Genomic DNA, 247,522 nt, shown 5'->3' on the forward strand with positions numbered 1-247,522 from the left:
TTAATTATTTAATATTATATATTTAATATATATTAAAAATATATTTGATAAAAATATTATGTATATTTAGTTTTATATATTTAATTAAGTAATATATCCAATATTACAGTTTTATCTTATGCATAGTAGGTAATATAATTAGTAAATTCAATATATAATAACTGAACTTACAATTATTACATCAAATAAATCAGAGTTTTATAAACGTGACAGAGACTCAAACTTAAATTTTTATCTTAAAAATTTTAATACGCTAATAATTTTATTGATAATTTAAATACCCATGATTTAAATATTTAGTGTCATGAAAAATGAATTCATATTATAATTAAAGATGAGTAGACTTGATAAGATCACCATTTTATCAAGCTTATAAGTTGAGTATAGAGTAAGTTTGGATTGAAAATTAAAGGCCAAATAGTATTGATGTAAAATGAAATATTAAAAGTATTGAAAAATTATTATTTATTGCCAGCGTATCAACTTCTTTTATATCCCAAGGAATCATGATCAGCCACGTTCACATGAAAGGTGACGTGGGCCAATCACAAAGTAGACATTTATTTAATATTAAGTGATGGAGGTCACATGGGGAGAGTGCGGCACAAAACGTCATCCCTTAGATCACAAAATTGAAATAAAAGGGCTTATTTTTGTTTAATCAATATTTTAAATATTATATGGAAAAAAAATAGTTGTCTCTTTTTATTAGATGTTCAATTTATATTATTGGATTGATTATTTTAATATTATAGATGAGATTAGATTTAAGTCAAATTAAACTTATTTTAAATTCATCTAAATCAAAATTTGATTTGAAGCTAACGTTAATAATAGGTAAATTTTTCTCAATTACACATTATTTAGCAATTATCATGTGGGATTCCCCGGCCAGCATATAATATTAAATAAAGGATCCCCAAAAAAAAAAAGAAAGAAAGAAGATATCAAAATTCGCATTAGCATAATTTAAAAGTATGGCCAAAGGACTATTTCCCACCCAAGGTAGGATACATTTTCAAGTTTTTCTCCTTTCAACTTTGAAAATTCTAAATATTCACCTATAAATAGTTAAAATCAACGGTAATAAAGGTAAAATCATCATTTTGTCTATAATATTAAAAATAAACTAAAATATAATCTCATTTTACCTCTCTAAATTTTAAAAACTAAAATTTTTTTTAGTCTAAATTTTAAAAAATGATAATTTTCTCTTAGAGTTTCGTTTCGAGATCTCTGACGTCATCTCCAGTGTCATTGTCGGCGACCTCTCCCTTTCAAAGCTTACCCTCTCTTCAACTGTCTCTTTTCTCCTATTTGGAAGTCCGATAAAAGTTAGAAGATTCATGGAAGATGAAAAGTTTCGTCTTTTACAGCTTCTTCGACGTCGATCAGACATCTAAATAGGTGGAGAGAGACTGTCAAATGGAGATAAAGCTTTAAAAGAAACAAACCGTCGATAATAGAGCCGAAGATGACATCGGAGATCTCGAAACGAAATCCTAAAAAAAATTGTTATTTTTTAAAATTTAGATTAAAATAAACTTTTAATTTTTAAAGTTTAGGGGGCAAAAAAAGATAAAATTTTAAAGGGTTAAGATTCTATTAATTCTAACGGTTTATGAGTGAATATTTAAAATTATTAAAAAAAAAAAAAATTGAGAATAAAACATAACTTTCCTTTGGCCGACAAGTATTGATATTGTAAAAAGAATGCCAATAAATAATCTAATCTAGAGGCTAGAGCCATCAAAATATAAATTGCTTTTAAAATAATAAATAAATAATCTTTCTTTAGAGTTACTCCAAACCTAAAAAGCCATAATTAGTCATCACATCACAAAGTTTGGTGGGTGAAGATCAAATCAAACATATTTTAAATATAAATAAACAAAATATAATAGGTGTAGAGCTGTCGGCAGGCATACGAGGTTTTAAAGTTAAACAGGTGACGTGGATACTTTCTATCCTTTCGAATCAAAGCCTTCGCTTCTGTTCCTTCCTTTTCGCCCCCTTTTTTTCCCTTATTTACGTTAATGTCCCGCATCTTTTTCGTTCACGTGTTTTAAATTTGTCTGGGACACGTGTACGTCTCACGATGCTACTTGCACTGAAGCCGATGAGATCAAAATTTATCTAAAATTTAATTTTTTATATTGTGAATTAATTAAGATGTTGTTTAAGTATAATTGTTAAAAGATAGGGTAATAAAAAATTTAAATTGTTATATTATTATTTAAAAAATATTATGAATATTTTTTAAAATTTTTATATATTATTTTATTATATAATTATTTTTTTTAAAAAATATATTAATAATATATATTATATCATAAAATATATATCGTATTATATAATATGTTTCTTATATTATATTAATTTAACATATTTTATAATATGTATTATTTTTTATTTATTATATATTATGTTATATTATATCATAAAATATGTATCATTATCTGAATATGAAAAATCATTCATATATATATATAAAAGAAAATATGAAAATTGTTTCATGATTTATTAAAAAAATAAAATAAAATTAATTGATGTTTTTCGCTTTTTCTTTCCTTTCATACTAAACCGTTGCTTGATGCCCTTTTTTGGCCTTATGAAGAAATAAAGGATATTATTCAAAATTGGCATGAAGGAAAAAAGGTGACATGACAGTGCCCACACAATTGGGCCAAAAATAAAAATAAAAGCGGACCCACATGTATGAGTTATGGCACACAGATTTGCACTAGGAAATGTGCTCCAATGAAGGTGGGTTATTTGTAGAACCAAATTCCCAAAAGAAAAGTTTCTTCTGTCTGTTGCTTTTTCTTTTTCAACATAAAAATAGTAGCTTTGAGTTAAGCAGTGACACCTGCAAGCATAGGGCTCTGTTTTGTCATCCCCCAAATGGCGAGTAGAGGCAAATTATTCAATTAAAATGGGGAATTTATCAGCACTCAGTAGCTGGATACTGTTATCAAAAGATCTTGTCTGTGTTAAAATTGTAAATCAGTAACTGTTTCAATTCAGATAATTGAACATCTGCTCTCAAAGTTAGCAAATAAAAGGAGAAACCCAGAACACAAAGATTTAGAAAAGCAAATCAAACAGAAACCAAACGGTTTCAGAGTTAACAACGAGGTTCTACCAAACAGTTGGGACAGGATTGGTATTATGTGCAGGCTTCTCCATTTTTGAGGCCAAATCAAATTTCTCAAAACAATGACATTGCCATTATATCACATATGTTTCCAAAAAAAAAAAACAAGAATATATATTAACCTAGCCTCTGGTGTGCCATGCCCAAAGACAAGAATCAAATAAAGCGTATCAAAAACAACAGATGAGTCCACATGTTCATGGTTGTATAACTCCCCTAAATATCTCATATGAGCAATGCGCCGCTGCTGCATTCCATAGTCATTCGATTCTAACCCAAGCCTAATCTCCTCCAAAACATAAAGATAAACAATCCAAATGTTATTAATTTAACAGAAACTTCAAAGACAAAACCATGCACATAGTCATGCTTAATTATTTAAGGCTTCAATGCAGAAGCTTAAAGCTGATTTTGGAGACCACTAAGCAATGATCTAGAATATACAAACTGTATTTGCAAAAAGTTTTGACAGAAAAATCATGTGCTCTAGCTGACTTAAATTCCCTAGACCAGCATCTTCAATATACACCTTCCACATACTCAACTTACAAATTCTAAAGCAAACAATATTACAAACCAACATAAACACACTACAGGAGCAACTTAACACTGAAATGTAAGTTTAGAAACAATATTTTCTTCTGTCAAAACCAATATCATTCTTTATCAGGGAATACGGAAAAAAAATAATTCGCATAATAACAAAAGCAAACCTCATCAACAACAGCTACAGTAATTCATCAGGATAGCAACTCAAACCAGCCATGAGAGAAGCAATAAGATGAATCTAACCATACTTTCCTTTATGAACCTTGTAAAAGCACTTCAAAAGGTACAACTCAGAATCACTCCATGGTAATTTGCGTAGTTGCCTCAGAACATCACATAAACAGCATCTACATTGTGAATGTAGAAACTTTAAGATTCTGACAAGGATATTCTAGAAAATCAACCTACAACAATGTTCAATCAGATTCATCATCTAAGTCTCTCATGAATTGAGATTGCCATAACAGTTGCTTATTATAGCCTACTCATATTACAAATTATTAAAAGTCACTCTTTAAGAAGTAAAAGTTTTATAACTACAAATATAAAACAAGCCAATTGCCAAAATTTAAAAAAAAAAAAAAGCAAAATGATGCCCATAAACAACACCACCAAGCGGCAAATATCAAAATATGTGTTAGAACTCATATATATATTTCCCGCAGGAAAAGAGAAAATAAAAAAGGCTGTGGCCCAAATGCAAAATCAGGAGGCTGCTACCTTAAGGCAAATCCAGCCACTAAGAATATGAAACGTGGCAGAACAGGAGAGGAAGAAGTGGCTGTGGAAAGAGCTGAAAAAGGAGAGCAGGTGCTGGAAAGAGGGGCAGGTGGAAAAAACTAAGGAAAAGTGGGGAGAGAGTGGTCCTCTCGAATATTGAGTATGTACTGTAGGGATTGAACTGGAGATTTGTGTAACTTTTTGGAAGAGTTAGTAACTGGAAGTGTAACTAATTAAGCAGTGCAGTAGATGGAAATAGTCATTGTATTGGAAAACTAATTTGTATTCATTCCTGAAAAAGTATTCAATACAATACATATTTTCATTGCCTTATGTGTTGGTGTTTGTGTTGTTATTCCTGTTCCATTGCATGTTGTGTTCTGGTTGAGATTGATATACAGGGGAGGCCGTAAGAGCAGAAGAAGCAACCAGGGAAGGCTCTGCTGCTGGCGGATTTCTCAGGTATCCATCAATATGCAAAACTCAGATCGTAACATTTTGTGATCAATATGCAGATTGTATCTTCCTATAATAAATCAATAATGAAATATCATATATGACTGTCAAACCAAATAAATTTTACAAACCTTGCCTTTCAGGATTCAAGTTGCTTTGGTGAAGAGTCATTTTTGCCTCAGTTGATTTCTTAGTTTCCTCAAAACGAGCAGCAGCTTCCTGTAACAAAAAGAAAGTAATTTTCCGAACTAAGTAATAAACATCTTTGAACAAAGATATGTACAAGAATAAAAGAATAAATTTCCTCAAATCTGATAAAGTAATTTTCTACACTGAGTCATTCACAACTTTGAACAAATATACAAACAAGAATAAAAAATAAAATTCTCCAAATCTGGTAAACTTGTTTAGGATTTTCAATCCATTGAATGACCATAATTAAATATATCAGATAAATCAAAGACCACATGATTAGCATATTCTAGCATATGGGATATATCAGTTATGCCAATCTCACCTCATCGCTTTGCTTGTCAAGCTGTTCACCTGCAACACGATATTCATCTTCGTGGTGATCCATAGTCCTATTGATATTCCCAAACAGAGACCATCATAAAAATCAGTAAAGGGATTAATTGGCAAACATGAGCACTTGAAAAAGGTTTTCTAAGACAAATAGAAAAGCAGTATAAGACTTTTCTATTTCCCCCTGATTATGATCTATTTCACATAGTATAAGAATAATACCAATTATAGGGCAGTACGTGAACACACACATCAACAATGTATTGAGCAACAGCTTCAAAAATAGAGTAGCCGGAAAACAACAAAAACCATCAGGTAAAATGCATGAGCACAATTCCACACAATAAGGCCACAAAATAACTTAAGTTGTACATAATTTAACACCATGAAGAACATCGTATTGATTAGAGAACATGGGAATGCGAGTAGTAACTTTGAGTAACATTATATCACAAGTTGCATTATTGCGAATAGAATGACAATAATTTAAAACTTTCTAAAAGCATATGACCCCCAAAGCTAGAAACTTTAGAACTAAGCAAAAATAAATATCCGCCTATTTAAAGATCCTCAGACTGAGCAACCTGTCCTCATCAGTTTTCCATTCTTTGATAATTGAAATTCCAAGCAACTACAAAACTTTTGTTTCACTACCCAATTTTTAATGTCATAATTTGTGCTTTAATCAACAAAAAAATTCATCATATAAAAGATTATGAACCAATACTCAAAAGCATTGACAGTGATACCTTTAGAATGACAGTAATGGCACCTTTTTTTTTTTTTGGCTATCATTTGTGATACAACATGTCACTAAAACGATTTCTCAAGAGAGAAAAAGAACCCCTACAATGCTCAATTTGGAGAGTACGAAAGGTGAAATTTCTAGGACTTCAGATAAATTCAGACAAGAATGATGAATTTGAACACCCAAAATTTCTCTTCCACGTGTATATAAAAATGAGGGGACTAATTCCCAGGCATCAGGTCCATTGTAAAAATGAGAGGGACTTTTATGGTATTGTGCACCTGCTTATAGACACCCAAAGTTTCAGCGCCCTCTACAACGAATTCATTTTTTAATAAAGGCCAACGGACTAATTCCCACTCAAAGACTGAAGTTTAATTCTCACCAAAAGAATGATGTTTTTTCAAATTTTTATCTGTTAATTTTGAAGGTTTTATTTACCTATTTATAAATAATTATATTTCTTAATCACAATGAATTTTATTATATTATTGCATATGTACAAGCACAGGATTAAATAGAGAAGTTACATGAAATGAATCCCTATAATTAAGCTATGATCCCACAATCACCATCCTATTTGCTCAATTACAGCCCCTTAATTTCCTCTAATTAATTGTAATCTTCTAAACTAGGAAAGTATGATTTGTACAGCTCATTACAGTATATTTCAACACTCCCCCTCAAGTTGGTGCATAAATGTCGCGCATGCCCAACTTGTCTACAAAATTTGAGAATACTCGGTTTGAGACTGCTTTGGTAAGTATATCAGCCAATTGATCTTCTGATCGAATCTCAGGCAATTCCACAATCTTTTCATCCAGCTTTTCTTTAATGAAAAATCTATCCACTTCGACATGCTTTGTACGATCATGTTGTACTGGATTATGAGCAATATCACACGCTGCTTTATTATCACAAAATAGTTGGATAGGTTGGTTAGTTGAATAACCCAAATCCTGCAAGAGGAGTCTTAACCATAACGTCTCACAAATTCCAAGTGCCATACTTCTGAATTCAGCTTCAGCACTTGAGCGAGCTACAACATTTTGTTTTTTGCTTCTCCATGTCACAAGATTACCTTCTAGAAAGGTAAAGTAACCAGATGTAGATTGCCTGTTATTGACATCACCTGCCCAATCAGCATCAGTATATGCTTTTATACTTTGATAGTCTTCATTTTTAGTAAACAATACTCCTTTCCCTGGAGCAGATTTCAAGTACCTCAGAATGCGCATAACAGCATTCATATGTTGTTCTCTAGGATTGTGCATAAACTGGCTAACAATACCCAAAGCATAAGCTAAATCTGGCCTGGTATGTGATAAGTACATCAATCTCCCTACAAGTCTTTGATATCTTCCTTTATCAACTGGTACTTGACTGGTCTCTTCACGAAGCTTTAAGCCTTCTTCTACTGGTGTATTAACTGGTTGACATACAAGCATACCAGTTTCCTGCAATAAATCTAAAGCGTATTTTCTTTGAGATAGAAATATTCCTTTATTAGATCGGGATACTTCAATCCCAAGAAAATACTTTAGAGAGCCTAGATCTTTCATTTCAAATTCTTTGGACAAGTAGTTTTGAAGAGCTTTCCTTTCTTCAGGATCATTTCCTGTAACCACCATATCATCCACATATACAATGAGTGCAGTGATTTTTCCTTGCTGCTTTTTGAGGAAAAGAGTATGATCTGAATTACTCTGATTGTAGCCAAAGGCTTTCATGGATTTTGTGAACCGTCCAAACCATGCTCTAGGAGATTGTTTTAGCCCATACAATGATTTCCTTAGCCTGCAGACCTTCTGGTTATGTTTTTCTGGTATCTTATGCCCTGGTGGGAGATCCATGTAGACTTCTTCGAATAGTTCACCATGTAGAAAAGCATTCTTCACATCAAATTGTTGTAATGGCCAATCTAAGTTTGCAGCTAAGGATAACAATACACGAATTGTGTTGATTTTAGCTACAGGGGCAAACGTTTCTGTGTAATCAATCCCATAGGTCTGAGTGTATCCCTTTGCTACCAACCTCGCTTTAAAGCGTTCAATTGTGCCATCTGCCTTGTACTTCACAGTGTAAAATCCATCGACATCCAACTGGCTTCTTTCCGAGTGGAAGATCAACTAGTTCCCATGTTTCATTCTTTTCTAGAGATTTCATTTCCTCGTTCATAGCTGTCTTCCATCTTGGGTCTGCTAAGGCTTCCTGCACACTGTTAGGAATAGATACAGTAGATAATTGATTCACAAATGACATGTTTGATTCCGACAACCGATGGTTAGACACATAATGATTCATGGGATATTTTATTTTACTAGACAATTCAGGTTCATATGTGGGTTTAGGAATACCTCTATTTTGACGTTGTGGTAACTGTCTTTTGTGTGGCTCAGGATTATCTTCAGAAAGTGATTGGTGTGGTATGTCAGATGAAGGTGTAGCCATATTTTCAAGGATCTCAATATGAGGTTGACTTGGAGGTAGCCTCACTTCTTCGGCTATACCTTGATCTAATGTCAATTCACCAATTTCTTGATTTTGTCTAGTCTGAATGTCATCATCATTGGAGTCCAATGTTGGACCACTTAGATCTAAGTTAATCACATCCATGTTCCCATTTTCATCATAATTGAGAGTCTGAATTTCCTTTCGATACTCCCCCTGACATTCAGGCTCAGAGAAATACATTGTATCTTCATGAAAGATGACATCCATTGTGACAAATAGTCGACGGGTTGGAGGATGGTAACACCGGTATCCCTTTTGATGTGTGGCATATCCAACAAAAACACATTTCACTGCTTGAGGAGTTAACTTAGTGCGTTGATGCTTGTGGAGATGTACAAACACTACACACCCAAAGACATGAGGAGGTAAATTTGGGACAGATGGGGCATCAACTATTTCATTAAGGATTTGGAATGGTGTTTTAAAATTGATAGTGCTGGAGGGTACCCGATTTATTAAATAGGCTGCAGTAGTAAGTGCTTCTCCCCAATAAGATAATGGCATATGAGCTTCAATTAATAATGCTCGGACAACTTCTAACAAGTGTTGATTTTTCCGCTCCGTAACTCCATTTTGTTGGGGTGTGTTAGGACACGTAGTGTGATGAATCATTCCTTGTGCTTCTAGATATTGTTGAAGTTTAATATTCTGGTATTCTCCACCATTGTCACTATGAAGAATCTGAATCTTTGCATTGTATTGAGTTTCAACCATTTTATGAAACTTTTGGAATATTGAGTTCACTTCAGTTTTGGATTTCATCAAGCACAGCCATGTCATCCTGGTACAATCATCAATAAATGTGACAAACCACCGTGACCCACCCAAAGTAGTGACCTTAGATGGACCCCAAACATCAGAGTGAATGAGCATAAAAGGAAGTGGACTTTTATTTAATCGTAATGGAAAAGAAACACGATGACTCTTTGCAAGTTCACACACGTCACACTTGAAAGTAGCAACATCAATTTTTGTAAATAAATTAGGAAATAATTTTTTCAAATATCCAAAAGAAGCATGTCCTAAACGGCGATGCCATAACCAGATTTCTGACTTCCTTTTATCCTCCTCATGACTACCCATTTTCAAAGCTTGTCGTAAGCTTTCGGTACTTTGTGATTCTAAGTCCAAGTAATATAGCCTTCCTTGCCTAATACCACAACCAATCGTCTTCCTGGTTTTGATGTCCTTAAACACACAAAAATCAGGCCAAAAAATTACAACACAAGATAAGGTAGTTGTTATTTGAGAAACTGACAAAAGATTATATTCTAAAGATGGAACAACTAACACAGAGTCTAAATTTAATGTATCAGTTAGACTCAAGGGCCCTTTCCCAATGACTGGGGTAGATGTTCCATTTGCAGTAGAGACAAATTTTTGATTGGAAGGATCAAGTGGTGAGACCTGTCTAGAATCAAATGTCATATGATCTGTAGCACCAGAGTCAATTATCCATGCACTATTAAAAACAGGTGTATAAATATTTAAAGCCTTACCACCATTGTCTGCAGATAATGTCAATGCTGAGGTTTGTTCAATAACATCATCTTCGATCTTTGTTTCAACAATTGCTGCAGTTGAAGACCTTTTCTGATTTTTCTTTGAGCGACTGTGATCCCACCATTCTGGATATCCCACGAGCTCAAAACAACTACTTTTGGTATGACCAGATTGATTGCAATGAGTGCATTTAAAAGAGGACTTGCCAATCCCATTATTTGTTCTACTATTTTTTGATCGAACACGATCTTGTTGACTTTGAGTAGATCGGTTCCTAGCCACCATGGCACTGGATTCAGAAGTTTCGAAATCATTTTTCAAGGTGGTACGACATACAGCTTCTCGTCGAACCAAAGAGTAACACTCATCCAGATTTGGCACTGGATCTTTGCGCAAAATTTCTCGTTGGATTTGATCAAAATCCTCATCCAATCCAGCAAGAAATATGTGAACTCTTAACCGTTCAATGGATTTACGGTAAGCTTTGACATCATCTGGATCCTTCATAATCACCTTATCACGATGGTCTAATTCTTGAAAAATTTCAGTCAACTCCCCATAATACACAGAGAGAACTCGTCCGTTTTGTCTTGCTGAGAAGGCCCTTTGATTCAAATTGAAAACTTGCAGTTCATCATTTCCATCATAGAATGCTTTTGACAAGGCATCCCAAATTTCGTAGGCAGTGTGTAAGCGTAAATAACGCCACATAATTTCTGGAGCCATAGACATTAATAACCATCTTTTTACCTTTTGATTTTCAGCATACCATTTTTCATAGCCTTCATCTCCTTCTGCAGGTGGCTTAGTCTTGCCACGAATATAAGAGATCTTGTCCCTTTCAGCAATTTGCATTTCCACTAGCTGAGACCATACATCATAATTTGTTTCTGTAAGGATTATTCCCGCATTGAATATTCCTTCAGATTGAACAACAACAGGAAATGTTTTGGATCCTGATGTTTCACTCATATTGTTTTTTTTTTTTTTAAAAATCACTCACAAAAAAAAAAATGATTAGGAAACGTGTATTGGTCTAAAACCTTGCTCTGATACCATCTTAATCACAATGAATTTTATTATATTATTGCATATGTACAAGCACAAGATTAAATAGAGAAGTTACATGAAATGAATCTCTATAATTAAGTTATGATCCCACAATCACCATCCTATTTGCTCAATTACAGCCCCTTAATTTCCTCTAATTAATTGTAATCTTCTAAACTAGGAAAGTATGATTTGTACAGCTCATTACGGTATATTTCAACAATATTTATTAATTTTAAGAGTAAAATTATTATTTTATATATAATATTAAAAATAAACTAAAATTTTATTTTTTTTCTTTTTTAAAAGCAAACAAGTAACAATTTTCTCTGTAATCAAAGTTTAAAAAAATCATTTTTCCCTCATAAGGTTTAACTTTAATATCTAACCACTTCCTCCAGTGTCATCTCTGGTGATTTCTTCTTCTCGATAGTTTTTCTTCCTAAAGTGGTCTATCTCAACATCTCTTCTCTCTTTGATAACCGTGCATTACTCATATGAAAAGATGATCATCTTTCGAAAAGAAGACAAATAATCTTTTTCTAGAAAAACAACTATTTTCCCAAACAAAAAAGAGATCTCTCATCTTCATTGGAAAAGACAAAAAACTTCGTCTTCTCAACTTGAATAACTAATTGGAGGGGGAGAGATGACAAAAGAGACACTTTCGAAGGAAGAGGAAGAATCGGGAGGGAGAAGTTGCAGGCGATGACACAAAAAATTGAAAATTAAACCCTAAAAAAAAAATTGTTATTTTTTAAAACTTGAGGGGGGGGGGGGGGGGAGGATTTAAGGAGTTAGTTTTGTTAATTTTAACTATTCATATATGGATAAATGATATTTTCATAATTAAATGATGAAAATTTGAAAAATCAATAAACTTTGGGTGGAAATTAGTGTTTTGGCCTTTAATAAACTAAAAAACTATATATATAAATAACGATATATCATTATATAATTAAATATTATTTTATTTTTAATTAAAAATTATATAATCATATAATAATATATTATTATTTATATATAAAACTATACATATTATTTACCTTAATAACTCTTCTCTTCAATAAAAAGTCAGCTTCTTTGGAATATCCACGGGACTCTTATGCGAGTTTTATAGATTTTAAGAGCATAAAGCATTTTTTAGTGGGTATATAAAATTTTATTAAAAATAAAATTAAAAAATAGATATTGGGTCAGTCCAATTTGCCCAATCTGAATGGGGTTGCTCTGGTCACATCTCGACTGGTTTTATAAGATAAGACTTGATTGGCTAAACCTTCCAATTTTCACATAAAAGTATTCTGAGTTTTGGATGTGTCCTGACTTCTCTGTCACCTCATGCTGACCTACACCAAGCATGCACACCACTTCCTTTGGATGTGAGTCTACATATATTTTCACATGCCAAGAAAATACAAATCGTAGTGCCGAAGTACAAGGAATTCACTCTGATGGATGCAGATTTTTAGTGTAAGAAGACCATTGATTGATGGCAATGGCAAAGTTCGATCCTCACAGGATGAACGTTAGTGTCATGCTTAACACATGTAAGTCGGACGAGTAGTAATGTTTCCGATGATTTAATAGTTGAGCAACATATAAAACTAGATTTTGGAAGACTCTTGGTTTAGTAAAATTTATAAAATATTAGAACTTTAAGAAAAAAAATTTGAATTTGAGTTTCTGTCACACTTATAAAATACTGATTTACCTGATCTATTGGTTACGGGTTTAACTGTCCAACTAATATAGATAAGATCTCTGATTACTAAAAAAACAAACTAGACTTTGCCATATTTTTTTTACGATTTCTTAATCGTAAAAAATAGCTGTCTGAGCCCTAATTAGTAAATACAGAAATGAAAAAAAATAGTACGCAAATTATACGGATATAATACAAGAAATAATGAAAAATATGTTTGTAATAAATACCCCTAAAATTTGCATATGGAAAAAGTACATAATATATATATATACGAGTTTTATATCACATATCATCAATAATATACTTTTAAAAATACGATAATATCATAATAATTTTAGTACATTTTATAAATATCTTATTGAAAATTAATATAACAATTGAAATATAAAATATTTAATTAACTATTAAATCTAATATAAAATAATACATAATCAAAATTTTTTGTACAATAAATAATTTATCAATCAATTAGGAAAAATAAACAAATTAATTAATTTATATTTCAAACTTTATATCAGAGTGAATCTTTATATAACCATAAGAGAGAAAAGTGTAAAATTATGGTTAAAAATTAAGAAAGAAATATTGTTGGATTTTTTAGAATGACAGTGGCAATTTTATAAATAATTGAAAATAAAAGAGGCACTTTTGTACTTTAAATTTATCCAAAATTTTAAAAATATAGCAAACATAAAATATGATTTATAATTCCCATTTAATACGAGAAGGATGTAAAGTAAACATTTAATATATTTTAGGTTTAAAAATTCTTTTAAACTTATTTAATATATAAATAATATAAAAATATGAATAATACGCCTATTTATTTGCTGGGATATAGGAATGGATTATTTAATGTCATTTAGGAGGTGTTTAGTTTGGTAATATTTTATTATCAAAATAGAAAATTACCTTGAAGATAAATTACTTAGAAGATTATTAGGTATAAATTATTAATATATTTGATAAAATTTGATAAATATAAATAATTATTGTGTGCAATTAAAGATAATAAAATAATATTAATAAATTATTTTACTTAAATGCCTTTGAATTAATTATTTTTAAGTATTTTTTATATTATTTTTTATATTAATTAAAAATAAATTTATTTTTCTCAAAAAATTAATAAATAATAATATAATTATAATAAAATCACGATTATCTTTATAATCTTTCAATAACTAAGATGAAAGTGGTAATTAGATTATCACTTATATTACTTATCACATTAACATTGATAATAATATTTTATTATTAACAAATTAAATAATATAATATAAATTAATAAAATAACCTTTAAATATTTGAGCCAAACATCCCCTTCAGTCAACGGGAGAAATTTTATATCATCTTCTTAGACTTTAACGTGTTCACACTCTCTAGAGGTTTATGACTAATAAGGAATTTTTTTTTTATAAATAGACCCGCCAGTCTCTGGCAGTCGCTTGTTCCAGTTCAGGCTTCTTCTTGTTCTTCTTGTTTTCAGCGACTGAGAAACTGAAAGTTTCCATTTTCTTCTAGCTCATCTTTTCTTTTCTTTTTTTTCTTGATTCATAACAATGGAAAATAGAGGCAACAATACAACCAAAGAAACTGGAATTCCTCAAAAGAGAGGTAAAGTTAGAGAAAGGATATTCTCAGAGATCGCAGAGAAAGTGAAAGCTGCATTTACTTTGGCTGGACTGCTAAAAAAGAATGGTGAAGCTGGAAGCTCCTCTACAACACCACCACCACCACCACCACCACCTCAAAGAAATTACCCTTCAGATGAGCATTCAGATTCTTAAACCAGATTTCTGTATTATTTATGTATTATTTTATGAAGCCTTGCAGTGATTTTCGTTTTCCTTTCATTAGTTATTTTGATAAAGAAGGGAAGAACTGAGTGTGTATGTGAAAATCAGCTCTGGAAGTCATGCTTTTATATCTCAGTTTCAGCATTTGTAGATGTTTCTAAATTGTTATTTCACTTTGGGTTCTGTAAACCATGAATTTGGCTGGTGGGCTCCTAATGTTTTTCTCTATGAAATATTATTCTTTCCTTGTCATTTCCTGCAATATGGGGTCCTGAAAGACATGCTGCAACAGCACATCTCTTCCATTCCAGAACTATTGGGTCTGGTACATCTACGATGGGATGACCTGACACACGTCCAATGTTTATACATATTTACAACACTACCCATGGTAGTTACAGAAATTACTTAACTACCCTTAACAGTTACTTTGAGTTGAAAGTGGTTATTTTTTTTTATATTAATCCCAAAAACTACCGTAAACTAACTGCTCCCATAATATTCTTCATACGCAAATACAGAACTCTTTGCCTCTCCTCTTTCTCTGTGCTCTCTGTTGCTATAGAAGGAAAATCAGAAACATTATTCACAACAGGAAAGACAAACATGTGTTGTGGAATCATTTGAAGGCATGGATTTCATCAATTGGCACCATCATCGAATTATCAACTGGGTAAATCCAATTTTTATCCTATATTTAAAATGCTAACAATGACAATGGGGATCATTGCAGAGAAGAAACATGATAGATATATAAATATAAAATAATGTTATATGTATATATTTTTTAATACATAATTATAAACAGATAATGTGTCATTATATGATTGAATGTTACTTTTTCTTTAATTCAACATCACTCAATCATAAGATAACAAATTATTTGTATACTTAAAAGTATGTAGACGTAATTTTATTAATAAAGATATATCAGCAGTACTATATAGCTGTTCATGCATTCCATAAAAAATGGGGATCAAATAAGTGACAAACAAGCCCACCATCATTTTCGCTATGAAATTTAATCAGTCAGAAGGCGTGGGCACAGGCAAACCAGCATTATCTTGCCAACTACAGTAATATCAGCAAATTATTTTTGAAATTTTATTGATGTATACGCATACAAAATGCTATTGATCTATGGCACCTTCTATATAAGGTGTATCAGAGAGAAAATCAAAGATATGCCAATTGGGACAGGATTGGTGTATGTGTAGGCTTCTCCATTTTTGTGGCCAATCAATTTTATCAAAACGATGACATTGCCAATATATCACATATGTTTCAAAAACAAAAGCAAGATTATATATCATCCTTACCTCTGGTGTGCCATGACCAAGCAGATGAGTCCACATGTTCATAGTTGTGTAACTGCCCTAAAAATCTCATATGAGCAATGCGCCTCTGCTGCATTGCATAGTCAGTCAATTCTAACCCATTTAACAGAAACTTCAAAGACAAAATCAAGCACATAGTCATAATTATTTATGGCTTCAATGAACAAGCTTAAAGCTGATTTTAGAGACTACTGAGCAGTGATCTAGAATATACAAACTGTATTTACAAAAAGTTATGACAAAAATCATGTGCTCTTGCTGACAGAAATTCCTTAGACCTGCTTCTTCAATATACATCTTTCACATGCTCAACTTACAGATTCTAAAGCAAACAATATTACAAACTAATTTAAACAAACTGCAGGATCAAGTTAATGCTGAAACAAAGATCAGGAATATAAGTTAAAAAACAATATTTTCTTCTATCAAAACCTTGACTCAGAGGTCAACAAAATTGATGAAGCGTTAAAACTTCTAAAAAGAAGGTCTCAGTTCAAGCCTTTGAGATATTTATGAAATCCTGACTTACTCGATACAATAATTATATATTCAGTCACTGTGTTTAAGGTTTACCTGAAGCAGTGAGATAGAGAGCATCAAGAATGGTTGGACACTAAGCATGGGCAATAATAAACTTGAAGATAAAGTAAAGAGGCTGTAGGAATTTTGCCAAATATTACAAGTTGCATAATAAGACAGCACAAATGCGCAAGTATGGCTTAGAGGTCTATTTACTTCAGGCAACTAAAAAACAAGGCCAACTGGTGCAATTTTGAACTTGCACAATTCTCCAATGAACCTAATATTTCTGATATTTGTTTCAATGTTCATTTGATCCTGCAATGGTAACTTATATTTAAGACCAGAATGTCATATGATTGCAAAAGAATATCAATAAACAGTCCATCACAAAGAGCACATAGGCAAAAGAATATGATATGGGTTTTGTAGTCCAAAAAGTGTCTTGACAGCTTAAGGAGCTTATAAGTTATTTAATTAGTTGCATCTTAGCATCCCAAGTGATGTAGGATACATGCACATGCCTAACATATCTCATGTATTTTGTTGATGTATGATTCATTTAAGGATCTCACATAAAACTTAATTCTACCATCAAATTAAAATTGTTCAGTTTGATGATGGAACAAAATTCATCTCCATGCACTTTATTTTATGTCTTTAATTCGACTCGGACTTTTTAAGTATGGATCAAATTGTAGAAAGAAGTTAATCAATCTCCTATTGAAATAGTAGTATAATATTAAGATGTTGTTTCAATGCAAAATTTTGCAAAAAAAAATTATCTAAAATTTTTTGTGGATCTTCATTGCTTCAAGTTCAATCTACCAAAGAAAGAAGCCTCTATGAGATTCAAGTTGAAAACTTCTCAAATGAAAAATCCTCTAAGGCTGAAAGTTCTCAAGATAATTTAAGAATTACATGATGCTTCTTTCATTGTTCAATTCATGCAAAATTCAATAAGTTGAAGAAAGAAAGTAAAGCTTTAAAAGACAGAATTAAAATTGATGCAACATGTAAAGAAATAAGTGTCAAAGCATGAATTTGAAGATCAAAAACAAATTGAAGATGGAGTACCAAAGATTTTGAAGATAAAAATTGAAGAATTAATTGAGGTTTACAAATTAAGAAAGAGTATTGGAAAAATTAAGACAGGGCCATTCCACTTGCCTTCTTTGACTCGTAGAGTTGTTTGAATTGAATGTGAAATGAACTTGAAAGCTATATCTTTGACTCTCCTAACTTTTCTCCCAAAGACAATTCAAATTTGACTTGGTGGAGGAACAAAATTGAATGCAATTGCATACTATTAATAGCATGTGGGTTTCTGAAGTAAATCCTAGGCCTATTCACTCAGCAATGTGAGTGACCACTGCAAGAAGGTGAAACCTCATTGTAAGTTACCCAAGCCCAGTGTCTGAGTAAGTTTACTCTTAAAATGTCGTTGAAAGATGTTTAAATTTTTACTTACATGATTGAAATCTCACTATTTTGCCACTCAAGCTATTCTCAAAGCCTTGTTCATTCATTGTTCAACATTGAAAATTGGTTTATCTTCATCCCTTAAATGATGTTGACTGTTCAATCCAATAGCAGATGGTGGCCTAAAAGATGATTGGAGAAAATTGCCTTTTGGAAGGGACCATGGGAAGAGGAGAGTTTTGACTCTTTTCGAAAGACTTTCTTCACCAAACATCACCATATCCATGTACATGTCTTTCCAACTGTTAATTTTCTACCCTAGCAGCTGACTAGAACTTTGATGGCTCATAAAACACTAAACCCAACTAAAATTTGTGTAGCTAATTGTGGAAAATTATGCCCTACGTCCTTGTATTTGTCCAGGTGCTTCATATGCTAATTAACTTGATAATCATTTTTATATATATATATATATACACACACAGACACTTAAGCTTTCTTGCTACTGTACATCATTGATGTATTGTATTTGTACAAGTCTATGGAATGCTATAGAGTTCATTCTCATAAAATTTAATATATATATATATATATATATATATATATATATATATATATTAAAAAAACAACTGTCTGAGGATGCACTAATTGATGTCACCTTAAGTCAACATTTGATATTTTTTATCATCTTATTAGAAATTAGGATGAGTTCAGTGTTCATACTCTGTCAAAGCTTTTGACTAATAAGGAATTTTTTTTTATAAATAAACCCCACCTGTCTCTGGCAGTCACACATTCCAGTTCAGTTTTCTTCTAGTTTTCACTGACTGAGAAACTGAAAATTTCCATTCTTTCTCTTCATTTATCAGAAACAGAGCAACTCTGTTTCTAAACAAAGCCTTTTGGGTCTAGCTCATCCTCTCTTTTTTTTATTCAAAACAATGGAAAATAAAGGCAACAATACACCCAGAGGAACTAGAATTCCTCCAAAGAGAGGTAAAATTAAAGAAAGGATATTCTCAGAGATCGCAGAGAAAGTAAAAGTTGCAGTTACTGTGGCTGGACTGCTAAAAAAGAATGGTGAAGGTGGAAGCTCTTCTTCAACAACACCACCACCTCAAAGTAATTACACTTCAGACGGGCATTCAGATTCTTAAACCAGATTTCTTTTTCTGGAATTATGTAGTTAATTTACAAAGCCTAGTAGTGTTTTTTTCTTTCCACTATCATTTGTTATTTGAATAAAGGGAAGCACTTTATGTGTGATAATTAGCCTTGGAAGTCATGTTTTTGCACCTCAGTTTTGGCATTCGCAGGCGTTCCTAAGAAGTTGTAGTTCTTGTTTCACTTTGGGTTCTGTAATTAATGAATTTGGCCGGTGGGGGGCTCCCTATTGTTTTCCTCTCTGAAATATTAATCTTTCATTGTCAATTCTTGCAAGATGGGGTCCTGAAATCTTACATCTCTTCCATTCCATAACAATGGGGATCATCGCAGAAAGTAGACATGATGGATACATAAATATAAAGGGGGATCATCGCAGTACTATATAGCTGTTCCTGTGGTCCATAAAAATGGGGATCAAATAAGTAACAAACAAGCCGACCATCATTTTCGCTATGAAATTTCTTCGGTCAGAAGGTGTAGGCACACGCACTGTGGCATTATCTTGCCAACTACACTAATATCTGCAACTTATTTTCGAAATTTTACTGATGTATACGCATAACTCAAAATGCCCACACTGAATAACAATGGATGATCATCAAGCATCAAAACCAAAATAAAGAAAAAAAAACTAGCTGCCATCTCAACAATCCAATGTCGATTGAAAAAAAAAAAATAGTGCACATGATGAACATTGTCTGGATCAAAACATGGATTATTCTCACTAATGATGGTTGATTTAACAGCCGAATACATAAACTCTTGTCCCCTCATTAGATCATGGTGGATTGCCACAAATGAGCCTCTCTCACTTTGTCCATTTAAGATAAAGCTTTGATACCTGGCTCACGAATTTGAATAGATGTTCTTGACAAACTTGCTTCGAGTTCATTTAACTCATCCAGGTCTAGCTCGTCATCGTCATCGTCATCGTCATCAGGAAGGATCTCTTCAGAATTGGCCACTTCATTAGAGGAAGTGCTTGGTCCTGCTGATCCATCCTTAACCTATAATCACACAAAAGGAGAATATAAATATAAATCAGCAGTACCATATAGCAGTTCCTGTGTTCCATAATGGGGATCAAAAAAGGGGTCTGGAAAGTTCACTATCAAAAAATTATGAACTGATACAAGTTCCGAACCATCACAAAAACATACAATTTTAAAATGACCAAACCAAATTACCTTATTTTCAGTACTCTCAGGCTCTTGTTCTCTCTGGTATTTTTCATAGGCCTCAGCATCATCCACAAACAAGCTTGAATCCGAGAGAAACAACTCGCGACCACTGAAATGAAGGGAAAATCAATTTACAAAATTCTATATGGAAAAATTTTGATGCAAGTGAGCAATCCAGTGAAAAATACCTCATCCTATCATTCTTAGCTCTGTCTGCTCGTTCTGCAGCCAAGCCTGCTTCTCTTTCTTCCATCTTTTTCTTCTTCCATTGCATAAATAGCTCAGGAGTCATTGGGGTTGATACTGTTAATTTTGCACGCTGAAGAAAATAGAATATGAAGCTTAGTCAGAAATGAAGAGCAAATATAGAAGAAACAAAAAAAAAAAAAAAATGCAAAATAAAAGTTAATCTGTTTTAACTGAAATTTCAAAGAATAGAAACAAAGAAGACAACCTGATTTTCAATCTCGTCTTCAACAGCAATCTTCTCAGTCTCTTCATCTAGAAGTGCCTTCATCTGAGATTTTAAGACATATCCAGGAGGAAGAGCATGTCTATAATGACAGTCCTTGCCACCATTTGGGCATACCCAGAACCAACCATACTGCTTCTTTTCCACTGCTTCCAAGAAGTATTTGCAAACCTACATTAACAACAAAACAACCAATTATCCAAAATCATGCTTTTTTCCAAAAGAAAAATATATTTCCACTCCAACACTCCATTTCCAACAAATAATCAATCTACAACCCATGGACATTTGCTCATGCCTTTACAGATGATGATATTCCTCTCATAGAACGAAGCAAATTGTTGTCAATTGAAAAGAAAACAAAGACAAGTTCTCTTCTTTCCCCACCAAATCATGCAGAGCACATGTTTGCAAAAAGTGATCAGAAAAGGAGCAGAACCACAGCAAATACAGCTTAATAGATGCTTCCATGGAGCCTATAGAGTGTTCAGGTAGGAAACAGAAGAAAGGATTGATCAAGGGGAAGAAAGAGGGAGGACAGTGACCTCATAGTTTTATTTTACAGCTTCACAATTTATACTATTATTTTGCAACTCATTCCCGCGTCTTTCCTTTCCTCTACTCGTGTGAAGAGATAGAGAGACCACTTCACCACCCACACGTATGAAGATAAACAAATCTTGCCCTAAATCAGTACCTGCAATAGCTACATCTGCAGCTGATTTGGCATACTACCACCTCAATCCTTAAGCTAAAAGATTATTGTGTGCATCAGAATTGCAACAAAATTTAGAAGCATAAAATACAATAGAAAAGCTTGACTATTTATGGAGAGAGAATTCCAAACCTAAAACATATAGCAACTTAAATCACAATAAACATCAAACAAGAAGAAAAGATAAAGAATTACGGAACTACATACAATCTCAGTTGGTTTATTCTGGTTATACTCTTTCTTCTTTGACTCAACAACCTTCTCCAGTGTCTCTTGATCCCAATCCTCCATTGTTTCTTCTTAACAAAATAAATCCCCAGAAAAAAAGTCAATTCTTTTCCTCAAAAAGAAATGGTAATAATACATAAGAGCCAAAATAATACAGATCATAAGTTAATATATGTCCATTACCTTCATCACGCTTATCGCTGTATATATCAATCTTCTCACCCTTCCTTTGAACATTCAGATCATGTGAGAACTTGCATTTGAAACCCTTTTGACATTGTCCCACCTTGAAAAACTCACATAATATTGACTTGGGATCCACACCTATAAAAATTTCACTAAACAAAGTGATACACGTTCTAACTGATACATGCAACAAGACTTGAAAAGTGAAAGAAAATAACTGTAATATTGTAAACAATACATACCAACTGGTACTTTTGGCTGACTAACAGCAATCTTGAACAAATCATTCAGCTCTTTTTCTCGTAATTTCTCTTCCTCTTTCTTTTTCTGTTTATCAAATAAACCGGCATTGGTTATGCAATTAAAAAAAAGTTGATCAAATTTTCCTTTTACAGTCTCAAAAGGGTCCTCATCAGTTATCAGTCTAATTTAGCTTTTACTAACTCATTTGCGTGTATATTCTTGTGAGCAATAAAACAATACTGAAACAGTTGCACGAGCCAAACACTGCTAAAACTATATTAAGCTACCTAATGAGCTAAAATTTAATAAAGTTAGCTAAAAAATAGAATTCTGATGACTACATAATATCCATTAAACTAACAGAAGCAAATATAAAGAAGGCTAAGTAAGCCGACCTTGGCGGCGATTTTGCTGGTGTCGGGTTTGGGCTGAACTGATTGTTGGAGATTCTGAACGTATTTCTGCACATTTTTGCTCTTGTTCTTGTTCTTCAAACCGAAAGTTTTGTCTTCGACGATCTTTTGCTTCTTCGCTAAATCGACTTTCGATTGCTTCGGTGGCATGTTTAACCCGATTCAAAAACGAATCAGCAAATTCAAAAATTAATGAATAATAAGAAAACCTAAATTGACAGCTTAACCAAGGAAGTACGAAAGTGATATGAGCAAGGGCTTCAGATTCGGCCGGCGAGATTGGTTCGCGGAAGAAGGGTTATGGGTTTTGCTTTGTTTCATCTAAAAGGCGAACTCATATGTTCCCCTATATATGACTTGTCGTTGATAATGAAAAGTATAAACGGCGTGTCGTTCGTAAGTTAGAGGAGAATGTGACCTGTTGCTTCCTGTAAGAACACACATTGTATCAAATAGAGGGATGACAACAGGGAGGGCAGAGAGGGGATCTCAATCCCCGTAGGGATATCAATCCCCATCCCCGGTTAGTCCTTGCTATTAGAATGAAAATAATTTTCCGTCCCTTTTTTACAAAGAAAAATCCTCTCTCTATTCCCGTGAGAAAAAAATCTTTTTTTATATTTTTTAAACATAATATAAATATATTAAATAATAAAATTAAGTAAAATTAAAATTAATTTACTATTCTAAATATCACAAATATAATCTATTAACTATTTTAATATGAGCAACAAAAACCTAAATAAATTTGAAAAATATAAATAATTTAAAATTATAAAAATATATTAGTATTTTAAATAAATATATTAATATAAAGGGACGGAGAGGGCACATATGTATCGCTATCCCTGACCCATCCCCGATTGAGAGATTTTTTTTATCCCCTTCTTTGTTTCTATTAGGGAATCCCTCTCTATTGGAGTCGAAGAATATCAGGACCCCTAAAATTGGGTCAAAATTTTCATCTCTAATCAAATATCAATATCATTCAGGTGGGTCGGTAATGGGCCCTAATAAATTAGGTAGGTTTGTTAAAGCTCCGGTCCAAATATTTTTCATTTGGATTCGAATTTTTAATCATGATAGTCGAATCATATATTAAAAACTTAATTTTTATATCGTATATGAGTATTACATTATATCGTATAATACAATTTTTAAAAAATAAAATAATAAAAAATTATAACTAATATATCATCAATTTAAAAAATATCATAAATATCTTTAAAATTTCAAAATTTATTATATATACTTTAATTTAATATATTTTATAATATATATTATTCTTTTATATTTTATCACAGGATGCCAACAGATCGATCAGGGCTTCAATCAGCTTCCCAGTAAATTAAGAATTGAAAGGAGAACCAGATCCAGACAACACCCTTTAAAATTTTGTTAATTTATAATTATAATATGGTTTTAAAAAATAAAATAATTAGAATAAAAGAATATTTTTACTTTTTAAAATCATTATTTCATTAACAAAAATTAATTTTAAGTAAAAATAGAGTTATCTATACTTAATTTAAGCTAGAAAAATGTTATTTATTAGATGGGAAAATCTAATTTTCTCTTCTTGTAAAAATGCAAGATTTTGGGGTTGATTTAGGAGCAATATCGGAAATCCAAAGGGAACTTGTGAATAATAATTTTTTCTGGGGTATTTGGATATAAACCAAAATGAATTGTAAGATATTCTCATTCATGTTTCAGAGCCACGGCCTCCATCCTCTACACGACCAGAGAGAGAAATCAGAGATATGAGATTTCGCAAAACAGTTTACAGTATTTCTCAGATAAAAAACGCAACTCCATTCTTGTTTCAATCAACTCAACCTTCTCGTTCCTTGTCTCTGCTTCAGTCAAAATCGAAGCCGCAAAAACAGTGCGTTTCATCTTTCATGTTTCTCATCATTCAAATTTCAAACCTTTTAATCTTTAAATTTCATAGTTAAAATGATGAAACTGCAGGAGCTCTTTTGGAATCGCATTTGACATCGATGGAGTTGTGCTTCGTGGCTCTGTTCCAATTGGAGGCTCGCCTCAAGCTTTGAAAAGATTGTACGGTCATTCTGGTACTTTATTGAAACACAAAAGTACAAATACAATTGCACTTGTTTTAGTGGAAAAATCTGTATTTATTTATTTATTTTGTAGGTTCTTTGAAGGTTCCATTTTTGTTCTTGACAAATGGTGAGAAATTTCAATGATTGAATTTTTTGTTCAGTGGAACAAGGAATTGTTGAATTTATTATAATATAATATCGTCAGGAGGTGGCATACCAGAATCCAGACGAGCTGTAGAGTTAAGTCAACTTCTGGGTGTCAACATTTTAACTTGGCAGGTGCTGTTTTGATATGACATGGATGCGGGAATATATTTCTCTATTTTTCTTTGATTGATTAACTTCTGGAAGTCTTTGATGTCTTGCTGCAGGTTGTACAGGGTCACTCACCTTTTAAAAACTTGTTGAAAAGGTATAATAAAATTTTGTTTTTGAATTGTGTGTATGTATATTTCAATTTGATGTGTGGATATCCATATTGCTTGTACATACATGTATGATTGTATTAGCTACAGAATTGTATGATTTATGGATAATTTTGCTTCAGATTTGAGAATGAACTTATTGTCGCCACTGGTAAAGGAGAACCTGCTATTGTGATGTCTGAGTATGGTTTCAAGTAAGCTTCGTGTTCATGTCTATTCTGGGTATTGCCTGATATTTATGGCTTTGATTTTACCATTTTATGCAACTAAAAGTTCAGTTTGGTTGACAGAAAAGTGCTCTCTGTTGATGAGTATGCATCATTCTTTGAGAACATTGATCCAGTATCTCAATACAAGATGTGGACAACCAAACGGGCAGCTAATAGGAATAGCCACTCAACAAGAGGATATAATGTTTCCTCTGAAAGAGTTAAGGCAACTTTTGTTGTTAGTGATCCTGTAGACTGGGGCAGAGACATTCAGGTATTACCTCATTCTGTAATGGATCTGTGGACTGTTAGCTCTTTGTGCATCACTGTATTCCATTTAGAAGCTTCATCTGAAAATTATTTCTTGTTTAATTTGTTCTTTGTATCAGGTAGTTTATTCTCATCATTATTTAGATGTCCTTCATTTTGATTATTGGCATTAGGTTCTCTGTGACATCTTAAGATCTGGTGGCCTTCCTGGACAGGCAAATGGACATCAGCCACCTTTGTTCTTTGCCGCTGACGATCTTGAGTACCAGGTTAGGTGAAGTTTCTTAATTTGATTTAATAAGATTTTTAGTTTGATATCAGTGATATTCTTGGGAGCTTTTATCAATCTTCTATGAATTCTACCAAAATAGGATTTGAACTTGGTAGTGTATGATCTAATGAAAATATCTAATACAGGCGGCATTCCCCTCTCAACGACTTGGAATGGGTGCTTTCAGAATTGCACTGGAAAACGTCTTTAACAGGTAGCTTAGTATTATTATTATTATCCTATTAATACATAATGAAATCGTAATGCATTTTCACAAATCAAATTTTCACGTTTGACAATAATTTGCAGAATTCACCATAGTCCACTAGAGTATGTGACTTTTGGGAAGCCAAATCCTTTTGTATTTGAGAATGCTGAAGCCATTTTAGGCCAGTTTCTGCCATCAAATGTTGCTTATGATGGATCTTATCCTTTCAAAACCCTTTACATGATCGGTGACAACCCCTCTGTAGACATCAAAGGTGCAAGACAGGTTGGTACAACTACTAGTTTTCCTATAGTTGTGTGCATTGAATTTGCTCATCCTTATCATCATGCAAAATCACTTGCTCTGATAATAAATTAAAAGTTATTCCTGCATAAAAATCAGGCCTGATTGCATTCCAATTTTCAGGCTGGACGTCCATGGTTTTCTATCTTGACAAGAACAGGAGTTTTCAAGGAAAGCTGTAACAATGCAGAGTTTCCGGCAGATTTGGCAAGTGCAATGACTAATTGCATACATATTCTCCATGAGAAGTTCAGGTACTTTCCTTTTATCTTACATTGAGCGTTTTCGCTGTGCAGGTTGTTGACACAGTTGAAGAGGCAGTAGATTATATCCTGAAACGGGAGTTTTTTTCTCAGTAGTTCAACAGCTTTGCTGAACACCCCATTTTCTTATTTTTTTAAACCCAATTGAGCTCTATTGATTATTTTGTATAAATTCAGTGCCAAAGGAAACCAACATATAGTGTTGTGGCACTACAGAAGTGTTGCTTTGTAGGAAATTTTGCAGCGTCTCTTCGAAAGGCTTACCACCTAATGGGTTCAATCAACCCATTTTGACAACATTTATACAAAAACTATGCATGATCCACACTTTTTCTCCCCCATTTTCTCGGTAACCAAACAAAGAGTAATGCAAACAAAATTTGAACTTTGAATGCCGACCAAAGCTTCCGCAAATACAAAACCCACAAAATAATAAATAAATAAAATGCCTGGTTGAAAACTCTTTGATCTAAATCCAAAACACCCGAAAAAGAAATTTAAGAGAAAAAGCAAATTGAAATTTGAAAAAATGCGCAAATGATAGAGAGCTCATAACAAAGCAATTGTGTTTTTCTATTGGTAAGTAATTTTTGTAAGATTTCATAAATGTAATAAAAGTTTGAATTTAAATTTTTTACCTAAAATTTTTAACGCTCCCAGATATTTTTTACAAAGCAATTGTTTTACTTATTATAAAAAGCAAATTACAAGAAAAAAATAATAAAAATTTGCAAGAATCGTTAGTAGAGTCGAGCTTAACAAGATTTGTGCATCTTCGAGCGTGCACGAGCTCCAGCAAAAGAAAAAATGTAAAAGCAAATTTAAGTTTTTTTTTAGCTTTTTCTATCTTTCACGTTGAAATACTAAAGGGTATAAATTGGACGATGGGTGAATAAAATGAATTTTCAAACTTAAAGGGTAATCTTGTGATTGTAACAAACCTTAGGTGGAATAGTAATTCGGCCCCAAAAAAAATCATAATCGCTCGCATGTCGAGCCGGATGTGTAATAATAATACTGCTCTATTTTTTGTTTATTCTCACGGCCAAACCCCAAACACAAACAGAACGGAATCAGCGAAGAAGTAAAGTTTCCAAAACGTCGTACAGAGACTGAGTGTTTGCATTTTCAATAATGGACGATTATACGAGAGAAATGATGGACCTGAAAACCCTAGTCACTCGAACGCTTGAGAAGAAAGGCGTCCTCGCGAAGATCCGGGTACCAATTCAAAAACTACCCTCCTTTTTTCCGTTTATAATTTTTGTTCAGTTGTTTTTTTGCCGAGATGGTTTGATCAAGTTGAAAAGGGTGGAAAATGAGACTAATTAGGATTTTTTTTAGTTACGTTCGTTCGCGTATAATGTATTTAAATTGAGTAATTTTTACAAGTTACAGATCTCGTTTCTTCGTAGATTTTGAATATTTTAAAAAAATGTGCGCCGAATTAGCGTTTGTGAAGTTCAATTTAAGTTAGTTATGGCTGGATTAAAGTTGCGTGGAAGATAACTTCTTTGGGATGATGATAGGGTTAAAATTTCCAAACCGAGAGTTCGTTTGAAGTTAGGGTTTAACTGCTGTATGAGTAACGCTTTAACATGGTTGTTCGGACAATGATTTTGGAAATGTTTTAGTTTTGGAATTCATTTTCTGTAAATTCTGAAAACGGTTCTTTTATCAACTTTAATTAGTCTTTTAGACTATTTCTGAGGTCTTATTATTTTTTATTGTCTTATCATCATATGAATTCTCAGAGGGTAATTTCTCTTCTAGTTAATATCAATATTCAAATAGGACATAGAAATATAGCACCAAATGATGTGTCAAGAGTTTATTTGTGCTATATGGCTGTCAAGAGTTGTTATGTGGTAGGAACACATTCTGAACAATTTGTAGAATGTTAGACAAAGTTGTGGAATTCTTACTATTGGTTCAGATTACCCATTTGAAGGAGTGAGAGAAGTTGTGTTATGATACTTTCAGTGCTGATTGCCTGTGTAAGTTGCCTTTTTTTATGTCACTATGGTGGTATTACTTGTATGAATTAAAGTAGTATCCTTATTTAACTAAGTTATGTTTGCGAGGTTCACTATTTATTCGTTTAGTTAGTATGGCTTTCGGTTTTTGAAGAAACATATGCTATCACCCAACTCTTGTTCCACCTTTTTACTCAATTCTTTTGTTTTCTCGCTAGGCCGAACTCAGAGCTAGTGTTTTTGAGGCTATTGAAGAGGAGGACCAGGTAATTAAAAAGGAGGAAGGTTTGCCTCCTGCCTTATTGGGTAGTTGCAATGATCGTGCAAAACAACTTCATGCTTCTCCCTCAGGTCACTTTGCTTATATGAACTTTGTTATCTCTGCTTTAACTTTGAAAGAGTTATCGTTATTTGTTGTTGGGAATTTTACTTAACATAAGAGCTAATTTGTTGGTTTTTATTGATTATATTCCTCTTATAAGAAATTGTTTGAGCCATGTTTTGCACTTATTATATCCATTAGGATGACAATGGGTGAGTTACATGATGGTAATAGAAATCGCATAAGCCTAGTGGCTTGGTGCTCCTTGAATGATAAGAATATTACAAATTAAAGTGTACGTTTGTATAAAAACCAGAATTTATGCACCAATATTATTCTTGTAGGAACGCAGTTTTTAAGTGACTTGATGGAAAAGGGGTTGTCTTTAACGGTCATTTTACCACGATATATGATTCTTATATTACTTCAATTATTGCGGTTATCTTCCTCTTGCATTCAAATTTCAAGATGAGAGTTTTAGTAATATAAATGAATTACTAGTTTATATACTAAGGGGGCGTTTGGTTTGGGTAATATTTTATTACCAAAATAGAAAGATTACCTTAAAGATAGATTACTTAAAAAATTACTGGGTATAAATGATTACTATGTTTGATAAAATTTGATAGGTATAAATAATTATTGTGTTTGGTTAAAGGTAATAAAAAATTACTAGTAAATTATTTTACTTAAATACCTTTGAATATAATCATTTTTAAATATTTTTCATATTAATTAAAAATAAATTTATTTTTGTCCCAAAAAATTAATAAATACTAATATAATTATAATAAAATCAAGATTACTTTGGTAATCTTTAAATACCTAAGGTGAAGGTGGTAATCAGATTACCACCTATATTACCTGCCACGTCAGCATATGTAATAGAAAATTACTGTAATATTTTATTACTGATAAACCAAACAAAGGAATAAAAGATAGATCACCAAGGTAATCTTTAAAACCTATAACCAAACGCCTCCTAAGGAGATAATTTTTTGTGTTTATTTGTATTTTCCCCTCGATCTGCGTAATTCTCTTTCAAGCCCGGTACTTTCAATATCTGATTTTATACCCAACATGAAATTTTTGTTTGATGTAGTATATAAATATGGCACCGATTGTTTAAAAATTCGATGTAAGTGCTATTATAAAATTGAGAGAAATTCTAATTCTTTTTAACTTATGCTTTTGCTGATACTCATAGTTTTATCACTTTTATGACTATCTAACTGCAGGAAGGTTACTAACTGCACTAATATGTGAATACTTGGACTGGGCTCAACTGAACCACACAATGAAAGTTTATCTGCCAGAATGTAATTTGGTAATCAAGTAATTTTACAATGCATAGTTACAATGTGATTCATTATTACTTTTTTATTTTATATATATGTTATTTTTGTATATATGTGAATGAATATGTGTACATTTCAGCAAAAAGATGCTTGGAAAGCTGAGTTGAAGGAATTTAGTAGCAAAAACGGTTATGATCTTAACAAAAATGGCGATAGTGCTCCTTTGCTTTTGGATGTTCTTGAAGGGTTTTTGAAGTTTGAGGTATGATCTTGCATCTCTTTTTGAGCCAATTTTTTTTTTTTTGTTTTGTACTTTTTCTTTTTGATAGGAAGTCAAGTTTTCTAAGATTCAAACGTGTGATGTAGAACTTCATTGATTCTTGAAGTGTGAAATTTTGGTGGTTTTTTTTTTTTGAATGTGGTTCATATTCATTTTTTATTGTTATCATCTACAAAAAAATATAATGCAATTCATTGCTTTGTAATTTCTGATTATCTTTGAAAAAAGGCTAAAGCTGTAATGGGTGTGAACTAGTACTGGGATTGAGTTTTGCTTTGGCAAATGTGATCTGTGCAACTTATTGATAATATATTTTCATGTCCTTTAAACACTTAAAATTTTTCCATTGTTTTTGCAAGAAATGATAATATTTGTTCCACAGAATTCATCCCAAGCAAGGGCTACTGGAAGGAGACCACTAGAATCTGAGGTCTTGACCAATTTAGAGTCCAGGAATGTACGAAGACCTTCATCGTTATCTCTTGCTGGGGGCTTACCTCCACTGGGGAGGTGCTTGACAACATTTCCTTTTTTCATCCTCTTTTATTTCTTTCTTTCTCGGTTTTGCTTTTTGTATCTGTGTCATTTATGGCTAATATGTTTTTTTTTTTTCCCCAATCACAATAGGCCCCTTCCTGCTTCGCAAACTTCTGGTAAGTGATTATTTTATCCTGTATTAGTTTTATTTTCCTTTTGCTGTTTCCTTCTCTATCTGATTCTTTCTGCCATGTAGATAGGAGAGCTGGGTCATCCATGTCTGGTTTCAGGAAAGATGAATACAATTGGAGATATGACAGTGATGAGCTTTCAGATGATGTGATTCGGGCATCGGCTGCCCTGGAGAACCTTCAGTTGGACAGAAAAGCTAGGAATTTAACGACATCACGGCGGTTAGTTTCTCAACACCCTCTGAACCAATTTTTTTTTTTTTCTGGTTTTGTAGATATTAAAAAAGGTGAATTTGGGAAACTTCCATGGACAACTTTTTTGAGTGCTAGTGTGGCCTCATGGTTTGAGGAGATCTTTGGATCTTTAAGATACAGGGTAATATTTTCTTAACAAGGATTTTCAACAATTTTGGTGGTTCTACATATCTATTTGTTTTACATCATGCTTTTGAAACTGACATGATATGTATGGTGTTTGGATGACATTTCATTGTGTCATCTAATGCCATATTCTAAAGCCCAGAAGGTTTTATTATTAACTATGCAGAAAAGAACTTAATCAATAGACAGAATCTGTTCCATGCATAATCCTCCTGATCCTTTATCTTGTCATTAATATTGTCATCCTTTGGATTTGACAATTAGGTGTATTTGACTCTAGTTTTTGGTGCAATCACATGTAGCAAATCCACCTTATAACAATGCAATATGACTGTGTAGCAACTATAACTTCTTTGAGATCAAGTGTGATAATTCAGGTGTATAGGCCCTCTATCTGTTCATTTATTCTCTTATTTTTATAATGATTAGCCAAATCCCTTCTTCATTGTTATGTAGTAAACTTAGAGCTATTGACCATATGTGTGTAGCGGTGAAATGTTTCATAATTATCTGGTGGATTTGGTTGCAGACATGCTCGTGATGGAATCATAGATGACAATGGCAGGCATGATCATATGCAATGAAGGGCATCTTGTGTTATTACCACACATGTAGTTTAGTATGTATCTTTAACTTTCCATTGTAATGTTTTTATTACCATGAATAGTTTATGTATTCTGCCATCTGTTTTAATTTTTTGTCTGGGCTTTCAGTTTCTTACTTTTATGCCCCTCTGCATTCATTTAGAAAGTGTCAGTGCTTGTTATTCTACAAACTTTATCTTTGTATTAGTATATGCCGAAAGGGTAAATCAATGAATAGAAAGAAGGCCTTCTAGTTCAAGCTAGAACAACCAATTCAGCTTCATTTTAAATTATCCTCTGCTTTAGTGGCAGCCTTTTCTGTCTTATCTTGAGATTTGATGACATTAATTTTAAGTAGCGCCTGGAATTGACCATTTTTATTCCCGTAATAGCTTGAAAAACCCAAACTTTTTTCCTCGGTTAAGGCAATGCTAGCGTTTACTACAAATTTTAAATAAACACCTTGTAAAGAAATCACCAAAATCGTCTCTAGGCTTAGTTACTTTATAAGATTGTTAGATTATATACCATATTTTCCTGTCCTAAATAACATGCAAATGCCCCGGTCTGGTCTGGTATTATCTCGATAATCTCACAAACAATCCAGCATTTCAAATCGTCTCAAAATTTCTTTGATTTAAAAATAGATTCAACAAACAATCCATTGAGGGGTTGTAAAGATGTTCTGTTCTGAAGGAATTTTCTTTCTCTTCAATGTTCATCAATATAAGATACAAGCTTTTCCACATGAAATAACATAAAGCTTTCTTCTAGCAAACTGTAAAACAACATCTATATGTCAGTGCACAAATTCAATTACCCATAAAAATAATGTTGCCTGTTTCTCAAGCCTGGCTCCCGGGATAGAAACAGTCAACACCATTTTCCTTGACCTTGAAGTGGAAATTGTGTATCTTGTTCCTTGAGTTCCCTGGGGCATCAGATATTACCTTGTTCAAAACTGTCAACTGCAACAGAGAATTATTGTTAGAAACTATGGGTAAATCACTTGCATCATCAAAGTCCATAACGGCATGTATCTTCCATTAAATTTTTAATTTACCCAAGTAATTAACAGAACCTCTAATGTTTTAACAGATGGCAAAATTCAGTTTATGAGATTTAAAGCACGAAAATGTAACAGTTCCAGTGGCTAAATCATTTTGGATTGCCGATATTCCAATTATTTAGTTGGACAGGTCAAAAAAAGACATGCTCATTATAACCCTTTGCTGTAAAACAATAGGTTACAGTTTTCCAGAACTAAAGTTCTAGTATTCCATTCAGGTAAAGATTCGATTTTTATATGAATTTGCATAACAACACAACTAAAAGATGAGCAGCATATTTATGTTAGCCTTATGGAAACAACATATAAACCAATGCACATTAACATTTTAGAGACATATAAATTAGTATATTGAAGTTTCCTGGGGTATGCACAGTCAGTAAACAGCCATAACAATTACTTTACAACCGGCAAGTACCAAACATAATTGATATTTGGACCAATTCTATCTCCAATTTGTACCATACGAGTGCCAGAGGGAATTGCCATTACAGCTCAAATTATTGCTGATTTTTAAAATCAGCGTCCTCAATTGGCAAACGCAGAACCAGGGAACCAGGAAAACCGAAATAACAGTGAAAGTTAGAATTCCCTAGATACAAAATAAAATTTATTGAGTCAACCATTTCACAGACCTTTCCTAAGCAGTGAACTCAAACTAATGACAGAATAAGCCCACTGATAATAAACTCATATATGCATACAAACATACCTGACCATGCACATCAGCTGCCAAACCAGTAGCCAAAGGCTCTGTTTTTATCAGAATGTCTGCAAGGTACTCCATCTGTAATATAAACTTAGGCCTCTCCATGCTTGAATATATATCCTCATGATTAAGTGAGACTAAAGAACAATCCTGTGATGAAAATTAAGTAAGAAGCAAGAATTGGCATCACTCGACCAAAAGAGTGGAAAAAGAGTAAGAGGCTGAAGCTTTATCTTACAAATTCTGATGTTAAAGTGTGGCAGTAATGCAGGAAATCTAAGACATAATCTGAAGCACCATTAGCAGCCACCTCAATGAGAGACATATCATCTATCATTACTGTAACGTGATTCTTCTTGTCTTTCGGTAAGCCACAAATAATTTTTCTTATTTTCTCATACAATAATACAAGTCCACCTTGACCAGAATTTGCTTCATCTCCATCTAGTCATGTATCAGAGTCAAACAAGGCTTCTTGTCAATTAAATCATAACAAAATATTCAACAGTCCTCAAAGTTTTATCATTGACAAAGCGGAAGTAATGTACGGTCTTAAAAACAAACCAAGAAAAAAGAAGAAAGGAAATTCCCACCGGGAGAACAATATTTTAAAATAACTTAGCTAATATAGACGTTTGAAATCCCAAACAATTTGTTAACTCATGTAAAATACTTTCGGCAAAAACACTTTTACCTGAATTTTCTCACCTGAACACTGCAGCATAAGCATATCAAAGAAAAAGAAACGCTTACTGTCCCTCTGTATCACTAGATTGCACCCCTATAACCATAACATAACGAACATCCTAAAGTTAAAACACATTTATTATCAAAACTCAAACAAACAGAGGTATACACGCCCTAATACTTACGAGTTTACGGAGAATGCGGTCATAGTGAGAGAAGGAATTGGAGAGGGCAATAAAGATGATGACATTCGATGAATTTGAAGAGAGAGCGCGTTTAACGAGTTGGTGAAGCACGAACGAGCCGCTTGTCTCGACGCAGTCCTCGATCAACAAGACTCGCCCACTCAGGGGCCATGATTCGCTCTGTTGCTCTAACCCTAAAGCTTTGTCAAGCAGATTCAACGCTTGATTGTTCATTTTAGACTTATTTGAATTTCGATGGTGGTGCTGTGGGTTTAGGGTTCAGAGTTTTGCATTGTCTTTTTTTTTTTTTTTTTCCGGCTTCATCAGTGCAAACGATATGGGAAACAATTATAAATAATCATTTTGAAGGGGGTTTTAAAAAAAGTAGTAGGCTTTGAAAAGTTTAGCAGGTATAATAAAAATTTATAATTTCATACAGTATCATATATGTGAAACATTATACATATTATAATATATATTAAAATAATATGATATAATATATGTATTTTATGATATAATATCTATTAATGATACGAAATGATACATTTTAAAAAAAAAAAATTGATAATGCAATAGAGATGTATATAAGAAATTATAAAATTTTAAATATATTTATGATATTTTTTAGAATGATGATATGTTAATTAAAATTTTTTATTATTTTATTTTTAAAAATAATATTATATAATACGATACTCAATATAAAAAAATGAGAAGAAATGTTAAGAATCATGGCTTGGAAGAATTTTGATGAGTTCCATTCATTTTCCACAAATAAATTATAAAAAAGGTGATAGAATGTCATCCAAACTTTGGTGAAATGATTTTTTTGTTTTTATGTTTAAAAAGTTTGTTTCTTAATTATCATAATAAATTTTGTTAATTTTAATTACAAAATCCGTGAATAGATGATGAATTTACGAAAAGTCTAAAATGACTTTCAATAGATAGTGAAAAATCGAAAATATTTTTCTTTTCTTTTAATGTACTACTCTTTATGTAAAATGCATTTTCATTTAAAACCCTCCCCTCTTCCTCCTCACTCTTTGTCCACTGTACCACCATTGTTGCCACCACCACCATGTGTCCCATTCTACTCTCTCTGACTTCATATCTTCACTCCCAATCAAAACCAATGGTTCAAACTCAATCTCAATTTCCTCAAATTCATTAAGTTGCCCTAAAGAATCAGGCGAGATGCCTAGAGCTTACCACCATGAGAGATAGAAGGAGAAGAAATTTGTTGTTGGTTTGCTCCTACTGACTCCATCATTCCCTTCCATGAGAGTTTTTGGGTGTGTAAGTCTCCTTACTCCTTATCAAGAAGTTTCAATGCGTGCATCTTTATTTATGACATGGTAAAATGTGAGTGTACATGGTCACTAATTTCTTGGATGCAATATTTCTAATTAGGCACTCCGGCCACAGGACGTGCACAGTATAACCGTGGGGATGCATTGAAAAGAGGTTAAACCATCCCTGCACAAACTAGTTGGGAGCAATATAAAAGTTAGCCAAAGACTCTGGTGGTTAGCCACAAATGTAATCTCTCTGAACATTATCAGTGTAGCCACAAGTTAAACGAATTTTGAATTTTTCAGAAGGGTAGTTCAATATGCTAATCTTCTGAAAATGCTTTTCTGATGTTGCAGACACGGCCTTTGTTTGAAGATAGAAGGAAATTCTCACAGATGGCTGACCCAATGCTCCAAGGCCACTATCCACTGAGAGATTTACACCAAGCTCTTGCTGTTGCCGCAATGTGTGTTTATTTAGAGCCTAATATGCGGCCCCAGCTGATGTAGCCACTGCCCTTTCTAGTCTTGCTTCTCAAATGTATGATCCCAAAACCCAGTTACCAGTCCAGAGCTCCCCCACAAGCTCTTCCACCCTCAGAACCAGAAGGGAACAGTGACAGTCAGATAACTGAGAGAATTTAACAGATTTCAATCCTGAGAAATCGATAGGAACTGCCAGCACCAGGTGTCTGAATAAACCATCCATCCAATCAAGAAGAATCCTATCTCCTAGAATTTATTTTGCCGCAAAACTCTAATTATTTCCTTGGTTCACATTCAAGCTCAAATGGGTCCAAACTTACACACAAAGTATCAAACTGCTAACGTTTCTTTCAAAGCTCACCTATGTAAAACAAATTATAAATTATAAATTATTTAAGACGCCTCTAAAATGATTGTAATGGCATAATAAAAGTAATAATTATAGGAAGGATACAAGAATAAAAAGATTGTACAATTGTTTTTACTATGATCTCATCGATTCATCACACATTCACTTATTCTCTAGACAATATTATTATTACTTCTCTACTTAATGAACGGATGAACAATTAATGGATATATGAATTTTTGTATTGGTTCTCACCAGTAAAAAATTACAGACAAGTAAATTTTCTACACTCTGCCACAAAATATATCTTCCAAACCAATGGAATCAAAAGATGGATATATATATATATATATATAGGTATCAAATTATCATTATAATTAACCTGCATTTCTTCACTCTTGTACTTCATCACTGTTTCCATTTGTTTCTTTCTGCGGGCTGCTTTGGCTTTGCCCCTTGTCTGACAACTTTATATCAGCAGACTTGGCATCTGTTGGCGTATCTGTGCTAATAGGTTTTTCCTGTTGCTGCATACAACATAGTTGAATAATAACATGCATGGTATAAATCAATCCTGCTCAGCTTAATATGATGTTATAAACAACTTTATACTCTTCATTGTGTTAAATCCATATAAAGAAAGAAAAATCTTACCTTGTTCCGGTCTCGCCAGCCAAGTCCAAAAGGTCGAGCTAATAAACTAATCTTCCTTCCAGGCAGTTCTGGCATGGGTTCTTGATGAGCTTTTGAATCTGGCTGGGGAGATCTACAATGCCATACCATGCATCAGAAGACAGATTTTCTCCATAAAGGCACAATAAGCATAGTATCTAAAACACAACAGTAATCAAGTCCCTTCACTTGCATGGAACAGTAAATACGGAATAAAATGATGTTGTATAGAAGATAAAGACGGATAAAATTTTGTTTAACAATGAGAACAATAATGCAGGAGGCCATAAGAGAATCTAATAGAAGCAAAGATTGATTACACACCTTGGAGATGGCTGTGCCTTCAGTTTGCCGGATTGGTACTGCAAGGTAGCCTCCAACATAGATTCTGCCATAACCACTCTTTTTTCCATTTCTGCAAGCGAAGCCATGGCCTCTTCATACTTTTCCTGCATAAACACAGGTTTGATAACTTTCAAATATCCGAAACAAAAGACCTTAGACAGTTAATACTTTAAATGGCTGATTACCACCCCACATAACAGTAGACAGTTGAATAGGATTAATGTTAGAACCCCAGATAGTTTAAAGAAGATCAAACAAAGATGTAAGTTTATCATAAATCAAAGACTCTCTAGCTAGTTTACCAATATCTTGTAATAACTGTGTGTTAGATATCATTATCAGAAATTTCAAATTAAATTAAGCACCTGAAGCACTTGAGTAGCATGTCTCTGAGCTGCAGCCTCTTGCTCAGCAAATCTGCGAGCGTCTTCTGTTACCCTTTGTTCTTGCTCAACCCGCATTAACACCTTTGAAATTTTTGAGTGATCACAAAGTTTACACAGCGAGCCAATGTAAGGAGAAGAGTGATATTTCCTTAAGCAGATAGCAATTGAAAGTGAAGTTAAAAAAAGTACCTGGAGCATGGCACTTTCTTGCTCCTGCTTTTCAGCGAAGGCCCTCCTAAGCTCAGAAACCTCTTGCTCTAATTGCTCAACCTAAAGAACAATAGAAGAAATTAAGAGTGCAATATAATTGACTGAAGGAAAGTTTAGCTACTAAAAAAATCAACTATGTTCTCTGAATATTTTTGTGCACCTCATTATTTCAATTCACAATTACAATGAGTCCAATTTATATGCTATGAAGTTAAAACAGAATGTTTACATATTTGACAAGTTGAGAATTCCCACCCTAATACCCTAAAATATCTGGAAAAAAAAAATCACATTTATTATATATTCAATCCCTCCAATGAACACACACATAATGCTGTGCATAGCAAGTGACAAAATACTGTCTTTCTAAAGTCATACTAGCAAGAGGTTCCCAATAAAAGTAGGAGACTAAACAAAAGGCAGAAAATATAGTAAGAATGACAATAATATATCAAAACAAAACAAAACTTCCAACAGTTAAAACTTATTGAATGAACCTTAGCACTCAATTGCCGCCGATTGTCCTGCTTGACCATCTCCATCAAAGCTGTCTCCAGCTCTTCAGCTCTGACCAAAAAGGAAAGAAACATTCATGTAATGATCTAAAATTAGAATGAAAAGCCAAATGGATTAATAAACATAGATATTCCACTGATGAAACTTATTGCAACTTCTCAATCATACATGGTAGGCCAAAGGACTTCCAACGTTCCTGAGTACACCCCTATACCAATTAACCTCCAGAATTCATATTTCAGATTTTTAATTTGCAAATCTAGGTCCTTATTTCTAAACCCTCAGGTAAAGGACCTCTGACTTGCATGGAGAAGGTTAGAATTACTCGATAATGAGATCAATACAACTTTGTCATGAAGAAGCTAAGAATTATGATAAACAATTAACTAAGGATAGGCATATTAAACCACAAAAACAAAAGAACTTTTTGTACAGATGTTGTCAGTATCATAATAAGTTTTCGGACAGCATGTCAAAACACTAACCTGAGCAAAGCAGATCTTTTTTCCTCCAGTAATTTGCATAATTCAACTTTTAACCACACCACCTGCAATCAGCTAAAAAATTAAAATGAGTATATTATAAAAGAAGTGATTTAGTTTACCATCTTACTACAATGATAGAATTTTAAATTACCTAAAGAGGCATAAAATCTTTGCTTTCATGTTTTCAATCATAGGTATGGTAGGAAAGGACAAATTAGAAAATAAATTCAGAGTGCCCATTCTTACTCCCAAATTTGTGATAGATAGCTAGTGTAACCAATCAATCTAAGACAAAATTCCTAATGATATATTAAATCACAGCAAATTACTCAATTCAAGACTTCTCGTTTCACCCTCACATATACTGCTTCCATGGCCCCAAGCATTCATAACCAAAAATTACCAAAGTCTTCTTCATTCAGAGTTTATTTATCAAGAGAAAAAAGAAGTAACATCAATCACCGATAAATATTTTATAATCAAAACAACGTTATTCCTTTTTCATCCACATCAAATTAAAAAATGCAGATTTATGTAATCCCTTTCAAGGCGTAGTCCTATAAATTGACATACAAACTAGCCCATATGAGTCTCCAGCCATTATGTAAGTTAAACGTCCTTACCATGCATTAATATATAGAAAATGGGATTTTTCAACTTCTTTACTCTCAAAGATGGAGAAGTACATTAAGCACATAAGTAGGAGAAGATATATAACCTACCTGATCTCGAAGATCTGGAGCAGAATCTATCTCCACATCTGCTGTAAGGCTAATAAGAACTTCATCTGCATTTGTGGATCCAGACTCTGAACGAGATAGATTACCATTTGTCTGTGTATCATCTGTTCGTGCTCCTTTATTTGTTTCTATTAACATTGTCTTGGGATCCTGCTGAAAATTAAATAGCTTAGATGATAGACCCTGAGAATCCCTCCAAGCTTGAAGCCCCTTTGATCTTTCCTCAATGGCAGCTATTACATCTGGCCGATGCTTGTTTCTCAACTCCACTAATCTGCTTTCATTTACATTTTGGAAACCCATGCAAGCTGTCAATACAAGTTGACTGCTATCAAAGGTTGAGCCAGCCAGCGACTGAAGCAAAGTAACTGCATCTCCAGCATCCTTAGTTGTAACTAATGCAGGGCCTACAAGTAACTGAGCAAAATTAAGTTTCACAAAGCAAAACAGCCAACAGGTTTTATTTCAAATTCCGTTATACATCACTTGAACCCAGAAACTTGGATGTTCTTTTATCCAGTACCATATAATTCCATCAAAGCAAGTGCTGTTCTAAGAAGCATGACACGGTTTCCTTCAAAAAGCAGCACATCCCAGACCCGAAGAACTGCAATCAGGGAAAGTCTTCAGTTTATAAGGAAACTTGCAACTAAGAAATTACACCACTGTCTATTATGCAAACAAAAAAGCAAAAAATTGGTGAAATAATCAAGTGTAAGATCACTTTTTAGGGAACAAAATTAATCTTATGATGCTTTGTCAAAAACCAAGTTTTATATAATGAGGCTAAATAAATAAAAACAACAGCATAAAACCTGACCACTTTCCCATGGAAGCATGTTCATGAAAATGGAAAGGAACCACGGTCCACTAACCCATGCTACCTGCACTCCCAGGTAATCCAGATGATTGACTGCACCAGATATCAATGTAACATCACCAAACAAGATTCATGCAAAGAGCCATTTGAGAATATGCAAAATCAACAACAAACTAGATATATAAATTTAAAAACAAACCCAATTTAGGAAATCTCTCGCGCACCAACTCCTCAAAAACAAGTTGGTCAACCTGAAGACATAAAACGAGCCCATCTAATACCCATCAGTATTTGTACTTCTTCAATATGTCTTGTTGGAGGAGAAAACACACATACAAAAAACAGCTAATTTTTGGAAGGAGCAAGATGGGAACCATTACCTGAGACTCTATCATTTCCTCAGAGTAATATCCATCAAAATAGTCGTCAATAATGCCCATTAATGCCCTGAAAATTTACAAGAAGATGTAGTCAAAAAGGCTATTTTTCTTAGTTCAGAGCCTCTAGCTAACTGGAAAAAAAAAACAAGAACAATGCTTCACAAAAGAGGGGATGCAAAAGTTATGATTATAGTGTACATTTCAATGATCCTTTTGATTCCAGACTAAAATTCAAACTGGATTAGAACACTATTTATTCCTTTAGAAATATATAAATAGGCAACAAAGCAGTTATTGTCAAAACAATGATAAGAATGCAAAAAAATTAAAGAGAGAAAGCGTAACATTATGCATTCATTCAAGAGAGTGAGAAGCTAGTGACATAATGACGATAATTCAGATAAGTTCCTCAACCTACCAGAAGGCATTTTCTTCAGGCATCATCAGAAGTAACAGTGCAGCAAAGAAATTCATGGCCTGCATGGTAAAGAAATAGAAAGAAGAGATACCAGATCAGAAAAATCGCTTATTTGACTATGTAAAAAATGTATAGACCTGAAAATATTACATCTCAAGGCAACATAAAATTTTACAATAATTGTGAAAGAGGAAATATTATGCAGAACAGGTGTCTCATATAAATTTTGCATTAAGTGGTATAATCTTGCATGTACTCATAAACATTTTCACATGTGCTGCATTTAGGCAAAAACATAAGGTAGTGTTTCACCCTTTTTGCATACAGCATTCCAGGAATACCATGAACATGATTAGAAAACAAATAACCTACTTCAAAACATATACCTGACAGTACCCAACAGAAGGGTTGTGTCGAGCATATGCTGTAAGTAACCGCCTCAAAGCATTTCTACCATCATCATCCAGAGCAGGATGCCCTGGGAATGTTCGAGGCAAATCCTGCATTCATACCCTATATCAAACTTGGGAAACCTCAATGTGAAATACCAAAGAAACGAAAGTAGAACCCACAAACTTAAGACATTGAGCATCAAAACTGAAAATATTGCATCTGTGGTGACCTTCTCAATCTGCCCTTTCCATTTCTCGGGCATACAGACAGAATCTGTAGTTAAACTCTTGCTATCACTGTCAGACAGAGAACTATTTTCTTCTGTGTTATTGCCAGACTTAGTTTCGGAAGCAAGCAAATCCTGGTAATACTTCTCCACTCGGCGTGCCCTCACACCCACAAATGCTTGCCAAAGCTAAATTGAAAGCATCAAGGAATTAAGATGTATGTCATCCAAGAAACGAAACCTTAAGAAAAGTAGGAGAGAGCTCAAAAGTGCATGGCATACCTCTCCTCGTAGAGCCATTGGCACTCCCCCACGAACAAGGACCTCCAACTCTTCTTTCCAAGGAAATACAGATTCTAGAGGGGCTGCATCAGCAGCATTAGAACCAGCGGCAGGGGCAGTCACACTATCACTTGATGGGCCATCCTGAGCCGGATCTGACTTTTCCACATCATAAAACTCATCATCAGAGTCCTCCTCTGAAGCTACTTTCAAGGATTTAACCTCATCAATAGGAGTTGAAGGCTTCCCTCTTCCAGTCTCTTTGTTTTTAGATAAATTTCCTTTCTTTTTTACACGCATACACATCATTTCTTCAATGCCACGAAGTGATGGTCTAATCTCAGTCCATGTTAGGATCCTATGAGGCTTTTCCCTTGATGTGGACTGTATCTCTTCCTTTGCTTCACCATTTTCAGGGGAGCACTCAGAATCAGGCTTCTTGACACTTGCATCATCTACTTCAACAACCTTCTCTTGATTATCACAAGCCACTTCCCCCTCAGCTTCAGTATGCAATTTTTTGTTGTCTTCCTCAAAAGATAACCCATTAACAGGCAACTGAGCCAACTCTGCTTGCCGCTCCAAGAAGCTCTTCCACCTGTCTGATCTTTCCTCCTCTTCCTCCTAGTACCATGTATATAAACAGAATATGTCAGTTTCTTAACCACTTCTTCAGTTATGACCTCATAAACCAAATTGTCTCATGGTCAAATCTCCAGTACTTAGTATGGTACTTTTTTGCAACTATTACTCATCAAAAAGCCGTTCACTGTTACTTAGAAAACTATAAATAAATAAATTTCTCAGAAATTTCTTTTGCCATCTCTGTAGCACTAAAATCCCAAACAATCAATTAAAACCCCAGAAAATATACAAAAATAACGATAAATTTGACAAAAGAAATAAGCGTAGGCAGAAAAAGACCTTGTAAATATTTGCATACTCTCTATATCTTTGTACATGCTGCGGTCTCACTGCAAACCCATAAGTATCCCTGCCAAACCAAAACTTATTTCTTTTAATTCCATGAAACAGTGGAGTCTAATTTTCAGCATGAAAGCCCACAATAGAATCTCAATCGAGTATTCATCAATATAAAACTCCGAACTAAGACCATCAATTATAAACCAAACGAAGACCATCAATTATAAACCAAACGCTACAAAAATTTACGCAGAAACCCAATTCCAATTACCTACAATCGACCTCTAAAAAGCTCCGATTCGCATAAGTCAACATATTACCCTCATTACCACAACTCTACTTCCCAAATCACTTGCCATTTCGGTCTAAATTTACTGGAAACCATGCCACATTCCACACAATCCTAAGAGAAGCCAATACGCCAACCTCCACTAACACTAATTAAATCCAATCAAATAAAAAACAATGTAATCGAGATCACTAATCCACTTTCAAGATCTACGCAAATCAAAGTACAATGGCGGCTGATTCGAGTAAACATACACGACAAAATGTAGCACAAAGCACAAAAAATCCTCAGAAGTTTCCAAGAATCAGTCCAAACTAAAAAAAAAAAAAAATCAAAGCGACGGAAGGAAAAAAAATCAGTTAAAATGGGCAGACAATAACAGAAAATCTAAGGAAACTATCAACAAGCACGCATAAATCGGAGTCAAAGAGTCAAAATTATTAATGATAAAGTAACGATCGATATGATCAAAGCCGCAAACACATTGTGTGTGGGTGTGTTTTTTTCATATGAAAGAATGATAAGAGAAAAAAATGAAATTGAAAACGAAAACCCTAGGAAAAGATGACGCGTGGCGAGAGGAGAGAAACGGCGGTGGTGAACATTAATACACACAAATATCCCTACACACATGCATAGATACCTCTTGGTGACGAGCGGATTAATAGGCTTGGTGGCGGTGACGGTCTTCATTTAGGATAACGCGTATGGATTTGATTGGTCCGTCAGTTACGAACCAACAGGTTTTTGACGAAAGATGCAGCGAACTCCTTGATTTTCTACAACTGAAATGAGGGAGAGAGAGAGAGAGAGAGGAGTCCCTGACCGAGTGAGTGCGGTTTGGTGTAACGCAGAGAGAAACGAAGGACACGTCACATCCAAAGGGCGAGATTAACGTTGCATTATCATCATGTGTGTGTGAATTTTTTTCATTTCTTCGCACGGAGTTCCATAAGAAGAAAAATATATAGAAAAGAGCCAGGGAGATTGACAGTGATGAACCTTAATTAAGTTAATTAAGCCTGTCATTATCCTTAAAATATATGCAAGTTGTAACAATAATTCAAAAGAATTTATTTTATTAAATAATATTTTTATTATTATTCAAGAGATTTTTGTTATTTTAGAAAATTCAAAAATGTTTTTATTATTTTTCGTTGGAATTAATCTGAGCAAATTATGAAAAATTGGATGGGAGGTGAAAGTTACTTGTAATGATGTCGATGTCGGCAATGGTGTTGAAAATGACAAAATTAAAAACAAAATTGAAAGCTTAACGCATGAGGCTGCATATTGATCATGATCCTATCTACGAAAAAAATTGTAATAAAAATACTATAGCCCACCCAAGTTTTAATATCATCGCGAAAACATGCTTATAATTGTTTAAAAACATAAATATCCACCAACATATTAATTTTTATTAGAATTTTTTATTAAAATTAAGAGTAAAATTATTATTTTATCATTAAACTTAAAAAACCTAAAAATTTATAATTTTTTTTAATTTAGAAAATTAATAATTTTCTTTTTGATTAAACTTTGAAAAACCGTATTTTTTTTTTAGGGTTTCAATTTTTCAGGTAATCCACCAGAATCCGATCATCGTGGAGAAGGTACTTCTTCTTCGTCGAATCCTTCATCGACGCTTCTTCTCCCCATTGGTTGGATTCTATTGAGCTATCAGATTCTAGTAGGTCAACTGAAAAATTAAAACCTCAAAGGAATTGTAACTTTTCAAAGTTTAATCATAAGAGAAAATTATTAGTTTTTAAAACTAACTTAAAAAAATGATATAATTTTTTAGAGTTTTAAGGTTTATGATAAAATAACAATTTTATCTCTGTCTCTGATAAAAAATTTTAACAGAAATTAGTTCCTGAATAAATATTTAGCTTTATGGCCTATCATAGGTATCCTTATAATTTCGACTAAATCTTGGGTGGTAAATACTCCATTGGCCTAATAAAAAACTAAATCAACGCAACATGCTTCAGTTTGTCACCTCAATGGGTGCAGATTCACCCCATTTTAGGGTCAAACGTGCCATAATTTTCAGTACTATTTTTAGAGCTACAAAAGGTGCACCTTTTTGTCATGACCATTGGGAAAAATAAACCATATCAAATTATATAATAACATTATAAAATTTGCAATGCTATTTAATTTCAGGTATTTGAAGTGCTTTATGCATTTATTTTCTTTAAACATCTTTAATAATTCACATAAAACTAGTGTAATTGATTCACATTTATTTTTGTTATCATAATCTTTTTTATAAGGCCAAACATCTTATTCCCACCCAAGGTTTGATCTATTTTCAAATTCTTACTTACAAAATTTCAAAAACCTAAATACTCATTCGTCATTTAAATTTTTCTAAAATTTGTTGTTAATTATAAGGGTAAAAATGTTATTTAATTAATAATATTAAAACATAAAATTTTATCCTCTTTAATTTAAAAAATTAATAATTTATTTCATTTAAAAGTTTAAAAAGTTACATTTTTTTTCCCTAGAGTTTCATTCGTTCACCTTTTTTCTTTGACTACCGTTTTTCGACCAACCTCCTATTTGTTGGTGCTCCCTTCTACCTCCAAGATGAAAATGCAACCACTAAGGCAACTATTTGAAACGGTGTCATTGAAGATCCTTGGGTGGGAATAAGTCTTTTGGATTGTACTTTTCTATCTTAATAATTGGTCTAAAAACAATATGTCACCTCTAGGGCTGGATTCGAGCCGAGTCGAGTTCGGCTCGCAGCCAGCTCGGGCTCAGCTCGGCTCGTTTTCAGCTCAGTTCATTTACGGCTCGGCTCGACTCATTTTTTATATCAAAACGACATCGTTTTGTATACATATATGGATCAAAACGATGTCATTTTGTATAAAAAAATTTTAAAAAAAATCTATCGAGTCAACTCGAGTTTGATCGAGCCGAGCAGAGCCTGGCTCATTTCAGGCTCGGTTCGAGTCCAGCCCCGATCACCTCATATACATTATATGTTTTCACTCAACACCTAACTTAAATAAAAATAATCATGACATAACATTAAAAAGTTAAATTAATATATTAATCTTAACTATTTTACCTTTAAAAATTAATATATCATCTCAAATTTAAAAAAAAAAATTTAAATCCTTATAGACAACAGATTTATTTAAAGTTTTCTTTTTCTCTTTCACTTTTATCATTTTCTCCTTAAGCACCAAGCTACCACTCGTTCATTCCTTTTACTCTAACAAGCACTTGAAACTCCTAACCTCGCAAGCCACTTTCTCCTATATCGGTTAGATCAACATTATTGTAAAAAGTACAACTATAGTCTTTTGTCTTCTTTATACTCCCTTATCATTTAAATTCAAAACCCATCAAAAGTCTTTCACTCCAATATAAAGGTGACACTTCATGGACTCCCTCTACAACGTGACAATTAGAATTTTAAATTTAATTTTTTTCAAAATTTTTAAATAATAAAATTTTTATTTTATTTTACTAGTGTTATTTTTAAAATATAAATTAATTTTGAATACGAAAGTGTGATTTATATAATAAAGTGATAAAAAATGTAATTATCTCTATATTATCCAGTGAAACAAAAAGCATAAAAAAAAAAAAAAAAAGGTTTTGCGCGAAATGGGAAAGCAGGTAAAAAGGAGAAAAAGTGTAGTTCCGCAGTAGTGGTGTTATGGGCATTGTAATCCGTAAGGTTGATGATTATGCTTTTTTCTTGTGACAGCACAGTGTTACTTAGAAGAAACCAGGTTCAAGGCATAAAATGAGCACATTCTCTAGTGCCCAATTAACTTGCTGTTTAAGGTTCTATAATTATTGAATTCAATGTTGGGGTGGATTCGAGCGGACCTCAATTGCCAATTTGGCTCAATTGAACTTGATTTAGATAAGTTTGAGTTTAAGCTCAAGCATAACGAGTTTTGTATTATCAAGTTTAAATTTGAATTTAAATATTTGGTTTGTCGAACTCACGAATTTAGAAGAATTCAAATTAAAGTTGACAAAAATGATATTGTTTTAACTAATTTGTATCAATATAACGCCATTTTAGGTGATTTTAACTTGATTATAGTATCGTATCAAACTCAACTCAATATTATAGCAAAACTCAAGCTTGACTCTCTTTAAGTTGAGCCAAACTTAAACTTGTCTAAGTTTAAGCTTAGGTTGATTTGAATTAACCTCTAATTCGATACGTAAATGTCATTCACTCAATCACTCTCAATTGAATACAACAACATATTGACCATACATTCTCCACATATTCCTCCTCCATTTAAACTTCAAGGCCTCTCTCTTTTGAGTACATCTTTAACCTATAAATTTGATAAGATTGTGGATAAAATTTATTAGGAGTGTGTATAGTCTGATTTTGTGTGGTTTACAGACTTTTTCACATCAAAATTAAAAAAAAGTATGAAAAATTTTCAAACAAAATCAAACAATTTTAAATTTTAAGTCAAATCATAAAAAACGAGAAAATAGAGTTTTGATCTGGTTTTGATTACAATTTAAACTTATTAAATATAATCTACTTCCAAATATTTTGTACTTAATAAATAATATGTAAATTATAATCATTTAGTATATGGAATGAATAATAGATTGTTGTGTAAAATGAACAATAAATTGAAATAGTCTCAATAGTTTATAATATAACATTTGCATCCTAATTTTTTATGTTATCTTCAGTTTCTTAGAGGTGTGATTGCCATTTTTTAATCTACCAAATTGAATTTTAAATATGCAAAAGACCCTCAAGCTTTTTTGGATTTTTAAAACTCTCCAAAAAATTCATCAACAACCCTAACATTTTAAATATTATAATTCGCCTTGAAACATACAATTATACATCATTGACACCATTATTTATACATATATTACTATTTTTAAAAAAATTTTAATTAGAATTATTATAAAAAAAGAGATACAAAAAGTTATTTAATAAAACTGGGAAACAAAGTATTATTAAATTTTTATTTATTTAATTTTTGCATTTTCAACCATTTTATAAAAAAATATTTATAGATTTTTTTTAACAAATTTAACAACATTATATAAAGGAACCTCAACTCAAATTCGAGAATTTTAATGTGCACTTGGCATGGCAAGACTTGAATAAAAGAAAAGAGAAAGTAAGTTGGAGTGGGTCGGTGTGGTTCAACAAGGGCATCCCTAAGCATTCATTGGTTACTTTGACAGCCATTAAAAGTATACTAACCATTACGGACAAACTTTTGGGGTATGGTCTAGTTCTCATGATCCTTGTTGTTTTTGTGATGGTTTTGTGTTGAATCCCTTTGACCACATTTTTTAATTGTGACTACAGAGCTGTTTGATTCTTAAACAATAAAAATTATCTTGTAATCTTTTTTATTATTTATATTATTTTATTTGATTTATCAATAATAAAATATTATAATAATCTTATTTATCAATAATAATATAATAAATAATATAAGTAATAATCTGATTATCACATTCATCTTATGTATTAAAAAATTATCAAGATAATCTTAATTTTATTATAGTTATATTCTTATTAATTAAATTTTTAGGGTAAAAAACTTTATTTTCAATTAATATAACAAGTAATATAAAAAATATTTTAGAATAATTATACTCAAGGATATTTAAATAAAATAATTTGTTAATATTATTTTATTACCTCTAATCAAACACAATAATTATTTATATCTATCAAATTTTATCAAAAACAGTAATAATTTATATGCAGTAATCTTCTAAGTAATTTATCTTTAAGGTAATCTTTTAATTATTATAATAAAACATTACCAAAATGGAACGCCTCTAGGTCAAGCTTGGAAGGAGTATATTAAGCTTATATCAAAGAAGGTCAAAAGACTTATTCTCACCTAAGACTTAATGTATTTCTAAACTCTCACATGCGAAGTTTTTAAAACTCAAATATCTATTATTCAGTTAAAATTTTTAATTACAGTTAAAGATAAAAATATTATTAGAATAAAAATATAAAAAAAATCTCTAGAGACCAAAATTTTTTCATCTTTGGTGATAAAAGAATTTTTAAGAAAAAATTATCATTTTTTAAATTTTGAATAAGAGAAATTATTATATTTTTAATTTAAGGGAGAAAATATAATAAAATTTTAATTTTTTAAATATTTTTTATTAAATAATATTTTTATCATTAAAAGTTTGAGAATACACTGACCCTTGGATGGGAATAAGTCTTTTGGCCTATCAAAGAATTGAAAAGGTAACAAGTTGTAGGGAATATGAACTTTATTTCTTATATTTGAAATTATTCCCCTTTCCTGGGGGAGGTGAAACAAGTCCTCCAAGTCTAGTTAGTCTCTTTATTTAGCTGTTCCGGTTGCAGGTTTTCTCGTTTGGTAGGATATCCTTCCACTGGGCTGTGTATATTCGTTTTAAAAAAAGGACTTCCTCATTCCGCGAGCGGTGGACCCAAAACGGCACTAAACAAAACGTGAACACATGACGGCTCAATTCAATTGCTGCGAAAAGAAAATAAAATTACCAATTCTGCTGCAACCATGCCGGTCTCGGGTCTCAATCTTAAATTGACCATGGCTTCTCCCTTCAGCATCAACTCTTGCAAACTGGTGCGCCACATCCCCACCGCCACCACTCCCCCACCACCACTAACCCCAACACGCACTAATTGCACGAGGAAAACACTCTGCGCATACTTCCCCCCCGCGGCGCACGTTATCTCTCTCCCTGGTTATAATAGAAACCCTCCTTTCCTTTTTACAATGTTTCGTGGCCGCAAAACTCGCTTCTCCTCTTCTACTCCCACTCCTTCGCCCCCCCTTAATAAAGCCGGCTTTCCCGGGTCAAATCTAAACCCCAATCATCCTTCCGGGTCCGGTGCAGTCGCAGACATGGATCCGGATAACGATAAGACCGTTCATGGTGGAGATTGGTACGGTAAACCAACGCCGTCACCGTCATTGCATCAACGACAGCAACAACAACCACCGTCTTCTAAGTTGCTGACGTTGCCTACTATCTTAACCCTTGGTCGCGTTGCCGCCGTGCCGCTCCTTATTGGCAGTACATTTTTCTTCTTCTTCTTAATTTTAAATAAATTAACGGCAATGAATATTTATTTGTAAATTTTGACGGAATTATTGCGTTTACTATACAGCTAGATCTAATCGACGCTTCCTAGTTTGTTTATGAATCAAGTAATATTACTTAGATAAGATGTTTGTTAATCTTGATCACTTGCATGGTTTGATATTACATGATGTTTTTGAAATTTTATTTGTTTAGGTGAATTTTCTGAATCATGTTTATGGATTGCTTATAGCGCCTCAGAAATTTGTGAAATTGAATTTAATGCCAAGACTGTGTATTGGATGATACTAATATGATAATTTTTCTCTCTAGCCTTTCATGTTGATAGTTGGTGGGGAAGGACAGCGACGACAAGTATTTTTATTGTTGCTGCAATCACAGATTGGCTTGATGGTTACCTTGCTCGCAAGGTATATATTTTTTATTCATATATAAATTATAGAGGAGAAGTAAAAACGTTTTTAGGTTTTTTTTTATGTTATTGATTATGGTGCAATGGTTGAATATGTTTCAGATGAGATTGGGCTCGACTTTTGGTGCATTTTTGGATCCAGTAGCCGATAAGGTATGGTTTATTTTTGTAACCAAATATTAAGTTTCTGGTTTTAACCAGTCAAGTTAATATCGGTTGTTGGTTAAGTTGTGAGAACTATTATATTTGGTCTTTATGCATCTTAATGTAGCTCATGGTTGCTGCAACATTGGTCTTATTGTGTACGAGACCTTTGGAAATATCAGCATTTGGGGAAGTTCCATGGCTATTGCCTGTGCCTGCAATTGTAATAATTGGTAGAGAGGTACTATGCATTATGAATTATTTATCATCTCTCCATAACCACCAATGGATAAATTTTGTTTGTCTATTTGAGATGAATGTACTACAAAAAGTTTTTTGAAACGATAGGTCGTGCATGTGTTTCCTTGCTGCCTGTTTCATATTATAGTTTTGGTAATTTAGCCTCAAAATTTCCTTTTAGCTTCTTTTTGGTGTTTGATCTATGAAGCTTTTGATTTTTAGGTGCAAATAGTGATCTTTAAGAATAAGGTTTCCATGCTATTTAAGTCACTGTTGCTGAAGTTTTTGTGATCTCCATTATTTGTAAACACATTGCAAATATCAATTCTCAGCAATTTTATCAATGATGAATCCATTGCATTCTCACCCTGCCCCTTTCCCCTCTCCCTCTTTTGAAATAATAAAATATAAATGTGACATGACCATCCTGTTTATGCTTTCGTAAATTTTTGTAATGAGCCTTGTCGGTTTGTGTCTGTCTTTGTGCTGATGCATTTCGGTTCCAACATCTTGTGTATATTCACACTGAAAGCCATTTAAATCAGTTTCTCAACTTCTTGTAGATAACCATGTCTGCTGTTAGAGAATGGGCTGCTTCTCAGAATGTTAAGCTTTTAGAGGTTTGTTTTTCCTCCCTCTGAAGTTGGTTCATTATCTCTTAAATTTCCATAACATAACAGCTTTTGAATCTTTTTTACCCTTAGGCAAAGGGTTGATTATTAACCACAGATTACAATATTGTTTCTAAGTTGTCACTTGTTCCTTTTAGGCTGTTGCGGTAAATAAACTGGGCAAGTGGAAAACTGCAACACAGATGATTGCACTAACCATCCTTCTAGCCACTCGAGATAGCAGGTACATCATCTTTTTCTACAATTGAGATGAAAGTAGTTCTCTGAAGAGAATTTATGAATTATAGCATAACATGTTTTCTTGTATCATTTTGTTCTTATGCAGTCTTGGGGAGCCCTTGTATCTTGTAGGTTCTGGTGTTGCTTTGCTTTATCTCTCAGCAGGGCTTTCCTTGTGGTCTTTAGCTGTGTATATGGGGAAGATATCAAAAGTGTTGCTCAAGTAGTTCAGTTGACTCTCTGCTTTATACTAGCTATCATATAACCCTAAACCCTAGGTTTGTGCAGAGGTGCTTGAGGTATTTCCAAAACCGTTTCTATCATTGTCTTTCCACATTGAAGCAGGGTTCTCTTCTGATAAGCATCAAGGGGAAAAAAAAGTTCTTTTCCACAGTTTGTGCATATATTAGTTACTTCAAAGTACAGATACAGTTTGAAATCTCTGATTCTTCCCTCAATTTCGAGGAGTCTAATTGTGTAGCTGTCAAAACAAGTTAGTTTCACCATCTCTATTTTCATGTTCTTATCCAATGGGTGGTTCCATTGTTGGAGAGAATTTGAGGGCATACTGGGTGCAAGAAGCGCATTGTAGGTAGTAATTTTACCTAAAATGCAGAATTGGAGTTGAAAGAATTTGTTCTAGCTGAATATAGGAAGTGATAAACTTAAATACCATCGATAAATCTAACAACTTTAGATTATTTTTTTAGATATATTGGGAGTTCCTGATACACAAATACGAGGCTGATTGTGATTTTATAGGACTTTCATTTCTTATTGTATTTATTAAGCACATTCTCCCTGGTTAGCAAAGGAATCTTTTATATGAGTGTTACAACTGAGATTATGTTGCTAGTTTATTGAATTCAGGGTTGGATTCAAGTTGAGGTGAGCTCGAGCTCACCAAACTCCTCTCAAGATTGTTCAAGCTTGGCTCGCATGAACCCAATGTTTGGTTAAATATTTTTGGAAACATTTGTCTAGATAATTTATATGCAGAGCAGGTTTCATCATTGTTATGGTAGAGGTCCGAAATCTTTCATTTGGATCACGCAGACTTGGGCTAAGCCTGCAAAAGAGATACATCAAGAAAGGAGATCATCTACTTTGTCATCTCTTTATCCTAACATTTGCCAACATTTATGAGAAAGTAGCATGAATTCTCCCTCGGCCACCTCAAAAAGCTCAATTAGATGATATCTCAACAAACTTATTTGTATAAACTGAAGTAATGGTTTGTGACTGGGTACCACTTCAGTTTTATATAAGTTTATATATATAGTATTATTCATCTACGAGAATATGAAAACAGGCAAAAATTCTAGTTTATTTAGTATTTGCAAAACTCTTATGATAGAATGAACTGATTACTGCATTGTTTTATGTCACTGGCAATTGTCGAAGAAGTTTCTTGTCTTTATTGGTAGAATCAGTTTCTGGTGCTATAATGAATATACAAGTTTTTCTCACCAGACTGGATTTGGAAAGAGCATTTTCTAGTAATAAAATGAAGCACCCACTGCAGTCGAGGGTTATAAACAAAACTGGTATTAGAAAGAATAAAATTATGCGTACAAGCTTATTTGTATAAACTGAAATAACAATCTGTTATGGATGATGTGATTATTTTTTTTTTTTTTAAAGTCAGAATATCTCATTTCTCTTTTGTTCGCTGCTTCACATGGTGCAGAGCTCACAAGCCTCATTGCAATACCCTGCATTCAAACGGATAAGATAGAAAAATCTTAACTGGCCGTACAACATATCTATGTGAAGTTAAAATAGTTTGCCATGCAGTGATGCAGTAAATACAAGAAACACTCTGATAAAATGTTTCCATGGGGGAAAAAGCTTACAGGACAGATTAACTGAACTTGCCATTCGGCATATCATACACGTTAACATTAGCAATACAGCCAAGACTACCTTCAAACTTTAACTCGAAATAGAAAAATCCGAGATATGCTATAAATTGTTTATGTAATAGAGATAAAGAAACAGAGAATGCACTTGTTCTTATAGCATTTCCTATCATCCAACCCAACATCACTTTTATCCTTATTAACAATAACCAACAAAAACACACATATAACTTAAAACTATAAATAGAAATCCTACGTTGGGTGGATGGTTGTGGACAATGTCCACTGCCTCCTGGTTGCTTAGGTGCTCCCATAGGTTATCGATGCAAATATAAGAAATTGATCTTCAGAGCACAGTTCCTGCACCAATATCGTCAGCTCCGCTATAAGGATTGGCTTATCGTAGGGCTCTGGCACTCTGAACTTAGGAAAAAGAGGCTCTCTGTTAAACTCTGCCTTCTTCAGATAGGCATCACCAATGGACCTTGAAATCTGTAATTCATAGCAAAGCTCTATCAATACAGTACCTATTGTGCATTCTAGTCGTGACACCAGTTAAAAAATTTCAATCATACTTATTGTAATGCAGAAATCATTTCCACCAATTACACATATCAAGAGAAAAAGTAAGAATAAAATGAAAAAGGAATTCATCTTTTCAGATGTCATGAACTATACTTGACTTTGTTAGCATGCATTATCGGTCCAAATATGATGAATATCTCAAATATCCTATTTGTTATGAATCAGCCTGACATCATTCAATGATATCAGATGATGGCAGGAACAAGTGAAAGGACCTTGTTGATAAATCGATGATTGCAGGCGGGTCTGAACTAGACCGGAGTTACTGAAAAGAAAACAAACTAACTTACCCAGTTGCCATTGCTGCTGATACTCTCCCTCTGCGGCTGCCTTTTCTCATTGAAACAAGTGAGTATTTCTGAAGTTGGTGCAGTGAAGGCGAGTATGAAACTGAATTATCAAGAGGGAAACTTGAAACTGAATTATCAATAGGAAGAGACTAATGATATTCTTTCAGGGAGAAGAAAGAGATCATGAAACTGAATTATTGAACATTTTTGCAGAGAGTGAAACTGCCACTTCAAGTATAGCAGAAGACTGTTTTCGGATTTATCAGATTACCACTGGTCATTTTTGCATAATTTTCCAATCTAAATTTTCTAAAATACATTACATTATTCTCCACATAATTATCATTCCAGCCAAGCTTGAATACAAAATAATTGTAGAGACATTGTAGGTTCAAGCGGATTCATCATACTGATTATGGGGCCTTGGCATTGAGAGTGAATACTCACTCTTCATAGCTGAATCAAATTACGTGTTTGGTTGGGTTTGGATATAATTAAAAATGAGATTATGCCAATAAGGGTATTTTATTAAAGTAAATAAATAATTATTATAAAATCAAGATCATTTTAATAATTTTTTAATAAATATAAAAGTAAAAATTAGATAATTCGTTACAGCATCAAAATTTTTTATTATTGATAAATAAAATAAAATAACATCAAGTATAAATTTGAATACATAAATAAGGCGCCCTTTATAATTCAGTTCTGTTGTTCATGCAATTACAAAGCCAATCCTAATTAAAACATACAATCTCCACTTTTTCTTTCAATAATCTCAACACTGAGTTTCAGTAACAACCTTACAGTTCCGGGTAATCCACACACGCTGGGCATATGGACACGTGTATGATATATACAACCTTCAAACACACAGAACCGCAAAACTATTCCAATTCAGATTCATCAAACAACTGAAGCAAACACAAGTTTGCTAGAAACTGAATTAATTGCTGAGTTTAATTACCTTGTTTCACCATCAAAGATTGAAGGAGGGTCTGAGCTAGAGGCAAAACCTCTTGAACAACACTGCAAAACAACACTTAAACCTCTAAGTCTCAAACCCACTTCTACTTTTTAATTTTCAAATAAAAAAACCTACTTACCTGGTGGCCATTGTTGCAAATATACAATTTCTAACTCTGGGTTTCTTGAGAGGTAACCTAGTTGGGATATTTGTTATATGTGGACCAATAATGCATGCTGACAAAGTCAAGTATAGTTCATGACAACTGAAAAGATGAATACCTTTTTTCTTACTTTTTCTATTGATGTGTTATTGGTGGAAATGATTTCGGCATTACAATAAGTATGAATTTTTTTTAACTGGTGTCATGATTAAATGCACAAGAGGCACTCTATAGATAAACCTTTGCTATGAATTGCAGATTTCAAGATCCATTGGTGATGCCTATCTAAAGAAGGCAGAGTTCAACAGAGAGACTCTTTTACCTAAGTTTAGAGTGCCAGAGCCCTTCGATAAGCCAATCCTTAAAGCGGAGCCAACAATATTGGTGCAGGAACTGTGCTCTGAAGATCAATTTCTTATATTTGCATCAGATGGCCTGTGGGAGCACCTAAGCAATCGGGAGGCAGTGGACATTGTCCACAGCTATCCACGTAATGTAGGATTTCTACTTATAATTAAGTTGTATGTGTGTTTTTGTTTTTCGTTGTTTTTAGGGACACAACTGATGTTGGTTGGATGATAGGAATTGTTGTAAGAGCAAAAGGCATTCTCTGTTTCTTTGTCTCTATTACATAAAGAATTTATAGCATATCTCCGATTTTTCTATTTCAAGTCCAAGTTTGAAGCTAATCTGTCCATGTTAATGTGTGCAATATGTTGAATGGCGAGTTCAGCTTATCTGCCCTGTAAGCTTTTCCCCCCGTTGAAACATTTTATCAGTGTTGCTTGTATTAACTACACATAAAGATGTTGCATGGTAAGTTCAGTCATGAATTTCTAGTTTTTAATTTCTATGGTAAGACTTCTTGCTTTCAGGTCACCTTCAATGGTGATATATACTGAATAGGCAACAAAATGAACCACAATTCACAGGTTGTAGCTTCACCAAGTGGGTAATAAATATTCTTTATGTTCTTCAGGCATCAGTTGAGACAAGATTTTACTCACATCCATCAATCAACAAACAAATTCAATAGAAAAATTTTCACGGGCATTTCATCCGTCTAACCACCGTCCACAAAGTATCTTAACACTATGAAAATAAGTTTCCAAGATTTGAGGCTATACAATGAATTTCCTTTTTTCTCCAAAAGTCCAATCTTTGAGAAAGGTTGTTTTCATACAAGTGAGGAATACAAAAATGAAAGGATGCTTAGAACCTCTTGACTTATGTGTCGGCATCTCCACACACACCACCACTAGCTCCTTTAACTGAAAGCACTGGGCCGTGCCAGGAACTGCGACTGATCATATAGGAATCAATAAACAAAACTATGACAGTGATATCATCATGAAAATGTCTCCTCACCCCGCAATCAATTTTCTTCAAGTCAGAGTATCTCACTTCTCTTTTCTTTGCTGCTTCACGCAGTGCAGCGCTCACAAGCTTCCTTGCAATGCCCTGCATTCAAATGGATAAGGTAAGAGTATGTTACCTAAAAACTAGAAAACTCATAACTGGACTTACCATACAACATATTTATGTGTGGTAAATACAAGCAACACTCTGATAAAATGTTTCCATGGGGGAAAAAAGCTTACAGGGCAGATAAACTGAACTTGCCATTCGACATAATGCACACATAACATTAGCAATACAGGACAGATTAGCTTCAAATTTTGGCTTGAAATAGAAAAATCAGAGATATGCTATAAATTCTTTATGTAATAGAGACAAAGAAACAGAGAATGCCACTTGTTCTTATGACATTTCCTACCATCCAACCCAACATCAGTTGTACCCTGATTAACAATAACCAACAAAACACACATATAACTTAAAATTATAAGTAGAAATCCTACATTACGTGGATAGCTGCAGACAATGTCCACTGCCTCCTGATTGCTTAGGTGCTCCCACAGGCCATCTGATGCAAATATAAGAAATTGATCTTCAGAGCACAGTTCCTGCACCAATATTGTCGGCTCCGCTTTAAGGATTGGCTTATAGAAGGGCTCTGGCACTCTAAACTTAGGTAAAAGAGGCTCTCTGTTAAACTCTGCCTTCTTTAGATAAGCATCACCAATGGATCTTGAAATCTGCAATTCATAGCAAAGCTCTATCAATAGAGTACCTCGTGCATTTAATCATGACACCAGTGACAAAAAAATTCAATCATACTTATTGTAATGCCGAAATCATTTCCACCAATAACACATCAATAGAAAAAGTAAGAAAAAAGGTATTCATCTTTTCAGATGTCATGACCTATACTTGACTCTGTCAGCATGCATTATTGGTCCAGATATAACAAATATCCCAACTATCGTATTTATTATGAATCGGTCTGAAATCATTCAATCATATACCATACTATGTCCAAGCTGATAACTCAAATTCCTTATTCAAACATTTTAGCTTGGTAGTTCAAAGAACTTATCAGCACAGAAAATTCAATGCAAACACATAATGTACAAAGATGAATTTAAGAAATGAAACCAAGCGTAGGATGATAAACCAATGAAAAATAAACTAATGTCTATTATAAAGCCCCCAAAAGTCACCTGTATGATACCCTTCACACGCCAAACTTTGTGCTTTAGAACAACAATCTGTGGATCATTGGGATGCAATGACTGCAATTCCTTTCTCACAGATTCTATACTTGCATTATGCTCATTTGATAACTGAACAGCCTTGACCTCTTTAACATTATTTCCCAGTCTTCCTAATACCACCCTAGAATCACCTGCATTAGCAATGTATAGCATTCCACTACAGATAATACCTACCAAACAACATGAACCAGAGGAGGCAATCTCCGGCTTCCTTAGCCACTGCTGCTCCACTAGAAAAAGGAATTCCTCTTCTGTTGCTAAAAATGCTCTAGTGATAACATCAGCAGACATCCCATCACTTTCAGCTGTAAACTCTGCATCATGAATAGCTGTCAAGTCAGTGAAAATATGCATTAGCAGTCTAAACGCTGGAAACAAAAACTGGGGAGGAAAAATGTCTGTGAAACCAAAAAAGAAAGGGTGAGAGAGTAAATTTAGAGTCAAGCCACCAACAACATTCAAAATTAGTTTCATTTAGTTATTCAAGCAGTAGTTCCATGAATACTGACACTCAACATGGACTATGCACTTACAAAATGGTACAATATCTTGCATCTTTCTTAAATTCATATGGTCAACAGCTACAAGCTTTATTTGAGCTCTACATATGCATATTGCAGGTTAGCTCATGATAATTTATGTATTTCATTTTATTCACCAACAGAAATTCAAGCACAAGACAATGAGTAAAACGTTTCTCAAGCTTGTGAAACCACAGATGCATTAGTAAATATGTTCTCAGTTCGTAAAAAATATAAGAATCTAAATTCAGTTCAGCTTTCCATTAAGCTGTGGCAACCAGATATGATTGCCTTAAAAAGAGAAAGGGGCAGAGAGAGAGAGAAAGAGAACATCACATATTCAAAAAGGAGTATCTAAAATCTCAAGTTATGATTTATACTTCCTCTCCCTTTCATAGCATACGATTTGACCAAATGGATGCAATGTGACAAAGGAGCCAATTGTGTACTAGCATATTACATGAACTCAAAGTGTATACAGAATAGACTTTGTTACACTGAACACGAGGAAGAACAACATACTCTTGATATTGTCAAAAAGGTGTTGATTTACAAACTGAGCAGCATCTGGACCTCCATGGCCATCATAAATACCGACAAAAATTCCTTGCGGCCCTGATTCATGCAAACTCAAAGGTCCTGATTCTAATTGACTATGGTCTTCTAACTGACTATTAGCTTGAACTACTGCCATAGAAAATTCCCCACTGCCCTGGTGTTCTGAATCTCTGTACCACAACAATCCATCTACCTGACTAGAACCTTCTCCATCACTAGAATTTTCATCCTCAACCACAGGCTTCCAACAAGGTGAAACAATTTTCAAAATTGTAGCTGACACCATCACTTACATATTATCATCCAAATGATCCAGCAATCAAATTATTCATCAACTCAATATTAACAACTTTACACAAACACAGTTTCAGTTCCGCTCTCTTCTCAATGTTTAACCCCAAAATATAAGTTTCACATAACAAAGACACATTGATGGATGCAGACAACATTAATCTGCACAAAGGGTAAACGATAAATCAGTCAACAGGAATAAATCAAAACACAGTCACTATCAATCCATACACGCATTAGAAAAACAAAACAAACGCAATTAGAGGTCAAAATAACAGAGGGATCTGAACAAAACTTGCATAATATGAATTTTAGACCAAAACAATCGACATGAACCTAATGACCTTAAAGGCAAAAACAAGTTGATGGGTAGGTCCAGTAATAATCACAGAACAAATCTGCGCAAAGAAACGATAAAACAAAGAGGTGGGTATGTTCCAAAACTTGAAAAAAAAAATTACAGAAAACAAAAAAAGAAAACCAATATGGCACAAAGATATCAATGGGACTATAATCAAATTGCACAAGAGAATCATCCAAATACACCAAAAATTATTAAACCAAAAAAAAAAAAAGAGGCGATATTTTCTAACATACCTTGTGAATCAAAAAGAGAAATTTGGATGATCCTCCAATTTATAACCTTAAATCCAAAAACCCATCATTAGATATGCCCTAAAAGTAACAATCAAACAAAGAGCCAATCTTCGAAAGTGTTTACAAGTCTTGGCGTTTTGAAAAAGAAAGAAAAGTTTTTTTTTTTTTTTAAAGGATAGATCTAGAAATACAGAAAGAGATTGAAACTAGGATTAACAAGTTGTGATGGCTTCTTTTGTTGTGCAAGCAAAATAGAAGAAGAAGAAAATTACACAAGAAGAAAACTTCCGTTTGGAAATACCCATGAAAATTATACAACAAAATTCTTCGGAGGTATTTTATTCTTTTTGCTGGAAATTTAAGTTTTTTGTTCGGTTTTCTAATTTATTGCCTGGGGTTTTGACTTTGACCTCCAACAAACCACCATTTTAGGCAAGCTTCGCTCATCTTCTCTTCTCCTAAATATGGCAAAGTGAAAAACGTCTTTCCCTTTGAAAAATTAAAAAGCATTTTGGGAGTTTTGTTTTTCACAAAGGTCTTCGACATCTAGAAAGGCGAATCACAGTGTCCCACCGAAATTTTGGAAGAATTATTATGTGACCATTAAGTTTTTAAAGTTTATTTTCTGATCCGTTTGCTAAATTTATTAATAAAATCTCTTAACTTTTTTTTATACAATTGGTGAAAATACAAAAATATATTTTATCTTAATAAAGTTGAATAATAGTTTTGTACCTAAAAATTTATAATTTTTTATTCATCTCTAAATAATAAAAAATTATAAACAAGACTAAAATTTTATTCTTATTTTACGTCAATTGTTCTTTTTTTATTGTTACCATCTTTACATCATCATCAATTAGAGACGTCAATGGGCTGGGCCGGGCCAGGCCGGGCTGACTTCAGCTCGGTCGTTGGGCTAATGGGTCGAGCCCAGCCCGAGTCCCAAACAGTAACGGGTCTTCGGGCCGAGCCGGCCCTTTAAAATATCAAGGCCCAAAGCCCGGCCCATATACTAACGGGCTTTAAATGAGCCGGGCTGGACTTTATTAAATAGGCTGGGTCGGGCCTTATTAAATGGGTCAGGCTGGGCCTTATTAAATGGGTTAGGGCGTGCCTTATTAAATGGGCCGGGTCGGGCCTTATTAAATATTTAAAAAAAGTTTTAATTAAAATTTTTAAACACAAATTATTTTTTAATTATTAAAATCGAGGACAATACCCCGAATATTTTATTTATAATCTCTCACTTATGGCGGAGGAATACCGTGGTTACATGATAAAAAATATTATAAATTTCGTGAAAAGGAAAGTCTAACCATGCTGTTAATTTTTGTCTGAACAATATTACGTATACATAATTTTGGATATATAAATAATATTATTTTATTATTAATTTAAAATTATTAACTTATATAATAATACATTATCTTTAACCTTATTTACATACTTTTATATATATATATATATATAGAGTTTTATTGATCTTATAAATTTTCGCATTCATAAATTGAATCTAGATGTATTATCTAGAAGCATACATGCATTCTGTGCAAAATCGTTTTCTCTCTTATTTTAGCATGTGAAATCAACAATCTTAATTTAGACTGATTATTGGAACACATACATCTTCAATCAATCATCAATAATTTCAACAAAACAGCCTACCAAAACCGTACATCTTTGTATAAATCTTAATTCTTTTTTTCTTTTTCAAAATAAAATATATATATATATATTTTTTATATCTATATATCAAAAGGGCCAAAGCCAATAAAAATGCAATTCAAAGTTATGCAACAGAATCGTAAATACATATGGAGAATTTGCAGCCTCAAACATTTTCTTATTTTCACCTTCTGCCATTTGCACCTTCTGCTATTTGGCAGAATTTGCTTCTGCTGCCTTGCGGCAGAATACTGAAAAAAATTTATAAAATATATATATATATATATATATATATATATAAACAGTATCGTATCGGGCCGGGTCTCCATTGGGTTTAATATTAAAGCCCAAGGCCCGGCCTAGTAAGCCCATGGGCCTGGCCCGGTTGCTACAGTACCGGGTCGGGCTTTGTCGTGCCCGAGCTTTTGCTCGTGCTTCGGGCCGGGCCTCCATTCGACCCGGCCCAATTGACGTGTCTATCATCAATTAATCTTTCTTCTCTCAAAGATTACATTAATGTTAGTTTTTATTATCATCACTATCTCATTGCCTTCTCTTTATTTGTCAATTTCAACTCTAACAAGTTCTCTCTCTTTGATCGTTTTCTCACAACTCACATCTAACTCATAATTCATATCTCACTCTTCGATCTCCTTCCCACTTTAATGACTTCATCTTCATCAATTCACTTTAATCCACAAACTCATATCTCCTTCTTCGATCTCCTTCCCACCTCAATGACTCCTCTTTTTAATCTTTGTTGATTCTCCCACATTTTCATTATATAAATTTTCGCTTTTGTAATGTCTTTTGACAATCAAGAAATGAAAAAGAACATATATATATATATATATATGTGAAAATAAAACAACAATTTGTTTGTATTATTAAAAATATAAATTATATTAACTTTATTATATATTATATAAAGAGAAAAAAATATGTATGATCCACTAAAATTAACTACTAACTTTTTATTGACGGGAGAGAAAATAAAATTTTCAAACTTAATAAATCAAAAACCGTTTTAAGAAAGTTAGGGTGGGAAATTCATTCAGCCCATAGTAAATTATAGTTGTTTCGGCCCCACCCATCATATTTCTAGTACTGTGTATGTGCAAATGTAAATAAGAATAAATAACTTATCTTAGAATATATATGTCATAGTCTTTTACCCTTTTTAAACTATATATTAAAATAATAAAATTATAAGTATATATTTTTAATATATAATTTAAATATAGATAATATTTTATTACATAATATATATATATATAGTTAGTTCAAAGATAACTTTTGTAATTAATTCCTCAATCCGAATTAGCTCTTGGTTCATTGAAAATATACGATAAATTGTATAATTCAATTTTCTATCAAAATTATTCAACTTAGAATTCAAGTCTTCAATTTTATCTACGATAGTATCCAATAAACTTATCTCAGATTTATTTTTAATATCATTATAAAGTAATATTTAATTACATAATAACATATAAATTGTATACTTAAATTGTGTACCATATATATATATATATATATATATATATATATATATATATATATATATAAATTCCTTATATTAAAATTGCAGGAGTATAGATTATTCAATAAGCATCACAAACAAAAGGAAGATCCATAAGATTCAAAATGTGTTTTATAAGGTGTTTTTATCCTCACTTTTACTAGAGGTTATGCCTCTTTCATTAGTAATTTTATATTTTATTGACAGTTGTATTTATTTTTTATCAAAGAGAATAAATTTTGTTAGATACAATTTTGACAATTTGTGCATACCATTTGCTTTTTTTATGGAATATTATGGTTGATATGAATTAATTTGGTAAGTCATTTCTACATTACTTAAAGTTTATTTTCAAATATTTTTTTAGGATCATATCCCAAGGTTTGTTTGGTTTTCAATTAATAAATATTTTCTTAATAATATATTTTTTATTATTTATATTATCTTATTTAGTTTGTTAATAATAAAATATTATAGTAGTTTTTTATTATCAATACTGATACGATGAGTAATATAGATAATAATTTAATTAATATGTTCATTTTAGATGTTAAAAAATTACTAATATAATCTTGATTTTATTATAATTATATTCTTATTTATTTATTTTTAAGATAAAAATAATTATATTTTTAATTAATATAACAAATAATATAAAAATATTTTAAAATAATAATACCCAAATATATTTAAATAAAATAATTTATTAATATTTTTTATTACTTTTAATCAAATTCAATAATTATCTTTAAATTTTAATAATAATATATTATCTCATACCAAACACCCCTCAAATATGATGTATACAAACTTATCTTATCCCTCTTCACCATCTTTTGGTGGGCCTAATTTCCTAGATTTTTTTTAAAATGCCTTTTTTTTACCCCCTATGTGTTCTATCAATGTTAAACTCATCCATTTACTTTAAAAAGTACTAAAAATACATTTATTGTCAAAGATAAGGGTCCAAATGATTTGCATACTCTATTATTATAAAAAAATAAAATATTAATATAAGATAAATTACTTAGAAATTAGTGAATATTAATTATCATTATATTTGATAAATTTTAATAAATATAAACAATTATTATATTTAATTTAAATTAATAAAAAAATATATTATTTTATTTAAATATTATTGGTATAATTATTTTAAAATACTATTTATATAATTTGTTATATTAATTAAAAATAAAAATATTTTTATTATAAAAATTAATAAATAAGAATTAAATTATAATAAAATTAAGATACTTAAGATAGAAGTGACGGTAATTCAATTATCCTTTATTTTATTAAACTATCCCCAATCCTAATTGAAGATTAGCAAAGTTACTCTACCTCTCCCTCACTTACCAACTCAACATATATTGTAACCTTGGGAGCCAAAGAGAACAATATAAAAATATAGGGTAATTTAGAAGGGTTGTAAAAAGCAAGAATTCATTGCTTCGAATTATAATACTTGCCGTTTGTTTCTATGATCTATCTAATTTGTGTTAATATCGAATTAGAATTGAATCAAACTTAAACTTAACTTAGATGAACCCAAACTCACTGGGTCTGTCTTAAGGATGTTTGAGCTTAACCCATTTGAACAAATTTGACTTAAATTCAATCCTAATTTGCAGCACTCCTCTGACTAACACTACACTCAGATTATCATCGACTCAGCCCAAACACAAGTTCACAGTCTGCTCGTGTTTAAACTCACTATCTATACAGTCAAGCACCAGGGATTCCGACCATTTCTCCACCGGAAAAAGCAAACCACCCTAACCACCCTAATTTATCAAGGGTATTGCTCCTACTCAAACTGAGATTGAGACATGTTGCGCAGCTACTGCTGAACAGCTCACCATAACAAGCTGGTGGTGGATTACAAAGGTGGAGCATAAACATGCTCAATGTAAATGGAGTCTTAAATAAAGTGCTTTTTGATCATTCAGACATAACACTATAGACAAAACTAATAGTTTGGAAGATATAAATAAGGTGAAATTTCATCCTTGCTTAGAAATAGTAGAATATTAAAACTTTCAAGGGTTAACAAAATTGATAGAACATTAAAATTTTCAGATAGAACACCTGAGTTCGAGTTTCTACCACGTTTGTAAAACCTTGTAAAAAATTACTTACCAAAAAAAAAAAAAAACAAGTTTTTATTCAAGCAAAAGAGAGAAATAAATCCTCCTAAAATGAATTCCACTGAGATGGACACAATAACAACTTAAACTTCTGGTCATATCAGACAGGAACCAACTACACAGAATTATAGTAACCTATGTTACAAAAGAATCATGGTATATTTCAATCAAGGAAAACAGTGAAACCAAAAAATAAGAATGCAAAATTCAAAGGTATGAAACTATTATTAACAGTATGCCTAATTATCCAAATTCAATCATAAGTAAATAATAGCTAACAATCAATTTAGCAGGAATTCGTTCATTGTATCGGGGCTGCCAAGGAGGTCAAAATGTTTATTACCTAAAGAGTCTTTCAATATTGTTATTTGGCCTTCCTTTACAAGTATGTCATCATCAAGGGACTCAATCTTTTTCCTCAATGCATTAACCTCCAAGTTCAATTGCATATTCTTCTCACTGTATTGCTTTACTTCATCCCACATCATGTCTCTCTCCTCTGAAACTTTCGGCAATATACCCTTAATGATATGTAGTTCCTTGGAAGAATCTTGGAGGTCACTTTGAAGCTGGCCTATGCTCTCATCCTTCTTCAGTATCTGTCGGCACAAAATTTGAGTTCAAGAATTACTAATGGAAATCATTGCAAAGATCAACTAGGAGTTGTGAGGACATTCAAAAAGTGAAAATATATATATAAGATCACACTATTGAGATAGAATAAAACTTTCACAGAGATTAGCCAGATTGAACTTTATAAGTAGTAAAAAATGATTACCTGATTTTCAAGATCTTTCAACTTATGGGTCATACATGAAATGTTGTCCAAGGCATTTTGGGCTTCACACCGCAGGATGTCATTACCTCTGACAGCCGTTGCCAGTTCAGCTTGCAACTGCTGCACTTCCAACTCTTTAGAATACAGTTTCTCTCTTAATAGATTTGTTAACAGTGTCTCTGCTTTGAGCTCAGATCTTATGTTCTCCTATACAAGTAAAAGTACACATAAGTAACAATAAAAGTCAACATCAAGGCATTTTGATGCATCAAGTTAAATAAGTATATTCAAATGTAACAAAAGACAAAAAACTTATGTAACATTCTTGATTACCTCTGGAGTTTGATTATTCATCTTTCCTGAGCAATCAGCCTCAGTATTTAAAAACTGACATTTTGAAGCAACCAGATTGGATTTCTCATGCAGTAAACCAGACATAGTCTGTAAACTCCTTGTGAGGCTTTCAATTCCACGCTTAAGGCTCTGAATCTTCATGTCAGATTCAACAATAAATTGCCCATCTAAACCATTCTTGATAGATTCTATACCCTGTTTATTGTCTTGAAGTTTGCCTGATTTCCCTTTAATGAACTCCAGTAGCTTAGGACACAATTCAGCACTCTCATTCAACATCGATAGTCCTTGATTTTGCAAACAGCATATACGCATCCACAATTCCTTATCCAGCTTAATGGTTAAAGCACCACTCTCTTGTCCATTGTCTTTTAAGCGATGTAATAAGGTTATATTCTCATTTCGAAGAGAATTGACCTCAAGCCTATAAGATTCAGCCTCCCTTCTCAATGATAGTTCAACTCCTGTCAACCTCATTTGCTCCATTTGCAATCTGGCCACATGCCTATCAAACTTCTCCGAAGGTTTCTTATTTTCAATTCCTTCACTAAATTCTTCTTGCAATGCCGCAATTGTCTTCTCTTGTTCACTACATGTTCTCAGCAATCGAGTAAGAGATTTTTGCAATTCCTTGCATTCCATTTCCTTATCTTTAAAATTCCTTTTAAAGCAGTCTAAATCTTCTTCTGTTGCTCTAAACTTCTTTTGCAATTCAGAAAGACTTCCTCTTAGATCCCGATTTTCCTCACTGCACTCTTGAATTCTTATATTGAGGTCCTTAAGTTGCTTCTCAGAGTGGGTTATCATGTTTCTACTCTCTGTTTCCCTTTCTTTAAAAGAAGACACTTTCCTCTGGAGGGAGACATTGTGCTCCGCAAGCTCCCTAACTCGCTCCCGAAGCCTATGCTCTTCCATTTGATATTTCTCAAGCTTCAATGACCACTCACTTGACCTTCTGTCTAACTCCTTCTCCAATTCCAACTGCAACTCATGCTTTTCTTTCCCCAGTCTTTGTGTTTGTGACTCCACATCTGCCTTAACCAACCTAAGTTCTTCCTTGGTAGAAGCCCTTTCTGCAATTCTAGACTGTAGAAGACCAGAAACCTCATATGCCAAGCTGAGCTTCTCCTCAGTTAATCTTTTAATGGTTTGAATCAATGTTGACACATCAAACCCACAATCACGAATAAAGGTTTCCTGCTCAAGTTCTTCAGAAAGTACCAGGACCCTCTCCTCAGCTTCTTTGGATCTTCTTTGTAAGTTCACATCTACATCTTCTTCTATATCAATAGTGTTAAAACCTTCACAATTATCACCAGGGAAACAATTTTGCTTCTGAAAAACTAAGAAATCATCTTTGTGATATCCATTTACAGTTTCAGAAGGTTCATCCAATGAATAACTTCCCCGAGCAACCACATCTGAGTTTGAATCAGAGCACCTACTGAAGGAACCACCATAAATTTCTTCAATAGTTATTGGAACACCATGGTCAAATTCCTTTGCATGTGATCTGGGAAGAACATGAGTTTGGGAGAGTCTCTCAACCACATTCTTTGCAAGTCTCCTAGGAGATTCATGCCCAAAACCATTCTCCACCCAATCCCTAGATGAGAAATAGAGACTAGTGTCTTTAGCATCCCTAAATGAATGAGACTTACCTTTGACATTATCTGTTGGTGAAGCAGGGGTCGCATACTGAACTCTTGGGGGGAGCCTGCAGCCACCATTTACATTACCAGAATAGTTCCTCTGTGAAGAACTGTTTGTAGGCCCACTCCTTTCCTGATGCTGTTCTCCATCAATGTAACGGTCCAAAATTTTAGTTGAAACATTACTTGAGGACAAGGAAGAGTTTCCTGATGAATCATTGTGACTTCTGGATGACCCAGAAGAACCTGGCCTCTCTGTTCCAGGTGCACTTTGAATGGGTGACACTTCAAATCGATTTTCCCAGGAATGCCTCTCAGGTGTAAGAGCCCTATACCGTCTGGCATGGACACAATGAAATACAGAGTCTCATAGACTAATTTTACAAAAAGAGGGTGAAAAAAGAGGTAGTTACATTATTTACATTCAGACTCATAAAATACAACTCTCACGAAGAAATTCTACTCTAAAATATAATTAATGAAATCACTCACCCTGATGAACGACTGGATTGCTTAGGAAAAATATCAGTAGTACTACTAGAAGGCGATCTACTCTGATCAGTTGCCCTTGAAAAATTCTTCTGTCCCATCCCATCTGCAAAAAGTGCTGTTGATGACAGCGAGCGGCTCCTTCTAAGAGCTGAACTGGCACCGCAGCACTCGCCATCAAATTGTTGCTTCCCGGATTTTGACAAAAAGCCCCTTGAGCTTCGGAAACTGGTCTCAGACTTGTCAACAGCTTGATTGTTCACCCCACTTCCCGGTGGGTTTTGGTTCTGTTTCTCGCTGTGAACTTTCTTTTCTGTTGATGGTGGGGAAACAGAGTTGTTTCCACTCCTAGAGGAAGATTTGAAAAAAAATAGCTTCTTCATCTGTATATCATAAAGAGATGCAATTGCTCATGAATATTTGTGTTTCTCCCAATCTTGAAATTCAGGATATGATGAGGGCTTCACTAAACCTGAAGTTAAATTATCCAGCCAAGTTAGTTTAAAATAAGAGAAAAGGAAACTAACGCATACAAACATGATTGAGAACACTAAAAAGAAGTGACAGGTAAGAGCAAAGCAGAGAAAAATAAATTTTATTCAGAAACAAGTACAAACAGCTCATCTCAAATTCATTATACTGAGCTTAAATAGCTAATTTGAATAAAAAGAAGCATGCAGTTATGTGATGATAATTATGAAACGAACCTGAAGACCTCCAATTAATCAAAGATGGAGTCAAGATACGAGGGTAATTAAATTTCTCAAAAAGAATAAATAAGAAGGTACACATAACCAAGAAACAAGAAAAGCTGTTATCCTAGCACTTATGACTGAAAATTATGGCAAAATAACCTCATAATCATGTTTGCAATATGAAAAATACAGAACTGCCAAAAAACATCTACAGAATAGAAGCCATCTGCAAAAACAACAACCAGAGCCTGAAGAATAAAAAACTAAGAAAATATTCTCATTGACAACCAAATCCATTTATGAAAATCAATATTAATTTACTGTCTCTCAACTGACTCATAGAAATACAAATATATATATATACACACACGCTAAATATTACCAAAACCTGCCCCGCCCGTGCCCCCAGCCCAAATGCGTAGAGCTTAGCTCAACATACATCATCGTAAGAAAACTATATTCATCATTTATATTCCTCGACTTTCTTTCTCAACAAAAATGTAAATTAAAAAAAAAAGAATTTTTTTGAACAGGTAAAGATTTCAGACCTCTTAGCCTATCATGGAGAATTCAGCCTTTAACAACTAGTTCAAAAAATAAACCAAACGTATATTAAAATATTTTTTCAAATTAAAAAACTAAACCAGAGTGAAATAACAAGACGTTAGAAACATTTCTGTCAGAGCTTCTGCTCCGATCCGATCTATTCAAAGAACACGGTAAAGATTAAGTTTAAAAGAACAAGTTACCCTCAACATTTCAATCAGTTCCTTGGAATCCCTATAAACCCTTTTCTTGATTGTATCGTCAAGCCAAACACCAAAATAAACAAACTGAAAGAGTTTGATCTGACACAAATAGGAATAAAAAAATGAAAAGGATCTAATAATAAAAAACTTTTAGCAATTCAACACACAAGAGGCCAATTAAATTAAAGATTTCTACGTTTATGCAATAGGAAGCAACAGATATCTGCAAGATAAAGCAAAAAAGAACAAGAATGAACACCGAATCAATACCTACAAGTACGCACGCTATAATAAATTTTAGCAAAAACAAAAGCCAAAAGACTAAACAGCAAGTGTCTGTTTAATTGCTGAGATATAGATCGAAAAGAAAAAAAAACTCAAACAATGTCAGTTAATTTTCTATTATTTTTTAATCCCAATGAAAACAAAGGACTAAATAGTTAATTCTCTGTTTGGTTGCTCAAAAACTGAGTGAAAAAGAAAATAAATTTTCGCATTTTCTTTACGAGAAAAAGAGTTTTTTCAAAAAAAGAAAAACAGCGGAGAAATGATAGTACATAAAACAAAAAACGTATGGTTTCAAATTGTCCCTCCTTTGACATTTTTTCAAATTTTCAAGGCAACCAAACAGATACCGAAAAACAAAAAATTAAAAAAAAAAAAACTTACAAGCTTTTCTACTCTGCTCTTGTACTTATGCAAACCAAAGCCAATAAATTTCAAACAAACAATATTTAAACCAGATGAATTTCTCTTTTTTCGAAAATTTAAAATTCAAAAAGTAATTAATTAACTTGGCTTCACCGTTCAAAAACTCTCTTAAAGAAAATTTCAAAATGAAACTTAAATATAATGAATTTAATTGACTGTAGTACAGCGAAGAGAAAGAAAGAGAATCTTACTCAGTCGTTGGTTCAACGGCGTCAAGCGCCGGCGACAACAGTATCAAAAAATATTTTGACGGGATAATGACGGCGACGGAGAATATTCTGCCGTCAAAAAGAATTTATGAACAGCGAGTGTGTAGTCTGTGTAATAGTAAAGAGTATTTTCTTCTACTCGTTTTTTAATTTTACGAAAAAAGAATACAAGGAAAAGGTGCTTACTTACTTTCCTTTCATCGTATAAATGTTTTTAAAAATTTTGTTACGCGGATAAAGCGGAAGGGGAGCGGGCGGCGGGAAGTGATTGAGTGCGGTCTAGTACAGAGAATTTGAAGTGGGTCCGGTAAATTTGAAAATGGAAAGCTGGAGCATGCGTTTGAAAATCAATGTGATTAAGAGCTGCGTTTGGTTTGGTTGGTCCCACGGTTTCCACGGGGATGAATTCATAAATAATAATATATTATTATATAATTAAATTAAATTTTATTTTTAATTTTTAATTATAAGTGTTATTAGGGCTAAAGTTAGACCTGGCCACGGTTCATGAATCGTCGGTTTCTGTTCGGAACCGCCGGTTTCAGTTCGGAACCGTCGGTTCACGGTTCGAAAACATAAAGACCCTAAACCGAAACCGTAATAGGACGGTTCGTCCACGGTTCGGAACTGACGGTTTCGATTCGAAACTGATATTGAACAGTTAATTCTAATACATGATCTTGATTTAATTTTTAAATTATTAATTACAATAATTGAAAATTAAAAGAAAGGCTTGGAATTAATTACAATAAATAAATTTAATTATATAAATAAATTATATGATTAATTATAAAAGATAATAAATAAATAATAAATAAAATTAATTATAAAAATAAATTCTATAATTAATTATGAATTGTATAAAAAAAATTGAAATTGAAATTAATAAAAAATTAAGAAAGAATTTAATTAAATTTAAGAAAATTTGATTGAATTGAAAGATTGAGAGAGTATTAAGAGTTTGAAGAATGAGAATGAAAGTTTGAAGGATTGAGTGAGAGAGTGGAGAGATTGAAATTTGAGAGAATGGAATTTGAAAGAGTATATATAGGAAAAAACTTTTTTGAAAAAAATTAAAAATAGGGGGGGTGAATTGAGATTAAGAGAAATTGCAGGGGATCCCCTGCAATTTTCCCTTCAAGCCAACGGTTCCTTGGGCTGGAATCGTTGGCTTTTTTAAAAAAATTCAAAAAAAATATTCAAATTTTTTCGATTCAGTACAGTAAACTGTCGGTTCATAAACCAGATGTGAACCGGCGGTTCACGATTCCAATTTATATAAACCGGAACCGAACCGTAGAACCCCGATTTTGGTTTCGGTTCAGTCTGGTTCCAGGTCTGCCGATTCTGATTTCGATTTTAGACAGGCCGGTTTAGGTCCGGTTCACTGGCCAAACCGGCCCGTGGCCAGGTCTAGCTAAAGTAATAGGGACATATGTGCGTAGAATTAGATGTGTTTGTAGTTAATTCAGGAAATATAAGTGAAATACTGATGTATTTTGACACTTGACGCAAGCTATTAGACATGTTTATAAGGATTTCAAAGCATGTTTTACCACTTAACATATAACTAAGTGCACCACGTAAGATTTTAGTTCTTGACTGATTTGGCATATGAGGTGGAAAAGTAAACATTTTAAACCAAAAGGGGTTATGATGGCAAGGGGGTAAGTGCAAGTTTTTTAGACTAATAAAAGGTAAATGGATTTAATCACTTGGTGCATAAATTTTTTTTTTTTCATATTGAATCATATTTTAGTCCTATCTATATCAGACGACATAACTTAAAATATTTTATCTAATATTGTCTTTTTTTTTTTCAAGGCAACCCTAAAATTGTAAATAGATAAACCAAAAAATATATTAATGGGATGTCTTATCAAATCACCTTTTTCCTAAAAAAAAAAAATTGTATATATTTAGGTACTAACTATGATTTACCTTATCATAATCTAATTTGATAATTTTTAATAAAAACTAAAGTAACATAATTTTGACCTGATTTTATTAATACTAAAGTTGACTTTTCAAGTTAGGCCAAAAGACATATTCCCACAAACACCTAAGCTTTGATGTAAATCTAATTAATTCTTAAAAATTTAATTTTTCATGAATAATTAAAATTAATAAGAATAGTTAATTTTAATAGTAAAATTATTATTTAATTAATAATATATTAAAATAATAAAATATTATCTATTTCTTTCTTAGGTTTATAAAACTAATAATTTTTTTTACGAATAAATTTTGAAATCTTTATTATCCCGAAGGGGTCGTTTGGTTCCAGATTTTGAAGATTATTTTAGTAATTTATCTTTTATTCTCTTATTTGATTTGTCAGTAATAAAATATTACAGTAATCTTCTATTATCAATGTTAATGTGATAAGTAATATAAGTGGTAATCTGATTACCACATTCACCTTAGGTATTTAAATATTACTAAGGTTAGGTTTAGAAAACTAATAATTTTTTTTACGAATAAATTTTGAAATCTTTATTATCCCGAAGGGGTCATTTGGTTCCAGATTTTGAAGATTATTTTAGTAATCTATCTTTTATTCTCTTGTTTGGTTTATCAGTAATAAAATATTACAATAATCTTCTATTATCAATGCTAATGTGACAGGTAATATAAGTGGTAATCTGATTACCACATTCACTTTAGGTATTTAAATATTACTAAGGTAATTTTGATTTTATTATAATTATATTATTATTTATTAATTTTTTGAGACAAAAATGAATTTATTTTTAATTAATATGACAAATAATATAAAAAATATTTAAAAATAATTATATTCAAGGCATTTAAATAAAATAATTTACTAATAATCTTTTATTACCTTTAACTAAACACAATAATTATTTATACCTATCAAATTTTATTAAATATAGTAATCATTTATATTCAGTAATCTTCTAAATAATTTATCTTCAAGGTAATTTTTATTTTTTGGTAATATAATATTACTCAAACCAAATGCTCTCGAAGATTTAAGTTTTCTCTCTCCATTGTTTTTGATATCTCTCTAGCATCTTCCTCCACTTTGAATTGTCGTTATCCTCAAATAAAAATAATTAACATAGAGAAAAGATGCCGAAAAAGGGGAGAGAGAATGAAACTAGTTAGTTCGACCAAAAAAAAAGAAAGGAGAAACCTGAGGGGGAAATAAATATTTTAAAGTTTAATTCTGAAAAAAATTATTAATTTTATAAATTTAAGAAGAAAATGGATAATATTTTATTAGTTAAATAATGATTTTACTTATAAAATTAATTATTTTTATTAATTTTATCAGTCTATGTGTAAAAGTTTAGATTTTCGATAATTACTTTGAGAGGGTGGGTTTGCATCAAACCTTTGATGGGACTAAGGCTAGACTCGAACCGAACCCGAAATGAGCTAGCCTTAGCCGAGGTCGAGCTCAAACTACTCGTCAGATTTTCTAATTAAAAATTTTGATACAAAACGATGTCGTTTTGATCAATATGTATTAAAACGACGTTGTTTTAATAATGAAAAATGAATTGAGCTGAGCTTAAACTCGACTCGAATATATGTGAACCGAGTTCAAACTCGATTCGACTTAAATCCAGTCCTAGATGGGACATAGTCATTTAACCTTCAAATTACCAAACGATGTCGTTCTATATCTCCTTCTCATCAACCTCAAAGCGTCTCTTGCACTTCTCCTCCGAAACATCCCCAAATTTTCAGTAATCAATCGAAATCCCTTCCCAATGGAGATGGATTCTGTCCCAAACGGAAACGCTACCTCCGCATCGCCGCCACAAACCACCACCCCGACCAACGCCCCAACGACCCCCTTCTCGAAGCTGACGCAACTCACGGAAGCTTTAAAATTGGAGCATCAATTTCTGAGAGTCCCGTTCGAGCACTACAAGAAGACAATTCGAGCCAATCACCGCGCCGTCGAGAAGGAGGTTAGCTCCGTTATCTCTGGAGTTGCTGACATGGCCGATTCAGATAACTTTTCCAAGGACGACGCTGTTAATCACCTCAGGTCTCTCGTGTCGAGACTCCAAGGGCTGAAAAGAAAGGTTAGTCTATGAATTTGCTTTATATTTAATTTTTTTAAGTATAGAGCGATTCACTCGTTTTGCGGTTAGTTACTGTGTGAGGTAGAGATTGGATGAGCTTTGGATTCGTGTGGTGAGTTCTTACACATTTTGAGGCTGTAACATGCAAATTTTGTGCCTTGGATTGTATTTGAACGTAGAGAACCAATGGTGGTTTTTAGTAACATGGAATTAGAGCATTCGAGATTTTAGTTTTCTGACTTAATTTTGTGCTGCCACAGACTGGTATAGAGTATGTTTCTGGATTTGGATATGATTTAGTTGTAAGAGTCCTATTGGATTTTTGTAACTGGTATGTAGTGATATTAAAATCTTCTGATTTATTCAACTTAAATTATATTGTTTCCATCTCTGTGCTTGACAGTAGTTTTTAAAGATTGGTTATAGCTTTCAGTTATTTATGGTAAGTTTTCTAATGATGCAGTTAGAAGAAGGGAGTCGAACAGAGCATTTGCAGGCACAGAAGTGCCGTGCTCGACTCAATCACTTAGAATCAGCGGATGCTGAGAATTTGTCAGAATGGAACAACATGCGAATGAAACGTATCCTTGTGGACTACATGTTGCGGATGTCATATTATGACACTGCACAGAAGTTGGCAGAAAGCTGTAATATGCAAGTAAATGGGCATGCCTGTACCTTTTTTTATGCAATTAAACTTTTATTTGGATTGCATCTTGAGATATATTTATGTTAGGCTTTATTTCCAGCAATAAGATATTTTGTAGAAGCATATTACTAATATATTAATATTAAAATTTTCTGATACTATAGTTAGCATCCATCATAAGTTTTGGGGTTTGATTTGTTACTTAATGCCATTGATTTGGATTTTTTTTTTAATTTGTCATGTATGTCAGTTATAGGATTGTCTATTTATATCTTTGAAATCTAATCAGAGGGCTGGTATTAACTTCATGGATTTTATTTTTATATGGTATCATTGGTTATGTCTTGCATCTGCTGTATGTGATATAGATTATGTACATAATTCAGTTGATCTTTATGTGCCAGGATCTTGTTGACATTGATGTATTCCAAGAAGCCAAAAAGGTTATTGATGCTTTGCAAAATAAGGAGGTAGCCCCTGCTTTAGCCTGGTGTGCAGATAATAAGTCCAAATTGAAGAAGTCAAAGGTACTTACTACCATTTTAAGGGCTTTTTCATATTTGTGGACCACAGGAGCTTTGCAAGCAGCATAGATGATGTACTTGTATAACCTTATTCTTGAGATTTTTTTTGGTTAAATTATGAGACTATGATGTTTGTTAATTTTTTGGTAATTTGTATTGATTATGATCACTTTGCTGGTGGCAGAGCAAGTTTGAATTTCAGCTGAGACTTCAAGAGTTCATTGAGTTGGTGCGATCTGAAAACAGCTTGCGTGCCATTACTTATGCTCGAAAATACCTTGCACCATGGGCAGCTACCCATATGAAAGAGTTTCAGCGAGTTATGGCAACTTTGGCTTTTAAGAGTAATACTGAATGTACTACGTACAAGGTGTGTATTATAATTCATCATGACAGTAGGTCAAAGGACTGGTTCTTAAGATGGAGTTACATAATTTGTTGCTTCCCTTCGTCCTTTGTTGTCTCATCAACTGTTATTCAGGTGGCTATCATTTGAGACTCTGATCAGTTAAAATTGGGTCTATATATATATATATATATATATATATATATATATATATATATGAATGAATGAAAGAATCTTGCACTTTTGTGCCACAAAAGCTTGGAAACAGTGTATAAGTGAAGCATTGGCTTTTAATTAGATTCTCAGCCTTGATAGCTTTATTGAATGGTTATTATTATTTTTTTTTATGCAATTTGGAAACAGGTGTTCTGGCAATACTAATACAGTGGCTTTGCTTTCCAGGTTTTGTTTGAACCGAAGCAATGGGACTACCTGGTGGACCAATTTAAACAGGAATTCTGCAGATTATATGGCATGACCCTGGAGCCATTGCTGAATATCTATCTGCAAGCAGGCTTGTCAGCTCTGAACACTCCGTATCCTTATTCAGTAACTTGATATCTGCTTTTCTATTGACTGCATATATGTGATATGAGAATAATGAGGATTTAGTAGTGTTGGTAGTGCATAACTTATAATGAGAGTATAATCTTGAATCTGTGTGTAGGGGTTTGGGCTGGGGGACAATGGTGGGAAGGACCTTCATTGTTGAATAAGAACTGTGGATGTGGGTCCTTACCACCATTGAGCATAGCTTCTCTGGGTTTTTACAAGGTAATTTAGATAACCAGATTTTTGTAGATTCTTTGATAGTAACTCATTGTTTATGCTACATTCCTATGGCATGTGGTGTAGATCTAATTATAAACGTAACGATATCAGACTTTTTAAATAATGGGCTGCTGATTCTTCAATGATTTGCAATCTCATGAATTACCATTTGTTTGAAAAAATTATATGACAAAGTTTTGTTATCATCATCATGCTGCTGTGACTGAAGCTGAAGCTGTACACTGGGCGTTTAAGATCTTCTCTATCACCATTTTGTAGCTGTTTGTGCATTCCTGCTTTGTATACATGTATATTATTTGCCTTGACCTGGTTTAGATACTGCTACGAAGATGATTGTACCAAGGAGGACCCATTGTCACAGGAAAGTTTCCGAAAACTAGCATCACCATTACCGTACTCCAAGCAGCATCACTCAAAACTTGTTTGCTATATAACGAAAGAGCTAATGGACACAGAAAATCCACCACAAGTGTTGCCAAACGGCTATGTCTATAGTACCAAGGTTTGCATTTTCTGGATGTAAACTAGTATAGTAAGCTTATGGTTGAATGAGCTGACAATTTTTCTGCTATGCCAGGCTCTTGAAGAAATGGCCAAGAAAAATGACGGTAAAATAACATGTCCTCGGACGGGCTTGGTGTGCAACTATTCAGATCTGGTGAAGGCCTACATATCATAAATCTCTCTGGAAACCTGATGAAGTGGAGACTTCCTCTGATGCTGTTGTGGTTTCATTCTGCACCATTTGTGGATTCTTTTTCCTTAAGTTTCAGAAATTTCTTAATCAGCAACTAGGTAAATCTACCGACACCTTGGCGTGGTATTAGTGTTGGAAGGTAGCCACCTGTAGATATGCAAAAAAGCAGCTGAACATTTTTTGGTGTTATCAATATGGTTTCTGTGAATGCAAACAATAAAATAACAGCTTTAATTTCACCTGCGTTGATTTAGCATTGGCTCCCTGAAATTGTTATAAATCTACTGAGGCTAATTTTACTTTTGTTGGGAGAGGAGTTAGATGAAATATTTTCAAAGCCTTTCTCTTATGCGTTATATTGATAAGATTAATGATTTATAATGAGACATTTTACCCTGTAACCGATTAGCCCATGCTTAATAACATCCATTTCAACCATCTACAGCCATGACTTGCAAAATAATTGCTCAAAATAAGATTAAGTACCACAAATAAAAAGTATCTGGCAATCTCCAAGTTAATAAAATACTGGGTTCAAAACTACCAATACAATGTCTGTGCTAAATTCTCTGAATCAGAACGTGCAACCTAAGCTGCTTTTAATTGGATTCGCTGCCTCTTGGGGACCCATGATTATCATCATCATCAATAGGGCTCCTATCATCCCTAGGGATTGGGCTAAGGCTGCGGCTGTGGCTACGGCTATGACTGCGCCCATTCTCTTCAGCAGGGCTTCTGTAACTACCATCCCCAGGGCCATCAGCATCATCAACAGGGCTTCTGCTCTTAACTCTTGGACTCCCACTATACTCTGATCCATTGACCTGCCTGCGTTCCCTTGGGGATAGGCTACCTCTCTCTTGTGGACTTCTTTCATCTGGAGTTACACTTCGCTTCCTCCCTTTAGATGGTGGTGGTGAATTCCTGCGTCGCTTAGGGCTCCTGCTGTCCCGTGAGCTCCTTGATCTTCTCTCCACATGTTCAATACTTCGTTCTCTCTTCACAGGCGACCGTGATCGACTGGAGAATAGGAAATTATTGAGACAATTAAAAAAGGCACAAATTATGAAGCTATGAATAGAAAATCACAATTAAAACTTCCTCCAATTCTTTAAATTGCATGAGTGCCTTTTCCAGAATAACAAAGAATATAAAACAAAACCTTGAACAAAAATTTATTCAGACTTAATAAATGCAGGAATTAGTTTGTTTTCAGGTTGACTTATACCAGCCATGTGCCTTGCCAGTATCACCCATACCTGGTACTGTTTCTGGCTTCAGTAAGAGCATTAAAATATTTCACAAACACAGGTAGAGTAAGCTTTTGTTTGGGAGAAGACATCTCAAAATAATAACATGCTGTACTGGCGCATCAACAAATTTAATCACAGTATGTACACACTTTTGACATAACCAAATCAATGGTAAGAGATGATAAACATACCTGTCACTACGGCCTCGGCTGTAACTGCGGCTCCTACTTCTAGCACGGCGAGGAGAAGGTGAACGCGAATAAGTCCTGTCATGTCTACACCAAATCATCATCCACTAAAGATATGTCCCATTCCCACATTAATGTGATGAACAAGAAAAATTAAAATCAGTAGAAAAGTAACTGAAAAAAAGAACACATACCTTAGCTTCTTTGGACTGTTTTGACAATTTCTTTCAATGTGGCCTCGCTCACCACAGCGATAACACTTATTCTTCCAGTCTCCAGCCTTGCAGTCCCTGGCCCAGTGGCCATCAATTCCACAGTTGAAACAGCGCCCCGATCCAGGAGGAGGACCTCTACCAAGATACTCACGAGATCCACCAGGACCACGTGGCCCCTAAATGCAAGTGAAATCATCTTAGCATTGTAATAATTCAATTACAAGGAAGACAGAAACACTTACACATTCAAAACCCTTTATTCTTTTTAGTGCCTTGAAAGGTACAGACGTTGTATTTGAAACCAAGCCCCCTAGGAAACTTTTCAAGAAAAATTCTTCTATTAGTACTTACCCCTTTAGCAAATTCCACAATGATACGGCTCCCATCAACATCACGACCATTTAAGCTATATCTTGCATCATCAGCATCTCGAGGGTCACTAAATTCCTGTTATCACAAATGTTGAAAAGGAGGCGTACGGCAAGATCATATTTGCGAGACAAACAAAAATAAAGATGAGCATGTGAGACTGTGCCTACGCTTATGTGCAAGAGAGGGAAGAGATGGAACAAAGTAAAGATATACGTACAACAAAGGCGAAGTCACGCTTCATATCCACATCGCGAATTCTGCGTAAACAGGTGCCAGAAACAGTAAGGCCATCATGACACAAGTATTGATGGGTTGATACTTCGCCCTCACAGATGAACTAAACACCACTTTGAGATTCTTGCCATTTCCATAAAAACACGCAATAACATTATAGAAAGACTCGCCAAATCCACCAAGGTCAACCTCTCACCATAGACCTCCAGGTTAGGCAAAAGCCCAGAAACCTTCAACAAGATCATTCAAGTTAAACCACACAAGACACGGGGAGGGGTACAACTTTCTCACATATATATTGAAATGTATATTCAATGTCAAGCACTTAATAAGGCTTGGCAAAAGGCTTAATTTCCTTCTACACACAACTAAATTCCCTAAACCCCATAGCCCTATCAAAATCCATCATAACACACTGCATGAAACAGGTAGAGTAACCCCTAACAACCATAAGACTAATCAATCCAAAAGAGAGGCTTTCTTCACCATTCACTGGATAGGGTTTAGTGGAAGAAGATAAACAAGTGACACCACATCGGGGACAAGTAAAGGTGTCTAGTTATTTTCAAGCCAGTATCAAACGACACAAAAAGCAACAACGAGTTTTGAAGTTCTTATAATTACCTTCCATATCGGCCAAATATGTCCTCAAGATCGCGTGATCTAGTTCGCGAAGCCAGGCGACCAACATAGAGACGCGTTCCACCATAACGGTCATCATACCGAGGCATCTTTTTTCCTGCAACAAAGATATAAAAAACCAAAAGAAATTACAGTACAACATAAACAAGCATTCAATTAGACTAACAAATATGACAACGCCGTCGTTCAATTCTACAAGGAATTAACAATCAAAATTCATAACTATCATTCGTCAAATTGTCATGAACAATTGAAGGCATAATTAACAAATAATTATCATAAAAACTTTGAAACGGACACCTAATAAGCAGGTTTTATCAAACAGAAGTAAGTTTGTAATTGATGAAGGAACCGTACAAATAGCAAAGAAGGAATTGTAGATGGATCGATGAAGGAAGAGAGACGTACCTGACAAAGGAGGACAAGGATACAGATTTTAGAGTGGAAAGGAAGAAACCCTAGATTTCGTTTCGAACGAGAGATATGCGTAATTCTCTCTCCGTTTATTTATAACGAAATATGAGAGGAGCATTTGGTGCGTGTGGATAAGTCACGCTGCTCTTAGGCTAAATGCCCTTTGATTTGTTATGAATTACAATTGTAACATCGTGATTAAAGTGATTATATTAATAATAATAATGTCGAAGGACTTATCCCCTCCAAGTTTTCTCTTTTCTTATGCTTTTGATATAGAGAGTCAAACTTAAAATTTTATCGGAAGAAATAATAATTTATTTTTATTTTTAAAATTAATAATTTATTTAATTAAATTTTATAAAGTTTCTTTCACCCTTACTATTTAAGATTCTTATTGTTAATATATTATATGGTTAACAATTATTTTCATCAAAATTTAAAATATTATATTTATACCTTTAAAAAATTTATTTATTCTTTTCAATAACTCTTTTTTTGATTATTTATTTCAATGTATTATCAATATCATAATAAACATTTTCTCTCTCTTTTTTATAGTTTTTTAGTATGAAAATTATTAAAAATTTAATTAAAATAATTAAATTTATTTCAATTGATTAATGTGATTTGTACAAATAAATACGATGATCTATACAGCGGTTGATATATAAAAACAGTCTAATAAATAATTTTATAATTATTAAATTAAATAAATAATAATTTGATCCTAATAGGTTGGTGTTCCTACCTATTCCTCCGTATGCGGTTGCTCGGCTGGACGGTCCCACCAAAATAAAGTCGTTTCGTTTTTATCAAATCTTCGCACAAGACTTTGACCCATGAAACAAAACTTTCTAAATCTTATTATAAAATTTTAACATCATTGATCTGTTATTGGATTACATATGAATACTCTATAAATTATATTTTCACCCCAAAGAGAAAGAAAAAGTTAAATGAATAATAATAATAATTAAAAATAGAAATATGCACTTAAGAGTCTAAAAAATATTATATTCCAATGGGATAAATTCAAATTTAAATTTAAAAATTTATTATTTTTGAACTTAAATTTCAATTTTAAGGGTGTTCGGCTTATGAAACTTTTAAACTTAAAAAATTTAATCGTTTTAATTAATACATATCAAAATAATATTATTTTAATATTAAATTGAGTTTAAAATTTGATTCGAATTTAATTTTTTTCAAACCAATTGAATTTAAATACTTTTAAAGTAAACTCGATGAGCTTGAACTTAAGTTCGAGCTTAACTCTATAAAAACAAGTTGAATTTGAGTTTGGATGAATTCAAATTTAATTCGATTCGAATTTCCCATACTTAAAACAGCCAAAGTAAATAAATAACTACTGTTATTATTATATAAATCAAAGCCCATTAGCACAAATAATTAATTTTCTTTCTCTACCAAGAAACCAACTTCAATCTCTCTCTTGTCCGATACGTTCCGATTCTCTTTATATCGGGTCTCCTTCTCGTTTGACTCTGTTCTACCTTCTTCTTTATTCACTAATTTTGTTCATTCTAAAAAAATCATAAATAAATTGTACTTCTACACGTAAATGCATAAATCTTTTCTCTGTTCTTTTGGTTGATTTTATTATCTTTTGATCCCAATAGTTTTTTTGTCTGAAGTTAATCGATTTTGAAGGTTTTCTAGATTTCTTTTCTACTTTGGAAGTTTAAGAGTGGTTCATTAAAATTAGGATGTTAATGAGATGATGAATCAGGGAGGCAATACTCAGACCGTCGCTTTACTTGACCCTAATTTGGTGGAGGTAAATATTTTTTATTTGTTTTATGGTTTTAATTGAAATTGATGAATTGTGTTATATAGGCTAGTAGGAATTATGTATACGTTATTGTTAAATTCATAGGTGGAATATGTTTAGTAAAATTTTTAGGATTTGTTTGGGTTTATATGTTCAAATATAAAATTTTGTTGATCTAGTGGATAAATCAATTAGAATTAGAACATAATGCACTATTTCTGTGATTATATAATTTTCATGCTTGTGTGAGAATGTTGAATGGTGGGTTTGAATGGGGTACAGGTTTGGAACTGAAGTAATAGTAGTGGATGAGGATATATTGAATTCTGTGTGAGGTTGTGATGTCCTTTAGCAATTTGGAGCAGAGTGTAGTAGGAAGGAAAAATTGTTAATTTATTTATTCTGGTTGTTTTATAATTGAATTGCAATTCTATTGCGGAAGTTTGTAGCATCACTTCTAAATGTTCATCCTTTTTATTTTAGTTTTTGATTCTAGTGGAGGTGATGAATAATCGTTTGGTTCAGAATTTTTGCTGGGTTTAGTTTCTTACTGGATCCAAGTTGGATATATGAAGAGGGTGGCCTACTTTCTATTTTCATTTTCTCTAAGTCTAATTTTGTCAAGTCAAAGAGCTCTTGTTTCTCACTGTCTTGTATATGTGAACTCTGCTTATTGACGTACCGCAGAATGAAAATGAGTATAGCTGTTTGTTTGCAACATAAAGGGAATGTAGCGTAATGGTATGAGATGAGCTGTTTACTAAATTAATCCTTGAAAACTACCTGAAAGCACTATATAAAAATAATTACATCCTCTCTTTTAACCCAGTAAGTTTCTCCTATGGATATTACTGCTCCTCTACTTGATAAATTAGCTGTAATAAGTAAACTTATTAAGTTTAATTTGAAAATTTGACATTCTTACCAATTTACATTATGGTTACAAAATATCTGTTTGGTTTTAAAATATTTAATAATGTTTAGGCTATTGTAACAAACAACAATTTTGGTGTATTCATCTTTAAATAGGAGCCTCTCCAGTTGGTGGTGTAGGTGGCTTGGTGATAAGTTGCCCTTATTGCATCCTGCTCAATAATTAGATTCATAATCTTTATATTCTTTGTACATCCAAAATTCTTAATATTTCCAGTTGAGTGACCTTTTTCAGTTTATGGTATTTCTTGTTTGGCTACAATGCTTTCATCTGCATAACATTTTCGTTTTATTTTTTTTCCAGAACCGATATATTGTTGATACTAGCCAATCACATACGTCATATCTTCCCTCAACAACTGGATCTGGAGCTGTTTCATGGAATGCACATGGTGTGGATGGTGGCGCCACAGAGAATGGAGTTCTTCTGAATTCCACTTTTCACCATGAGCAGCATACAGAACCACTTGTAAGGGATGTTCAAGATGGAGTAAATGTGACATCTGCAGTGAGTTCATCAAGTTTAGGAACAACTGCTGTATCTGAACACAGTGGCTATACTCCATTCCCAAATTCTAGTGATCCATACAGTTTTGGAAACACAGGATACCCTGGTTACTATAGCAGCTATCAGCAGCAACTTAACCATTCGTACTCTCAACCTGTTGGAGCATATCAAAACACAGGTGCTCCTTGTCAGCCTATTTCTTCGTTTCCAAATTCAGGGTCTTATGCTGGGCTTACAAGTTATTCAGGCACTTATTACCATCCTGGTGATTATCAGAAAACTGGAAGTTACCCAAGCAGCAGTTACGAGAGTCAGATGAACTCGTGGAATGAAAGCAATTACGCAAATTATAATCCACATCAGTACTCAAACTACTCTGCAGATGCAAGTGGCGCTTACAATTCTGGTACTGCAGCCACACCTTCACTGCAATATCCACAACAGTACAAGCAATGGACAGATTATTATGATCCTACAGAAGTTACTTGTGCTCCAGGGACAGAGAATATGCCTGTTGCTACTACATCTAACCAGGTGCCTACTGTTCCTGTTGTTACTGCTGGTTACCCAACCACAAATGGCCTGCCTCCCACAACTTACCCTTTGCCCTGGCAACAGGATTACAGTTCATCACAAATGCCTCCATTGCAGGTTTGGTTTTTCTTTCATATGAGGTGTGGGTGAAATTATATGGCCTCATACACCTGCATAAGTGAGGTGTTTACAGTGACATTTCATACATATCTTAATTTTAGTAACAGCTCCTGATCAGGTTATAACATTATGACTGAATGTGGGCTTTAGGAATGGAATTACTCTAATTTTATTTTGATTTATCAAGATTTGAAGTGTTCAGGAAGGTTTGGTGTATTTTGTTTAGCATGTCATACAATTAATTACCTGTCGGCATTTACTTGGTGACTCAATTAAAAGTTCTGTGCTCAGGGAGTGTAAACATTGAACATAATTGTTAATATGATGGACCTGTTAACTTTCTGCTGCTCTCTCATTGTTTAGTTATGTCATCTGATGATGTTATTTAGTTAGATAATGATATGTCATCTTACTTTGTCTCCCTTTTCAGCCTACTGCACCAATCAATGGTTCTCATGATAGTTACTGGAAACATGGGGCTCCAATTATCCAAAATCACCATATCAGTCATTTGCAGCCGCAGTTCCAAAAGCCTATGGATTCCAAAACTCCTTATGATAATTTTCAGGAGCAACAGAAAGTTGCATGTCCTCAAGGACCCAATTCGTCATGTCCCACTGCGCAACAAACACTTCAAAGTCTTCAATCACCACCTATACAGACACCTTTTCTAGATAATCAAAGAGCAAGCAAATTGCAGATTCCTACAAATCCTAGAATTGCTTCAAATTTGGCCATTGGTTTACAGAAAACTAACAAGGATAGCACCATAGCCCCTACTGCGGCAAAACCTGCTTATGTCTGCATTTCAATGCCAAAGCCAAATGAAAAAGTTTTGTCTCATGATACTGCTGATTCAATACTCAAGGTGAGACTTCTGTTAATTGTAAAATCCTAAGTGGTTGTTTACTTGCCTCCTATAAGTGACATTGACTGGATATCTTGTAAATCAATGGGATTTATGACTATAGTCTTATAGGATTTAATTTTTTTCCTTTTCTTCAGTATTTCTTTTTTTTAAGGAATGAGTTGTTTTTTCGTTTGAACCAGAAGATTGTTATATCATCTACTTCCTAAAATTCTAAATTTTCTTTCACTATTAGAATATTTAAAGATTTTCATCCTTTAAGTATGTGTAATATCATGTAGAAGGGTTTTGTGTACTATTTTTATGATGAAAGTGGTGATCTTTGTCCATCAACTACTGGCTTTATTGTTGCTTGCAGCCTGGTATGTTCCCTAAGTCACTACGGGGTTATGTTGAAAGAGCCTTGGGTCGATGTAAAGATGATACAGAGATGGCAGCTTGTCAAGCTGTCATGAAGGAGGTAGGCCTACTTACTACTGTATTTTTATATATTTTGGAGAAGCTTGTTGAGAAAGAAATGTGCTAGTAAACTAATTTGGAAGTTATTTAGGTAGCAGTTGTTTACTCCTAAGTTTGTAATGTGCAGTTGATTGCTAATAATTCTCTCGGTGTGGTTTTGAGTTTGTTACTGATTATGGTGGCTTGTGTCAGAATGTAAAAAACTTGCTTATATTTTTCTTTTAATCAGAATGATTGTGAAGATTCAAACAAATTAAGAAAAGGTACACTTAGGAGTTTAGAGCAACATGTTTGATTAAAAAAGAGTTTGGTGGTAACAAATTGTCAAATTTTATTATCTGTGATGAAAAAGATGTAATGTAATTAGAAAGGTGCAGTTTGCACCACTCATGATTTATGTTATTGCTGTATAAGATTCTGTCTTTGATAACTAAGCTAAAGAGAATTTGATGCACATCTGAAAGTTTAACGTATCACTCAACACTTTTGTTATCTATTCTTTAATTATTTTTGTGCCATTAGAGATAGGAATCTTTCTGTAAAGTCTTATCTCATGCATGACTTTGCCTCTTTGGTCATTAGATTTCCAACTTCCTGAATTTGTTTGTTGCAACAGATTAAGTGGTAGGCTTATTACTTGTTTTGGGCTTCACTGTCAAGATAATTTGATGTGGTTTATATACTGATTGATGCATGTTTCTGCAGTACCCTGTTCTGATTTAGCAAAAATATCTGATAAGTTTCTTCTCCCTTTTTTTTTTAACCAGATAATTTCTAAGGCAACAACTGATGGTACACTATACACACGGGATTGGGATACCGAGCCTCTTTTCCCTTTACCCAATGAAGAAATGCTCCATAAAGAGTATGTACTTTCTCTCTCTTCCCCTACCTCACCCCTCAAAAGAAAAAACATAAAATTAGTTTGATTTACCTTTTTCTCCTGAACCTCTGTATAGATGTTTTAGGAATGAAAATATGCTGTTACTTTTGATATTAGTAGTGCTCTTTTTTCTTTTGCTAACTCTTTTATAAAGTTATGTGCCCTCCAGCGGTATGCAGAGTTCAACTTCTGTTTCTGCATTACCAAAGTATAAGAGGAGTCCAAGTAGACGAACCAAAAGTAGATGGGAACCTCTACCAGATGAAAATTCAGTTAGCAAGTTAGCTTCTCTCTGTAATGATACTGTAAAATTTAGTGGTTGGACTAATTCCAATGAAAAGGATAAAAAGGTATTGTATCATTCACCTTTTAGCTCTTTTTATATTTTGCATTGTGGTGGAGCTCCAATTTTGTTGTTTTGTACCCAATTCTTGACTTACCTTTCTAGAGTTGTATGTATTTGGTTGAAATACTAATGTTTCAAGTTGATTGAATCTATTGCAGCCTTTAAGTGGGAATATGAGCAAGGAGAATGGCTTGAATAATATTAAATTTCTTTTGTCAGAGCATAAATCAGCAAATAAAAGTTCCCAGAGGCCAGTTAAGAGGCAGCGTCTTGCTGCTGATGGTTTTAATGGTCCAGATAATGGTGATGCATCAAGTGATAGTGATAAGGAACAAAGTTTGAGAAGATATTATTCTGGTGCTATAACACTGGCTAATTCACCTGAGGAGAGAATGAGACGTGAAAATCGTTCCAGGCGTTTTGAAAAGGGCCAAGGAAATCGAGCAGAAACTAATCACATAAAGCCTAGAAATGCTGGTGCTGGAAGCTTGTATGTGCGGAGGGCTAGTGCCTTGGTGATTAGCAAAAACTATGAAGATAGTGGCAGCAGGGCTGTGGAAGACATTGATTGGGATGCTTTAACTGTTAAGGGGACCTGCCAGGAAATTGAGAAACGTTATCTGCGACTCACTTCTGCACCTGATCCTTCTACTGTACTATCACTATCTTGTTTCATTATTTTCCAGGCCTTATGAGTTGAAACAAAATTAATAAATGTTGAATTATTGATATTGTTGGCATAATACTTTCTCTTTTTCAGGTAAGGCCAGAAGAAGTGTTGGAAAAAGCTCTTCGTATGATTCAGAATTCACAGAAGAACTACCTTTACAAATGTGATCAGTTGAAGTCTATTCGTCAAGATCTAACTGTACAACGGATACGCAATCATCTAACAGTTAGGGTGTGTATGATATCAGCCTGTATTTCTTTTCATTTCATCCTTCCCCCCATTGCCCTTTCAATTAAAGGGATAATTTTCTTTGTATTTTGATGACTTTTTAACTTTTATGCTAGTTTTCTTTACTTATCTTTGAATTGCTTTCAGGTTTATGAAACTCATGCTCGATTGGCAATAGAATATGGTGATTTGCCCGAGTATAATCAGGTTCTGGCCATACTATTGACAAAAGGCATTTTGAAATTTTCTTCTTTGGATGGATTTTTTTTTCAGCCTTCATTGAAATTGTTATTCTGACTTGTTGCTTTCCTTGATGTGTCTCTGAGGCTAGAGTTGATTTTTTTAATGACCATCTTTTTGTTATCAGTAAGCTGTGCAGTAACTTTGAAGGTGAAATTTATTGTGGTAGTGCAATTAATTGTATTTTGATATCATTCTAAAGAATGGGCTCTTGGAAAATATTGTGGATAAGATATCTCAGATTTTAAGTAATATTCTTTGGTCCTTTTGTATCAGTTTAAACTTGTAAGGTTGTGTAGTTCCTAAAAATGATGTTAGAGCTTGATTAACAGTTGTCAGAAGTTGTCTTGTATTTGTGTTTCTATTCTATTACTTTATGGCAGAGTCAGTTGGGCTTGTGTTTGGTGTCTTTTTGAACACGATGGACCTTATAATTAAATACGACCATTTTCATTTTGTATAAAATGCTTACATATTTCTTGTGAATCTGAGTTATTCTCTGACTTGGTTTTTTTTGGGATTCAGTCCCAGTCTCAGTTGAAAATCCTTTATGCTGAAGGAATTGAGGGATGCCATTTGGAATTTTCTGCCTACAACTTACTTTGTGTTATCTTGCACTCTAACAACAAGAGGGAGCTTTTATCAGGGATGTCAAGGTTAGTGACTGCTGCAGAAAGATGACTGATTCTATTGATGTTGTATGTTTGCCTTCTTGCCTTCTATTTGTATGTTGTTATGTTACCATCATTAACTTGAAATGTGATGTTGATGGATATTAAGAATGCTATGTTGTTTATTTTTATATGCTTATCTGAGCCTCAGATCTGTTAATCTGGGAAAGGACCTTTTGAAGTTTAAACGTCATTCACAGCCTGTTGTTGGGTGATTGGATCTTAAACTAAAGTTGCATTCCATAATGCTCTATATCATTTAAATTTAGGTAGAATAATTTCAGCCTTGTCGATAGAATGAAGTGCAATTTTTAGCTTTTATCTATCTAGTCAAATAAAATTTTTCCATACTTTGTTCACTTCGTGTCTAGAATAATCATCCAGAAACATGGTAAATTGTCTTTAGTTACTAGAAGTAAAGAACTTAGCTGATTTAAAGAAGCTGAAAAATTTTAAGATGGTGAAAACGTTTGAGTGTGCTCTGCCTTATGCATGCACATTTATGGTAGTAGGGGACTTGCAGTCTGCTCTGCCTTGGCAACAATAGAAGCTCTGGTTGAAATTTAAATGTGAACCTTACCTGAAGCTAGGTGTGGTTTCTCTTTGTTAGGGGTTAGATCCAACCATGTTCAAGAATAGTGTGTTCCGGGGCAATCTGTGTTTGCGAGCTTTAACATGGTTGGTGCCTGGGCCTAGCTGTGAGCTGTAACAAAATTGTGGTTTCCATGTGCCTTCTGTTATATTCTATTAATGCATGTATTGTGTGGCCATCACACATGGAGTTCAAGTTGATGAAATATCTTTGAGATTGAAATGCTAATGCAAAATCTCAATTGTGTTGAGCTGTCAGATTATCAAATGTGGCAAAGGAGGACGAAGTAGTTAAACATGCCCTTTCAGTTCGTTCAGCTGTTACTTCTGGAAATTATGTTTTGTTCTTCAGATTATACAAGACAGCACCTAACTTGAACTCTTGCTTTATGGGTGTGTATAAATCATTGTAACTATCCGCAATTTGATAATCTTATATTGCAGTATAATATATAAGAAGAGTAAGTCATTTCTTTTTATTTTGGCCTTTTCGCAGATCTTTATGCAGACAAGATGCGTTTTAAGGCTTTAAGCTGCATGTCTCGATCATATCGTCCTACAGTACCTGTATCATACATAGCCCAGGTCCTGGGCTTCACTAGTGTCACCCAGACAAATGAAGGATGTAATGAAAAAGACTCAGATGGAGTAGAGGAGTGTGTGGAGTGGCTGAAGGCACACGGTGCATCTGTTGTTGCAGATAATAATGGGGACTTGCAACTTGATGCAAAGGTATGTTTAAACTGGCCTAGCCAAAACACATTATCTGTAATAAAATTTCACGCCCTCCAAGATATCACTATTATTTTGAGGGAGTTTTTTGCATTCAACAAAACCCTAGCTGTTTTTGGTGTGGTTGCAATGACCGAAAGAGGTGTTTCTGATGTGCAGGCTTCATCATCTTCCCTATTCATGCCAGAACCAGAAGATGCTGTGTCCCATGGAGATAGTAATCTTGCAGTTAATGATTTTCTAACAAGGGCATCCTCATTGACAAGTTGATTGTGCTTGATTTCATTTGACAGCTATAGTAAGAACTAAGTTCAGCACCCATTGACAAATTTGATTTAGCTGCAAGGAGAATGATATGAGTTCCCAATCTGCTGGGAGCTTGCAAGGGACGGATTGGCTGTAACTTTTAGAAAGGGTATAGATCACAGGCGTATCGAATGGTTTTTTTTTTTTTTGGGTAAGTAGGCGAATCAAGTGTTGTTCATACAAAATTGTAATTCAAATCCCCCTTTTACAAAGTTCGGAGAGGGGCCTGAGCCAGTGTTAGATGTCATTTTTGATGTGAAATTCGTCATTCTTTCTGGTGAAGATTTATTTTCTCTTTGGAATGGACATAACAAATCAATGTACCACAAGGAAATATAAGCAAGGTTAAATGTTTGTAACAAGTCCTGCTTTATTTTTGTTTTTTCTTTTAGAAATTCAAAGCAAGGGACGTTTAGATTGATTCGCTTTTCAAATGCATAGGTTGCGCATAGGGATGGCAACGGGGAGGGGTGGGGAAGGGATATCAATCCCCGTCTCCGTACCCATAGGGGATATCAATCTCTATTCCCAGCCCGTCCCCATTACGGGGATAACAAAGAATCCCCGTCCCCGCGGGGAAAAATCTCTTCCTAATACCTGTAAATATAAATTTTAATTCTTTCCTATATTTTAATAAATAAAATAAATCATACTTTTTCAAAATATCACTTGTTACAAGAGCTATAAAATATTCATTGTTATTTTAGTTCAAATACAAAGTTTTCACAAAATTTAACAATATACAATAATCAATCTCTTCATTAGTAGCTCTTTATGTTAATATCATCATTAATTCTTCATGTTGATATAAAACAACATTTTAAAAACTAACCTGCAATAATCAATTTTAAAAGCAACTTACATAGGAAATATTAATGAATTTGTAATTAAAAATGTTAAACTAATTAAAATATACTAGAAATTATTATACTAATATATTAGATTTAGGGGTGGGGCGGGGTAGGGATATATGTATCCCTGTCCCCGATTACAGAGATTTTTTTCATCCCCATCCCCATCCCCATCCCCATCCCAGCCTCTTTCCCCATTTTTATCGAGAAATCCGCTTCCCGTTAAGGTCGGGGCTCTTAAAGTCGGATCCAAATTATCATCCTTAGTTGTGCAGCCTGGTGGCGTCTGGCCAAGCCAAATAGAGGCCTCTGGTAGAGGCATTTCAACTGGTCGTGCGGTTGCAATCTCAGTCCAATGGCAAGCCTCAACCACCCTCTAATTGACGGGCAAAACTGAATACCAAAAAATACATTTGATCAAGAAATACTACATAAATGTGGACAAATTCTCATTCGATGGAAACCAACCATTCTCTTTACAATCCCCAGCCCAGCCTCAGTGAGTTCTCTCGTAGCTTATTTATATATGTGAAGTAGTTTTAAAAGGATTGAATCCTACATTGCCTAGATGTGTCCTCCCTTTATGGTTCATAAATATACTTTCTTCGTAGGCTTGTGACGAGTTAACAAAAAAGGTTGGTCTTGCGTTCCGTGCATAAGAACCAGGCCAAAAGCGTTTAGCTTACATGTAAATCAATGGAATCCCCCTTGTACGTTAGAGAGGTAACGTGTAGTCCCTTTTTATGTACATCATTTTAATTATTTCATTTATATTTTGCAAAAAAATAATTATTTCAGTTATGTTGGACTTAATTTTTACTATAAAAGCCCAACATAACTGAATCATACAACAATTCCTACCTGTTGGGAACATTCACATTTTATTTTGTTGTTCCTGTTCTTGAAATATTTTTAAAAGAGTTTGTTAAATTTTGGGGGATTGTTCAAATTCATCGAATAAAAATCCTTAACGACAGTGACTTTCGTTCATGCCTCAAGCTACTGCATCACATTGTTTCTCTTCTACTCTAAGTCGATTTACAGGAGCTGTCCAGGTCGAGCCTCTCCTCCACTTCAAAGTTCCTATCCAACTCACTTTGTTTGCCCACTTCTCTGTTCGAGTTTGCAGGTCACATTCCACTTCTCAAGCCAACATCAACACGATTGCAATATCCTCATTTGATACCATCCCACCATAATCATTCGCAAACTATGTTTTTTAAACTTTAGGTGAAGAAAAACTATGAGTTTTAAATTTGGAAATAAAAATGTAATAGAACTTTAATTTTTTAAATTTTTAGTAAATAATCATTTTATTCCTTATTCTAATCAAGTTTTTTAACAAAATTTATCTTACAGTGAATGTTTGAATTTTTGAGAATTAGAGGGAATTACTTTGGGTTTTTACTATACTCAAACAAGTCTTTTGGCCTTTCAAAAATTGAATTATTTGCATGACAAAATTATAAAAAATTGGCAGGAACGAGTGTTCTTCATACTGGAAATGCGGCGTACGCATGGCGTTGCTATTGCTCTTATCAAGTCCAAGCCTCTCAAAATTGTTGATAAAAAGTTGATTGAATATTGGGTTCATAATAACAAGGTTTGTAGACACACAATCCTCAGCGCTTCTTTTAGCAGACTGTTTGATGTCTATTGTTCTTACAAGGAAGCTAAGAAAATTTAGGGTTCAATGAATCTCAAATATTCTGCCATGGATGTCGACAAACAAAAATATATTATTGGGTACTAATAACAATCATAATAATAATAATAATAATAAGAAAGCTTTTACCCAGAAATAATTTCACTCAACCTTACCGTCTCTTGCCCTTGCTTCCCAGTAACAAAGAAAAGTAGAACAAAATCCTGAACAAAAATCCCCACGCCACAGTGATCCACAAGCAACTCCATTTACTCAAATCGGTTATCCCTTGTTGCTGCAATATATCCGACCCCTTCGTCAAGCACGTCGAGCTCGTAATCCTCATTCCCAAACTCCCGCTCAAACTCTCCAACAATCTCGCTTTCATCGAGGTCGGCACGGCCCCCAGTGGCGTGTTGTCAAAAATCTGAACCCCACGACTAAAACACTTACCCGCATCCTCAAATTCGTTTTGCAAAACGCCTTCGTACGGGTACTTCACCAGTGACAAGTAATGGAACCATATCCAGTAGCCGGGAATCCGATCGCGGTTGATGAAGAAGCCACTGAAGAGTAAAAAATATGCTAAAATAGCAACAACAATGGTGTAACCGAGCATTACATCAGGCACAACGCCTGAGAGAAACGAGACAAAAGAACTTCCAGCCCAAAACGAGGCGAAGATTATCGATGAATAGAATAAGAACCCCGAAACTCCACCGTCGAGCCCCACCGCCCAAAATGTGGTGGCGGAGAAGGCTAGCGAGAGAAATATCAACGACGGTAACGCCACGAGAGCGTGAGATAACGCGTAAGATGATCTCCGATAAGCGTTATGAGAAGTCTCTCTCATGAAAATATATCTTTCTTGAAGAAAGACGGGAAGGGCGTCAGCGCACGTGTAGAAAGTCGTCGACATTGCGAAAGCGAAGAAGCCTAATCGTTCTTGAACGCCTTTAGGGGAATTATCGAGCTGCCAAAAGACGGTGGCGAGAATAAACCCGGTTACTAAAACTGCCGCTAAGCGTATAGCGAACAGCTCCGGCATTCTTCGTGAATTTGTGATGGATCTTTTCGACAAAACCGCCATTTCGATCCAGAACGGATTGACAAAAGTGGGCACCATTGATGTTGTACTTGCTTCGTTTGTGGTTGCACCTGAAACTAATTTTCCTCTTGAAATACTTGCACTAATGGCTTCTTTGAGTGAGAGTCCTTGTCGATTGCTCTCAGCTACATGAACTGAAGTAATTCTCGTGTGCTTCATTTGTTGCCACGATTTGTTAAATTCAACTAAACTCTTTGTTGCACCGGGGGAGCCTTCGAGTTCTCGGATAAGGTCAAGAGCGAACTCGGTCTGGTTCTCGTGTTCCGGAATCGGATGGCCAAACTCGGCGAAGAAAAGAGGCAAACTCAGTGGTGAACCGCTGTACACAGTTTGTCCACGTGATAAAAATATCATCTGATCCAGCAGTCCGAGAATGCGATAACTCGGCTGGTGAATCGACATCGTGACGATACTTCCACTTTGAGCAATTCTCTGTAAAACTTTCACCACCATGTAAGCACTGGTGGAGTCGAGACCCGAAGTCGGTTCGTCGAGAAATAAAATAATTGGATCATGAATTATATCAATTCCTATAGAAACACGACGTCGTTCTCCGCCAGATACTCCCCTGTGACCTTCGTCTCCAATAACTGTTTTTGCCGCATTTCGCAGTCCTAGCTGATCGATCAAAGCTTGAATGCGCAATTTCTTTTTTGATATTGATAATGTTCTCGGCAGTCGGAACTCCGCAGCGAACATTAAAGTCTCCTCCACCGTCAACATCGGGAACAACAAATCGTCTTGCATGACATAAGCTGATATGACTTTCAACATCCTCGACTCCAAAACTTCGCCGTTTAGCGTAATCGTTCCTTTCAAGCTCCCTTTCGCGATACGATTCGCCAAAGCGTCGATTAGCGTCGACTTTCCTGAACCGCTGGCGCCAAGCACCGCCATAATCTCGCCGTCACGCGCCTCTCCGGAAATGTCATTGAGAAGAGTCTTGGTTCTGGAGAAGAGATTCTCTCCCGGCACTAGATCCGTCGCGGTGGCGGCTCCCACGCAGTGGTGTCGAGGCCTGCTAAAGATCGCCGGGAGCTGCAGCTTGCGGCGGACCTTGACGCTGTAAGTCAAATTGTTAAACGACAAAACGAACGGGAGGGAACGAGGCTCGACACTGTTAAAGTCGCTGACATAAAAAGTCTGATGCACCGGAGTTTCGTCTCCGGTCGCTTCTTTGCGTACATCGCCTACTCGCTTTAACAGCTGGCCGAGGGTGGGCGAGGCTCCGGAGGTCCCGTACGATAATTCGGTTAACTCCATTGAGTGAGCAGAGAACGGAAGATGATTATCACCAATTGGTGATATAATATCTTCGGCTACAACACGAGACATCTCTGAAATTTAAAATAATATCAAAGAAAAGAAAAGAGCGATTAGGTTTAGGAATGTTAACGGCGTGGGAGCATACGTGACGCCGTGAAATCGTGGTGGTGGATGCGGCGGAGGAGGGTGTCGTTTTGGTGGGTTTATTTAGAAGAGCAATTCGAGAGGTTTATGTATAGGTTTAGGGGCGCTTGGGTTGGGATTTGTTTATATAGGAAATGGGATTATCAATCAGACAAGCCCAAAATTTTTTTACCGAGAGGTAAATATTTTTATTAATTTGATTTTTGGACTGAGTTTATGAGAGTAAAGGAGAGGTGAACACGTCTTCTTTTTGCTTGAAGGTAGGACACGTGGCGTAATGGGTATTTAGTTCTGGATATATGTACTATTTTGGTGTAGATGAAATTCGGTTGGAACTGGATGTTGATCTACTGGCCTAAGCTAAGTTAATTAAAATGCGGTCACCCGAGTTTTCCTTATTCTTCTTCCATTAATCATCAGAAAAACATTTATATTTGAACTTAATAAAAAGAAGATGTTCTTTATTAAAAACTAAAGAACTTTTGCAATGATCATCCTTCTCACTCTAAATTTGTAACGTATATTAAATTATGATATACAATCCAATGCAAAAAGATAGTAAAAGTAATAATATTTTATAAGTAGTTTGACTAATTTGTTGGAGGTCTATGTCCTTTATAATATTATTGATTATTTGGCGTAAAATTAGTATAATGTATATCAATATTGTTGTCACTTTACCTTTGTATAATCCTCTAATTATAAGACGAGGTAGAGTTATATATAATTGCATAATTGAATATAACACCTTTAAGGGGTGTTTGGTTTTAGTATTTAAAGATTATATTAGTAATCTATCTTTTATTCTTTTGTTTGGTTTACAGTAATCTTTTATTACCAATGCTAATGTGATAGATATTATAGGTGGTAATCTGATTACCACATTTACCTTAGGTATTTAAAGATTAGCGAGATAATCTTGATTTTATTATAATTATATTATTATTTATTAATTTTTTGAGACAAAAATAAATTTATTTTTAATTAATATGACAAATAATATAAAAAATATTTAAAAATAATTATATTCAAGGGTATTTAAGTAAAATAATTTACTAGTAAACTTTTATTACCTTTAATCAAATACAATAATTATTTATACCTATCAAAATTTATCAAACATAGTAATCATTTATACCCAACAATTTTTTAAGTAATCTATCTTCAAAGTAATCTTTCTATTTTGGTAATAAAACATTATCCAAACTAAACGTCTAGTACAATAATGGATCTATACATTTAATTAAATTTTCCCTTCTATAGAAAGTGGATAATAACATGATTTTAATTTGATACGAGATGATTATAAATTAAAGATTGAGTTAAACTCTAAGATTATAAAAGTAAAGTTAATCACATCAAAGAGATTATTGAAATCATCGTCAAATCTTAATTTTTTTTACAATTTTAAAGTGAAAATTTTTTTATCTATATTTTAGATTAATGTATATATAGATAATAGGACTAATCACCTTTTCAGTAGGGCTGGATTCGAGCCGAGCTGAGCTCGGCTCGATTCATGTATGAGCGGCTCAAGCTCAGCTCAGCTCGGCTCGTTTTGGGCTCACGTTCAGCTCGACTCAGCTCATTTTTTCTTATCAAAACGACATCGTTTTTAATATATATTAATCAAAACGACGCCGTTTTATATAAAAATTTAAAAAAAAAATTTACCGAGCCGAGTTCGAGCCAAGCCAGCCCTACTTTTCAGTGTCACTTCTATCAATTTGATTGAGAGGAAGTTTGAAAACGCAACACACAAAATTGAGAAAAATGTGAAAAGGACTTATAAAATACAAGGCATGACATGGAGGGGAAGCAGCAGCCGCCCAATGCCTCTTGAGCTATATACATAAATGCCCCATTTCTCAATTACTTATCTCAAAGCTAAGGATAAATAAGTATGGCCATCTACATCATGTATATCCTCCACCTCCACACAATTTGAAGAAATTAAATTTTAAATTTTAAGGGACGATTTGATTTTAACACAGGTTGATAATTTGAAATGGTTTATAGAGAATAAAGCTACCGCAAGTTAGAAAATTGACAAATAAATGAAGCTTATTAACTGAAGAGGTGTACTTGTTAAACACTAGAGGTAAGAATTGACAAGCCTACTCTTATATTTGCCCCTTCAGAAAGACAATTACAAAAGGAAACATCTAAAAGAGTCAACAAATACAGTGAGGGATAAGAAACAAAGAAACAAAGGCACAAAACATAACATTTTGGGTGCCAAACTACGAGCAGAAGTCTTGGTTGTTAATGTTAGATGGCCAAATTGCAAGCTAACTCATACCTATAATTAAGGGCTGCTCTTAAAATACTGACTTCCTCGCAAGTCAAATTAGAAAATTGTGGATGCAAACATGTGCTTGAGCATGGGCAATAAATATAGGCTAAATGGCAAGGATGTTCCTCATTTACATATCAATTGAAACTCTTTTGTTAAGTCAATTTTTTCGCTTGTCTTTCTGTTGGGTGTCAATTTTCTAACCTTTCTTCATTGCTTGAACTTTGGGAAGTTTCAGTTTTCACATGGTTCGTTTTGACAAATTTGAGTACAACCTCTCAGAGTCCAACCGGTGCTTACTCTCAATATGCTGAAGATTTTTCCCTTATGTTCATATCGGATTAGGTAATATTCAAACCAGAAATAACCTTTTGGGGAAAATATATACCAGTTTGTAAATGTGAAAGGGAAGGCTGGTGATAAAAATCAGTTAAAGGAAAAATCAAACTTATGGATATGGTGGGTTCATGTGATGATATATAACAAGACCCATAAGTTGTATATTAATTAGTCACGTGGAGAAGAGGTGTAGAGACTGAATCGGCACAATGTTGTTGGCGTCTGTCAAGGTTCAAGGGACCTAATTTAATTACAGGGGTGGACAACAATACCATTCCTACCATCTGGTTGATGCACAATCTGCCTACGCCCATGAATAAAAGTAGTTCAGATACATGGTGTTAAAATTTTAAAGAAATCAGTAACATTCCGATTAATGAAGATCAGCATTTGCAGGATTCTCCTATGGTTGAAATGCTACATCTAGTAACTTTCAGAAAAATCTCAAACCTACCAAAATGTTGAAGCAAAGCTGCTCAACTTGAACGAACAAGTTTAATGAAGATCAGCATTTGCAGCATTCTCCTATGGTTGAAATGCTACATTTAGTAACTTTCAGAAAAATCTCAAACCTACCAAAATGTTGAAGCAAAGCTGCTCAAGTTGAACAAACAAGTTTAATGACCACGAACACTAAAGGAAAGCGCATCCCTGATTACATTTGGTCATCAGTGAAGCTGATAGCCAGATCCCAGTAATGTGCTACGCCAGTGTCGGCAAAAACTTTCCTAGCAGCTGCTTCAGTCATGCACTCATGAACGGAAAATCTATTGAAGCTTAGTTTGGCAACACTGCCCTGCCACACTAGCATACACTTATTGAGGGGTTTCTCAGAATTCTCATCTTCATCTTCGTCTTCTTCATTCACTGCTTTCGCCCAGTCTATACGCCTAAGCATAAGCTTCCCATATCTCTTGATGGATTTGATCCCACCTTCAACAACCACAACACTGATTCCCTCAGTAATTACAGCACAACCAGTTAAACGGTTTTCATGGGCATTAACATCAACTTTGAAACGGGTCTTAGGGTGTGAAAGGTCATTGATCTTGTAAACAGAAACAACAGTATCAAGAGAATTAGAGTCATCAAACAGTTTCCTCTCTTTCTTCTCTCGGCGCTCAGCAGGTGTAAGCTTGCGTGCAACATTCCTGTCGATATGAGCTTGTTCATGCTCAGCAGCAGCACTACGGATTTCTTTTTCTAGTCTAGTGGGATCTTGGGTTGCTTCTGAACCAAGAACTTTCATCAAATTGCTCATTTTAACTTTAGGTTTAGGAGGTTCGATCAAGCCTTGTCTTATCATCTCCTGTCTATCTTTCTCCCTTGCCAGCCGCCTTTGAGTACGGAGCTTCTTTTGTTCCTTCTTGGTTAGCTTCAGTGGTTGAGGTGGGGGCGGAGCTGCCTCAGCAGGAGGCTCAATAGGACAAGGATGTTCAACATAGATAGTGATTTTTTCCTTCTTTAATTTATCTTCAACCATGCCACCATTGGATATGTCAACATAAGAACCATTAAGCAATAGAGGCATATCCCTGAAATTCAGAGCATATGTAATTATGTTGTTTCATACAAAGTATTAAATAAAATAATGAAGATAGACAGAGTATGCATTTTAACCTCTGATAAACTAAAAACAAAGAACAAAATTCAAAATATATGAAAAGATTGTGAGTAAAAATCTTCAGGGTGTATTTCATATTTTGACTTCTAACAGTGAAAAAGCAACAGGCTTGAAATGAGATGAAAGGGATCCTGTTTCATTTAATAACCACTCCAACACTGGCCAAAACCTTAACTTTATTTAAAAAAAAAAAAAAAAGGACAACAGCATATCAAGGTGAGCTCTTACATGCCATCAATCATAAAATATGCACCTCCACAACAGACGATCATTGAAAAATACAAATTCTTTGTTCTTTGCAATAAGTAAAATGAGATTTGTATCAGCTCTTATGGTGGGGGTGGAATGCCTAGGTTCAAGATGAAGATAAGATTGACCTATTTTTCATGTCAAAAATTGCTTCAATTTATAGATATCTCTCTTTGCTCAAACCAAATACATTAAATAAAGACTATTCCTTACTGAAAAATAAATTGGTATGTTATACCAAATATAAAAATATATCAACTTACCACCACTCTATTTCAGGAATTGTGTCCTTAGGTTTTTCCTTGGTCACAACTCTTTCTGCAACCTCTATCAAATTAGGATTAATGTCAGCCCCTCCCTTCACTTTTGCCAACTGTGCTTGCTTCGCCTGTCGCTCCTTTGCTCCAGCTTCTCCAAATTGACTCTGTGATAACCAGATATATCATATATATAAGCACGGAATATCTAATAGTGATCAAATGAGGGCAAAAATGGATGTAAAAAGTACCTTGACTCTAAGAATCTCAGCTTCTTTTGACCATTTTCCCTCCTCTACAAATTGGAAAGTCATCCGTTTGGGTCTCAAAAGCTTGTTTTTATTTATACCCATTCTCTGATCAAAATGAGGATTTGATTCCGGATCCACCTCCACCTCAGGTTTAAGAATTTGAAATGCATCTTTTTTCTGTTTGTTGATGTTGACCTGGATAGTTTAGAAAGATCAGCTTACAACACTAACAAGATTAATGAATCAAAATATGGAAATAACAGTATAACAATCTCGATGGGTCAGAAATAAACCTTTAGAGTGCTTAGGTTGCTTGGTTTAGTCACATTCACTACATTTCCATGTTCATCTATTTCCCTACCAAGTGCATCCACACGAAGAACAGGAGCCTTGGTAGACTTCTGGGGAACAGCAGCATCTGTTGGCAATTGTCCAGGAAATAGGTTTATAAGAGGTGCAAATTCAGGGTCCTGATGAAAGCCCATCTTAGCAGCAAGCTCTTGAGCACGTTTAACAGCTTCAATGTTGTGTATATTAGAGAGGCCAGGAATGGTAGGCACCCCACCTGCAGGTGGCTTCACAGAAGCTGCTACAGCAATTGGTAAGTTTGATGAACTAGGCATTGCACCAGCTGATAAAGCATTTGCGGTTTTTGTCACTGTTCCCTGTGTTATTCCAGTACCAGAGGATGGCACTTTCACTCCCTCCTTCAGTCCAGAGACTGAGCTACCATCTGAACTTGTGCCCTTGTTCAACTATAAAAATGAAAAGAAGTATTCAATGTCTACCAAGGAATAGATATTACCAAACGAACAAATAAATTGGACCACATGAGAGAAGGAGAGAAACAATTTTTTCTACAGTGCAGATTCTTCTTACCAATGGTATCTTCTTCAGCTTTGCCGACAATTCCTTCTGCATTTGTAAAGCTTTCTTAGCTTTGGCTAAAGCATCTAGTGATAGAGTTCCACTTTTCCCAGCAGCTGAAGATGTCCCATCTGTACTAGATTTTCCAGGAACCTCATGAGATCTGGTAATACTAACTCCCTTATTTTCATTTGTGGTATAAATTGAAGATACCTTTGCAGGAAGGGGATGATCACCAGTGGCCATAGAACTGTCAGGCAGAGTCCTTGATACCACATTAAATGATGCAACAGCAGCACGCTGTAAGAACAAGTTAAATTCAGCAGTCAACAAACAAAATTCACAACTACATGAAAATGAGAAATAATAACAAAAATATATAACCAACTCCTAACCTGTTGTGCGGACTAGTAAAAGGGCTAAAAATATGACCAAAAAAAATCATATTAATAAAAAATATTACTTAAATTGTAAAATACGTACAATTCACGATTAGCAGCCATGAGCTATAAACTGAAATAAATAAGTGAAGAAAAACTAATCAGAAAACATTAGAATCACTGCAAGCAATGTGAGTTCCCTATATTCGCAAAATGGCCAATTCATAATACAGTGAATGCACTGTTTATAACTGCATGTATGAAACACTAAAAAGTTCGGAAACTTACATTCGAATTGGCAGAGCCCCCACGAGCCGTCGCATCATCACTGACTTCTTTCTTCACATTGACTTCGTTAACATTTACATCTTCAGAAGCACCCTCGCTGTCCTCTTCTTTTACGAAGCTACTTTCAAGCCTTCTCTTCCCTTTGTTATCATAAAAAATCCTAGCCTTCTTCTCATCTCTCTCCTCGATTTCTTCTCTCTCTTTCCTCTTCTTTCTCTCATCGATTTCCACGTCATCACCGTCCAATTCCTCGCGCTTCACTTCACGATCACGATGCTTCGTTCCCTCCCTCTCATGCGATCTCTCACTGTTGCGCCTCGACTCGCGATGATCGTCGATCGATTTCTCCCGCTTGAAATTGCGGTCGCGTGAACCTTCTCGGTCTTCGCGCTTGGACGATTTGTGATCTGGCGATGATCGGTGGTGATGATGCTCTCGATCACGGTGTTTTTCGTCTCGGTCTCTGTGACGGTGCTGGCGTTCACGTTCACGGTCGTCCCGTGAACGTTTGGACGATTTGTCCTTTTCAGAGAGACGATCCATGGCTAGAGTTTCACTCTAAAGTATGTCGACCTAAAATGAAATACAATCGGCGGCTCAATCTTCGCTACTTTACGGTTTGTTTTCACAAAACCGGGAGCATTGGCAATGAGAGGAGCCGTGCCATCATAATTTACCTCTCCAGTTTTAGTAGAAAAGCCGAGATATTTTGGTTTCGATAAACATAACCCTATAGCCGGTTTGAGTGTTACTTTTACTTTCAAGCAACAATCAAGTTATCTAAAAGCCGAGATATTTTGGTTTCGATAAACATAACCCTATAGCCGGTTTGAGTGTTAACGTTTACTTTCAAGCAATAATCAAGTTATCCATCAATGATTCAATTCCAAATAGGTAGTTTGCGTTAAAATTCTTTGATACAATGGTTATAGTCTCGATTATTTGATCGAAGATTTTACTTATTGTTACAAAAAAAAAATCTAATATTATATTTTTTATTAAACTCAAATGACACATAATTTTGGTTTAATAAATTTGAGTTAAACTATTTTTTTCGAGTTAAAATATGTTTGGATTCAATTCAATTCGTATTCATTTTATTGAGAAGATTTTTACAGATATAGATACCCTTTATAGACTCAATAATCAATCTTCTATTATTGTTTTGTCCTAATCTATGCATAAGAGTAATTAAATATAATAAGGTTACTCTTGTTTTGGAAAAAAAATTGTTGGAACATTATAAAATAGGACTATCCCAATAACTAGTGGGTGGGATTTCTTCAAACAATTATGTGATATCATAGATGTGTAAGATGAATTTAGTATTTTCTTTGTTGGTTTTCTTATCATATGGGTTGCAGACATAAATGGGACTAGGTGGAGAAGAGGAGGGGAATTTTTTTGTAAGAAATAAAAATTTTCTATCATTTCTGGGATAAGAATGAGAAACGGTCTTCCTATGGGGACGGAGGTTAGGGAATTTGGCTACGTCTAGCGTTCTTGTCAACCCTTCTTGAAAGCCTGACTGAAAGATGTAACTAGTAATTTTTTCGCATACAAGTTGGTCACAAAGTATATGCATATAAATTTCCAAACATTCAAAGAATGAGGCAGATTTTTTGTTCCCTTGAACAACCCCTCCAATTCTATTGACAAAAAGAGGCAAACAACCAATTCATTAAAGAAGAATCAAAAGCTAGCAAGGAGACTCTGTTTAACTGTGCTTATACACTAGACAAAACAACATTAAGCAACTTCATTTCTGAATCTTTCTTGCATACCAAGAATTAATTGGCATGCGTACTACATGCATGCCATTAAACTACACCATCCCTTTCTGTACCAAAAAAAAATGTGAAAGACTTCAGAACTTCTTGGTTGAGTACACAACTTCAATAGCTCTCCCTTGTTTCCTCTTGCACCATTTGTGCAAAAACCTTACTCATTGAAATGCCAGCAAGGTCATGCATACCTCCCATGCTAAATTCCGAGATGGACATAGTGGTGTGTGACTGGTTGACAAGATTTGTTTGCAACGGTATCTCACCGTTAGGACTACATTTTTCTTCATTCCCTTGGAGTTGAAGCGCATACTCCAAGTTCCATAAGACATCTCCCATAGACGGTCGATCAAGTCCACACCTGGCCAGGCATTTCTCAGCTGTCTCTCCAAACTTCTTCAGGGATTCTGGTTTTATTTGGTTGTTGATCTTAGGATCTACAATGTCCCCCAAATGACCACTCTTCTGACACTTGCTTGCCCATTCAACTAAATCCATCTCTTCTCTTGGAAGTGATGGATCAATCACAGGTCTCCCACAAAGAACTTCAAGCATAACCACCCCAAAGGAGTACACATCTGATTTTTCGGTTAGTTTTTGTCTTGTCAAGTACTCAGGATCAAGATAACCGAAGCTGCCTCTCACTGCAGTACTGACATGAGTTTGATCTAAGTCAGGGCCAGTTTTTGAAAGACCAAAATCAGCTACTTTGGCCATGAAATTTGCATCAAGTAGTATGTTTGCAGACTTGACATCACGATGAATAATTGCCTTTGTGGAGCCGGTATGAAGATAGTGAAGTCCTCTAGCCGATCCAATGCATACGTCAAGCCTTTGCCTCCAACTTAAGCTGGGAAAGTTTGAGCCATAAAGATGGTCCTTAAGGGTACCATTTTCCATGTACTCATAGATAATGATCATCTCATCTTGCTCATCACAGTACCCAATCAAAGACACCAAATGTCGGTGACGAAACTGAGATAGCATTTCAATCTCAGTCCTGAATTCTGCAAGACCCTGATGTGATTGAGAACCTCCCCTCTTCACTGCCACCATAGTTTCATCTCTCAAGACTCCCTTATAAACCTTCCCAAAACCTCCAACCCCAATGACCAAGCTTTCATTAAAATTATCAGTAGCCTCCCGAATCACAACAAAAGGGAAGCGATAGCCAGTCTTTGTGCTGGAAAAGATGGCAGTAACACCTCCTCCATTCATGGCAAACTTGTCCTCTGCCTTCATATGATCAATTTGTGCTAGTTTTTTCCTTCTTCTGCACAGTAGGAAGAGAACTGAAACCAAAACAATGCTGAAAAATAACCCAGCAGCCAATCCCACAATAAGACTGACTCTGATCTTGGAACTGGTTGAGAAATTAGATTCAGATTCCAAGACATCAAAGCTGCCTCTAGAATTGTTTATCTTCATGATCTCCAAACCATTAAGAAATGCAGTTGGGTAACTTTCCACTGTAGTAGAAGGACCAACACTCACACTTAGCTTATGGCTATCACTCACTCTTATGATGAAATCCATATAGAATGGGGCACCTTTGGTTTTGGTAGTAAAGTTTTGAAGATTAAAATCATGAGAAGCATACCATGTATTGATATAAACATTGAATAGGTATGGTTGAGAGGCATTGGATATATCACAGAAGTGAAACCGAACTAGATATTCAAAGCCAGAATCCACATGAAATATCCATGTTACATTTGCATTTGTATGAGGATTTTGCTCTGAGTTCAACATCGTGGCCGTGCCATAGACATCAGCTGGAGCAATTTGCTCAGTTGGCTTTTCTCCGGTGAAATTGACAGATTCGACATTCGACACAAACTTAGCTAATCCATTATGCGCTAGAAATGCATCATCAGCAACCCAAAGCCGCCACAATGGATCAGTTTGAGGAGACACAACTTGATTACCCATATTTACCCTCACAACTGTCTCCAAGGCCTGCTTCTGCAGATTTTGGTAACCATTTTGAGAGCCAATAGTTGTGGCGCCTTGAGGGATGAGCTCATCAGGAAGCGAAAAAAATTCAATAGCATTTAAAAACGCAAATGAATTTGCAAGTGGAGTAAAAGTGACAGCAAGCTTATCAGAAGTTATGTTCAAAGAGTATTCTTTAACTAAAGAACCATTATTCCCTGATTGGTATTCCCTGATAAGGGTAAAACTTTGTGTGGAAACAGAGAATTTTGCCGAGCTCATATTGTATATTTCATACAGAAAAGGGAAGAAATGGAGGCGAATCCAATGTCTCCCTTTCTGTTTGATTGGAAACGAGTAAGTGGAGGGTCCAGTGAAAATTCTAGCAGTGTGATACAAAGCTGAATAATTACTGTTTGATGAGATAGAACTGAAGCTAATATTAGCAGAAATGTTCTGTTGAGTAAAAAGATGGATGGAACTTGAGTTATCAGAAACAAATACACGATTATCAACAGATGTATTTGTGAAGGAACCACAGTCTATTAGATAATTGTCTATAGGAGTAAAACCAAAAGAAAAATATATTAAACAAAGAACAAATGAAATCCATATCTGCAATTCAAAAAAATTGCCAACATTTATCATGATCAAGATTGAGAAAAAACTGAGATTATTACTACAACAACTTGCAAAGGAAAAAATGGCAAGCTGAAAAGCAAAATTCTGATAAGAAGAGAAAAATAATCAAGAGGGTAAGAAAAAGATATAAAAAGCGAGTGGAGAGGAGGAAGAAGAAGAAGAAGAAGACCCAAAGAGAGTAGCGAAAGTTGGGAAATGTCTCCGACTGGAGTGGAGTATGGGAAGTAAAAGAGTCATTATAATAACAGCATGTTGCAAAGAGAAGCATTAAATTAACAACAATGAAATAGACCCAAAACCAAAAGAGATTGTGTTTTGTTTTGACAAATTCAGAGGATCACAAAAATAATATAAAAAAGAAGAGAAGAAAGAGTAGCAGGCAGGCACAGTACAGTCAAAGACTAAGTAGTTTGAATTGCAGAGAAAGAGGAAAACAGCTATCAATGTAGATAAGTAGCTTTTGCAGATTAATGTTGAAATGAATGATTGAATATAATTATTAAGAGACTTAATTTAGAAAACACGCGGGTATTTGGTGGCTGGCAGATCCTTTTCTTCTTCCACGTAATACGCGGTTTCGCCACCCACCGGGGCGAAGAAGAAGAAGAAGGTTCCTCTGTACTGTCTCTGTCTGTGCCTGCACTTTTTCTTTTTATATTACAATCAAAAGGTTGCGGTGAGCTTTAGTTGTTAGCTTTGGGGGCTCTAGTTCTTGACTCCCGTACGTGTAACTTTTCAGCCGCCAAGGGCCCACTGAGTTGGCATGAGCTTAAAAGTGGACAAAGATAGTTTCAATTATATACGAATTTATTTATTTCAAATATTAATTAAGGTTAAGTTAAAAAGTTTGGTCTATTCTTAAATAAGGTAAAACTTAAATTAGAGATAATACAATTTAATTTGTCTCGTAGATAACTCTATTCGATTTGAATTTAACTCATGATTTTATTTAAATTATATTAAATAATTATTAAATAAGTTATTTTATCAATAAATCACAAATTCAAATCATAAATCTGAGTCATATAACCTAGTTATGAAGTTGAATAATAAATTCGAATTAAACTCAAATCAAACTATTTTTATTCGAATAAAACTTGAATCATCTTTGATGTTTGATTCAATAAATTTAAGTCAAACTCAAGCCAAGAGGTATTTATACTCGATTTAATTCATATCTATCTCTATCCAAAAATAGATTAAATAGCAAAGGAGTTGAGATTTCGAATATAAAAATATTAAATTTTTTAATTGAATTATTAAATTTAAAGTTTCATCTATTTAATATAGTTAGTTTTAAATTCAAAATTTTATTTATTTAGTATGCTCAGTTCAATTTTGAAATAAAAATTCAACTCAAATAAGGTTTCTTGATATCGAAAAACTTTTCAAACGAGTGGGTATACCTAAAATTTGCAATTAGAGATAGATATTCATATAAATTAAAAGTAGTTGTGTATATAGCAAATGACAAAATGATCCTTAGTTAGTTGCTATGTCAATTAATAAGCGAAATTAATTTGATTATAATATCATTAGTTAAGTATTGACCGGAAAATCAAGATTAGTTCATCCCCTAAGCTTTTTGGTCTAGATACGACATTTACTTTATTTAATTTATAAATAATAAAAAATTTTAATAATATTGTATTATTAATAATGATATAATAAATAATATAAGAGTAATCTCAATATTATTTCTATTTTAAATATTAAAAGATAATCAAAATAATTTTGATTTTACTATAATTATATTTTTATGTATTAATTTTTTTAGAACAAAAATAATCTTTATTTTCAATTAATATAATAAATAATATAAAAATATTTTAGAATAATTATATCTAAGGGTATTTAAGTAAAATAATATACTAGTATTCTTTTATTATCTTTAACAAAATATAATAATTATTTATATTTATCTAATTTTATCGACTATAATAATAATTTATACTCAATAATCTTCAAGATAATTTATCTTTAAGGGAATTCTTTAATTTTGATAATAAAATATTTCTCAAACGAAACATCCCCTTATGATGCATTTGGTTTGAAAATTTTCATAACAGATTAAGAATATTTTAATACCTAAAGTAGATGTGATAATCATATTATCATTTATATTAATTATTATAATAATAAAAAAATATTATTATATTTTATTATTAATAAATTAAATAAGATAATACATATAATAAAAAATAAATTATATTCTTTTACCGTAAATTAAACAATAATTACATATAAGAATTACATATTTTGCCTGAAAAGAAGCTAACATCTACGATCTGGAAGTAGGCCCAAATTCCTAATTTTTGTTACGGGCTTTCTCTTTTGGGCGCAAGTACATCACAAATCTCCCAAAAGGAAAAAAAAAATCTGCTATGAAATTTCTAACAGACAAAACCAGAAAAAATTAGATAAAAACCTGACCATTGAAGCCTAACCCACTCTTTTGATACGTCAGAGACAGAAACTCTGTAAACTTTCATGCCATAAAAAAATTATTAAAAAAAATGCCATTAAAGAATTCAGATCCATTCGATTCAACAAAGAAATAGCACGGTTGAAGATTTAATGACATTTTTTTAATAATTTTTTTAGTAATTATAAATATTTATTATTAATTCTATCAATATGTAGATAAATGTGATATAATCCTATATTTTTATAAGTTTTGATTACAATTATTTGTAATGCTGGTATAAATAAAGGTGAATTTTTTGAAAAATTAAAAGGCTAAAATACTTATTCCCACCTAAGGTTAATTGCATCATTAAATTTTCACTGATTAAATTTTAAAAATTTAAAAATTTATCTATTAATTAAATTTTGTTATTATTATTAGGGGTGATAATGTTATTTAACAATTTTAAATTAAAAAAAATCTTATTTTCCCATATAAGTTTAAAATACTAACAATTATTACCTCAAATTTTAAAAATATCAAAGATTGTATTCTCTCTTTCTTATGATCTCTTTTTTGATAATTCACTTTGACACAATGTCAACCCCGTTAACAGCGTCTCGTCTTATTTTTTGAAGGTTTTTTAATGTGAAAACTATAAAAAAATCAATCTAAATGATCAAATTTGTTGCACAAATTCATTATACGAATTTGTACGTCGCCTGATATGTTAGTTTATAAGTCGTCCGCATGTAAGTGGCACGTGTATAAATTAGTTTATAGTTGGATCCAAATATAAACTAATTTATATATAAACTAACATATCTGGATTACTTATACCTCAATCCATTATATATAAATGATGTGATCTTACACGACAAAATACCATTATAATATGTAATCTATGCGTATAAACTACAAAAATACGACGTAAGGTTGTTATCAAAGAAGTGGTACAAAGAATTTTGTATTTATGACATAATTATTATTTCATTGGACAGCAGCACACGTGTATAATCTTTCTTTGGGGAAGGACTATTTCCCATCTAAATTTTAGGTCAATCTCAAAGTCAAATCCATAGAAGATGAAAAACTCAAACTCTCATCTATGGCTAAATTGTTATCCAAATTTTCAGTTAGAGACAGGGGTAAAATCATTATTTTACTTATAAAATTTAAAACTTCAAAATTTTTATCATTCCCCCTCTAGGTTTTAAAAACTAACACTTCAACTCATTCTCAAAGTTTGAAAAGTTTAAATTTCACCCTTAGGGTTTGCTTCCTTCTCCAGCCACCATCGACGGCCAACTCTTTCCATCGATATCCCTTCTCCAGCCATAAAAGACGACGAAAGACGAATCTTTGTCATCCAAATCTGGATGACGAAGGACGTCGTCTAGATCTGAAAGAACAGATGATGGATGACGCGACGAGCGACGAAAGACGATGAAGCATCGTCCTTCGTCATATGGGTTGTGCGACGAGGAGATGAATATCTCTTCGTTGCACCACCGCTATCACACTAGGAGAAGGAGAAGGCCGGAGATGACACCTTAGATGATGTTGGAAGATGAAGTTGAAGAGTGGGGATGAAATTATTATTTTTCAAAGTTATGGGGGGTATCTGAGCTTTGAAAAATATGAAAACCTTAGGTTTGGGGGTGAAAATATTACTTTTTAAAGTTTAAAAACTTTAGGTAAAGATGAAATATTAATTTTTAAAACTTGGAAGTTAGAAAGTAATAAACTTTATAACTTTTAATATAAACAGTAAAATAACTATTTTACTCCTCCTTTTAACATAAAAAATTAATAGAAGGTTGGTTATGGGTGGGAGTTTAGATTTTTTATCTTCCGTGGGTGTAGGTTTAAAGTTGAGCTAAAATTTGGGTGGAAAATAGTTCTTTTCCCTCTTTCTTTCTAGAATAAAAGTAGTTGAGCTCTCTGGAAAAGAAAGCAAATATTATAAGCATTAATAATTGTGTAGGGTCTATATAAGTAACAGCAAGTCTTATGGGTTGCGTGGGAGCTACAAGAAATCAAGTGTAGCGTCAATTTATCAAATATAATATTTTTAGCAAAGTTAAATTAATAATCGGTCTTCAGACAGATGCTGTTTTTTGGATGCATTGACGTAACGTGGAAACGAGTGAATTAGGTTTAGCGTTAGAACACTTTTCTACCTTTAGTTGATATAAACAACTTTTTCTCACCTAAAATCAAATATAAATAATACTTTTTTATTTAAAATTAAACTAAATAATAATAAAATTATCATTTTATCCTTATTATTTTATTTTTTAAAATTATCATATTATTATAAATTAATAAAAATTAAAAATAATATTTTAAATATCTAAATTATATAAAATGTTTTCTATTTCTATTTTTTCACTCATATCATTTTTTTCTCTCTTTTTATAGGTAAGGATATTTTTGTTATATAATCATATATAAAGGGGTAAATATAATTTTGAAAATATTACGGGTCTTTCTACAAATTTTTAAGAATTATTGGTAGTTTAAAAAATATTAGGGTTCTTTTAGAAAATTTTGAAATATCAATTTGCTACCTAATAGTTTTAAAAAAGATAGTCACACTCCAAACAATTCAAACAAAATATAATAACATTTTTTAAGGGTTAAATTATCATATTTAAAATGTTTGAATATGAGAAAAAAATATTGTTTTTTTATTTTCAAATTTAATGGATAATAAAATTTTTATTTCACCCTTACATCCTTAGTTTTTAAAACATAATTTGAGTTTGGGTGAAAAGTATTATTTACGTCAGTTAGGGGTGTAAAAGTCTTCTTAGGCCAAACCTTGCGTGGGAATAAAATTTCTCCTTTTAAATCAGTGCAGCGCATGAAAGGTGTGTCAGCGTGTATTTAGGGCAGACCGCATACCTTAAAAGTGGCTCTAAATTCATTATCAAACCCTCGTTCACAGTTGGGAATTCAGATTCTCTGGGATGGCCTGTAATATTACTTTTATTTTAATTATTGAGTTGTGTGATCTGCATAATTTTATACATAATAATATTAAATAATTAATAATTAAAAATAAAATAATAATTAATTATATAATAATATATTATTATTTATGTATATAGTTTTAGGGCAATTATTTATCCTATTCTCCTAATTATGAACAAATACTCCTATTTTTTTTTTGGATTTTAAAATATGTCCTAAGAATAACGAGAACAATTTGTATACGTAAAATATTATTTATATAAAAATCAAAATTCAGGCTAAGGGATCGATCTCTCTACTCCACCACAAGTGTTGAATACCATACAACAACATTATTATGAGTGAGAGATTACATGTGGGCCGCTCCCTTCAGACTTTACCAGTTTCAATTTGGTTGATTTTGTGGTCCAGTCCTTTGAAATCTTTGGCACAATTATCGGCTTCTGGTTTCTTTTCTCCATCGTTCAACAATTTTGAAAATCTTTCTGCCAAATTCTTCTTTGCCGCCGGAGAAACGCCATTTTTCCCGATGATTGACTCTAGAACTGACTCTGCAAGTAGTTTGTTGTCTATCACCACCTTTCCAGATTCGCCTATCGATTCATTCTTTGAAAAGCCAATCTACAGACAATCACATGTTGTCTCGTTAGAATGATTTAATAAGATTTGGTTGTAGTCTTTGAATAGAATGTTACTTACTGTCAGTGATCCGGTGGGGGATAGTGTGAAGAGAATTGAAGCGCCGGGCGGAAAGTTTTCGTCCTTGAAGGCATCAATAAACTGTTCGATGGCTTTGGATTCAGCGTCAGTGTAAAGTCCAAGTGATTTCCAAATGGCTACGCAATTTTCTGCAACTTTCCCCGAGTATTGTGGACCAGTTAATGGCAAGATCATTGTCACTCTAATGAATTTCTCGAATGGACCTGAAAAAACCAAATATAAAAAAAAAAAAAAAAAGCAAAATTTTTCATGTACGAGCAATGTTTTAAGACAATTTATAATTTTATCTTTGTTAAGAAAGTTGATAAAAGCCATTAAATTTGAGTGGTATACAGATTTGCGTCCTTTTCAATCTTACAGAAAAAATCTGAACGACCAAATTTAATGCAAAAAACGGGCCAAGAAAAAAAAAATCTGTTACCTGTAACAATATCTCTATAGAAGGCAACGGATTCAGATAACTCCTCGGCACTCTTGCCCTTCCACTTGCCGGCGAGTGACGACACGGCGCTATCTTCAACGTACACTCCGATCGCCGTGAACTTCACGAACTTTCCTTGAATTTCCAAACCTCTTTCCCCTGTACCAATCAAGAGTCACTAAATCATATCAAATACTGAAACAAAAGCAATTATAATAACAAGCCATCGTACGGATGGAGCGTAATTGAGTAATTACCTGCGCCACCGAGGAAGTGGATTTTGGACGATCCAGGAGGTTTAACGGTGGAGGAGAAGGTGAAGCGTTCGATCTGGACATCGGAGACGAAGTGTGAGGATACGGGTGAGGGGTTCATTTTAACGGAGAGCGCTAAATGATAGAAAGAAGAATACAATTTGAGAATTGAAGTTAGAGTTTAAGTTTTGCCCTTTGGTTGGTTTTTATAGAAAGTGAGGCGAGGGAGGTAGGTGGCGGGCGAGTTAGTCTACAGACTTCAAGGGTTCGGTGCACGTGCACACGTGGTGGTTCTTAACCGGACGGCTTCACAACATAAGAAGGGAACATTAGGTGAAAAATTGAACATAGTTTTAAAAAACTACATTTTTAAGGGATTAATTAAAAAAAACTGAAATTATAAGGATGAAATAGGAATTTTTATGGCGTCGGTGGCTGGCTTAAGAGAGGACTTCTAGCTTGACTAAATGAACATTGTTTTCTTTTTCTCAATTTAAATAGGGCCTTATAAAGGACTAGCCTCAGACCTCACGTGCCGCAACAGAGGCGGCGCACGGGGCCTCCTTCATACCATAAAACTGGAACATTAGATTAGGTGAGACACCATGTCTGAATTTAATTTCCCTGTAATATTTTAATTAATATAATAATAAATTATTAATATTGTTAATATATATATATTTTAATTGATTGTTTATATTTAACTCTCATAACGTTGACTTGTGCAGTGACAAATTTCAAAATAAGTAAACATTAAAATTAGTTTAACCAACCATTATTTTTTTTATGTATTAGTGGGTCAATTTTAAACAATAAAATAAGTAACTTTATTGGGCAGTTAGAGGCGGAAAATGAGTCCACAATTTGCATTTGGTTGAAGTTATTCCAGACTTAAACTGGACGCCATGGAAGGTTGCGGTCTTTTGGGAGATTAAATCATGATTCGATCCTTCCACTGCCGACTACTCCGCATAAAATACAATAACTGCGCTGTTTAAGAGAAATAATTGTAATCCAATACTTTCTAAAAGTGGCAATTGCATCCCAACTTCTTAACACAAATACTATTTTCCCTCGTTTATCTGTTAACCGTAATTAGTTAACTAAGATTTTTAATTAAATATGAAAGGAATTTTTAATCTTATAAAAAAAATTATTTGGCTTGCTTTTTTCAAATATGACATCGTTTTGCATGGGTATATTTGTCATTTAAAAATCTTGGGAAGTAATCTTATTTTAAAAAACCATCTTCGATAACTTTTCAAATTTTCATACAAGATTATTTATTTTATAAAGGCCCAATGACTATTTCCAGCTTAATATATAGTGAAATCTCAAATTCTCATCCTCCAACTTTTAAAAACTCAAACACCCACCCATAACCAAATTTTCGTTAAAAATTTCAGTTAAAATTAGGGATAAAACTAGTATTTACTAAAAAATTAAAGTTTTATCACATTTTCCTCTCTTATATTTAAAAACTTATATTTCCCCTCAACGCAAAGTTTGAAAAGTGACTAAAACTCCCTAGGGTTTGTTTCTCTTTCTTCGACGTTGATTTCTCCTTCCTTGATCGTCGGTCGTCCTCTCTTCCCCCCTTATCTCTCCTTTCGTCTCTCTCCTTTGCCTTTCCAATCGTCTTCGATGGGAGACAAGACAAAATCAGATGAAGATGACTAGTCTTTGTCTGAGTTTTGTCTTCGTCTTAGGCCAAAAACAACTAAAGAGACAAGGGAGAGAGATCGGAGGAGAGATAAGGGGGCAAGTGAGGACGGTCGACAGTCGAGGAAGGAGAAATCGATGTCGGAGGAAGAGGAATAAACCCTAGAGGGTTTTGGCCACTTTTCAAACTTTGGGTTGGAGAAAATTATAAGGTTTTAAATATGAGAGAGAAAAATATGATAAAACTTTAATTTTTTTAGTAAATAACAGTTATACCCCTAACTTTAATTGAAATTTTTAACATAAATTTGATTGTGGGTGAGTGTTTAAGTTTTAAAAAATTGGAGGATGAAAGGTTAGTATTTCACTATACTTCGGGTGAAAAATAGTCCTTTTGCCTTTTATGAATCACAGTAGGGTACATTTTTTCAAACAAAATAATATATTAAAATATGATTAGATAAATTAATATAAAAAATTTCTTATAGGTAAATAAATAACGGTGAATGATATATCCTTATCATGATGTTGTTACGTTACTTTGTATGAATTATTAAACTTTTTATAAATATAATATTACTCATATAATATAATCAACTCGAAAATTAATTATTTTTTAAATTTTCACACCACGAACATCATGTCATTACATATTTATAATATTCAATGCATCATATTTTTTTCATTTCAATGCCATTTAAGGCAATATCTCATCATTGAAGTAAATTTTGTAAGGAATAGTATTATTGTTTCGTTTGTAAAAGAAGTAAATGCCCATAAAATAATTTTAATAAATTAGCAAATAATATCAATTTTTTATCAAAAAATTTATGCCTTTTAGAAAATTGTAATTCGTGACAGAAGTTGACAAAATTAGTAAAGTATTATAATTTATAAAAGAAAAATCTGAATTTTAATATATATTATATTTATAAAATTTTGATTTATATTATATTTATAAATAAAAAATTGTCAGGAAAAAGAGTTTAAAAAAAAGGCAAAACAATAGATATGAACAGAATCAATAACCGTAATCCATCTACCGGCACTTAAATGTTTTGTTGACTGCTTGGCAGGCAGGCTTTCCTCTAGTGTCAGGCTTTGAAGAAGCACGGCATTGACGTTGGAGTTTAGTGTCCATTTTCATGGGGTCAAAAGATTACTTTCCATTCAAGTTTTGATGTATTCGTAAAATCAGATTCACGTGGTTTAAAAAATTTAAAATCTCATCCATATGTTTAAAATCTCAGTTAAAATTAGAGATGAAATCGTTATTTAACAAAAAAAATTTAAACAACTAAAATTTTATTTATTTACCCCTTCTAGTTTAAAATCTCACAATTTCTCTCACATAAAGTTTGAAAAATAAACATTTTCTCCCTAGGGTTTGCAAACCGCCTCCAGAGACAATAAAGTGTCATCGTCTTTGACCACGTTGGTTTTTCCTCTCGACTTATCTCTTCCTACTAATCAAATCTCAACCATCAGTGAAACTAATTTCCTTAAATGAAAACAATATCATATTCGTCAAAGTATCTACGTCTTGGACGAAAATGATTTCGTCTTTGACATCGAAGGTCTCAGATGGCCACGTTGTCTTCATCTAAGACCTTCAACGATCATTTTCGTCTGAGACAAAGACACTCCGATGAAGATAATTTCATCTTCGTCAGAGGAAATCAGTTTCGTGATGGTTGAGATTTGATTAACAGGGAGAGATAAGTCAAGGGGGAGAGCCAACGTGACCAGAGATAGTTGTCTCCGATGATAGTTTGCAAACTCTAAGGGGAAATGTTGATTTTTCAAACTTTAAGTGATAAGAATTGTGAGATTTTTAAACTGAGGGAGGTAAACGTGACAAAACTTTAGTTTTTAAATTTTTTTTGTTAAATAATAATTTTACCTCTAACCCTATATGAGATTTTAAATAAATAGATAAGATTTTAAAATTTTTAAACTCCATAAATATAACTTTAAGAATACATCAAAACTTGGGTGTAAAGTAGTCCTTTGACCCCGTGAAAATGGACACTCTTCGTTTACTTCAATTGTTAAAAAAAGTAAATGCCCATACAGTAATTTTTATAAATTAGCAAATATGGTATGACAATATCTATTCTTATAAAAAAATTTAGACTTTTAAAAAATTATAATTTATCACTCAAGTTAATAAAATTAGTAGAATATTATAATTTATAAAAAAAAAAATTAATTTTAATTTTTATTATATTTATAAAATTTTGATTTATACCATGTTTATAAATAAATAATCGCCATGGAAAAGAGTTTAAAAAGGTTGGCAAAACAATAGATATGAACATAATCAATAACTTAATTGGTAAAAGCGGCGAGCCATAGTCGATCTAACAGCGCTTAAATGTCTTGTTGATTGCTTGGCAGGAAGGCTTTCCTCTAGTGTCAGGGATTGAAGAAGCACGGCGTTGACGTTGGACTTTTAATGAAGAACAGGTAAACGTCGTTTATGGCCGCACAGGTGTCCATTTTCATGGGGCAAAGCTTTACTTCCCACCAAAGTTTTGATGTTTTGGTAAAATTACGTCCACAAGGTTTAAAAAATTTAAAATTTTATCTATTCATTTAAAATCTCAATTAGGACTAGAGATAAAATAATTATTCAATAAAAAAATTTAAAAACTAAAGTTTTATTCATTTTCTCCCTCATTTTGAAAATCTCATAATTTTTCATATCTAAAATTTGAAAAATCAATATTTTTTCTCTAAGGTTTGTAAACTGTTATCAAAGACGACTATCTCTGATCGCATTGGCTCTTTCTCTTGGCTTATCTTTTCTTATCGATCAAATTTCAACCACTGGTGAAACCAATTTCCTTCGACGAAGATGAAATCATCTACGTCGAAGAGGAAGCGACCATCGAAGGTCTTAGACAAAGACAATATGGTCGTCTAAGACCTTCAACGATCGTCTTTATCTTAAAAAAAGATAAAAATCATCTTCATCGGAGGAAATCAATTTCACTGATGGTTAGGATTCGATTGGTAGGAAGAGTTAAGTTAAGAGAGAGAGCTAACACAGCTGGAGATAGCGAAGTTCGCAGTCTCTGACGATGGTTTGCATACTCTAGGGGGCAATGTTGATTTTTCAATCTTTGGGTGAGAGAATTGTGAGATTTTCAAACTGAGGGAGGCAATGCAATAAAATTTTAGTTTTTTAAATTTTTTTGTTAAATGATGATTTTATTCTTAACCCAAATTGAGATTTTAAACAGATAGGTGAAACTTTAAGTTTTTCAAACCCCGCAGATATAACTTTGAAAATGTATCAAAACTTGAATGGGAATTAGTCATTTGGCCTTTTCATGGAGGACCAATCTCCATCAAGTTAGCCTTCTTATTTTCAACATTATAGACCTTCAAATTTGGAAAAAAAAAAAAAAATCAACCATTAGTCATTTGGCCTTTTCATGGAGGACCAATCTCCATCAAGTTAGCCTTCTTATTTTCAATCTTATAGACTCTAAAATTTGGAAAAAAAAAAAAATCAACCATTAGACACTGATGTTTGATTTTTATGTTCAAATTTTTAGAATGTTTGTGATTTAAAAATATATACTGAATTTATTTTATTTCAAAGCTTCTTTGATGTGGTGTTAAATAACCAGGGAAAGTATTCTAAAAAACCCCATAAAGTATAACATCACCTATTGTTCCTAAAATACTTTTGATCCTCTGTTATTTGCCCTTTTTTTTTTGTTAAATTTAATAGAAAAGGGGTATAAGAGTAAAAAGTGACCTAAAATATTTGCATATAAGATTTTCTTAAGTTAAAGGAAAGGCCAAACGACTATTTCCCACCCAAGGTATGCTGTAATGACGAGTTTCCACCCTTTAACTATGGAAACACCAAACACCCACCCATGGCCGGTTAGATTTAACCAAACCCTAACGGTGGTAAATTTAATTACATTTCCCCCCCTAAAAGTTTAAAAACTAACATTTTTTCCCTAAGCTAAGTTTGAAAATATTGCATTTCCCCCCCTAGGGTTTATTTCCAAACCCTTCCAATTTCCAAACCTTTTCCGTCGCTTTCTCTGGCGCCATCACCGTCTTCCCCTCCCGACGGTTTCTCTTCCACCGACGGCGCCTCTCAACTCGACCTCAACGTATCCGACGCAGAGATAAGCCGTCTGGGAAGAGAAATCGTCTTCCCAGACGACGAAGACGAGATCGATCGATCTCGTCTTCGTCGTCTGGGAAGACGATTGTCTTCCCAGATGAAGACGACTCGTCTTCCAGAGGACGACGAGTCGTCTCGTCGTCTCGTCTTCGTCTGGGAAGACGTCGTCTTCCCAGACGACGACGACGATTGGGAAGACGAAGAACTTCGTCTTCCCCGACGAAGTTCTTCGTCTTCCACAGCTTCTCCGACTCCGATTGGAAGTCCAAATGGGAGGAAAGAGTTCTCTGGAAGGTGAGGATGCTTCGGGAGGGAGAGACCGTCGACAGTGGAGCCGGAGACCGTCGGCAATGCTTCGGGAGGGTGAAACTGCGATTTTTGAAAACTTAGGCTGGGGGGGAATTTTAGTTTTTAAAGTTTAGGGGGGCAAAATATATTCTATTTTAGTTTATTTTTAATATTCTAGAGAAAATGACAATTTTACCCTTGCCACCGTTAGGGTTTGGTTAAATCTAACCGACCATGGGTGGGTGTTTGGTGTTTCCATAGTTAAAGGGTGGAAACTCGTCATTACAGCATACCTTGGGTGGGAAATAGTCGTTTGGCCTAAAGGAAAACTAAAAATGAGAGTATAGAAGAAGGCTGCCCATAACACCTAAGTTGGGGTCATCTCGATTGTCTCAATCAAGCACACTCACCTACTCCCAACCAACCCTGATGGCAATATTGGGTTGTCTGTAAACGTAGTCTGAATGATAAAAAGGAGACATATCCAAATATGAGAATTTTGAGTTTAAATTTTATTAATAATATATTAAAATAAAATTCTTTATTTATCTTATGTAGGTTAGGGGGTTGAGAGGTCCTTTTCATTTTTTTCAATTACTGAAAAAAAATTATTTATTCAATTTTATTAAAGAATAATAATAAGAGCAAAATTTCTTTTTAAAGTGAATTAACTCTTTGCAAACGATAGCCTTGTAGAGTTATTGATTTCTTTGCTTGTTAATGTGAACAAAATTAACTCTTTATTCAAACTTGTGGTACAATTCAATCGTGCGGGATGGCAGTCATTTCTACAACCTACCAGTTTTCCTGACTAGCATCGACGGTCCTCTTCCTCAATCTCCCAACATCTTCTTCTCCCATTGATTGTACTCAGGACTTCTGCTCTCTCATTATGTTACATCACATCATGTATATTCGTCAAAGATGAGACATCTCAGACATCTTGGGAATTTGAATTTCTCAAATTGAAAACAACTCAACGTGAACTGAGAAACAATATTTTCTTTGTATGTTGTTGGTGGGAATACAATATCTCTTGACCGTACTACTTACCGTGATATAAAGAAAGGAGGAGAATGAAAACAACATTAGAAAAAATATTAAAAATTGAAATTGAAGAGTGATGGTGAAATTACTGTTTTTAAAAGTTATAGAGGACGACTGAATTTGAAAAATATAAAAACCTTAAGTTTGAAAATAAAAATTTTATTTTTTAAGGTTTAAAAACTTTAGATAAGTATAAAATTGTTAGTTTCTAAAATCTGGAATAGAAAAAATGACAAATTTTATATCTTTTTAATATAAACAGTAAAATAACTATTTTATCCTTATTTTTAAGAGAAAAATTTAACAAAAGTTAGACAATAAGTGAGAGTTTGGATTTGGATTCTTCAATTGTCATAAATATGATTTTGAATTTCAACTAAAACTTAAATGGAAAAGGGTCATTTTTCCCATTTTTGGAAGTAATGTTCACATCAAATACATTGCTTCAGATTTTATGCATACAAATAACTTTACAATATTGAATTTCTTTTACATGTAAAATCAATCAATGTGAACGAAATTTGATGTCAAAGATTATGTAACATAAAAAGGATTAACTAAGCAAGTGATACACAATGAATAGTTATATTATTTACATACAAATCAACCTAAAATACGAATAGAAACTCTGTTATCTGAAAACAACCAAAAAAATGATTTTTGATAATTCTAGTCGTTTCTATAATCCCTAAATACAACATTTCCATCTCCTATTATTATTGGATCATATTTAATCTCTATCTTATATCATCGGATGAGACAATCATCTCACAATCCTATTGGATAATTTAATTAATAACTTTTATTTAGATATCTAGATATAGTGCGTTAAGATATAAGTGTATTTCTTTATGTAATTATAACATTAGTTCTTCTTTTTGTCTTATAAATACTGGATTATATAAAGACAAAAGAACTATAATTTCTACAATTCAAATTATCACTCTACTAAATTTTCTCTTAAATACTAATAATATAATAATGGACATAAGTGCTTCTTTGTAGAAGACTTATGATCATTTATCGGCATGTAAAAAATAACTCATGCTATGAAGATGACAACTCTTATTGTGTAAAACATAGATCACATCAAGCAAATCAAAGTGTCAACATGCATTATGTGGATCATAACTCATGCCATGTTGGCGCCAACTCTCAATGTGGAGAACATAACTCAAGTTTGGCGATTATGGTGTCAACGTGCATTGTTCAAATCATAACTCACAGCATGTAGTTATTGTGTGGGTAGAGTTAAGCTATAATACCTCTTCTCATAGCACCATTGGTATGACTCCCTACCAAGCTTTATATAGAAGACCTCCACCTTCCTTGCCTCTCTACACTCGGGGATCTATCGCAATACACGCTTTTGACGTTCAACTTCGGTCTGGACACGATGTGTTAACAAGCAAATAACCAAGAGAGGGATGCCACTTTTCAACTGGAAGACTTAGTGACGGTACGCTTGCAATCGTATCGCCAAGTATCAGTAGCTCTTCGTTAGAATCTGAATTGAGCAAGCGGTTTTATGGTTTGTTTCATGTCTTGGCAGCAGTGAGGCCAATCGCATACAGGTTGCAATTATCCATGGAAAGCCGCATTCACCCAGTATTTCATGTGTCAACCTTGAAAGCTTACAAGGGGAGAGATGTTGCAAGTTGTCGTACACTGCCTCCTCTGAGTATTGGTAACAATCCTATGTAGTTTCCATTGGCCATTGTGGGAACTCGTACAGTAAATTGTAAAGGAACAAATCACCAACAGCTGTTGGTACACTGGGGTGATGTTGGTTTGGAAGATGCCACCTAGGAAACCTTTCATGGGACAAGGTGAGTTTCACACACAGACAATGGTAAAGAGTGGCAAATTGAGCTGGACCAAGCCGCAGTCCAAGAAAGCTTGGAGGATGCAATAGAAGATGTTGAAGTTGCGGTCGAAGAGAATGGCCTGGCCTAGTCCAAACAATGCTTAGATCCAAGCAAATGCGCGTAAAGAAGAAGCCAAATTGGTTGAGGAGCCTGCTTCCGCGTGAATATTATTTAGCTTCACACCCTTCCAATTTCGACTCGGATGTTGGCTTCGAATTCTTTAGCTCATTTGTGAGCTTCATCTTTGAAAAAAATTATGTATGAAGAAATAAGCACTTAAAAAGAATCAGTAATCCACAAATTTCAGGTGGATTTTTTAAGGTTGAAGGACTATTTCTCACCCAAGTTTTAGTTGATCTGAAAAGTATATTTACAATTTTTTTTAAATTTAAACATCTATTTATGAGTTAATTATTATTAAAATTTGTTTGTTAAAGATAAAAATAAAATCGTCATTTAAACAATAATATTTAAAAAATATAAAATTTATTATATTTTTCTCCTAGGTTTTAAAAACTAATAATTTTACTCATGCTTAAAGTTTTTTAACTTTGAGAAATCACATCTCCTCCCCCCCACCAAATCTAGAGTATTTTTTCTTCACCCTTCAAGTCACCATATTTAACATCGATGACCTCTCATTTCTACTATAAACTATTTTTGAATTTGTTTCTTTACATCACGGGCCGAATCCACTTGTTGATGACCATGATTTTCATCAAATCCAAATCAATTGTCTAGACGCGTTGTCATCCTGATAAATCGTCGTGACGTGTCATTGTTTAGATGAATCGTCTAGAAGCATCATTGTCCATACAATTCCTTTGGATTTAACAAAAATCGTCATTGTCGACAAGTGGATTTAGCTGGCGAGATAAAGAAATAGAGGTACCTATGATTTAGGGTGAAAAAGAGGAGGTCGTTGACATTGGAGGTGGTGGCTAAAAGAGTGAAGAAAAAAACCTTAGGTTTGGAGGAGAGAGGAGGAATGTGATTTTTCAAAGTTAAAAAGCTTTCGGAGGGAAAAAATATAATAAATTTTATATTTTTTAATATTAATAGTAAAATACCCTAACTGAAAATTCTAATAATAATTGATATATAAGTAGGTGTTTAAGTTTTTAAAATGTTGAAAACTTATTCCCACTCAAGTTTTGATGTTAATCCAAATTCACACTTATTAACTATTAAAAATCTAAAGATCCACCCATTGAAAACTAAAATTAGTAGAAAACTTTATTCATATTACAGAGCCAGGTGGCTTTCCACCAAATTAAGTCAAGAAAAAGTGATGGGAAAACATTTATTAATTGCAAGCACATGGAGGAAGAAATGGAGAGGGCTGACGTAAGAGAAGAAAAAATAGGTGTTAGTCAATTGTATTAGGTCAAAAAGGTAGCGATAAACTACTATATAAACCCCCCATTTTCTATCACTTGTACACACAATTTTCTCTTCTCTTCTCTTTATCCGGTTCATATATAAAAACATTCTCTCAATACTTTCTTACTTCCTTCCATCAATTCTTCATTTTTTATATTGGTTAAATTAATTTTATAACAATTCAAAAGGTTTTTAACAATAAATGTGGAAAAGCGATAAATGTTGAATAACCTAGAGACTCACCTATCAGAGGTTCAAGGTTTTTAATAATTAATGTGGGAACTTGAAAAAGCATCAAACCTTGGGCAGGAGTAAGTCCTTAGGCCTTTTTAAAAAGCTAAGAATGTGCTTTGTAGATTCGGAAAAACTTGGGTGGAACATAGTCCTTTCCTTTGGCCTTTTAAGAAAAGAAAGAAAACATTTACGACGTGGACGTGAAAGTGTGTAATCTCACTTTAAACATTTTTAAACCCAAATTGGACTAGTAGGTTGCTCTTACACTGAAACTCCACCAAAACGACACGTCATTGTGAGAAAAACGACGTGATCTAATCCCCATTCCCACCAAATCCCCCGCGCTGACTCTCTTTCATTTCTCCTCTTCTTCTTCAACCCCTTAAACCTCCAAACAAACCATTAATAAATTTCTACTCAAACAGAAAAATCATAAAATCAGACTAACAATTATCTACTCTGATTGCATTTTACTCAAATAATCTTTAAAAAATAATTTCAAAAAAGAATTGGAAGAAGATTGAAACGATGTCGTGGCTGAGGAATGCCGTGAGCAAAGCGGTGGAGGTCGGGAACAAGAACAACCTGACACGCACCGTAAGGAGCTACGCTGACTCCGTCGTTCAACAGGCCGGCCAAGCCGTCGCTGAAGGAGCCAAAATCTTGCAAGATCGAATTGTAATGTCATTTTTTTTTGTTTCGATTTTCGCTTTTGACTCTAGTTTCAATTTAGGGTTTTCGTTACTTATCTTTACCAACAATCAATTAAATTTGATCTTGTAGGGGAAATATAGACTGTACCTAGCTGGAAGCTCTTAATTGTTGCTCTTAAAGTTTTTATTAGTTTATTTAATTACCATTTTTATTTGGAGTTATTTGATGATAGTTTTATGGTTTATTTATAGTTTGACTATTAATTATTATTATTATTTTTATGATGTGTCTGATAAAGTTAGATATTCTATGTTTTGGGAACTTTAAAGTTGCCATACATGTTTCAGGAGAATTATGTTGCTATAGCTGTTGCTACTGTAATGACGCCAAAATCTGATGCCATAGTTTAAAATTTGGTGTTCCATGTTACCAAAACCATAACTGTAATCGTAGTATTCCTGGGGGAGTACCTCTGTTTGAATTTTAAATCAAGTGTGTAACTTGTTTAAGTTGTATGCTAATGAAGGGAGCACGGAGTTTCAGAAGTGTAAAGCAAACTATCAGAAGATTGGAGGAAGCTGCAATCTCATGTAGGGGCCCTGAAAGAGTAATATTGTTGAGAAGATGGTTGGTTGTGCTTAAAGAGGTTGAAAAATCATCAGGCTCTGTATCCGAGGATAAAGAAAAAGTGCATGAACCTCATGGAACTGATCAAGGAAAAGAGAGCCCAAGAAAATCAGCTATGGTGAGCTTGATTAGTTCTAAATACCTTGCATGTAAATTTTCAATTTAGCTGTACTGAAAATACAGATTTGTAATGGATTATACCATTTTGCTTTATGTTTCTTGACTTCACTTATTGGCTTATGAGGTCTGTAGTTCACTGTTATCCTTCTTCTCTTATCTCTTTAAGTTTACTTTGCTTAGTTTAAGAGATGTCAAATTCATATTGCTAGTTATGTTCCTGCCTATTTTTCAGAAAAAGTGTGTACTGGTTCTGAGTGCATGCTATTTTAAATTGCGTGTGCTGGATCTTTTTATTTAGGGAATGACCCAAACAGTGACTATTTAAATGTGATAAATACTGCAGTTGATCACTTAATTGCATTTGTCCATCCAATAATAAAGGTGCTTATTTTTTTCTGAACTTTTGGTTTTTTTTTGCTGAGGTGTAACATTGATTGAACATAGGGACCATAGGTTTGCAAATTAGAACCGAATGTTCTGGAGATGTGAATTTTTTCAATTTAATTTTTGGTGAGCCAATACTGTTATTCCATATTATTGTCCATGGCATTTTATTTTTATTTATTATCTTTATTCAATGACCTTTTTGTTGTTATGTACAGCTTCTGTATTATGACTCTGATGTTGGGGGTGAACCTTTGAACTTTCGTGATGTCTTTCTACACAGTCAGGCTCTGGAGGTCATAACATTGTCCATGGTATGCTAAAAGTCATCTGAATCATTTGCACAGACTTGAATTGGCATCTGCTTGCCACTTCTTGGATATTAGTGTGGTTCTAAATGAACTTCTACATTTTCTGGTTGTTGGGCATGAAGATTAAACATGTGTTAACTCTTTTTAATGATTCAGATTCTTGAAGCACCCAGTGATGAAGAAATTTCTTTACTGTTGGAGTTGTTTGGGTGAGTATAATTGTTATTATCATAATAATTATTTCCTAATTGTGACCTATAATGCTGATTATATGCTCACTGGACAAAATTGAAAATTTCCTATTTAATCGATGATGCTAAAAGTTTCTAAATGTTTGGCTTAGGATTAGTTGTTAGTTGTCATTAGCAGGATTTGGCGGCAATTATTTAAGTATTTATGTTCTGGAGAGTGTGATGTTCCATCAAGGCATATGTAAAAAGAGTTGTGATCCAATCATTGAAGTCAGCTCCAGTTGGAACTTTTGCCTCTTTTTTTTTTTCCCCAAACATTGATTATGTGTTTGTTTGCAGGCTCTGCCTTACTGGAGGAAAAGAAGTTCATAATGCAATAACAAGCAGTATACAGGATCTAGCTACAGCTCTCTCAAGTTACCAAGAAGAAGTATTGGTAAACCCATGAAAAAATTAATCACACTTTTATTATTTTACTCGTTTACAGGGCTCTGGAAGATCAAAAGTCAATTGTGATTATAGCTGCCTCGCCTAAGTGATTACTTTTGTGAAGATTGCTGGTTTGACCTCTCATCTTCATCTTCTTCTTTCTGGGGGTAAATTTATAGGTAAAGCGAGAGGAATTACTTCAGTTTGCACAAGGTGCCATTTCAGGGTTGAAAATTAATGCTGATATTATGAGGTGATTAAGAAATGAGGAGTTTCTTTATTCCGTTCCTTGTTCTTCCAATTATTTTTTCAATTTCCATTTCTTTGGTTTTTTGCATTTTGGTTCAAAGTCTCTGTCTGAGCACTTATATGGGTTGTAAATGTCCTGTTCTGTTATGTTTGGAGTCTCTAAAATATTCCATATTCTGTGTTTTTTCTCTGGAGGAATATGGAGTTTTTTTTGGATGAATTCTTATATATTCTTATTTGAATACAATGCTATGTTGAAATAGAGCTTGATAGATAGAGAATTATTCATGTTGACCTGGAAAAGACTGAATTAATGGGTTCTTTCTTTCCTTCTTCTGATCTGCTTTCTGGTAGAATCGATGCTGAAGCCTCTGACCTAAAGAAAAAACTTGATCGATTGAATGCTTCACTAAAACCTTCAAATGAAGCTCTTGAGCAAGCATCAACTACTATGACAACAATAGAGGTGATCTTGATTACTCATTACCAGTTTTGACTTCGATTTCTTCTTTTTTTCGGAGATGTTGTGGGGTATCAAAATACTCTGAAAAGAAAATCTGTCAGAATCAGAGTAAGTTAGTTTTCACATTTAAGGCAGACTCAGAAGTAGGACATTCATATTTGCATGATTATTTGATCTCCATGGAACTCTGGTGTAGTATATTTGATTCTTTAAATCAAGATAAAATGGAAACTAGTTTGAGGTACTTCTTATTGATATGGGTGGGTGTTTTCATGGGTGTAGGATAATCTCAACCCTTTAAGCTATAAATCATGAAACTGACCATTCTTTCTTTATTAATATTAAATAGGCTTTGAAAGAAGCACTTGCACAAGTTCGGGCTTGTTCCAGATTGGAGGGACTTTTACTTCAAAAGAAAATGTTAAGCAATGGAGACTCTGCTGAGATACATGCTCAAAAGGTATGCCTATGCTTCTTTTTTTTTCTTTTTGAGTAATTAAGGTATGCCTATACTTGCTCTTTGGTTGTTCCTTGGTAATGTTTGAATGAGCATTTCTGCCCTTGTTCCCTTTTTACTGTTTTGATTTTACTTCTATGTGTTTGTGAAGTGTTTTTTCTATGCCATATCTCCTTTGTCCCTTTTAAGGTATGAATTTGTTGACGTAGACATGAGTGGGTTAATATTAATGTGAGCAGGTTGAGAAGCTGAAGGTGTTGTCTGAATCTCTAGCTAACTCTATCGTGAAAGCTGAGAAGCGCATTTCAGATCACAGGTATTTTTTTCGTGTTTTGTTATGTCTAAATCATCATAAACTTCCACTTTCTTCCCAATTATCTTGAGTGTGAAGCAATTTAATTGAATTTTGTGGAAAGTAAATAGCATGCATTACATTCATACCTGCTGTAGTGTGATTGATAGCTTATAGTAATGTACTTTAAATTTTCAATAGGATGATAACCCTAATTTTTCCATTGTGTTCATGATGCCTCGATAAATTAATCTGGAAATATGAAAATCTATCATCTCGGTTTAGCTCATTAGTTAATTCTTTTATTACAGGCTCCTTTTCTTTTCCTTTTGGGCTTTAATTAAGGAGTCGTACATTCTTGAAATATCAGTTCTCAGTCTGATTCTAGAACAAATAAATGATTGCTTAGAGGGAATTTTGCCTGGAAAGGTTGGATTGTTTAGAAACAGAGGTGGGGTTGTGTTGAGTGTGATATGTTCTTCTCAATGAGGAGATGCTTGTGGCAAAGAAGATGGTGAATGTTGTTGTAAGATAGAGCTTCTGACTTAAATCCCTTCGGGATGCTGGCTATGTGCTTTTCAGAGTGGGTTAAACCTTCCGAATTTCTTGATGTATTTTGAGCAATTTAAGCAAATGACTGTCTTGATTATATTTGGATATCTACTTTCGGCTTATTTATATTTCACATGGAAAGGTTAGATTGGATATAAAAATAATCAGTAACAACATGTCTTACAAAAATAATCAATAAAATGGTATCCTACATGATCTCTGAAGATGTTTGGGTCTATGTCTGAATTATCTCATTAATATAGCAAGATGGTTTTGTAATAGGGGTTCATTATTTAATCTATGATTGGCAGAGTACAAAAAGAGGAAGCACTAAAAGTTCGTGTGGTCAAGGCTAGTGAAGCTAGTGAAAAAGATAAGGTAATATCCTTGCGTGTTGATGCTTTTTTGATCTTTTCTTCTCAGTAACCGCTGAACTACCTCTGCATTGTACACATGTATTATCATATGATGCATGCTTTATGGTAGGGATTTCAAATGTGTTTGTTGAAAGCTCAACTGAATAGTTGATTAGATAGTTTAATTTAAAAGGAATTTTTTTCTACAAGCTAAGTAATGGAAAGAGAAGAAAATTAATGATTTCTTTTCTTTCTTCTGGATTGCCCTCTCATTTCTGCAATCATTTAATTCTGTGGGTGTCTCTCTTCTAACTTGAACAGTTAGTTACACCATGCTTTACTCGTTTTGGTGAAGTGGCAGAGAACTGTTATGGCTGAAATCTTTTTGCCTTCAGGAAACTGATCTGAAAATTTTCTTTTGCTATACTTTCTGGTCAATTATTGTACCAAAATTTTTTGTTTTATATAAACTGTGGAGTCTCATATAAAGTGATTATGCCTATGTACTGATACTATGTGTTGTGTTCATTAAATTTTAAGTTTATTCTAGCCATTGTATGTGATTTACTATGTTAATGGGGGAAGTTGAGTTTTATTTTAATGTTTGTTTCTAGGGATTAGCAGCTGAGATTGCAGAACTTGAAAAGGAAAGAGATCATCTTGAAGCTGAACTAAAAAGGGTCTCTCTCTCTCTCTCTTCTCTCTTTGTCACTGTTATTCGTGGTTATGCAGATTATATGTTAAAGGTGCATGTTGCTTTTCAGAAAATATGAATGTGGTGCAATTGCTCATTTATTTTCTTTGTGCTCTGTTGTAAATTTACTAGTGTTGCAATATGGTACCTTTGAGATAAACGGTTTCATCTCTTGCTACCAGATTATGTTTTCTTTATCATCTGCCACATGAAATGGCTTTGTTTTACTAATTCTAGCATGAATACTGTTGTTGCAAAACCATCTGAATGATGTAAATCTTATTTAGTGTTTTCATTTAGTTGATGATTCCTGTCTACACTGAGTATGACACAGATGAAATATATGGATTTTGTAACCTACCATCTCAGTTGTAGGGGGAGTGCTCAAGTAATCGTGTAGTTCAGGAACCTTCAGTGTTGGTGAATTTGTTTACTTAGTTCATTGGTTGTGAGCAGTTAAAGATTCATCTATGTGGTGTAGGTTAATATTACTTTGGCTGCTGCTCAAGCACGCCTTCGCATTGCCAAGGAAGAGAGGGAACAATTTGATGAAGCTAACAATCAAATTGTTGAGCACTTAAGAACAAAGGTTGATACTTCTCTTGGGATTTCTTTGGAATCCTAATAAGTTAATGTTTAGAGATTATTTCACAGTATACTGTTTCTACCCCTCTTATCAGTCAAATATCCAAATCATCATTTTCTAATTTGTTTTGTGCTTTGTAGGAAGATGAGCTTTTGAAATCCATTGCTGCATGTAGGGTAGAAGCAGACGTACTCAATACATGGATTAATTTTTTGGAAGATACTTGGGTTCTCCAATGCTCTTATGCAGAAATTAAGGATAAGCAGGTCAAGTATGTACTTTGATCATATTGTCATAGTTATATAACTTGACAGGATGAACATTATGAGATATTCTCTTATTTGTTTTTGTCTGCTTTACATCACTAGCTAAAATACTTACTTTTTGGGTGATACTTACTGCTGTTTTACACTTCAAGTGATGAGTTGGACAAGCATGAGGACTGTTTTGTGAAGTTGGCCATTTCCCTACTCTCTGCTTACAAGGTATTTGATTATTTTTTTCTAAAGAAATTGCAACTACTTTTATTCTTTAACTCTCTCTCTGTCTCCCACATTTTCTTTTTTTTGTTGCAACCATGTGTATTTATGCAGAAAGAGTTGGGGCCTTCTGTTGTTCGCATTGGAAAATTTGTGGAGAACCTAAAAAATCTGAGACAGGGGTAATGACATTCTGTTTGCACCAATATGGTTCTCACATATTTATGAAGTTATTTAATTCTTTTAACCTGTTGAAGTACCTCTAGGAAGGAATCTGGGTCGGATATTGAGGATTCAAAGGAATTGAACTCTAGGAAAAATCTTGGGGAATATCGAAACTTTGAAGCCAAGGTAGAAATGTGTGTTTTCAGTCGCGTTCAAATGTGCATATAAGAGTTTGCTTTTTATCATGTTATGATTTGTTATATAGTTTGAAACAGCTTACTAGGTCTACTATCATTTCACCCTCTCAAATTAATCAATGGGTATTTCCATCATGATCATGTTGAAAGTTTTTCTTATTTTTAAGTTCTTCCATGGTTTTCTATCCTAACATATTTTGTGGTGAAATTTTGTATACTAATTTAAATAAAAAAGAATTCGGATTTATAATAATTCGAATTTATAATATATTGGCATTTTTTTCATTCTTTGCTGGTGTAGAAATTTCTGCCGGCTTTTATGTTGTCTGTGTGGATTTGTTGCTTTCTTTCAGGTCATAACCACCTTCAGTGTGGTAGATAACATGAAAGAGCAATTTTATGCTCATCGGGGAACAAATTCCAGGTCTGATTCTCTGGTTGTGTTCATTCCTTTATTTCTTATACATGGTTGTTTGCTGTATTCCATATGACTGGGATACTCACAACCCTCCCTTTTAATGATCCAGGAAAGATGATGCTAGGGTTAGAGAGCTATTTGATGATATTGAGAAGTTGCGACTGGAATTTGAATCTATTGAGAGACCAAATTTGGAATTGGAGTCTCTGATCCCAGAGGCTGATGCTCCATCCAATGAGACACCACCAGGAAGTCCTTCCAACACCCCTGCACAGGGAACCACCACTGTAAAACCTAAGCTTGATGAGCATCCTGAGAAAACTACAATCATGGCAGAGCAGGCGCTGGACCCTGAAGCGGAGTTGGCAAAGTTGGAGTCTGAGTTTGGGAAGGTTAGTCAAGACTACCCTGGAGAAGAAATTGGTGATTGGGAGTTCGATGAGCTGGAAAGGGAGTTTAAATCAGGAGGTTCAGCAGCAAGCAAATAGCCCAAATTTGCTCGGTCAAATTAGTGATCCTTAATATACCAAAGCATGCATAAAGATGCTATAAATTTGTATCTGACCTCTCCAAAAGCTGCATTTTAGATTACAGGCTTTTATTTAACTTCTATGTAACAGTCGATGAAATGTTGATTTATTGATTCTTCTGTAAATTCTCAAAGTTGAATGCTGTAATGTGGAGTTGATGAAACAAATGAATGAAAGTGCTTTACATGGATGCAGATGCTAAATCTTTACGGTTTGGTTGACTTTTCTTTTGTTTCAATCACAGTTTGTTTGAGTGAAAAACCAACATTTCTTTGCTTGGAAGTGGAGGATGAGTTGCTGATGTCAAAGGGGACCCTCATGCTTCCTTGCAAAGGAATGAAGGAACCAAGTACAGAATTTGTGGTTCAGATTTTGGTAAATGTCTGGTGATTGTGAATCCAAGGGGAAACTGTCAAAGACTTAATGAAGTGGTTTCCTCTTCTGGAAGTTGGAGTTTGTTTTATCTTTAAAAAGAGCATCATCATTGTGCGGTGGCTCTTATGCATTCAACACAAGGGTACAGAAACTAGTGGCCTGGGAGCCTCCAATCTATAATCTCTTATAAAGGCAGCTTCCTGAAAAATGACTTGCCAAAAGGTATTTGCTCTAAGCTGTTTCTCAGTTGTTGCATTATCTACTTGTCAATTGCTGGTGGGCTTCCCGGCAAAGTCGCCCGAAATTTTTCTTACTTTATTGATTCTTCAACTAATGGTAGAACTTAATGCACTCTGATCCTGTGGGTGGTGGGCCATTAGATTGAAACATTTATGGTTATCCTTTGCCCGTAGGGCAAAATCTTAATCCAAAATCTCATTTTAGGAAAAATCCAAGATAAAACAGAAGTGGTCATTGGTGGTTTCAAACTAATAATATTATGTGCATAAATAATAAATATAAAATTATATATAAATAATAATATATTATTATATAATTAAATATTATTTTATTTTTTATTTAAATAATATAATCATAATGATATATCATTATTTCTATATAAATTTATATTTATTATTTGTATATATAATTTTATTAGTTTAAAAAATAACAAAACTGCTTAACAAGGATTATAATTATTAATGAAACCGTATACACAAAGAAAATATATAATTTTATATACATATAATGATATATCATTATTTGATTAAATATTATTTTATCTCTAATTTAAAACTATCTAATTATATGATAATATATTATTATTTATATATAAAATTATACACATTATTTTAACACATAATACTCCTCTAAGATTATTCACCAACATAAAACAGACGAAGGGTGAGTGAAGATTACAATTAATTATTCACGATACATTAAATTAATGAGTTTGAAGTATATATGTTTGTGTGAACATGTGGGTTTAGTCAAAATTAAGAAGAATATAGGTAATCACAGTGATAGAGTATGTTCTATCTACTTCTCATTGGTCAATTGTGTTCAGAAACTTCAGTAGCTTTCTTTACCCTCCTCACTCAATTGCAGAGAACAATATTTTATATTTCATTCTTAAGCTATGTTTCCAAGAGATGAAACTCATAACATTCCTAGTTTAATAATCCGAAGCTTATGGGTTATTTAACCAGTCTTATTTTAACATTTTTAAGTGTCAAACTCAACATTTTTTATATATTTTATTAATATGAGATTTATTTAGAGGTGTCACAAAACTCATACTTACCTGAAATTGGGATCATGCATGGCAATACACATGAACATGGCAAAAAATACTTGTTAGAAGAAACAGAGTTGGATGTGTTTTCTTATGCTTGTTTCAGAAAACTAAGCTATTTTGGGTTTTTGAATTAGTGATTCTAAAAGAAGGAAGAGAATCAACAACTTGAAATTTTATAAACAAAGGGAGTGTAAGTATCCAGCTTTGTAGACATTCCATCCACAATTCCCTTAAACCCACCAAGAAATGTTGGAGCATGTGTTGTTTCCAAATGAAATCAACAAGAATCAGAAAAGAAACAACTAAAGATGGACTCCATATTCATCAGTTTAATCGAGACAATCGCAATAAACAAATCATCTAAAGATAGTTTTTAAAAAAAAAAAAACCAGAAATCCAGTGTTTAATCAGTTTAGAGATGATAATCAAACCATATTAATGATGATGGTAATGAAGTTTCATCACAATTCTTCATTGATTAGTATCAAAATTAATCAAGGGATTTGTTCTGGTCCCAACAAATAATCAAGTCTTAATGATGTATAGTGAATGATAACCTTCCAAAATTGTTCATCAAGAAAGAAAAAGAAGGGCTGGGCTGGTACAATCTAATAATTTGTTACAAGAAAAACAATGAAAAATGAACCACAAAAATTCTAAGTCTAAAAAAAAATTCTGAAATGGGACAATGCTGGGCCATTTGGATAAAATTCCCATATCGTAATGTATTTTGTATTAATAAAATTATGTATATACACTTTTACGAAGATAAATAAGTACACACATGATAACACATCATGTGATGGGATATTGAGATAAGTTTGAATTAATAATAAAATAACACATAATTATATGATGACATATTATTCTCATATATATATATATATATATATATATATATATATATATATATATATATATATATATATATATATATATATATACATATACACACACATACCCATTTACCTAAAGCATGTACATATAACATTGCACATTTTATATTAGGAAACATTCAACATTCTGACAATAACACTTTCCTGTAAGGGTGATCTTCCCTTCATATCTTTCATCACAAACCTCCATAGAGGAGAATCATCATCTTATCTTCTCAACACTGAGTTTTTGAAATGGCTGTAAGCCTTTCATCTTATGAAAATGCAGATGATGATTACATTGACATGGAAGTGAGCTCATACTGCAATTTCTTTAGCAACTCCGTGGCCATGAACTCTCCTCCTCATCCGAGGGAGTTTGAGTTCCAAATGTCTTCAGCTTGTCTTGAGAGGGAGCCTTCAACTTCTCCTGCTGATGAGCTTTTTTACAAAGGAAAACTCCTTCCTCTTCACCTTCCGCCGCGTCTGCAAATGGTTGAAAAACTCCTGGAGAACACCAAAGTTGCATTTGATCAAGATTTATATAACACTCCTTTGGCAACTGCCCTCACCACACCAACTACAGCTAGTACCCCATTTGAGTCCTGCAATATTTCCCCCTCTGACTCTTGCCAAGTTGGTAGAGAGCTGAATCTGAACGAGTACTTCTTCGAGTACTCAGATGAAGTTAGTGGTTTTATTGGCGAAAATCAGGAGAAGTCCTGGACTAAAATGCTGAAGCTGATCAAACATTCTACAATTGGTTCAAAGTTGAAGGCCTCCAGGGCTTATTTCAAGTCTTTGTTTAGTAGATCTGGTTGCTCCAATGAGTCCTGTACGGCTGCCAGATCAGTTTCAAGTGAAGGACGAGTTTCAAAGGCTGATGAGTGTTTAAATAACTATGTGAATGTGGCAAAGAAAACTCCATCCGGTGTTCTAAGGAGAAGAACTGAAAAAGAGAAGATTACTGAAGATACTGCAAATTGCCATAGGAGATCATTCTCAATGGTAATCAAGCAACAGTCGACAAACAAGTCCTCATCCTCTTCATCGTCATCTGGCTCTTCTTCGTCTTCAAGCTCTAACGACTCTACCCGGTTCAATAGGCTCCAGTTTCTCAAGAGAAGTAGCAGCAGTGCTCATTCAGAGCTTGAGAATTCTATTCAGGGAGCAATTGCCCATTGCAAACAGTCTCAGCAGCTATTCTGTTCCAGAAAGACTTTAAGTGAAGTAAGGTCTCATTCATTTTCAACTACCATGATTACAGTTTGTAATGATCATTAAGGACCAAAACTTTGCAGGGGCTAAAGTTTAAAATCTTTTACTTAAGCACTCCAATTGCCCATATGCTTTGATTCAGGGGACAAAAAAAACTATCCATAATGCCCCGGAATTTTAGACCTCATCATCCTGTAGACGTTTCTGAAAATGCCCAATAAAAGTTCTTTTTCTTTTACAAGCATAATGAGTGCTTATGAATAAAAGGACATTCTAAAAGTGACTTAAACTTTCAAATCAACCATTTTAATGGCGAAAATTCAATTGTTTGCCTCCTAAAGAAACAAAGGGACACTTCTATGTCATAAATGGTTAAAAATTAGGAAAATTTTTCTTGGATCAAACATGTAAAACGTTTTTTTTTTTTAAAACTAAACATGAATGAACCAGGGCCCTCTGGTAAATGCACATTTGCACTATTGAATCAAGAAATAACATAATGTGTAATATGAAATCTTCAAATGCAGACAAGAAGCCTTTCAGGTGGCTGCTTTATCTTTATATTAGATTTTGGTAGTGGGTGTCACTCAACCTTAAAACTAAGTAACAATGTCTGTCAGATTTTTGACAGGATTAGAAACCATATAAAAAGAAGAAAAGAACGTAGTTAAAAAGGCTGATTTGATTGTTGTTAAGCACTTAGGAAGAACTCATAAACATATAACAAAAAAAGCACCATTTTATCCCACCCAACTTCCATGGATGACTCATTCGAATACCAGATGGAATACCCAATTGCAATCTCAATACTTGGAATTTTCAAGTGAACCCAGAATTTTGTATAGTAAAACTAAATTAGGTTCAAAGTTATCAGTTTGTTTGATGCTCTTTTTGGCTTGCCATAGATGATCTAATGTAGATAAAAATGTGAGACAATTATTATATTTATCTCTCCCGGGGCTATGTCCATTTTAGTCTAGATCATACAGTTTAAATTACTAGGATAGACGCTCTGATTTTGATATACATCACCTCAAGGAAGGATGCAATAGAAAATTCACTCATACACATAAGGACAGATTAGATAATTCACTCGTTTTTGCATAAAGATATTAAAATAAAATTATATGTATCTATTTTAAATACACAAATAGATACACACTTGATATGTGTTATTATATAATTAACTAATTTTAAATTAATAATAAACTAATATTCAATTATATAATAATACATATAAATATATATTTATTTGTTTAAAATAGATATGTATAATATTACTCAAAATGTTATTCCATGCTAAAGATTGGATGAGTGATTGCTAGTTGGAGTAGGGCTGGACTCGAGCCGAGCCAACTTGACCTCGAGCTCGGCTCGGCTAGATCGAGCTCGAGCCGAGCTCGATCTGGCTCAGGTTGGCTCAGTAGATTTTTTTAAAAAAATTTTTATACAAAAAGACGTCGTTTTGATCCATATATATACACAAAACGATATCGTTTTGATATGAAAAACGAACTGAATCGAACCATAAACGAGCCGAGCCGAACTCGAGTCGGCCATAAATAGACCGAACCGAGCCCGAGCTGGCTAGTGCTTGAAAAGTGATGTAACTTGATTTGGGCCAAAACTCATATGGATTGAAGAGCCTGATTGGTTGGGTTTTATAATTGTTAAGGGGTCTATTCAAACATAACTAACAACTCATATCTTATATCCATTGTTGTATGTTAGAATTTTAGAATTTTCTAATGGGTTCCTTCATTCAAATTGATTAAAATAAATATCATTAGCCAAATGGATTCCATATCATCACCATCATTTTGTGGGGTTCTTTTCTTTTCTTTTTTCCCAAAGAAGAAAAAGATCACTGTCTACTTGATACCCTTACCAAATTTCAATTATTCCATTTGCAAACTTTATGTAGTTACCCATGAGCCTAAATCATGCCTTATCGTTTAATTTATGCATTTTTTTGTCTGCCTTCCACGGATTATAATTAGATTGGTTCTTAATAATATATAGGATTCGGATCAACATTGATAGTTTTCAAGTGGAAGAGCATATAATTTTTTCTCCAATTATTGTCTCAATTCATATGTACAGCCGTCTTGGTGGAGCCATTTTGCTTGTGAATTATTACATCTTTCATGTTCATTCTTCAGGCCACATGAAAGGACTGGAGCCCAAACCGGTCAGTTTTGCAGTCAATGAAGCAGTGTCTTCTGTATTTTTTGAAAAATCCACCTCCAGAGGCCACCCATTTATCAAATTTGCTACTTTCCATTAGACAATAGGAGTACTGCAGGAAATTTGTCACAACAATTGCATACGATTACTGTGCATGTAGTTTCTGAAACCATTAATCAAATTACAAATATTCATTTCACAGCAATTCCAGGCGCGCAACTCCGAGGATCAGCTTCATCTGATGTACTATTTGATAGTGGTAGCGAAAATGGAAACAGATATAGAAGCACAATATTATTATCAATAATGCATCACAATTCAGCAACAAGACAACAACCGCGACCAACTTCCTTGTTTCTCCACCTGGGAATGTATAGCTTTCCTGTATGAATATACATAATGCTAAGGCAACGTCCCACATTTCTCGTTTATCGGCTAAAGGAAGTGGCAACATCAGCAGTTCTGAGTTTGCCATTCTGTCAGAAAGGAATGCAGGGAATAGAGAAGGCACACTGAAAAATTGGCCAGATCAGAAATATTATGATTAATATTAACTTCTACAATTTTAAGCAAGTGATGTCTGAACACCTTTTTCATACTAGTTTGATTGCATCTATTCTCTACTACCATAAATGTTCTCAAATGGTACAAGTCCACATTCAGAGAGCATAAATTCGATCAATTTCAGAATTGGAGAAGTCGGAGTGCGGCCATGAGCTGGATCCACTTCTCATTCTCGCAGATTTCTTCCTTAATCGATTCCTCTTAGATTTCACTACATAATAAGTCATGGTGCCAAGAACCCCAGCCATTATCAATCCCCCGACGGCTGTCACCAAAATGGCTGCCCATTCATGTCGCCGACCAACAACTATGTATGAAGAGGCCATAAATGCCACCGAGGTGCAAACAGAAGCCAACCACATCAACTTGTTGATCACCTCCACCACCCGTTTCTCTGCTTTCGTCTCACCTCTAACTAGAGTGATTTGGACAACGACAACAGCCAAAGATGTGAAGAGTGCAAGTGCATTGAAAATAAAAAAGATCTTGAAAGAGGCACGGTGAACCACTACAGCCATTCCATCATTATCATCCCCACCAGGCACAGTAAATATAGCTGCAAAAGCAACCGTGGCAAATAATACAGCCACCACAGTCACTGAATTAGTGGCATTGTTGATCCCTTCCCGATGGAGCTTCCTGAGCTCTTTAGAAATATTACTAACATTTTTGTTGGTTCTTCTAGTTTGTTCTAACTGAGTGTGAACATCTTTCTTGATCTGAGTCACAGTTTTCCTCAACTCATCCCTAGGCTGATTCAGTTCATTAGCTCTGACAGCACCATAGCGAGAAAGGCAGTCCTTTATTTCTGAGGCTTCTTCAGATAGGGGAAGCTCTTCAGCAATGTCAAGAGCTGTTTTGTGGTCTCTGGTTAGTGCATTAACATTGGTGTCAGGAAGGGATAACAGCTCACTCACGATCTGCAAGGAAAACAGGAGGTTCAATAAGAAAGGTAGTTTGTATATAAATTGCCAGGGATGCTTCCATATATTAATGGATTCATGGACGAGACTGACACAAAATAACAGTGTTCTTGCACACATCGTACATCTGCCAGAAAAAGTTCTAGTCACACAAATCCAATTCAACACATTCAGGTGAAAAAAACAAATTTAATCCCTTTAGCCAATTAATTCAGTTATATGTACTCATAAACTCTAATTTCAAGTTACATCATGCTCTATTAAATAGACATGACAATTATAAAACATTCAATGGGATGCAGAAAATGGACCTCTGCAAGAACAAAATCTAAAGATAAGCATGCTGCATCAACTATAGGCACCACTTCTAGTTTATAAGAAAGAAAAAACATATATATACCTCTACTCGCTTTTTTCTGGTGGCTACATGTAATGCAGTGTTACCAAACTTGTCTGGAAGCATTACAATAGCAGCATCAGCCTCAAGAAGCAGTTTCACCACCTCACAGCTCTGCCCTTTTACAGCCATGTGAAGTGCAGTCTGTCCTTTCTTATCGGTCCTTCGTGCCAATTGTGCATCTTTGCTGAGTAATGCTCTCACTACTTCTACATGGCCTGGTCTGGCAGCTAGATGCAATGCATTTTTCCCATTGGATCTAGCTATCTCTAATAAGCTGCTATCCTTTGACAGCAATTCATTGACTACAGTTGCATGTCCTCTTGTAGCTGCAGATATAAGCGGCGTTGCATTTGATGGGCCAAACGTTCGGCTTAAGCTGGGATCATGATCTAGTAACACTTGGACAATTGCTGCAATAAAAAAGAATAATTATTAGTTTGAAGCCCCAGTCATGTAGGAAGATTTTTGCAACCAGTAATGTTTCTCACAAATGTAGAGAAAAACCATCACCTCAGTCCTTGAAAAAGAACAAATCATAATCTAAACTCCAATGGTAGAGGACAGTAGAAAGCCACCTTCGCACATTTTCTTATCTTTAATTATAATCTGATCTCCATAATGAGTAAATATAACAACTCATAACTTTGAATTGTGCTATAGCAATTAGCAACCTCTCCATTAATAATTGTATTTAAAGAGATATCTGCTATGAATTTTCATAACAGAACAACAAACTCTCCTCCATCAACCATTAAGCCACTCATTATAACTGACAAGCAAATAACTGTTTAAAGTTTACAAAATGAAAACCAGCTACCACCTTGTCATTTAGGTTACTAAACTCCTTATGACGAAATAAAAGCTCAAGGCACAATTAAACCTTTCAACCTTATGCTATTTTAGAATACTCAAACTTGCCATGATAAAGTAAAAACATGGAATAAACAGAATTACCATGATGCCCTTGGATCGCAGCAATATGCAAAGGGTCAAGCATGGACTTATTCTTCCTTGTAAGACCCTCTTTGGTCGAATACTTCAACAACTCCTTCACAACTTCTATATGCCCCTTCTCAGCAGCTGTAAATAGTGCAGTTTCCCCCAGCTCATTCACCTCATTCACAACTGACGCCCTTATCTCCGCAACTTCTGCATCAAAATCAGCCCCACTTAAGGTCCCCACAATTTGGGAATCTATGTCGGCAAGGATCTGTTTAACTGCCCCTAAATCTCCACGCTGAGCCGCCAAATGCAGCTCAGTGTCATTGTGACGACCTGTTACTTGTTTCACATACTTCTTTTTTCCTGCTTGGTCTATGCGTTTCCCTGAGTTGGACAGGACCAAAGCTGGTGCTGTTGCTGAAGAAGGTGAAGGGGATGGCGAAGGTGTAGGTGATGGCGTCTGTGAAGGCTCCCAAAGAGAGTTTTGACTCAACTGAGGAGTCACTTGTCCTTTTTCAAGATCTCTCCCAGCTTCTGAAAACAATCATCACAATTGATTTAAAAAAAAAAAAAAAAACGAAAGTAACTACTCGAGTTTGTTAATATCAAGGACTATAGTTTAATTTCAATAAACTATATATATACACTTTGAATATACAAAATGGATATCCAAATGATATACTATCATGTAATTAGATATATTTAAATTAAGAATAAAATAACGTCCAATCACATAATAACATATCATTTATGTATTCATTTTATGTACTCAAAATGTGTACATATAGCATTACTCATTTAATTTTGCTCAAGTTATTGTTCTCTTTAACCATGAAACTCAGAAAATTTCCTAACCCAAAAACACAAAGTTGAACTGGAGATAGATAACCACACAATCAATCAACCTCTAGGCTTCTTTAGCTCAAAATTAATCGATCATATATTCTCACAAGCACTAAACTTTTTTTATGGCTCCAATCAAGATAAGATCAATCAACTGGACAAACGAGAGAACCAAACATCCAAGAATCTAATTAAAGAAAATCCCTCCCTCGAACTATTTGCAGCAGAAAAAATTAAATTCTAGATCAAAAAGTTAAATTATAATATTTAGTTATATTATTTCAGCCAGATTCACGTTAAACTACAATCAGTATATGTAAAAGAATCTTTTAAAATTAAAAAACAGAAATTAATTTATGGGCATCGGGTCTTTACCTTCTTCAATAGATGAGGTCATGGTTGAGCACTGAAACGAAACGAAAAACAAAAAGAAAAGTTACAAGAGAAAGAGAGCCGGAAAGAGGAAGAATGAAGAAACAGGAGAGAGAAGGAAAGTGGGAGGAAGGAGGGGTGGTGGAAATTGAGTTGAGTGATGACAACTGATAAGACTGATGGCCAAAGGCGGAAAACAGATTTTCGACTTTTGTTGTTATTTATTTATTTTATTATTATTATTCCCTCCACGTCAATCGACTGACTCGAAACTTTATCTTTACAATTTACAGGCCATCCGCCAGATTATTAATTAATTGATGTGAAAATTATTCATTTATTTACAAAACAATCCATTAAATAATTAAAAAAAATTCCAAACATAAAAAAAAATGAATTCAATTTTTTCAAAAAAATATCAAAATTAAAATTAAAATTTATAAAATTTAATAATTATTAAATTAATTATTAAATTTAAAAATTTATCATATTTAATATAATTAATTCTAACTTAATATAATAATTTAATTTGAACAAAATTTCTTCTTAATCAAGGGAATTTTTTTATTATTTATAAAATTTTTACAATTGAAAATATAATATAGATAGAAAAAATAAACAGATTTATTTCTGGTGAATTGTTGGTACGATAAAAGAGATGGGAAGAAAGAAGCAATTACTCCACCCGGTTTTGAATAATGTTGAAGAGGATATTGCAATTGAAGAAAATTACGTACACTGAAAATTAAATTGGTTTTTATTGTTAAAATTGTATTCCAAGTACAGAGCAAAAATCATGGCCTGGCCAGACTTTTGAGAAGTTCTTCCCAAAGGCGGTGTTGAATGAGCGGGGCCAGTCTGCCGACACGGGTAATCCTTTTCGGCCAGACCCATGTAGGTCTAGCACAAAAATCCTTTAATCGTGCCAGTCTTATGAACTGAACAAGTCTTGGCCCTGGCTATGAATCAAGGCACCTGGGCCGGCCCGGTAGAAACTGACAAACAATTTTTAATTAAAAAATAAAAATAACCCAACACAAAAACGCCACCAAATGTCAGGCCTTAACACGGCTCATGTGCTTAACGTTGCCCGTTGGATGGTGCCAGGATCGGCCCAACACACTGCCAACTGCTACCTCTCTAGTTCTTCACACGGCCTTGGGTCCCTTGGAAGCTTATGAATTTTTTACTTGGTTAATCAAAATTTGATTTTAAAGATTTGAAATGACTAGATACTGCAGAATCACAGATTTTGGATAAGCTTAACTTGACGATAACCGGGCTTGTTGGTTTTGTTATTGGGACATTTGGGCTTGCATTGATGACTGGAGATGTTGATTGAAAACTTTCCGTGGGTACACAGCCACAGAAGAGTCAAACAAACAATTATTTTATCTTAAATAGAAGATAAATAGGTACAAAGAAGTTCGAACTAGAATTTGTCGGGAAACCCTCTTCCAAAGTTGGCGTATGCCGCTTTCAGCGGCGAGCACACGGTATTTTATAGTTAAAGACCAAGGAATAGTTCGCTCTGCGCTCATCGCAGGCTCTGTACATTCTGCTACAGTAGCAACCATGTATTATATATATCTGGCTCTTGCAGAGATTTTCGTGTGTTCCCGATGTGGGACCTTGGTCTCTTAAAGGTTTGCTTCCTCAGTCTCCGACTACTCCATACACTCCGTATTCGCAAAGTGTCCACTTCTCTCTGGTCAGGACTAAATAAAATATTTGTCATTATTTAAGGGCTGCACCACCAAATGATCCCATCCATCAACGAATTAAATTATAAACATCAAAGTATCTGCGACAAAGGCTTTAAATAAATACGGTGTGGGGCAATCTGGTCCTCACACCTTAAATTTTAAAAATCGAAATATTTATTTATTTTTTAAATTTTATTATAATTATTTAAAATAAAAATATCATTTAAAAATAAAAATTTATTTTTCATCTTAATTCTAAAATTTATTTATTTATTTTAATTTAGTTTAAAAAAATTATTTTTTATTTCATCATTTAAAATTTTCATATTTTATAATTAATATACATCCCCTTCAAAATTTAAAACATTATATTTATATTTTAAAAAATATATCTTTTTTTTTTATAACTATTTTTTTTGATAATTCACTCTAGTGATTTTACAACACAAAAACCACCCAAAATTGGCTAAAGTAATCGGATTTATCGTACATGTCTATACGGCAAATTACATAGACCTGTGCATCGGTTTATTAGAATTTTATAGGATTTGAAGATGAGCTAAGCAAGCTAGGGTTGATCTTATAGAGTGGTTAACAATTTAATGATGTCGATATGAATTTTAATTGAGGCACCAAGAACTGTACGGTCATGATCAATGCTTTCTGGTTAAGTAGGTAGCAACAGGCTCAAGTCTAACATGAATTAGGCAAAGGTTTAATGGACTAAAGTAAATTAACCTCCTTTGAAAAACCTATTGAAATGTTAAAAAAAAGAAAGAATCAAAGGTTATTAAAACAGGTTAAATATTATGATTTAAAAAAAAAAAAAGACATAAATTTGAATCTTTTTTACACCTATAAAAATTTAAAATTAATTATCAATAAAAAACTATATATATATTTGATTAATGATTAATTGAACTTAATTGGTAATTGGCATACAGTTCATTATGATAAAATAATAATTTTCTGTTGAATACATAAATAATGTCTCCATTAACAGAGACCAAATTTTATCTTTATTGTTGATCTAAATACAGCTTCAGAGATAGGGTTTTAATTGACCATCATCACCTTGGAAAATGGCAAACCTGAAAAGGAAATAAACTAAACCAGCAATTCTGGCTATGGCGTCTAATTATGAAACTTAACGAAGTTCAAGCAGTCGTCGTTGAGCCAACTGTATTTCTCCATGAAAGGGTTAACAGTTGATTTCGGAGGATAGCGGTCTATGCAATCTTCCCACACGTTGGGATCTTCCAAGTTCTTCATCACTTCCCAGACGCAGTTGTTGCACTTGAAGCCAGCTCCGACGCTCACCATCAGGATTTTATCGCCTTTCTTCAGCCTCTTTTTAGCCTCCATGTAGCCCAGAACATACCAAAGGCCACCGGCGGAGGTGTTTCCGAATCGGTGAAGCGCCATTCGAGATGGCTCTAAATCATATTCGTTCAACCCTAAACTCTTCCCAATCCCGTCAATAACAGCTCTTCCTCCAGGGTGTAAACAGAAGTGATCGACTCCCGTTTTGAGATTCAAGCCTGCGCTGGCTGTGTCAAAGAAATTAGCAGCGGCGCCTTTGGTTTTTCTGCGTCGACTGATGATTACATATCGAATTAGCTCTCTCAGGGGGAGAATTTTGGGTACTAGAACCTGGAGGTTCATGGAGAAAGCTATAGCAGCGGCTTTTGGTAGGGCTCTGGTGAGAAGAAAGCCTCGGTAGCCGAGTTCATCTTCTTTCTGAAAGCAGCATCCGTATGCTTCATCGTTTGCGCCGATATGGGTCCTCACTGAATGGTTTAACTTCATGATGGCTTTGTGCTTTAACAATCTGTTGTTTGTTAGCACCATGGAGCAGCCACCTAAGCGGAAGAGACAGTTGGAGAGCATCATGGATTTCTCTTTGCCGCAATACCAGTTTGGAGCAAGAGATTCAGAGCTAACAACAACGGCAATGGCGGATTTGTACGACTTGAATAACTGTTGAACAAGGTCAACCGCTACAAGACTTGCACTGCAACCCATGCCGGCTAAATTGAAAACCTTGACATCAGCCCTCATCTTGTATCGATTCATCACGCGAGCTGAGAGAGAAGGAAGGCCAGGCAGCAGCGACACATTGACGACGAGAATATCAACACTAGAGGGAGAAATTTGAGTCTCCTCAAAGACGCGATCAAGCGTGTTAAACATAATATCATCGATCTCCGAAAGAGCATCGATTAAAGAAGGCGATTCTTCTCTTCCTGCAATGACATTTTTGGGGCAATATGTGTGCTCTCCGAGGCCTGAATTCACAATGGTTTGTAGGAGAAATCTGAATTCTTCCAAGCCTAAATTCTTGTTTCTGAAAACAATTTTTGCGCTCGACCCAGTGTCGAGCCTGGCATCATCGGTTGCTTTGTAACACTCATAGGCTAACATATAGCAACAGCGGTCTCTTCTTCGAGATACCAGCTCACAGAGATGAAACACAAGGTAAAGAAGAGATAAAAGATACGGTAGTACAATTAAAAACTCCATGGAAACACAGAGATCAGAAGGAGTATTTCTAATTATACAAGAAACTGATGCTGCTTGTACATCTATTTATAATACAAATAAATAACAGCGATGGAATATTTTTTTCTTCTCAATTATGACAACTGTGCATTTCACTCGGCGTTGACTTAATAACTTTCTGCTTTATCTATTATTTTACCATAGAAGTAGGGCTGCGCATGGTTCAGTTCAATACAATTTCAAATTTTTTTTAAGCCAAATTGAAAACATAATTTAAACAAAATAAAACTATTTTAGGGTTTGAAAATTTTGCTAACCAAACTAAACTAAAAATATATAATTTAATCTAGTTTAGATTACAATTTGATCCTACTAAAATCATTTATTAATAAATAATAATTAAATTATCGTTTTCTATAATATAAAATAAATATGTAAAGTAAATATAAAATATATATACAACAATAAAATTATGTGCATCCACTTTGGGTACACAAATATATACACATTTATATGTGTCATCATATGATTGGATAATTTTGAATTAAGAATAAAACAATAACCAATCATATGATAATACATATGAGTGTGTATGCATTTGTGTACCCAAAATAGGTACACATAGTATTACTCTATATACAATAAACATAAATAAAATAACAAAAAATATAAAAAATGAATTATACACTTAATTATTTATTAAAAAAAATTTATCAAATATGATTACATATACATATCTATTTTATAAAAATACAATTTATAATTTGATTTGATTTAAAAAATATTTAAACGATAAATTATTTTTTAAAAATATATCAATTTAAATTAAACTTTTTATAAACCACACCTAACTAGTTTGTAATTTTTAAATAATTAGATTAAACTTTACAATTTAAATCGGATTATACGTATTTCTACCTACAACTACGTTCTCAACTACATCTACGTATGTTCAATCACATTTCTAATTATTATACAGCCTGTACTTTTCAGTTGAAAATTCAATTCAATTCATGGCCCTATCATTTTCTGGGGAAGATCTTGTTCCCATGCGTCCTTGTTGAGTTTGGTGGGATATATATGGATCCATGTCCAATGGGGCCAAGATTTCCTCCAATTGCATACTAAAATAAGGCCAAAGGACTATTTCCCACCCAAGTTTTAATATAAAGATACATACATATTTATACGATTTGAAAAACTTAAAATTTTACCTATAGATTCACTACTGATGAAATTGTGCATTAAAACTAAGAGTAAAATCGTTATTTTATTAATAATATTAAAAAATATATAATCTTGTTTCATTCACCTCAACCTCAACTTTAAAAAATAATATTTTTTCCCTAAACCTTAAGGTTTGTTATAAAATCTGGCAACAGTAATGGCGGTTGTCACTGTCTCCACCTTTAGTGTGGCAAAGAAGGGAGGCACTCAACTATGAATTGTTTTCATCATCGAAAAAGAGATAGAGACAAATCTATCTTGTCTCTTCATCGAAGAAGAAACGAAGACGATTCGTCTCTGTCTCATCTCATCGTTGAGAAAGTTTCGTCTCTGTCTCATCTCTTTGTCAAGAAAGAAATGAAGACAATTTGTCTCAATCTCTTCTTTATTAACGGAGATAAAGTTTTTCGTTTTTATCAATGTCATTGACCGTTTCTCCCCTCTATTAGGCTAAAAATAGAGACAGTATCAACCATCGTTACTATTGTTACAGTTTGTAGTGGATTTGGGGGTTGGGGAGATTTTATTTTTTAAAGTTGAGGTCAGGGATTAATTGTAAGTTTTCAAAATCTGAAAAAAAATATATATATATATATATTTTAATATTATTAATAAAATAATAACAAAAAAAATTTAATAATAATTAATTTATGGGTGAAATGTTGGGTTTTTCAAAACCATAGATATGACTTTGACAACATATCAAAATTTGGATGGGACATTGGCCACTAAAATAATATAAGAGGGCTGCTTTAGAGGGAGAACAGACTGACGCCAAGCAACATTTATTCGAGCTGCCAACAGAAATTTAATGGCGTTGAAACTGACTTTGCTCATCAAACATGGTGCTATTTATTACAATGCAACGTTGACAGGATGAAAACGTTTTCAATTATATAATTAAGTTTTTTCTTTGTATATTAACAGGAACTTGTCAATGTTGAATTGATGGATCAATCAAAAATATAATAATTAAATTTATAATTATTATATTAAATATAATAAAAATATAAATTTAATTTTTTTTAATTTTAATATTTCGATAATTTTATTAATTCTTGATTTATTTTTTGGATGTTTTTGATGTAAAACTTGTCATTGAGAAGGCAAATATAATTTAAAAAGTGGGTTGAAATCGGTGACATTGGAGACTCGTTTATCTTAATATATGTTTAAATTTATTATTAAAATTAAAAATAAAGATATTATTTAATTATTTTAAATTTATTTATCTAATAAATACTAGTAAAATTTTTAGTTATTAAAAAAATATATTATTTGATTAAAATATTAAAAATTTATTATATATTTATTTTAAATTTAAAAAATAAATATTTTTTCTCAAAAAGTTTATCCCTCCTTCTCTGACAACTGTCTTCATTCTAACCGACGGTCAACTTTCCCGAAGCCTTCCCGAAACCAACCGGACGACAACCATTATTTTGGGATGAAGATAAGTCTTCAAATCTTCATCAATATAATTAAAAATGTGGATTGGGAAAGGTGAGAGTGGAGGTCTATTTAATAATAATAATAATGTTGGTCATAAATTTCTTCCTCAATTATAGAATTGTCTGAACAATTAATTAATTTCGCTGTGCCATGTGATGGACAGAAACAAAAACTGGGAAATCAACAACAAAGTCTACCCTAATAAATACTTTGACAAGTTGCACTGCAGCTTCCATCAACAATCACTTGTAGTCAATTCAAGCCCAATTTTACTCAGATAAACAGACCACGAGGCCAACTTATATTTTATGGGCCAAAAGACTTTTTCCAACCCAAGGTACTGTGAAACTCTAAACTCTCACCCACTAACTTTCAAAAACCTAAACATCTACCTACAATCAATTTTTCGTTAAAAATTTCAATTAACGTTAAGAGTAAAATCATTATTTAGTAAAAAATTAAAGTTTCATCACAAACTCTCCCCTATATTTAAAAACTTACATTTTACCCCCAACCCAAGGTTTGAAAAGTGGCAAAAATCCCCCTTAGGGTTTGTTCCTCTTCCTCCGATGCTGATTTCTCCTTCCCCGACAGTTGATCGTCCTCCCTTCCCCCCTTATCTCTCCTCCGGTCTCTCTCCCTAGCCTCTTCGATAGTCTTCGATCGGAGACGACTCAGACAAAGATGAGCAGTCTTCGTTTGAGACGAAAACACGTCGTCTTTGTTCGCGTCTTCGTCTCTCTAACGAAGATCGATCGTCTTCATCTAAGAGACGAAGACGACATGTCTTCGTCCAAATGAAGATCGCTCATCTTCGTCTCTAGTTGAAGACGGTTAGAGAGGCTAGGGAGAGAGATCAGAGGAGAGATAAGGGGGGAAGAGAGGACGACCAACCGTCGGAGAAGGAGAAATCGACGTCGAAGGAAGAGGAACAAACCCTAGGAGGGTTTTTGCCACTTTTCAAACCTTGGGTTGGGGGTAAAATGTAAGTTTTTAAAGATAGGAAAAGAAATTGTGATGAAACTTTAATTTTTTTTGCTAAATAACTATTTTACCCTTAACGTTAATTGAAATTTTTAACGAAAAATTAATTATGGGTAGGTGTTTGGATTTTTAAAAGTTAGTAGGTGAGAGTTTCAAATTTCACTGTACCTTGGATGGGAATAAGTCTTTTGGCCTATTTGATGTGATCCTACTTTTTAATAGATAAATGAATAACTAAAACTATCGATAAAACTTATATTATCTATATTTAATAATAAAAAAATTATTTATATAATTTTATATATAAATAATAATATATTATTATATTTTTAATATTTTTTATTTTTAATTATATAATAATATATTATTATTTATATGTAAAATTATATACCAAATACTATCCACTTAATAATACATTTAAAAAAAACTGCCACGGAACCATTTATAATAGGACAGATATTTGACTTAACTGATGTTTATAGCCATAACCACCTAATAAAGACGCATCATATCAAATTTATTGGACGGTTCATTATACGTCATTGATTAGATGTATCTTTATAGGCCCAATGACTTACTTCCACTCCAAAGTAAGGATAAACTTTGTCTAGCGTCCTCTTTGTTCATTGTCGGCCCCCACAGCCGAGCTGATATCATCTTTCCTAAACAACGAAGATGTGAACAATTATTGGGAATCATCAATAATGATTTGTGGGTTTCCCCCTATCTAGGGTTTTTTCTCTATTAAGAAATCGCACCAACCTATAAATCAATCATTTCTCTTTGTTAATACGTGTGATTCTCGATGATTGTCGACCAACCTACAAACCATTTCCAATGATTATCTGAGTTTCCAACTTTAGAGATCACACCAAACCCACAAACCATTCCCATCATTTTTCGTTGTCAACATTGGCTCGACTGTGAGGGCGATGACGAACGGAAAGGACATCGAAAAAGTGAAGTTCAATAGAGGGTAAAACTAAAGTTTTTAAAAGTCTTAGAGGTGGCTAAAATGGGAGAAAGATGGAAACCCTAGATTGGAGAGAAATGTAATTTTTCAAAAGTGAAAAACTTTTAGTAGATGTGAAGATGTTAATTTTTAAAATCTAAAAGAAAATTATTATAAAATATATTTTTTAATAATATTATTAAAATAATAATTTTATCCCTAATTATAACTAAATATTTTAACAGAAATTAATTTATAGGTAAGATTTTGGGTTTTGAAAGTTGACAAATATGAATTTAGAATTTTACTATACCTTAGGTGGGAATAAGTCTTTTGGCCATCTTTATATAATAAAACTATATGTATAGTCTTTATATATAATTTTATATATAAATAATGATGTGTTATTATATAATTAAATATTATTTTATCTTTAATTTTTAATTATATACCATTTATATGATTTGTGCTCACTATCGGGGATTCAAATTTTTTATATAATATTTGAAAGCTCCTATATCACTATATTCTATAGTTCTAATATTTAAATGGATAGATTATGCACTAATTTTTTGCTAGCTTCAGATCAAGTTAAATGTATTTTATAATGAATCAATAAAAAAAAATTATTTTTATTGATTAAATCAAAATTAGTGACATTTAATCACTGATTTTGATTTAATAGAAATGTAATTATTTTTATTGACACTGATTAAATGTCACCAAGTTAGTCGATTGACATTTCTATTAAATCAAAATCAGTGACATTTAATTCTTACATAAATAAATAATTGTAATAGTTAATGATGATTTGTAGAGAACGTCCCACCACTACTTTTATATTTTTAATATTTGATTTTAATTTTTTAATTATTTTTTTTATATAACTATTGGTTTTAATGAGTTTTATCATTGTTTTTTATGATTAAAATTGTGAAAGGAAGTTTGGGATTTACATGAATATAAGTGTTTTTTTGTTCAGCTCAGAAATCATTCGTTTCAACGCATGTATCATCTCCCACACAATTTATATATAGGATAAAAATGTTATAAACAGTCTAACAGATATTGTCCGTTTTGGGTTTCAGGCCCTCACAGCTTTAAAACGCATCTATTAAGTTAAGGACTTCTGACCTCTGCTTATATACAAGCTCAGTAGACAGAACATACAAACTCAGTAGACATAACATGAGAGATGTGGGACTTCAGATCACAACACACTCGCTATCGTGCGGATAACGTGTTATAAACAGCCCAACAGATATTGTCCGTTTTGGGCTTCAGACCCTCACGGTTTTAAAACGCGTCTATTAAGTTAAGAGCTTCTGACCTCTGCTTATGTACAAGCTCAGTAGACAGAACGGGAGCGATGTGAGATTTCAGGTCACAACAAAAAACAATTAATTAAACACACACTTAAAATACATTAATTATCTTTAACTTTTTTTTTGAACGAAATAAAACATTTTAATTGTACTAATAACAATAACTATTTATACGGAGTTATCACTAAAATTGATGTTTCTGTTATAAACAGTCCAACAGATATTATCCACTTTGAGCTTCAGACCCTCACGGTTTTAAAACGCGTCTATTAAGTTAAAGGTTTCTGACCCCTGCTTATATACAAACTCAGTAGATAGAACGAGAGCGATGTGAGACTTTAGGTCACAACAGTTTCCTCTATTTTTAATTTTCAATGAGGTGAACAATCTTTGCTCCTCAATCATATATCTTTCTGTCTAAATATTATTTTCTTGATTATTTTTTACTTTTAATTTCAAGATATACCTACAAAAGAAATAAAATTCTATTGGGTACTCTATTTGTTTTGATGGATTTGGTTTAGCTATAAACATCCTTTTACAAATCTAAACCTTTTTTAATATCAAATTATTTGTCTTTAAGATGTACATAGTTCGGTTTGGTATTGTTCGAAAATATTTTCAAACCAAATTGAAAAAAAACCCATTTGGAGAAAAATTTCAAACTAATCTAAACTATTTTAGATTTGAAATCAAATCAAACCAAACTAAAAAAATAAGATTTAGTTATATTTGAATATATTAAAATAAAATTAATTGAATTATAATTTTATAAAACATAATATAAACATATAAAATATATACATAATATACATATAAAAATAATAATAAAATAAATATAAAAAAACAAATAATTCACATAATTACTTATTAAAAAATTTGTTAAATATAATTATATATATTTTAAAAAATAAAACACGATTTCTAGTTTTATTTAATTTAAAAATTACCTAAATTATAATTAAAATTAAAAAAAATATTTTAAAAACTTTTCAACCTAAATCAAATCATTATTTTTTAATTATTCAGGTCCGTTTTATCATTTAAACCGAATTTTGTGAATCCATATTTGTCTTTCCAAATTGTAAGTATGTCCAACAAGATAACAATAGATGCATATTAGAGGATTACCTCTGATCCACTTCTTTGTTTAGTCAACTTCGTTCGTGATCCGAACGAAAAAAATACAGATCAGAGATTGTCTTCCAAGCTCCAGAAGAAGAAGAAAAAGAATGGGTTCACTTCCGTACGGCGACGTGGAGAACAGTCTGAGAGCATTGGCTGGTCGGGCCGAGGGTTTTGGAAGATTCGCCATGGGCGGGCTGCACGGGCCGCTCTACTTCGTCACAAATTTATCCGGTTCTCTTCTCTCTCTAATTCTGGATACCTTAATTTTGCAGAATTATGTTGCTTTTTTAGATAGAGTTGTCACGATTCAAATTAGGATTTTCATTGTTTAACTATCAAATGTCTCATTATGATCTTTATCTGGATTTTTTTGCTTTTCTTGAAAGGCCAGTGCCAAAAGTTTTTTAGTTTATAAGATACTTGTTAACATAATCTCCATTAAAAAGTTTGAAAATGTTGTGAGAAGTTTTATAATGGGCTGATCTAAGAATCTTTTGACTCTGTGTCGTAACGAAATTTAATGGAATTTATATATGATACCTCACATTTGTCAAAATAATAACTTTTTGATACCTGTAAGAGAGTGTTTTTCATCTCTTTCATTGCTTGTGGTTAACAAACTGACTATTTGATTTTATTTGTGTGTTTATAGATGATGGTCCAGGATCACTTCGGGAGGGATGCCGGAGAAAAGAACCATTGTGGATTGTTTTTGAAGTTTCAGGTACAATTCATCTTGCTTCATACTTGAGTGTATCATCTTATAAGACGATTGATGGCCGGGGCCAGAGAGTTAAGCTTACCGGGAAAGGGTTGAGATTGAAGGAATGTGAACATATAATTGTATGCAATCTAGAGTTTGAAGGTGGTAGAGGACATGATGTTGATGGCATTCAAATAAAGCCAAAATCTAGACACATATGGATAGATCGATGCAGCCTTAGTGATTTTGATGATGGGCTCATTGATATCACGAGACAAAGCACCGATATTACAGTTTCTAGGTGGGTTCTTGCTTATTGGATGATAAGACCTAAAATATTGTGATCAATACTGGGTTCTGATCTACTTGCTCCAAATTTGGTGGAACAGATGTTATTTTTCTCGGCATGATAAGACAATGCTTATTGGAGCAGACCCCTCTCATGTCGAAGATAGATGCATTCGAGTGACCATTCACCATTGTTTTTTTGATGGGACAAGGCAAAGACATCCTCGCCTTAGATTCGGGAAGGTTCATCTATACAATAATTACACCAGAAATTGGGGCATTTATGCAGTTTGTGCTAGTGTAGAATCCCAGGTAAATGATTTTTTTTTTTTCAGTTAAGATCTTTTTGTTAACTGTGTGATATACTATTATCCTCTTAGCTTTACCTGATTTTATTGTAGTGTTATATATTCTGTCATTTTTGTTTTTATCAGATATACTCCCAATGCAACATATATGAAGCAGGACAGAAGAAAAAGACCTTTGAATACTATACAGAGAAGGTAAAAGTGACAATCTATTTATTGTGGTAGTTCCATTAACTAACATGTAGAGTGATCCACAAAACAAGGTTAGGTGTACTGTTGTATCAATTGAACAGATATCATGACCAGCACATCTTGTCCACCAAATGCCCTTAAAAGCTTAAGTAATTAAACTTTCTGAATGGGAATGATTAATAAGCATGACTTTTTACTCTGCAATGGTCTCATTGTTTTAGTGGAAAATAAATTCATTGTCTTATGGAATACTTGCTGATGCATTTTAGGACCAGATAGTCTGGTACGTAGGATCAGTGTTTTCCAACTTTGTTATTTGGGCTTGAAATAAGTTGACATTTTGAGGAGTAAATGAGGGAAACCTCAAACTTTTCTTTGACTGGGAAGAGCTAGGTATAATAATCAATGAGAGATGCATTCTTATAGTATGAAAAACTCCAAATACCTTACCACGCTCCCACAAGGAATGCACCATCTTGCAGGGGGTTTTATGCTTACTCTGGTTATCGGATGCCAAATGTGTGGAGTTATTCTCTGGTTCCATCATCTTCGATTAATTATTTGTGTCAGAAAGAAATCCGTACTGTCTTGTTTATCAATATAATAATACTTCTGGTATATACTAACATTTATGGTTGAACCCCTTTTTTAGTGCTCCTTATGTGTAAATTAGAATCATATTTCCTGTCTAAAGTATAGTTTTTACCTGTATTAAAGTTCCTTCATTTAATGATATTAGCCTTCTTGTACTGTATCATATTTCCTGTCTAAAGTATAGTTTTATATGCTGGCACTTGAATGTTTAAAATGCTGCTATTGGATGTACCTGTAGGCAGCAGATAAGCCAGAAGCAAAGTCTGGCGTAATAATATCTGAAGGAGACTTGTTCCTAAATGGAGCACAAGCATGCTTATTGACCGAAGTGGGGGATGATCATGTTTTCCACCCAAGTGCATATTATCCGACATGGACAATGGAAGCAACCTCAGATTCTTTAAAGGATGTTCTCAGAATTTGTACGGGTTGGCAATCCATTGCTCGACCAGCAGACCTTATGGTAGCGACATAGCTTTTTAATATCGTCTTTGTGCATGCATCTTGAATATGCGGTGACATTTAAATGCATTCATTTGTGTTTTGATTTTTCCTTGGGAAAAAAATTATACAATTATGGAAAGTTTTGGCTGCAAAAAACCATTATCAGAATATAATTAATGTAGTGTGTGTAACTATGTATTTAATATTGTTTCAGAACTCGTCAGTTTGCTTGAGACTATTGGCATACTTTTGGGTTGACTCCTTTGATGGATATATCGACAAATTTGTTGATTTTGAACTAATCCTTAGTGGAAAATATACATCGTTAACAAGTGCTAATAACTCTAGGAAAGATTGAGAGGAAGGAAAGTGAAAGCCTAATATGTTTATTCACTTTCAATAATTCTAAACCAGTTTCTCTAAAGTTTCATTATAACATCAGTTGTAAGACTAGAATATAAAAAAGGCAACCTTGAAGAATAGAAGTGTGAGACTGCAATGTATTTTATTTCTGCACAATTGTTTTTGTGACATGTTTATTCAGATGAAAAAACTGAAACAACATTAGAGTAGAAGCAGCATGGATTATAACAGTAATTGCATTGGGCATTGAAACTCTTGCATTTTGTACTCAAGTATGTGTTCTTTATCTTTAACGGATTATGCATCCTAGCGATGAGCTGCAGGATAAAGATGATGAAGAACTAAGTAAGATGTGAGTACCAAGAAACAGATCTGATAGATAATTTTCCAAACCAGCAGGTCCAAATCTCACCAGCACTTCCAAATTTCTATCCCCATTCACCATCATGATATATGTGTCAAAGAATTCTCTGTATGCTGGTACAAGTTTCTTTGCTATTGAAATCTTTAATTCATCCCTTAACTTCCCATCTGGTACGTTCCATGATGTCTGTTTCATATATGCTTCTTCAAAAGCTGCATGGAACCTTCTAAAACATTCCTTTGCCGCATCTGGTGGTATTGGTGAGGAACTTTTCTCTGGCAAAGATGAAAAGACCTTGGTCCATGCCACAGTTTCGTAGTTTAAAGCATATTGTTTAAGCTTCTTGTTGTGCATACTCATCCACTCCTCACCAAAAAGGTCCTTCAGGTGAGATGTGCGAACTTTTTCAATGATGAAGTTGAGATTGTTGGCTAGAAATAGATATGACAAAGACAAATCTTTTCTGCATGGCTCAGCTTTGCGGTCAAGTTTGCATAGAAGAACAAATATGAGCCAGGCTAGGTGAACTGACGCTGGAGATGCTGAACTGTGGTTGGAGGTTGAACTCCCAATGTTAGTTTCTGTAATTGTTGAATTTCTTGGAGGATGTTCAGCAAAAATTTCAGAAAGAATTTCACTGTGATCTCCTAGTGAACATATGAAGCACATTGCTGATTCGGTGAGTGGGTGAATCCCACCACCAATAGTTGGAGTTTTTGATAAGTCCTTCCGAATTCTTGATTCAAACTCATATAAAATTGTTTGAATTGAGTCACCAAGCTTCTGCTGTGATGAAAGAGCTTGCAATTTTATGGCTGAGGTGGAATCATAGTTGAAGATCAATTCTATTTCTGGCCAAAGATCAGTGAGTGCTTCATAAAGTTCCATTTGTCTGAAAATTTTTTCTTGTGATTTCTTACCCTTTGCAATGAATTCTGGAAATCGGAACAGATTCATTGCTCCTTCTTCTGTTATATGACTGAAGCAAGACTCTCTGATTGTATCAGATGCTGAAAGCACATGATCACAGAGAACTTTTTCTCCACTGAAGAGAGTTTTCACTGCAATCTTCACTGCACTCAGCCAATTTTTTATCATATATTCAAGCACTTCCCAATTCATTTTCTGAATTCGAGAAGCCTTGAACTGTTCGATTCTAAGTTGATGCAGTCCTTCATCGACTATTGATTTCCTTATCAGCTTGTATATCTTTATGCACTCCTTGCCATAACCAGAGCTGATCATACATTCAGCTATTGCCTTCAGGTCAGACATTGCAAGCTGTGAGACATTCTCCTCTTCAGTTATAGTCTTACCAGCTCTTTTCAACTCATCCTCATCTTCAGATGCTTCCTTATTGTCAGAGTTTCTCGACTCATCAGAGGATTGACCTGAAACTGATTTGGGATTAAGTTGATCACAGTGTTTGGACAGTATCTGATAGAACTCATGTTCAAGCCTTTCCATGGCAATTTGCATGAGGGTCTGAGCAAGAACAAGCTTATGAGAAGGTGAATTTTCAGAAACCAAAAAGTGCATGGCTTGAAACAAGTCTTTGACACTTTTGAGGAGCTCTTTAGCCTCTTTTCTGTTATGACCAAAAACTGAGATAGCTTTGGTGTATGAGGAAGAGTTCAGATTCCATTTGGTGATGATTGGTTTTGCATTTTCTATTCTCCCTTCCATCATTGATTCAGAGAATGTGTGTATAGGGGAAGAGGACGAATGAGTAGAAAAACTCGGAAATGAAGAAACAGAAGAGGGAGCCTTCGAAGAAGAGAAGAAGAAAGTCGACATTGTGTTTCTGGGTATTACAGATTCACTCTCTGCACTACTTGGTCAAGTTAAATTTTCTGAGAATGAGATTTGCAGGGGGATATATAGAGATGAGAGCTGCAGAGGAAGATTTCTTATTTTTAGGCCAAAAATTGGGGAGTTTACTTGAGTTGGTGGAGCAAGAAAGATTGACCAAGAATCATTGGCATAACGTTATAAATGTGGTTGCATGATAGTGGATTGGAGACGAGCAGATTCAAAGAACTAAGAACAAAAGTTGTATTATGTTCAACATTTATTAAGTCATTTTCTTCTGATCACATATTCTTCTTCATCTTACAATGTGGGGAGGTCAATTGAGAAACAACTTGGAAAGGTGTGGGAAAATTTTGTTTTTAAGCCCCATATGGGTAGCTTAAGTGACAAAGAAATGAGATTTTAAAAACAAAGGTTCAAATCTTTTCTACCAATATTTGAAGAATTGAAAAACAATTGATCTAATGCAATAGTTGAGAGACCACCTTCCTTCTTTGATTCTTCTCTTTTAAGATTTTGCTCTGACAACTTCAAAAAACCCAATTAATTTGATAACAGATTTTGTGTCTAAAAGATTCAAACTTATGTATGGTATAACTAACCACATTTCTTTTATGAGATAAAAGTTTAATCTTGAATTACTTTTTATTTCAAATACCATAAATTTTATTTATTTATTTTAACAATCACATAAATATATTTTTATTAAATAATTTTAAATTAAAAATAAAATAATATTTAAATCATATAATAATATTTTATTTAAATATTTAATTAAACCACATACCATTGGCATTCACAAATTTGGCAGGGCTGACTTCAAACAGGATGTTATTTGAACTCCATTACTGATTGGTAGAAGTTACAATTCTTCTAGAAAGCCAGATAATGGATATAGAAAATACAGCTGTTTAATAATTCTTTCTTCCAGATGCACTTCAGTTGAATTTGTGTCCAGTCATGTGCCCTTTTTAATCCAAAACTAAAGTGGGGGGTAATATTATCAATAAGATAATACTAATTATATAATTTTATATAAAAATAATAATATTTTATTATATAATTAAATAATATTTTATTTTTAATTATTTAATTATATAATGATATATTATTATTTGTATATAAAATTGTGTATAAAAATCATACATATAACATTATTATAATATTATATCATATTGATTTATAATGTTTTGTAGGCATTTAAGCTTCTAGATGACAGATAAAATGTTTAAAATAATTTATAAAAATATATTTAGTATATATATATCTTCAAAATTATGGGGGAAAAAACCGTCAAATATACTTATAAAATGAAGAGAAAAATTAAAATTTTGTCAAGGATTCAAAATTTTGTTTCCCCCTTAAGTCGATTATGTTATAAGTCAATATTAAGAGTAATATTATATATAAATATTTTTAAAATATATAATTAGATATATAGATGATATATTATTATATGATTAAATATTATTTTATTTTAATTTAAAATTATTTAATTATATAATAATACGTTATTTATATATTTAATTATATACCTAAAAATGTTTATATATAATTTTGTTGAATTTTAAAACAATCAAGTTGCATGTAAGTAGAATTTTCTTGTGTGCTGCTCCTGTGATACCTTTAGACGAATCCCACATCGACAAAATACGGGAGAGATGTTGGGTCTGTCTATGTATCCCACATTAGTTAGTGGTGAGAGAATTTGAGTGGTTAAATAGCCTGTGAGCTCCTTAACTGTTAAGACGTGTTTTGAGTTGTAAAACCCAGAAGTAAACTTATGATGGGCTGTGTGTCTAAAGTAGACAATATCTTAACAATGAACTGGGTTATTGGATCAGAGATGTTACAGCTCCTGGGAGACAATTGTTCCATTGGTTCCAGGAAAACTTATATTTCTTTCAATTGAAAAAAGATAAAGGAGAGAAATAGACATGTGTTTTTATATGGGGTTAAACAAATTAAATTTTTTTTTTTTAAATAAAGGAAGTCGAGAAGATTTTTTCAATTCAAAAAATTTTATTATAAAAAAGCTCTGGAAGCAAAGTCAAAAGACTGACCAAGATCTCCAGTCTGGCTGCCCAAAAAATTTGAACGGTGAAAAAGAAACTAATAAATGATTTTGACTTACCTGCGTGTATACTTTCTTAGTTTCATTGTCGTACGTTTGCTTGGTGATTCAACAGTGATATAATATTTAAATATTTATTTATATGTTAAAATTTTAATTATTATTAAAAATAAAAATATTATTTAATAATTTTACTTAAAAAATTTTTTCTCATTTTTCGATCTTAATTTATAAGTTAATAATTTTTTCTTTAATTTAGTTTTGAAAAATTATTTTTTTACTTTCACCTTTTCAGATTTTAATATTTTAAAGTTAACAATTACGTCATCAAAGTTTAAAAATATTATATTTATATCCTAAAAAATATATTCTCTCTTTCCGATAATTCAAAACTTTGCGCACACAGATTCTATATATATAATATTATTGTTCTCTTTAGATCGGTTAAATTGTGGTTGGTAATAGCCATAGCACTTGAAGATTTAAATCTTCAATTTAGGGGACTAGGTATTGCCAAAACCAATTCATCAATAATGACTACTAAATTTTCAATGCAACAGAAATCGGATTAGACTTCTGTTACAATTAACGGAAGCAATTTTTGTTCATGAACGTAATCTTTACTTCCTATGGAAATATGAGATGCATTCCATAATTTAAATGGAGCATTGTTATATAAGTCTTGCGGTCTTTGGTTGAAATAAAATATAGTCAAGTCATTGTAAATAATAGAAATATGGAAGCCTCATCATCCTCAATCTAAACTTTTGATATGAAATTGACAAAAAAGAGATTAAGGTAAAAAAATTATATAAAATAATGAGTATTAATCTGATACTAAACTTGATATTTGGTATAAAATTAATACCCGCCATAGATACATATAACATTACACTTATTATTATGACCTCAAATTTGGTGATTGTTAATGAAAACAATGTAATATATACTTATTTTTAATATATAATTCATAGTATAAATGATGTGTTATTATATAATTAAATATTATTTTATATTTAATTTATAATATATAATCATACGATAACACATTATCTGTATATATAAATAATATATAAAAAATAAATACACATAATTTTATTAATTAAATATTATTTTATTTTTAATTTAAAACCACACATCACATAATGAAACACTAAAATGTATACTCATTTATGTATTCAAAACCTATGGTCATAATTTTATTGACTTGCAAAAGAGAAACATAAAATCAATGTAATTTTTGCCTTCTCTGAGTAAGCATTTAAATATAATAGAATTTTTAAGACGCCGATGAAAGGTGGTTTCGCATAAGCAATATGTAGCTTTACTGTACGCAGAACATTTGAACAAGTTATTCAGAATAACAGAGCTAAAAGACATGTCAAAACAGGGTTATGGTTCTTTTGGTTTGCTGTTGCAAATTCATCGATGATGAGTAATTTGATCTATAGGAACATTTCAGATGACTTAACGTGAGAAAAAATTCCAACTTCGATACATGTTTTGACAGTCCAATACTTTCAAGCCATTCATCACTAGATATGTTCAATGGTATCAACTATCAAATATTATTCGAAACCTGTTTGAGAAAATTAATGGTGGTCGTGCATTGCATTCTTAAGTAGACAATAAAAGCTAATGAAACTTAACCAATGAAATCGCAATAAATAAAATTTTCTGTTGTGACTACTATTCCATCATAAACTACGACCCTGGATTGAATGCAACGCACCGTTCCAGTTTACACACATAAATCTGGTACACACTCAAATTTGCAGACTAGATATTAAAAAGTAACGAGTCAAAATTTGTCAAACAAATGGGTCCATAACCGCATGATACCAACATGTCCTATAAAAATCTTAACTTATACCTTAATGGCATACTTTCTCATAGGGAAGTACATCTCCCGCTTCTTCTCCCTCTCTGTCTTCAATGATGCCTGGGCCCAAAAAAAAAATAAAAAAAAAGAAAAGCAGCAATCATATTTAGATATAGTTATACCAAATGACACTGAAGGAACTTTAACAGATTTGAGATATCAAAGAATGTTTCACCTATCCTATTAAATTATACAATATAACAAACAAAAACAAAATATAAGAGGACACTGAAGGAACTTTAACAGATTTAAGATATCTAGGTAGCTATGTTGTATATGAAAAAGTTACAAGTTTAAATGTCCATTCTGAACGAATAAATAATGCTGGCATAAACATACAACAAAACATATAAGATTTTGGTAGCAAGAGAATTTTAAAACATGTCATTACAACAAATCAGCTCTAAAACCAAAACTCGAAAAAGATCATATAAGAAACTAGCAGTTTCAGCATTGCACATGCCCCTTGCAAAGCATTAAATCTTAAATTAGAAAAACTTGAAAATACAACAAAAGCACAAAAATGGCTAAAATTACCTGGTGCTTTGTCAGCCTTCTCCTGATAGCTCTGGTCTTCTTGGGACGCAGGTCAAGAGGCAAAAGCCTCTTCTTCTTGTAAGCCTCCCTCAATGCAGCCTTCTGCTTCTGTGAAATAACTGTCAAAACCTGTGCAATTGACAGCCTCACTACCTTGCTGCAAACAGAACACAATCATATCATATTAAAAAAAAAAAGAATCACAAAAAGAGTGGATAAAATTACTTTCTATTACTTTATACAACTCTTCAATAGCTATCTAAATGACCGAGAAATCTTTGAAAATAACTTCCAAAAGAAACTCATATATCCAAGATAAGAAACATTATACACAACATCAACTATGAACAGAGGTACAATGTCATTATATAACGTATTCACTGGCAGAGAAACCATATGATCACATAAAATATGTATTTGCATAAACACCATGTAACCAACATTAAGAGACACATCCTTGCAGCATAAAGTCACCATATAACAACCATTTGCGGAAATGTTTTCACTACTTTCCGAATGAATAATCTATTTTGCTAAATATCAATAACAAAATTAAGCTTCATATTTCCACCTAAATATGTTCCCAAGAGAGCAACAAAACAGAGTCATATCTCAACTTAACCAATCAATCGACAAATGTATCCAAGTTTCAGAGAGCGAGAGAAATTACATCTTGGAGAGCTTGTTAGGAGCACCACCGGTGACCTTAGCAACACGGAGGAGGGCGAGCTCGGCCTTGAGCTCTTTCAACTGGTTCAAGAGGTCTTCCTTTGATTTTTGCCTAAGCTCATGCACCTTGATCCGAGCTGTTTTCATTTTTCACATAAACAAAAACAAAAACATATCATCTCAGAAACGCATGAAACAAAAACAAGACTAGACCACCAAACGGGTCTGATTTTGTAGCTTACCCATTGCTTTGTTGGGTGTGAGTTTGCACAAACGGCGGCTCTCAGTAGCTCTGTTCTGACTCCCAATACGGGTGAAACCCTAAAAATGAAAGTGGGGTTAAGGTTTATATATAAACCGATCTTCATGGGCTGGGCTTGGATGGTTTCAATTCTAGGTTTTTATTTTAACGGGTTACGATTCTTGGATTATAGCCCATCATCAATATTTGGGCTTCTTTTGGGCTCAGTAATTGGATAATCTCTTGACAAATTTCAGAAATACATTTATAACAGAAGTAGCTCTAACAGTTTGTATTATCGGATTGTAATTATGTTGTATCAGTTCGGATTTAATGTTAACGGCCTTCAACTCTAACTTAATCTAAATTAAAATTTTATCAAAAATTTTTAACCCTAACTCAACTCTTTAATGTTCATTTTAACCTGACATAACCTAATTTGATCTAAAATTCTTTATTATTTTTACTCTAATAAGTGTTTTCAGTATTATACCCCGATCAATTATTAATAAAATACATAATATAATATTTTATTTTGTTTATAAATGGCCTAAAAATTACAATCCAAGATCTTTAAAACATGTCAATAATCTCACTAACTAAATCGCATTCTCACTATCGAATAATAAAATAAGTATTTAAATAAATATAATAAATAATATAAAGCAATTCCAATCATATAAATATATAACTATCTAATTGTTCTTTATCATTTTTAAAATTTATTTTTAATAAATTTTATTAAAGTAATAATTCTTTAAAAAGTCAAATAAATTCGAGTTATTTTTGTATAACTATTTAATTTAATTTTAAATTTATGGAATCAATCTGAAATAAAATTGTATGCAAAAAATTGACTCTAACTTGATTTTTCTCATCTCAATTAAAAAAAGAATAAAAAATAAATTAGAAAAAAAAATCTAAAAATTCATTAATTGTAGATAAATTTTAGATAAGCACGGAAATAATTAGGAAAACGATGAAAATACAGGAAATATCTTTAGCGTTGATGGTATCATATCATAACTAAAATAAGTCAAATATGGACTATCCATCCCATCACATGATTTAATTATTTTTTATTTTCTCCACCACTAAAACATTATCATTATTTTAATTATGAGACCAAAAAAAAAGTTATCTTTTGGATAATAAAGAATCTGATTCGAGTTAGTGTTATATTGGGTCAAAATCAATTATATCAAATAAAATAAATTTTAGATTTGATGATTAATCTCATAATTATTGAATCAATTAAATCAAAATTTAAATTTTAATATATCGTTAAATAAAACTTAAATAAATACTCTCTTATACATAATATTTTTTTCTTTATCAATCAATCTATATTTTGGGGATGCTCATACAACCCATGGGGACCATGAAAACTTGGTTGAAGTGATAATTAAGTTTTTATTTATTTATTAGATCAAAATTAAGGGAAAATATTTAACCTATAAGATAATCCCACACACAAATTATCTTAGTCAATCAAATCTAATTAATTATAGGCCAAAGGACTATTTTCCACCCATAGTATGTTGCTTTCTAAAGTTTTCTTTCTTTAACTTTGAAAATTTCAAATACCTACCCATAAACAGTTAAAATTAACAAAACTTTAACCCCTTAAAATTTTATCTCTTTTCCCCTCTTAAACTTTAAAAACTAAAAGTTTTCTCCCAACTTAAGTTTTAAAAAATAACAGTTTCCCTCTAGAGTTTAGTTTATAGATCTTTGACACCATTACTAGTGGTCTCTCCCTTCGATAGTCTCTTTTCACCTATCTGGATATCCGATCGATATCGAATGAGCTGTGAAAGATGAAGAACTTTGTCAGGGAAGATGAAGCTCTTCATCTTCCCAGACAAAGACGAAGAGCTTCATTTTCCTCTACGAAGCTCTTCATCTTCCACGGCTTATTCGATATTAATTGGACATCCAAATGGGTGGAAAGAGACCATCGGAGGGAGAGGAAGTTTCAAGAGGGAGAGACCACCAACAATGACGTCAAAGATGACACCAGAGATATAGAAACTAAACCCTAAGGGGAAACTGTCATTTTTTAAAACTTCGATTGGGGAAAAACTTTTAGTTTCTAAAGTTTAGGGGAGGAAAAGAAGATTATATTTTAATTTATTTTTAATATTATAGATAAAATGATAATTTTACTCTTGCTACCATTAATTTTAACCAATTATGGGTAAGTATTTGAGATTTTCAAAGTTAAAAGGGAAAAACTTGAGAAAATAACATACCTTTGGGGGGAGGGGGGGAATAAGTCCTTTGGCCTTAATTATATTATATTTCCTCTTATAAAATGGCAAGGAATTTTCCATTTGGGAATTTGATTGATAAATAAGTGATGTCTTTTTCCAGCTACATTATACGGGGAGAAAGAGGGAACAAATCTTTCTAATTAGGGCTGGATTCGAACTGAGTCTGTTCAAATTTGAGTTTGAGTTCAGTTCGAACAAGCTCAAAACGAGTCAACCCTAAACAAGCTCAAGCTCAAGCTTGCTCATCAAAGTTTTTGAGTTAAAAATTTTGATAGAAAATAACGTTGTTTTGATCAATATGTATTAAAACAACGTCATTTTAATAACAAATTAATTAAAAACTCAAACTCAAGCTAAGTTTGAGTTCAAATGTAATAAGCTCGAGCTCGAGCTCTATTATATGTAAGTCAAGTCGAGTTAAGCTCAAGCTCGATTCAATTCGAATCTAATCCTATTTCTAACATTTGCATTTTCAACAACTCAATTTTCCCTACCTAATTAATTAATTTCTTACCCAAAATAAATAATAAATTATAGTCCAATCAATCGATGGCAGCCATGCCATGCAGTCAAATTGGGTAAATACCGGCCAAGACAAGCTTGAATTGCCCGCCCCCTAAGCACTAAGAGAATTAAAAAGCAATGAAAATATTGGAAATATTGTTGTTAGGATCTCAATTATAAAATATGAGATTTAAATCTCATATTAAAAAAGTATAAATCACTATTATGGGGCTTGTATGGTCTTAAGCTTTTTCATCTCAATAGTTAACTTTTGAGCTATGATTTTCTTAAAGTTTGTATCATTTGGTATCACAGTTATCATCATATCTCTCAGTTATAATCGTGCGATGCGGATAGTGATACCAACCAACCTGCGTGGACGTGGGGGTTACAAAGCGTGGTCATATATTAGGATCTTAAGTATAAAGTATGAGACTTGAATCTCGCATTGAAAAGTATGAACAACTAGTATATGGTTTATTTAACTTCAGACTCTTCTATCTCAATAATTAACTTTTGATGTGTGATTATCCTAAGGCTCGTATCAATTGCTATAATTGATGATAACATATTATAACTCAATAAATAAAATACGGAGCAACCCCTCACATAATTTGATTATTTTTTATTTTGTTTGCCACTAACTTATTGAAATTATTTTAATTATAAGACTAAAAAAGTTGGGCAGTATTGATAATAATGCGATTTGACTTTAGCTCATCTTAATTAGTGGTGAGCCTAATCCGTCAATCCCCACTTAGTAAATTTAATAATATGAAAACTCGTTTAAAGTACTAATTAATTTAATCTATTTATTATATCAAAAATCAGGAATTTCTTTTAAATAAAGAATCCCATTTAAGTTTAATTGATTTTTTTTAAATTAATTATATTAAAAATAATTAACTATTAATTTATTTTTAATTTAAAATTATTTAATCATATAATAATATATATATTTGTATATATTTATATATTTAAAATATATATTTATAATTTTATTATTATAATATTAAATAAGAGAAATTTTAAATCAAGGTCAAGAAGACATTTAATGTTTGACAATCCCACGCGCAAATTATCTAAATCAATCAGTCTAACGAGCTATATTATATTTCCTTGCATTATTGAGAAAGAAGAAACTAATCTTCACGGCCTAATTAATTATGACAGAATCAACTCGCAAATAAAACTATTTTATAATTAATTATTAAAATTTGTCACCAATTGCTCATTCTTCACTGCCTAATTAATTATTGTTACACAATCAACTTGCATATAAAATGTGGATAAATTCTCACCGCCCCTGAGGTTTCAAGAACAATCAACAGCATCCTTTTAGTTATCATAAATCACAGTAATGCCCTCTAAATTTAACAAGATTACATCGGCTTCCCTTTTACCACCGATTTTAGCTTATTCAATGTTGAGCCATATTTGTCATCTAAATACATGTTAAAATTACATGTTTATCTTATTATAAGTAGGGGTGGATACGAACCAAATTAAGCCTAAACATCCCTCAGTTTAAGTTCGATTTGAATAAAAAATGATTCAATTTAAGTTTATCAAATCAAAGTTAAGTCTAATTTGAGTTTAGTTCAAATAAAAATAACTTAATTTGATTCAATTCAATTTGAGTTTAACTTAATTTTGTAGTTCGAATCAATAATTTGAATCAATGATTCTAATTCAATGATTCGAATCAAGCCCCTTGTAGATCACCTTCCCCATTTGTCTTTGTTAATCTCCACTTGGATGGCTACCTTACTTAGCATGGTTAAGGGAGGTAGGTGATCACTTATAATTCCTAAGGGGGGTTTTTTTATTTAATTATTAATAAAATCTCATTGTTTATTTAGAATATTTATTTATTTAATTATTAATAAAATCTCATTGTTTATTTACACTCTGGTTCTCAGATATCTTTCGATTTAAAATTAGATTTATTTAATATTGTATTGTGATTCTAAATTGCAGTCCAAGTTCCCACTCCCTACTTAACAAGTTGTAAAAAATAAAGGGATTAATTAAATACTAATAATAGGATAATCCTCTCCCACACATTCTTTCAAGTTTCAACCTTACATTCTCATTAACTGTATAAAATATCTTTTAGGTCTAAAAGACTTGTTCCCATCTAAAATTTAGTCCACTCCACCACTCACCTGTAAGGTTTTAAAAGTTTAAATACTTATCTATTATATAATTTTTATAAATAAAATTATTATTTTAATAATAATATTAAAAAAATATAATTTTATCTTATTTCTCTATAGATTTTAAAAATTAATAAACTCCCTCCATCTAAACTTTTCTAATTTTAAAAAGTGCCTTCCCCCTTTCTCCCCTTCTTACCTAAAGTTTTTTTCCTTCCTTCTCTAGCTACTATTTTCATCTTTGGCGATCTTTTTTTCCCACTCTAACTCTTAGCCAGCTCTCTCTCATTGTTGGCAAACAAAGACTTTATTGACAAATAGATGAATAAGATAAATGATTCATTACATGAGGAAGAGATGAATGAAGTGCAATGGATCTTTGACAAAGTCACTCTGATTTGTTGCATTCATGGTCATGTCTTCATTTGGAAGGTAGGAGAGAGCACTAACAAATAGGAAGTCGATCGAAGAACAATCATTAGAAAAGAAAGAGAATGAATGAAACCTCAAAAGAGAAAATATAACTTTTTCAATTTTTGGGTGAAGGAAAGAAAGAAAAATAAAATAAAATTTTAGTTTTTAGTATTATTAATTAAATGATTTTAACAGAAATTAAATAATAGATAATTATTTAAAATTTTAAAATCTTACCGAACAAAAATTTGGAACTTGACCAGAACTTGGATGGATAATAGTGGTTTGACCTATATTTTGTTAGTCACATTCTTTGAACGTCACATCCTCTTAACTTTATTAAACATATAAAATTTTATAATATATGATTGTTATTTGATCTCTCTAACTCTAACTTAATTAACGAACCATTTACTTTAATTACAAGTTAATTACATTAGCTTTAGATTACAAACCCGTCAAGCTTTTTTACCTTTCCTTTGTATCTACGCCTTCAACTCCTTTTGAAAATCCATGCACTTACGGGATTTTTACATCACCCCCCCTGTCTTTCATTTTTTTTTGTTTCTCCTGTTCTTACTTTTTCTCGCCAAACTCTCTTCCACCTTTCTTTCTGAATATTCATGGTTGTTTTTTTTTTTTTTTTCCTTTTTGTCTTGTTTTTTTGTTCTTTGATATTGGATTCTTATGTTGTTTTTTTTTTTTCCACTTGTACAGGCTGGTGGAATTTGTGATATCAAGTACGATGAGGTTGGTGAACAGTGAGATTTTTTTATCTTTTCTCAGTGCAATCTATTTATTTTGTGATTTGATTTTTTTTTTTGGATGAATTTTACAGGAGTATGTTTTTAATGGTCGAGGGATGAGGCTGTTTACTTGTAGTTGGGTTCCTCAGAATCAAAAGCCCAAAGCTTTGATCTTCATCTGCCATGGCTACGCTATGGAGTGCAGCATCACTATGGAGAGTCAGTATAATTAACATATACATAAAGTTAAGCCTTTCATCATAACAGAAGGCTAATTAAAAGAGTTTACCAAATTCCAGGCACCGCAACTCGGCTGGCAAAATCAGGCTTTGCTTCTTATGGCATAGATTATCAAGGGCATGGAAAATCAGAAGGGTTGAAGGCTTATATCAGTAACTTCGACGATCTTGTTGATGATTGTTCCACCCATTTCACTAACATATGTGGTTAGATTTTTCTTCATTCGTTTAACTTGTTCACATGTTATGTGGGGTTGACTTAATTTTCTGAAAGATTGTGACTTCAGAGAGGAAAGAGAACAAGGGGAAGATGAAATTTTTGTTGGGAGAATCCATGGGAGGATCCATGGCTCTTCTTTTACACAGAAAGAAGAAAGATTATTGGGATGGTGCTATCTTGGTGGCGCCAATGTGTAAGGTAATGAGTTATGTAATAATCACTGAATCATCTTCTGTCTCTTCTGTGCTCTTTGCCGTAATTTTAATTTCATGGTCCCGCAAAATTGGATCCAGTTTTGTTCATCAACTTTTTATTGGATTTGGTAAGAGAGAGAGAGGAAAAAAAAAAAAAGAGGAAAAATAATACTAAATTTTATAAGATAAAAGAGAACCACCCACTCACTTTGAAAAAGGAAGAAGATGATACGAACTTTGTTTATTCAATTATTTGGCTTCATTAGTTGAAAGGATCAAAATAGTTTAAAGTTTAATCTTGTTTTGTTTTATCTTGCTCTGGCAGTTTAACTCTACAGAGTTTCTTTTTTTCTTTTTAGAAAAACCCATTTGAGTTTCATTTAAAAATTTGATTTTTTTTAACCGGCTCTTTATTTTTGGTGTCCATCTAGTGTAAAATAATCGTTAACATTCTTTCCGCTGGTGCCCATGGGCCGTAGCTGACTTTTGGATTGGCCATTTCAACAGTTTACCTTAGAACCGTTGACCCAGATTTCTTGAACAATGTAATTTAATTTTTTCTGGGGTGCTTTCTATTGTAGATTGCTGATGAAATGAAGCCACATCCTCTTGTTATAAGCATTCTCAACCAGCTTTGCAAGATAATCCCAACATGGAAAATTATCCCAACTCAGGATATAGTCGATGCTGCCTTTAAAATGCCTGAGGTTAGACAAAAGGTATAATAATAATAATAATCCTATAATTTCTTGAATATATTTCTTAAATTTTACTTTGTTTAGTAATAATCTTTTAACTTACAGATTAGAGCAAATCAACTCTGTTACAAAGGACGTCCCCGCCTAAAAACTGGGCAAGAACTTCTACGGGTTTGCTTAGATCTCGAGCAGAATCTTCAAGAGGTGTTTGTTATTTGTTTTCATATCTTTCTAACTAGTCATGGTTCATTTGGAAATGTTTGTAAGATTTATTTTACGTAACCTAAATAAACTCATGCAATTCTTATTACAGTATCTACGCATAGATTATAAAATATTGAATACGATTTTTTAAGTTTATAAGAATACTTGAAATATTATGCAATTTGAAAATCTAAATCTTTAAAACTGTTGAGATTAACTACATTGAATTGACAAATCTTTTTAATAAGTAAAACTATATTGTATAAGTTTCAAAGAGGGAACTTAATTGATATATATACTAGATTAATGAATCCCTCGTCAAATATCCAATAAAATTTAAGATTTACACTAATACTGTCTACCTATTTAAAGACATTAAATTTATTTTTATTGATTACTTTACTTTATCTATAAATTGTTATTGAAATATTAAATTATTTGATTTTATCAAACTAAAATCATAATTATTGCTGGAATACATTAGAAAATTTTCTGACAATGTTAGGTTATTTGTGGTGAATTGTAAGCAGGTTGCTTTGCCATTCATCGTTCTGCATGGGGAAGATGACAAAGTGACGGATCCAGGAGTTAGCGAGCAGCTATGTAACGTAGCATCCAGCGCTGACAAGACCTTGAAGCTTTATCCAGGGATGTGGCATGGCTTGCTCTACGGTGAGCCGCTAGAAAATATAGAGATTGTTTTCAGAGACATTATCAATTGGCTAGAAAAGAGAGTTTCCCTGGGCCTGGAAAGCGAGCTTAAACATGCTCAGGATGATTTCAACAACAATGCATAAAAGTTTACTTATTCTATAGATAAAATTGTGGTTCTGATGGAGGTCTGGGTTCAATCTTAAAGGTTAATAAAATTGATGAAATATTAAAACTTATAAAATTGACTTATTTAGTACAATGATTATAAATTTGATCATTATACACCGAGTTTATCCATTTAACAAATATGGAAAGTCCGGGTACCCAAAAAAAAAATTGTTATAATATTTAATTATTGAAAGAAATGGGGCTCATGTCTATCATAGCTTTCCTTAAAAACTTGTTTAGCTATTGTGTTTGTTGTAGTGTAAGAAGGAATATAAAATGAAAACTAGATAAATCCATACCATTTTTTGCTTCCATTCCTGGTAATGTTTGAGGCCCTGGTGAAAGTTGAGAATATGTCTTGATATGCTCACTTAAAAGATGTGTAAAAATAAAGCTTTTTAAAAGCAATGCAGTCGCCAATCTTTCCCTTCGTTGGCTGAATATTTCTATTTAAGCACTTGTTCAACTCTTCAACAAGGAGATAACAGGCAGACAGACCTTGTCAACCTTCGATATTCTAATTTAACCACCGCATGTCCCCGGATAATTTTCCTCACAATAAAGGCTACGTATACCTATTTGATGTGTTATTATGTGATTAAATGATTTTAAATTAAAATAAAATTATGTATATCCGCTTTGAGTATACAAATATATAGATATACACTTATATGTATTATCACATAAGTATATAATATTTTATTTTTAATTCAAAATATCTACCCGTGTGATAACACATATAAATATATATATTTATGTATCTAAAATGAGTACACATAATAATAAAATTTAATCATATGATGATACATATAAATATATATTTATCTGTATACTCAAAATGAGTGTGCATAAAACTGTTCTTTACCTCAACTATAATTTCATTTTTAGCGCCTCCATTTGTCATTCTTATTGCATTAATCTTGTCAGAATTTCATTTGAAGAAAATAATACCATCTCTTGGCTTCAACTATGGAATCCTGAGGACTGTTCTTCATGGTATATATCTTTTTCTTTTGTATACTTTTTATTTCTTTATTTGATTTTAAATTAAAGATAAAATAACATCTAATTATATGATAATATCTAATTACACGAGGACTTGTCATTATTTATTTATAAATTTATTCTCTATGTTTGTTATACAGTGCTATTCATATATCTCAGCTTTATACCCTTTTTTCTCCTTTGTCTTTACTAGGAATCCTAAATAACAAATAACCTAGCTTCTAAATATTCAACTGTTATAATGTCGGCTTTTTCATAGTTTTGATTCAAACTTTCATATAATCCAGTTATTTTATCACTCATCTTAATCCTGTTATCTCTCAAATATTGAATCCTGGGCAAGTATTTGGTGGAATTACAAGAAATCGGTAACACTTGTTTGCTAGAAAGTTTAGAAATGGATGCTACAAGCTACAAATTAATTTTGTTGACGCAAGGAATTGCACATTACATCTAAACAAATCAGAGAAAATAAACATTTGACTCAAGGGTTAACAAAATTGGTATACTATTAAAACTTTTAAAATAAATACTTAAGTTTAAATCTTTGTTATGTTTGTAAAACTTATGAATCTACTCATCATATCCCAGGTCTATCTCTGGTCCCAGTTACCAAAAAATAATAATAAATAAATATTGCAACAAAGGGCCGCTTTTCCTGAAAACTGCCTATGAACTTCTGAGATGAGAAAAGACTGCAAGCAGTTTTCCCACCATCCATCATACCATTTATGCAAGGGATTCTTAATCTATCCATGTGGGTTGAATTATTAAAGGTGACATTGCCGTTTCTGGTTCTCCACGGTGAAGACGATAAGGTGGCTGATAAAAATGTAATATTTTGTAGAGATAATAATATTAATCATAGGGAAGATGTATACTTTTATTAGGTTGTTCTTTAACAATTTCATAGCAAAGTTTAAGATATGAGTGATGCCACAGAACATGGATTCGATCAAATGCAGAGTGCACTCATTAAAGGGTAATCATACAGAAAACATTGAGAAATATCCACCGTTGCGAGCTAATATCCTACTCCTGCAAACAAGAAGACTCCTGTCCTATATATACAACAAAAAAGGCACAATCAAACACCTACCTTCTCAAACGATCTTGTTTCTAATTTCTTCAAGTTTCTTCAGGATCTCTCCAGGAGTTCTATCCAATTCATCAGCGATTTTTTGTTGCAGATCTAGTGGCAGTGTAGGGAACTGTTCACATAGATCTCCATCAATAACATCCTGCAAAATTGTCTCAAATTATCGGCATTGTTAAACTTATCAAAGCAGAAAGCTCAAACAATCAAATTACCAAAAAAATTAGGCCTTTAAGACTCCAGTATTTCATTATACAGCTAAATGCACTTAATGGGCATTTAAACATAAACCAAAATCCACTCATTCTAAATTGAAACAAATCAAAATTCAACATTCCTTGTTAATGATTCAATAATGGTGCTGAATGAAGAAAAATGACAGTGACATTTATTTTTTTTTTCCCCTCATTTCTATTACTGAGTTCTCAGAAGAAATTGGAATAAGCAGTTGTCTTAATGAAATTTACGATGATAATGAAATAACGGTGGAAGTTTTTATGCAACAATACTACATTCACACTCCCAAAAAGAAAGAAAACAGAAGAGGGAACAAAAGACAATTATAAATAAACAAGTTTAAAACCAATTTTAAATGCTAATGATTTTAGAGACAAAAGCCATTTATAATAGAACTCAATTTTGACAATGATAATTAGCTCATTTTAGAGAACAGATGTAATTACCTTCACAGGGAAATATGCAGATCTAAAGGCCATGTGATCTCGCCCACACAATGGTGGGTGTTCTTGCCTCATATGCATCTCCAGGTGTGAAAAAAAGTCCACATCATCACGGGAAGTGAATGCGAGCAATGCTCCTAAGCTCCCCATAACAGTCCCATAAATGATGCATTCTCCCCCACCTGGAACCAGAGACGCCTTCTGCATGGATGTGACCACATCACCAACATGAAACTGTACTATCTCCTCTACTTTGTTGGGAGCTCCATTGAGTTTCCCCTGTTCCCATTTTATCTTTCCACCAGTTGGATCTTCTTCTATCTCATCTGAAACATCCTGTGACAGTCGCACAAAATAGACATTCCCAAACTTGTCTGTACCAGCCACAGTGTCAAAATCTATATGGTGTGATGCTGTAACCCATCTTGGAACACAATCGTCAGCAAAAATATATAGCTGATTTTCATCCCGTCTATACTTGCAGAAATGGAACGACTGCAAAAACAAACATGAAATTAAAACAAATTGAATAATTCAGCTAACAAGTGACCACTTTCCAAACTAATAGCAAGTAAAACTCAAGAATAAACTCCATTTATCAGAAAAACCTTACAGGTGACAAACAACATGAGAAGCAGTCATTTAGCAAATTCAATGACAAGAATTTAATTGACTAATGAAAACATCATACACTTCCACATAAATATATGAACAAGAAATTAAAACAATGTACAAAAACATAAAAAATTCAAACTCACTCAGTCAACTTACCTCTTGAATATCACCGACATAGATACGATCACGATAGGTATGAATAGAAACTATAGTGTTAGGGAACAGCTTATTCTCACATTTTCTAAGCAATCTCTTCTTCCCCAAGTCATACAATCTGAGAACATTTCCTATTCCAGCAAGTAATCTTCCCTGAAACTGGCATAAAGCAAGAGGAACACCTTCCACTTGTGTCTTGTGCAAAAGTTCAAGGGTTTTCCCATCTTCCAAGAACCGATAAATATGAATATATCCTACAACTATAGTTCTCTTGGGCCAAAACTGCAGTCCTTTGGCTGTACCAACGGCTAAAAGAGTTCCATGCTCCTTATCATGAAAATTGACAGTACATACACTGAAGGCCGCTTCACTGTCCTGAAGCTCCAGCAAACAAGTTGTATTACCTGTACGAGGGTCAAGAACTCTGATGCAGGAAACCCATTTGTCTGACTCTGCTTTAGGATAACCATACTGCTCATCAGAGAGGGGATCATCTTTATTATCATCATCACCATTTTCCATCTGGTCCACATTACCATTTTCATTTTCCCCCATTCCAGAGGCCTCAAAGCATTCCTTCTTTGCAGCTTCACGCTCTTCTGCAGTGAATGCTCCTTGATCACTCTCAATAATCACCAGCAATCTCCTCTTGGGTTGAAGAACAAACTTTCTGGGGGTATACCTTAAGGGAATAGCAGTTTCATTAAAAGTTTCTCCAAGTTTCTCAATGGTAAAAACCCTCAATGCATTCCCTGCAACAGAAACGACACCTTCCAAACACTGATCAGATGAAAACGAAGCAGCATATTCAAGAGTCTCATAGGAAAGAGGTGTTAAAAGGAAACGTCCCCGGTGAATATACCCAAGCCAAGGTCGACTAGACAAACAAAGCATTGCAGTGTGGCCTCCCACAACAACAGAAAAGAGCTTTGGCGGTCTCAGCCCCAAGAACCTGGAACGGGAATCTGAAAGCTGACCAGTCACCATATCAACCACTGTTCTAAACAGAACCCCATTCTGCAAACCCGCGTTGAGGAAAAGACTAGCTGGGTGATCAGCACCATCCTCCCCACCAACCGATGCCTGAACTTCAAGAAAAAGGAGAGATTCAGGAGGCGATGACACACTTTGGACACTAAGAATCTGCATGCAGTCATCAGGATCCAACGATAAGATACGGACTGTATTGTCATATGAACCGACTGCAAGAAATCGGGATCTTTGCCTTCCTTCTGGAACTGGGGCAATGTCCAAACAAGCCACATCTCCAGACATTTCATGCTTCTCCACCTCCATCAGTTGTCCAGTCATATCCACCTCAAAGTAAATGAGCTCCCCTCCACTTAGTGCAATAACCACTTGAAGTCTATTGGAGCCAACCTTAACGATCGTTCTCTTTCCAGGTGTTCTCCACTCATTAATACGGCCATCTTCCCTAATATGCCTAATGCCACTTGGATGAACTTGCATTAGAGAATCATCGCCAATTAAAGAAACAGCAAGTGAAGGGGTTGTATCAAGGAACCCACTATCACTAACTTCTTCAACAGTTTCACCAATTGAAAGCACAAGAGTCGCATTGTTAAAAGAAACAACAATGTATGCATCAAACTCATCATTTACGTTTTTCTTAACAGTCCAAACTGCACTTGGGACACCAGGGAGCTGTGACACAGCCATCTCACTAACAGCCAGACCAGGTCTCAGTATCCTAAGTGATGAACGTGGACCACGGCCACATAAAGTAAAAATTTGAGGTGCTTCCTCCTCAAACAAATTTGAAATCTTCATATCCATAATTGGCATCAAACTCTCAACTTGTTCAATCCTAACAAGATTTTTGAGCCCTCGAGGCTGGAAAAACACAGGTTGAAATCCTTCTTCAGTCTCCATCAGTGTAGCCGAGGAGGCTTCCACATCAGGGTCAGCCCCAATTGCCTGAAACTGATACAAGGCATGGTTGCCAAACTCCGAAGCAGCAAACAAATACCCTGATTTCAACACACACATTGATGCAGTGACAGGAATAGTATCAAAGTACTTGATCTTCAACTCACTAACATGCTCATTATCATGTTCCAAAGTAACCTTAAATATGTCCCCATACTCTGTCTGCAACAAAAAGAAAAACAATGATTTCTGCCTATGTGTGGCAGCTGAAACTATCAAAACTCCCCGATCGGCCGGCAAGTCTACACGTCTAGGAATCACAGCCCTAATATCTGGATGACCCTGATTCTTATAAATAACAAAATTTTCAGCACAAACTAAAACCCCACTTGGCCCATCCCCTCCTCCAGGCACTGTAACTAACATATTCGCCCCATTGTCAACTGGTTCAGACCATTTTCGTGACACATGATTAAGCCCTAAATCTAATTCATAAAATGTCAATTGCTTTTGAGCGTCGCTGGCAGCTTGACCAGTTGAATCCTGGTCAGCCTCAGAGTAATCCAACTCAATTGCTGCGAAAATTGGATTATCAAATCCACAATCAACACCACATATAGAATAAACAATAGTGTGAGATTTATGAGCTTCTAATGGAGATGAAATAGTTAATCTAGCAGCAGTATCTCTATTCAAAACATAAACTAATTTTTGCTTCTCACAAGCACCAATCATAACGGCACGACCTTTTGGGTCAATCGCCAAATACTGACCCGGAACGATCCGGCGACAACCTGATTTACCGAAAGTTTCTTGGTGGATTTTATCGAACGCATTTCGTGAAGGATTATACTCAAGAATGACTATCCGACCGGAATCTGAGCCAACAACGATGTAGTCCTTTTGAGAGCCGGTGAGACGGAACTGAGCCAGGGAGCGAATGGCACCGAAAATGTCAGTGGAGAGAACACTTTCGATTTTTCCGGAACTTTCGGGGCGGAGAAGCTCGAGGATCTTGCCACGTGCGACGACGATTTCGGGGGTTTTGGTTCCCGAGAAGTTGCCATTGATTGCGCAGAGTATGCCGGTGGACTGCTGCAGAGTAAGACTATAGAGATACATCGTGGTTAATGGGAAGAAGAGCGGTTAGGGTTTTAAATAAAGGAGGGAAATAAAATAAAAATGAAAAGGTTTATTAGTTTTTAGTTATGTTATAGAGCATCCTAAAACCGGAAATTAAATACGGCCAAAACGCTATTTCCCACCCAAGGTATGTTGATTGCTCAAAGTTCCTCTTGTTAATTTTAAAAATTTTATTTATTTATTTATGACCATTTAAATCTATTAATTTTAAGGATAAAATTGTTATTTTATATTTAATATTAAAAATAAACTTAAATATGATTTTATTTTCCTCCCTAAATTTAAAAAACTAATTTTTCTTCCATAAACTAAGTTTGAAAAAAACCACATTTCCCCCCTAGGGTTTAGTTTCAAAATCCAATCACCTTCTCTAGTGTCATCGTCTACCATCTCTCTCTTTCGACGATCTGCCTCACCTCCACCCTAACTCCTTCGGTGTCTAGAAACGTCGTCTGGGAAGAGGAATCGTCTTCCCAGATGAGATGTTTCTGGACGCTGGAGCGGTTGGGGTAGAATTGAGACAGGTTGTCAAAAGAAGGAAAATCGTTGGGAGGGAGAGACGACTGACGATGACACCGAAGAAGGTGACAGAATTTTGAAACTAAACCCTAGAGGGAAAATGTGAGGGAGAGACGACCGACGATGATGCTAGAGAAGGTGACCAGATTTTGAAACTAAACCCTAGGGGGGAAATGTCATTTTTCTAAACTTGGCTTGGGAAAGAAAATGTTAGTTTTTAAACTTTTAGGAGGGGAAATGAGATAAATTTTTCAAGGGTTAGAGTTCTGTTAATTTTAACCTGTCATGGATAGGTAAGTGAGATTTTCAAAGTTAACGGAAGAAACTTTGGGAAATCAGCATACCTTGGGTGGGAAATAGTCCTTTAGCCATTACATAACTTTGTAAGATTTATTTATTTATGCCCACCAAATAATTCAAAATTAGGGTTAGATTTGATACAAACTTGTTTAAGCATAAGTACGAGTTTGACTTGAATAAACTCAATACAAGTTCGTCTTAAGTGAATTGGAGCTCAAATTTGAGAATTAAATATTTTTGAACTTGAACTTGAATTCAAGCTTTAGGGGTGTTTGACTTGTTAGACTCATGAACCTGAAAAAATTTTAATACAAATCGATTAAAATCATGTTGTTTTGACTCATATATATCAAAATGATGTCATTTTAATCATTTTTACCCTACTACAATATCAAATTGAGTTCAAAACTCAGTTCAAGCTTAACTCCTCTCAAAGAGTCAAGCTCGAGCTTGATACCACTCAAATCAAGCTAAATTTCGATTTAGGCAAGTTCGAATTTGGCTTAAATCCAACATAATCTTAATACCAAATACAAACATAGATACTAACCACTCTACCAAAACCATAACCAAACCTCCTATTCTCTTTCACTTATAATTGAACAAATCACAGTTACCTTCAAGTTAAAAATGGCCAAGTTCCCATCCACCATAGCCTGCTTCCTCTTGCTCATCTCTATTCTCAATAAATCATTCTCTGCAAGAAATCTCAGCAACTCAACTCCAACCCATCATCACCACAAGCATTTCAACTTCACATTCCTTATGAAAAATGTGCTCAATTCCAATACCACTCATCCCTCATCAAAACCTGCAAAAACAGAAGTCACCAGTCAGCTTCCATTTCCAAAGCCATTAGGCTTTTTCCCTCCTGATGGAGGGATCCCTTTACCCCAATCCCAGCCCTCATCTCAAACACTTGATGTTTCCAATATGGGTCTGTTTTTCCCTCCTGCAGCTACTCTTCAGGAATTGAAACTTGGTACACTCATGATAATTGATCAGGACTTGTTCGAGCATTCAGCTTATGGCTCACAAGTTCTTGGAAAAGCACAAGGGATTTATGTGTCTGCTTCTGAAGATGGATCTAGTCATATGATGGCTATGACAGCAACTTTTACAGATGCTGAGTTTAAGGATGGATTGCAATTTTTCGGGGTGCATCGGAACGATGGAGCTGAGTCTCATATTGCTGTTATTGGTGGCACTGGCTTGTATGATGGTGCGAATGGCTATGCAACAGTTACAGCAGTAGATGCAGACTCTGGGGCTTCCAAACAAGAGCAGAAAGATAAAAAGTTCCTTTTGTTCAATGTTTATCTCAGCTTGTAATTGTCAATGGGAAACTGATTACCCTTTGTTTCTCTTAGCTCTTCCTCAAGCAGAAGAACTATAAACTCTAGTACAATTCTTGAATAAATTCAGTATTGCTATGAAAAAATCCTTGTTTTGACAAGTTTGCAGCTGTCATTAAATAACTGGCTTTGAACTTCATTCTCCTGGACAATGCCAGCAAATAATACTGATAGCCCATTCTGTGAAGTTTAAGTGAAACAGAACTCAGATTTACTTGAATGAAATGACTTGACATCTTATTCACATGAAAAACTTAAAAGAGTCTAACACTGTGATGAGGTCTTGTAGTAATTTTTAACTATTGAGAAACCCAGATATTTGGTCAAATTATTTCAGGAAAATTTGAACTGTCATCAGTAGAATTCAATAGTGTTACAAGAAATTGCAAATTGTTGAAGATCATCAATCCAATAAGGTAAACAAATTCGGGTTGAGAACTAATGGAAGCCACGAAGAATAGGATGAAATAATTTGAAAAGCCATGAATGTATTTAAGTTGCAGGGCTAGCAAATCTCCTTTTCTCCATGAGCAAGTTAATATACTTTCCCCAGAGAACCAAGCCATTTCAGCAAATCCTTTACTGTTAGTGACAAAAAGAACTATATTCTTAGAATTAATGTCATTTGTCAAGTGTGTTTCTGAACTCAAAATTTCAGAAGCAAATCAAGTCATTGCAAACTCTAATAACAGTTAAAGCACCTGAAGATTGACTACTAGATTTTCACTAAAATCCTGACTTCAGGGACAACCAGAGCACTTAAAGAAGCTTAAGGGAATGTTTTGTACAAGAAAATAGAACACCTGGAAGAATTTTTCTATGCCAAATTTGTCTGTCTGCACTCAACAACTTCATCATAAACAGCTTAAGGGATTAGGTTTATCAACTAAAACACACATTATGTAACCAGCAATGTACCGACTCCATATCAACAGCTCCACTTCTTCATTGAACACTCCTGAAACTATATATACATCAGAAATTCACTTCCATCTCCATCAAGAAACAATCCTTCAAGCCTGCCTCTTCTCTCAACTCAATGGCTAAAGCTCTCAGTTTCACCTCAAGCACACTCAGAGCAACAATCTGCTTCTTGCTCCTTGTCATCACTCTCAAATGTGCCTACTCAGCAAGAATTCTTGAAGAAGTGGATCCACAGCCCCAACAATCCACTCCTGTTGCAACAACTGCCTTTCCCACCACCTTGCCTGGCGGCCAATTTCCCGCCACTGCCCCTGCCAATATGGTGGAGGATGATAAAGACAATGCTGATCACCCACCGCTCCCCGAAGAAGCTGAAGCCCCCACTGAGGTTACGCCACCTGCCACGGTGGCAAATCCTGGCAAAGAAACCCCACCTTTGTCCTTCTTCATGCATGATATATTAGGCGGATCCCACCCATCATCCAGAGTGGTAACCGGGATCATAGCCCAAACAGAAATCAACGGCATACCTTTCTCCAAGGCAAACAGCAATATTTTCCCAGTCAACGGTGGCACCCCACTTTTCAACCCAAACTACCTTGACGACATTATAAACCAAAACAATGTTCCTTTCTTGACCGGCCTGAACGGAGCCCAACCCAACACTGTTTTACAAAACACCGGCAACAACAACGTTTTTAACAGTGAAAACGGCCAGCCTTTTGTTTCCGCCGGGCAGCTCCCACCGGGCTCCTCCCTCCAAAAGCTGATGTTCGGTACAGTGACCGTTTTCGACGATGAACTAACAGAAGGGCAGGAGCTGGGTTCAGGCGTAGTTGGCAGAGCACAAGGGTTTTATTTAGCTAGCTCTTTGGATGGCACCAGTCAAACCATTGCACTGACGGTTTTGTTGCACAGCGGTGAACATGATCATGAATATGATGATAGCATTAGCTTCTTCGGGGTGCATCGGACGGCGTCGCATGAGTCACAGATTGCCGTGGTTGGTGGGACGGGAAAGTATGAGAATGCTAAAGGGTATGCTACGGTTGAAACTCTTCATCAAGAAGATCAGCATACAACGGATGGTGTTGATACGATTGTCAAGTTTAGTGTTTACCTTTTTCTGTGATTATGTCTGTGGCACTTTTAATTTATCAGACGTCTTTGTTGTGCTTGTATCAGCCACGTTTGTGTTGTGATTAATGGATTGAAGTTGGATTGCTTTTTTTCACTCTAATTTAGAGAATATAAAATATTATATATAATTTAAATAATAAAAGAGAAAATCTATGTGCGGCCAAACTAATTCAATACACAAATCTCATTAATTGATAGGTCAAGACATAATCTAACTCTTAAATAAGATAAACTGTGTTAAAGTTAGTTTAGTTTAGTATGATCTAATATTTTATATAGATGATCTTATTTCAAAATAATTTTCAAGGAAAATATTTGCAAAACCATAACTTTTTTTCATTTAATTGATTGTAGTAACATGAATGTTGATTCCAAACCTCACTAGATCAAACTTTTCATATTTACATCACTTTCTCCTGGCCTTAAGGGTACATAAACCATTAATGAATTGGTAATAAAAGTAAGCAAGAATAAAAAAAGCCTCTCTCTCTTGCTATCCTGTGGTTCTGATTCTATATGATCTGACAAAAAAATGTATATATGCATGCAAAAACTCTCGTGGCACTGATAAAACAAATATGAAGGTCTGCTAGAACTGCCATAAACACAAGCAATACCTATAAATAACTATCAATGCTAACAACCTCTTTGGCTAACTGATCAATCAACAAACTCTCTATATCTGTAACGATTACCTCAATATCATCTCCCAACTCTAACCATCCATCATCCTGGCCCAACAGTTTCACAGGGGAATCCCTGTTTGCTTGCTTATCATGATGAACAAGCGAATTCCACAGCTCTTCCTCAACTGCCTCAATGCTCTTCATAAAGCAAAGTCTTCTGGATACAGGTTTTGCCCAGTTCATCCCAATGCTTGTGTTGAAAATATCAACCAGCTCTAAATTTATACGGTCGAACAGAAGCTTCCTCTCTGACCTCTTCCAAGACATCTGCTCACCATACTTCTTCTCTAGAATCTTGAAAACCGCTAGGCTTATTGGGAATTCGGAAGAATACCATGTCTCACAGCCCAGATATGAGTTTTCACCATGAAAACCTGCCTCAGTAAAGACATCGACAAGGTAGGAGAAATCCCTGCTCTCTTCGACATTGATTATTCTCATGAACTTCTCATTTTCCCTACAATTGTGTATTGATCCTTCCTCAGATTCATCATCACTTGACACAATCATCCCACCTCCTTCAGAGTATGCTTCTAAGGACTCTGATTTTAATAGTTCAAGTTGCAGCTGCAAACCTGGCAACAGACAAAATTGAGGAAGTGAAAAACTTCAAAAAGTTACACAAGCACAAATATAAAATGAATATTTTTGTATAGAAGGGCAGGTCAAGCTACTGTGCATATCAGTTTTGGCACCCTGAAAGCATTCAGCGCTAGATGAAATCTCTTTCTCAAATGGTGGTTCAAGCACTGAATTTGGACTAGGCTGATAAGCTGCCTCCAAGTTCACAAGAGATTCAAAGTCTGTGCAAGAGCATATTGAAGAAAAAGAATCTTCTTGAGGGATTCCGAATGACATATCCTGCAACATAAAAGTCAGATTTTCAGAGAGGAAGGAACTTAGAATTATTACAATAAAAATGCATAACATTAGCAATAAGTAGGACTGCAGTCAGCTATTGTCGAGCCAAGTTTGAGTAGGCTTTTACTTGACTAGGAGAGCTCACAAGCTTAGCCAAAGCTTGTGAGTATAGGCCAACAATATAATATTAATAAACTTCTACAAATTTAAAATTTTACACTTACACCCCAAAATTTTACATTCACCTCTTCAAACTACATTAACCCTTTAAATATTTGTATCTTACATGAAATCTTTTATTTGACCCCCCTATTTTAAATTCTCACATACAATCAAATGTCAAATTTTGAATATGGAGGATAATTAATAAATATATAAATTACGGTGTCTTATTATAATATTTCAAGCCGGGCTCAAGTCAACAATTTTTGAGCTCAAACCTTACGTCTACCCTATCGAGCCAAGCTTGAACCTAACAATACTTGGCTCAACTTAGCTCGATTGCAGCCCTAGTAGTAAGTAAAGTTGAAGAGTTCTTCAAAAGACGTGCAACAAAACAATTTGTCTATTTCCTAGAATCCTGGAGAAGAATATGCACCAAAACTTTCTACAGTGCAAAATTATGCAGCCAAATATACACACAGTGAAAGGTAAGATACGAAATGGTGATCAGTAAAGCAAACTTTCCTTTGCATTTGAGATTCACTTATTTACCAGCAATTAAACAAGACATATAATGAAAGGAAAAAAATTTGATTTTTAGGTTGTCCAAGCTCATGGGAGGTCAGGCTGGCAGGCCAGTTACAATTGAACTTACGATAGCATACCAGCAGAGTTTTAGTATATCATGAATTATGTACTATTATGTTATAAATAAATGAATTTCAAAAATTCATATTAGACATTCCTTAATCAAAAGCATCAACGTATCTTCTTCAATCATAGTAGACACATGAACAGCACCTACCATATTCTAGTTCAACAAAAGCAAAAATGTGTTGCCCTAAGAAACTTAATTTCAGAATGCAGAAAATACTTTTCAGTCCATCGGCATGTACACATCTCCTAAACACATCATCAACAAGAAGGCATTTTCATGTGTAAGGAATGGTTTACATGATTATAGAAGCTAACAGAGAAACAAACTTCCCAAGAAATGTATGTCACTGTACCAACCGTATCAAAGAATCCAGAAATGGTTTCAGATGAATATCAAACCTGTTGAATCAAGGTATCTGGAACTTGATAAGAATCATCATAATCTTCCAACAATGAGGTGCTGTCTGTGGGTTCAAAATCCTGATCCCTGTGATTTTCAGAAGACCTACTCACAGACTCAATTTCTTCATCAGTCACCATTTCAGAAACCATACTATCAGAGGCAACACTGAATGCTGAAGACTCAGTGACAACACAATTCTGTTCAGACAAATCTTTTTCCTCAATCTTGTTCTTCAACTCTTCCTGAATGGCCAAACTCTCCTGTTTGGTGCATCTATGTTCTGAATCAGGGCAAATAACATTGCAACTTGAAGAATTAAAAACCACGGACAATTTTTCACATGGATCTTTCTCCTCTAATTTTCTTTTCAGCTCAATCTGGAGCACCTGATCATCTTGCACCAAGTAACTATCTCCAGACTTAATGCAGTTGGATCCTGAGTTTATACATTTCAAACCATCTTTCTGATTATGGCCTTGCTTTCTAAATCTCTGTTTCAACCAATTACTAGATTCCAGAGGCTTCGCAAAGTGGTCACTGTGAAGACCAATCTTGCTGCTATTGTTCTGCCCACCAAGCCTGATGTCCAAACTTCTGGGCCTTGATTCATGATCAGGAATGGCAAGCATTTCACCCAGAGTTTTGGGCCTATCACCCACTTCAACTTCTTGAAACTTTTCATTAGCTTTCCATCTTTCTAAGATCTCCTTCTTCGCTTGCCTAGCCACATAAGACCTATCCGAATGGTAAAATGAGAGCCTGTATTGATTTTTCCAGTAAGAAGAACTAGGGGAAGAAAATGACATCAGCCCAGACTCTTCTGTAAGTCTATCTCTGTTTCCTGACATTGATGCCTTTCTGGACAAGTTATTTTCGCTATGCCACATTTGTCGGGAAATCAGTCTATGAGGTTCCTCATCTTTGGCCAATTTTTTCCTTTCTTGCTCATCAACATATGTATCCCGTTTTTGAGGACAATGAAATTCCTTTTTCTTCATCCTAATTGCATAAAAATTCACATTAGCAACAATCTTTGTTGGGGAAAGGCGTGTTCCATTCTCCAACTCCATTCGAGATCTCTCAAACTTGTCTATATTACCAAGACCAAGTTTCTGAGGCATTTTCACAATTCCTTGATTGATTCCCCTCCCAGATTTATTGCATATATCAGTCTTTTGAGAACAAGAAGCATATGATGAGTTCAAGACTTTAATGTGCCTAGATTGAGAAGTGCATTGAATACCTTGCAGATCATGGCAATGCTTGGTGATCAAAGAATCAGGTTCCCTGAGATCTATTGCAGACAGGTTCGTTTTCCAATCCTCAATTTCCAGTGCATCCTGTCCTCCCTTTGAAGAAGGAAGCTGCATATCCACTGAGTTCTTATCTACAAATTTTTGGCTCATGAATGCCATATTTGCCTCTAAGGAAGATGAGATACCTTTTCCCTTTTTAACCGAAAGATTGTTATCCTTTTCTATTTTTGTTTTTTCTAGTGCTTCAACTGCATCCATAAATTCTTTATCCTCTTCAAAGCTCAACCGGAAAGAGTGGCACTTCTCTCTTACACCAATAGAAGCAACTCTCCTTAGATAATTCTCAGAAAGCACTCTTTGCTTTTTCTGAACAGGCTGATTATGTGGCAGCTCATCAAGACCCATTAATCTTGCTATGACACTCTGTGTACCTTGTTTAGATTCCATCTTTAACAACAGTATTGAACTATTCTAGATAAACGCTCCTTCAATTGAAGGAATTTCCAGATATTGATCAGATAGAGCTATATAAAGAAAGTGAAAAAACAACTTGATTCTCAACAAATGCTCTCCCAAAATTTGTTTTCTCTTCCATCTAAAATCTTACATACCCATCAGGACAAAACAACAATGTGCTACTCACCAAATCTTCTTTCACAGTCCCGATAAAGCAACAACTAAAATCAGATGCTGAATTTGGAGCATTTCTGAGTTTCTGAACCTCCCTGCTCCCTGGAAAAGGGACCATAATAATTCAATAAATATGCAGAACCAGTGTCCAAGCAACAAAAAATTGTGAAAAAGAAAAAAGAAAGATACTCCTAGCTAATAGTCTTCGATTTGCAGCACTGAAGAGAATGGAAAGAAGAATGAAAACAGAACCCAAAAAAAAAAAAAGCTGTATTTCCCAAAAAGCTTTCTAAGCCACAATCATCGAATAATGTAGTAAATCTATATCATCTTAAAGAGAATTTAGAAAATAAAAGGAAAATGAGAGAGGCTTATCTGAGCAGTGAGCATCCAATAAGACAATCTAGTAAAGTTTGTTGTGGCAATGAGAATGCCGAAACAAATCATAAAAGCATCTTCTCTTGGTAAACAGTTGTTACAAGAACAGCATAGAAACAAGTGTAAAGTGCACCAACTTATCAACTGATGTAACATTCCATAATCACAGATAGTGGATAACTTTAAAACAAAGAAAAAAAGGAAAGTCTACCATCAATCAAGAAAACTGTTACAATATTGATATGAAATCGAAGATTTTTGGGAACCAAGACCAGAGAATTATTTTGTAAAACACAAACTGTTATTAATATAAACATAAAAATCCCACTAATCTCATGTATAATAATAATTACTACCTAAAAAAGCTGGAACAAAATGATTTTGATGCCACTATAACAAAACACCACCATTAGATTCCGTCACAATCACTTTGGAGCCAGCACACGCAACAATCAATCAAACGCCAACAGAATCATCAAACTCTTAATATAAATTATAAAAACAACACAACCCGGGAAGTGATAAAGAGAGAGACTACTTAAAAAAAAAATTACCTTCTTTTAACGATCTTCACTTCATCCATCATCGCATGCAATAAAATCAAACGATCAATAATCATAAACAAATTTTTTTTTTTTTTTGTATTTATGCTTAAAAATCAGGCAAGAAAAGACACGACAACAAATTGAAAACTTTTGCAAGTCAACAAAGATATGAACTCATTCCAAGTCTACAACGTCTGATTTTATCCGATTTTCACACGAAAAATTAATACTTGGACGGCTGCAACAAAACCAAATTCAACACTTTATAGAATTTAGCTTTTTACAGAAACTGAAGAACTGGGATTAAAGAATTGAAAGTAAAAAAGAGAAAGATAAGTACAATGATGAAAGTATGATTGATGAAGAAACTGGCGAGAAGCACAAGTGTTTTCATGCAGCAGAGCAGTTGGTTCCTTATTATTATTCTTTTTGTTATTTACTTTTAAATTAATTTTCCTTTTGTTTCGGATGTCGTTTTGCGAAATTACGCGCGAATGATCGTTGTGTTTGCGTACTTGGCGCATTAAGATACGATTTCTTTTTTTGTTTTTTCATAGGAATTTTGATTTTTCCACTCTTTGTTTTCTTACTTGCAATTATTTTATTTTATTTTAATTTTTTTATGAGTGAACAAATTCCTTATAATTAAATTTGGAAATTTAAATTCTGTCAAATTTTATTATTTTTCTTTTAACATTTTGGAATATAACATTTTTGGAATTTATATATACCCGTAAATTAAAAATATAATTATGAGGATATAGAAGGGTGGATTGAAGGTGATGTTAGATTCTAATTAAATTTATTTAAAGCGAATTTGAATTTAAATTTAAAATTTTAATATTTTTAAGTTTGAATTTAAATTTGAGAGATATTCAAGTTATCAAACTATTAAACTTAAAAATTTTAATATAAAATAATATTATTTTAATTAATATGAATAAAAATAATATTATTTTAATAATAAATTAAATTAATTTTTTAAAAAAGAATTAAATTTAAACTCTTTTAAAGTAAACTTAATTTCGTAAAAATCAAATTTATATACTTTGAATTCAGTTTATTTTTAAACTAACCTTAACGGGAGAAAAAGAAATGTTTATTTATTTTTAAATAGTTAATATTAATATTGAGAATGAAGGGCGAGAGAATGTTTGGGAAAAAAATAGTAAAATATTTATTAAAATAATAATGGGTGTCACGGCCTCCAACATATGAGTCTGCCTGTCAATCGAGCTTCGGGCTTTGAGCTTCAACTTTTATGTTCAACTCAGTTCAGTGATCTTTTTCTATTTGGGCTCCAAGTTTGGGTACACACAAAAATTGTACAATAGAATTGGGTTCGGCCACCGCTCCCAGCCCATGACTTCTCCATTGGTAAATTTTTGAACTTCTAACTCTAATAATCGAATCGAATATGAAAGCATAATTTTTTATATTATATATTATATTATATAATTTATTTTTAAAAAAATAAAAATATTAATAAAATAATAAAAAATCTTAATTGATGAATTATTATTTTAAAAAATATCATAAATATCTTTAAAAATTTTAAATTTCTCATATATACCTTTATTATATCATTTACGGGTGTGCATAATTTGGTTCAAATTATAAAACCAAAATGAACCACTTAAAAATTATAGTTTTGTTTGGGTTAGAAATTTTTCAAACAATTTTTTTTAGTTTGTGTTATCGTTTAAACGATTTTTAAATCGAACCAAACCGTAAAACTACATTTTTCAAAAATACATATATCTAACTATATTTAACAAAATTTTCTAATAAGTAATTAGGTGTATAATTTTTTTTATATTTATTTTATCGTTTTTTTATATGTATATTTTATATATATTTCATATTTATTTTATATGTTTATATTATATTTTAAAAAATTATAATTCAATTAATTTTATTAAATGATATATAAATAAAAGTAAATGATTTTAAAAGGTTCGAATTGTAATTTAAATTAGATCAAAATAATATTTTTTTAATTTAATTTAGTTTGATTTGGTTTAAAAATTTTTAAATCATTTTTTAAATCTTGTTTAAAAAAACTCTTAAACTATATTAAATTGTATTATGTGCACTTATAATATCATTATTTTTCAAAAAAAGAATATCAATTTATAATAATAATAAATTTTATATGATATATCATATAATATATTTATTATGTTATATTAATTTAATATATTTTAAAAAATATATTATTTTTTATTTACACTGTATTATATCTCAAATATTATTAGATACAGATACCTTGCTTCATGCCCATTTTGTTTCACTCAATTACCCTGTTGGGCCTAGTTCTGCTCATTGTATTCAGCTGCGCATTTCAGAATGGGTGGGTTCCATTTTGTTAATGGAGCAAGTAGCAGGCAACCTAATCCTCTTTTGGCGTAGTGTGAATAGCCGTGGAAGGTAACGTTTTTAAAACTGGAGTAGCGATGAATTGATTTTTTTTTTTTGATTTATAATTTTATTAGTTCAATCAAAAATTAATTTATTTAAAAATTTATAAAAAAATTAATTAAAATATTCTTATATATAAAGATTAAAAATATTTTTTTTAAAGAATAATAATTATTTGTTTAATTTTAATAAAATAATTAAAATAAAAAAAATCTCAATCTTATGATATAAAAAAAATTAATTTTATAAATTATTACTTATAAAAGATATTTTAATAAATATAAGATTATTGTTTTTTTAATTTTATTTTTAAATTTATTTTTTTATAAATTATATAAAAATAATTAAAATTTTAAAATATATTTTAAATTTTAATTAAATTAAATTTTATTGTTTTTAATAGATGTTATAAATAAATTAATTTTTAATATTAATTAGATCTTGACACAAAATTTCCATTCAATCGGTAACCGATTGAGCAGGCCTATTTTTAAAAACAGCGATGAAAGGCTAGGAGTTTCTTGAACAAAGAGAAGTAACAGTTTCACCCAATCATCTTCTGACGCAGGATGTATAGCCATGAAAGGCCAGAAGTTTCTTGAATAAAGGCTAATAATTTGTTCTTCAATTGATTTTTTTTTTTTTTTTTCTGGACACAAAGCGAAGAAGCAGACAGCACAGCCCGGGTATCAATAAAGTTAATCAGTCCAAAGCAAGAAGGACACTGATTGCATAGCCACTTTATTAAAAGTAAGAATATAAAGAGGCAATTTTTTTCATAATTTTACTTTTGACGTTGTGGGAATAATCTGCAAAATGCAAACAAATGAATGAACCCTCAATTTATGCAACAGTGAGGGAGCATTTCCTGTAATTTTTGAGTTGTCACAAGTGAGAATGTGATCGGAGCTTCACACTCATGAAAAGTTATGTTATTCTTTCTTTTCCTTTTTCAATTTGAATAAACTACTCAATGGTAAAAGATAAAAATCTTGAAGATTAGGCGGGTAATGAGCTTGTGGGATCATGAACATGGCGGATTTTCAGTCTAAATTCAATCATTAACTGACTTATTTCCAACCAATGCTAAATTTTATTACTTACCAAATCAATTTAAAACCTTAACGGTACATTTGTAAAGGAAACTTCTAAACTTTTGCCTAAGATTGAGACAATAAATTTTGATGAAAAGGAAAAAGCTTTGCCTTATAATTCTGAGTTTTTAGTTTAGTTTATCGGTTAAAATCAAATTAGCTCGTTTTATTAAAAAAGCTTTGCCTGATTTAAATGTTTAGCATTTTTTTTTTCATATAAATAAGTTACTCACTTTGACTTGCAACTCGTCTTTATTGTGAACGTTGAAGAAAAACACTCACCCTCTTACACTCAACAATGGCTCTGGAAATCTGTGTGAAAGCTGCTGCTGGTGCTCCTGATCTTCTTGGAGACTGTACGTTTTGTTTTTGTTTCTCTTTTCTTTTGTGAATATACTTTTTGGGTTCTGATTTGGAAAATGTTATGAAACTCAAAGTTGGATTGTTGTTCCTTAGGCCCATTCTCCCAAAGGGTTCTGCTAACTTTGGAGGAGAAGAAAGTTCCTTACAAGGCACACTACATCAACACCAGTGACAAACCGCAATGGTAAAGTTTTGGTTTTTGTTGTGATTTCTGAGAAATGGGTTAGTTTTCTAAAGTATTTTTTTCTTATGATGAATTGCTAGGTTTTTGGACGTAAACCCAGAAGGGAAGGTGCCAGTGGTGAAGTTTGATGACAAATGGGTGCCTGACTCAGATGTGATTGTTGGAATTCTTGAGAAATACCCTGAGCCTCCTCTCGCTACCCCTCCTGAATTTGCCTCTGTGTAATGCTCGCTAACATGCACTTATAGATATTATTCTTGATTTATTAGTTCAAAATTTGATAGAGGAGAAGCAAAATCTTGTTCTGTGATTGTTAATATTATTTTTAAAACCTTTGTAAAGGTAAATTTTACAGTAGAAGCAAACATATGCATATCTTTCTTTTTTCACGGCGATTGGTTCCTCAGAAATCGCTTGATATGGTCTATCATTATAAGTTGCTTAAATTAGTACATAAGGGTCCTTGTTTAAGCTGATTTTTTGCTGTCTGTGTAATGTAATGTTGTAGGGGATCAAAGATTTTCTCAACATTCATCCAGTTTCTGAAAAGCAAGGATACAAATGATGGGACAGAGAGGGCTTTGCTTGAGGAATTGAATGCATTGGATGAGCATCTCAAGAAACATGTACTGATAAACTTGAAACATAGGGGCATCTGATTAATAGAATTGATTTTCTTTTTCTCATTACATTGAGAGTTGAGACTAATTTGCATGAATATGAATAGGGGGGTCCATTCATTGCTGGGGAGAAGATCACTGCTGTTGATTTGAGCTTGGCACCAAAGCTGTACCACCTTGAGGTAGCTCTAGGGCATTTCAAGAAGTGGAGTGTCCCTGCGAGCTTGCCTCATGTCCACAACTACATTGAGGTAGAAGCTGCATAAATTTTCACTGATGCTATTTGTTTCTTGTTTCTTGGTTAGTCATATTGTTTAAGATGACCACTTTTTAGTTGTCTGTAGAATCATGCTGTACAGGAAAGGAGTCAATTTATTTTGGGATTGATGTTATCCATTTGACACTGATTTTCTGCCTTTCCTGTCGTATTTTCACCCTTTCTGGCCATTGATAAGATTGCTTTCTCAAATATAAACCCACACTGGTGGATGTAAATAAAATTAGGAAGCGATCCTGTCTTTCGCATTTTATCCTCCACAGCACAGATTTTTTCTGATCAGGAATCCCTTTTCTCTTAGCTACAGAACCCTGTAGATTTATATACATGCAACACACGTCAAAAGCTTTTTGTAAGAACAAAAAAAGCATTCTGGATAACTCTATTTACAGAATCAAAATGCTTCTGATTCTCTGTCAATAAAGCAGGTTTAAGGACTGCCTCAAACTACAGCCTGATAAGTTTGTTGTAGCAAGCCTTTAAATCTATGAAACTTGGGATATCATGCTTTCTCTTTTAAATCAAGAAAACTCCGACCTGTGGGCTAAGTTAGTCAAGCGTCAATCGGAGTCTGGGGAAACTTCCAATATGATTTTGTGATCTTTTCTTGCAGGCACTTTTCGGTCGGGAATCATTTCAGAAAACCAAGGCTGCACCACAATATGTAGTTGCAGGATGGGAGCCGAAGGTCAATCCCTGAACTAGTCCTAAATTGTAAGGTCGCTTAACTTTAGTAATGAAATGTGGGTGAGACTGAGGCTTTGCATAGCCAAAATGGACACTGGTCCCTTATCCAATAAATGTAGTGTAAACCTATCATAGCTATAGCTTTGTGTATTTCCTGTTAGATTAATAATGGAACCATAGTTATTAGTATATTACGACACACAATACATATTTTACTGTATGATATAACATAATACTAGTGAAAAATGATACGAAACTTAAGGTGTATTGAATTAATATGATATATATCTTATGATACGATATATATTATTAATATAGATTGATTACTTTTTTTAGAGAAAATAAAAATTTAGTAAGGGTAAGTATAAAAATTTTTAATTTTTCATGAATATTTATTATATTTTTTAAAATAATGATACGTTCATTAATAATTTTTATTATTTTATTTTTTAAAACATGTATATTACGATACGATATATGATATAAAAAATTTAGTTTTCAATACACAATATAATACGCAATTTGATTACTCTGAAACTTCTTTTAGTTAATGGTGCTTAACTGTCAGCAATGTGATTGTTTGTTTGTTTGTTGGTGGGTCTTTTTGGCAGTTGCCTTATTGATACAGAGTTTTAGAGGGATAAGTTTTCACATGAGATTTTCAAATCATGTTCTCTCAGAGGAGCCGTTACTAAACATATTACATCAAAACTATAACAAATGTGAATTACATAATATTATTTATTAAATAATAATTATATCTTTTAAATTAATTAATTTAATTAAAATTAACCGTCGATGAAAAGTATGAATTTAGGTTTTTCAAATTTAATAAGTAAAATTTAAAAATAAATTCAACTTTGGGTGAGAACAAGTATTTTAGCCTATATAATATAATTGCTAAAGGTGTTATACCTTCAAACTTATGTTTAGGGGTGGAATAAAGATTTGTTAACTTTGTAGTTGGACTATGTAGGACGAGGAGTGGATTTGAATTAAGTTAGTTTGAGTTTAAATTTATATTTAGTTTGAATGAGTTGAAATTTTAATTTGGTAACTTAATTCGAGTTCGAAAGTTGATCAACATTTCTTTGTTGAAATTTTTCTTTTTTTGATTTTTTTTTCTTTTTTGGTATTTTTTTCTTATTTTTTGATAATCAAACGATTTGTCTGATATTACTTATCGACAATCATTTATTCGGGAATGTGGCTCCAGTAGAATTCCTATGGGCTGCTGGCTACCATATAACATAACACCATCAATAAGATAACCCACATGATGAATTTGGAGATGAAGTGGAAGTTAATACGGCAGATGAATTTGGAGCATTGATTGGCTTTGGCTCATCCAAAAACTACTATCATCAACTTCAATTACTAAACAAAAGTTCATGATGTGACCAGCATATGCTAAGCAGTCCCCACTTGTATAATAATTTTATTAACAAACAAAACCAATATCATCACGTGCCAATCACTGCAGAAAGAACAAAGACAAAGCCACGCCAAATCTTATACGCAGACGATCAACGCATGTACATGACGACAATCTATAAAATGGCAAGAAGATTCCAGTTCTGTGAGTGAGAGTACGACTGTCGCTAATTTACTTGCATATTATATGTTAGAGCAACAACTATACAGAGAAAGAGGGCAAGGAGATATCGTTTTCGAACTTGGTATTTTGTTAGTCGTCTTCTTCTTCATCTGCAGCCTTGGAGGAATCTGTGATCATTTTCTGTATCATTTGACTTGTCTCTTCCTCGGACATTCTGTCTTCTTTGCTCTGAGATTGCGCATACGCTTCAAAGAACTCCTTGTTTTCTTTCTCCAGCTCATTCCACACTGACCATGCATTACATACAACTTGTTATATGCAAGTTTCACTGATGGATGGTTCTCAAAGAGAGAAGAAGGGATGTGAGATGAAGCAAGTTTATTAATATCCATACATAGAGAAACAACTTTTGAAAGAGTGGTGAGCTTGAAATAAATCTACAACAGTAAATTATTTTCAATTTATCAAGCTTATTGATCATCAATCTTGAGCTTGAGTTTTGATAACTTTGATTAAACATCATTCATGAAGAATATATACGAAGTACTAAAGAAGTAGTAATTAACCTTTTGTTGAAGGGGTTACTTTTCACTTCAGTAACTTTTAAAGCTAAATAAAAAACTTAATTAGCTGAAGATCGCTCCCTTCTTCTTTGGGTTCATCATTAGATTCAGTTGATGACAAGGCAGGGCAAGATTAACTAACAGAGGAATAAAACTATGTATACTTACAAATTAATTTGTTTAGGTTATGACTGAATGATGTGATTTTTTTTTTTAATTTTAAAATCATCGTATCAGATGTTATCATCTAGTATTACTCTTTAACGAAGAGATCAACTAAGGTGAAGGAAGACTACTCACCAGTGGAGGTGATGACCGGTTTGATGTCTGCATGTCTAGAAAGGGCTTCCATGCATTCTTCTTTTGTCATGCGGAATATCAAACACTTCTCTATCAGGTGCTGCACCTATAAAAGAAGTTGACACAAACATGCTCATGATCAATAATAAACCCACAGCACACAGCACAAATCCAACATAAGAAAGGACGAACCAAACCCAAAACATGAAAACAAATAAACTATTCTCTTAGAAGTTAATCCAACAAAGCAGGATCATCCAAACCCAGAAAACAAGAACAAAAGAGTTTCTATATATAAGCTACCAAATGTATATAAGAAGCAGAAGAGTCTCCCATGATAACCCTCTGGAGAAAAAACAAAGCGGTGATCTTCTTGCAAGTTGTATATGAAAGTAAGTGATAGATGAAGAGAGAAAGAAATATGTGTAATGAAGAGAGGAATGGAAAAGAGTTGGTGCAGCATGTTGATTATAAAGAAGCTGCAATGCAAAATACAGGAAGATGGGGCCAGGAGTCCACGTGAGAGATAATTGATAATTGGTTGAGAGGAGATTAGAGGAGATTATACACTGACCATTTCTTTGTCTTCTTGGATTGCCATTAGGCTGCCTCAATCCGTCACTCCACGTGATGAGCGGGTCCAATTCTTCCCCAAACAGACAAAATGCTACAACAGTTGGCCTTCTAAAAAGAATGGCTTTTGATCTTCCTTAGCTTTCGCTTGCCTTGTCTCCATCAATTTTATTTCATCAACACCATCCAGTTATTCTGTAACACGAATTCTGATGGACATAATGCTCTCTCTGCAGTCGGTTCATCTACTAGTGTTTTAGCACGTTGAATGTATTGAAAAATACTAAGATCATTTTTTTTAGCTCTTGCTATTCTATCTTCAATTGTAGTTGGCGGTTCTGAGATACAGAGCCGAAGACATTTGCTAACGCATTCCACACCTTGTATGAGGTGTTAAGACCTATTATGTATGAAGAAACTGCCTTTGTTAAGGAAGAAAGCAACAATCATAAGAGAAGTTGATCTCTTCAAAACTAGCTAGTGTACGCTAGACTAACAACCTGATCTTGTAATTCGGTGTTTGAAGGTATTGTTTGTGGTGGAAACATTTCCATACCATCAATGCAACCTTAGAGGTTTTGATAATTGAGAAGTTGCATGAATTATGCTTTCCACATGAGATAATTTCTAGGGTTAAGTGTTATAGAGAAAACATAGCTAGTAGATATGGGTGTTGATAAAGTTGCAGTGGGATTGACTGATGCATTCAACGCAGGAGTACTAACGGTAGAAGAAGAGACTGAATTCGACATGATGAGCCAAAGTAAAAAAAAAAAAAAATGTCAGATTTAAGATCAATTTACAAGTCTGATACCATGGTTGAACTGTAATATAATTTGTAAAAAAAAAAAAAAAAATGTTTAACAAAAAGATAAGAGATAAGTAGGCAGAACCAATTCTTGTTTTGAATTGGTTGGAAAGAATTTTGTAATGAGTGGTATATCAAACCTGTTTCATCCCCAACCTTTTGGTAATATACTTTGATTGATCCCACTCATATTAATTAAACTGTTAAACTCAGACTATATTGACCACACCTACAGTTATTATACCAAGTAAGTCAGGATTTCCTAAATATATACCATACCAAGTAAATCCGAATTTTATAAGTATGATAAAAACTCAAATTCAAATATTCTCTTTGAAAATTCTAGTATTCTATCAGTTTTATTAACCCCTAAAATCATATGTGGATGTAATTATAATTCTTTTATATAGTACAATCATTTCATTTTTTAATAACTTTATTATTTGAAATGATTTTTTTTATAATAAGTGTTTTATTTTCCTTTTTAATTATATATTTTGATTTATTTAATTAGAAGATAAACTCTATTTAAACTTAATAATTTTAAATCTTTGTAAACATTGGTTATTGATATTTTGGGATAACCCTTTTGCCAAAATTAATTTGGGTATCTTGTGGTTTAATTATTTGTTTATCTTCGTACAAATTCATGTTTTATTTGGATTCATTGTTGTCTACAGTGTATTCACTATTAGTACTGAAGCCTGAAGATACGACACCGACCTACATATTCAGGTTTTCCATTCTGTTAATTTTTATTTACTTTCCTTATTCTAGTTGTTTTCACGTGGTCAAATTACAATATCTCACATAGTGCCCCTCTGACAATCCAAAATAACTTGCTACTTGTAAATATTTAACTAACAAAAATATGGAAATAATATCTCTGTGACTCTAATATCATCATTTAAGGGTATATCATTTCGATAGAAATAATTTTAGTTTTGTCCGTTCATCTTATATGATTATATTTATATTATATTAATTTGAGTTTTTGATTAAAGACTTTCAACTCTAAATCAATATAAATTAAAATTATATAAAAAAATTTTAACTTTATCACAACCTTTTAATATTTGATTTACTCGATTCAATCTTAACGCTATCTAATTTGGTTCTAAGTTATGTCAAATTGATCTGAAATAAATTTGTTGTAAAAAAAACATAACCTTAAATCTTTTTTTTTGGGTCATATCATATTAGATTAACGGACCCTATTGAAAATTATTTGCTCCAACTAAATAATTTAAAAGGTGAATATGGAAAGCGGAGATGAATCAAATGGCAATTTTATAATATTGACTTACTAGAGTGAAGACTTACTGTTTACTATCCAATAACTTTATAGGAAAGCTTAATATATATACACACACTCTATGATTCTCGTAGCACATTTTGAATATCCAATCATTCTTTTAAGAGATGGGTGACGAAATTAGGTTACCCTTTTGTTTGATCGGTTAGAGAATTTACATGGAATTCTCCGTGCTCGTCGCCTTTTTTATTTCTTTGATCACAGAGATCAGCAAAAAGGGACCACTCGCTAACTAAATTGGAACTTGCATGAGAAGCATATTATATGTTATAGCAACCACAACAGTGAGAGAGGAGATAGAATTTTCGAAGTTGGCATATGTTTGTCAGTCGTGGTGGTCTTCAGCAGCTGGTTTGGAGGGATCCATGATCATCTTCTGTATCATTTGATTTGTTTCTTCCTCGGACATTCTATTTTCTTTGCTTTGAGATCGAGTGTATGCTTCAAAGAACTCCTTGTTTTCCTTCTCTAGCTCATTCCACACTGCAACATATGCAAGTTTCACGCATATATGAATCTCTAAGAGAGAGGAACCCAGTGTAACATGAAGCAATTAGCTTACTGATATATCCATTTACAAGAAACGGGTTGATCATTAAGAGTAGTGATCTTAACCTCAAGTTTACAACTTATATAAAATTATTTTCGGTTCCAATTAAATTATATGTACCTATTTGAAATATATAAATAAGTATATATTTGATATATGTTATATGGTTAAATAGTTTTGAATAAAAGATAATAACATATGAAAATATGTACCCATATTCATTTAAATATTCAAATTGGGTAGGAACAGTATTGCTCTTTCAGTTCAGTTAGCTTGAACGGAAAGGTTGAGAAGGAGAGAGCTAACCAGTGGAGGTGATGACTGGTTTGATGTCTGCATATTTAGAAAGGGCTTCCATGCATTCTTCTTTTGTCATACGGAATATCAAACACTTCTCTATCAGGTATTGCACCTATACATAAAAAAATTGTCACAATCAAGCTCATGATCAATAACAAACCCACGAAACCCAACACAAATCCGACATAGAGAAGGATGAAAACCAAACCCAAGACATGAAAACAAGTAAACTCGATCTTAACAAAACAATATTCTACATATGAGCTACCAAGTGTATATAAGAAGCAGAAGAGTCTCCCATGATAACCCTCTAGAGAACAAAGCAAAGCGGTGATAGATGAAGAAAGAAAGAAATATCTATGTAATGAAGAGAGGATGGTGCAATATAATGACCATAGCGAAGCTGCAAATTAAAACACAGGGAGAAGGTGATGGAGTGAGCTGGGTCCAGTTTCCCACGTGGGAGATAATTGATAATTGGTTGGGAAGAGATGAGAGGAGATTATGGAGGACTATTTCTTTGTCTTCTTGGAAATTAGGCCACCTCAATCCACCACTTCACGTGATAAGAGGGCCCCGTTCTTTCCATTCAGACAAAATCTAAATAGCCCAGTTGGCCTTCTCAAATAGTAGCTTTTGATCTTCCTCCCCTTTGCTTCTATCAATTTCATTGCATCAAACGATTGAATTTTTCTTTAATTTGCAGCAAAACCAAGAGCTGGGTTGCATTTCCCATGATATTTTTTGTGTTTAAAAGAATACAAAAATTGCCCATACCTTGATATGTTTCGTTGCTCATTGGTTCAAAACACTATTCTTCCAAGCTTCTTTCACTTTCTTGCGAATAGTCAGGAGTCAGGACCAATGAACATCTGTTTAACTTGTAATATTCATGCAATTGGCTCACTGTCATTATCTTCCTCCACACACAGCGGAATAATCAGATAAATTAAAATAAGAAAAACCTAATACATTTTAAGGTTATGATTTGAATTGATAATACTATTGTAAGCTTTTAAGTTTATTAGAGATACGGTGAATTTAACAATCTTTTATATATTTGCTAGGCCTCTTCTTCAAAATCAATATAATATAGTTTTATCAATTAAAAGGTTCAAAAGCAAAAGATTACAAGTTATTTCAAGAGAATTCAGATTTCATGACGTTCCAAATATAACCCATCTTATGGATCAGATTAAAGATACATGTTCATCTAAATTAAATCTTACAGTCTCTCCATAAAAAGCAGTGAAAAAATTTAGAAGACAATTTATCAGTTACTACTGAACTGGTATACATTGATGAAAGGATGCCATAAAACTGTAAGAAAAAGCATCAAATAGTAACCAAGTAAAAATTAAGAAGAAAAATATAACTTGAATTTGGTAGGATTTGACAGGTTTGTCTTTTTTATTCAGATTCATCAGACGACACTGTCAACATATTCCTTGAGGAAAAGAGGGAAAAATAATTAGGGTTAGTAGGTGGAAAAAAAAAACCAAGCAAGAATTGACTCCCCCATTAAAGAAAACAATTTCATTGCATTTCCTTTGGATATTTTCTTCAGCACACACTCATTATATTCATCACGTCACATGAAAATCAAGCAATAATAAAGCAATTTAGACATGACGTCTGACTCAACCCCTTTGATAAATACACTTCTTGGCCTTGTTAAAGCATCTCATCTACGCGTGGCTTCTGCATCGTTTCATCTGCTAAAATTTTTTTCTTTTTTTGTCGTCCAATCAATATTTTCCCACCTTCATTATTTTCTTTTTTCCCTCTAACTCAACTTTAACAGAAAAAAACAAGTTTCAGATTATTCGTCAAGGACCCCGGATTTAAGTTGATCAGTAACAATAAGTTCGGTCAAAAAAAAAAAGATATTATATTTAATTAAAGATAATAAAAAAATATTAATATATTATTTTATTTCAAATTATTTAAAAATATTATTCATATTAGATAAAAATAAAAGTATTTTGTCTTATAAATTAATAAATAATAATAGAATTATAAAAAGAAATTAAAATTAATTTGATAATTTTTTAATATCTATCATATCTTTATTTGTAATAAAAAATTATCGAAATATTTTTTTATTAACAAATTAAACAAAATAATGTTAATATATTAAAATTTTAAATACAAGATATAAGAATTAGATCTCATATTAGAAAGTATGAGTTTCTAATATAGAGTTTATATAACTTTGAATTTTTTAATCTCAATATCTATCTTTTAAAATGTAATTCTTTTAAAATTTATATCACATTAACAAATTATAATTTATTAAATAATCTTATAATATCTAAAATGAATTTCCCGTAAAGGCAAAAAACATAACTAAATGTCCCCTAAGGGCAAAAAATGTAACATTCTGAAAATTTTGGTGGGATCATATGAGTTTTGGGATTATTTTTAAGGTTTTTTTTTTTACTAATTAGATGGACAACAAACGATCGCGTGTGACTCATTGGTGAATTTGTGATTTAGATATGATTTTAGACGGTGGAAGAGCGGCCAAATCTTGACTGGCAACAGGAACTTCAAAGAGTTATCACCATCCCCATTGAATTTACAAGCTCTTAAAATGACCCTTGCAGTACAATCGTACTTCTGCTGTTGTGGCATAAAAGCTCAATACTTTTGATTCCATTTCAGGGATCACATGTTTGTATAATTTTGTAACAGCTCTGTATGCATGATTGGGTGAAATTAAATTATCGGGAGAAGAACAATTCCTCACCTAAATTTTAGCATAATTTCAAAATTACACTTATGACAGATGAAAAACTTAAATACTTATTCATGAACTAACTATCGTTTAAATTTTTAGTTAGAGACAAGGGTAAAATCTTCATTTTATCTATAAACTTTAAAACTTTAAAATTTTTATCATTCTCTCCTTCAGGTTTTAAAAACTAACACTTTAACACATCATCAAAGTTTGAAAAGTTTAATTTTATCTCTAGGGTTTGCTTCTTTCTCTAGTCATCATCATTTCAATCGATGATAGTTGTTTTCCACCTATCTTCTATCTCCGGTTACAAAGGACGACGAAAGACAACCCTTTGTCGTCCAGATCTGGATGACGAAGTATCATCCAAATTTGTAAAAAGAGAGGAATGATGATGTTTCGTTGTCCTTCGTCGCATCATCCAGATGTGACAATGAAGCGTCATCCAAATATGACGATGAAACATCATTCTTTGTCTCTTCTTTCAGATATGGACGATAAAGGGTCATCTTTTGTCATCTTTTGTCATCTTTTGTAGTCGGAGATTGAAGATTAGTGAAAAGCACCAACCATCGGTAGGAATAATGGTGGCCAGAGAAGGAAGCAAATCTTAGGAGTAAAATTTAAACTTTTCAAACTTTGAGAATGAGTTGAAGTGTTAGTTTTTAAAACCTAGAGAGGAAAATGATAAAAATTTTAAAGTTTTAAGGTTTATAGATAAAATAATGATTTTACCCCTACCCTTACCTAAAATTTTGGATGGCAATTAATCCATGGGTGAGTGTTTAAGCTTTGTAATTGTCATGGGTAAAATTTTGAGCTTATGCTAAAATTTAGGTGGGAAACAAGTCTTTTCCCTAAATTATCCAATGCATAATTGTAGCGGCTTTTTCGGGCACTGGAAGGGTCTTATCTAGTTGAGTATATGGTATATGACCTCAAATGATAAAAAAGTAGATGGGAAGAAGCAAATATCATCCACAAATTCAAAGTCCTCGCTCGCCATGGTTTAGTTTGAAAAGAGTCAAGGAAGGCAGACTGTCTCTTTTCCTAATTCTATATTTCTATTTATTTATTAATGTTTGGTTGCTCCAGTTGCACATTTAGATTTTGATTTGGACCATTTATGGTATTCCAATCCATCTCATGATATAATACTATGTAAATAAAATAAAATAAAATAATATATATTATAAAATATATAAAATTAATATGATATAATAAATATATAATATAATATATATTAAATAAATTGAAATTTTTTTTAGATAAATAATAATATAATAAAGTATATATACAAATTTTTAAATTTTTAAATATACATCTGATTTTTTTAAGGTGATGATTTAATAATTATATATTTTTATATTTTTTATTTTTAAAAAAGTATATTCTATTATATAATATAATATTTAATATATAATTAAAAAAAATTAGATTTTTGATATATAATATGATAAGTGATTCAATTACTATAACCAAATAAATTACATATTAAATGTTAGATTATGATATCAATAGGTTTTATTTAAATTATGGTAATTTTTTAATTATATAAATTAATATAATAACATATAATTAAATAATATAATTATATATTATTTTTTAATTATATATTATTATTATTATTTCAAATTGTATAAATAAATTAATAAATTTTATTTATACATGTAATACAGTGACTGCTCAGCTCCACCTCATCCTTTCAACATAAACTGCTGCAGTCTGGCTGTAGCTTTGTGTGGAAATTGCAAACTGTAACACAATAATATAATAAATAATTATATTATTTAATTATATGTTATTATATAATATAAATAAATAGAAATAAGATCAACTTTTTCTGATTTTATTAGAGGGATTTCACGCACCCCTTGAGATTATAACGCACCTTTTCAAAGTGTTACACCTTTCCACACACCTTTTCAACGTTGTCACACCTTTTAGCCATTCTTCAGTGTTGTCGCACTCTTTCCAGCACCCGCACTCTTTCACGCACTCTTTTATACTTTTACACATTTTTACATCTACTCAGAAAAATGCATTGTTTTGAGGATACACCCACCCTTTCACTCATTTTTGTATCGTTTTCAACCATTTCGAAGAGATGCACACTTTTTCATCTGACACAACCCATATATTCTATACTAGTTATGTCCATCATTTTATAAATGTATAAAAGTATATAAATATATATTATTATATCTTATTTTTATCTATAAATTTTATTCATTACAGAAAAATTAAATTTAATACGTATCCTTTGAAATATAAAATATTAATCTATAAAAAATATTGTAAACGACGATAAAAAAAATAAAAAATATTTTTAAAATAAAAAATAACATTTATTTAAAAAGATAAAAATTAATCGATTATCTATTTTAATTAATTCCCTGCGCTGGAGGCTTTTTTACTTTGTTTTTTTCATTACAGCAAAATCCATAGCCAGCCAATGCGGGCCCACTTTATGTGGCTAGAGAGTATACGCACGAACGCAACTTACGCAGCGCCACAAGACATAAGCGCCGACATATACGGAAAAAGAGTGACTCTCACACGCTGCGACTGCGACTAATAGGAAAAGACCGGAAGTAACAAATTGGCTAGACTTGCTGACATATACAGAAATCAGATCGACTTATCTGATTTCTTTACCACGGTTACTAAATTCAAGCTTATGCATTCCATTATTCATGAACAATATCATCAAAATTAAACAATAATATCATAGAAAAAATTATAGATAGAGAATAAGAATCGTAAAAATTAAAAGAGAAAGAAAAAAATTATCAATAAAATGAATTTAACTATTAGTATCGACCAAATAAGTTGAAATTGTTTCTCTAGATTTGAATCCACTGACTCGGATCCACCACCTAGAGCCAACCTATCTTCTGTCCACAAATTTTAATTTATTAAAATCATATAATTGGTATGTAACAATTATTATTCAATAAAACTATACATCAATACACAATTTAAATATATAAATAATACATTATCATAATTTAATAATTTTACATATTATATAATAATATATAAATAATTTATATACCTAAATTTTATTTAAAAAAATATACATATAATATTTTCATTATTATTATTAAAGAGTACATAATGGTTTCTGTGAGTTTTCAATTTTTCTCTTTTTTTTAAGAATTGAATCTTGTTTTAACTCTTTAACGTTTTTTTATTACAGCAAGAGCCATAGTCAGCTATTGCAGCCCCACCCTATGTGGCTAGACAGGACACGTACAAAAACAACTATCGCAGCGCCACAGGACACAAGTGTCGACATAGAGAAAAGAAAGTGACTCTCACATGCTTGCGACTGCAGCCACTTGCCTCATCAATAGACTGTACGTACAAACGCAAGTATCGCAGCTATTGCAGCCCCACCCTTTATGGCTAGACAGGACACGTACAAAAACAACTATCGCAGCGCCACAGGACACAAGTGCCGACATAGAGAAAAGAAAGTGACTCTCCCATGCTTGCGACTGCGGCCACTTGCCTCCTCAATAGACCGTGTATCAGATTGGCTAGTTAATTGAGTAATAAACTTGAGTTGCTTTGGGGTGGTGTTTACCACTTTGGGAGGCCCGCTCCAGCGAGTTCTGCAAAGTAAGCAGCGTCTACGCTCGAACCAGCCTATAACCCCTCCACAAATTCTTGCGCAAAATCAATAATAGCGCCGCGACCGGCTCTCACCGCTCGCTTTGTTTTCCTTACTCATTAGTTTAAGGCAATTTGTAAGTGTCTGGGGACTTGTTATTTAAACCTGATCTCTACATAGGACTTTTCACTTTCTCCCGATGTGGGACGCAGAATACTACTTTAATGCATCCTAAAAATCAGGAATACTTGCCTCTCTTCAATTTCTCAAATTTTCGGATCCCTAATAATAATATAACAGATGTAAAGTTTAGTCAACCCGTTACATCACCTATTATAATATTTAAATAAAAATGTTTTTTATTTTGTGTTTCATGCAAATTAAGTTTAATATTTCTGTGTTTCATGCCTCATTTGGGAACTCATTAGCAGCTGAACCTAATTTTTTCCCAAAAGGAAAAAAAATAAAAAGAAATATTTGATGGCTGGTTTTACAGTACTAAAAAATGGTGGTATAGTATTATGAACTCTTTCAATCTTACAACAAAGGAATCTACTTACAATAAACAATCAAAACTTATACAGAGACGCATGGATTGCCTTGATAAAAATTTCCATCAGTAGATCACTGGGAAGCAATTCCTCTATTTGCGAGGTAACAATGGCTCCCGTTGAGGGTCTGTGTTCTTGGAATCAGAATGGCTTGTATTACCTGACTCCAGTGCTGAAATCGATGAATCCTGCTCTGTACGTTTCAATAATCGCTGCAAGAAACTTGCTTTATCATCAGGCAATGGAGCTGCCATCTTTGAAGCATCATTTAAGCTCTGCACATGCTGAAGACAAACTTGGACTGCATCGTGGACTCTAACGAAGTACCATTCCTTACCAATCAGATCCACCAGACCAGATTTCGACAACGTCATCAGAACGTCTCGATTTGGATTGGAAATGGCAAGCTGTGAAATGATAGCAATGATTAGCATGAATATAATCATTATCTTCCCAAAATTTAATAGCTCTTTATCAACACAAGGCCCTTCCTCGTCTAGAAGGATACTCAACCTGGATGTCCCGTGTTCTGTATTCTTGATGCAAATCTTTCAAGGCTTGAACAGCACTAGAATCTATGTAAGTGACAGCTGCAACAGAATCAAGAACATTTTGAAGTAAGAGAGCGGACTGTCATCAGAATCTCACTTGGATCAAGTGTGACGGAACCATTTAACTGAATGACTAGAACTAGAAATAATAACCAAAAAATAATAAGTGATATTAATATCATTGGTAAGAACCATTGGAAACTAATATCAAAGGTTACTGCAAGATTCATAATACTGAGTCATCACTTGCAAAAATGTAGATAGATTGAAGATCTAACCACAAAATTAGATCAATCAAGACCTTGTAAATTCTTCGATGCTAAGAAACTTTTGTGTCACTGCTAATTAGCTAGATACATATAATCAAAAGGGAGTTCACCCTTGGCCGAAAACAAAAATGCAAACAGTTTTTGTATATACATATTTTTCACAATTTATGTACAAGTGAAAATGTCATCTTAGTTAGCCTGCCACACACATACTTTCAGAAGGCATGGTGTACCATTGTTTGTGTTTAAGAAAAACAATATACAAACCATGTACATTTTTATGACCAAATGGTGAAAATAGGGTAAGTAACTCTTACGTGCCAACTCTAAGATCACAAAGTAGATTCTCTCAACTTCTGGTCCATGTCTTATAGATTTATCAACATCAAGTTCATATTCTCGTAGCCTGTCCAATATTGCAGTAACTCAAATTTTATTGCTAACTTAAAGAAAAATTTAACTGGTAACATGAGAAAAATGAAAAAGATTCTTGCATTCTATCTAGAGATTTTTCAATCCTCACCTGTCTTTTATGTAACTTATATTTGCAAAATAGATAGGTGCATCAATACGAACAATCACAATTCCGTGGTAAGTATAGGCTTCTGGATATTGTTGAATGTTTCTATACACAGTGGTGCCAGGAAGACGTCCCAATATAGCTTTAGTATACACCAAACAGTAAAGTAGCATATTAAGGCATAAGCTAATGAATGAGTAGTTTCATATTACTTGCCAATAATTTTGAAGAAATTGAAATCGGGGTGTGAATTTTGTATATTCAAGAATTAAAGATGCACTTGATATCATCTATTAAAATTGATGTTCTCAAGACAGAGAAAAAAGACCATCAATAGAGATTTTAAAAAATGAAAAATACATTTTGTAAAAATAATTGCTTATGGACAAAATGAAGTCGACTAAAAGTGTTTTATGGTTTTGAGAAATGAATCCAAAGAAGAGAGAAGAGAACGTGAATATGTTTACTATCTCTTTCATCTATTTAAAAAAAATGGAATGTGCATTTTGACAAATCTTTCCTACAACACTTTCATTTATTGATGATGTTTGTAAACCCCTTGACATCAGTTAGATGAAAGGAGACAAAAGGTTTCAAAAGAGTGAGTGAATATCTATAAAAGTGTTAACATAAAACAAAATACAAGATTATGAATTGAAAGTAAAGGTAAGTCAGGATTCCTTGAGTTGATACTGGAAACTGGAACACTCTAATGAAATGGAAAATAGTGAAAAATTGGGAAAGATTAGTCTAAACAAGAGACGTCAATGTAGTTTTATAGCTCTGGTGGGCAAAGTTGCAATTAAACCATTGTGCATATCATATGTGCAAACAAGGAGGAAATTATCCACATACCAATATGAGGATTTGCTGATTCATGGATGACAAAGGCAAGTGAAGCACCTACCTGCAATTCAAAATCAATGTTAAGTTGGGTAATCTCTTTCCGGCATTATGGTGATATTCATGCAATCAGCCCTTGTATATTTGTATTAGTATCAAGCATTTTCCCTTCTAAGCTATATTGACTGATAATTAAAGTCCTGGAGTCATATTGCATAGACAATAAGATAAAACTGAAGAAAAGTTGCCATGATTCAAATTCTTACCCCAACAAGGACACCAATCTCAATACCAAGGAACAAAGTTGTAACGCTAGTAATTGTCCATAGAAGAAAATCTTTCTTATCTACACCCCATAAAAATATAGCCTCTTCATAATCCACCTGAAATAATATGTACATGAAAGCACCATACTCAAAAGCCGTAAAACAGATATAAAATGGTAAAAAAATCTATTATTTTATTTGAATAAAAGTAAACTGAGTACAAAATATATTTTTCACCACACATATACCATAATACAGTTTCAGTCCTACTCTTTTTAGAGTGTAACCACCTTTAGACTTTTGAAACGCCGCTGTTTGTCCATCATGCAACTTATAACAGCTAAGTTGATGAGCACGCACACATACTCAGCAGAATGTATGACTAAGACATAAGTTTCTGGTACTAAATAAAACTGGCAATCTTTCTTTAAAAAAATTATTAATTTTCAAGAAAATTGATTTCAAACTACCAACTCAGGAACATAAATGACAGCCAAGGAAGGACCACAAAAGGCACAACTAATTGGCCATATCAATTTGTTCTAGCTCAGATAGACCTAATGTATATCATAAAATAGCAGCTTGCACAGTGTAACCATAAAAAGCAAAAGATGTGGACCTACTATAGTAATAAATTTTGCCATGCAGATTTAGCATATTTACCAGACCAATAACAGCAGAGATTACTATTGCAGCCAGAGCACACTGTAAGGAAATGAAGTCATCAGTTCCATAATTAGCCTTTCAAATAAATATGCTCCTTAACAACTGCAATGTTACTGAAAAAGAAAATGCAGAGAACCACAAAAAGAAGAAAAAAAAATAGCTGCAATGTTTCATCAAAGGTTCTAAAATTTCCAATTTTCTTGGTTTTGATAAACTGACAAATTATTGTTTTTTGGTCAGGAAAGTATAGGAAGAATGAACAAATTATAGCAAAAACATGCTATCAAACAAACATTTATATAACATTCCCATTCAGAAACTAAATTGCCATTTAAACCAACCTGAGGTATGTATTCAAATAATGAGGTCAAGAATAAAAGAGCACAGCCCATTATGATTCCTGTTATAATTCCTGATAAGCCAGTTTTTGCTCCACTTTCATGATTCACAGCTGACCTAGAAAAGGAGCCTGGTAGACATGTTCAAAAGAGAACCTGTCATTTAGTAGCATATCATTGTAACATAAACGATAGGTGAAATTAAAAATGACCAAGAGAGGAATTTAAAACTAATATATGCAACCATGTTTGCTGCCCTCACTCAGTTTTGTCTCACCTGTTGTGGGATATACTGAAAAGAATGAGCCCACAATATTAGCTACACCAAGGCCAAATAACTGTTGGAAGTAAAACAAAAGAAAATTGTTAGGTGTTTCTTTCCTTCAAATATAGTATACATGCTTATTGATATTGAGATATCAAAATTTTGTTTAAAAATAATAAACCTTGTCTTTTCTCATTACAGTGATATTATAGATTTACTTAACCTAAAACCCAAAAAAAAAAAAAAGGATATTTATTCATATTACATAAACCAAACACAGAAATACACAATATAAGCATTTTATTTTTAAAATTTGCTTACTGGAAAAAAAAAAAAACACAATCTAAGCTGAAATTCACATCGTTTTATAGATAGTGCAATCCTAAGGATTGAAATTGCAGATCATTAATACCAAGAATGATCCTGATATTCACGAGTCTCAAGTTCACAAACCCAGATTATTTTACTCGGCAGAAGTTCCTCATATATGAGACTTTTAAACATAAAAAAGGCAGTGGAAGAGCATAGTTAAAAGTAAAAGATGCAGGTATGAGAAGTTAATGTCAAAATAATGAAGAGAAGAAAGAACCCGCGGAATAAATTTTTTCCAGTAAATCTTTATTACATTATCCAGAAAATAATATCCAAAATGAAGTTATCGCATGACACACGATTCACATTGGACGGTGATCAAGAAAGCCAAAGAAAACAAATGCCACCAAAATATGAGCACTAAATAAATGGTATTCATGAGGCTGCTATACTATGATAATCATGGAGCAAAGTAACTTCCATTTCTTTACTATAGCGTACCTCTTGGTTTGAGTCCAATTCATACCCATTCTTCGCAGCCAATGCTTTTGCAATCCCTACAGATTCCTGAAGTTCAAGCAGTAATGTGACTGGAGGCTCAAATCTATTAAGTAAAATGTTATAGGCAGAATTTTCTTCCTAATTTCTTACCAATATAGCTACCCCAGTTATGAGAAGTGCAGTTGGAATCAAAGATGTTATATAACCAAATTCTTTAGGAACAGAAAACTTTGGGAGGCCTTGTGGTATCTCTCCTACCTTAAACAATATGTAAAAGTCTTTATCAGCTCCAGTTAAGAATGACTTTGAAAAAATTACCATTCATTATATATAGAAACAGCAGCTTTAAAGAAAACATTTATCAAAAAATTGATGATGTCTGTGACATCAGCTACAACCAAGATCAAATTACATGGTAACATTTGCTTGGCTGAAACAAAATGATAAACTAGATAGGAATTTTTTTAAATTTATTACAGGCAAATAATTGCTCAGTACCAAATGTTATTAAAGAGAACAAAAAGCCCAAACATTTAAGAAAATCATGAGTCCAAATGTGGAAATGGACTTGATTTATGAGATTTTGGTGAATGTTGCTGTACTTGGCAGGGCATATATGTTAGTGCTTAGGATAAATGATGCCAGAGTGATCTATTTGCCTTTAGGAGGAGTTGACACTTCTTGTTGTCAACAATATATATTTCAGTATTAAATAAAATTTGAGTTGGGTTCTTATCAGACTCTCACCAAGGAAATGGAAGATGGATGAAATATTTTAACAAAAGTTGTCCCCAAGACAACTGCTGTGAGGGGACCAGCTGCCCGCAGAAACCTGAAGCACTTCCTTGTTTTTCCCTAACATGAAACTGTTGTTTAGTTAAAGAAAACTATCTTATTTTCCACCCATATATAAGTAAAAAAAATAAGGAAAAAAACTGTACCAGGTGCTTCATAATCAGAAGTATAGCAAGAAGGATGGATCCCATTACAAAAGGAGGCCATGAAAACTACAAAAGGAAAACATCACCTGTGGTTAAGAAAGGAGTGAATGAGTTTTGACACAAGGCAAGAGACAGAAAACAAGTAGATGAACACATGTACAATAACTGAAAAATGAGAATGAACAATGGGACTGATGCAGATTAAAAAAGATAGGCTAAACTCGCATAAACCCAATTACACAACAACCAGTTTCGTGTATACAAAAGAATGTTCATGAATAAATAATAATTGATATCACCTAAAGTGCAAATTAGACATATCAGTCATCGTCAAGATAGATTTTGGTAAAACACTGAAATGGAAGTAGTACAGAAGTGCATTATTTCCAATAAAGCCACAAGTAACAATTACAATCACACATTGCAAATGGAAGGGACCAAAACCCTGTTCCTCCATTTTCCCATGTCTGAAAAAACAAAACTATATGCAATAGAACACACAAAATAGAAAATACTGTTTGAAGTCTGATTTCAGCACTTTCACCGCATATCAAGCTCAAAATAAAAAGACCCCATATAATGGTGAATAAAAATTAACAAAGAAGTGAATTAATCACAATTTCTGGAAACTAACACACAAGCACACACACACAAGCAGCAAACTATATGTATTAAGCACACACAAAGGATACCTTGTCTGCTCCAGCAATTATGCTCTTAATCAGTGGCACAATCTTACTGCTACGTACAATACTGTAACCCAAGAAATACTTAGCTTGAGATAAGGCAATCACAATGGCTGAAGCTGTTGTAAAGCCAGAGATCACAGCATGGCTAATGAAACGTATAAGCCATCCAAGCCTGGGAAGAAAAAGATTAGATACATAATTATCTATTTAAAAGCAAAAAGACATGAATCAGAGGAACCTTTAAACTTACAAATATATGATAGAAAGAAAGAAAAAAGTTAAAAGACCGTGGTTGAGGTCCAAGGCATTCCCCCAGTTACATCCCACCAACCAATTTCTCTTTGTCCACTATCTTACCCTTCAAAGAGAGAGTACAACGTAGATGGCATACTGTTGGCACTGAAGAGATAGGTACTTTATGCCAATCCATATCAATGATACAGTAAGTTAAGAAGTGGCTCCGCCAGCAAAGATAAAATATATCCTTCAATTACATCAGGACCACACTAATAATTGGCAACGTGACATATTTTATTACTTGACCTTTCAGCCTATATTTGACAGCAAAAGCTGAGGCTTTTACACTTGCTTTTAATTACAGCAAACCCCTAATTTGTACTTTCAGCCAATGCAGACCCACTTTATGTGGCAAGACAGGATATACACGCTGTGACTAATAGCTTTAAGGAAAGACTAGGGAGATTACCTTAACAGTCCCATAATGCATTCACATATTCCAACCATAAGAGCCAATAATATTGCAAGTTCTGTGTATAACTCATCGGATGAATCAGCAATGCCAGCTAAGACATTAGAGACTAAGAGAGAAACCAAAGCTACAGGACCAATAGCTAGCTGCCGAGATGACCCAAATATGGCATACACAAATATTGGCACAAAACCAGAGTCTACCTTGCAAGACCAACGATAGAGGAGAGCAGCAAAAAATTAGTACAACATAAGAAGTAAAACTATGAGAGAATTATTAGATTGTTATGGCTGTAACATATCAATGTAAAAGGCAAAGAACCACCATTGGTACATTTAAAAAGCAATCAGTTACTGCCAGCAATACCAAAAATTAGTATGAAACAGGTCCACTTTAGGAAATTGTAGCATGATCTTTTAAATCAAAAAAATATGTATCAGAAGGAGGGGCAAAATTGCACCAGAGGATTATACAGAATATGCACTGCTTTAAGATTTTTGACGAGGCAAATTTGTGAAACCTCCGCCTCTGTTTTAATTGGATTTTACTAGTCATAGCGTTGAAGTATACTCTAAAAATATTGACTTTCCATCAAAATGTGACTGAGATCATTCATCATTTACTTCATATTGACGCAATCCAAAAAACAAAGAGTAACATTTGTAAGAACACTTACATAGCCCATATATCGGCTCAAGCCCAGCCAATTTTGCATAAGACATTGCCTGGTCAATTTTAAAAACAAAAAAGTCAAACCTCAGAACCCACATACTCAACTACTAAATCAAGTTGGGTAGAAAAAATAACTTCCACTCACAACCAAAGCCAAAACCCTTTGCAATATATAGTAAGTAGCCAAAGCAAATCACAAAGAATTCAGAAACCCAAGACACTCCATGAAACATAATAATAAAATCCAGTCAAAATAATCAAAAGCATACATATCCAAAAGCTTTGTAAGAGAACAAAAACATTTCGACTGCATTTAGCTACACAGCGTAAATATCCCAACATGGGCTGCGATTTAGCAGGGAGCAAACCCACAAGCCCAAATGATCGTACAAAGCAAGTTCCAATCTCTTGATATGGTAGGCATCTTACCTAATAAATAAGTGGCCCACAATTGGACAGCAAAATCTAATCATTCATGATTGAGGCATTTTTTTATAATTTACTTGTATGGAAAAAAAACAAATCTAATCGGAGATTAGAGTAACGTATTTCGGTAAAATGGATGTGGAATAGTAAAAAATTAACATTTTTGTTTTTTTTAAGAAGTGAATTTTCATTTTTCATTGTAAAAGGGATTACATTATTTGTTAGTTGATTAGTTTGCTGCTAACTTTTTGATGAAATTTTTGAAAGTTTGGTCGTTCAATGAAAATAAAAAGTAAACCTGAAGAAGCAGTCAAACGTAACCCAACGGAGTCTCAAAGTTAAAAAAAAAAAAAAAAGGGTTGTAATTTTTCATATGGTCTCGCTTTCTGTGCCGCCGGTTTTCGCGGGGACAGGGGAGAAAACGGATCTCCAATGTTAATTCTACAAAAATATCAAAGACTTCATACATTTTGTTTTCTCTTCAACCTCATTTTTCTGACCAGTTTCCTTTCCAACGTTTTCTCGGTAACCAAACAGAAAAAAATCATCCAAGAATCTTAGAAACATATAACAAAAAATAGAGGCGCAAACCGAATAATATAATCATTTTCAGTTTTCTAAATTCTTATGGTCTTTTCTCAGCAACCAAACAGAAAAGAAAATTTTTATCGGAGAATATTCCGAAAAAAAAAAAATTTTAAAAACCTCACACAATATCGAAAATCGTAATCACATTCTGTTTTTCAAATTCTTTTCCAAAATTTTCTTCGCAGTTTCGTTTTCTTGTCCGTCGTTTTATTGGAAACCAAACAGGAAAAAAAATCATCGTTTTAGACAAATTAAGACTTATAACACTTAATTATTCCATTTCGTCGTTGAGAATAGCAGAGGTGAAAATATGACCTGCGGCACGAGCATAACACCGACGGTGACACCAGCCATGAGATCGATCTGGAAGTACTCCCGCCACTTGTAAGTCCTAATCCAACGAGAGCACGGTAACAACATCTCGATCCACTGAATCCACGTCATGAGCTTAAAACGAGTTATCCATTTCGTAAACGCAGCACCAAAAAACGAAGCAGTCGAAGACGACGCCTTATCCGTCGGGTGCTGGAGCGGAATAGTCTTAATGGTGCGAGTCGACGGCATCTTGACTGTGGTAGCGGAGGAAGACTCAGCTGATGAAAGGTTCTGAAAACTGGGAGATGCGTAGGATATCTCCATGCGCACTGGCAGCGCAATCAAGAATAAATATACGGATATAAAATACAAAAGAGAGATAAAAGTGGGGACATAATATATATTATAAAATATATCATATTAATATATTATACAATTAAAAAAAATATAATAAAATAAAAGTGAATAAACAATTTTTAAATTTTTTAAATAATAATATATTAATTAAAATTTTTTATTTTTTTAAAATACATGATATGATAAAATACTTAATATAAAATGCAACTGTATTTGTTTGAAGGATAAGGTAGTAATTACAATGTAAAAATATTTGTAAATGTAATTGTGTGTTAAGAGGAATATGAATGGAGCCAATAAGAAAGAAAAGATTCATGAGAATGAACATGGACATAAAATAATGGGTAGTGATTAGAGACGTACACGGCAACGCCGTTACTGTTTTTAACGTTGAATGGTCGACCATTTGACTTTTCTACGCACCTTCACCTAAACCCTTGATAAAAAAAAAAACATATATATCATATATATAAAGCTTATTTTGTCTTAACCATATTGGGGGATTGTGAGATAAACTGCTTGTTTCTTTCAAATATGAAGTTTTTACTTCTTGTAAAATTCTCACTGTAAATATTTAAAAACAATAGTTATCCTAAATTATTCTTTAAGTTGAAATTAGAAAACTTAAAAAAGAAAGACTAGATCAAAGCGATCAGTAGAATAACACATATAAAAGGAAAAGTCCAAATTTTGGCTGCTGAAGTTATGAATCGTCTGAATTTTCCTTTTTTTTGGCTGCATAAGTAACGTGGTTAATCGGTTGAAAAAGCGTTTATCACGTGAATCTGAGAAAAACATAAGGAGAAACGATAAGTAGAAAGAAGAATAATTTTGACTCCAAACGAGACCAATTCCTATTGGTAAAGGAAATAGTGACTTTAAATTTTTAATTGAGCCCCGATGAAAGGCTATCTAAATATAAAACAGCAAACAAAACAAGGCTGAAGTTGAAGGGTGGATTTGAACCCGATCCTTCGAGTTTGGCTCACTGTTGGGCATGAATCTGCTCAGATGATGCTCAAGAAGATTGAGCTCAATTAGACCACCAAAGGAGTTTGGGCTCCTTAAAGTTAATAAGTCAAGATTGAATTGATAGTGACTGACTCAGACCAACCCGCAGGTCAAAAATAAAACAATGCTATTTTACATAAATTAAAAATAAAGTCATTTTTTTATGTAAAAATGATTTTTTTTTTTTGTCACTCTAGAGTAGCATTCTCAATTTTCCTGTCTAATCTTAAATTAAATTAAATTTAACTCGATTTGAAATAATCAAACTTAAGATTACGTTCAAGCTCAACAAGCTTCTCTCAAACCAACTCAAATTTAACTCAATTTGAAAAGAGTCGAACCCAAGTTCAACCCTAATACTAAATCAAAATCAATCAAAATAATATTGTTTTGATATATATTGATCAAAATAATATCATTTTAACTTATTCAAATCAATATTTCTAATCTTGCGAATTTAATAAATCAAGCTTCAAACTCGAACTTGATAAATCAAAATCTTTAGGCTCAACCTTGTGCTTGCATAAGCCAAGCTTATTCGAACCAAAGCAGCAATCGAGGCCAAATCGACACCAAGTACAATAATCATCCGCCCCATTTTCCTTAACTCATTAAGGGCAATGGTCAGTCAGGCCCAATCATATCTAGTCCAACGACTATTCATGTGAGTGGACTAGCCTTCATACTCCAGATTCCATATATCTGGGCATTAACTAACAAAAAATCTGGTCTATACTAAATGAATAATCTTTCATTAATTACAAATTGCTTCCACAAGGTTTAACTTTCGTGCACAATTAATGACTAAAATTCAGGTGGAAACGAAAGGCACCAACAAGATGATAACAGATGTTGCAGCAGAGTTTCAAGGAGCTATGAGTGGGCTTGAGCATGCTCAGGTTTGTGTGAGTACTCGTAATCAAGATGAACAAAGGCACGTTCAATCTCTGGCAGTAGCTCGAGCTTTACCTGCAAGGACTCCCCAATATCATGGGCCTCTTGCAAGGGCATGTCTGATGGCAGAACAATGTCAACCTCAACAAAGTAGTGAGACCCAAAAGTATAAGCTCGCACTGTATCAATGTGTCTTACAGCCTTGTGGTGGTTCCAACAGAGGTATGTCAGCTTTTGTAGATATTCAGGGGCAGCTGATCTTCCAACAAGGGAGTTGACATTTTCCAACACTGTCATTGACCAGGTGCGAATTGTGTACAAGGCCAGCTGCAGCAAGTTACATGTAAGCATAAATAAAGACTAGTGAAAGAAGATAATTAGAAGTGTAAAAGAATGGTCAGAGGTTCCAAACATAAAAGAATTCAAACCCATACTTACTGGTAACCTCGGTAATGTTAGTTCATAACTAAAATCCTTCTACCATTGACCTTTCTGGACCTTTCAAGTAACCATAGAACTTTGCAAGGTCCAGAATGAGCAGAGGTTCCAAAAGACTAGCAATTAATTACATCAATCTCCTTTTCAGAAGACAATGCTTGGAAATGCTGAAGCATTTTGACAAATTATATACAATCCTATGATTGATTTTGTAGAGTATATGCAATATAATTATAGAACCAAATAGCAAAGAGAGTAAGCATAACTAACAAGAGCATCAATTTCCTTCTATTTATGCAAGCACAATTCCACAGCATGAACAAAGAAAAGGACAAAATTGTGAAAGAAACTCCACTCACAATGATCGCTCCCACAGGATCCATCCAGTCATCAATGTATTTAGCAAGAAGCATAGCAATGAGGCCGATGATGTTGGTGATAACATCAAAAAAGTGATCCTGGGCATAAGCTTTGACGATTTCATTAGTAAAAGCACGACAATAAACAACCAGAAGAAGTTTTACCAGGGTCACTGAGAGCATTATGCCCACAACCCATCTCTCTTGCTCTTTGCTAAGGTCAAAGTCATCCTCCTGAAAAAAGTGTCAGAAAAAATGTCGGAAATTGTTGCCTTTCAACTACAGCCAATTGGTCCTACTCTCAAAACAAACAAAGGTCTCATTCAACAATGAAGGATGGACCTTCACCAGACCAAAATTTTAATGAGCACTTACATCAGATACCATAGTGCGCACTGACTCCAAGATAATCTGCAGGCCCAGTGTTGCCATGACTGAGGCAAACACAAGAATTCCCTGCACATTATTTATAACTTATTAATGGTGTGTTTCAACAAAATTCCAAACACTCATAGTAATATCAAAATTTCAATGGTTTATACGGGGGCAATTAGACACACCATTCATTCATAACAAATATTACACATCCAGATTCACAATCTGCTAAAGGCTAAGACTACAAGCCTTCCCACTCTTTCTAATGTAAACAAAATAAGTTTCACTTCCAAAGTTCATGAATTGAGAATAGGATCATATGCAGATTAAGGGCTACTCTAGTCATTTCCCTGTCCACTTTTTATTTTCAGTGTAATTTGATCATTTTCTAATTCTCTAATGGCATTTTTTCAAGAAGTCATTTTCCAAATACTTCCTTTAGAGTTCTGAAATGTCTATAGATCATATTTGGAAAGTTTTATGGAAAATTATGGCCAGTAAAATCTATCCATGTCTTAAACAGATAAATACTGCAACAATAGAAAATTTATGTAGAGGCAATCGTTTGAAGATTAATTAGCTGACACTATTACTACAAAAGGGAACATAAGTCCAGGAGATGGCTTCACTAGACAAAAAAAATCATGATATGCACAAGGAAATAGAATAATATATACTAGGAATTAGAGAGTTCATTATTTATCAACTTGCGCATGACTACACTAGTCATAGAATTTAAGTCTCAGAACTTGATCACCAATATATATTTCCACAAAGACTAACCAATGGCTGCATCCTTTTCTTTCCAATGGGGTACTGATATGGATTTGGTGTTTGCATGGAGAATGCAGTAAACCATAAGATGAAACCAGACAGAAGATCAAGAAGAGAGTCTAATGTGGATGCAATGATGGCCAATGAACCACTTCTGACAGAGGCATAAACTTTAGCAGCAAAAAGAAACATGTTAGCAATATTTGATATTCTAATAGCCAAAGTCTCGCTTCTAGCCTTGGTTTCTCGCTCTTCCTGCAATATGATAACCAATTTCAGATTTTCAGAACAGGACAATCTAGGTACACAACCATGTCTAAATCTAATAGACAAAGGAGGGTGTAATTGCATTACAAACCATTGACATTCCAGGAACAAAACCACGTTCCGCTAATGCATCCATTTCATTAAATCCCTCAAGCATCTCTACCTGCTGTTGATAGTACTCGGCAACGTTATCTTCTGATCCTTAATCAGTCATAACATACAAAAAAGATGAGTTAGAACAAACAATATGTGATAACATAATTGAAAAGGTACTAATTCATTTTTTGTCAAACCATGCATACCTTAAGATGCAAAAACCATATCAGTCATAACATACAAAAAAAAGGTGAGTTAGAACAAACAATATGCTATAAAGTAACTAAAAAGGGACTAATTCATTTTTTGTCCAACCATGCATACCTTAAAATGTAAAAACCATGATTTTAAAAACTGGATCAGACCAGTTGGTCCGACCAGTTGGACTGTCACCCGCTGGGAAAAAGGGTTACAGTTCATTGAAAAACTATTTTGGGAGTTAGAGCGGGCGGTTCGAGTGGTTGGACCGAGTAAAACCCAGGTGCTAACATTAGCATGATGACATCAACAGAAAAAAAAAAATCATTTAAAAAAAAAATCAATATTAGGACTTGAACCCAAGACCTCACATAACAATTTTGAACATATATACCATCAAACTAAATTTATTTTTATACTAGAACAATTCAGATTATATATTTAATAATTAATTATATAAAATTGCTTCAAATATTATTTTTAAACTGTTAACTGGTCTGACTACCGATGTCGGACTGAACCGCCCCTTTCACCCAGTCAACATCCAGTCCAATTCCAAAAATATTGGCAAAAACTGAAAATAATAGTTTACACAAATGCTCCTGTCAAACCAAAGATTCATTTTCTTATTTCAATGGTTACGTTTAACTCTATAATAAGTCTTGTTAACATTAGAGAGTACAGGCAAGAATTGGAAAGTTTTGAAAAGGAAAAAAATAATCATTAAAGCCACTGATCAATAATAACTCAAGAAACCCTACTCCTCTTTAATTCAGCATATATGTCCAATTTAGTTAGTAACAATTTAAGGGTTCCAAAAACTTTAGTACATCAAAAATAAAAGCCAGAAACAGGACCACATCAAATTCTCAAATTTCTTGGACCACCATGATGGAATTAACACTAAAGTTCTAAATTAACAGACACCAAAAATAAAAGCTAAAAACAGTACCACTTAAATCCTCTAATTTCTTGGACCACCAGGATAGGATTAACGTGAAAGTTATAAAATTTCCACACCCAGAAACACAATAGTGGCAAAATTACATATCTCTACCTCTTAATAAGATCAGAAGCTGAAAAACAAGCCACTCGCGTTTAGATTAAGAATCACAAAATTCAAATAAAAAATTTACACCATCAAACCTCAAATTCAAAGCAGACACGGCATATATTGCATCCCTTCTCAAGTTTCAGCCCACGCTTTTTATCTACTTTCTTCTCTGGTCAGCTCTTAAAAGCTAAACTACAATTTAAATTACTTTCGCCAAATTTATTTCCAGTTTTTCCCATCACTCAAATTTTACATTAAAAATAAATAAAAACATTAAAAAATTATGTAACATCGAATTTCAGAATCGAATAAATTCTCCACTAACTAAAGAAAAAAATAATAGCAGTAACAATATACGCAATTTAAAAAGGCAAAAAACCAAGTCAAATACCATAAAAAATCCAAACCAAACAGTAAGGAACAACACTCGTGTAGAATATTTCCACTCAAAGGTTATGTAATTAGTATCAAACATATTAGTTACCCAAAACTCCCAGGCAGTCATGGAGGCCACGAGGCGGCTTCTTCTCCGCGTGCTCAGACGAGAACTGAAAGCCATCGAAATTTAACCGCCAGGACCGGTCAACATTGCTGTGCTCAGACAACAACGACAACTCCTCGTCGTGCTCGTGTCCCACCGATTCCACCATTCTCAGGTCACCGCGAAAAAAAAAAACCGAAGAAAATTAAATAAAAAACCTTAACAGAAATGAAATCTCGCAGTGAATACGACCACGTTTAAGGTATTTAAAAACCGATTCATTCGTGGTCAGTGAAACAGTAATTCGAGGCTTAGAGAGGTGACAAAAAATATAGGGATGGCGGAGATTAATAAAGTTAAATAACCAAAAACTAGGGATTTTGTTGTGACATGGTGCATATGGTTGGCTACTTGGCTGTAGCTGTAGGGGTGAGCACGTGATGGCCTGTGCGAAGGTGTAGGCTAATGTGTGGAGATGAGCGAAAAGTGGACGGTGACGATTGGATCGGCACGGGAAAAGCAGGAGTTCCATTTCAGTTCAGATAAAAAGGGTAGTATCTATCAAGGACAGAATGATCTGGGCCGCCCCTGTTGGAGGCTTTGCTTTTGGCAATGTTATAGTGCAGTTGAGGCGCATGAACTCCTGAAAGTAACACCTTCTGATTACAAGAGAATATCTTTCTTTCTTAGAGCCTGTTATTTTCTGATGTGCCCTATTCCCCACCCACTCTGAGGTTTATTTTTCCAATGACATCCCACAAGTTTGAACAGTGTCCATCACCTCCCCTCACATTTCAACCATTCTCTCAACTCTCATCTCTTCCCACTTGGCCACTTTGCTAACAAAATTAGTTTTGGGAAAGGTATTATAAACCACTAAAATATGTATATATTTTTTGTTGATAGCAAGTTATTCTACTGACAAGAAGTACGCAAATTCATTGATGCGATCTTAAGCAAACAATAACAACAAAATAAGGTTTTTAAAGTGGTTTGACATATTACATATAAATCAATATTCACTATCATGTTATTAGTATTCTAGAGAAAAATTGATAAAGTAATTGTATGAAATGAAAAAAATATCATCATTTTGACTATGAATAATATTGTATTTATAAGATAAGAGGAAAACATGATATTGTAATTATATTAAATAATATACTTAAATTTAGGGTATTAAATCTGAACATCTAATGAAATTTATTTTTAAGGAAAATTATTGATTGAGTGATTATACATAAATAAAAGATGATTAAGTTGTCCCACAGTAGTAGAAAATAGAGATAGAATAAGATCTTATAAGAATGTAAGACTAAAATGACATGTTGAATAAATTTTAGAAATTGTCAAGAATTACTCTTCTCACCATCTTATGATAAAATGACTCCTATTTGTATTTTGGGTTAACCTATGTATAGATGACGTGTTTAATTAATATTTGTATACTTGTTGCACTAGTTCGACACCTCTTTGGTGCATATCTACTAAATTTTATTAAAGGTAAGTCTATCGCATATCAATTACCCCTTAATTTTTAAAGTGAAAGTCTGATTTTAGAAACTTCTTATCTTTCAACATAAATAAACAGTTGTATTCAATCAAGATCTAGCTCGTGACATGTCATGAAAGTGATGTTTTTACTTTACATTTACCCATTATCTCTGAATAAAAGAACTTTTACTTGCATTTTAGGTTAACTTGTATATAGATGACATATCTAATTATTGTTCATATACTAATTACTCAAACTAAACACTTCTCTAGTGCAACTCTTGTATATTTTGCTAAGGATAAGTTCGATCATACAACAATTTTAAATAACTCTTTAGAAAAAAATGTATTCATTAATTTATTTTTATTTTAGTGAAATTAGGGATGTATATGAGGTATTTGATTGGTTTTAGAGTTGAATGTCACTTTATTTTTTATTTTTTAATATAGATATATGTAGGAAGTTTAAAGTAATTTTCTTGTAAGAAAAATATATCATACCTAACCAATTTTCGTTACCAAATAGTGGAAGGGGAGATTTGAGGGGATTTTTTTGATCAAGGAGACGTATTATGGCAAGCTATTTAAACTTGAGGGTCTTTTGAACAAAAACTCAAAACTCTGGGAGGTAGATGGGAAACTTTTTAGAACAAAAACTCAAAACTCTGGGAGGTAGGTGGGACACTTTTTAAAATGGAAGTAGCGTCAGCTTGGGTGTAGAGGATAAAATCCCATATCACGGATATAAGGAAGAAACAGGAAAGATCCGTGTTCGCGAGATAGTGTCATGATAACAACGGTGGAAAAAAGTGTCGCGGTTGGTGGGATTCATGACCCACCAATTCTTTTCATTTATTTTGGGTCAAAAGACTTATTCCTCCACTTCCCCCTCCCAAATTTTTTTCAATTAATTTTAAAAAACTCAATTATCTATTCATACCTATTTAAGTTTATTAATTTTAAAAATAAAATCATTATTTTATATTTAATATTAAAAATAAATTTAAGTATGATTTCATTTTTTTCTTTCTAAATCTAAAAAATTAACTTTTCTCTTTTCAATCAAGTTTTAAAAAATCACATTTTCTCTCTAAAATTTAGTTTCAATATCCGATCACTCCCTCCACCACCATCACCAGTTGTCTCTCCTTCCAGATAGTTCTCTTTCCTCTAACAGTCTGTCTCAACTCTATCATAATCCCTCTAGTAACCAAAAGACATTATCTAGAAAAAAAAATCATCTTTCCAGACGAAAAAGAGTCATCTTCTCAGAAGAAGATAAGTCATCTCAGAAGAAGATAAGTCGTCTCGTTTTCATATAGAAAGATATTTCTCTTCCCATATGATATCCCTTGGAGCCGAAGGGGTTGGGATAACGTTGAGGCAAGTCGTCGAAGGAAGCTAAATCGTTGAGAGGGAGAGACGACCAATAATGACGCTAAAGAGAGTGACAGGATATTGAAACTAAACCTTAATAGGGGAAATGTGATTTTTTTTTTAAACTTGACTTGGGAAAGAAAATGTTAGTTTTTAAACTTTTAAGGGGGAAAATGAGATAAATTTTTCAGAGGTTAAGGTTCTGTTAATTTTAATCTACCATGGATGGGTAAATGAGATTTTCAAAGTCAATAGAAAAAATTTTAGGAAATCAGTATACTTTGAGTGGAAAACAGTCCTTTGGCCTTTATTTTAACAGATACAAAATTATTTATTTCACTAATTTATTAATTTTCCCACCCACGGTCTAGTGCAAATATAAACTTTTATCTATTAATTTTAAAATTTATTTATTTATTAAATTTAATTATTACTGTTAAAGATAAATTTTTTATTTAAACTTATATTTTAGATTACCCTTAAATTTTGATTTTTTTATTTTTACTCCCTACCTCATACTTTTTAGGTTTAAAAATTTATTTCTCACTAAGTTTAGGGTTACAAATTTTTTCTCATATACAACTACCCTAACTTTTAAAAAATTTTAGTTACTCCCAATTTCCTTTCTCTTTCTCTTTGACAACGATTCACTGTGTCCGACGATCAAATTTTTTCTGATTCCTTCTCTCTTCCTCTTGGTGGTTGTCTTTTCACTCACCAACCGTCTTCATCTTACAAAGAGTTTGTCGTCCTAGTCTTTGTTTCGTGTTTAATGTTAAAATTCTTTAAATATATACAAAATATTTTTTATAATTTGAGATAAATTTGTGTACTTAAAAAAAATATATTTAAAATTACGAAATAAATATATTAAAATAATTAAAACAAAAGATAAATAATAAAAAAATAATATTAGTAGATAACTTAGGGAGTAACCCATATTAGTAAGATTGGGTATGAGTTTTAGAAAATATTATTAGTATAATTTGACCCTTTTTACTCATACTCACACCTGCCCACCTGCATGTTTGTTAGGTATACAAACACATCATATTAAAAATTCAATTGGAAATTTAAATAATATATTATATAATTAAATAATATTTATGATAATATATTATCTATATATAAATTAAATACTAAAAAGATAAAAAAAGTTGTGTAACATTAGTCTTTATAGAAAGGATAATAAATAGACATTCCACCTAACCAAATCAATTAAGTGTCAGAATTTATCCAATTAGAATATCATCTAACCCATTATTGGGTATACCTAGCTAGAAGAATTGTAACATAAGATTAGATAAATTCTCAAATATCTTTTATAGGAGTACCACTTTGGGGCTCTGTACCATATATTATAAGAATATGGATCAAGTAAAGAGATGACAATAAAGATTACAAGGGATGAACAAAATTTTGCATAAAAGCAAAGCTAAGGCCTGATTCTCCAATAATATAAAAAATGCTAAAATAAGATACACGTTGTTGTGAAAGATATCCTCCAATCCAATCTCCTTTTCATAAAGTCAAACTTTATAATTAGAATTTTGAACACAAATACGCACATCTAGGTATATCTTTGTTTCAATTTGTCAAGTGCCCAAAAATGAAATAAAATCAAATCAATTACACTAAAAATGGGAAATTAGTTTAGGAGAAATACCATGGTTTGAAAAACCGGATAGGAGCTTATTCGATTGATTGTACCATTAATTATTAGTTAAACTAATTTTAATATACTAAAAAGCAGTTTTTGTAATTAAATTGAATTAAACCATTCAAACCATCAGGTTGAATGAGAATAAAATTTGGTTTAACTCGATTAACATAAAAATTTATTTTTTAAAAAAATTTATTATGAAAACTTAAACTCAAGATCTTATTTGTCATATATATATATAAATATATCATCAAACAACGGCAACAATGGACCAAGCAACCGTTGTTGCCAGTGCGGGCTGTTGGGCCTATGGTCTAGTCCTAAATTAATAGGCCAACTCGTTAATTTTTTTTATTTTAATTACGTTTTTTTTTAAATCGTCAATAGTAACATGTTGTGTCAAGCTAGTATGAATAGCCCATGGGCCAAGCCCCACCCTTTTGTGTTGAGCCTTGAGTTAGTCCGATCGAATTGACACTTCTACCGTCAAACTACACTTATTTTAATGTTAAATAAGTTAAATTATATAATTAATGATAAATTATAAAAAATAATATTATTTTTAAATAATTAATTGATCTAACCACCAGTTGAACTAGACCATCCTTTCCATCAAGTTAATATTTGATCCGATTCTAAAAATATTAACATTTATTGCTAATTTATCTATATAAATTTATGTGACAAAAAAATGATTTTATAATTTTTGAGTAAAAGAAAAAGTAAATAATCACATTACCTAATCAAATATCACAAAGATTTTTCATAAGCCAATTTGCTCTATGAAGTTGATGGGCCTACATAACCTAACTCAAACTTTGGGTATGTCTATTGTTAGAGTTGGATTTAAGCCAAGTTTGTTTAAGCTTAACCTCAAGCTTGAAAGTTTAATATTTACAAGTTTAAGTTTGAGTTTTAAGAATGTTCAGTTCGTAAAAGCTCACAAACTCAAAAAATTCGATACAAATAAACTAAAACGATATTTTTTTTATCAATGTACATTAAAACAATATCATTTTAGTATCAAACTAAGCTTAAAACTCGATTCAAGCTCAGTTCTTCTCAAATGAGCTGAGACCAAACACCTTTGAATCAAGTTTGGTGAGCTCGAGTTTGACTCAACTAAAATGAGTTTAAACTCAATTTAATTTGAATCTAATCATACCCACTATTATAATATGATTAGGGCCAAATGACCTAAAATCTATAGCCCAACAAGGATCATGATTCATGGCCCACCAACAACTCAAAAAGCCCAACCCTTAATGATGACTTTACACCAACTGAACAACAGCCCATATTTACTGTATATGAAGAAATAATATTATGTTTATTTATTTTAAGAATATAAATATATATATATATATTTATATATTATTATATAATTAAATATTATTTTATTTTTAATTCAAAATTATTTATTCACATGATAACATATATACGTGTATATATATTTATGTATCTAAAATAAATACACAATTTTATTGGTATATCAATTATAGGCCATTATTACCATTTTAAACTAGATTCTTATCATGTATATATGACGCTTGGATACAATTTTATGTATATAAAGTGGCGTAACGTTATACTTTAAATGCCACGTAATTCATTCTTGTTTGATGAGCTGATGGTAAAGAAAAATAATACAAAAAAATAGATAATCAATATAATATGCTAGCATAAATAAAGTAACGATGTGTTGCACGCCAAATTTTGATGATACATGAGCAAAGTAAATATTTATTCCATAGTCTTCAAGATAGACTACTAGTGTGTTTTAATGCCAGAGGGAATAAGTTATGATATTTTTCATTCAAAATGAATTAGTAATATTATATGTATCTATTTTAAGTATATAAATAAATATATATTTATATATGTCATTATATGATTAAATATTATTTTATTTTTAATTCAAAATTATCAAATTATATGATATCATACATCAAATATGTATATATTTATATATTTAAAGTATGTAAACGAAGTTAATAGGATATCTGTTTAAATTGATCACACAATGAATTGACGTTTAATCATGTTATCTCATCATTAGAATCACACCATTCATTTTAAAAGAGTATCATTTTTATAGATGTTGTACAGGTTGGTTAGGCCTATAATCCGACTCTGATCCAAAAATTTGGCACGGCTTGCATTAACCTGACAAAACTAGGACGTGGGATAAGACTCACAAGCTAATTAAGTGCAACTTGCTAAAACTATTAGAAAATGATAAATAATATAAAATTAATTAGAAATAAAAATATAAAAAATATAATTTAGTAGGTTGGTCTGCAAAAGTACGTGGTATACTCTGCTAAAAGCTCATGGGCCATAGGTCATCCTTCAAGTATTGAGATTTTGTTAGATTGACCCAACACAAATATTTGCCAAATGGTGGATTAAGGTTCGACTTAACACATAGGCCTAATGGGTCATACTAGGATTCGCACGACATGACCAAATCCAACCACTGCCATCTCAACAATAAAGTTAGCCAACAATGTGTACAAGGCAATGTATTATCATCTCATCATCTTCGATATGGTTTTCTTACTTAAACTAGATATTGATTTGGTAAAAGAGTTAGTTTGAGTCAATTGACGGTTGAACCAATAGTTAGAGCAAAATGTGACAATGAACTAATGATTTTCATACCAAAGAGAGTATTTGGTACCAAAAAGTATAACTCAAATCCTTACAAAAAGATTAATCTTATATTAGTTTCTTAAATATATGAAAATTTTTAACTTAAGTGTCTACGATATCCTAAAAATCACCTTTACCAAAAGGTTTTGTTTCATATTAGATATTTTATCTTTAATTTTTTGTATGATCATTACTAATAATTAAAGAATAATCATCTTAAACAATTCTCTGAAAATAATTTTTTATTTAATTATCATCATTATTTGATTGTCACAAACGTATTTCTTCGTATTGTCATCTTCGAATATGCATTAACTTCTACACGCAACCGTACTTTTTTTACCAGTTTCAAATATCGAAAAATTTGTGTGATTATTAAAATATATTTGATTAAAACAAACATTTAACAATACATCTCCATATATCCATAACCCCCAACCTGGTGAAATTTATATTTTTAAATTACCTAAATGCCCCTAATTCTTATATAAACCCAAACAATTTAAAATATCCTGTCTACCCCTCGCCTGCCCTTTACCTCGATATCATTTCCATAAATCTGAAACGAGTCTTCTAACATCGGTTTTCCACCAATTTTATCCCAAAATCCAACTATTCTGTCGTATTAATATAAATTTGATGTAAATACACATTCTTATAACTAAATTAAATACAAAATAATAAGAAAATCAACCGCAATTTGTAAATTAATAAAGCAAGATTCTATCATATCAAAGAATCTTAAATTTTCAAATAAAATAACAAATAATATAATAATATAATGAAATGCTACTTCCTTAAATTAAAATAATTTTAATATAACAATTCTTCGATTTTGAAGTGATTTTCAGATGAGATAATGGATAAAAATAAGTTAAGTGGACTAAAATTCTTAATTTTAAAGATCAAAGTAAAACAAATATTAAATTGAGAGCTTGGCAAAATCTGTATTATCCATAAAATTTGGTTTATAATGTACAAATTGATTAAAAATGGTTATTTTAATTAATTTTCTTCCAAGCCTTTTCAGTTCTTAAATGATATTTGATTTGAGTAATGTTTTATTATCAAAACAAGAAAATTATCTTGAAGATAGATTACTTAGAAAATTATTGAATATAAATGATTACTAAGTTTGATAAAATTTGATAAAAATAAATAATTATTGTGTTTGATTAAAGGTAATAAAAGAATACTAATAAATTATTTTACTTAAATACTTTTGGATATAATTATTTTAAAATATTTTTTATATTAATTAAAAATAAATTTATTTTTATTTCAAAAAATTAATAAATAATAATATAATTATAATAAAATCAAAATTATCTCAATAATCTTTTAATACCTGAGGTGAAGATGCTAATCAGATTTCTACTTATATTATCTATCACATAACTATTAATAATAAAAAAATATCATAATTTTTTATTATTGATAAATTAAATAAGATAATATAAATAATAAAAGATAAATTATCAAGATAAATTTTAAATTTCTAGAATTAAACAGCCCTAAGGGTGGGGACAATTTTCTAGTACTAGAAAGAAAAATTGGGTTTATTTGATACTTTTTGAAACTTTGGTGGGCCACTGAAATTACTCAGTTGATTTGCGGATACAGAATGTACTGCTGCCAACGACCAAACCATCGCTTAAAGTTAAACTCTGAAAGAGCAGAAACTACCTCAGGACACTTGTCTTCTTCTCCTGTCCGACACCTCTCTCTCCTCGTCTCTTGTCTTGAAATTCAATTTCCATTTTGTTTCAGTGTGTTGACTCAACCTTTGTAACCCATAAATGGTAATCGATTCATCATGTTACTAAAGCAGATAATCTTCACTTCCCTCGTTTCTATTGCTCTATCTCTTTCTGTCTCGGCCTCTACCGACCTCGATGATTCTCTCCCTTTTCTATGGCCTTTGCCCGCACAATTTACCTCTGGAAACGATACCCTCTCCGTGGACCCCGCCCTCTCGTTGTCTCTATCCGGAGATGGGGGGCGCTCTACAATTGTCAGAGAAGCTTTTGATAGATACAGAAAGATAATTTTCAAGCACAGTGTTAGTGGTTTTTATTTGTTTAGAGGAATAAGATCGGGTTTTGATATTGGGAAATTGAACATTGTTGTTCACTCTGAGAGTGAAGAGGTGGGTTTCTTCTGTTTTATTAGTCATGTTTAAGATTTTTGCCACAAATTCTGATCTTCATTTGTTTTTTTGTTTGTGCTTTCGTGTATAGCTCCAATTGGGTGTGGATGAGAGCTACAGTTTGTTGGTGGCGAAGAATGATGGACGGTCAATTATTGCTGAGGCAACAATTGAGGTAAAGTGAATTGCTTGGAAATCCAGACGTCAGTTGGTTGTCAATCGGATGGTTATATACTTTATTTATTTTGCAAATGTGCAATTTAATTAGTTATAATGTTATTTTAATTGTTGAAAAGAGTATACTGTTGAATGGAGTAGTGTGTTTAATGGATTATTTCTTCAGTTTAATACATTTACTCATGTTATCTTGATGTGTGATTTTTTTTTATTTTTTCATTAAGGTTTAGTTTCATTGGTGTTTCTGTTTCTTTCATGCAGGCAAATACTGTTTATGGTGCATTGCGAGGGTTGGAGGTATATATCAATACCATTTAATCACATATCAAACTGGGGACATCTGTATAAATTATCACAATTATGCATATGTATTGTGATTGCGTAGTTATTGAATATAACATGGATTGATTCATGAGGGTTGGGTTCAGAATTTGGCCATTGGCATCTGTGAATGTGTGATGACTACAGAGATTATGAGATGGGAAAAACAAGGGCTTATGTACTTCATCTCTCTGTGTCTTATGAACAAATATACCCTTACAAAGAAATATTATGACTGAATTCTTGGAGTTAATTACATGTACTCTAGTAGTGTTTGTACGTCTTCAATTACATGCTTATAGCATATAGGTATTGCTAATCTGTTGAACTTTCTCCTTGTACATAATTATTTTCACTGACAAATGTGAAAGGATTACTTGGATTTATGTGGAGTCCTTTTCTCATTTATGATTCTCTTTTTCAATGTTCTAGACATTCAGCCAGTTGTGTTCTTTTGATTATGGAACTAAATCTGTACAAATATATAGAGCACCATGGTACATCCAAGACAAACCAAGATTTGCATTCCGTGGGCTTCTACTAGGTAAGCTTAATTTTCTAGTAGAATGTAGAGATGTCTTTTGTGTCCTATTCCTGGAGTATCACTTGATTTTCAGTGTATTTGCATCTTTTTTTTAGATACATCGAGGCACTATTATCCAGTGGATACCATTAAGCAAATAATTGAATCTATGTCATATGCTAAACTTGTAAGATATGCTACTAGCCATGTATTTATTTATTTTTTTGGTTGGGTGGAATTGTATTTCATTTGAACTTTCACCAATTCTACACCATCTTAATTCTTCAGTTATTTTGTGTGTAATTTTGATGTTGAATATGGTAGAATGTCTTACATTGGCATATCATAGACGAGGAGTCATTTCCTCTTGAAGTTCCTACATATCCAAATTTGTGGAAAGGTTCATATACAAAGTGGGAACGCTACACAGTTGAGGATGCCTATGAAATTGTCAAGTAAGATTTATATAACTCTTTCAATTCCTACGCAACGCATGGGTTTGGAAGCTTCTAAGAACCTTTGTCCAAATATCTTCCTATTTTGGTCATCTCCTATCAAATTCATTTCACTTCACTCATGATCTTATACACTTTAGATTTAATATTTGTAATGGTTTAAGGCTGTCTTAAGTAAAAAGATGATTACAGTGATAAACTTAAGTTGTGGAAGAAACATATAATTATCACTATAAATAAGAACCAGAATTCCAACTGTAGTGATTAATACTGACATAATATCAATAAAATGAGAGGAATTAACACCCTGATTTTGGTGTTTGAAAATCATATGATATTTTCGGTGTCACTTTCCAGGAAATATACAATTTTCTTTATCAGTGAATTTATAGTTTAGTATGTATTCTGTTTTATTTGGTTCTCTTTCTTACATTTATGTTACTTTATCATGCCATTAACTAATAAGGCTACCATTTTTTTTCTGTGTTTTCATGTGTCAATTGAAGGTTCGCCAAAATGAGAGGTGCACTTTACCTTTAGTGTTTGTTGAATTCCATCCAGTGCATTGTGCTTCAACTGTATAGATAGGTATACTTTTTTGTCATTTTTGTTTATTAATTATTGGTATGAAATTTTGGCAGGCATCAACATTATGGCGGAAGTAGATGTCCCTGGTCATGCGGAATCATGGTAAGACATTTGTCAAACATTATATGCCTAATACTGTAATATAATGCATATAGCAATCTTGCTCCTTCTAAATTCAGCCTCTGTGACTTCTTTTGCAGTTACATGGATAATGAAATTAGATACTCAAGCTTTCTTATTTAGTTCCAATAGCAAAATCATGAAGTTTTTTCTGATAGGGACAACATCTTGGATTTGTGTATTTCTGGTGTATATATATTTTTTTTCATTTTGGACCCTAGCCAAGTAAAATTGGGAGACTTGAAGTTTTATTTTTCTTTCATTTTAATTGCTAGGTGATACTGTCATCTGAAAGTTTGACATCAGTAGAAATATTACATTTTGATGCACCAAAAGGTGGAATCATTCTGATTGCAACTTGTTGACTCATCTGCATTTTAATTAGTTATACACAATGCCTTCTGCATGATTTCATATTCATTCTGTGCAGGGGAGCTGGGTACCCTGATCTTTGGCCATCTGCAACCTGTCGAGAGCCACTTAATGTTGCAAAAAATTTTACTTTTGATGTGATCTCTGGGATTCTATCAGGTCAAGATCTTTTGAAACCTTTCCTCGGATAGTGGTCAAGTTACTTTCTATTTATATGAATTAATTGTTGGGTCAACATTAGCTTCACTACCATATCAATTGATTAGACATGTTGTCAATGCACTTGATATTCATGTTTGCAAATTTGTTAGTCAACTTGGTCAATAAATATGTTCTCATATTGTTGCTTTCCAGTTTTGTCTCGATAGATTATTTCATTAATGGTGAATATGACATATAATCTTTCTTCTCTCCACTAATTGGAGTAAAATTTTTCTATTACAGATTTGAGAAAAATTTTTCCATTTGAGTTGTTTCACTTGGGTGGTGATGAGGTCCATACAGGTTAGTTCCAGTGACCTCTCTTCTTGTTGGTGAAGATTTTGAAATCTCCTCTTGCTTTCATTTTATCATTCAAAGTCTTTATCTTTCCATTAGTCTGAAGGCTTTGTTAGTCATTGGAAAACCTCAAAAATGGTTGATAGATATCATATGTTTAATGTCTTGAACATGACAAATAGTGAATATGATTTTGAAAGGAATATCCTATGGATAAAGTAATCTATCAAAATCTACTAAGCTTCCTATAGGAAACCAGAAATAAATCCCTGAACTTTATGGATTAAAATTCCAATTTAGTCACTGAATATTTTTTTCCTAGTTTAGATTGATTTGATTTTTTTCTTAGTTTAGACTGATTGCTTTCCTAGTTTGTTGTTGTAATATATGTATAAATTCACCTATTCACAAATGAATGGAATCAAGCAAGAATTCTTCAAATTTTCATTCTTGTTTCATGGTATCAGAGCCTAAGCTCTAAGAACTTTTTTTTTTAAAATTTTTTCTTTCTGAGAAGAAAAAAAATGTGTAATTTGCTAGAATATTGCCAAAAAAATTTTCAAACTCTAGACGCTGTTGCAGTTCCTCTTAGTCATCATAGAAGTCGTTGGACATCGACAATAGCCATCAGGAAAGCACAAACTCCATCACAATCCTAAGATATTGTCGAAAAATCTTTAGATTTGTCATAAAACTTTATTGGACGATCACATAAGCTGTTGATGTACAACCAAATATCGTCGAAAGTTTATATTCTACTGTAAGAAGTTGTCGGAATTTGTTGATTTACAATCTGCCAGAAGTTTCAGCATGTCAAAAGTTTTCAAACCTATCAAAAGTAATTAAAAGTGTTAGAACTATTGCTAGAAATTGTTTGTCTGCTACCTATCGAAAATTTCATCTGTTGCCATGTTGTTAACTGAAAAGTTGCCTCCTTTTTGTTGCCAACTTTTAAAATCCCCTCCTTTGGTAAATTTCAAAAAGGCCTCTTCGACAAAATTCAAAAAGACCTATTGTGGAAAATTAAAAAATCCCTATTGTGGTGGTTCTCTTAAGAAAGCAATCTAAAAGTTTTTCACCATGGCTACAAGTTCCCTACGCTCAATTACCTCCATGGGATTCTTTGTTCCTCTTTCACCTTCTATTGCATCTTTTGATTCTCTTACTATTACAGCCTCAATTGCTTATAGAGGTACACTTAACTTTGTTTTTGTGTCTCGCAACTCATAGGATTTATGGATTGTTGATACCGGTGTCTTAGATCATATGATTGGTTTTGTTTCTATATGCATTTTGTTTGCACCATGTACAATTGATTTTAACATTTCAATAGTAGATGGTAGTGTTTGTCATGTAGCTGGTCCTAGGACTACCAAAGTATTTAATTTAGTGTTGGACTTAGTTCTTTATGTTCCCAGTATCTCTTGTAATTTACTATTGATTAGTTAATTGTCTAAGGATCTTAATTGTTTAGTAACATTTTTTCACTCCTTTTGTGAATTTTAGTACGGATATTCAAAGATGATGATTGGCAGTGCTAAAGAGTGCAATGGCCTATATCTTTTCAAGGGTGCTCCATCTTTTTTAGTTTCTAGGAAATTTTCAACTTTTGTTTCTGTTTCTATTGTTTCTAATAATGAGACATTTCTTTGGCATCAATGTCTTGGACACTGATAGGTACTTGGGTCAATATTTCTCCAATAGCTGCTCCTCCTTGCTTCACTGATCACCCAATAACCAATATCAAGTTTCCCTGTTTCCACAAACTCAAACACAACCCAAAATGGAAATGCACTAAATATGCGTGTGAATGAAACGGAACCAGTCACTAGTAATATTCATTCAAATTCAGGAAGATTACAGAAGTTATCATATTACATGTGATTCCCATACTTCACCCAAGAGATTACAACTCAAAAGCAAAACCAAGAACAAACAACAATTACACAACAAAGTACTAAGTGCACTGTTCACTTCAGGCTTTTGAGAGGCCTGCACTCTCCCTACATTCCTACTGTCTTGCAATCCTCCTTTTTTTTTTGGTCCTGCAGCTGCCTTTTCTACTTTTTCCTCTGTTGCCAATTGCTCTGCCGCCAAGCCTCTGCCAAGTTTCCTTGTTTCTCCAAATTGACCTTGCAATAAAATAATTGTTGATTGTTCTACTTGCTCCAATCCCCTGCTGCCACCTGTTTTAACTCTTGTTCCTTCCTTTCTCTTGCGTGTAGTGTACACGTGGGTTCTAACATTTCCCCTCCCATCGAAACGTACTTTGTCCTCAAGGTGGAAATGAGAGAATAAGTGGGCTAATTTTAATTTTTGGTCAAATAGGTTAAAAAACTGAGTTTGGATTTGGGTAAAAATTGGGCTCATATTTGGTGTGGGCCAATTGGGTTTCAGGTCTGGTCTTGGGTTTGGATTTTTATCAGGTATGATTAATTGAGTATGGTGGTTTGAATTTATTGGTGTAAGGGTTTTTGGGCTGGAATATATAATGTATAGGTTGAGTTGAGTTGCGGTTGGATTGAGTTTTTGAGAATTGGGTTGTAATGGATTTGGATTTAATTGTAATGGGTTTGGGTTATGGACTCTTGGGTTATTCCAATTTGGTTTTGGATTGGGCTTAGTAGTTGGACTTGATTTTGAGTTGAGTAAAAAATGTTTTGGGCCGGAATCAATTAGTGTGGGTGTGATTGGGTATTGGGCTAGGTTTAATAGTGGTGGATTTTGGTTTAATGAGTTGGGTTTGGGCTGGGTAAATGGGTTATTGGGTCGGGTAGGGTTATAAACCCTTCTTCCTCCTCCTTTTCTTTCTTCATGGTCGCCTCCTTCTCCAGCTGCAGCTTCTTCTGTCTCTCTTTTCTTCACAGATTCTGAGCACCTAGTAATTGGTTGCATCTCCATGGATTTCTCATTTTCTTCCCCTTTTTGCTTTTCGTTCGCAACTGTTATTGTCTGCTCTATCCTCATCGTCAATGAAAGTTGATTCCCATATGAACCAATAGATTCCGACAACTAAAACTCGTCTGAATCTGCCATTTTTTTCTTTCTGATGGCCTATTTCCATCAATGGGTCTTCATATGACATCGGACTTCCTTTCACAATACCGAAATCACCAAGGTCAGTTTTTTTCCTCTCTGAATCTCCGTCGAATGCGATTAGAATGCCTTCATCATCTTGATCATCCTCTTCTATCACGAGAACAGCTCATGATTTGCATTTACAGTCATGCTTCGGCTCTTGCTTGTCGTCACAACGAGGACAAATTTTGTTCGTCATCAATTCTCGAAGTTCCCATTGAGTCAATCGTCGAACCATCCACCAACGCCTACTATCTTTGATGAAGTCGACTTTCTCCATCCCTAGAATCGGTACTCTGATACCAATTGATAGGTACCTGGGTCAATATTTCTCCAGTAGCTGCTCCTCCTTGCTTCACTGATCACCCAACAACCACACAAACTCAAACATAACCCAAAATGGAAATGCACTAAATATGCGTGTGAATGAAACGAAACCAGTCACTAGTAATATTCATTCAAATTCAGGAAGATTACAGAAGTTACCATATTACATGTGATTCCCGTACTTCACCCAAGAGATTACAACTCAAAAGCAAAACCAAGAACAAACAACAATTACACAGCAAAGTATTAAGTGCACTGTTCACTTCAGGCTTTCGAGAGGCCTGCACTCTCCTTACATTCCTACTGTCTTGCAATCCTCCTTTTTTTGGTCCTGCAACTGCTTTTTCTACTTTTTCCTTTGTTGCCAACTGCTCTGCCGCCAAGCCTCTGCCAAGTTTCCTTGTTTCTTCAAATTGACCTTGCAATAAAATAATTGCTTACTATTCTGCTTGCTCTAATCCCCTGCTGCCACCTGTTTTAACTCTTGTTCCTTCCTTTCTCTTGCGTGTAGTGTACACGTGGGTTCTAACAGACACCCTAGTTTTAGCCATTTTAAAACATTTGTCTATGCATCTATTTTTTAATAAAGACGTGAAAGTTTTTCAATACAAAGACCGTATATGTGCTAAACACTCTAGACATTCTTAATCTTTGTACTCATATCAATCATTGCAATCATCACCTTCCTTTTGCAATCCTTCTCTTGTACTTGCCCATAATTACCTTCATAGCTGCCTATGTTTCCTGCTCTTATTATTGCCCATATCTACTTTCATAATTGTCCATGTTTCTTACTCTTATTATTGTCCATACATATTTCATAACTGCCTTTGTGTGTCACTTGTGGTCCTTATTCCCTTCTCTTTCAGGTCATCTAAATCCTTGGCCCTAAGAAGTGGGAGCTTGATGAAGAGCTTTATATGAAGATTCACCTAGTTTTAAGAATAAAGTACAAGGAGGTAAGGTGTGCAAACTAAAGAATTTATTGTCTGGATTAAAATAGTCCCCTAAGATTTTGGTTCAAAAGGTTTAGTTCGGTTGTGAAGGGCATAAGATATAGTTAAGGACAGACTTACCATATACTATTTACAAGCATTCCTATATTGGTAAAATATCTATCTTGATTATTTGTGTGGATGATATTATCATAATAAGAGATGATGCTAAAGAGATTGGGACTTTGGAGAAATATTTGAGGACAATTTGGAGTCAAAGATTTGGGAAACCTTTGATACTTTCTTGGTATTGAGGTGGCATGAAGCAAACAGGGAATTTGTATCTCTTAAAGAAAATATACGATTGACTTATTGAACGAGACTGGGAAATTGAGGTGCAAAACAGTTGTTACACCTTTAGAATTGAATTGGAAGTGTAAATGTCCTTAAGAAGATCCTCTAGTAAATAGGGGAAGATACCAACAATTTATAAGTAAACTCATTTACTTATCACTCATTAAACTGAATATCACCTTTATTGTTAGTGTTGTGAGTCATTTTATATTTTTATGCATACATTATAACAAAGACATCTTGATGTTGTCAATCATATCCTGACATGGTTTAAGGGACTCTAGGGAAATAGCTACTTTTTCGGAAGAATGATTAGAGAGGAATTGAGAGCTATGTAGTTCCTGACAAGTCAAGGTATGTTAAAGATAAGAGCTCTACTACTAATTAATGCACTATGGTTTGAGGAAATCTTGTCACTGGGAGGAGTAAGAAGTAGTCGGTTGTATATTGTAGTAGTGTCGAGTTAAGTTTAAGCCTTAGTTCGAGGAGTTTGCGAGCTACTTTAGTTGAAACAACTAATGGCAGATTTGACGATTGTCCGGACAGGTTCTATGAAGCTCTATATTGGCAGTAAATTTGCAATCAACATTGCACATAATCTAGTGCACCATGATCGAACTAAGCATATGGAGATTGATAGACATTTTATTAAGGAGAAAGTGGAAGAAGGGATTATCAACTTATCATATGTCTCAACCAAGTTTCAAGAAGCTGATTTAATTCACAAGGCTTTGCCTAAACTTGGATTTGAATTATTTGTAAGAAATTGGGAATGATAGACGTCTAATTCTAGCTTGAGGGGGAGTGTAGGAAACCAAGAATAAATTCCCAAACTTTAGGGATTGAAGTTCTAATGTAATCACTGAATATTTTTTTTCCTAGTTTACGCTGACTACTTTCCTAGTTTGTTTTGTAAATATGTATAAATTCACCTATTCATCATTGAATGAAATCAAGAATTCTTTAAATTGTCATTGTTGTTTCACCTCCCAACAAGTACTTTTCATATATTGTAGTTCACTCTTCCCTCTCTCTACTTCTGGCTCTTTCTGGTGTTAATTTCATACTCGTATGCATTGCAATGTTCACTGATTAAAATTTTACAATTTTTGTCAGATTGCTGGGACTCTACTCCAAATGTGAAGCAGTGGTACATGTCCCAACTCCTTTGCTGATTATCTTTCACTTACTATATGATGACTCTAGTGCTTAAGTAACCTATCATATAGATCACAACGTGAAGTCCAGCTAGGAAATGACCAATAATATGATCAAGTGGAAGTGACCGTGTAATACCTATTTTTAAGTCTGCTGGGTCTATTACTGCTTGCAGCTTGTTTTATTTCGTAAGAAGAGAATCTAAGAAAAGGGATAAAACCTATACTAGACTGAATTCTGTTGGTTTTGGAGGTCTGTTTTTATGATATGTTCTTGCCAACACATTTCCCTAACATGTCTATTACTCCTTAGCTTATCTAGAGTAATAGATTTAAATAATGACTTACATCTAATTGTCTCTCTATCTATCGTAAATTTTAGGAAGAGTGAGGATTCTTAGATTTTGACTGATTAAGCAATAGGATATGCTCCATTCACCATACTGAAATTTACCATATGGTGACCCCATGCTTGCACTTTGAGGCATACATAAGTTTGTTTGTTCAGTCTGGGAAAGTGGTCCGTATCCACACAAGCACATTGTTACATGAACCATCTATGTCAAATGTGAACCATCACAAGTTAAAAATATCTGCTGACTTCTGAATAAATCTTTCTATCTTAGTTAGGCGGGCTGTTTATTCTCCCATCATTTATGTTTTCTCAATATACCGATCCATCTCTGATTTCAGGCTCCGGGATCACAACATGACTGCTAAGGAAGCATATCAATATTTTGTACTCAGAGCTCAAGAAATAGCAATATCAAAAAGTTGGACCCCTGTGAACTGGTATGTCCCTTATCTATGCCAATGTAATAAGCATTTTTAAGTTGCTATGCTTGAGGTGTTTTATGCATGGCAAATTCTCAAAGTTTTATCCCATTGTTCTTGCTTGGATTGCAGAAAAAAGTCTGGGAAATTTTTGAAATGGCAGCAAAAGAATATGGAAATGAAACTAAAAAATGAGCATATTGCCACAAACATTTCTTCCGAAATTATTTATAAATGGAAATATGGAGAGTTACATATCTTTTTCCAACTATAAATATTAATTATATTATTGGCAAAAATATTGATGCCTTGAAACAATTTTATTTTCACTTCAGGGAAGAAACATTCAATGCATTTGCAGGAAACCTTAATCCAAAGACAGTGGTGCATAACTGGTGAGTTCCTATTGCAGCTTTACATATGTAACAAAGCAAAATGTGTCTTCAAAATAGAATTTCAAGCCTTTAACTTTTCCATTTGGTGTGATAGGTTGGGCTCTGGTGTCTGTCCAAAGGCTGTTGCGAAAGGTTTCAAATGCATTTACAGCAATCAAGGTTTTTGGTATCTTGACCATCTAGATGTCCCTTGGGATCGTCTCTATACTGCCGAGCCATTAGAAGGAATAAATGATATCACAAAGCAAGAGCTTGTGATTGGAGGGGAAGTTTGCATGTGGGGTGAGACTGCTGATCCCTCAAATGTTCAGCAAACAATATGGCCTCGAGCTGCAGCAGCTGCAGGTATGTTAGCAACAAAAGAAGTCATGTATTTCCTTTTTACGGATACCCTTCTTGATTTTAGGCTGATGGTAGAAATTTTTTGTTTCTATAGAACGATTGTGGAGTCGGAGGGAAGCCATTTCCTCTGGAAATGTCAACAATACTGCATTACCTCGATTACATTACTTCAGATGCCTATTGCATAGGCGTGGGATTCAAGCTGCTCCAGTCACAAACTTCTATGCTCGACAACCTCCAGTTGGCCCCAGTTCATGCTATGAACAATAATTCTCCATTCTCTCTTCAGTTAAATTTATGCATCTGAAGCTGCATTTCTGCAATTATGTACACGATAAAATCATTAGCATTCCCCAAACTTTGAATCATGTTCATCAGTCCTGTGTTTTTATGGTAATGTATGGTCATAGAATGTATTCCAATCTGGTCATAAAGTTTGGCAAGAAATTGTTGTGATGACTTTTTCATCCGGTGTGTCAATAATCAATAATTGTTATTATCATAGCATTGAGATTTTATTAGGATCTTAAGTGTAAGTTATGATGCTTGAATCTCACAATAGAAAGTATGAGTTTCTGATATAAAGTTTTACGGGTTTTTATTATAATTACATTAATCATTTATATGTTTAATTATGTATTAAAAAATGTATACATGTAACATTGTTTTTAGAAAATATGACAAGAGAGTAAGTACATTTAAGTCAAATCAATTCAAAGTCTATCCCAACTTGTCCAACAATTTAGAAAAAGCACCAAAATGGTGCCATCAAAGTCTAAAAATTTGATAATTTAATCTTCAAGTCTTCGTTGTTAACAAGGATTCCCTACATTGACTTTCATTCAGTTTAAAGGTTTTTAACTTTACCTAAAAATGGGGTCTTCCCAATCCCTGAAGCAAACCAAACCTGAAAGTTGTTGTACTAGTTTCAAAAATCAAAATTAATGGACTTGAAACAATTAGTTTTCTTGCCCAAAGTTATCAACACGGCTCTGCCTTTGATCTTCATGCATGTGCTTGCCTGTCTTACTCGCTAGTCAGGTAACAAGCAGGAATTTCAATCCAATCTTCAAAGTTTGTATTAAATCAAAATTTACTGTGGGACATATTTAAAATTAAATGATGTGATACATTTTCTTTTCTAAAAAATTATGTAAAGAGTAATACTATGCATGTTTATTTATTTTAAATATATAAATGAGTATACATTTATGTATGTTATCATATAATTAAATATTACTTTATCTTTAATTCAAAATTATCAAATTACTTGATGACACATATTAAATATATATTTATTAATATATTTAAAGTGAGTATGTATAGTTTTATTAGGGTGAGCTGGTGATTTGCCTATTAGAGCGACCTTTTTATTCAATATTTGTTTTTTAACTATATTCTAGAGTTTAGATTTTAATGAATTATAAATATTTAAACTATAATGTTACTCAATATCACCCTTCTAAACATATAAAATTTTGGGTTGTCTGTACAAAAATAAAATAATTATGTGGTAAAAAAATAAATATGTAAAGATGAAGGAAGAAATTTAAATAATTTTCACTTTATTTTTGTCCCATTCACATGTCAAATTGTAATTTGGTAAGGGCCTCATGGAAGGCATTATAGATATGATCAGAATCTTAAACCATTTTTTGAAATACAATTTTTTAAGTATTTAAAGTGTGTTTTATTAATTTGGTATTTAAAAAAATAAAAAAAAATAAAACACCATTTTCAAATGCTTCTTTTCTTGAGGTTGAAGAAGCATATGCATATGCTTTAGGGTGTGTTTGTGTTTGTTGTCACACTTCTGTATTAAAAATTCAAATTGACTTTAAAAAATCCAATTATTTTATATATTTTTTTGGTTATTAAAGAGTATTTTTCAGGAAGATCTATGTACTACGCCAAGAAGTGGTTTGCAGAGAAATATATGGCCAAAAGACTTGTTCCCACCCAAGGGTTGATGTAAATTGAAAGTGACACCTTCTAACTTTTAAAAAATTTAAACATATGTGTATGAGCTAATTTCTATTAAAAATATTAGTTAGGATTATAGATAAAACTGTTATTTAATAAAAAATTTATAAAATTAAAATTTTATCATATTTTTTCTTAGATTTACAAATCTATCATTTTTCCCCCACTTAAAGTTTAAAAAATAATCATTTCCCCTCTAAGGGTTGCAGTTTTGTCTTGCTGCTGCTCTTCCAGTGAATTGAGTCGGCCAACCTCTATATTGGCACTCCTTTCTCTCCTTGACGATGACAAATCTTTAGCTAATCAGAGATAGATTGATGATTTGTCAGTGTGAAGATAAAACAGATCTATGTGTCATACAAATCTATTTCTTTTGACTAATCTGTGTGTCAATTGATGCATAGATTGATTGGAATAAGTCTTTTGGCCAAAATATATTAAAAATAAGACTATACACATACATTTATATATATTATTATATGATTAAATTATTTTTATTTTTAATTTAAAATAATCTAATTATATAATAATACACATAAATAAATATATCTATTTATATTATCAAAATAAACACAAATAATTTTATTATAATCGCTACAAATTGCAACTGGGTCAATTATTAATGTTAAGTTTAGAAATATATTCAAGTCAAATTTGTGGTAATCAGTCATAATTTGTGGGCAATTAACAACCATGTAATTATTACTCATAATTATTCATACAAATATAACTTTTATGGATAGCTTCATCATCACAAAATGTCATTTTCTTATCATCAATTCTCTAATCTCACAAAATTATAAAATTGTATTATGATATTAAATAAAATAATGTAATGAGTATTTATTTTATATTATCATATGATTAAATAATTTTAATTAAAAAATAAAATAATATATATATATATATTAAATATTTATCTATTTATATACTCAAAAAAATATTCGTAATTTTATTGCACCAAATAACAATTTTGAATTATCTTTGCTTTGCCATTTAAATTAAAATGAAAATTTGAATTATATTATCATTTTTTTAATTTAAAAGATTGAATTTTGTTTTAAAGGGATTGAACTTTTTGATTTATTTTGGAGAAGACCAAACTTTTAAGGGATAATTTGTTTTGTTTTGAAATTAAATAATTAATTTAATACCCTTAAAAAGGAAGGGTCGAATTTTAGTTTTTTTAATAGAAAAATATGAAATTTTAATTTATTTAATAAATAAAATAATCAATATCTTTAATTAAAAAAATAATTTAATATTTCTTGCTGTATCCCATTATTCAACTTTCTCAACTTACATCATAAAAAAAAAAAAAAGCACTTTATATATTTTGACTCATTAAAATATTCCTTGAAAATTTACTTTCGAACATACCGTAAGTTGTTAAAGAGAGTAAATTACATTTTATTTTCACTCTAAGGTTTTTTATAAAAAGCATTTTTCACTTATAATATTAATAATTTCTTTTACCTAAAATTAAAATTTATTTTAAAAAAAATT

At 33.2% G+C, this 247,522-nt stretch overlaps 34 protein-coding genes, 1 long non-coding RNA gene and 1 other non-coding gene across 65 annotated transcripts; 13 read left to right on the plus strand and 23 right to left on the minus strand.

Moving 5' to 3' along the window:
* Positions 1-3,164: 3,164 nt before the first annotated feature.
* LOC123227070 lies at positions 3,165-5,861 on the minus strand. Its single transcript, XR_006504435.1, has 4 exons — positions 5,630-5,861; positions 5,400-5,466; positions 5,014-5,101; positions 3,165-4,053 (listed from the first exon to the last, which is right to left on the minus strand). It is a non-coding gene; the product is annotated as an uncharacterized LOC123227070 (long non-coding RNA).
* Positions 5,862-19,791: 13,930 nt separating this feature from the next.
* On the minus strand, positions 19,792-22,985 carry LOC123228440 (zinc finger CCCH domain-containing protein 11-like). Of its 2 annotated transcripts, none has more exons than XM_044653876.1 (8): positions 22,595-22,985; positions 22,199-22,283; positions 21,954-22,094; positions 21,750-21,838; positions 20,810-20,998; positions 20,544-20,674; positions 20,362-20,464; positions 19,792-20,181 (listed from the first exon to the last, which is right to left on the minus strand). In XM_044653876.1, the coding sequence occupies exons 1-8, from the start codon at positions 22,760-22,762 to the stop codon at positions 19,996-19,998; spliced, it is 1,092 nt and encodes a 363-aa protein (XP_044509811.1). In that variant the 5' UTR covers positions 22,763-22,985; the 3' UTR covers positions 19,792-19,995. The 2 variants fall into 2 exon arrangements, with proteins under 2 accessions (XP_044509811.1, XP_044509810.1); XM_044653875.1 differs by having other exon boundaries at positions 21,750-21,841; positions 22,595-22,975.
* Positions 22,986-24,312: 1,327 nt separating this feature from the next.
* LOC123228023 (uncharacterized protein YKR070W-like) lies at positions 24,313-26,957 on the plus strand. Of its 2 annotated transcripts, XM_044653210.1 has the most exons (12): positions 24,313-24,500; positions 24,587-24,690; positions 24,773-24,808; positions 24,887-24,960; positions 25,053-25,093; positions 25,229-25,300; positions 25,397-25,589; positions 25,759-25,854; positions 26,003-26,070; positions 26,166-26,349; positions 26,491-26,574; positions 26,664-26,957. In XM_044653210.1, the coding sequence occupies exons 1-12, from the start codon at positions 24,376-24,378 to the stop codon at positions 26,724-26,726; spliced, it is 1,140 nt and encodes a 379-aa protein (XP_044509145.1). In that variant the 5' UTR covers positions 24,313-24,375; the 3' UTR covers positions 26,727-26,957. The 2 variants fall into 2 exon arrangements, with proteins under 2 accessions (XP_044509145.1, XP_044509144.1); XM_044653209.1 differs by having other exon boundaries at positions 26,491-26,957.
* A 680-nt stretch (positions 26,958-27,637) lies between these two features.
* LOC123228024 (protein TONNEAU 1a-like) lies at positions 27,638-32,422 on the plus strand. Its single transcript, XM_044653211.1, has 8 exons — positions 27,638-27,851; positions 28,825-28,957; positions 30,167-30,255; positions 30,366-30,488; positions 30,889-31,016; positions 31,134-31,159; positions 31,240-31,396; positions 32,085-32,422. Exons 1-8 carry the CDS (start codon positions 27,765-27,767, stop codon positions 32,137-32,139), a joined length of 798 nt encoding a protein of 265 aa, XP_044509146.1. The 5' UTR covers positions 27,638-27,764; the 3' UTR covers positions 32,140-32,422.
* Positions 32,423-32,748: 326 nt separating this feature from the next.
* Positions 32,749-35,126, minus strand: LOC123227133 (elongator complex protein 6). Its single transcript, XM_044651820.1, has 5 exons — positions 34,790-35,126; positions 34,626-34,698; positions 34,156-34,361; positions 33,921-34,067; positions 32,749-33,107 (listed from the first exon to the last, which is right to left on the minus strand). The coding sequence occupies exons 1-5, from the start codon at positions 35,021-35,023 to the stop codon at positions 32,985-32,987; spliced, it is 783 nt and encodes a 260-aa protein (XP_044507755.1). The 5' UTR covers positions 35,024-35,126; the 3' UTR covers positions 32,749-32,984.
* Positions 35,127-36,221: 1,095 nt separating this feature from the next.
* On the minus strand, positions 36,222-44,975 carry LOC123227644 (TBC1 domain family member 9B-like). 3 transcript variants are annotated; one of them, XM_044652735.1, is made up of 19 exons: positions 44,649-44,974; positions 43,717-43,786; positions 42,793-43,416; positions 42,514-42,699; positions 42,278-42,391; positions 41,892-41,950; positions 41,474-41,540; positions 41,293-41,344; positions 41,094-41,186; positions 40,797-40,880; positions 40,256-40,680; positions 39,534-39,595; positions 39,030-39,099; positions 38,512-38,592; positions 38,302-38,403; positions 37,916-38,040; positions 37,574-37,685; positions 37,302-37,446; positions 36,222-36,931 (listed from the first exon to the last, which is right to left on the minus strand). In XM_044652735.1, the coding sequence occupies exons 1-18, from the start codon at positions 44,696-44,698 to the stop codon at positions 37,312-37,314; spliced, it is 2,511 nt and encodes an 836-aa protein (XP_044508670.1). In that variant the 5' UTR covers positions 44,699-44,974; the 3' UTR covers positions 36,222-36,931; positions 37,302-37,311. The 3 variants fall into 3 exon arrangements, with proteins under 3 accessions (XP_044508670.1, XP_044508671.1, XP_044508669.1); XM_044652736.1 differs by lacking the exon at positions 36,222-36,931 and adding an exon at positions 43,988-44,153 and having other exon boundaries at positions 37,086-37,446; positions 44,649-44,975; XM_044652734.1 differs by lacking the exon at positions 36,222-36,931 and having other exon boundaries at positions 37,086-37,446.
* A 5,375-nt stretch (positions 44,976-50,350) lies between these two features.
* Positions 50,351-54,144, plus strand: LOC123228185 (CDP-diacylglycerol--glycerol-3-phosphate 3-phosphatidyltransferase 1, chloroplastic-like). Of its 2 annotated transcripts, XM_044653478.1 has the most exons (7): positions 50,356-51,082; positions 51,422-51,519; positions 51,624-51,674; positions 51,793-51,906; positions 52,469-52,525; positions 52,675-52,760; positions 52,863-54,144. In XM_044653478.1, the coding sequence occupies exons 1-7, from the start codon at positions 50,560-50,562 to the stop codon at positions 52,981-52,983; spliced, it is 1,050 nt and encodes a 349-aa protein (XP_044509413.1). In that variant the 5' UTR covers positions 50,356-50,559; the 3' UTR covers positions 52,984-54,144. The 2 variants fall into 2 exon arrangements, with proteins under 2 accessions (XP_044509414.1, XP_044509413.1); XM_044653479.1 differs by lacking the exon at positions 51,793-51,906 and having other exon boundaries at positions 50,351-51,082.
* A 412-nt stretch (positions 54,145-54,556) lies between these two features.
* LOC123227860 (probable protein phosphatase 2C 28) lies at positions 54,557-57,539 on the minus strand. 2 transcript variants are annotated; one of them, XM_044652984.1, is made up of 5 exons: positions 56,946-57,539; positions 56,461-56,522; positions 56,296-56,356; positions 55,494-55,593; positions 54,557-55,110 (listed from the first exon to the last, which is right to left on the minus strand). In XM_044652984.1, the coding sequence occupies exons 2-5, from the start codon at positions 56,471-56,473 to the stop codon at positions 54,919-54,921; spliced, it is 366 nt and encodes a 121-aa protein (XP_044508919.1). In that variant the 5' UTR covers positions 56,474-56,522; positions 56,946-57,539; the 3' UTR covers positions 54,557-54,918. The 2 variants fall into 2 exon arrangements, with proteins under 2 accessions (XP_044508919.1, XP_044508918.1); XM_044652983.1 differs by having other exon boundaries at positions 56,600-57,539.
* Positions 57,540-57,635: 96 nt separating this feature from the next.
* On the minus strand, positions 57,636-61,643 carry LOC123227859 (probable protein phosphatase 2C 38). Of its 6 annotated transcripts, none has more exons than XM_044652982.1 (6): positions 61,209-61,642; positions 60,285-60,773; positions 59,188-59,570; positions 58,486-58,722; positions 57,992-58,084; positions 57,636-57,920 (listed from the first exon to the last, which is right to left on the minus strand). In XM_044652982.1, the coding sequence occupies exons 2-6, from the start codon at positions 60,604-60,606 to the stop codon at positions 57,891-57,893; spliced, it is 1,065 nt and encodes a 354-aa protein (XP_044508917.1). In that variant the 5' UTR covers positions 60,607-60,773; positions 61,209-61,642; the 3' UTR covers positions 57,636-57,890. The 6 variants fall into 6 exon arrangements, with proteins under 6 accessions (XP_044508917.1, XP_044508915.1, XP_044508912.1 ...); XM_044652980.1 differs by having other exon boundaries at positions 57,636-57,926; XM_044652977.1 differs by having other exon boundaries at positions 57,636-58,084; positions 61,481-61,643.
* A 5,111-nt stretch (positions 61,644-66,754) lies between these two features.
* Positions 66,755-72,339, minus strand: LOC123228467 (cingulin-like). Of its 4 annotated transcripts, none has more exons than XM_044653910.1 (5): positions 72,168-72,339; positions 69,825-70,293; positions 67,660-69,670; positions 67,327-67,533; positions 66,755-67,147 (listed from the first exon to the last, which is right to left on the minus strand). In XM_044653910.1, the coding sequence occupies exons 2-5, from the start codon at positions 70,202-70,204 to the stop codon at positions 66,830-66,832; spliced, it is 2,916 nt and encodes a 971-aa protein (XP_044509845.1). In that variant the 5' UTR covers positions 70,205-70,293; positions 72,168-72,339; the 3' UTR covers positions 66,755-66,829. The 4 variants fall into 4 exon arrangements, with proteins under 4 accessions (XP_044509845.1, XP_044509846.1, XP_044509847.1 ...); XM_044653911.1 differs by lacking the exon at positions 72,168-72,339 and adding an exon at positions 71,536-71,735; XM_044653912.1 differs by lacking the exon at positions 72,168-72,339 and adding an exon at positions 71,266-71,515.
* Positions 72,340-75,837: 3,498 nt separating this feature from the next.
* LOC123228087 (protein MAEA homolog) lies at positions 75,838-79,496 on the plus strand. Its single transcript, XM_044653289.1, has 7 exons — positions 75,838-76,249; positions 76,713-76,907; positions 77,303-77,425; positions 77,607-77,792; positions 78,171-78,304; positions 78,876-79,062; positions 79,138-79,496. Exons 1-7 carry the CDS (start codon positions 75,929-75,931, stop codon positions 79,237-79,239), a joined length of 1,248 nt encoding a protein of 415 aa, XP_044509224.1. The 5' UTR covers positions 75,838-75,928; the 3' UTR covers positions 79,240-79,496.
* A 213-nt stretch (positions 79,497-79,709) lies between these two features.
* Positions 79,710-82,705, minus strand: LOC123228089 (serine/arginine-rich splicing factor RS2Z32-like). Of its 4 annotated transcripts, none has more exons than XM_044653291.1 (7): positions 82,570-82,705; positions 82,144-82,258; positions 81,503-81,542; positions 81,265-81,360; positions 80,893-81,089; positions 80,702-80,776; positions 79,710-80,277 (listed from the first exon to the last, which is right to left on the minus strand). In XM_044653291.1, exons 2-7 carry the CDS (start codon positions 82,248-82,250, stop codon positions 79,857-79,859), a joined length of 936 nt encoding a protein of 311 aa, XP_044509226.1. In that variant the 5' UTR covers positions 82,251-82,258; positions 82,570-82,705; the 3' UTR covers positions 79,710-79,856. The 4 variants fall into 4 exon arrangements, with proteins under 4 accessions (XP_044509226.1, XP_044509225.1, XP_044509227.1 ...); XM_044653290.1 differs by having other exon boundaries at positions 80,702-80,785; XM_044653292.1 differs by having other exon boundaries at positions 80,702-80,785; positions 81,503-81,749; positions 82,570-82,617.
* A 1,282-nt stretch (positions 82,706-83,987) lies between these two features.
* On the plus strand, positions 83,988-92,821 carry LOC123228090 (SAC3 family protein A-like). Of its 2 annotated transcripts, none has more exons than XM_044653295.1 (13): positions 83,988-84,376; positions 85,608-86,462; positions 86,896-87,333; positions 87,692-87,793; positions 88,560-88,657; positions 88,830-89,025; positions 89,180-89,674; positions 89,782-89,922; positions 90,067-90,126; positions 90,685-90,815; positions 91,681-91,814; positions 91,918-92,153; positions 92,313-92,821. In XM_044653295.1, exons 1-13 carry the CDS (start codon positions 84,317-84,319, stop codon positions 92,421-92,423), a joined length of 3,057 nt encoding a protein of 1,018 aa, XP_044509230.1. In that variant the 5' UTR covers positions 83,988-84,316; the 3' UTR covers positions 92,424-92,821. The 2 variants fall into 2 exon arrangements, with proteins under 2 accessions (XP_044509230.1, XP_044509231.1); XM_044653296.1 differs by having other exon boundaries at positions 88,845-89,025.
* Positions 92,822-94,881: 2,060 nt separating this feature from the next.
* On the minus strand, positions 94,882-97,549 carry LOC123227712 (ABC transporter G family member 6-like). The gene has a single exon (XM_044652831.1). The coding sequence runs from the start codon at positions 97,396-97,398 to the stop codon at positions 95,128-95,130; it is 2,271 nt and encodes a 756-aa protein (XP_044508766.1). The 5' UTR covers positions 97,399-97,549; the 3' UTR covers positions 94,882-95,127.
* A 2,900-nt stretch (positions 97,550-100,449) lies between these two features.
* LOC123227711 (protein RDM16-like) lies at positions 100,450-104,786 on the minus strand. Of its 5 annotated transcripts, XM_044652829.1 has the most exons (8): positions 104,025-104,165; positions 103,840-103,869; positions 103,570-103,656; positions 103,369-103,492; positions 102,783-103,244; positions 102,490-102,684; positions 102,245-102,405; positions 100,450-101,643 (listed from the first exon to the last, which is right to left on the minus strand). In XM_044652829.1, the coding sequence occupies exons 2-8, from the start codon at positions 103,857-103,859 to the stop codon at positions 100,764-100,766; spliced, it is 1,929 nt and encodes a 642-aa protein (XP_044508764.1). In that variant the 5' UTR covers positions 103,860-103,869; positions 104,025-104,165; the 3' UTR covers positions 100,450-100,763. The 5 variants fall into 5 exon arrangements, with proteins under 5 accessions (XP_044508764.1, XP_044508762.1, XP_044508765.1 ...); XM_044652827.1 differs by lacking the exon at positions 103,840-103,869 and having other exon boundaries at positions 104,025-104,387; XM_044652830.1 differs by lacking the exon at positions 103,840-103,869 and having other exon boundaries at positions 103,369-103,487; positions 104,025-104,183.
* An 839-nt stretch (positions 104,787-105,625) lies between these two features.
* On the minus strand, positions 105,626-108,833 carry LOC123227239 (receptor-like protein kinase HERK 1). The gene has a single exon (XM_044651952.1). It carries the CDS (start codon positions 108,389-108,391, stop codon positions 105,920-105,922), a length of 2,472 nt encoding a protein of 823 aa, XP_044507887.1. The 5' UTR covers positions 108,392-108,833; the 3' UTR covers positions 105,626-105,919.
* A 5,172-nt stretch (positions 108,834-114,005) lies between these two features.
* LOC123227022 (chalcone--flavanone isomerase-like) lies at positions 114,006-115,351 on the minus strand. The gene is made up of 4 exons (XM_044651632.1): positions 115,170-115,351; positions 114,913-115,071; positions 114,471-114,694; positions 114,006-114,392 (listed from the first exon to the last, which is right to left on the minus strand). The coding sequence occupies exons 1-4, from the start codon at positions 115,285-115,287 to the stop codon at positions 114,141-114,143; spliced, it is 753 nt and encodes a 250-aa protein (XP_044507567.1). The 5' UTR covers positions 115,288-115,351; the 3' UTR covers positions 114,006-114,140.
* A 10,729-nt stretch (positions 115,352-126,080) lies between these two features.
* Positions 126,081-134,152, plus strand: LOC123227974. Of its 2 annotated transcripts, none has more exons than XM_044653146.1 (18): positions 126,081-126,482; positions 126,985-127,203; positions 127,808-127,903; positions 128,057-128,109; positions 128,431-128,527; positions 128,700-128,773; positions 129,124-129,235; positions 129,582-129,692; positions 129,929-130,005; positions 130,845-130,911; positions 131,504-131,569; positions 132,065-132,172; positions 132,310-132,440; positions 132,588-132,654; positions 132,763-132,830; positions 132,906-132,999; positions 133,364-133,434; positions 133,538-134,152. In XM_044653146.1, exons 1-18 carry the CDS (start codon positions 126,333-126,335, stop codon positions 133,914-133,916), a joined length of 2,040 nt encoding a protein of 679 aa, XP_044509081.1. In that variant the 5' UTR covers positions 126,081-126,332; the 3' UTR covers positions 133,917-134,152. The 2 variants fall into 2 exon arrangements, with proteins under 2 accessions (XP_044509081.1, XP_044509082.1); XM_044653147.1 differs by having other exon boundaries at positions 126,083-126,482; positions 132,915-132,999.
* A 2,467-nt stretch (positions 134,153-136,619) lies between these two features.
* Positions 136,620-137,834, plus strand: LOC123228300 (probable membrane-associated kinase regulator 4). The gene has a single exon (XM_044653650.1). The coding sequence runs from the start codon at positions 136,761-136,763 to the stop codon at positions 137,787-137,789; it is 1,029 nt and encodes a 342-aa protein (XP_044509585.1). The 5' UTR covers positions 136,620-136,760; the 3' UTR covers positions 137,790-137,834.
* Positions 137,835-140,430: 2,596 nt separating this feature from the next.
* LOC123227983 (ankyrin repeat-containing protein ITN1-like) lies at positions 140,431-144,146 on the minus strand. The gene is made up of 4 exons (XM_044653154.1): positions 143,958-144,146; positions 142,752-143,273; positions 141,798-142,207; positions 140,431-141,394 (listed from the first exon to the last, which is right to left on the minus strand). Exons 1-4 carry the CDS (start codon positions 143,977-143,979, stop codon positions 140,570-140,572), a joined length of 1,779 nt encoding a protein of 592 aa, XP_044509089.1. The 5' UTR covers positions 143,980-144,146; the 3' UTR covers positions 140,431-140,569.
* A 2,436-nt stretch (positions 144,147-146,582) lies between these two features.
* On the minus strand, positions 146,583-148,221 carry LOC123227074 (3-ketoacyl-CoA synthase 19-like). The gene has a single exon (XM_044651705.1). It carries the CDS (start codon positions 148,181-148,183, stop codon positions 146,795-146,797), a length of 1,389 nt encoding a protein of 462 aa, XP_044507640.1. The 5' UTR covers positions 148,184-148,221; the 3' UTR covers positions 146,583-146,794.
* Positions 148,222-155,178: 6,957 nt separating this feature from the next.
* LOC123228031 (pectate lyase) lies at positions 155,179-157,992 on the plus strand. Of its 2 annotated transcripts, XM_044653220.1 has the most exons (6): positions 155,179-155,461; positions 155,883-155,954; positions 156,096-156,234; positions 156,323-156,533; positions 156,656-156,724; positions 157,554-157,992. In XM_044653220.1, exons 1-6 carry the CDS (start codon positions 155,335-155,337, stop codon positions 157,788-157,790), a joined length of 855 nt encoding a protein of 284 aa, XP_044509155.1. In that variant the 5' UTR covers positions 155,179-155,334; the 3' UTR covers positions 157,791-157,992. The 2 variants fall into 2 exon arrangements, with proteins under 2 accessions (XP_044509155.1, XP_044509154.1); XM_044653219.1 differs by having other exon boundaries at positions 155,184-155,461; positions 155,883-156,234.
* A 284-nt stretch (positions 157,993-158,276) lies between these two features.
* On the minus strand, positions 158,277-160,507 carry LOC123228030 (exocyst complex component EXO70H1-like). Its single transcript, XM_044653218.1, has one exon. The coding sequence runs from the start codon at positions 160,281-160,283 to the stop codon at positions 158,412-158,414; it is 1,872 nt and encodes a 623-aa protein (XP_044509153.1). The 5' UTR covers positions 160,284-160,507; the 3' UTR covers positions 158,277-158,411.
* A 3,501-nt stretch (positions 160,508-164,008) lies between these two features.
* On the minus strand, positions 164,009-165,788 carry LOC123228160 (60S ribosomal protein L35-like). The gene is made up of 4 exons (XM_044653439.1): positions 165,703-165,788; positions 165,462-165,597; positions 164,792-164,948; positions 164,009-164,314 (listed from the first exon to the last, which is right to left on the minus strand). Exons 1-4 carry the CDS (start codon positions 165,704-165,706, stop codon positions 164,240-164,242), a joined length of 372 nt encoding a protein of 123 aa, XP_044509374.1. The 5' UTR covers positions 165,707-165,788; the 3' UTR covers positions 164,009-164,239.
* A 5,694-nt stretch (positions 165,789-171,482) lies between these two features.
* LOC123228159 (caffeoylshikimate esterase-like) lies at positions 171,483-174,491 on the plus strand. The gene is made up of 8 exons (XM_044653437.1): positions 171,483-171,680; positions 171,772-171,804; positions 171,893-172,019; positions 172,100-172,246; positions 172,327-172,457; positions 173,035-173,172; positions 173,257-173,355; positions 173,886-174,491. Exons 1-8 carry the CDS (start codon positions 171,678-171,680, stop codon positions 174,150-174,152), a joined length of 945 nt encoding a protein of 314 aa, XP_044509372.1. The 5' UTR covers positions 171,483-171,677; the 3' UTR covers positions 174,153-174,491.
* A 1,641-nt stretch (positions 174,492-176,132) lies between these two features.
* LOC123228220 (spliceosome-associated protein 130 A-like) lies at positions 176,133-180,799 on the minus strand. Its single transcript, XM_044653534.1, has 3 exons — positions 177,730-180,799; positions 176,962-177,453; positions 176,133-176,423 (listed from the first exon to the last, which is right to left on the minus strand). Exons 1-3 carry the CDS (start codon positions 180,739-180,741, stop codon positions 176,286-176,288), a joined length of 3,642 nt encoding a protein of 1,213 aa, XP_044509469.1. The 5' UTR covers positions 180,742-180,799; the 3' UTR covers positions 176,133-176,285.
* Positions 180,800-182,211: 1,412 nt separating this feature from the next.
* Positions 182,212-182,913, plus strand: LOC123227814 (dirigent protein 25-like). Its single transcript, XM_044652940.1, has one exon. It carries the CDS (start codon positions 182,212-182,214, stop codon positions 182,911-182,913), a length of 702 nt encoding a protein of 233 aa, XP_044508875.1.
* Positions 182,914-183,945: 1,032 nt separating this feature from the next.
* Positions 183,946-185,100, plus strand: LOC123228041 (dirigent protein 9-like). The gene has a single exon (XM_044653239.1). The coding sequence runs from the start codon at positions 183,976-183,978 to the stop codon at positions 184,990-184,992; it is 1,017 nt and encodes a 338-aa protein (XP_044509174.1). The 5' UTR covers positions 183,946-183,975; the 3' UTR covers positions 184,993-185,100.
* Positions 185,101-185,468: 368 nt separating this feature from the next.
* Positions 185,469-190,978, minus strand: LOC123228040. Of its 2 annotated transcripts, XM_044653236.1 has the most exons (4): positions 190,588-190,978; positions 187,766-189,757; positions 186,361-186,547; positions 185,469-186,261 (listed from the first exon to the last, which is right to left on the minus strand). In XM_044653236.1, exons 2-4 carry the CDS (start codon positions 189,470-189,472, stop codon positions 185,618-185,620), a joined length of 2,538 nt encoding a protein of 845 aa, XP_044509171.1. In that variant the 5' UTR covers positions 189,473-189,757; positions 190,588-190,978; the 3' UTR covers positions 185,469-185,617. The 2 variants fall into 2 exon arrangements, with proteins under 2 accessions (XP_044509171.1, XP_044509173.1); XM_044653238.1 differs by lacking the exon at positions 190,588-190,978 and having other exon boundaries at positions 187,766-190,246.
* Positions 190,979-194,024: 3,046 nt separating this feature from the next.
* On the plus strand, positions 194,025-196,413 carry LOC123228042 (glutathione S-transferase DHAR2-like). Its single transcript, XM_044653240.1, has 6 exons — positions 194,025-194,449; positions 194,550-194,640; positions 194,721-194,861; positions 195,149-195,266; positions 195,368-195,511; positions 196,151-196,413. Exons 1-6 carry the CDS (start codon positions 194,392-194,394, stop codon positions 196,235-196,237), a joined length of 639 nt encoding a protein of 212 aa, XP_044509175.1. The 5' UTR covers positions 194,025-194,391; the 3' UTR covers positions 196,238-196,413.
* Positions 196,414-197,616: 1,203 nt separating this feature from the next.
* Positions 197,617-199,100, minus strand: LOC123227237. Its single transcript, XM_044651949.1, has 3 exons — positions 198,949-199,100; positions 198,646-198,751; positions 197,617-198,069 (listed from the first exon to the last, which is right to left on the minus strand). The coding sequence occupies exons 1-3, from the start codon at positions 198,979-198,981 to the stop codon at positions 197,912-197,914; spliced, it is 297 nt and encodes a 98-aa protein (XP_044507884.1). The 5' UTR covers positions 198,982-199,100; the 3' UTR covers positions 197,617-197,911.
* A 2,353-nt stretch (positions 199,101-201,453) lies between these two features.
* LOC123227235 lies at positions 201,454-202,608 on the minus strand. Of its 2 annotated transcripts, none has more exons than XM_044651947.1 (3): positions 202,460-202,608; positions 202,198-202,303; positions 201,454-201,824 (listed from the first exon to the last, which is right to left on the minus strand). In XM_044651947.1, the coding sequence occupies exons 1-3, from the start codon at positions 202,490-202,492 to the stop codon at positions 201,667-201,669; spliced, it is 297 nt and encodes a 98-aa protein (XP_044507882.1). In that variant the 5' UTR covers positions 202,493-202,608; the 3' UTR covers positions 201,454-201,666. The 2 variants fall into 2 exon arrangements, with proteins under 2 accessions (XP_044507882.1, XP_044507883.1); XM_044651948.1 differs by having other exon boundaries at positions 202,400-202,541.
* A 5,924-nt stretch (positions 202,609-208,532) lies between these two features.
* Positions 208,533-208,686, minus strand: LOC123228481. Its single transcript, XR_006504708.1, has one exon. It is a non-coding gene; the product is annotated as a U12 minor spliceosomal RNA (small nuclear RNA).
* A 355-nt stretch (positions 208,687-209,041) lies between these two features.
* LOC123227484 (sulfate transporter 4.1, chloroplastic-like) lies at positions 209,042-218,350 on the minus strand. 2 transcript variants are annotated; one of them, XM_044652306.1, is made up of 17 exons: positions 217,976-218,350; positions 216,651-216,699; positions 215,972-216,173; positions 215,269-215,437; positions 214,577-214,642; positions 214,383-214,490; positions 213,786-213,893; positions 213,636-213,701; positions 212,835-212,895; positions 212,561-212,688; positions 212,217-212,258; positions 211,554-211,670; positions 211,300-211,351; positions 210,448-210,586; positions 210,242-210,330; positions 209,618-209,694; positions 209,042-209,511 (listed from the first exon to the last, which is right to left on the minus strand). In XM_044652306.1, the coding sequence occupies exons 1-17, from the start codon at positions 218,297-218,299 to the stop codon at positions 209,197-209,199; spliced, it is 2,112 nt and encodes a 703-aa protein (XP_044508241.1). In that variant the 5' UTR covers positions 218,300-218,350; the 3' UTR covers positions 209,042-209,196. The 2 variants fall into 2 exon arrangements, with proteins under 2 accessions (XP_044508241.1, XP_044508242.1); XM_044652307.1 differs by lacking the exon at positions 212,217-212,258.
* Positions 218,351-220,074: 1,724 nt separating this feature from the next.
* On the minus strand, positions 220,075-224,807 carry LOC123228064 (metal tolerance protein 11-like). Of its 3 annotated transcripts, none has more exons than XM_044653264.1 (6): positions 224,283-224,807; positions 222,542-222,645; positions 222,193-222,438; positions 221,410-221,490; positions 221,035-221,268; positions 220,075-220,564 (listed from the first exon to the last, which is right to left on the minus strand). In XM_044653264.1, exons 1-6 carry the CDS (start codon positions 224,446-224,448, stop codon positions 220,217-220,219), a joined length of 1,179 nt encoding a protein of 392 aa, XP_044509199.1. In that variant the 5' UTR covers positions 224,449-224,807; the 3' UTR covers positions 220,075-220,216. The 3 variants fall into 3 exon arrangements, with proteins under 3 accessions (XP_044509199.1, XP_044509198.1, XP_044509200.1); XM_044653263.1 differs by having other exon boundaries at positions 222,542-222,651; positions 224,283-224,802; XM_044653265.1 differs by lacking the exon at positions 224,283-224,807 and adding an exon at positions 223,891-224,131 and having other exon boundaries at positions 222,542-222,651.
* An 8,325-nt stretch (positions 224,808-233,132) lies between these two features.
* On the plus strand, positions 233,133-244,535 carry LOC123227874 (beta-hexosaminidase 1). Its single transcript, XM_044652997.1, has 15 exons — positions 233,133-233,617; positions 233,709-233,792; positions 234,056-234,091; positions 234,548-234,659; positions 234,755-234,825; positions 234,963-235,093; positions 235,600-235,616; positions 235,735-235,783; positions 236,232-236,332; positions 236,618-236,677; positions 242,482-242,515; positions 243,216-243,314; positions 243,632-243,691; positions 243,786-244,036; positions 244,128-244,535. The coding sequence occupies exons 1-15, from the start codon at positions 233,285-233,287 to the stop codon at positions 244,301-244,303; spliced, it is 1,614 nt and encodes a 537-aa protein (XP_044508932.1). The 5' UTR covers positions 233,133-233,284; the 3' UTR covers positions 244,304-244,535.
* The last annotated feature ends 2,987 nt before the right edge of the window (positions 244,536-247,522 follow it).

This window comes from Mangifera indica, chromosome 10 (assembly GCF_011075055.1).
Source record: "Mangifera indica cultivar Alphonso chromosome 10, CATAS_Mindica_2.1, whole genome shotgun sequence".
NCBI classification, from domain to species: Eukaryota; Viridiplantae; Streptophyta; class Magnoliopsida; order Sapindales; family Anacardiaceae; genus Mangifera; species Mangifera indica.

Coding starts and splice junctions, on each gene's coding strand:
- LOC123228030 (XM_044653218.1), bottom strand. CDS start 160,283: ATGTCGACTTTCTTCTTCTCTTCTTCGAAGGCTCCCTCTTCTGTTTCT.
- LOC123227644 (XM_044652735.1), bottom strand. CDS start 44,698: ATGAAGACCGTCACCGCCACCAAGCCTATTAATCCGCTCGTCACCAAG. Junction 42,700..42,792: donor CAATGGCTCTACGAGGAGAG/GTATGCCATGCA, acceptor CTTTCAATTTAG/CTTTGGCAAGCATTTGTGGG. Junction 41,345..41,473: donor AGGAAATGATAGAGTCTCAG/GTAATGGTTCCC, acceptor TTATGTCTTCAG/GTTGACCAACTTGTTTTTGA.
- LOC123227859 (XM_044652977.1), bottom strand. CDS start 60,606: ATGGTGTCAGCTACAATTTTGAAAATTGTTTCACCTTGTTGGAAGCCT. Junction 59,571..60,284: donor CCTTTTTGACAATATCAAGA/GTATGTTGTTCT, acceptor CTGACTTGACAG/CTATTCATGATGCAGAGTTT. Junction 58,723..59,187: donor GTGTGAAGGGTATCATACAG/GTGACTTTTGGG, acceptor TATGAATTGCAG/ATTTCAAGATCCATTGGTGA.
- LOC123227239 (XM_044651952.1), bottom strand. CDS start 108,391: ATGATAAATGTTGGCAATTTTTTTGAATTGCAGATATGGATTTCATTT.
- LOC123227074 (XM_044651705.1), bottom strand. CDS start 148,183: ATGGAGTTTTTAATTGTACTACCGTATCTTTTATCTCTTCTTTACCTT.
- LOC123227974 (XM_044653146.1), top strand. CDS start 126,333: ATGTCGTGGCTGAGGAATGCCGTGAGCAAAGCGGTGGAGGTCGGGAAC. Junction 127,204..127,807: donor GCCCAAGAAAATCAGCTATG/GTGAGCTTGATT, acceptor TGTTATGTACAG/CTTCTGTATTATGACTCTGA. Junction 130,912..131,503: donor AAGCTAGTGAAAAAGATAAG/GTAATATCCTTG, acceptor GTTTGTTTCTAG/GGATTAGCAGCTGAGATTGC.
- LOC123227860 (XM_044652983.1), bottom strand. Junction 56,357..56,460: donor ATCTTTGATGGTGAAACAAG/GTAATTAAACTC, acceptor GTGTGTTTGAAG/GTTGTATATATCATACACGT. Junction 55,594..56,295: donor GGATTACCCGGAACTGTAAG/GTTGTTACTGAA, acceptor TTGATAATTCAG/TTTCATACTCGCCTTCACTG.
- LOC123228064 (XM_044653263.1), bottom strand. CDS start 224,448: ATGGTGGAATCGGTGGGACACGAGCACGACGAGGAGTTGTCGTTGTTG. Junction 222,652..224,282: donor TGACTGCCTGGGAGTTTTGG/GTAACTAATATG, acceptor TGACTGATTAAG/GATCAGAAGATAACGTTGCC. Junction 221,269..221,409: donor TGCGCACTATGGTATCTGAT/GTAAGTGCTCAT, acceptor CACTTTTTTCAG/GAGGATGACTTTGACCTTAG.
- LOC123227983 (XM_044653154.1), bottom strand. CDS start 143,979: ATGACCTCATCTATTGAAGAAG. Junction 143,274..143,957: donor GACCTCATCTATTGAAGAAG/GTAAAGACCCGA, acceptor GATTGTTTTCAG/AAGCTGGGAGAGATCTTGAA. Junction 141,395..141,797: donor CCAGAAAAAAGCGAGTAGAG/GTATATATATGT, acceptor TTTTCCTTGCAG/ATCGTGAGTGAGCTGTTATC.
- LOC123228040 (XM_044653236.1), bottom strand. CDS start 189,472: ATGGAATCTAAACAAGGTACACAGAGTGTCATAGCAAGATTAATGGGT. Junction 186,548..187,765: donor CAGATACCTTGATTCAACAG/GTTTGATATTCA, acceptor TTTATGTTGCAG/GATATGTCATTCGGAATCCC. Junction 186,262..186,360: donor TGCCAAAACTGATATGCACA/GTAGCTTGACCT, acceptor GTCTGTTGCCAG/GTTTGCAGCTGCAACTTGAA.
- LOC123228087 (XM_044653289.1), top strand. CDS start 75,929: ATGGAGATGGATTCTGTCCCAAACGGAAACGCTACCTCCGCATCGCCG. Junction 76,908..77,302: donor CAGAAAGCTGTAATATGCAA/GTAAATGGGCAT, acceptor TTTATGTGCCAG/GATCTTGTTGACATTGATGT. Junction 77,426..77,606: donor CCAAATTGAAGAAGTCAAAG/GTACTTACTACC, acceptor TGCTGGTGGCAG/AGCAAGTTTGAATTTCAGCT.
- LOC123228159 (XM_044653437.1), top strand. Junction 172,020..172,099: donor GTGCAGCATCACTATGGAGA/GTCAGTATAATT, acceptor ACCAAATTCCAG/GCACCGCAACTCGGCTGGCA. Junction 173,356..173,885: donor TCGAGCAGAATCTTCAAGAG/GTGTTTGTTATT, acceptor AATTGTAAGCAG/GTTGCTTTGCCATTCATCGT.
- LOC123228440 (XM_044653875.1), bottom strand. CDS start 22,762: ATGCCACCGAAGCAATCGAAAGTCGATTTAGCGAAGAAGCAAAAGATC. Junction 22,284..22,594: donor CCAGCAAAATCGCCGCCAAG/GTCGGCTTACTT, acceptor TTTGATAAACAG/AAAAAGAAAGAGGAAGAGAA. Junction 20,999..21,749: donor AGAATAAACCAACTGAGATT/GTATGTAGTTCC, acceptor TTGTTAATGTAG/GTTTGCAAATACTTCTTGGA.
- LOC123228042 (XM_044653240.1), top strand. CDS start 194,392: ATGGCTCTGGAAATCTGTGTGAAAGCTGCTGCTGGTGCTCCTGATCTT. Junction 194,641..194,720: donor ACCAGTGACAAACCGCAATG/GTAAAGTTTTGG, acceptor ATGAATTGCTAG/GTTTTTGGACGTAAACCCAG. Junction 195,267..195,367: donor ATGAGCATCTCAAGAAACAT/GTACTGATAAAC, acceptor GAATATGAATAG/GGGGGTCCATTCATTGCTGG.
- LOC123228185 (XM_044653478.1), top strand. CDS start 50,560: ATGCCGGTCTCGGGTCTCAATCTTAAATTGACCATGGCTTCTCCCTTC. Junction 51,520..51,623: donor ATGGTTACCTTGCTCGCAAG/GTATATATTTTT, acceptor AATATGTTTCAG/ATGAGATTGGGCTCGACTTT. Junction 51,675..51,792: donor TGGATCCAGTAGCCGATAAG/GTATGGTTTATT, acceptor ATCTTAATGTAG/CTCATGGTTGCTGCAACATT.
- LOC123228031 (XM_044653219.1), top strand. CDS start 155,335: ATGGGTTCACTTCCGTACGGCGACGTGGAGAACAGTCTGAGAGCATTG. Junction 156,235..156,322: donor ACCGATATTACAGTTTCTAG/GTGGGTTCTTGC, acceptor TTGGTGGAACAG/ATGTTATTTTTCTCGGCATG. Junction 156,534..156,655: donor GTGCTAGTGTAGAATCCCAG/GTAAATGATTTT, acceptor TGTTTTTATCAG/ATATACTCCCAATGCAACAT.
- LOC123228300 (XM_044653650.1), top strand. CDS start 136,761: ATGGCTGTAAGCCTTTCATCTTATGAAAATGCAGATGATGATTACATT.
- LOC123227022 (XM_044651632.1), bottom strand. CDS start 115,287: ATGAACCCCTCACCCGTATCCTCACACTTCGTCTCCGATGTCCAGATC. Junction 115,072..115,169: donor CCACTTCCTCGGTGGCGCAG/GTAATTACTCAA, acceptor TGATTGGTACAG/GGGAAAGAGGTTTGGAAATT. Junction 114,695..114,912: donor CTATAGAGATATTGTTACAG/GTAACAGATTTT, acceptor TGGTTTTTTCAG/GTCCATTCGAGAAATTCATT.
- LOC123228467 (XM_044653910.1), bottom strand. CDS start 70,204: ATGAAGAAGCTATTTTTTTTCAAATCTTCCTCTAGGAGTGGAAACAAC. Junction 69,671..69,824: donor CAATCCAGTCGTTCATCAGG/GTGAGTGATTTC, acceptor TGTCCATGCCAG/ACGGTATAGGGCTCTTACAC. Junction 67,534..67,659: donor TGAATAATCAAACTCCAGAG/GTAATCAAGAAT, acceptor TTACTTGTATAG/GAGAACATAAGATCTGAGCT.
- LOC123228023 (XM_044653209.1), top strand. CDS start 24,376: ATGAGATTTCGCAAAACAGTTTACAGTATTTCTCAGATAAAAAACGCA. Junction 25,094..25,228: donor TTTAAAAACTTGTTGAAAAG/GTATAATAAAAT, acceptor ATTTTGCTTCAG/ATTTGAGAATGAACTTATTG. Junction 26,350..26,490: donor ACATCAAAGGTGCAAGACAG/GTTGGTACAACT, acceptor TCCAATTTTCAG/GCTGGACGTCCATGGTTTTC.
- LOC123228041 (XM_044653239.1), top strand. CDS start 183,976: ATGGCTAAAGCTCTCAGTTTCACCTCAAGCACACTCAGAGCAACAATC.
- LOC123228089 (XM_044653290.1), bottom strand. CDS start 82,250: ATGCCTCGGTATGATGACCGTTATGGTGGAACGCGTCTCTATGTTGGT. Junction 81,090..81,264: donor TTGTGGAATTTGCTAAAGGG/GTAAGTACTAAT, acceptor ACTTGCATTTAG/GGGCCACGTGGTCCTGGTGG. Junction 80,278..80,701: donor AGCCGAGGCCGTAGTGACAG/GTATGTTTATCA, acceptor CCTATTCTCCAG/TCGATCACGGTCGCCTGTGA.
- LOC123227237 (XM_044651949.1), bottom strand. CDS start 198,981: ATGGGAGACTCTTCTGCTTCTTATATACATTTG. Junction 198,752..198,948: donor CTGCTTCTTATATACATTTG/GTAGCTTATATA, acceptor CTTCTTTTATAG/GTGCAGCACCTGATAGAGAA. Junction 198,070..198,645: donor ACCGGTCATCACCTCCACTG/GTGAGTAGTCTT, acceptor ATGCATGGTCAG/TGTGGAATGAGCTGGAGAAA.
- LOC123227235 (XM_044651947.1), bottom strand. CDS start 202,492: ATGGGAGACTCTTCTGCTTCTTATATACACTTG. Junction 202,304..202,459: donor CTGCTTCTTATATACACTTG/GTAGCTCATATG, acceptor TTTTATGTATAG/GTGCAATACCTGATAGAGAA. Junction 201,825..202,197: donor ACCAGTCATCACCTCCACTG/GTTAGCTCTCTC, acceptor CATATGTTGCAG/TGTGGAATGAGCTAGAGAAG.
- LOC123228024 (XM_044653211.1), top strand. CDS start 27,765: ATGGACGATTATACGAGAGAAATGATGGACCTGAAAACCCTAGTCACT. Junction 28,958..30,166: donor ACTTCATGCTTCTCCCTCAG/GTCACTTTGCTT, acceptor ATCTAACTGCAG/GAAGGTTACTAACTGCACTA. Junction 31,017..31,133: donor GGCTTACCTCCACTGGGGAG/GTGCTTGACAAC, acceptor CAATCACAATAG/GCCCCTTCCTGCTTCGCAAA.
- LOC123227874 (XM_044652997.1), top strand. CDS start 233,285: ATGTTACTAAAGCAGATAATCTTCACTTCCCTCGTTTCTATTGCTCTA. Junction 233,618..233,708: donor TTCACTCTGAGAGTGAAGAG/GTGGGTTTCTTC, acceptor TTTCGTGTATAG/CTCCAATTGGGTGTGGATGA. Junction 236,333..236,617: donor GATCTCTGGGATTCTATCAG/GTCAAGATCTTT, acceptor TTTCTATTACAG/ATTTGAGAAAAATTTTTCCA.
- LOC123227484 (XM_044652306.1), bottom strand. CDS start 218,299: ATGGAGATATCCTACGCATCTCCCAGTTTTCAGAACCTTTCATCAGCT. Junction 213,702..213,785: donor TAACTGGGGTAGCTATATTG/GTAAGAAATTAG, acceptor CTTGAACTTCAG/GAATCTGTAGGGATTGCAAA. Junction 211,671..212,216: donor TCTCTGCTGTTATTGGTCTG/GTAAATATGCTA, acceptor ATATTATTTCAG/GTGGATTATGAAGAGGCTAT.
- LOC123228220 (XM_044653534.1), bottom strand. CDS start 180,741: ATGTATCTCTATAGTCTTACTCTGCAGCAGTCCACCGGCATACTCTGC. Junction 177,454..177,729: donor ATGTCGGTGATATTCAAGAG/GTAAGTTGACTG, acceptor TTGTTTTTGCAG/TCGTTCCATTTCTGCAAGTA. Junction 176,424..176,961: donor CTGCATATTTCCCTGTGAAG/GTAATTACATCT, acceptor ACAATTTTGCAG/GATGTTATTGATGGAGATCT.
- LOC123227814 (XM_044652940.1), top strand. CDS start 182,212: ATGGCCAAGTTCCCATCCACCATAGCCTGCTTCCTCTTGCTCATCTCT.
- LOC123228160 (XM_044653439.1), bottom strand. Junction 164,949..165,461: donor CCTAACAAGCTCTCCAAGAT/GTAATTTCTCTC, acceptor TTCTGTTTGCAG/CAAGGTAGTGAGGCTGTCAA. Junction 164,315..164,791: donor GAAGGCTGACAAAGCACCAG/GTAATTTTAGCC, acceptor TTTTGGGCCCAG/GCATCATTGAAGACAGAGAG.
- LOC123228090 (XM_044653295.1), top strand. CDS start 84,317: ATGATGAATCAGGGAGGCAATACTCAGACCGTCGCTTTACTTGACCCT. Junction 88,658..88,829: donor GAAGAAATGCTCCATAAAGA/GTATGTACTTTC, acceptor TCTTTTATAAAG/TTATGTGCCCTCCAGCGGTA. Junction 92,154..92,312: donor ACTTGCAACTTGATGCAAAG/GTATGTTTAAAC, acceptor TCTGATGTGCAG/GCTTCATCATCTTCCCTATT.
- LOC123227133 (XM_044651820.1), bottom strand. CDS start 35,023: ATGAACAATCAAGCGTTGAATCTGCTTGACAAAGCTTTAGGGTTAGAG. Junction 34,362..34,625: donor GCTTATGCTGCAGTGTTCAG/GTGAGAAAATTC, acceptor ATACATGACTAG/ATGGAGATGAAGCAAATTCT. Junction 33,108..33,920: donor CAGCTGATGTGCATGGTCAG/GTATGTTTGTAT, acceptor TCTCTGTTGCAG/TTGACAGTTTTGAACAAGGT.
- LOC123227712 (XM_044652831.1), bottom strand. CDS start 97,398: ATGTCTCGTGTTGTAGCCGAAGATATTATATCACCAATTGGTGATAAT.
- LOC123227711 (XM_044652826.1), bottom strand. CDS start 104,567: ATGGATCGTCTCTCTGAAAAGGACAAATCGTCCAAACGTTCACGGGAC. Junction 103,245..103,368: donor AGCTGAAGAAGATACCATTG/GTAAGAAGAATC, acceptor TCATTTTTATAG/TTGAACAAGGGCACAAGTTC. Junction 102,685..102,782: donor GCAACCTAAGCACTCTAAAG/GTTTATTTCTGA, acceptor TAAACTATCCAG/GTCAACATCAACAAACAGAA.